The following is a 220,641-nucleotide window of genomic DNA, read 5'->3' on the forward strand; positions in this document are numbered from 1 at the left end:
TGTTCGACTCTACATAGTTCCACCCTTATTTCACAAATCATGATATATCTGCAATTCAAATGTTTAGCTGGCAATGCCATAGAATTAATTAAGCAATGGCAGGGCAATATTAACTTGACATGCAAGTAGAAAGTATGATTCACTGATAACGACAGTAATTACAGGGGCAATTACTGATGCCATGCTAATGGTAATATTAGTGGCAAAGGTTGGTTTCGATGGGAGAGAAACATCCAGGAATGGGTAAAATCAACCAGATACGCTTCGTGTAACCTGTTTGTAGACACTCAGCAGGAAATACTAAATTACTTGCCATTGTGACATGCATTTTCCAGGCACAAAACAAAGGATCGCATGAGTGAAGAAATGTGAACACTCAGAAATATTCATGCTATTAATGTTGTTTGATCCTGATATTTCCTAGCAGAGTTTGTAAAGTATGAAGGAGACATCCTTCCCTGTCTCCCACCAACATTACATCCATGATCATACAGTAGGAAAACCATATTTCACACTCATGTTTATTGGGTTCTGCTGCATTATTTCATACTTCAAGGGGGAAAGTTGTAAATGCCTCATCCACCGTCCAATGACATTTTGCATTTCTCCCTGAAAGAACTGAGTTAGAGGCTTCATTCGTTTCATGAAACAAAACATTATTATTTCTTTGTTTAGAGAGGGAGGAAACTTAACTCTGGATTACACCATTCTTAAGAGATAGGAAGACACCATTTCAGTTGCAAGGAAAAGTTGATTTCTCCATGCCATTCATACATAGATAGGTTGATGGAGCTACTTGCTACAAGGAGAAGGTGTATGATAGGTTTCATAACAGATTAGGTTTTATCCAGAATTAAAGCTTCAAAGAGTTAAAAGCGATTAAAAACAGGAATCCCATCCCCTTAGTTTTCCTTGTCCTTGTATCCAATGGTAAAATCAAATTTAAGTTGATTCAGCTTCCACAAAGCTTTAGCTCCACGAGTTGGAAGGAACCTGGAGAAAAGAGGAAGATATATTAGTTTTGCCTACCTATTTCAATGTTGGGCATCCTGCAACTTTCTAAATGTTGGACTTCAACCCCCATCAGCTGTGGCCAGCACGGCAAAGGTAAGGGATGACTGAGGTTATAGTCTAACAACATGTGAAGACCTATATGTTCCCTGTCATTTGTCTACCTGGAAGTAACACTCTGAAAGCAACAGACACATTAATTAGGCCAAAAGTGGTTTTGGTTTTTGTGTTTTGTTTTTTTTAAAAAAATACATTTAGCACTTGGCTTTAATTTTTCAGCATACAGTACTTACCTATCCAGCATGACACTGACTTTCAGAAATCGTGGGATGAAAATCATATTCTCATTGGTTAGAATTCCCTTCATTGCTTGATTTGCAACTTCTTCAGGCTCCAATGGAGGCATTAATCTGAAGTTAGAGAGGAAAAAAGTGACATTCTCTTTGCCTATTCTTTGCAAGATCAAGGCTTGGAACTTGTGACCCGTACAAAAATCAGGCAATGAGATGATGCTCACATAATAGGCCTGGACCACAGGTAAACGAAGCCAGAACACAAGAGAAGGTAGGGGAGGATTTCTTTTAACTGAATGACCTGAAATGAATCTAAATGGAAACTCAGATTATTTTAAAAAGAGGCTGGGCCATTCTGCAACATGCTCTTTGATGCTATAAAAGTGCTTTAGTAGTGAATTTATTTTGCTTTATTTGTTGTTCTGCAACGCTTCCCCAATACCACCTACCACATTATTGCTGTCTGGAAAGTACGACAAAAAACCCACGCCATGCCACCAATATAATCTGTGGCATGAAAAGTTACAGGATTTCAGCAGGAAGTTTCTGTTGGAAATGAAGCAGTATGACCCCCCTGAAACTTTTGCAGGCAAAAAGAGTATTGAAAGTGACATCATGTATGACTGCTGTCAGGGAACTGCCATCGGAGAGTCAGGTGGTGGAAGGGCTCAAGGAGGCTAGGAGACCCTCGGATGCTGAGGAAGGAACCAGCAGGGGGAGAGGGAGAGTTCCTGCAGAAACTCAGTCGGAGGGATGGCTCCAAGATACTTCCAGTGAGAACAGCGGGGAGGTCTCAGGACCTCCGCTGGGGACGCCTATTCCGCGCAGGAAACTGTCACGCAGAGAATCCAGAAGGAGAGTTTCCATTAAGGAACTCTTATGTTGGCGTAAATTCCGGAAGCGCCCACTGACGGATTCTGCCAGCGATTGAGGTAGTCATGCACCCATGGCTCCGCGGACTGGGAGAGTTTAGAAACTGATTGCAAAGCTTTGAGGGCTTAAGCGCTTATGCACAAGCAGCCCCCTCATCCCATTACAACTGCCAAAATAGCATCTTGATAAGCACAAATCATCATGAATGTTCAATAAAAAAAAACATCTGGGACACAACAATAGATGGAACGAAAGGAAGGACTAAATGACTGGCACTACAAAAGGGAACTTAACAATGGATTTTTCTAAATGTCAATGTCACACCTTTCTTATTCAATACCTTGAAGACGGATTTTTGACGAAGTCAGAATTTATAAACATAGGGCAGATGCATGAAGTCTTGACCCCATCTTTCTTCAATGCAGACAGCTCTTCTGTCAGAGCTCGGTGAAGCCCAACTGCAGCGAATTTGGACGAGCTATGAGAAATTTCGGACATAGCTTAGTGGCTGGATGATCATGATTGCCTTCTGCACAATACAAATCTCACATGAAACATCACAAATATTCAGGGACAACATGCAGCTGTTTTTAGAGCTGTCGGCCCTCACGAACCTCAGACCTACATGTATGGAGTAATTGTATTCATTCTAGAGTTGACTTATGAGCTTCCTCTCCACATGCTAATTTTATATTTTTTTAATATACATTTTCATTAGTTTTTTAAAACATATCATCTCCAACAATCATATAACATAACTTCTTGTCATATACAATATTTTAGACTTCTGTCAACACCTCTGATAATTTTCTGTTCTTTATCACTTATTCTGCATTTCTTAATTTCTCTATTACTCTTTATTATCATTAACTAATAGTTCTCCTCATAGTCTTTCTTGCAATATTTCAAATAATCATCCTTACAAAACTTCTTGCAATCCTACTAGCGTAATCTGTTCGTTACAATTACTTTTCAAATCGTTTGTATATTTACCCCCACATGTGGATTTTATAATGCATGCATGTGCTTTTGCCACTTAACTACTGTTCAGCTACTGGAAGCACATTTTGGCCAACTGGGATTTGGATATTCAGTGAAATCTTTGCCCACTCAGCAATCCCAGGGTCATGAGAATTAGCTTTAGGTTAGCAATCAAGCACCACTCAATTCCTCTGGTTGAAGTAAGATGACTATAGTTATGGTGATCTCTTGTTAACTGGGCTCAGGTTTCTAGCTCCTAAGCATGTGGGATGTGGAAATGGTGAGAGCACTCTGTAATCCTTTAGTTTGGGAGGGAATCGTTTTATTATTCTTCTGCATCAGGGATCGGAAAATGGTGGTGTGTCAACTGTTGCTGGACTGCAACTCCCATCATCCCTCACGATTTGGCCATGCTGACCAGGACTGATGGGAGTTGGGAGTCCAGCAACATATGGAGGGTCAAAATTTCCCCACCCCTGCCCGATGCTGTGATTCCGCTGCCTTACATGTATCGTAATTTTGACGGATGATCGGCTTATTGCATTTCATGGTACTTTCATTGTATCTTTGGTGGCATCAATGTACTATTCACCAAAGTGGGGACCTCTGGTCCAAGAAGCAGTATATAAATTAAGAATCGCAAGCTCATAGACTTCAAGTACGTATTGGCATTGGCTGGACACTTATGACTGAAATATACTTGGAGTCAAGAGTGGATTTCATGCTCTTTATTCAGTTCATAGTGGTGAGGAGGAATGGAAGTTCCCCCAGAATGTCTGCTTTATATACATTATTTACACAATGGGCCCCACGTGTTTGGCTAATTCCGGGATTCATCTGCAGGCCAATCAGGTTGCAGATTCACTTCCACCTGGAGCTGGATTGGGTGGCTCCTGTGGACCAATCAGACTTCTGCATTCTGGACCCTATTGTTCTATGACCAATCAGACTGCTGCATTCTGGACCCTATTGTTCTACGACCAATCAGACTTCTGCATTCTGAATCCTATTGTTCCAGGACCAATCAGACTGCTGCCTTTTGGATCCTATTCAACTCATTACATAACAATGATGTAGTCCAAAGAGCTTCTGCCTGAATTCCAGAACTTCTGAACCCTTGCCTTCCACACCACAGACTTTCATGCTCCCAGAAAATGGCACACCATTGGGAATCCATGGGTACAGCTTCTGAAACAGGAGCAAGAGCTGCATTTAGAATGGGAACTGCCATTCTGTTTGTGTGGCAAATGTCGTTGCACAACAGAACACACACACACACACACACCCGTCCTCTCTGTGGCTGCTCCTCACACTCACTCAGAATGTCCTCCAGGTAGTTGGGGGACCCTCGGGAAAACATTTCTGGGGTGCACACTGGGAGAGGGGAGGAAGAAAAAGCTGAATCCCATCCAAAGTATTCTTCCTATAAGCTGCATTTCTCAAAAGGTAAGATTCCATATAAAATCTGTTGTTGGGTAAATAAAACCAATACAGGTAAATTTACTCACAAATTTAATAAGAGTAGGGTATTATTTTATGACTTCTTTTATTTCTGCTGATGGGGAAATGTCTCTCCTATATACGCACCAATAAGCCACGAGGAATGGAGCCACTATGTGTCCCCCAGCAGAAGCCACGGTGATGATATGGCCGTGGTTGTTCTTCATCATGGTCGGTAGAAATGCTTTTGCGGTCTGAAAGTTTAAAAAGAAAGGGGGGTAACTTTCAGGGCTGTCTTAAGCTTATGTGGCGCCAGGGTGCAAAGATTCGCCCGGCAACCCTCCCCCCCCCCAGTTTGCCTAGAGTTGTTGACCTGTTTTTAGGGAGGAGAAACCCCAAATTGATGACCTTTTTTAGGGTGGGCTGGTTAGTCGCGCACAGCAGAGCTGGCTTCGCCAGCCGCCTCAGCAGCAACAGAGGAGCCCGAGGCAGCAGCGGCAGCAGAGCAAAGGGGAGCACCTGGGGGGCGGGCAAGCAGAGCCCAGCTGTGATAGCTTGGGAATCTGATTCAGAGGCTGAACCTGAGGAATCCCAGCCTGCACAGGAGTCCCCACCTCCAGGGCCGGCTGAGCTGGGGCAGGGGCTTGAATCGGAAGGGCCCTCACCTGTTCCAGATCCTCAGGAGCAAGACACCAGCTGAATCCGCTCTGGCTCTGGAGGAGATTGAGGACCCATTGCCTGCACGTGCTCCTCTCCCAGCCCTGTCAGGGAAAGGTGAGGCTGCCTCTGGGTCCAGTAACCCTCCAGCCTCTCCAGAGCTGCAGAGGCTCAGGGCAGAGAGGCGGAGGGTACTAAGTTCTCTCAGGAGGAGTGCTCGCCTTAAGGCCAGGAGAGGTGAGTCAACTGTGGGCCGGGGCCACCTTAGGCCTCAGAGGAGATAAAGGCCAGTCAGCCCAGACCCAGGTTGCAGGAGCAACATCGTTGGTATCCTGTTCCTGCCGGCCCCCTGACCTGCTCTCCTGAGTTCCTGACCACGCCTGACTCCTCGCTTTGGACCTTGCTCCGCCCCTGACAGACAGCCTCCTTACCCTCGACCTAGGACTGGACTTAGACCACGCTGCATGTTAAAACCCCCCCCCCGTGACCAGCACACCAGTGCAACAACAGTCAAATGTGAGGAGGTGGCAGCGGCGACTGAGTGAAGCCGGGCGCCTCATGTGAGCAGCATGTACTGGGCTGGCCTTTCAACGGCCCGCCAATCCCAGGTGCGCAGGAGGGCAGAGCTGGCCAGCTGCCTCAGTGCCTCACTCACCCGCAGAAGAGCTGCGGCGCTCCGATGGGCTCTGCTCCACTCGGCAGCGGCTGTCGGCTCTTCCCAATCCCCAGACTCCAACTCTTGGCCCCAGACTTTCAGCCTGGCACCCCTGAGAGCCCGGTGCCCGGGTGCCCTGCACCCGTTGCACCTATGGGTAAGACGGCCCTGGTAACTTTCCATAGAAGTCAGCCATTTAGTAAAACAGTAGCAACTGTTGTAGCAACTCTGCTGCTGTTGTTTCAGGTTTGTTTATTCTTAGTTTCCTTTATTTATTCTGAAGTGGGTTTTATTCTGTAGGGGCCAACGTAGTTGCGTAGGTTCAACTCTCCCATCTTCCAAGTGGCTATTACAGTGGGGAGGGGCAAGGAGCAGGGACCCTACTTCTTTATGTACATGCGTTATTTAATATCACACTTCTTCAATCCCTAGGATGAGCAGAACAATTTATGGTATAAATTTGAAAACCAGATGCAGAAATAAAAACGAAATAGTGCTGCGCTGAGCTAATAAAACAGCGCTGAATCACGCTGCATCTTTTCATTCAGGTGTAATGTCACATCAGATGATGGAAATCGGGGTGGGAAGTCAGCAAAAGAAAATAAAAAAATATTATGTATTGTAGTGTAGTATGTGATTGTTTTCAAAAAAATTAATAAAATATAACTGGGGGGCGGGGGAGTTGATTGCCTTTTCCAACAACATAACACCAACCTGCCCTGTGGCACTCATGGGAACGCTCCAACACTATGCATGTGAGAGAGTAGTCCGCCCTTTCGCCAGCATGGCACCTTCCAAATGTTTTGAACTACAACTCCCATCAGCCCCTGCCAGGACTACCATGAAAGCTTGTCATTCAAATAATCTGGAGGCCAGTAGGTTGCCTGAAAGCTGCAGGAGATCATGGCAACCATTGTCAGTACCTCCCATTACACAACGATGTGCTCATAGGGCTGTTCTTGCAACAGGGCTTTGCTTAATGATTCTTTATTACCCAGTAGTGAGCAAGGATGTTGACTTCAAACATTTTCTGAATAGCTTGATCCTCAGTTGACAGCACGTCAGTTGGGGAGATCACCCCGGCGTTGTTCATCAAGATGTCCACATCACCAATCTCCTTTCTCACCTTTAAAGAAAGGGAGTAATAAAGGGCAGAGGTGTTTAGCTGCTCTGAGACATTTTATGATGTATGGAATGAATAAATGCAAATAATAATAATACTGTAATAAAATTATAGATTACAGGAGGTTAGATTAGGGTCTTAGGGCCTGAACCCCCCTAGTATTTTGTGACAAGCTCTGTATTGCCTAGATCCTCCCTTTAGGAACTTAAAAAACAACAACATTAGTTTGCTTATAGGGTGGTTGGACACACTGCAAAGCACAGTGTCAGCACAGAACACCTTTAGCAGCTGCTCAATGCCTTCCTTTCCCGGGGGCATCTATACTGCACATATAAATAAGCACATTCAAATTTTATACAGAAATTTAGGATGATCCTGTGCCTCAATCTCCACAAGCATATGTGCCAGGATTGCAACTTTCTTGAATTTCTCATATTCATTTTGCTATCGCCAGTGAGTATGGACAGGTAGGATTGCATGACTCACCTTTGTCACTGACCCTGCTGAGTGGGTTAATGAAGTCCTAACAGTGTCATTCTATGCATGTCTACCCCGAATGAAATCCTATGGAGTTCAATAAGGCTTGCTCCCAGGCAGGTGGGTACAAGATTGCAGCATAAAGCCATTTGTAATTGTTAAATTTCTCCCCCCCCCCCATAGGGTGGGAAAGCGCTTAACTTTGACAGGATCTTGCCCTGAACCCCTAACTAAAACGAAAAACATAAGAAGTCCAGTTGGTCCATTATTTTTATTATTGGCTGCTTTTATTCCATTTATTATTCCATCTTGGCTGTAAGTCCCGGAAGACTTGCTCCCTGCCTTTCAGGCCTTTTCCCACCTGGCCTGGGAGGGAGGGTTCCAGACTGACTCCAGCTACAAAAGCTGAGGCTGCTGAACAGACTCTTTGGCCAGGGTATTGTTTCAGGGTGGGGTTGTTAGATTTTTATTTTTTATTTTTTTGCTGTTACTGTTTTTTTTTTGGGGGGGGGTTAGATCTTATGATTTATGTGGAAATTGTTCAGTCTGGTTGTGTTCTTTGTGCTGTGTTTTCTTAAATGTTTTTTTGCTACTTTCATTGTATTTATGTAAATCTTTTCATGTAAGCTGCCTTGTGCATGGTTTTTATTTTATTTTTCAAATAATATTTATTCTAGTTTTAAAAGGTTACAAAAAAGAACACAATATACAAAAACAAAACATATCCAAGAGAAAAATAAAAATAAAAAATAAAAAAGCAAAGACAGCAAAAAAAGATACAATCAAAAAAACAAAAGAACAAGTTAAACCTTGATATAACTCCCTTTCTTAACTTATCTCCTTGACCTCCTCACACCTCCCCTCTTTGTATTCTAATTCAAATAGATATTTCAGCAAATCCTTCATCTTTGTTTTTATCCTTATAACTTATCTTAATATACTGTAATTTTCCATTCTCTCATTCGCCAATTAGCAATCCACTTTTACTTTATTTAATCTTATTTCTCCTTAGAACTTATATATCTGAACTTATTCTCTTAAGACATTTCCCCTAGGGTCACCAAAAATTCCATTCCACGATTTTCCCATCTCTCATTAAAAAAAAAGGGGGAAATTTTTTTCCCCACAATATATACACTTTAAATTCCCAATTCTTTTTCACCATCTCCCCTCCCCAGTCTCGGCCCCTGCCAACTGTTCTCCAAAAGTCCATCAACCCGGAGATCTTAAGTCCGAGGCTCTTAACTCTCTTTCATGTCCCCTCTGCCGATCTTTTTGATAGTCTTTGGTGTTAAAGAACAGATCTCGGGGGAGCTCCAACCCAACGGTAGTCATATTCCTTCTTAGCGAGTCTGCCAGACTTCCATAGTTAAAGGTAGGGCCCATAGAATATTCCAAATCTTGTTTCACACTCCTTCCAAATCCAAGGGCCCCAGAGGCTCCAATCTCCACCTGGCTCAGATTCAAATCCCAAAAGCTATTTGATCCCCACATAGGGTGATCTCTCCAACTTTCATTTTCCAAACCAAGCCAGGCTCTCATCTCCAAACCTGGCTTCTCCTAGTTGCAGACGTATAAGGCCTCAAGTTATAATCCACCATTTGCCTCTGTAGAGTTGCGACTCCCCCTTCCATCACTTTAACAACAGCAACTTTCTCCTTCTCTGGTTCTTCAATTTGTTCAGTTAAAAGAGATTCCTGTGCCGGATTCTTGTCTACTTCTTTGCTGGAGCCCACTTTTGTTCCCAAAATTTCAACATTGGTAGCCATGACATTTATCTGTTCTTGCAGCTTTCCCAGCAGATAAAATGTCCTATTCAATTCAGACGCGACTTCCTTCTCAGCCACCATCCTTGAAATGTCCAAGGTCAAAGCTAGTTTCTCAAAGGCTTTATCTTTAGAACCAATTTCCCAGCTGCATCCTTGCAACACTATCCCAAAACTCCCTCTAGAGGGACACAGTTTCCATTTACACTCCTTCTAGCACAGTCCCAAAAGTCCCAAGCGTAAAATTGTAACAATTCCAAATGCCTTCCTTCTTTTTAAACACAGAAACTGACAGTAGCAACAAAGTCCTTCTTCTGTATCTTGACAGCTAGCTGTCAAATTTATCTATTCACCATCCACGGGCTCTCGCAGACTGCTCCCGGGTTTAGGGAAGTGGCGCTTCAATTCCCAAATTTTGACCTTCGTGCATGGTTTTTACTATGAAAAGGCAACATACAAATAAGATTATGATGATGATTAAAAAGGGCAATGCATTTATTAGGAGCAAACAAAGTTTTGCAAAACTAGGAACAAGATTTTTGAGCTCTCCAGAACTCTCCACCAGGGAAGGATCTCCAGTCTGAGCAGTGCAGAGAGCTGATTCTCCGGAGAAGAGGAGAGGGACAGAAATGTCTCCACGGGTCTCTCTCAGGTGAAGTGGAAGGATTTGATGGTAGGAAAAAGAGTACGGTTTTGAGATAGTGCAGGACTTTAAAAAATATTTTAATTTTTTACTGCTGCATTGCCCTGGGAGACCTAATGCACAAATCTCCACTGAATATATTTCTGCAATATGGCTATCTGCCAACGAGCAACAGACACCTCTCTTTGCAACACTGCTTACTTCATATAAAACAAATGGAATGAGAATGAGAAACTATCTTGCACAAGAAGCTATGGGCATGTTTTCCTTTAAGTCTTTGGCACGCAACCTACCATTTCCCAAGCATTCATGCTGCTAAGCTGATAATGAAGCCTAGATATGTGTAACACCTCAGAAGGTCTCAGGCTCAATCCAATTCCAGGGAGGGCTGGGAAATGATCCTGCTCGAAATTCTGGAGAGCTACTGCCAATCATTGTGGAGAATACTAAGCTAGAAAGACCAATGATCTGACTTGGTATAACCCAAAGAAAATCCCATAAAGAAGCTGGACCATAAAGAAGGCTGATCGCCGAAGAATTGATGCTTTTGAATTATGGTGCTGGGGGAGACTCTTGAGAGACCCATGGACTGCAAGAAGATCAAATACACCCATTCTTAAGGAAATTAGCCCTGAGTGCTCACTGGAAGGACAGATCATGAAGCTGAGGCTCCAGTACTTTGGCCACCTCATGAGAAGAGAAGACTCCCTGGAAAAACCCTGATGTTGGGAAAGATTGAGGGCACAAGGAGAAGGGGACGACAGGGGACGAGATGGTTGGACAGTGTTCTCAAAGCTACAAACATGAGTATGACCAAACTGTGGGAGGCAGTGGAAGACAGGAGTGCCTGGCGTGCTCTGGTCCATGGGGTCACAAAGAGTCGGACATGACTAAACGACTAAACAACAACAACAAAGAAAATCCTGTGTGTTGCAAATCAGAACACTCTAAACAACAACAAGCAACAAGTCAGCTAATAATATACAGAAAATATTTTTAAAACACTATACTGTTTCAAAATTCATAAACAGAAGACATATAATATGTGCATGGAGTCACAAACTAATAAGAATCAAATAAATGTTCCATGAACAGGAATGGTGGGAGTGGTAGGTCAAAGGTCAAAGGTCAAAGATCTTTCAGGATAATGAACTGTTTCAATGATAAATCTTCATCAGCTAGCAATAATATGAAATGTAAACCATTACTGTTAAGTTGTGGGCGAACATATCAGACGACACAGCGATTCTTCCAAAGCAGCTCTTTATTTGTAAGCTGGAACAGAACTGAACTGAGGAGCTCAGTCAGCCTGCTTATATAGAGCTCCACTAGAATGCAACAGTAACCATTTTCTGTAACTAGCCAATCACTGAACGTCACTTTCGATCCTTCATTTGCATACAAACTATCCAATCACTGAACGTCACTTTCGATCCTTCATTTGCATAACTATCTACAGTATCCCCCTGCTGGCCCAGGGTGAGAACTTCAGTACATAACAATTACCATTCAAATACAGTCCAGTGAAAGAAATGACAGGCCTGCATGTTAAGCAACTGATAATAAATACACACCAAATTAATAGTCCCCAAAGGTACATCAAATGGCCATTGATCAGCTATCACTAAAAAGTGTAGTAAGCTGATGCTGTTGGCAAAACCCTAGTAGTGGCATTATCAAGGCCTCCATTTCAGTGATCTTTGACAGTGACTTGCCACTCCTACCATTCCTGTTCATGGGAAGACAGGCAAACTAATATCAGTGTACTGGCAGAAGCAAAGATCACCAGTGTTGAAGCAATGATTCTTCAACACCAACTTTGTTGGACTGGTCATGTTGTGCAGATGCCTGATGATCGTCTTCCAAAGCAACTACTCTATTCCGAACTTAAAAAGGGAAAGCGTAATGCTGGTGGTCAACAAAAGAGGTTTAAAGACTGTCTCAAGGCAAATCTTTAAAAAAAAGTAGTATAAACACTGACAACTGGAAAACACTACCCTGTGAATGCTCCAGTTGGAGAACAGCCTTTACCAAAGACACTCACACTCAGGACGCAAGGGAGAAGTGTGCTAAGAGGAAGGTACACTTGGCAAATCCACACCATGATCAACTCCCACCCCGAAACCAATGTCCCCACTGTGGAAGGACGTGTGGATCCAGAATTGGATCCACAGTCACTTATGGACTCATTGTTAAAACCGTGTTTATGGAAGACAATCTTACTTGGCTACGAGTGATCGCCAAAGGAGGAGGAGGGTGTGCACAAATAGCGATATTATATAAATAACAAATAGCAATATTTAATAATTTGCTGAACTTTAGGTAAAGAGGTAAAGGACCCCTGGACAGTTAAGTCCATTCAAAAGTGACTATGGGGTTGTGGCGCTCATCTCGCTTTCAGTCTGAGGGAGCTGGCGTTTGTCCACAGACAGCTTTCCGGGTCATGTGGCCAGCATGACTAAACCACTTCTGGCGCAATGGAACACAGTGACAGAAATCAGAGCATACGGAAACACCGTTTACCTTCCCGCTGCAGTGGTACCTATTTATGTACTTGCACTGGCGTGCTTTTGAACTGCTAGGTTGGCAGGAGCTGAACTTTAGGATACTGGCATCATAGCAGGTTGGGGAAGCCTTTGAAGAAGAAGAAGAGTTTGGATTTGATATCCTGCTTTATCACTATCCTAAGGAGTCTCAAAGCGGCTAACATTCTCCTTTCCCTTTCTCCCCCACAACAAACACTCTGTGAGGTGAGTGGGGCTGAGAGACTTCAGAGAAGTGTGACTGGCCCAAGGTCACCCAGCATGTGGAGGAGCTGGGAAGCGAACCCGGTTCGCCAGATTACGAGACTACCGCTCTTAACCACCACACCACACTGGCTACCAGTGGGGGAATCTGAAGGCTCACCTTTTCTGCCGCGCTGTAGATGTCCTCTTTCTTGCTACAGTCCACCACAAAAGCATGTGCTGTCACTCCCAGCCTCCTGCATTCTTCAGCAGTTTCTTCAACGCCATTCTAGAAATGGAAAGGGATTGAAAGCTCACTGGGAAAGGGCCTCAAAAACCAGTTAGAATTCTTTTAGAGAATGCTATTGGAAAAGGTCCAGTCAGTGTAGACTAACCCAGCTCTAATCCTAGCAATAACGCAATCATACCTTGTTGATATCCCACAGAACTAACTTGCATTGGCGCCTCGCAAATTCATAAGCAGTGGCTCTCCCAAGCCCATGGCCGGATCCAGTGATCAGAACAATTTGTCCGCTGACACATTTTTCCTTCACGGGAATGAAAAGCTTGACAAGAGCCTCTAAATAGGAGTAGAGGACTACAAGAAAAAACACAGGGATCTCGAGCAAAAGATGCATCTTCTTTTGAGAAAAGTTCTGCACACTGAGACCAATGCACACCTGTGTGCACACTGTTATTTATTAATCAGAAACTGACATCCTGGCTAGGTTCCACATGGCCACGCAGCTACCCTCAACGCTCCTGATGCAATGCTCCAAAGATCTGGCTTTCCATGCGAACATTTTGCAGATTTATGCCTGCCTAATTGACACCCCACTGAACAGCCTCAATCCCCCATCCCATGGGAACAGCCACAAGTCCCTGGTCTCCTTAGCTAGGCTAGCTGGAAGCGGAAGTAGAAATGTATCCTTATTGGCTTTGGAAAATGGTGAAAAAAGTCCCACCCACCCCTTGATAACATAATCACTCAATCTGCTGTTCTTCCTTTAGCCTTCTAGCCCCTCTCTCAGACATTAAGCTGACCAATCTGTCCCAGCCAATCTAAATAGTCCAGTGCTCAAACTGGGTTTGGGGTGCAGGTAAAGGTAAAGGTACCCCCTGACCGTTAGGTCCAGTCACGGACAACTCTGGGGTTGCACGCTCATCTTGCTCTATAGGCCGAGGGAGCCGGCATTTGTCTGCAGACAGCTTCCGGGTTATGTGGCCAGCATGACTAAGCCGCTTCTGGTGAACCAGAGTAGCGCATGGAAACGCTGTTCACCTTCCCGCCAGAGCGGTACCTATTTATCTACTTGCACTTTGACGTGCTTTTGAACTGCTAGGTTGGCAGGAGCAAGGACCGAGCAATTGGAGCTCACTCCGTCGCGGGGATTCAAACCGCCGACCTTCTGATTGGCAAGACTTAGGCTCTGTTGTTTAGACCACAGCGCCACCCGCATCGCTTGGGGTGCAGGTGAGGGACCCCTTAATCAAGCCCAAACATCCTATGGGAGAAAAGAGGAGAAGCAGTTTTGTTGTTTTTAAAGTGCATGATAAAATAAAATTGCATGTCAGAATTATATAGGCTTGCCTATTTAGCAAGTGTTGAAAATAATACAACACAAGCGCCTGACTCTAAAGGAAAAAGGGGGGAAAAGGAACCTCACCAAAATGCTGGAGAGGGTGCACCTCCACAGGCACATACCTCCACGTGTGGTGGGAGTGTCCCAAAATCCAACCATTCTGGACAACAGCCATACGAGAAATATGTAAAATAACTAAGCAAATATTAGAAATCATCCCAGAATTGGCCCTACTAAACATCTCCCAAAACAATAATGCCCATTTACTCCACAAAGAACTCACAAAGAACCTACTTTCAGCAGCCAAAACCACCATAACCAGACACTGGAGAGACTTGTCAGGAGTAAGCATGGACCAATGATACCAAATAGTATGGGAAACAGCCTTACTAGAAAAATTAACCAATAAACTAAAACTGACATGGGGACAAATAGAAGAAGACACCTTCACCCCGGTATGGCTCCCCTTTATTACATACACAGCCCAACAAGACAGTGACAAAAATCCAACAACAACATATAAATCAATATGGCTAGCCTGATCAAAAACACCCACCTCACTCACACATGAAAACAAAGATCACCACAGCCAATCATAAACAAACAACCACACCCTGGGCCAACCCCAACCTCTCTCACCACCAAAGAAACGCAAGTGAATAGCAGAGAACCTGCACAAGCGACGCTGACACAAAACCCCACATATATTAAGTAAAATAAAAACAACCCCACCCATCATTCCCCCTCCACCTCTTTCCCCCTTTTCTTCCTAACGTCTCAACAAATGAAACTGATCTGTAAAGAATGTTACTTGAAAGAAAAAGAGAGAGAGATTGCAGATACTTTTGTAAACCACGAAAATCTTTAATAAAAATACATTTTTTAAAAAAATAGCAAATTGATGTGGAAATGTGGAGAACTGAACTTTGAATTAGAAAAACAAGGAGAGAGAAACCAAAATGGACATATTCATCCATCTCTAATTCCTTCAGTGTCTTCCTGGTTCCCTGAAAATGCCCAGTGTTACAAGAGTTGGGGGGCTCCCCCTGTTTCTGCGGAGCAGTAGCAAGATCACAGGGGGTTCCAGGCACTCACCCTGGACCTGTGTTCCTTTGGAGAACTGAGAAACTGTGGACACTGTTGTAGCTTTAAGAAATATGGTTTATTCGCCTATTTACACCTTCAGCATTTTTATTTCAAGAGGGGCTTGTCCCCCTCACAGCAGTGCAGCCCTGGAGTCCAAGGGATCTCTCCTAGCCAGCCTTCAGCCAACCTGCCTAAGATGGATCCCAGTCTTTCTTCTCTCGTCTCTTCTTCCCAGAACACCTTGCTAAAAGACTCCCTTTTCCTGTCACCTCACACCCAGTTACCAGTAAAAATAATATATGAGAATGTATTGTCCCCCATGCATTTGTTTTGAACTTGGATTTCTGATCAAGAAATATGGGGGGGGGGGTGAAAAACATTGTCTGAACACAATTCCCAAACATTTCCCCTCAGTCTAACTCTGGGCTACCTTGTTTACTTAACTAAAAAAAAATGTGCCTGCAGAAACTTTGGAATCAACCCAAATAACATATTTGCTAAAGGGCAGTAAACATTGCAAAATAGGTGAATATGTGCATAAGTAATTTTAGAGGTGGTTTAATCATTTGTCTTTTGTTCACAGAGTTAGGAAATGTGACTAGAAAGCACAGTAAAACGCTACCTGTTGAACCTATTTTTGCTTGGTGAACACATTGGGGAAAATGTGTGAGGCAGGTGTGGAGGACTCCCTGGTCCTGAATGGGGTAACTGTGCCCCTGAAGGACCAGGTGCGCAGCCTGGGAGTCATTCTGGACTCACAGCTGTCCAGGGCAGCTGTTTACCAACTCCACCTGGTACGCAGGCTGGGACCCTATCTGCCCGGGGACTGTCTTGCCAGAGTGGTACATGCTCTAGTGACCTGTACAACAGGTACGGCCATTCCCAAACTGCTGATGCTGACCTTTAAAGCCCTAAACGGCCTCGGTCCAGTATACCTGAAGGAGCATCTCCACCCCCATCATTCTGCCCGGACACTGAGGTCCAGCTCTGAGGGCCTTCTGGTGGTTCCCTCGCTGCGAGAAGCCAAGTTACAGGGAACCAGGCAGAGGACCTTCTCAGTAGTGGCCCCCGCCCTGTGGAATGCCCTCCCACCAGATGTCAAAGAGAAAAACAACTGCCGGACTTTTAGAAGACATCTGAAGGCAGCCCTGTTTAGGGAAGCTTTTAATGTTTAATAGGTTTTTGTATTTTAATATTCTGTTGGAAGGCCTAGCTCTGGTGGGAAGTCCAGATGGAGGATGCATCTGGCAATTTTGGTTCCTCTTACTTTCTACCATTTCCAGGCTTAAGTTTCGTTAGGGATTTGAATCTTGCCATTTGATTAGTGGTACAATTAGGTAACTTAAGACTCTAGTTCTTTCAACCCAGCCCCCCTTTTATGAGGAAATGTGTATTACAGTGGTACCTCAGGTTAAGTACTTAATTCTTTCCGGAGGTCCGTACTTAACCTGAAACTGTTCTTAACCTGAAGCACCACTTTAGCTAATGGGGCCTCCTGATGCCACCGTGGCGCGGGAGCCCGATTTCTGTTCTCATCCTGAAGCAAAGTTCTTAACCTGAAGCACTATTTCTGGGTTAGTCTGTAACCTGAAGCGTATGTAACCTGAGGTACCACTGTACTTCACTTGTTTCAAAACATGGCGCTCAAGATCTCAAAGGAGGAATGGCTCGAATTTTATTGGCTTAGACTACAGGAGAGTCAATTTTGGTGGAACATGAGGAGAAAACATGGGCAGAGCAGTTCAGCTGTGGAACCTCAGCCTGGGGCTGATCTTATATTTGCAACAGTCACAAGAAGCATATGGCACATTCTGCAGTTGTTTGTCATCTCCCAAGTATGCATAATGTAGACCAGCTTCCCACAATCTGGTGATCTTCAAACAGCTGTTAAGTGTTGGAGTAGGATCAAATAATTGTGGGACCTTGCAAGGCAATCCCTGCTGCTGAATGCAGCAAATCCTTCTCTTTTTATGCCAATTAATTTTTATTGCTTTTCAAAAAAATTAACAAATTAACAACAAATTGATTTAAATTTAGTACAAACTTTAAAAGTTGACTTCCCATCTTACTTTCAGGGTGTTTCTCTTCCCTCCTTTACTTGCTCAGTGTAACATACATTTCCTAATTCCATTTCAATACTTAAAATGTTTTAGCATTTTATCATTATTTTCCTCCTTCTTCATTTTCCAGCGGCTGTACATACTTCAATTCCTGCTTAGACTTTTATTTAACTAGGACATATTCCCAAATGTCAAGTCGAGTTACTCTTCACTTTGTCAGCCCACAAAAATCATTAGTTATAAATCAATATTCCACAAATACTACTTATCGCTCCTGCCGTTTTACGTGCACCAAAGTCTGACTGGTGGCGGTAAATAAGAAATCCTCTTCAGCGCAGCATTCCATTCCCAGGAAGTCACACTTCTAAATGTAGTTCACCATCTTAATTAAGTGTACAAAAATGCATATGTGAAGATCAAGTCTGCAAAAAAGATGCATATATTTGGGGAAATAACTTCCCAACAAAGCATTACATATGGGGAAATGGCTTTGCAAAAATGAATGTACTAGGTACAACCACATACAAAAATTACGGTACATCAGGAGAATTTTGCACTAAAATGCTGGCGAATACTCCTGAGACATTTTAAAAATATATATTTGGAAACTGATGTGGAAATGTAGAGAACTGAATTTCAGATTGGGAAAATGAGAAACTGAGAGACGTTGAAGTGGACAGATTTTCCTATACCTAGTAGCATCACGTCCTACATTCTAAATTTGAGTAACACTTAAGCTGCCTTTGTGAATATACACAATAGAATGTTGCAGCAGAGGTGACTATTGCAACATATTCTTATTAGCTGTACTTCTGAAGCTGACGACAAGAGGAACAGCCATCCTAATTCTTCAGGGCGTGGGTACTGCCAACTCCTTGCATTTTAAGGATTCATGTGCACTCACTGCTTCTTTATAGCATTAGCTACCTGAAGAGTTTCTTTTGCCAGAATGCACAATAAGCAGCTGCAGGGCAGAAAGCCTCTAATATGGAGAGTGGTGCTTGTCATCCTTCTAGTCCTCAAGACTTTAGTCATATGCATTTATTCACTCTTGGAAGCACTGGTGAAACTCTTTATTCCGAAAAGGAGAAAATCTGTTCATGGAGAGATTGTTCTGATCACCGGAGCTGCCCATGGGCTTGGAAGAGCAACAGCCCATGAGTTTGCCAAACGCCAAAGCAAGCTGGTTCTTTGGGATATCAACAAGGTAGGTGTGTGTTATTATTCTACCCTCAGTCCTGAGTATCAACAGGCAGTGGTAAATGTTGCAGTGCAGCGTCCAAAAATGCAGCAGATGTTTCAAATTATTACAGGGCTTGCCAATTTGCAAACCAGATCTAAGGCCATGTCTTCACTATTAATTTAAAGCAGTACTGTACCATACTTTAAACAGCCATGGCTTCCCCCAAAGCATCATGTGAATTGCCATTTCTTAAGAATGCTAAAAGTTCTGAGGAGACCCCTATTCCCCTCAGAGAGACACAAATCCCACAGTTCCTTGAGAAGGGGGGGGGGGAGGCTGCTGACGGTGTGTGCATTGCCAAGGCTTGACAAGACGCCCAGGGTTCTCCCGGTTCTCCCGCAAAGGAGTGCCGAGCCAAAGGGGTGCAAAATTGAGACGGCCCATAACTGAGAAGATTCATTTTCGGGTGCCAAATCTTAGCAGGGTGCCATATTACCAAATATTACCAAAGTCTGCCCCTTCCAGATGGAGATGAATCATTCTTATGTGCTTAAAAACAATTGGAGCTGAGGATTGGGTTGGGCTGGAGGACTGCTACAACTTGTTGCCTGCCCTAGAGAGAAAGAGAAAGATGTGGCCACATATTCCCTTCTGCTCTCTTTTACCTCTTGCCTCCCGCTTCAGGTCTGCCTATCCCTCGTTTATTGAAGAAATGAACCTATGCTGCCAATTCTCATAGTAAGGTAAAGGTAAAGGGACCCCTGACCATTAGGTCTAGTCATGGCCGACTCTGGGGTTGCGGCGCTCATCTCGCTTTATTGGCCGAGGGAGCCAGCATACAGCTTCCGGGTCATGTGGCCAGCATGACTAAGCTGCTTCTGGTGAACCAGAGCAGTGCACGGAAACGCCGTTTACCTTCCCGCTGGAGCGGTACCTATTTATCTACTTGCACTTTGACGTGCTTTCGAACTGCTAGGTTGACAGGAGCAGGGACCAAGCAATGGGGGCTCACCCCGTTGTGGGGATTCGAACCACCGACCTTCTGATTGGCAAGTCCTAGGTTCTGTGGTTTAACCCACAGCGCCATCTGCGTCCCTCGTAGTATTCTCGTATTAGACCAGTATAAAGTAAGCAGCACATAAGCGGCACACAAAACACTACCAAACCATTCTACGTTCTAAATATTGATTTTTGTATTTATACTCTCAGAAATTATATAATGAATGTTTAAAGGTTAATCAGGTTTTGGTTTATATCATCAGTGAATGTATGTAAATACCCAAAATCTTGAGGGAGAATTTCCTGAGAGAGAATTTACTGAAGAAGCCCGAGACTCTTCATGGGCGAAACAGGTGACAAACGCCGGCACCCTCTCTAACTCTTATGCGTAACATCACCGATACTTCGTTTGATCAAACTTAACTTTGTTGATATCTGCAGGAGTCTGGCTAAAGGAACTTTAAAGACTGAACCTTCCTTTTGGACACAATTTGAATGAGTTTTCTGATTGTGGCTTCTGTAGTAGATCTTGTACATTGTTCTCCCAATTTTTGGATTATTTATATAAGATTTAGAATGTAGAATGGTTTGGTAGTGTTTTCTATCCCTCGTTTATTAGCTGCATCCCTGGCAGTGCAATTAACACAGGGAAGAAGGAAGCCCCTCTTTGCATAACGGAAATAAATGCACATCCCACTGCTCATTCCTGCCTCAGTTTTGCTTCCCTCCCCTCTGTTGTATATTAAACTATGATTCATTAAAATTTGGCACACGCAGCACGGCTTCCCTGTACAGGTCTTTTGTTTATGCCGTGAATATGCTAGCATCATACCTGTGGGTTATAGATGTTTATAGATGTTTTCTCCCGCTAGGAAGGTGTTGAGGAAACAGCTGAGGAATGCAGAAAGCTGGGTGCCATTGCACATGCTTTTGTCGTGGACTGCAGGAACAGGACGGAAATCTACAGTGTTGCAGATAAAGTAAGATTCCTATGAGATGTTTCCAAACTTTTCCCAAGCCTGTTGGGTCATCGTGGGATGACCTTGCATGCTCCCCACCACTTGGCACAGGAGGAGATGTATGCCTGATTTGCATTAAGTGAGCACAGAACATCCAGAATAGTGTGTAGCACTCAGAGTCCTGGACTAGGAATATAGAGAGCTGGGTTCAAATTCCCCATTCAGCCAACCTGATCTACCTCACGGAGTTGTAAGAAGAAAATGAGGACGAGGAACCATGCTTGCCATTCCTGGCAACTCAGAGGATCAGCAGGTTAGAAACATCCTAAATAAATGGGCCTGTGCTGGAAAAGCTGAGGTTCTTTCATAGGATATCCTCTTTCCCCCTGACCTCATCGAATGCACCTTTTGAATTATTTTATTTAGAATGATAAAATAAATTTAAATTTTCACAAGAGTCGTATAAAACTTGATTGTAATAAAACCTTTAGTCTTTACCAAAATAATAATAATAAAACAAAGTTTTAAAAAGTTTTTTAAAAGCTATTTAAAACATTTTTTAAAACATCAACAATACAGTCTGCTAAAAACCAGATCTTAAAAAGTAGAGACATCACCTTGCGAACAAAGGTCTGATCGCCGAAGAATTGATGCTTTTGAATTCTGTGCTGGAGGAGACTCTTGAGAGTCCCATGGACTGCAAGAAGATCAAACCTATCCATTCTGAAGGAAATCAGCCCTGAGTGCTCACTGGAAGGACAGATCTTGAAGCTGAGGCTCCAATACTTTGGCCACCTCATGAGAAGAGAAGACTCCCTGGAAAAGACCCTGATGTTGGGAAAGATGGAGGGCACAAGGAGAAGGGGGCGACAGAGGACAAGATGAGGACAGAGGACAGTGTTCTCGAAGCTACCAGCATGAGTTTGACCAAACTGCAGGAGGCAGTGGAAGACAGGAGTGCCTGGCGTGCTCTGGTCCATGGGATCATGAAGAGTCAGACATGACTAAACGACTAAACAACAACAACAACCAGATAAAAACATGTCAACACTCTACAATGTCTCAATAGGCTTCTCTAAACAAAAGAGTTCTTATCAGGTTCTGAAAAGAGTGCAGTGAAGGCACCTGCCTGGTGCCAATAGAGTGGGAGTCCCAAAGTGTGGGTGCTGCCACACGAAATGATACATTTCTTACAAATGCAGAGTGGGTATTGTGTGGCACCTGTAACAGTACCAGTTCCACAAATTGAAGAGGTTAAGTGGGCATATGTGAGGTAAGGTTATCTCACAGGAAAGCTGGTCCCAAGCTGTTAAGGGCTTTATATACACTAACACCTTGAACTTGCTCTGGTAGCAAATCAGCAACAAGTGTAGGTCTCTGAGCAGAGGAATTATATACTGATAGGGTCTCACCCCTGTCAGCAATTGCACTGCAGCATTCTGCACAAACTGTAGCTTCCAGATGAAGTACAAGGGAAGCCCCGCATAGAGTGCATTGCAGTAATCCAGTCTTGAAGTAACCAGTGCATGGACTACTGTGGCCAGGCTTTATATAATAATAATAATAATTTATTATTTATTCCCCGCCCATCTGGCTGGGTTTCCCCAGCCACTCTGGGTGGCTTCCAACAAAATATTAAAATACAATGGTCTGTTAAACATTACAGTGGTACCTCAGGTTAAGTACTTAATTCGTTCCCGAGGTCCGTTCTTAACCCGAAACTGTTCTTAACCTGAAGCACCACTTTAGCTAATGGGGCCCCCTGCTGCTGCCACCAGAGCACGATCTCTGTTCTTATCCTGAAGCAAAGTTCTTAACCTGAAGCACTATTTCTGGGTTAGCGGAGTGTGTAACCTGAAGCGTATGTAACCTGAAGCATATGTACCCCGAGGTACCACTGTAGAAGCTTCCTTAAACAGGGCTGCCTTCAGATGTCTTCTAAAAGTCTGACAGTTGTTTTTCTCTTTGACATCTGATGGGAGGGTGCCACTACTGAGAAGGCCCTCTGCCTGGTTCTCTGTAACTTGGCTTCTCGCAGCGAGGGAACTGCCAGAAGGCCCTCAGAGCTGGACCTCAGTGTCCGGGCAGAACGATGGGGGTGGAGACACTCCTTCAGGTATACCGGACCGAGGCCATTTAGGGCTTTAAAGGTCAGCACCAACAGTTTGGGAATGGCCGTACCTGTTGTACAAGTCTCAGGTCACAAAGAGCACTTCTAGCCACTAGGGCTTCCTGGTACCAAAGCTAGACACAGAAGTACCCCTTGACTGCAAACCTGCTTCTTTGGGGAGAGTGCAGCAATCATTGTTGTCATACCAATTTCTCAGAAATGGGAATTACTATACACCCACAGTGCTTCCAGCTTGCCAAGTTTCAAGTTCAGCTTGTTTCTCCTTATTGCATCCAGACACCAATCCAAGCATTGCATGGCCACTGGGTGTCATCATCATACCGATCACACCTTGATTCAAAACTCCTTCTCACTTCCCTTGGCTTCCTATGAATATTAAATAGTATTGAAGATCAGCTCCTTCATCTACAATCAAGTTGTGGATGAGGATGGTCTTATCTTGTGCCATTCTAGCACTGAACTCTGTGTGAAGTTTCATAATTTGTGCTTTTATTTCTTTATTTTTAAAAAATTAATCTTTATTAATTTAAATTACACACATATACAAAGAATTTCTGGATATTCTAATATGTCTATGATGTTTCTTGTATTCCCTGAGATTTGTCTGCCAGGAAGGATTCCAGCTTGATTCGGATGAATAACATATTTAATGGCCTCTCTGAGCCTATTTGCCAATATGTTAGGAAAGATTTTGTAATCATAATTTAAAAGTGATTTTGGCCTATACTTAGTCATTAACTCTGGGTCCCCTCCCTGTTTGGGTATGAGGGTTATGTATGCTTCTTTCCACGAATCGCGTACTTTCCCTTGATTGCAGATGTTATTCATTATTTCAGTAAGTGGTGTAATTAATATTGCTTCCATTTTTTTATAATATTTCACTGGGAGGCCGTCTGGGCCAGGTGTTTTGCCTACTTTAACTTTCTGGGTAGCTTTCTTAATTACTGCTTCTGCTATTGGGGCATCCAATATTTGAAGTTTCTCTTTCTTAATCTCTGGGATTTTCTGTTGGCGTAGATAATCTTCAGCTTTTCCCCCTATATCTACTTCTTTCTTATACAAATCTCCATAATATTTTACAAATTTTTGCATTATTATCTTAGGATCATCTATACATTTCTCATTTATTTTTATTCTATTTATTTGTTTTTCATTTCTCCTCATGAGTTGCCATGCCAGGTATTTACTTGGTTTGTTGGCAAACTCAAAATTATTTTGTTTACCCATTCTCAAATTTGATTCCATTTCTTGCTCTATTTTTGATTTGTATTCTGCCTGCAATAGTTTAATTTCTCTTTTAATTTTGTCATCACTTGGTTGTTTATTTAATTCTTTTTCTTTTTCCTTTATTTCCTCCAACAATCCCGTTTTTTCTTTTTCACTTTCTTTTCTTAATATCAATTTTGTTTTATAAAATATCCCCTGATGACCGCCTTGCTCACATCCCATATTGTTTTTACATACCGGTACTAACTTGTTTGTTGTTCAATTCAAAATATTCTTTCAAATTTTTTTGCACCCTCTACTATCTTTTCATCTTTCAATAGAAGTTCATTTAGTTTCCATCTCCGCATTCCTGTTGTCCAATCTGGTTTTATTCTCAACAAAACCGGGTTGTGGTCCAAAATTGTTTTTGGTAGAATTTTATACCAAGGATCTTCAATCCTTCTTAGCAGCTCTTTGGAAAGCCAAATGGCATCTATTGTGTGTATCTGAAGAAGTGTGCATGCACACGAAAGCTCATACCAAGAACTGACTTAGTTGGTCTTTAAGGTGCTACTGGAAGGAATTTGTTTTGTTTTGACTATGGCAGACCAACACGGCTACGTATCTGTAACGGCATCTATCCTGCTAGCCAATTTCTTTGGTTTGGAATAGTATGTATATTCTTTCTCTATTCTTTGCTTGTATCTCCATGAATCTATTAAATCTAAATTTTCACTCATTTTTAGAAAGGTGGATGGTAATTTCCCTTGGTTTTTATTTCCTCCAGACCTATCTAATTGCGGGTCAATTACCCATTTAAATCCCTGATTAATATTATTTTGTCTTCCAGATATTCCATCAGCTTTATTTCTAAGTTCTTAAAGAAGGCTGCTTTTCTTTCATTAGTGCTTTTAAATTTGTTATAGGTGAAAAAAGAAATTGGAGATGTGAGCATCTTGATAAATAATGCTGCAGTGACAAAAGTAGCAGTACTGTGTTCAACCAAGGATGAGCTGATCCAGAACATGTTCGACATTAACGTTCTTGCTCATTTCTGGGTAATATTATTATTACTTATTGAATTTATATCTGCTCCCCTTCCCCCCACCAGTCTATCTCCATTTTTCAGCCTCTACCTTTCTGGCTTCCTTCTACCTGCTTCCTTTCTCTTGGTTTGGGACTCTCCTGGAAGCTGAAGCCAACCATCGCTTTATTCTCCAGCTGTGTACATGGCCAGCTCCCAACACTGTGGTATGATGGAGGCATGACATCCTACTTTTTACGTTCATAATGCAATATAGAAGCATAAAACTATTAAAAATTAAGCAATAAAAAAAGACAAGGTAAAAAGTAGGGTGTCATGTATCCATCTACGTCAGGGGTTAGCAAACTTTTTCAGCAGGAGGCCAGTCCACTGTCCCTCAGACCTTGTGCGGGGCCAGACTATATTTTGAAAAAAAATGAATGAATTCCAATGCCCCACAAATAACCCAGAGATGCATTTTAAATAAAACGACACATTCTACTCATGTAGCCTGTCCGTGGGCCGGATTTAGAAGGCAATTTGGCCAGATCTGGCCCCAGGCCTTAGTTTGCCTACCCATGATCCACGTTGTGAAAACCATTCCTTAACCCTTCCTTAATGTGAAAAACCATGCGAGTAAATCAGCCCTAGACTTCCAGCTCCCATCACCCTCAGCAAGCATGGTCAATGATGAGAGTTGTAGTCCAACAATGTCTAGAGAGCACTACATTGACCACCCCTTGGATTAATCAGTTACATGAATCTATAAAAAAATTGTGTTGGACTGACTATACCCCCACTTCCTCTTTCATGGAAATGTTCAGCACCCATGGAAGCAAATAATAATTGGAGACTTGTGGGGGATGGGGGATCAGGATCTCTAAAATGTTCACAAAATATAAAATCTTCATTGCTTAGTCTAAGTACCAGTCATACAACAGTTCGATAAAAGTGGGACACCACTCAAATGTGATTAAAACAAACTTAATAAACCTTAAGCTTCTGATTGTTTTCAGTTTGCTGTACGAGGTAATCAAGGATCCTCCCTTTTTTCCATTTCTTTAACCCAGAGATAGTATAAACTCTTTGTCTTCAAAATGTTGTTGGACTACAACTCCCATCATCCCTGATCATTGGCTATGCTGGATTGGCAAATGCTGCTATGGTCCCTTCAGCAAACAGCAGGTTACTTCCAGATATTGACATGGTCCATGATCCACCTGCTCACTCTCATGTCTTTCCTCCTAGCTGTAGTGTTTATATGAGGCCTGGGGAACATTTGGCCCTCTGGGTCACCAACTCCCATGGACTACAACTCCCATCATCCCTAACCATATGATGTGAAGGCTAAGGCTGATAGGAACTGGAGTCCAGCAACATCTGGAGGGCAAAAGCTCCCCCAGACAGATTTCTGACTGAACATTTTGGAACCATTAGCTTCTAACTTTTCATTTTCTTTCTTTCTTTGTTTTAATTTGCATTCAAGACAGTTAAAGCATTCCTGACACCAATGATTAAAAACAATCATGGACATATTGTCACAGTTGCTTCATTCGCTGGGCATTTAGGCGTTCCATACATGGTTTGCTACAGGTATGAATCACTGTGATTTTCTTTTATCAGGGTAGCAAGTTCAAGCTCAGTTCAAAAGGGGTCCGCAATTGTTGTACGTTTGGGATACACTAGTTTAGAGGGATGTTTAGCTAACATGGCGGATTCCTGATTCACATGGGACAAGGACATGAGCAAAGTCCCAAGAAAGAGGGAATTTCAAACAAGAATTTGACCGCTTGAAAATGGAGTTCTTGGTCCAAACTTTGCAGGTCCTCCACGTTCCCAATCAGGGTCTTGGATTATAACTTAGCTAATTAAAATAAAAATTAGATTGGTTTTCAAAAATAATAATTGTGTGCTAGTTGGCAATAGGTCTTACTTTAAAAAAAAGAAGGGATTACATTTGAAATAAATAAAGGGATGTGTGTGTGTTTGTGTGCTTTTAAGGAGATGGGGAATAAACATTTTGTATGCTATACCATAATAAAGTAAAGGTAAAGGGACCCCTGACCGTTAGGTCCAGTCACAGACGACTCTGGCGTTGCGCGCTCATTTTGCTCTATAGGCCGAGGGAGCTGGCGTTTGTCCACAGACAGCTTTCCGGGTTATGTGGCCAGCATGACTAAGCCGCTTCTGGCAAACCAGAGTAGTGTACAGAAACGCTGTTCACCTTCCCACCAGAGCGGTACCTATTTATCTACTTGCACTTTGATGTGCTTTCGAACTGCTAGGTTGGCAGTAGCTGGGACCGAACAACGGGACCTCACCCCATCACAGGGATTCGAACTGCCAACCTTCTGATCGGCAAGTCCTAGGTTCTGTGGTTCAACCCACCCACGTCCCTATACCATAATAAGTATAAATGAAAGAATATCAGAGGGTGGTGACCTGTAAACATTCTCTTCTACCATTCTCTTCTGTCCTACGCAATGCCCTTCCCTTCACTGTATGGGAAGCAGCAACCACCAATTGCTTCAGACATTATGCAAAGATGTAAGGCAGGATTAAGAGAAGGCGACTCAGCAGCAAAAGCCCCTTGGAAGGACTTCCATTTTCACAACAGGGCTCCGCCCCCTGTGCCCCCAACTCAGAACACCCTGAAATTGGCTTGGAGAAAAAAACCCAGAACAGTGTATATAGGGAGCGAAGGGGGTAGGGAATTATAGAATCATAGAATCATAGAGTTGGAAGAGACCACAAGGGCCATCGAGTCCAACCCCCTGCCAAGCAGGAAACACCATCAGAGCACTCCTGACATATGGTGGTCAAGCCTCTGCTTAAAGACCTCCAAAGAAGGAGACTCCACCACACTCCTTGGCAGCAAATTCCACTGTCGAACAGCTCTCACTGTCAGGAAGTTCCTCCTAATGTTTAGGTGGAATCTTTTTTCTTGTAGTTTGGAACCATTGCTCCGTGTCCGCTTCTCTGGAGCAGCAGAAAACAACCTTTCTCCCTCCTCTATGTGACATCCTTTTATATATTTGAACATGGCTATCATATCACCCCTTAACCTCCTCTTCTCCAGGCTAAACATGCCCAGCTCCTTTAGCCGTTCCTCATAAGGCATCTTTTCCAGGCCTTTGACCATTTTGGTTGCCCTCCTCTGGACATGTTCCAGTTTGTCAGTGTCCTTCTTGAACTGTGGTGCCCAGAACTGGACACAGTACTCCAGGTGAGGTCTGACCAGAGCAGAATACATTGGCACTATTACTTCCCTTGATCTAGATGCTATACTCCTATTGATGCAGCCCAGAATTGCATTGGCTTTTTTAGCTGCCGCGTCACACTGTTGGCTCATGTCAAGTTTGTGGTCAACCAAGACTCCTAGATCCTTTTCACATGTACTGCTCTCAAGCCAGGTGTCACCCATCTTGTATTTGTGCCTCTCATTTTTTTTGCCCAAGTGCAATACTTTACATTTCTCCCTGTTAAAATTCATCTTGTTTGTTTTGGCCCAGTTCTCTAATCTGTCAAGGTCATTTTGAAGTGTGATCCTGTCCTCTGGGGTGTTAGCCACCCCTCCCAGTTTGGTGTCATCTGCAAATTTGATCAGGATGCCCTTGAGTCCATCATCCAAGTCGTTGATAAAGATGTTGAATAAGACCGGGCCCAAGACAGAACCCTGTGGCACCCCACTAGTCACTTTTCTCCAGGATGAAGAGGAACCATTGATGAGCACCCTTTGGGTTCGGTCAGTCAGCCAGTTACAAATCCACTGAGTGATAGCATAGTCAAGTCCGCATTTTACCAGCTTCTTTACAAGAATATCATGGAGCACCTTGTCAAATGCCTTGCTGAAATCAAGGTAGACTACATCCACTGCATTCCCTTCATCTACCAGGCTTGTAATTCTGTCAAAAAACGAGATCAGGTTAGTCTGACATGACTTATTTTTCAGAAATCCATGCTGACTATTGGTGATCACAGCACTCCTTTCTAGGTGCTCACAGACTGTTTGCTTAATGATCTGCTCCAGAATCTTCCCTGGTATTGATGTCAGACTGACTGGGCGGTAATTATTTGGGTCCTCTCTTTTCCCCTTTTTGAAAATAGGGACAACATTTGCCCTCCTCCAGTCTGCCGGGACTTCGCCTGTTCTCCAGGAATTCTCAAAGATGACTGCCAGTGGTTCTGAGATCACATCTGCCAGTTCTTTTAATACTCTTGGATGCAGTTCATCTGGCCCTGGAGACTTGAATACATCTAAACTAGCCAAGTATTCTTGTACTATCTCCTTAGTTATTCTGGGCTGTGTTTCCTCTGCTGAATCATTTGCTCCAAATTCTTCAGGTCGGGCATTGTTTTCTTTATCGGAGAAGACTGAGGCAAAGAAGGCATTGAGGAGTTCAGCCCTTTCTGTATCCCCTGTTTGCATTTCACCATCTTCTCCTCTGAGCGACCCCACTGTTTCTTTGTTCTTCCTTTTGCTACGAACATACCCATAAAAGCCTTTTTTGTTGCTTTTAACCTCTCTAGCAAGCCTGAGTTCATTCTGTGCTTTAGCTTTTCTGACTTTGTGTCTACACGTGCTGGCTATTTGTTTGAATTCCTCTTTGGTGGTTTCCCCCCTTTTCCATTTTTTGTACACATCCTTTTTTAATCTTAACTCAGTTAAAAGTTCTTTAGATAGCCACCCTGGCTTCTTTAGGCACCTTCCATGTTTCTGTCTCATTGGTATTGCCTGAAGTTGTGCTTTTACTATCTCCCTCTTAACAAACTCCCAGCCATCATGAACTCCCTTTCCTTTTAGTATTACTGTCCATGGGATCTCACCCAGCACTTCCCTAAGTTTTATGAAGTCGGCTTTCTTAAAGTCAAGAAATTGAGTCCTAGTATGCTTGGCTGCTCCTTTCCGCTGTATAGTAAACTTCAGAAGAGCATGATCACTCGCGCCTAATGATCCTTCCACTTCTACCCCACTAACCAGGTCATCAACATTGGTTAGGACCAGATCTAAAATGGCTGTTCCTCTTGTTGCTTCTCCCACTTTCTGGACAATGAAGTTGTCTGCAAGGCCAATGAGGAATCTGTTTGACCTTATGCTCTTGGCTGAGTTTGACATCCAGCAAATATCCGGGTAATTGAAGTCCCCCATTACTACTATCTCCCTTCCTTTTGCATGCTTGGCCATCTGTTCCAGGAAGGCATCATCTATGTCCTCCATTTGGCTTGGGGATCTATAGTAAACTCCCACAATGAGGTCCCTGTTATTCTTCTCTCCCTTAATTTTGACCCAAATGCTCTCACTTTGGCTTTGAGGTTCTAAATCTTGGATCTCTTCACAGGTATACACATCCCTGACATATAACGCCACTCCTCCTCCTTTCTTGTCTGGTCTGTTTCTCTGAAATAGATTGTATCCCTCCATTATTACATTCCAGTCGTGGGACTTATCCCACCAGGTTTCAGTGATGCCTATTATGTCATATTTAGTTTGCTGTACCAAGAGCTCAAGCTCATCTTGTTTATTACCCATGCTTTGCGCATTAGTGTACAGACATTGAAGTCCATTAATCATTCCCCCGTGTCTCTTATTTAAGGATTTTTTCCTCCCGTCACTAGGTCTGCGTGCTGTATGCTCCATTCGGTCTATGACATTTGGACTCCTACCTTCAGGAGCACTGTCTCCCTCCCCCACATTAGTCAGTTTAAAGCCCTCCTGATGAGGTTTCTGAGATTTTTGGCAAAAACATTCCGCCCAACCGTTGTGAGGTGCAGCCCATCGCTTGCCAGAAGTCCATCTTCAAGAAACTGCTGTCCGTGATCTAAGAATCCAAACCGTTCCTGTTTACACCATTTGCGAAGCCAGCTGTTCACTTCCACTATTTTTCTCTCTCTCCCTGGGCCACGTCGTTCAACTGGGAGGACAGATGAGATGACAATTTGTGCATTTAATTGCTTCAATTTCCTGCCCAGAGCCTCATAGTCTCTTTTGATCTTCTGGAGGCTATTGCATACAGTGTCATTGGTTCCCACATGAACCAAGAGGAAGGGGTATTTGTTAGTGGGTTTTATGATTCCTTGCAGTCGTTCAGTTACATCTTGGATCTTAGCCCCGGGGAGACAGCACACTTCCCGAGACATCTTGTCAGGCCCACAGATCACTGCTTCTGTTCCCCTCAGTAGGGAATCCCCTATCACCACTACACGCCGCCTCTTAGGTTTGGTCGGGGTTCTTCCGTGAGCTGTCCGTTCCAAGGTCGCCTGCACGTTCCCTGAGGACTGACTTTGCTTCTCATCTTCATATACCTGATCGACTGTAATGAGGGAGAGATCCTCAAACGGAGTCTGCTCTTCGTCTTCCATGCTAGGGGAGAGGACCTCAAAGCGATTGTGTATTTCTAAACAATCAGAGCGAACCCTGGGCTTCCTACTTCTTTGAGTCACGTTTCTCCATATATCTGGCTCCTGTGTTGGTGAACTAGCCTCCTTCTCAGGGGAGTCCCCTGTCTCCTCCTTGGTGGAGACGGTGTGCTCTGTTGCTTCCAAGAAGAGCTCCAGCTCTCTAATTCTTTGGAGGGTAGCTACACGTTCCTCCAGTTGCTGGACTTTGTCTTTTAAGAGGGCAATCAACATGCAATTGCTGCAGGTAAAGCTGCCTGCAACCTTTGGCAAGATGGCAAACATTGTGCAGGAGCTGCAGGCGACTGCAGCTGTTCCCTCACTCTCCATCTTGAGAATGTGTCATTGGGGGTGGCTACAGCGGTCCTCCATCATAAGAAGCGTGCAGACAGGACAAATAACTTCCTCCCCCAAAAAACGCTAGGTCTACCCCGACAAATGTTTGAGACTAGCTCCCCTAAATCTAAAAGATGGATCAAACTGCGCGCACTGCACCTACCTCAACAGAAATCCTGCCCCCTCTGACCTTTGCACAGGGAGAACAGCTAATCAGCCACAAAGAAACACACACAGGAGGAAACCCTTTTTGCTCCTTCTTCAGCTGCTGCCTGTCTAGCAAGCGGTAATGCTTGCCTTTACAAAATGGTTGCCTTAGCGCAGTGCTGACTTCTTCCCACACCTATTTTACGTGGGGTTTCCCTGACCCATATAAGACCCTGTTTCTAATTTGTTTGGATTTCATTGGTTTGAAGCTTATTCCATTGAACATGGGGGTTTATTTGTTTTTATATGCTTTTATACTGCTGTTGTGATGGTTTTATGTTTTATGTTTGTTTTAATGATACTGTCGGTTTATTTATTTTGTCAAACACCACTTCAGATTTTTTTAATATATATTAAAAATTAAGCGGATTATAAGCGCTTTAAAATAAATGACATGTGAAAACTAAGACATCTATTTCCCCATCAATCGTGTCTAACCTCACCTCATGCCCCTCCCTCAGTTCAAGCAAGTGGAGTGCGGTGGGATTTCATGAGAGTCTGAAAGAGGAGCTGAGCCTTTTGAAAATGGATGGGATTGAAACAACATGCATGTGCCCAGTTTTTATGAACACTGACTCTGTAAAACTCCTTAAGGCAAGGTAAGTGATAATAAGGGTAGGGAGTTTGTATCCACCTGTCCCATTGCATTAACTGTTCTTTGATGCATCTGTGTCTCCTTTTTCCAGTTTCTCTAAGTAGTGAGAAGCTCTAAGGTTCTCTTTTGGAAGACAGAACATGGTGTGCAATAGCATGCACCAACCTTGTGCTTATTTCAACTCACATCTGACATGAGAAAGAGGAAAATTCTTGGTGGTGGTGGTGAACGCAGCCTGTGTTACGAACAATAAGTGTTCTGTGAAGGGTAAGGTAAAGGGGGATCCCTGACCGTTAGGTCCAGTCGTGGCCGACTCCGGAGGTTGCAGCGCTCATCTCGCTTTACTGGCCGAGGGAGCCGGCGTACAGTTTCCAGGTCATGTGGCCAGCATGACTGAGCCGCTGCTGGCGAACCAGAGCAACGCATGGAAACGCCGTTTACCTTCCCGCTGGAGCAGTACCTATTTATCTACTTGCACTTTGACGTGCTTTCGAACTGCTGGGATGGAACAATGGGAGCTCACCCCGTTGCGGGGATTTGAACCGCCGACCTTCTGATCAGCAAGCCCAAGAGGCTCAGTGGTTTAACCCACAGTGCTTCTGCGAATGCAATTCTCACTGTCCGTAGTGAGTTGGGGCTGGTGTAGCATAGAAACCTATCCTGCTAAAGGAAGCTTTGAAGTGGCCAGTTCTGAGCCTGAATACTTTGTGCTACAAAGCAGATGGTTCTTCTCAAAAACAGTGGGTGGGGGTGAGGAATATAATGCTAAAAGTGTTCAGGTTAAGAGTTGGCAGTCAGCTTCTGACTTTCCTGTAATCTTGTCCATTGGGGTGTTTAACCCTCACAATCTGAAATGCTAATAGAAAGTTTCGGGTACTTGGCTCCAAACCTGAGTGCCAGGACCAGTGAAGGCGGTGAAGGTCCTGTGTGAGTGTCTGGAGGCGGTTGGAGGATGGATGGCAGCTAACAGATTGAGTTGAATCCTGACAAGACAGGAGGTGGGCAGGTGTAGAGGACTCCCTGGTCCTGAATGGGGTAACTTTTGCACTGAAGGACCAGATGCACAGCCGGGGAGTCATTTTGGACTCACAGCTGTCCATGGAGGTGCAGGTCAATTCTGTGTCCAGGGCAGCTGTTTACCAGCTCCATCTGGTATGCAGGCTGAGACCTTATCTGCCCACGGACTGTCTCACCAGAGTGGTGCATGCTCTAGTTATTTCTCGCTTGGACTACTGCAATGCGCTCTATGTGGGGCTACCTTTGAAGGTGACCCGGAAACTACAACTAATCCAGAATGCAGCAGCTGAGACCATATAACACTGGTCTTGAAAGACCTTCACTGGCTCCCAGTACGTTTCCGAGCACAATTCAAAGTGTTGGTGCTGACCTTTAAAGCCCTAAACGGCCTCAGTCCAGTATACCTGAAGGCCTCCACCCCCATTGTTCTGCCCGGACACTGAGGTCCAGCGCCGAGGGCTTTCTGGCGGTTCCCTCACTGCGAGAAGCCAAGTTACAGGGAACCAGGCAGAGGGCCTTCCCAGTAGTGGCACCCGCCCTGTGGAACGCCCTCCCACCAGATGTCAAAGAGAAAAACAACTACCAGACTTTTACAAGACATCTGAAGTCAGCTCTGTTTAGGGAAGCTTTTAATGTTTAACAGACTATTGTATTTTAATATTTTGTTGGAAGCTGCCCAGAGTGGCTGGGGAAACCAGGGCAGGGTATAAATAATGATGTATTATTATTATTATTATTATTATTATTATTATTATTATTATTCAGCCCTTCCTCTTGGAATTAGCTGGAGCCCAGAACCATGGGCTGAGGAAGCAGGGTTCGGTAGGGGCGGGTTGCCCCAGGTGTTGCCACTGAGGGTGACAAAATGCCAGGCGGCACTCACCGCGAGGCCTGCAGCACACCTGAGCCACGCGTCTCTCCTGGGAGTGACATGATGGCTTGGGCGCCCACAGGCTCCGCACTGCCCCAAATGGTCCGCCTGCCGCCTCCCCCTCAGTTGTAGGGTGGCTGAGTGGGAGGAGGCAGGCAGACTGCTTGGAGGCCCCGCAGGGCATCCTGCCCCAGCTCACCCCACCCTGCGGGCAGCTGGCCCTGTCCCTGGGCACAGGGCACACATGCTGCCGCAGGCACCCAATCGGCTTGCTCCACCGCTGCCCAGAACAGAAGCATAATGGCATTAATGCTAAGCTGGGGTTCAGTGGTAGAGCTTCTGCTACGCATGCAAACAAGCCTACTTCAATCCCCAACATCTCCAAATAGAACCAGGAGAGAATCCCATGTGAAATCCTGGAGTATACACAATACTGAGCTTCACAGACCACTGGTATCACAGTTTCCTTTGTTCCAGTGTAAGGCTTGTTGAGTAGAGCAAGTCTCAAATGGAAGCACCGTTGCTTCACAAGACTTGTGTAGGAATACACCACAACACTTGGTTGTGGGTCTGTATGGTAGTTACCGCTGGATTTGGTCTTTGAACAAAACAGGCTATAAATTGGAATGAATAAGCAAACAAACATTTGTTTTCCATATAACTTCAGGTGCCCTTTGGTAGAAGTGGAAGACTCGGCCAAAGCATTAATGGAAGGAATACTTACTAACCAGAAAATGATTTTCGTTCCACGGTGGGCCAAATTTCACCAACTTATGAAGTAAGTGTAATGTATATAAGGTGTTCTATTTGTCTGGCTGTAACCCAGGCTTTCTAATCGGCAGTACAAATTATTTATATTGCAAATGAATAACTGGAGAGTTAAGATGTTGACAAAGATGTAGGTGCTAAAATAGGAAAAGGTGAATCCATGTTACTACCTTTTATAATGCACCAGGATAATTTGGGATGATTACCTTGAGGAAATTTGACTGCTATCCCAGACAGGTGATTTCCATGAGAAGCAGTCGAGCGTGCCGCTATTCTGAGTGATTTAACAGATGCGTTTTCTTTTGGAGAGTCAAAAACAGCAATGTCCAATAGCCACTGAAAGCCTTATCCTCAATATTTAACGTCTTCCAATTTGGTGGCCTCTTGTGGAAGCAGATTCTATAGTTTTAACTGTGTACCGTGTGAAAAAAGTACAGTGGTACCTCGGGTTAAGAACTTAAATCGTTCTGGAGGTCCGTTCTTAACCTGAAACTGTTCTTAACCTGAAGCACCACTTTAGCTAATGGGGCCTCCCGCTGCTGCTGCCACGCCACCGCTGAGCAATTTCTGTTCTCATCCTGAAGCAAAGTTCTTAACCCAAGGTACTATTTCTGGGTTAGCGGAGTCTGTAACCTGAAGCGTCTGTAACTTGAAGCGTCTGTAACCCGAGGTACCACTGTACTTCCTTCTGTCTGCTGTTGTTGTTGCTGTTGTTTGTCTGACTATCCAAAAGACATTGTTGTCAGTGTGTATGATCCCAGGAAACATTAGTTCCATTTTCTGAGGGATGTACAGTGTGTGTGCTGATTTGGAGTATTATCATTATTCCATGGATATTCCTATTCCATTAGGACAAGTAGGGCACTGTCCATCAAGCTCAGTCTGCCCTCTGCTAGCCCCTGACTGCCTACCTCCTTACAACCAGCCTAGGGGGTGGAACTGCCTATCAGCCTCCTCCTCCTCCTTTGCCTCAGTGTTGCCTTTGCAGAACTTAGCAGAGAAGAGGATGGGCAAAAACATAATTAGCTGGATCTCCTCAGCATTGCTGTTCACCTTCCTGCCTTCCGTCCTACGGCCCACGAGGCATCAGCCTCCACTGTCATTATTCCACATTGGGTTATTATTCTTCCCATCAAAATGTCAAGGGTCCTAAAGAAAAGGGAAAGGAGAAAGTCTCCTGCGGGAATATTATAATCACCTAATGTTATTGTTCAGTTAACGAGAAATTATTTTAGCTGAATTAGATCCAGTTCTTATCAAATTACTCCAGAGTAAATGATTTTGAGTTGGACCCAGACTAATCATGTTTCAATCCCATTTAAATTAGTGCGATTTATGGCTAACCTATCCCATTCATTCCAACGGCACTAAACCTCGAGGAACTTAGTCCGGACCCAACCCTTCATATGTTACTTTTGTTCTGTTTAATGCAGTGGGGGAGGGGGACTCCAAAGTGAATGTATAAATGATAAAATAAACCCCTAGCACATTTAGAGTAAGGGCTTATGCCACAAATATTCTTAAACTGAACCCAGCTCCTTTGCTTTTACCTTACCCCTTTGCTTTTAAAATTCTTTAATAAATAACAGTAGTAACAATAATTTTAGTTCCACTTCCAGGTGGCTGCAGAAAAGCAAGTCCTCAGCAGTACCAACTGACCTTAGTATGAGAGAGTTTTATTCAGGGGCAGGGAAAGTATTTTTACTCAAAAAAGTGGTTTATAATGATATATCTATATTTAAATTTTTAAAAAATGAGGTCAAGGTGTCTTTTTGTTTTGTTTTGTAACCCACTATTTACAATCAAGTGGTAAAGAACTTTTATTAAATAAACAAACAAACAAACAAACAAACAAACAGACAGACAGACAGACAGACAGACAGACAAATAAGCCATAAATGCCAGTGTTTCAAGTTCAGGCTAATTAGATTATAACTGCTGTGATCTTTCTTTGTAATTCTTAAATAGCTCTAACCATAAGAATCATATAGAAGTGTTTTCTGTACCATTGTAACCCCACCCCTACATTATGTCTTCTAGGTGTTTGCCAGAATGTGCTTACAATACCGTCATGAATGCCGCTGTCATGTTGTTTCAAATTATTTAAATGATTAAACGATTGGTTAATTCCACAATATGATGGAAATAATGTTTGTGTGCATTTCTTCTGTTCCATGAACAAATATGCAAATTATTATACTTTTTTCACTTCACAGAAGCGAATGTAATTTCCCCCCACTATTTTCTCACTGTTTAGCACTTTTATCATGTGCTAAAACAGGTATGCTCACAATCAGATCGCAACTGTGGTCTCCTCCTGCCTAGCACCGTTATGCAGCTTATTTATTACAAGTTATGAACCGGCAAGACCTGAAAAATAAAAGCAAGTTCTGGAATAATGGACATTTTAACTGCTGTAATTTCTCAAGGCCATGTTAAAGTCTTTGGAGTACCTGCTATGTGCTCTTCACAGCTATATCTTTCCCTTCACCCCAATAAACTCATTATATTAAGTTACTAAAGAACGGGTTCTTCAAAAATGCTTGTTGCCATGATTATAACTATGACAACTTTCCCAGCAAAATAAAACCACCCAGAGCTTTAAATTTCAACTAGAGCAGCAGTAGATTGCAAAGATGGTGGAGGTTTCCTGAAACAGCTCAAATAACAACCTACCGAAAGAAGTAAAAAAGGTATCTGGGAAAGCAGAAGAGTGTTCAAAAAAGCTCAAGGGCTTTTATTTCTCATAAGAGACATTTAATAGGCAATTAAACTATTGGGCTCAGATTCAGAGGTGGGGGAGAGATTCAATTCAGTTAACATTTAAAGTTGAACCTACCAGATCCACGCTTTATTTTATTTTTTACCAAAAAATTTATTGGTTTTTACAATATTAACGACAAACAAAAACACAAAACAAACAAAACATAACAAACATAAATCATACCCTTATTGAAAATAACAGTTATTAACTTTGTAAAACGACTTACTCGTTTCCCCTTAGTTGAATTTCATTGCATATCCTTATAACGGTTTTCCAAATCCCAATTTTGATACCCTTTAAATTAAACATTAACATATTTAAATCTTCTCCTTCTTGTATTAAACATATTATTTTATCAGTTAACATAAATACAATCCTATTTATGTATCCCATTAAATATCTGGAAGCTATTTCCAGTTAGTTTAGCTTAACAAATTTAGCTAAATAATCATTAAATTTCTTCCATTCTTCGTGGTGTTCCTCCTCCTTCTGGTCGTGGACTCTTCCGGTTAGATCGGCTAGCTCCAAAAAATCCATCATTTTCATCTGCCATTCTTCTACTGTTGGTAATTCTTGAGTTTTCCACTTTTTAGCTAACAAAATACAAGCCGCAGTTGTGGCATACAAAAATAGTTTAACATCTTTCTTTCCAAACCTGTTATTCCAAGAAGAAAGGCCTCTGGTTTCTTTATAAATGTATAGTTCAACATTTTTTTCAGTTCATTATAAATCTTTTCCCAGAAGTCTTTCACCTTGGGGAAGGTCCACCACATATGAAAGAATGTTCCTTCCGTTTCTTTACATTTTCAACGTGTATTATCACAATTATGATACATCTTTGCTAATTTTACAGGAGTCAAATACCATCTATACATCATCTTCATAATACCAGATCCACACTTTAAGAAACAATATACAAACTGAAATGCAGTCATCCTTTAAAGTGCACACTTATCCAAACTCTCTAGCCAAGTAATGTGTATAAAAATGCATATACTAGTATAAACAGTTCATATAAATACATATATGAGTGAAAATGGCATAACATTGCTTTACAAAATGTGAATATTAGGTAAAACTGCATACAAAGTGTATAATTTGCACAAAAATATTGACAATTTTCATTAGGCTATTTTTTTAAAATGCAAATTGATACAGAAATGTGGAGAACTGAATTTAGAATTCAAAAACTGAGAAATTAAGAAAACCCTGAATTTGACAGGCTTGCCCGTGAGCTCAGATTGCTTTACAGACTGTTGGAGCAAAACGTTGTTCATACAAACCAGGGTTTTTTTCAGAAAAGCAATTTATCTCTCCAAATATGGGAAATATAGAACACTTGTTCAAAAATCAATGCACATCATTATTGCCTTTTAACATATCTTAGGGCCAAAGTTCACATGACAATCTGGAAGAAGCTGTGCCTGCAGGTGTATATACTTATTCCTGATTTCTGGGAAATGTTAGACAGAGCCAGTAGATGGCACTCTTTACTTACAATCTGCATTGAAAAATGATAGCCTTCTACAAACAAGGGAGGTTTTGAAATTGACCAGGGAGCTTAAGTGATTGAGGTTGTGTGACAGCTGCCTTTTGCATCTTGAGTCGAACTAACCCACCCAGTCCTTTGCTGAAGATTGCTAGTTGTCAAGGGGTTTGTGTAATATTTACGTAACAAGACACCAAATGAGTAGTAAAGACCAAGGGCAGAACACTCCCAGCTGGTTGACATTTTGCAGTGTCATTAAAACTGCATTCCACATGGAAAGCCTGGGAAATGCAGAGTGAGAACAAAACAAAAGCAGAAGTGTTAAGACCTTGTTTGCTTTTAGGATCAGCTAATGGCCACAGCAGGTGAGTAAACAAAATCAGGGTTTATTGGTTGTTGTAATGATGCAGGTAACATGCACCCAAGCTTATCTTTCCCATCAGTGGCCTGAAATCCATATGAACACAAGACCAGGAGCAGCTCTCAGTCCATCTGTATAAATGTGCCACCCACTACAGATGCATTCTGATGGACATTTACCTGGGAGCAAGCACCACAGAGTTCAGCAAGATTTGCTTTAGAGTAAAGATGCATGCGGGAGGCAGTGGAAGACAGGAGTGCCTGACGTGCTCTGGTCCATGGGGTCACGAAGAGTCAGACACGACTAAATGACTAAACAACAACAACAAAAGATGCATGTCCATGATCACTGCAGATGGTGACAGTAGTCACAAAATTAAAAGATGCCTCCTTCTTGGGAGAAAAGCGATGACAAACCTAGACAGCATCTTAAAAAGCAGAGACATCACCTTGCCAACAAAGGTCCGTATAGTTAAAGCTATGGTTTTCCCAGTAGTGACGTATGGAAGTGAGAGCTGGACCATCAAGAAGGCTGATCGCCGAAGAATTGATGCTTTTGAATTATGGTGCTGGAGGAGACTCTTGAGAGTCCCATGGACTGCAAGAAGATCAAACCTCTCCATTCTTAAGGAAATCAGTCCTGAGTGCCCTCTGGAAGGACAGATCCTGAAGCTGAGGCTCCAATACTTTGGAAGAGAAGACTTCCTGGAAAAGACCCTGATGTTGGGAAAGATGGAGGGCACAAGGAGAAGGGGATGACAGAGGATGAGATGTTTGGACAATGTTCTCGAAGCTACTAGCATGTGTTTGACCAAACTGTGGGAGGCAGTGGAAGACAGGAGTGCCTGGCATGCTCTGGTCCATGGAGTCATGAAGAGTCAGACATGACTAAACGACTAAACAACAACAAAAGATGCATGTGGTCAGAGTGTCAGGCAGGCAGCAGTAGGTTTCTGATGGCATGCTACAGCGGCAGCTTTCAGTTTCTGCCTGCATCTAAGGGGTGCAGCTGTTTCCATGGATTCACTATAGCAACCAAGCTGGGCAAAGTATGCCTTTGTTTGTTTTGAAGGCTGGGCTTCAGGGAAGGGAGAAAAATATGCCAGTCCTTCATTCTGCCTGTCAGCATTTTCACTGTGGTGCTAAGTGGGCCAAATCTGAATGCACTTTTTCATCTCCAAGGGGTGTGGGCTGAGAGGTGATTAAGTGCTCTGTAGTATAACCAACAGACAAGTCTTTCCTCTCTCCTTCCTATTTCAACTAAATTGAACCTCATCCTAAGCCTTAAATTGAAGGGGAGCATTAGGAAATGTGTGCAAAGGAGGAATGAGGAATGTGTGTTTCTCCCATCAACCCCAGCCAACATGGTAAGTGATCAAAGATTATGGGAGTTTAGTTTCAGCAACGTTTGGAGGGCCACAGATTTCCCCTCCCAGGTTAAAGATTGCAAAATGCTGGGTACTGGTGCTCTCTTTTCTGAACAATTTCCTGTTTCTCCACAAACTGCCCTTTATTGACATTGATGGTAATTCCTCCTCCCGGTCTTTCAGATTTGCTTCTGACCTTTTCATGGTCCTGTTATTTGTTTGACTTTGATCCATCTTGATACATCATAGACTTTGTTCCATAAAATTGTGCCTTGTTTGCCCTGACAAATGTCCCTGTAGCTCAAGGATGGGGAGTCTGTTTCTCTCTAGATGTTGTTGCACCACCAGACCGATCACACCTGTTGTTGGCTGAGGCTGATGTGAGCTGGCATCAAACAACGTCTGGAGGGCCTTCCAAGTTATTCATTAAAAAATATTTATAAAAAAGTATTTATATAGCGTATTTATTTATAAAAAGTATTTATATAGTGTCTCTTAGGCAAACATCTCATACTTTTCACAACCTTAATACAACAGAATGCATTAAAATCTTATAAATTAAACAAGCACTATTGATAGTCAGAATTGTTTTTACAATGAATGGTTGGCATCAATAACTAGCAAAAGCCTCAATAGAAAGGTAACGTTTCAACCTGTGCTCAGATTGCTCCAGTTTTGCTCCTCCTTCCTAGAGAATGGGATTAACCCTGAGTCAGCCCAACACATTTTGTGACGTGAGGTAAACTATGGAATGGTGCCCCACCACTATGTCTTTCTCCTACCAAGGAAAGGTTTTATGTCACATGCACCCAAGCACATGGGAAGAAAAGCCAGTGGTGTCCAGCTGTGCATGCACTTGCACGCTTTATTTCCAGTTAGGAGAATGTACCACTAGCTCCACAAGGACACCCGTAGACAAAGATGCCCTGTCGGTTTACTGACCTAAATGCAACGCACCACACAATGGGAAGAAGCAGGCACAAAAGCAAGGCTAACACAGACAAAAGGAAGCAGCTCGCCATTCCACACATCCTGGATTAAAGTGGAGACAGATTCAGGTAGGTAGCTGAAGACGATTCAGGTAGGTGTGAAGAATTGTGCATGCACACGAAAGCTCATACCAAGAACAAACTTAGTTGGTCTCTAAGGTGCTACTGGACTATATATATATTTCTAAAGTGGAGACACTCATTCACAAACCATGACTGGTAAGCCAAGACCAAACCTTGGATTCAGATTTTTGGTTTTATAGTGGTTTATTGCTCCTGCTCACTAGCTGGCAGCAAGCAAGCAAGAGTGCTTTGCAGATTGGCAGCAAACCATTATCGTGGTGATGTGTGAACGCAACCACTGCATGCTTCCCTCAGTTATGTAAATTAATGTCATTCCACTAGACTAAGCTAAAAGGACATAGGCAGAGTTACCAAAGTTTGACTTCAAAAAAGAAAACCAAGATATTTGGGCTAAGAAAACTCTGTGATCTTTCTGTATCAGACAGCTTATGCAATGTAACAACATAACGTACCCTCAGACCATTCTCTAGATGGAAAGGTATTCTAAAAATATGCATGATTAATCCAATTGCACATGCATCATACCGCTCTTACAAGTGTATCATGCAGACAAAAAATAAATAAGCTTCTGAGTCCATGTGTGAAGCTTTCCTGGCTAAAAATCACACTTTGCACAAATGCTTCTTTCTTACAGTATCAAGCAATCCTTTCAAATAACTAACAAAAGCCTGAGTTTGGAACAAAAACAAGTTTCACCTGATATCAGCAGCTCCTAACAGTCATCACTAAACAACTTTTTTTAGATTTCAGGTGTGATCTAACTTCAGTAATGGAAATCAAAGCATGCTTATATTGGTTTCTGTGACTATATTATTGATAATCTTGGGACTGACATGACAAAGTCATATTGGTAACATTTGATACAACAGTTGATCCATTGCTTCATAATGGCTTCCTGTGTTATATATAAAAGAACTATCAATAATACACGGAGCAAATCAGCAAAATTTTAAAAACAAGTATGTATACATAACTATATTACATGTCTGGGCGGGCTTGCTGGAATAAACAGAAGTCTTAGTAGGCATCTAAAACAATATATAGCTTTGGTGCCTGCCTAATGTTCAATAGGCAAGTTTTCAGAAGTACAAAAAAATAATAATAAACAAACCCCTAAGCGGAAAGTTTGTGTGTAATAGAATGGAATGGAGTATCCTGAAGAGGGCATGACTGGCTGGACACTTTGAACAGCTGCACTCCACACGACAACCTTTTTTCTTCTTTCTTGCAGGTCTTGTACATCTAAATAAGTTTTATTCGTAGGTGCTCAGACAGAACTGGCTAACATTTTGTGACAAGAGTCAGCACCCCCCAAATGCTACCATTCAAATAAATATTTGCTGAGCTAATGGACCAACAATAAGAGCGGTAACATTCCTTTCATGGTTCCTGAAAAGGAATGGGAAGCGGCATGTAAGGATTAGCCTTGTCCGTGGGCCGCTGTTACTTCCTGTGACCTCCCAGCATTCTTCAGCAACTGAGAAGGTATAGGACACTGAAACCAGGGTCATTCATGTCAGCTGTGCCTACTGTTTGCGAGGAGTCACATATAGCACTTGTGCATGGCAGAGTCAGCTGGAAATGTCAGAGCAAAAATAGGCTCAGCTTGCCTATTGTTAACTAGGTGCAAATTCCTGCTTTTCCTGTACAGTAGACATTGCTCAGATTGCTTAAGTGGGCCATTCACATTGTTCATAAAGAAAGAGTCTCCATTTCCCTTTTCACACCATTTCTGCCTGTAGTCTGAAAAATCTTTCACTTCCTGCTAGAGTGACTATATATAAAGGAGTGCACAGACACCTCTACTTTTAAGTAAGGCAAGAGCAGGCTGCTAGTTCTAAAACTGGCACTGTTAAGTGTTTGTAGGTCTGCAAGGGAACTGGTGGGGCAATTCCAAATTCTTGTTGTTCAGATAGACAGTTCCAGATCAGGTGCTTGTTGTGCAAAAAGCTTGCTAGCAACTGTTGACTCCACCCTGCCAGTAGTCAATAGCTGAATTAGGCATTGGGCCCAGGGCCAACAAGTAACTGCACCTTGAAGAACAAAAAGGAAAGGGTTACTACTTTTAACCAGTTGTGGGGAAAACAGCAGGGAAGAGCTATTGCCTTGATGCCCTGGTTGTGAGCTTTCTGGAAACATTCTAGCTCATGTGGGGAATTTCAGGAGTGGGAAGGCTCAAATCTTTATCTTTTGGAACTTTTCCCAAGCATCGCCCCTCACTGGACCTCTTTCACACCCCAAGTGCTTTAGTATTTTTTGCCTGGCTGGAATCAAAGGTATACCTAGGCTCCCTTGCACCCTTGGCAAGTAGATGTATCTGGACCTCCAAATCCGGGGGGGACCATGGTGCAGAAACGCTAAGAGTTTGCTTTTCATTGCCTTTCGCCTTTTGTGTGCCACCAGTGACCAGAAGCGTACCTAGGCTCTTTCTTCCCTCTGAGCCTTGCTCATATTTCTAACAGGGCTGCTGGCTGACTGGGGAGAGGGCCCTGTAAGGTTGCTGCAATACTGTCGGGCTGGCTCCTGGCCACTTTGAGGAAGAGTGGAGCAATTTTTGCGCCCCTCTGAGCCTGCACCCTTAGAGGACACCAGCCTGCCCAACCCCTAAGTATGCCCCTGACTGGAATGTGTCCTTGAGATAATGCCTCTTATTGGTCTGGATGGAGGACAGAAATGTGTGTGCAAGTAAAATATGCAATTGTTGCTCTTCTCACTTTTGCCTCTGACGCCATGTAGCCATCGGAAGGTTGCTCAGGAACGGAAAGTGGTCCATGGGTTGAAAAAGATGCTGGTCACTGTGGTAAAGAGGATGCTGGCCTGGCTGGAATGAGCAGGGCTCTTTTGGTTCTGATGCATGGTGACCCAAGAAACTAGCAAAAACAATAGGTTACCAAACCCCTGGTGGACTAGTTATATGGCTGTATAGGCCTGTCTCAAGAAGATGTAGAAGCTGCCTATAATATCGTATCACAGCTATGGTGATTTAGGTGATATTTGAATGGAGATACAACCTGACAAAAGCATCTTACAACATGCATCTGCCTTGCATCTGCTCTATGCTCAGAGTGCCTGCTTTTCACCCTAGGCCACTGGTGTCTGCCCAGATTGACAAGAGTGTATGTGACTGAAGAGGATCATATTTCCACACACCCACTTCACCAGTTTGGTCCAAACAGCTCAACAAAGATTCCAAGTTGTCTGCAGACACAGGCATAAGAAACTGGATAAACCAGACCACCCCTCCTATTTTTAGTGTGCTAATTAGAAGGCCCGCAGAGCTGCCTTGGGAACTGGAGATGTGGTGCTTTGGTAAAAGGGTGCTTAACCCTTTTCAAAAACCCGTAATCCCATTAAAGTAGGAATTCTAAAATCTGGAACTCAGCACCATAAGAGAGGGAAAGGGGTAGGCAAAGTAGATATCTGCGTCTATGTGGTCATACAAGCCTAATCCCTCATCACCACAGCCCCCAATACTGAAAATATGAATATAAAGTACCGGCACTCATGACAATGAAATGCTATTATTTGGAGCAGGCTATTATTTGGAGCTGAAGAAAGGCTCTCAAGAGCAGGTTGCAAACATGACAATCCCTGCTATCACGTTTACCATCAAAAAGACACAACACGAAAAGGAAAGTCAGTGAGAGGGAGGAAAAAAAGCAAATGCAGACACTAGTTCTTAGTTATGCAAGTTATTGGACGGGTCAAATGGACAGGCACAATCCCTATGTGTGGTTGTAATGGTTCAAGTGTTGGACTGGGACCTGGAGACCAGGGTTCAAATTCTCCACTCGGCCATGAAAGATCACATCACATGCTACGTTGGGCACCTAGCCTACCTCACAGGGTTTTTGTGAGGATGGCGAGTATACCTCGTGCACCACCTTGAACTGCTTGGGAGGAGAAAAGGTGGGATATAAATGCAACCGTCTTTGCCCAAGCCGATTCACTCTCGATTTAAATCAAAATGTGTGGCGTGGCGACAGAGGAAACGTTTCAAACATCTGACATGGGGCGGGGGGGGGTGTATCCCATCCACCCGGCTAAGCGTGAAAGATTTAAAGCTGTAAAGCCCATTGAATTCAGTGGACCGACTTAAAACGCAGGAGAGGAAGCGACATACAAAGACGGACAACCTCGCAGCTTTTCGAGCTAGTGAGGCGTACATACTCGACGCATGCGCAGAAAAACAGTATTTCCCCCCTCCCCTCAGGCGAGCGTCTCTCTCTCTCAATCCAGGAGGCCGGGGCGGGGGGGCCGCGTTTGGTAATTGAACAGCCGTTAACGGCCATAAGGAGAGCTTGCGCGCGCAGCCCACGGGTTTGCGCTCGAGCCCAGAGCTCTGCAGCGCATGCGCGCGGTCCCCATCTCCTTGCTCCTCCTCCTCTCACTCGGCTCGCTGCGCTTCCTTGACACGCCTCCCCCCTCCCTCCCTCCCTCCAGATACTTCTCCGTCGGCTCCGGGCTGGGCGCATGCGCTGTTGGCCGCGTCCTCCGTGCATATATGCCTCTGTGTGTGTGTGTATTTGTGTATGTTTGGGGCTTCGCGCGCGGAAGGTAGGGAGCGCGCGCGCCGGAGGTAACGGCTGCTGAGGTGCAACTGCCCTGGCTGCACCAAGGAGGGAGGTAGAGAATTGGCGTGGTAAGGAGGCTGGAGCCGAGGAAGGAGAGAGGCAGAAGGGGGCTGTGGAAGGTGGGCTACAGCAAGGCGTGCTCCCTCAGTCCTGTATATTTGAGGGTTGCTCATAAGTAGCACTCTGTGCATGCTCAGAAGAAATGCCCCGTTTAAAAAAACAACAACAGCAACTCGCAAGCATTCATTTATGGGTTTCTGGTTTTAGTCCTGGTAGGGTAAAGCAGTTCTTGGGGCTGGTCCAAGTTATAGATGGGGAGGAGGGAGGGGTGTTTTTAAGGCAGGGGCACCGCACCTTGAGAAGGAAGGGGTCGTCAGGGTGCTAATCCTGGGGGGGGGGTGTTTTTTGCACGTGGTTTTCCTTTGGTGCGAGAGGTGATGCTGCTGCTGTTGGTGATGATGGTGATGATGGAGTTGGCGGAATGCAATTGATTCTGCTTTTGCTGAGCTGAGGGGGTGTTCCTTGGTTGTTAGGATAAAAGCTGGTTCTCTTTTCCCTTGTCGTCCGAGTGAAATAGAGCAGAAGGAAGAATGTAGAAATGCGTGAAACTGGTGAAGGGCAGAGCAGATATGTGAGGGGGAAGGAAATGGAAAAAATCAAGAACTAGGTTTAAATGTGAAGTGCTCATTTACGAGTCTCAATTTTAGAGAATGAAAGATAAATGGAGGAAATATATAAAGAGAAGGGGAAATTACACAGCACTGTCAACAGATAAAATTTGAACATTTTACTAATTTTCTTTCAGCTAATGTTTCCTGGTGCTACTCAGGTTTGTTTCCTTTACAGATTGATGGTGTGCTTCCTGGTTAGTGAATTCTGTAAAATACAGTGGTTATTTGGGTCAGAAACATCACACATTCCATAGATGGGTTCTTGCTATATTTTTGGATACAATGTAGAAAGAGTTGAGCTGGTGGCATTTAAGCTCTTGCATATTGTTGTGTTATTATAATCCCTGCTGCTTTTTGTTGTGTTATTAAAATCCCTGCTGCTTTTTTTCTCTGCTGCTCCAGAGAAGCGGACACGGAGCAATGGTTCCAAACTACAAGAAAAAAGATTCCACCTAAACATTAGGAAGAACTTCCTGACAGTAAGAGCTGTTTGACAGTGGAATTTGCTGCCAAGGAGTGTGGTGGAGGCTCCTTCTTTGGAGGTCTTTAAGCAGAGGCTTGACAACCATATGTCAGGAGTGCACTGATGGTGTTTCCTGCTTGGCAGGGGGTTGGACTCGATGGCCCTTGTGGTCTCTTCCAACTCTATGATTCTATGATTCTATGATTGTCTTCTGTCATTGCTGCTTCCATTCCATTCCATTCCATTACAATACATTTCACTTGAATAGAATAATAGAGTTGTAGAGCTGGGGGGTCATTTAGTGCAACCCCCTGCAGTGCAGAAATCTTGGCCAATGTGGGACTCAAAGCTCCGGCCCTGAGATTGAGTCTAATGCCCTTATGCAGTGGATACTACAGTTTAAGCATCAATTTTCATACCTAAGCAAGACTTCCCGATTTCCAGGTGCATAACATCAGTGCCATTAATCACAATGCTCTGGGCTATGACTATAACCATGAAATGTTTTTATGTAGTTTTCCATGTTGAAAGCAGATCTTCATTTAGTTCCTCATTTAGAGAATGTACTTCTGTTTTCCATACAGCACTGAAAACTGAGTGTGGTGTACAGTACTTCAGTCCAAAGAAGTTTGATCATATTGCATCAATTTGCATCAGCTTATGCATTTGTTTCCATGCTCAGTTTAAAGTGCTGATACTAACTCTTAAAACCCTGAATGGTTTGGGAACAGTTTATTTGAAAGACTGCCCAGACTCAACTGGTCAAATCTTTTAAGATTGGCCTTGGAGGCGTGATAAGGTTGATCCTGTTGGTGGAAAGCAAGAACACAGATTTTTCATTTGTGGAATTTCCTCCTGTGAGAACTCAACTTGGCCTCCCCCTGCTTATGGCCTTTAAGTGGACCTGCCAAGCTTTTTTGGGGGGGGGGGTGACCCCAGTACTTGAGTTGTCTTGTCAGTTAATGTTTTAATTGCAAGCTGCCTTGTGCAGGCTTCTTGTAGAAGCCTGACATAAATATATTGAAAAATGTACAGCCTCTTTGGGAAGTGCACCTGAAGTCCACAGTGTGAAAGTGTGTCATTCAATTGCACATTGTCTATGCTGCAGTAAATGTGTATCCAGTCTCTTTCCCTCTCCCATGCACTGATGTATTGTGGCCTTGCTGTAGTATTTGGTCTGCAGAACTAAGGACCAAACAGCAGTAGTGCAGAGCAGGAGAGACAGGAAAAATGGCAGATAAGATTTAATGCTGTAACTGGGCCTGTGGACCCTCCTGTTATTTTGTCACACTACAGTCCTCCCTCCCTGAAGTTGGCCAGTATGTAATAAATCGGGGATGAAGCAAATATGTTAAAGACAGGCTGTGTCTATAACATTGTTTCCTTTTTAAGGCTGTACATATAGTCATGACACGTACCATGAATTTTGGGGGGGCTCACCATTGTAATTTTTTATTCTAAGCTTTTTGTGTCAGCTGTAAGTTTCACTCTGTGAAGCTCCATGTACTGTATGTTGTTGGAGCTATATAAGCATCTACTAAACATAATAACTTTTCTGAAAATTCCTCAGATAAAAGTATTGATATTGATAAAGCATCCTTTAAAAAACCTGTGGCTGTAGAATGGCACGATTTGTCACACAAACGTTTGCCATTGAACTGAGTAAAGTGGGTACTATATATCTCAGGTGTAAATAGTACAACTGAAATAATAATGGCCTGATTTAAGAGGCCATGAGTGAATAATAAAACTTTAATCTGCAAGTGGTACAGTTCAGTTGTGTACAGGAAGGTATCTTTAATCTTTCTTAGATGCAAAGCAATTTGAACAATAAAAAAACCAACAGATTATATATACTTTGAGAGAACTTCCTTCAGCCTTAACTATGCCAAGAAGGATTTTGTGATATTTAGAACTGTAGTTTGTTACTTTGGCTTTGACCCAAAGGTTCCCTGTATGAATAGAAAGGCAGTTGGAGGGTGTCTTTAGTATTTCTCCTTCCTGCAGCCCACCCAACCTTTATGCTACGGACCATATTGTTCCAGAAGATTTGTATCTTTTGCACTGTATACTAGTGAAACTAAATCCGTCAACCTTTCCTATTACAGCATTGTGCACATTTAGGCTTGTTTTCCTCCTGTTGCTCACAGTTGCTTGGTTCTAACTCATTGTGGAAATGTACTAGCAGTGGCTTGGATCCTAACTTTCCTTCCATGAATCAATAGAGCCCATGTTCCTAGACTGCCACTTCCACCATTTTCTTTACTTCTGCAGCCCCATGAAAATCCTCTCTTGCAGGTTTGGGAAGGCATGGAAGATTATGGATGTAGGGGGAAAATTGGTAGACATCACTTGCTCTCACACATGAATGGATGAACAACTTGAGATCCAAGCCTATGTTCCCATCCTGATAGTGACTTAGAAGTTGCCTTCTTGATTTTATTGCCTTGGTCTTTGTAAAAGACAGAATAATAGTTGGCAGCGAACTTCCAACCTATGGTGTTTCAAGGGCTTGATGGAGGAAAACGCCTAATCTATTTTCATTTTCTTCTAGTAGTGAGAAAATGGCAGTTCTACTCAAGACTGGATGTTCTTCCTGATTTGCTTGGCAGGATGTGTGTGGCTTTTTTCCATGGAGACTGAGAACAAACCTGGAAGGAGACAAAACAGCTAATGGCTTCTGATTCTATGGTCCCAGAGCAAGCAAAACATCATGTGGTAAAAGGCAGAAGGCAGCAGCCACAGGAAAGGTCACCTTTGAACAGTGATGGTGAAGAAGAAACATTTGTATTCGAAGCAAATGAAGCTTGGAAGGATTTTCACAGCTCTCTCCTCCGATTCTATGAAGCTGGGGAGCTTTGTGATGTTACGCTGAAGGTGCTGATTTCATATTTCCTCCTTGGTGTATGTGTTTTGTGTGTAGAATGGTTTGTGCGTTTATGTATTAATTCACTAGAAAATATATTAGCTTTGCATCATTTATGTTGAGAACATTTGGGAGTTAGTTCCATGCAGTGTTGCCTTCCCTTTAACCAAAACTCTTCCTAGTAATGCTGCAAGTCAGCAGACTATTTGGTGCTTGTAGGGAGAGTGTGATTGTGCTAAATTTATGGACTTGAACTCAAATTTCAAAGTTTTTTCCCCTATTATTGTAAGAGGCCACAGTACCTATATAAACCCACTCAGCTGATGTGACATGGCTGCCATCTTGTTCAGATAATGTCATATATGCAAGCCTGGTCTTAACATTCTCTTCCTTACGAGGATGGGTCCAATCAGATAAGAGGATGCTCAGTGAAGGTTGCTGAACACCAAGGGTAGGCTGTGGGTTAGCCAATCCCAGTGGTGTTTCCAGGTTTCTAAGCGCACCTCTTCACTTTCTCCCATGTAAGTAGTAATTGCCATTCTCTTCTAGTGGGAAAAATGCCATTCTCTTCTAGTGGGAAAAGCCCTAATATTGGGGATAACAATCTTGACATGGACTAAGTTGCTACTCTCCCCTCTTTCTTCTCCTATAACAGAGTGTGTGAGTATGGGTGTATTGGAATGGGAGTACATTAGCACTGTTTTGCATCTCTCTGGCAGTGCACCAAGGCTCTTGCTTGTCTGTGGAAGGAGAGGAATACAACTTCTGCAGTGCTTTGAGAAAGTATATAACAGTTTACAACTGCTAGTACAGTGGTACCTCGGGATGCAAACGGGATCTGTTCCAGAGCCCCGTTCGCATCCTGAACAGAACTTAAGATGCGACTGCGCGTGCGCAGGTCGCGTTTTGCCGCTTCCGCTCATGCACGGGACATCATTTTGACCGTCTGCGCATGCGCGAGCCACGAAACCTGGAAGTAACACGCTCCATTACTTCCGGGTCGCCGCAGAGCACAACTTGAAAATACTTATCCTGAAGCGTATTTATCCCGAGGTATGACTGTATCCACAAAAATGCCCTGAGAGCCCAGCTGCTTAGTTAATGGGTTTCAGGCAGCCTAGGTTTACTACATATTTTGTCCTTTTCTTCTTCTTTAAAGGTCCCCTGCAGGCAATTGCAACAGTGGCATGGAGGCAAAACTTCCAAGGGTTCATCCCACAGTTCTCTTGTAATGTTAAAGATCAAGGTCACAGCTATATATTGCCTGGTTACCACAGATGATTAGAAAGTTTCACCTAGGCAAAAGGATGACTTGGAGCCCATTTCCTGTAGCACATACCTGTTTTAGTGCTTTTTATATTGTAACTCTTTTTATGATACAGTTTTACCATTTTTATGTTGTATTCTTGTATGTTGCTTAAAGATTTTTAAACAAAGTGGTTTATAAATTAGTTTAAATAAATAAATAAATAATTTTGAAGGACTGCCTAGTTCAGTGGTACCTTGGGTTAGGAACTTAATTTGTTCCGGAGGTCCATTCTTAATCTGAAACCATTCTTAACCTGAGGTACGCTTTTGCTAATGGCGCCTCATGCTGCCACCGTGCCGGCACTGTGAAATTTCCGTTCTCATCCAGGGGCAAAGTTCTCAACCCGAGGTACTACTTCCGGGTTAGCAGAGTTTGTAACCTGAAGCATTTGTAACCCAAAGTACCACTGTTCTTTAAAAACCCACTATACATGCTCAGTTCAGTGCAAGTTTGAACTCTTATCAGCAATATATAGCTGTGACCTTGATCTTTAACATTACAAGAGAACTGTGGGATGAACCCTTGGAAGAGTTGCCTCCATGCTTTTGTGTCAGAAGCCTTCTCCTTTGTTTTGCAAAGAGATATTGCAGTTTTTTATCCTTTTCACACTAAAAACTACTGCTGCTGTTATCAAGATTGCACGCTTCCCCCCTCCTCTTGCACAACAGGAAGGGGGACCTTACATGTGGTGATAGGTGTCACTTATTATTTGAAACAAATAAACCAGAAATCTAGGTTACAACAAACTCTGGTAAGTTTCAAAGTAAGCTACCATTGAATTGTGGGTTGAATCTGACTTGTTTAAATAAGAGTTTGTAAGCCAGAATGCTTGTTCATACAACTCAAATTGACATTTTTTGAAACTAATCTTTGCAGAAGAGAAAAGGTTGATTAATAGAAAATATTATCAAGAGGATTTTTGTACCTGAAAACACATCCTGCAAATTTAAGAAAAAGAGCTAGGTGGGGGAAGCTAACTTCTTTAATATGGAACCTAAAGACTGCTGGATCATAAAATGTAAACTTTCATTAGACTCATATCCTTATTTTCAATTGATAGTTAATCTTTAAAATCATATAGGGCACAAATATTTTCAGCCTGGTTGACTATCCAGTGCAAACCCATTTTTCCTTTTCTGTGCTGAAATAGCACATTTATTTTATTCCATTTATATCCTGCCCTTCCTCCTGCTTTAGGGTTTGTGTATGAATATTGGTCATTTGTTACTAATCTAGTGGTAGATAACCAAAGTGGTTGCATTGCCTTTTCCATGGTCAAATTGTACACACAGATCCACTAGCCTTGTAATGCAGCAAAATTGACCCAGCATAGTGATGTCTATCCTTTTTTCATGGCAGCACATTGTCTAAAGTCATGTACAGCTAATTGCTTTTCATCATTTATTGGCAAGAAACTGTTTTGGCTGCATTAGATTGCTGTGGCTGTGGATTATTAAAAGAACAGCTAATTGAGATGACCGGATAAAACTACTAGAAATAATTTAGGGATGGAACTTTATCATTAAGCTAGTTGAAAGTGGGACTAATGAGAAATAATTTTCTCTTGCAGTTAAAGCGAAAAGTAGGTTTTACAACTGAATATGAACTGCATATTCATTGTTGAAATATTCATCAATACAAATAAGATTGTGATGCTGTGATCAATATAATTTATCTTTCAAATTTATATAAATACTTGATGGAGACTTTTCAATAAAATGTTATGACTCTTACAACAGTACCACACATGTCTACTAATCTATACAGAAAATTGTCATTGATCTGAGTAATGTTGTTAGTCAATTTTCTGTTTATTCAATTTTCTTGATAGTTCTGAGGTCAATACCCCTTTGCACTTCTGGATTTGATTAATGCTAATAATTTTTAAAATCCGTTACTACATCTTTAGAATTCGAGACCACAGCTTCTTTTTATTAAGGTAAAACAATTAACTATTAATATAAATGTATGTTATCCCACAGGTGGGTTCGAAGTTGATCTCCTGTCACAAGCTTGTCCTGGCTTGTGTTATTCCATACTTCCGAGCCATGTTCCTTTCTGAAATGGCAGAAGCTAAACAGACATTGATCGAGATCAAAGACTTTGATGGTGATGCCATAGAAGATTTGGTCAAATTCGTCTATTCATCTCGACTGACTCTGACGGTAGACAATGTCCAGCCTCTCTTATATGCGGCCTGCATTCTTCAGGTAGAGGTAGTGGCCAAAGCTTGCTGTGAATACATGAAACTACACTTCCATCCTTCAAATTGCCTGGCAGTGAGATCCTTTGCGGAGAGCCACAATCGTATTGACTTGATGGATATGGCCGATCGCTATGCATGTGAACATTTTGCTGAAGTGGTGGAATGTGAAGATTTTGTGAGTGTGTCGCCTCAGCACCTTCATAAACTGTTGTCTTCCAGTGACCTGAGCATTGAAAGTGAAAAGCAGGTTTATGGTGCTGCTATTAAATGGCTTCTGGCCAATCCACAGCATCATGCTACATGGTTAGATGAAATAGTTGCTCAGGTAAGGACCAGATGAGAATGGAGTAACTAAATCTATTGGTGTCTCATAATATGCAGAGGTGGGGTGATCTGTGTGGTGATTATACTGGTTCATCACATTAGAACTGGATCACTTTTTTGTTCTCCAAAAAGATTGACACTTAAGACAATTTTTCTCTTATGCATTCTTTGTGACAAATTGAAGTTGGGGTCACTTCTGTTAAATCCCTGAAAACTACGGGTTTCTCAAAAGCAAATTCGGTTACTTTCCATCTCAGAGCCAGGTCACACACATCTGCATCTTGTCACTACGCATTATTTGATGACTTGCAGCTGAATGCATGAGCAGCATTGATTTGTGGAGAGATTAAATATTTTATGCATGTCAGTCATAGTTCAAAAGTGCAGGCAGCAAGTAATCACAATGTGTGTGTAAGTAGGATGTGTCAGGGTTCACAGCAGCTATAACACATGGAGGAATGTCACTGTTGTTACAACTAAATGGAATCTTGTTTTTTCATCTTCTGGATCTCTCTCCCTCCCTAGTGAAGACATAGGACATACATACTGGGTTCAGTTGTACGCCATACAGATGCAGATTGACCACACTGAACAAGGCAAATAGAGGATCATGATGTTCTCCATGATGTCTCTGGAGGCTTGCCTTGTAATTGCTGAAAACTGTTACTATTGGTTCAGCTGACCACCCATAATGTCCATTCTCCTAGGTGCGCCTACCACTGTTACCCATTTGTTTTCTCATGGGAGTAGTGGCAAAAGAAGAAATTGTCAAGCAGAACCTAAAATGTCGGGACTTGCTGGATGAAGCAAGGAACTACCACCTTCACTTAAGTAGTCATACCGTGCCAGATTTTGAGTATTCTGTACGGACAACACCAAGGAAACGCACAGCAGGTAACTAGTTTCTGAGGCACCAGTGTTTTAGAAACTCACAAAAAGTCTATTCTGTAATTCAGAGGTGTAAGTACTCAGGGTAGAATAGTAAAAGACAATATAAATGAATTTGTACACAGCATAACATTAGTAAGCCGTGCCATTTTATTTAAGTGCCTTAGGGTGTAGCTTTTTAAATTCATTTTGTGTGGGGGGAGGGAGAATCTGTATCTACACAAAAGGTTGTTTCACAGTGGTATAGCATTGCCTTGGCATGAGCCTCTGATTTGAATGCTAAACCATGGAATACTGTCTCAACTGAGGTGCTAAATTTCTTGTATTGAACAGTATGTATTACAGCCTAACAGTCCAAATGTACAGTCCTTGGATACATTAATGCATTTGAATAATGGAGAACAGTTTTCAACAACAACAAAATAATTCCTTCCAGTAGCACCTTAGAGACCAACTAAGTTTGTTATTGGTATGAGCTTTGGTGTGCATGCACACTTCTTCAGATATGTATGTTTTCAACATAACACATAATCTGCCTCCATTGCAATTGATAACAAAAACTCCCACCTTAAAGGAGCTGGGCTTTGCCCGGTTTTTGTTGTTTACTTGAGTCATCTGAAGCGATGTGCTCTATAGGAATCTTGAAGCAGTGTGCTGAACGTTGCCTGTGGTGGTGTTGGCCAAAAACATGTATCTCTTTAAAGTGGAGAGGGTTGTGTGGCAAGTTCCCTCCCCCATGTGAAATGAAGACACTGGACACATTATTTAAGGTTAATGGGCATGAAAAGGCCACAACTTTATTGATTACAGAATTGAAAGGTATTGGCCTTAGGCATTGGCTCCTATCGACTACCCGGCATGGAGACCGGGAAGGGTTATCCACAAGCCGTGGGAGTCCTGTTGAAGTACGCCAACTAGGATCCCACGGGTGTCACCGCTCGGGGGTGTGCCGGGGGCCCTTACCTCCCTAGGTTTCGGACAAGGCAACGCCCCCCCGGAGTCCTCTACGGGACTACCCTTTTCATTGGGGGAAGGTGATGGCGCTTCCTTCCCCCCCATTCATTTGCATAACAATTAACCCCTGCCAATGCCTAACCGCCAATACCGTGGAAGTTGTGACGTTTGCTACGAGGTAGGCGAAAAAACCAAAAGGCTGGAAGTGCGCCAAATTGGAAAAATTCCTACCAGCCCCCTTGCGGCGACCAACCGGAGTCCATAGCAAGGTCATAGCTAGCTAAGCCTAAAGGGTGGGTGGGATGGGAAAAACCGTTCAGCTGGAAAGGGGAAAGAGGGCGGTCCCCGGGAGTGCCTGGCCTTAAATAGGCTAGGCCACGCCTCCCCAGTCCGCCAATTGGCGGGCAGGGTCGAAGGCACTGGTTCTCGCGGGGGCAAAAGGCCAGCCCCCGCGTGTGTGGGAGGGGGTAGCCCGCAACCCCCTCTCCTCCCAAGCTCGGAAATGGCTATGTTGGGATTGTGAATGGACTAAAAACAGGCTTGTTAAGGAGCCACTTGCCTGGAAGTCCATGGTGAGTTAGAATTGCTGTAGGCAGATAGCCTCCTGCAAGTTGAAGCAAGCTGGTTCTCTTTATGTTGGGCTGTCAAAAATGCATGTGAATAGGGAGGCTATTGAACATTTAAAGGGGTTATTAACTTTTGTGGATCCTTCCACAAGCCTTGATTGGGTGACTTGTCTATTCCAGCTCTGACTTCCCTCTCAGTCTGTCTTGAAGCCACAACCCAGTTCATCCTAAGTTGAAGCAGGGTGGAACTGTTACTGTTGAATGACAAATTGTCAGTGCTGAGCATTGAAAACAGTAAATAATACTAAGCCAACCAAACAGACCAGTTTCTACTATTTAGTTTTAAGAGGACTTTTAATGTGTGCTATGTGCAGCATCCTGTACTTTGCCACCCTGTGAATTTTGTGTGATGAATACTGACGTTCTTAAGAAATGAGGTGTTTGTGACTTTTGTTGTATGTTTTCTGTTAGGTGTCCTTTTCTGTGTTGGTGGTCGTGGTGGATCTGGCGACCCATTTCGCAGCATTGAATGCTACTCTATAAATAAGAACAGCTGGTTTTTTGGCCCTGAAATGAACAGTAGGAGGAGGCATGTGGGTGTAATCTCTGTGGGAGGTTGGTAAAAAGAAATCTGTGCTCTAAAATTGCTTTATACTTTGTTGAAGTTAATGACTCAGCCATTCCATCAACCCAAATTACAGCCTTTGTATACAAAATAGCTGAGAATAGTAGTTGGCTTCTTGCGATAAAAAAGATGCAATTGTTTCTGTTTTGCAGTCAGCTGGTTTTGTGTTCTGGGTTTCTGCCCAATGAAATGTCCTCTCTAGTACTAAAAATATAACTCATAGCTTGAGTCTAGCCACAGTACCTACCACTGAATTCAACACTAGGAACTATTTACTGTACTAGTAAATAGCATTGCATCTTAAATTAGAAAAGATTTAAAGCTGCTGCCTTTTAAGGCTGCCTTTGTATCCTAGAAGTATAAAGTATCATCAAGTCCCGGAGACTATTATTTTCCCCTGATCTTTAGATAATGTGATGCAGATTTCTTTACAGAAAAAAATTATTGTAGACATTACGCTATAGCAGTAATGGAATATATATAATAGAGTGGCAAAAAATGTGAATCTAATTTCACTAGTGTGGCACAGTGATTATGTGTGAACTAACCTGGGAATAAGGACATGGGTGGCACTGTGGGTTAAACCACAGAGCCTAGGACTTGCCGATCAGAAGGTCGGCGGTTCGAATCCCCGCGACGGGGTGAGCTCCCGTTGCTCGGTCCCTGCTCCTGCCAACCTAGCAGTTCAAAAGCACGTCAAAGTGCAAGTAGATAAATAGGTATCGCTCCAGCGGGAAGGTAAATGGCGTTTCCGTGCGCTGCTCTGGTTCGCCAGAAGCGGCTTTGTCATGCTGGCCACATGACCCAGAAGCTCCCTCGGCCAATAAAGCGAGATGAGCGCCGCAACCCCAGAGTCGGTCACGACTGGACCTAATGGTCAGGGGTCCCTTTACCTTTAAGTGATTCCAGAGGGTGGTTCTAGATTAGGGGCAGGGAACTTCATGCCAAGCGGTCGAATGTGACTTAAGACCTGGGAAGCAGCTGTTTCACATCTTGTCTTCTTGATATCATACTAGATGGCCATAGGAAATACTTTAAGGAGTTAGCCTAGTTTGTCTGACCAGAAAATTTTATATGTTTTAGGTAAAGTTTATGCAGTGGGTGGACATGATGGAAATGAACATCTGGGCAGCATGGAAATGTTTGATCCTCTCACAAATAAATGGATGATGAAAGCATCAATGAATACCAAAAGGTATGTAAACTTGGCATGGACGTTCCGCTTTGTTGTTGTTGTTAAAGAAGTATATTCATGTGGAACACATTAGCATTTATTGAGGTATGCATCAGATAGGCTGTACATAGAACAAGTACCTAGTCATGGCCAATGCCTGCAGTCCAAAGTAAGATGCAACACAGAAGGTGAATAGCGGACATAAAAAATATGAGATGAGCACATAAGGTGAAAAACAGAAGTGGGGAAGGAACAAAATAAATTAGAAAAAGAATCAGAGTTGTTATTTTAGCTGAGGTAATTATAAATAGAGTGTTTTGTGAAGCTGCTGGAAATCCCCAATATAAGAGGATTCTTTATATTCTTTTGAGAGTTTGGACTGATAATGGCAAAATGGGACTTCCGGGTTGGCGCCATCGCCGAATGGCGGACTCCCTCCGAGCTCCGGAGGGAGCCTGCTCGGCAGGGGCTGGGTTCTACCGCGCCGGAGACGCGGGGACCCTCAAAAACCATGGGCGCTGAAACCCATGGGCATGGTGACTCGGCGGGCACCGTTTGCGCCCCCCCCGACCACGCGAAGGAGCCTTTTTAAAGGCTACGGAGCGGGTGACGGGGGTGGTGGTGCTGTGAGTCCTCCGCTTCCCCTGCCAAGTGAAGCCGCATGCCATTTGGCGGAGAGCGCTGACTTCTTCCATTGAAAATCTGGACTTAAAAGAGTAACCCGTGAGTAATTGGAACTTGGATTAAAAAGGGGAACAAATTTTTTCTTAAATTCGGAGCGAGCGGGGGAGGTGCAAAAAGGAAGTCAGCCTCCCCCCTGTTGTAGAGGAGCTAAAGCAAAGGACCTGACAACTAAGATCGAGTGCAACCTTTTTTTTTGATAAAGTTATTAATTTCGCGATGGAAAATTATAAGCTGGGCTGGAGGAGAAAAGTGGAATGTGAATTAAAATACAACCCCCCCCCCAAAAAAACCCCGGGAGCGATCCGTGAGAGCGCCGGGAGAGGAGAAATAGAGGTTTTGACAGCTGTCAAAGGAGCTGCCAAAACTGAAGAACAAAAAGAGAACTTTGTTACGAGGACTTTGCTGGTTACATTTGTTACAAATTGGATATAAACTGTTTAAAACAAGGAATAATAAGTTACTTTGACTGGTGGGTGTGATCGGGAAGGAAACTGAGTTATTATAATCCCTCTAGAGGAGTTGTGGGTCATTACAAGTATTGCTGGCATGGAATTTGAATCGGACTTTTTATCTCCTGGGAAACTGCAGAAATGGAACACTATTTTGTCTACAGAGGTCTACACACTAAAGGAGACAATAGATTTATCTATTGAAGAATGGAAGGGACTTGACGTAATGTTTTGTTCCTGAATAACAAAGCCTCTGTAGAGGAATTACAAGCTTTTTGGAATTAGAACATTTGTGCAGGAGAGCGGGGGGGGGGGGGGAGAGGAGAAGAGAGAACAACAAGAACAACAAGAATAACAAGAACTGGACAAAGTTGGAAGATAGACCCCTTCCAAGTTGGAAGATAGACCCCTTCCAAGATTGGACATTCGAAATCAAAGATGACCAAAAGACGGCAAAGCGGACTGGTGAAGGACTATGGCTTAGATGTGGGAGCTCCAGGACGACAGTAGACATTGACGGACATTGGGAACACAACCGGGAAAGGGGGGAGGGAAATTTGGAATCCAAAGGGTGTTAAATTACATTTTATTCTTTTTTCTATTTTTTATGTTAATCTGTATTGTATACTAAAGAGGGGAACTCGTGGAAGGGAACAGGTCGATTTTAGGGGATGGGAAAATATTTTTTAAATTGGGTTAATGATAATAATTTTAAAACTTGGGGTAAGAATTTGCTGAATCTATTTGAAAGAATTGGAATACAAGAGGGGGAGGGGAGGGGAAGTCCTGGAAAGATGACATTGAAAATAAGGCCTTAAATTTGGATGTTTTTCTTTTCTGTTATATTTGAAAATTTTTAATAAATATTATTAAAAAAAAAAAAAGATAATGGCAAAATGGACTGTGTTCGTGGGGTATCAGAAGGGAAATTAAAACTGAATTTAGGCCTTCAAAGAAATATGGGGGAACAAAGTGTGGAGGAGACATGAGGACATCTATGCCATCTCCACCCCTGACCTTCCAACATTGAGTGGATTGGACCTTCCAACATGCACATAATATCCATTCAGACCGTTCTACTTGAAGTGAGAAATCAGAGCTAGAGCTGAAAAGGGCAGAGAAGCTGCTGGTGGTACTGCATGTGCCACACTTCATTCCTCATGTGTTGAATGCATGCATGAATGAATGAATGAATGGGGCTTTTGTATATAGAAAATTGGCCCTTGCCAGCATATAACAAGAAAGAATTTATGTCATGGTCAAAACTTGCAGTTCACTGATCTGTTAAACCTTCATGTTGTTGTTGAATATTATTATCTGGTGATTAGTGTGGTTGAAAAAAATTAAAGAAAATTGACAGAAGTACAAACCTGCAAATGTTCTAGAGTCCAAAATCTGTTCTTTAATTCTTTCATTTGCAATATCTTGAAGAAACATTTTAAAGATCTCTTTGATTAAGTATACTTCAGCTGGGAAAGAAGCTTCCATTTGTGGTTTACACTTGGGGTTTTATTAACCTTGGTATTCTGGAAAAGTTGCCAAAGTGAGGTAGAACTAATGATACCTAGTAACTTACTTTGCCAGTTTGTAACTCACTTTGTCAGTTTGTTTTAAGATTATGTAGTCTGATAACTAATTGCGTTACTTTATTAGGAGAGGGATTGCTCTGGCTTCTCTTGGAGGCCCCATTTATGCTATTGGGGGACTGGATGATAACACTTGCTTCAGCGATGTGGAGAGATACGACATTGAATCTGATCAGTGGAGTGCTGTAGCACCTATGAATACGCCCCGGGGAGGTGTTGGCTCTGTGGCTCTTGTGGTAAGCGACTCTGGGTTTTTTATTGGCATTCAAAGGGCATCGGCACAGAAATGTCATATAGAACTCTTCAGTGAAAATGGAAAGTCTTTGCTTGGTGTCATTTGCTTGGAGCTTAGTGTATTTTTAGTCTTTGTGGAAGCCGCCCAGAGTGGCTGGGGAAACCCAGCCAGATGGGCGGGGTACAAATAATAATTTATTATTATCATCATCATCATCAAAAATAAAAAACAAAAAACTATTTTTAATTTCTGTTATTATTCTGTGTCTTAAAATAGTTATTTAACTCTGTGGAACTTTGTCAAGTTATATATATACATATATATATATGCAGGTTTTGGTGTCCTCGGGTGTCTTCCCGTGTAAAAGTTGGGGTGTCTAGGCGACGTTTCGACGAGGTCTCACTCGTCATCTTCAGGCTGGTGCTTTCGGCTTCTTGTTACTGGAACAGAGCAGGATCTCAGTGTTTGAGTTCCTATAAATACTGTAGAGGGGGTGTGGTGTATAGCCTCCAATGTTCTGGGCAGAGAGGAAGTTCCCAGGCTAGTGTGCCTTTTCTTCTTTTGTTCCTTAATTACTTGAGAGATATCTTGAGTGATTTCTTGAGTGATATCCTGAGTACCACTTAGGTGGGTCATTAGGTGTGGATTAGTTGTTAAAGTCTTTGTGTCTTGACCTCTTGAACTTTGTGAAGAGCTTTCCTGAGAAGATGGCTGTACTGTACTTAGTTGTGCTCTGGCTTGGCTTCGTGTATAGGGGCGAGCTGTGGTTTTGTGGCTTGTGTCAGCCAGATCTGTGTAGGGATTGCAGGGGGGTGCAGCATCCGGAGGTGCCACCATGGATTGGCTACTGGATGGTGTCTGTAATTCATCTGTGGAGAGGGTCTGGGTTTGGGTCTGGTGTGGTTGATTGGTGTTGGCGTTCTGTGTGCCTCTGGATCTGGTGTCAGTTTTTGTGGGGAGGGCTAATTTCCAGATGTCTGGCAAGCGGGATGTGTCGTCACGCTTGTTCATGTTGTGAGGGTGTTTCTCTATCTCGATGGCTTCCATGATTATTCTCTTGTGGTGATGTTCCGTGTTAAAGAGCAATTTGGAATCTGCAAAATTAATTTCGTGTCCTGTTTCTTTCATGTGTTGGAAAAGAGAGGAAGTTTTTTCTTCTTTTTTGACGGCATTCTTGTGTTCTGCGATACGTGCATTTATTCGTCTGTTTGTTTGTCCAATGTACGTGGCTGGGCAGACTTTGCAGGGTATTTCATAGATCCCTTGGTTTTCCAACTGGATTTTCCAACTGGATTTCCAACTGGAAAACCAAGGGATCTATGAAATACCCTGCAAAGTCTGCCCAGCCACGTACATTGGACAAACAAACAGACGAATAAATGCACGTATCGCAGAACACAAGAATGCCGTCAAAAAAGAAGAAAAAACTTCCTCTCTTTTCCAACACATGAAAGAAACAGGACACGAAATTAATTTTGCAGATTCCAAATTGCTCTTTAACACGGAACATCACCACAAGAGAATAATCATGGAAGCCATCGAGATAGAGAAACACCCTCACAACATGAACAAGCGTGACGACACATCCCGCTTGCCAGACATCTGGAAATTAGCCCTCCCCACAAAAACTGACACCAGATCCAGAGGCACACAGAACGCCAACACCAATCAACCACACCAGACCCAAACCCAGACCCTCTCCACAGATGAATTACAGACACCATCCAGTAGCCAATCCATGGTGGCACCTCCGGATGCTGCACCCCCCTGCAATCCCTACACAGATCTGGCTGACACAAGCCACAAAACCACAGCTCGCCCCTATACACGAAGCCAAGCCAGAGCACAACTAAGTACAGTACAGCCATCTTCTCAGGAAAGCTCTTCACAAAGTTCAAGAGGTCAAGACACAAAGACTTTAACAACTAATCCACACCTAATGACCCACCTAAGTGGTACTCAGGATATCACTCAAGAAATCACTCAAGATATCTCTCAAGTAATTAAGGAACAAAAGAAGAAAAGGCACACTAGCCTGGGAACTTCCTCTCTGCCCAGAACATTGGAGGCTATACACCACACCCCCTCTACAGTATTTATAGGAACTCAAACACTGAGATCCTGCTCTGTTCCAGTAACAAGAAGCCGAAAGCACCAGCCTGAAGATGACGAGTGAGACCTCGTCGAAACGTCGCCTAGACACCCCAACTTTTACACGGGAAGACACCCGAGGACACCAAAACCTGCATTCCTGTACCCGTGAAAATCTACGAAAGCATGTATATATATATATATATATATATATATATATATATATATATATATAATTATTATTATTATTATTATTTAGATTTTTTAGTTGCTTTATCTTGCCGAAGGCCACCCGAAGCAACTTACAACCAAAGTCTTGTTATTAAGTGTTGTTCATTGCAGTATTTACCTGATTGCAGGGGTTTTTTGTGCTAAGTCTCGTTATATAGAACATTGTTAATGTGGATCTTGCTGTTTTAATTCATTTTATTGTTTTGGCATGTTGCCCAGAGGATTTTTTGGTTTTTTTGGAGAGGTAATTGATAAAAAGACTATATTTACTAAATAGAATTAAATAATATAAGTACAGTATAACTTTGGCAAGTATAAAATAAGTAATATCCACAGACGATAATTTTGAAACCTGAAAACTCGTCTTGTAAATTGGATTGAAAGCTCGTTGTTGTGTAGGCAATGATTATATGGTGCTCAAAATTTTATCCTTGGGGATAGACTGCTGCTGCCTAGCAAGCTGGTTGACAACTGTTTCTTTATACATTGTGAGAGCAGAAGGGACACATCTTGATTTTTGCTGCAGTAACGCACCTAATTCACCCTTGGGCCTAGCTGTTGGATAGAACATTCATTTGATCTTTCCTCTTTTCAGAACCATGTTTATGCTGTTGGTGGAAATGATGGTGTAGCTTCTCTCTCCAGTGTGGAAAAGTATGATCCTCATCTAGATAAATGGATAGAAGTGAAAGAAATGGGTCAGCGAAGAGCTGGCAATGGGGTTAGTGAACTCCATGGCTGCCTATATGTGGTAGGTGAGTAGCACCTAGACAGTTATCCATGTGCTTAACTCATCTTCTTGTAGCTTTGCTGTAAGTGTTTGAAACAACATCATCAAATGATTACACTGGATTTTAAGTATTTTTGTTGCTAGCTGTGGACAATACTGTATTTTGTGATAAAGTGATAAATAAGCTATCTTTTTTCAAGGCAACAGTGCACTACTAGGCATAAACCTCGGGCTCCTCTTCTTACTAACATTGAGGTACACTTGCTTACAGATCATGCTAACAATGGACTAGGCTTTAGCTTTATAAGAATTGTGGGCTTTTAGGTCAAATAGCAGCTCCATTGTATTTTTTGGTACTGTTTGAATTACTGGGTCACTATGCATCCATCCTGTAGCTTTGCTCCGCAGAACGGCTTGTGATAAAACTATTGCATAGTCTGAGAGAAGATTTCATGCTTCACTTGTATGTATATGCCTTGATGCAGGTGGCTTTGATGACAATTCTCCGCTGAGCTCTGTTGAACGATTTGACCCTCGCAGCAACAAGTGGGAATATGTAGCGGAGCTTACGACGCCTCGGGGTGGAGTTGGCATAGCAACGTTAATGGGCAAAATCTTTGCTGTTGGAGGGCATAATGGAAATGCTTACCTGAACACTGTGGAAGCCTTTGATCCTGTGGTGAACAGGTAACTTTGATTCTTGCTTTTACAGAGCTAGGTCTTTATGCTGGATGAGACGTGAACCAATGGATTCAAGTTACAAGAAAGGAGATTCCAACCCAACATCAGGACAAACTTTCTGACAGTAAGAGCTGTTCAGCGGGGGGGGGGGGGGGGGGAGAATCCCACAAGAGGTGGTGGACTCTCCTTCCTTGGAGATTTTTAAGCAAAGTTTGGATGGCCTGTCATGGATGCTTTAGTTGAGATTCCTTCATGGCAGTGGGTTGGACTAGATGTCCCTTCCAATGCTACAAATATATGATTCTATGAAAAGTAGGGAAAATCTGTGTAGTTGATGTTAAAGTCTCACTTTCTCTTTTGCAGCTGCCACCAAGCAGTTATTAGACTCTTCATTCTAGGGGATTGGAAAATGTACAAGTAAAAGGGGGGTGGTTTTTTGGACGGACCTGTTGTAATGGATGAGTCTAGGAAGCAGAAAAGCAGGAATTTTGACAAAGTAGAGATGGAAGGAAATAAGTACCCGAGAAATCATTCATTGTTCTTAGACAGATATAAGCAGTTATAAAAATCTTATTTTAAAATTATATTTGGCCTTGAACTATTGCTGTCTTTGTGCATGGGAAGCTAAACCCTCTCCTCTGCCTAGTCTTGCTATTTAAATGCAAATGGACCAGCATTTAGTTCTTCAGCAAAGTTTCCTTCATGGGTGGTGGTAGAACCCATAAATAGTTACAAAAATAAAATAGAAGCAATTTTCAAAATTAGCACCGTATAAGAGATTTTGTCACACTAAGCTGTGTAGAAGTGCAGCTAAGCTTTTTTCACTTTAAGATATTTGACGTGCCAAGGACAGTTGCATTGCTAACGCCCCTTGTATTCAATTTTTCCTCTTTCATTCTTTCTCAGGTGGGAGCTTGTTGGTTCCGTGTCTCACTGTAGAGCTGGGGCTGGTGTAGCTGTGTGTGCCTGCCTTGGCAGCCAGATCCGCGACGTGGGTCAAGGGTCCAGCAATGTGGTGGATTGCATGTAAAATTGAAGACTTTGTGAAATGCCGCAATACTTTACAACCTTTGTGCAAAGACATTTTGATTTTTTTAAAAGCAGTATGTGTAGATACTCAAAAGCTTTTTTTTATTTATAGAACTTGTTCATGTTCATACCTGGTAGCAAACCATGATTTAGCATTACATGCATGAGCTGAATCAAATTCAGTGCATCCTTGGCCTTCTTTTCCTTCGTCTCTCCTTGGTCTTGGGCAATGTTTAGCTTCACTTTCCATGAATCTCAGCCTTTCTTCTCATCTGGACCAGGGATCCTGATTTCTCTCAAATCTTAGTTAAACAAACCACCTTCATAAGAGTCTGGCTTATCTTGAAATTCACCAGAGTTTGTGATAAATCAATGCTTTGGAAAACAGGACTAGTTGAGATGCAAGGAATGTCCTTTTGGCCACAAGGCATTGCCAGGGCTCATTCTACTTCATGCATGTAGCACTAAGTTTGCAAATATGGCCTCACCAGTTGTTTAGTACAGGGGTGAGGAACCTGTGCCTTTCCAGATGTTTGACTACAACTCTCATCATTCCTGATCATTGTCCATTCTGCTGACACCAATGGGTGTCTGGGTCCAACATTTGGATGGCAACAGGTTGGTCTGGCTTAGAACACGTCCCCCAGTGTTTTCATAGTAACAGAGATGTGGGGACTTCATTTTAAGCATCTTTTTAAGCAACTGCCAAAGATGTTGGAGAACCTTTCGTCTGTATATTTCAAATGACTGGGATTTGTCCTCAAAATTTGGTACACTTACAATTATCACAGTTATCTAAAGAATCCTTTAAGACTTGTATACATTCTGTTTAAAAACTCTTGACTTTATGTGTAAATGTGTTCTACAGTTGTAACACTATGCAGACCCATAAAAGCCCAGAAAACTCCAGAGTCCTGAAAAGCGTTAATTAGGAAATTGACTTGAACAACACTTGAGAGATTCTGGTGTTCTGATATCTTGGTTTTCAGAAACTGCATTTGATGCCAGTTTTGTTTGCTCAGGCAACACAGATGAATCGGTTGGTAACAGAACAATTACATTCTGCTTCCTTGTTGAAAATTGTACAGTAGAAACAAGGATCATGAACTGTCTGGATCAAGGATTATGAAAAAATAGTGGTTGCTGGTGATGTTGTAACAGGGTGAAGTATATTGCTTATGAACCATCTTCATTTCATCCTAATAGCTAGAGCAGAGGCTTTCAACCTTTTTGAGTCCACAGCTCCCTTGGCCAACTACATTCTTTCTGTGGCACCCCTGTGGGGCTCAGGAGCCCAGTTATGTCAGCTCTTGCCTACAGAGCTGGCAGCCTCTCGCCCTTTTTTCAAATGCCCTCCCTTGTGGCGTGTTCCCTCAGCCTCCTCTCCTTGGGAGTCCTCTGGGAAGCTGCTACCGCTGCCCCTAGTCTCTGAGCTTTCCCCCTGCCCCAAAGAGAGGTGCCTCCTCACACTGCCCCCCAGGCTTAGTGGCCCAATGGAAACTGGCCAAAGGTGAACGTGAGACCAGCAGCTTACTTTGGGAGGCAGCAATGACAGCTGTGGGTGCTGCTGGGCCTGCATGGTGGAAAAGACTCACCTTCAGCACTGGGCACTCAGCTCCCAGGTAGGCCTTGCACACAGTAAGCACAAGAAAGGTCAGCGCAGCGCCTGGCTGCCTGCCAGGCTTCCAACTTGTTTGCCTATTTGCAACAGCAAGGGCTGGCGGGCTGGCTAGCTGAGCTCTCTTGCCCACTTGCTTGCTTACTCCAAGGCCACCTCAGCTCCTGGCAACCAGCACCCCGTGGCCAGCCCCAGAGGCTCCATTTGCCTGGGGAGCTTGTAGCCAGGGCTGCTGCAACAAACAGCCACACAAACCTTTGGAAGGCAGAGATGTGAGAGGGCATCAGAGGGAAGGAAAGAGAGACAGAGGCCACTTTTGCCCATGGCACCGCTGACCATCATTCAAGGCACCCCAGGGTACCACTGCACACTGGTTGGAAACTACTGAGCTAGAACTACTTCTCTGTTTTCCTTGAGGTTACTGGCTTTTACTTCAGTTTCCAACCTTGCATCTGAATCCTGGACCATTCCATTTTCAGATTTCTCATGTGACTTTTGGGACAATCGTTCAGCAAATCATTCAGAAGCTGGTCATCTTGTGCTGCTCACCTTAAATGGACTTTTCTGGTTAGTTTGCAAAGCCAGAAAATTAATTTGCCTTAATGGTAACGAAAGGGATAGGCTTTTTAGTTTTGTTTTTTCTTACGTATGTGTCGCGTGTGCATGTATGCTCACTTTATATTCAAAACAATCATTGCAAGTCATTTCCCAAAGAAGTTATCTCACTTGGGGCCCGGTACTGCAGTGCCACCGCAGGATGGAGGAACCTTTGTGGAATCCCTGTCAGATGGCGACTTTGTCCCTGGGTGAATATCTGCAGAGATCCAAGTGAAAAGGTTTAATATTGTATGAAGTTGTGGAAATAGGTTGGCACCCAGCATCTCACTGTGTGAGCTCCTTGAAGAAGAAGCAGTACATAAGGAAAAGTTTGTAGTCTTAAGCCATGCTGGTTCATTTCCATACCCCCTTCCCCTTCCTGGTGGGAGAGCTAGTGTTTTGGAATGGATCAAGCCATTGGTTTGGTTTAAGTGTGTCTTGTTCTATTGTTAACTTAGAGGAGAGTACAGTTGTTAAATCATGCTAAATATTTCTATTGGGCAGCCTGAAGGAAAGATGAAATTAGACTTGTGTGTACATTAGTTGAAGGCTTCCTTAATTTGCAGTCTTTTCCTTTTAAAATTTAATTTACCTGATTTGATGTAGTGGGTCTAGTTTTTATTCCCCCCCCCCCAATTCTTTGTCAGAACTGCACTGAATTTCTTTTGTTCTGGTTACTTAGCACTCAACCTATGGAGCTCTGCATGTGAGACAGCGTATAGCTGTATTTTAAGAGCAAGCATCTTGGGGCAGCTTTCCTCTGTTGTGGCAAAAGCTCACGAGGCAAGAAACAGTGCCGCATCCTTTTATCATAAAGGAAATTGGGCATTTTGATGAGTATGCGATTTGGGAGCTGCCTCAACACAGCTACATACAAAATTGTAACTTCCCATCTCACAAGGGAAAATTTGGGGGAAATGTATATGGCTAAAGCTTTATGCCTAAACATTTTATGGTGGGTGGGATTGGCTTTGAGGCACAATATGGGCATAACAACACAGTGTTTCTTGGAGAAACAGTTATTTAATGATTCTCTGTATGTAGTTCTATCACTTTACTATTGCACTGCCACTTCTAAAACCTGGTTTGTATTAGTCTGTGGTATCCAGTGGACAAAATGCAGAATGAAGTGGTGTGGTATGTTGTGTGGAAATTGGCAATATTGTAATAAAATACATTTATTTGTTGGCTTGTGCATTTATTTCTCATTTGGGTGGAATTTCAGTGCTGAAAGGCAGATAGCGGGTGTATCTTAGGTCCCCTGGAAGCCTTATCACTGACACTTAAGAGATACAGAAGGTATCTGAATAAACTGAACATTAAATTATTAGAAACTATTGCTCTTCTGAGGGTTAGTGTTGATGAACCATCTACCTTATGATATAAAATTTTATTTTTTGACAGAGTTCTGCTGATAGGACTACCTGTGGTCAGAGTCCTTTGTTTAGATGCATATTTTGTAACCTGCTTGGTGTCTTGCTGTGCAGTCCACGGATAGCTCTGGCAGCACCGTGCAACAGATCATCATAGAAATCTCTAGAAACATGAAGCAGAGAAGAGGTTGTAATCATAATTCCTAGCGCCAAATACTTTTCTAAATGCAACATGTTTCTGCTATGCGTTTGTTCCTTCTGCCTGCTGCATCTCGTGTCACTAAGTCACAAACTTATAGCTTGCTGTGCAGGAGCAGTTATGACTCCCAGAGTGGGTTAGAAGTGTTGATGACGACGATCCCTGCCTTTACATAATCCAAAAGACATGACATAGAAGAGAAAGTGATCGGGAGGGAGGAGAAAACGGATAACTTGGGCATGATTTCTTAGTTATGGACAGTGCTTTTTTTTTCAGGGAGTACTCAATGGTATGTGGAGCAGCACCTCTTTTTTGTTGTTAAAAATTGTGGCACTTACTGTAACAGCTTCATGGTAGGTAAAGGTAAAGGGACCCCTGACCATTAGGTCTAGTCGTGGCCGATTCTGGGGTTGTGGCGCTCATCTTGCTTTATTGGCCAAGGAGCCGGCGTACAGCTTCCGGGTCATGTGGCCAGCATGACTAAGCCGCTTCTGGTGAACCAGAGCAGCGCACGGAATCGCCGGTACCTATTTATCTACTTGCACTTTGACGTGCTTTCGAACTGCTAGGTTGGCAGGAGCAGGGACCGAGCAACGGGAGCTCACCCCGTCGCGCGGATTCGAACCACCGACCTTATGATCGGCAAGTCCTAGGCTCTGTGGTTTAACCCACAGTGCCACCTGCGCTCATGGTGAGTACTGGCACCTATTTTTCTAGAAGAAAAACACTTGATGGAGTTCTTGTAATGAACAGCGGGAAGAGAAAGATTTCAAGGGGAGGAGACACCCTGCGCCTCTCTGTTTCCTGTAGAGTAATAAATGACAGTGGCATGTCTGCATTATATAATCATTTTGACCAGAGATGGGGAACCTGTGGTCTTCCCATTACTGCACTCCAGCTCTCATTATTTCATGACCAGTGAGCATGCTGCCTGGGCCTGATGGGAGCTGTAGGGCTGGTATCCCCTGTTCATCTCAGACCATTTGAACAATTCATGTCTAGGAAGCTGCACTGTGCATTTTTCCCCAGTAGAGGGAGGGAAAGGGCCGTAATTTCCTGTCCTCCTCAAAGGAGACCAGCAGCATAGCTTATGGAAATTTGCTCTGATTCATCAGGGACTTGTAATGTGGGAGGCTGGTTTGAAAATCCTGGCTTCACCCAACTTGAGAACTTGCTGTAGGCTGTCCATTATCTCAGCCTTAATTAAAGAGTCCTCTGGCACCTTTAGAGACTAATGGATTTATTAGGGCATGAGCTTCTGGAGGCTTGGTGCTCTCAATGCATGAAGTACCGTGTTTTTTGCTCTATAAGACTCAATTTTTCCCTCCTAAAAAGTAAGGGGAAATGTGTGTGTGTGTTATGGAGCGAATGCAGGCTGCGCAGCTATCCCAGAAGCCAGAACAGCAAGAGGGATTGCTGCTTTCACCGCGCAGCGATCCCTCTTGCTGTTCTGGCTTCTGAGATTCAGAATATTTTTTTTCTTGTTTTCCTCCTTCAAAAACTAGGTGTGTCTTGTGGTCTGGTGCATCTTATAGAGCGAAAAATACGGTAGTTTGGAATGCTGGAAGGGCTCTAAGGTGGCAAAGGCCTCTTTGGCATTTGGTGCTAATATTTGGTAAGTCAAAACAGATGTACGCAGGACTGGAAAAAGAAGTATTGGTGTTCTTAGAAATCTGAAATATTCAGCCTGGTGCTGAAGGGTTAGGAGATTAAAAAATTTCTCCAGTTCTGACTATAATAAATATCAATGTCACCAGGAACAAGAGAGATTCTAAGGTCCTGTATTGTATAGTAACAGCCTATTCTAGACTTTGCCAAATGCACAATCAGCTTTAAGCAATCAATTAACTTTTTAAATGGATGTATCCATGTCAGTGTTTCTGCAAATCATAATCCTGTATTAATTTTGCTCCAGCTGCCTCTGCTACATCTGTATAGCATATGCATGTTGCAGGACTTTCGTTTGAACTCATAAAAGGTACTTAAATGTTGAGGTTTTCTTCTTCTTTGGCTTATGTGCAGGGCTGATTTCACAGTGCTTTGAAGCGGAGTTTTGAATGTTAATTTTGCATTATATAGATGCAGCTGCAGTGCTCTTGTTCTGAGAGAGACTTTCACACTAAAAGGGTCCAACATACTGATCTCCCTTTGCCAGAAAAAGCAGATTAAGAACAGTTGTTGTATAGCTCCGCTTTCAACCTGTATCCAACATTTGGTACAAATGAGACTATTGGGAAATCTTTTGGTGTGGAACACTACGTTAACTTTATGCTTTTTAATTGTTGCAGAAGGACAGCCTTTTTAAAGGCAGTAGTATTCACATACGGCCTGAGGGCGGTTAGTGGTAATAAATTACATGTAGTATGGATTATGGATGGAAAAAGCAGGCAAGCCTTAGGGCTAGCTTGCGGGGCAGCAGTTTTTTTAATGTGTCCCACTCAGTGGCTGGCTATATACTTCTCCCCTGGTGTTAATCTAATGGCCCTGAACATTAATGCTCTAAGTAGGAAACTATGCAGTAAGAGCCAAGGGTGGGTGTTGTAACCATTTGTTTGCTCCATAATGAGAATAATCAAGGGCCTGGAGCAACTGCCCTATGTTAAAACATTTGAGTCTTTGTATAGAGGGGGGGAAGGGGACGCGGGTGGCGCTGTGGGTTAAACCACAGAGCCTAGGACTTGCTGATCAGAAGGTCGGCGGTTTGAATCCCCGCGACGGGGTGAGCTCCCGTTGCTCGGTCCCTGCTCCTGCCAACCTAAGCAGTTCAAAAGCACATCAAAGTGCAAGTAGATAAATAGGTACCGCTCCGGTGGGAAGGTAAACGGCGTTTCCGTGTGCTGCTCTGGTTCGCCAGAAGCGGCTTTGTCATGCTGGCCACATGACCCGGAAGCTGTACGCCGGCTCCCTCGGCCAATAAAGCGAGATGAGTGCCGCAACCCCAGAGTCGGCCACAACTGAACCTAATGGTCAGGGGTCCCTTTACCTTTATAGAGAAAAAAGGAAGGAGAACATGATAGAGGTTATAAAATTATGATCTTTTGGAGGACAGGGTCTCTTTCTGAAGTGGCTGCACAGTTGAGTTACACAATTCAAACAAGTCTCCTACAGGCACATCAGCAAAATATACAAGGGTTTGTCTTGTACTGGTGTTTCATGTTGTCTATCGATTTCATTTCCCTTTGGCTCTTGTTCTGGTATCAGATTCCTTATCGCATTCGTATCTCTTCTTGCTCCAAACAACCTAGGCTGATGTACACGGAGGGGCTTGGGCGGGGGGGCATTATCCTGGTTTTTTTTTTCAACAATCCTGTGAGAGAGGTTAGCAGAGAGAGTATGCTTCATGGCAGAGCTGGGATTTGAACTTTCATCTCCACAGCAAATTCCACTCCTGAAATAGCTACCTTGTGTTGCTTATATATTATAATCAGATTGGCTCTTACACGTTGTTTGTATACAGCATTTGCTTTAGGTACGTGCTGCTGCTTCTCGGGGTTTCAGGTTTGCTCTCTTCTCTTTTTTGGTACAGGTAGGTAGCCGTGTTGGTCTGCCATAGTCAAAACAAAATATAAAAAATCCTTCCAGTAGCATTTTGTTGTTGTTTAGTTGTTTAGTCATGTCCGACTCTTCGTGACCCCATGGACCAGAGCACGCCAGGCACTCATATGCCTGTTGTCTTTGTCCATGGAGTTTTCTTGGCAGGGATACTGGAGTGGCTTGCCGGTTCCTGCTCCAAGTAGCACCTTAGAGACCAACTAAGTTTGTTATTGGTATGAGCTTTCATGTGCATGCACACTTCTTCAGATACTTGAAGAAGTATCTGAAGGTATCTGAAGAAGTGTGCATACACAAAAGCTCATACCAATAACAAACTTAATTGGTACTGGTGTCTTTGTTATATATATTGTCTTTTTTCTTGCTATTACATAATAGTAAAACGTGGGGCCATTCAGTGAAGCTGAATGTTATATATAAAATTGGTGGAATTTATCAATGGCTATATAGTATTTCTAGTCTTCCGTGTTGGAGGTGGGTGTGCCCTTGTCTCCCAGTTGCCTGGAAGTGGGCTATCTTGTTTGCAAGCTTCCCATAGGTTGGCTGCTGAGAGATCAGGATGCTCTAGCTCCTACTAGAGTCTAGTAGCTGGGTTTTTGGTCTGTTCCTCTTCCTAGGCTTGTGGATCAATGGTTAATGTTGGATTACGATCTGGGAAACCAGGGTCCAAATCCCAACTCAGCCATGAAGCTCACCGGCTGAACTTGGTCCAGTCACCATTTCTCAGCTTAACCTACCTCACAGGCTTGTTCTAAATGGATCTACAAGGCAGCTATGAATGTTTTGCAGTATTGTGTTACTGTACCTTCATGCTTAGTGTTTTAAGGCATAATGCAGAGGGGTTAGCGGAGTCTGTAACCTGCAGTGTATGTAACCCGAGGTACCACTGTACCTTTCTTAGGACAAGAAATAAAAATGGGTGAGCAGCTAGTGAAAGAAGAATGCTGCTGGGATAGATTAAGAAGCTTCCAGCTGCAGGTTTTAGTGGTCTTACAATGGGGGGGGGGGGAGAAAGTGTTATGAAGACAAATTACAGCGTGATAATCTTAAAACATAATGAGGAGAGTGTTATTAAATCTTGAAGGTGGAGGGTAAAATATAATAGTGGTTTTGTTTTGCCAGCCAAAGCCATGCAAGTGTTGAGAGCCAACAAGCTCCACTGGCTTTTAGTCTGCACTCCAGGATTCAGGCTGCCACTGTTATATTGCCAGGAACATAAAAATGAATGATTTAGATTCTGTGTTTTAAGAGTGCAGAGTTGCCAGAAAGACCCACATTTTAAGCAAGGAAATGCTGAAAAGTCAAGAAGTTACTATCCTGCACTATTAAGATCACTAAAAATTACCAGGTTAATTTGTAATTATGGGATAAAACCCCAGATGACGTCTCTGCACCTTCTAATCCACCAAAAACATCCAGGTCTTTGGGGCTACCTGGTGACATGAGAGGGCTGATTAGAACCTTGTTGTGACCTTCAACATGGTGCCATCTGAGAGCTCCCCTTTGCATCTCAGGGCCCTTCAGTGGGCCCACCACCAGTAGTGAGACTCTGTTTGGTGCCCTGAAGTAATGTTATTTATATAATAATTATTTATACCCCGCCCATCTGGCTGGGTTTCCCCAGCCACTCTGGGTGGCTTCCAACAAAATATTAAAATACAGTGGTCTGTTAAACATTAAAAGCTTCCCTAAACAGGGCTGCCTTCAGATGTCTTCTAAAAGTCTGGTAGTAGTTGTTCTCTGACATCTGGTGGGAGGGTGTTGCACAGGGCGGGTGCCACTACCGAGAAGGCCCTCTGCCTGGTTCCCTGTAACTTGGCTTCTCGCAGTGAGAGAACCGCCAGAAAGCCCTCGGCAATGGACCTCAGTGTCCAGGTAGAACGATGGGGGTGCAGACGCTTCTTCAGATATACTGGACCGAGGCCGTTTAGGGCTTTAAAGGTCAGCACCAACACTTTGAATTGTGCTCGGAAACGTACTGGGAGCCAGTGAAGGTCTTTCAAGACCGGTGTTATGTGGTCTCGGCATCCATTCCCAGTCAGCAGTCTTAACTGCCGCATTCTGGATTAGTTGTAGTTTCCGGGTCACCTTCAAAGGTAGCCCCACATAGAGCGCATTGCAGTAGTCCAAGCAGGAGGTAACTAGAGCATGCACCACTCTGGCGAGACAGACCGCTGGCAGATAGGGTCTCAGCCTGTGTACCAGATGGAGCTGGTAAACATCTGCCCTGGACACTCCACCAAGGAATACCCCAATGCAGGCATCAGTTCCAATGGAGCCCCCAGTAGGTACTTGAGCCATGGCAGTTGCCCAAGGATACTGGAGGCTAATGCTGGCCTGAAACTCAGACGGGCAGCAAAACAGGAAGTTGATGTCAGCTTTTGTTTGTAGCTGGGGCAGGGACTGTATTCAGCTTAGACGGGTACAAGCCGTGCAGGGCTTTCTTGAAGGATTCTGGTGGTGTCTTTTCTGGGCACCACTGCTGTTACTGGAATTTTCAGAGATCCAGACATTGAAACAATACAGAAGTCTTCTCTTTGAAAGTTGAGGCGCTGGCATTCTGTTCAGTGCAGAAGTTTGCCACCCTACCAGTATATAATCACTGGTGGCGTTTTGTTTTGTTTTTGGAGACCAATACCGGAGCTGTTAATGGCTTAAAAATATTTCCACACCGACTCTCAAGGAAAATGCTGTTTCATTTAATATTTATTTTATTACCCCACATGAATTTAACAAATCAACCTGGAAATACCACCAATATACAGGGCAGAAAATGTAATTTACAAATGGGAGATACAACACCCTATAATAAATTTTAATGTAGAGTTCTTTTTTATATATAAAGAAACTGAGGAGGGGGAGGGCAAGAGATAACGCCCTTAAAAAATAAAATTGTCATCAATCTTTCAGTCCACATCTCCAGTGTCAATGGAACTTTCAAAATTATTAAATAATGGTATCTTAGACATATAGAACATTGGCAATTTAAATACATTAATTATAATTCTAAATAAATATCATCTGGGAAAGGAGGCTGCTTTAAGTACACAGCTCCATTGACCTGTGTTTAAAATGGCAAAACAAATTTACTTCTTGCTTCTTAGATAGGCTGGGCCCCAGGCCCTGGCTGAAATCAATGGCAGTTCCATCAACATCTGGGGTACCAGAGTCTGGAAAGGGGGTGAAATGACATTTTCTCTGATTCTTAATTGATCTTTCTTTAATAACATTAAAAAAAAAGTCAAGAGGTTATAAGCTTCCTAAGCGTGATTCCCCATAGACCAACTGCTTCTTTGCAACTGCATGTAAAATAAAAAGAAATTGCAGAACATGTCACACGTAATTCAGCTTAGCTTCTGTGAACGTTAAGAGAGAAGCTGTGCTCTTGTTTGGTTTTGGAATAGGACATTCCTGGACCAAATCAGATTGGAATCTTTCTGTTCATTGGTTGGTTGAAGGAGGAGGAGGGAAAAGCCTATGTTCTTTGCTGCTCATCTTTGCATCACCCCACAAATGTTAATATAAAGTCAGCAGCATAAATGGATTAAACAGGAACCAATGATCACTACCCCTTGGATAAAGTGCTCAACAAGCAGGTCAAAAAGTGGGTCCCTTGACAACCGGGGATTCTTAAGCTCAGGGTGTGTTTTAACAGAGCAAAAGCAGCAGCAAGGCAAACGGCAGCAGCGGCTGGCTGAGTCAGATGCCATTTGGCCAGGAGAGGGGAGCAGAGAAAGGAAGAGAAAGCCAGTCCTGAGACTACAGCTGTCAACCAGTCAGAAGAGAGGGACATGATTTGGAAAAGAGAAACAAAATGAGTTTAGTCTGCATTTGCTTCTTGGCCAGACCCAATAGCTTACTAGGATAAGACACCTGGGCGCAACCATAATTGCTTTGTGTGTCCTTTCCCAGGAAAGGGCAAGCACCTGATATTTGGAGTTGCCTCCTTTTCCTTTTCCACATCATTTCTGATTGGAACCTGCTCGTGTAAGGAGCTAAGCATTCAACAGAAGCTCTGGAATTTGGTGGCCTGGGTCTGCCCAGCAGCCCCAAAGCAGAGGAGGGGCAGGGGAGTGTGAAGAGCAAGGGGTGGGGCAGGCATGGGACATTGCTAAACTCTTCCCTCCTCCGGCTGCATTGCACCAAAAAAGCAGGGTGCCAGACAAGTTGTGCCCTCCGTGGACTATTTTGCCACACTTCAATGAAGATCCTGGCTGTCTGCCCCAAGTCTAGTTCAACCCTAAGGAACATTAAACGGATGAAAATCTGGAACTTGCTCCCCATTGGAGGAAGTGGCTTTTCCCTGAAATCAACTAAGGCTTCAACTTTCCATGAGACCGGCTTCCTCGTGCTGACCTTTTACAGGGCTGTGTTCCCCAGAGGGAAGCTGCAGGGATACACCCTACTATTGAATCACAGAAGCTATGAGGTCCATTGACATTTTAGCAAACCCTACAAGTACATAACAGGTCCTTCTAAACAGGAATACTGCTTCAATGCTGCAGGGCAGTTTTATATGGGACAAACATGTAAGAATGTCAGACTGACATTTTAATATCAGGAGTCAGCTGTAAAGGAAACTGTGATGCCGCACTCAAGCACAGTTTATTTGGAAGAGATTCCCACTGCTCTGTCATAAAGCCGGGTGATGACAGGAGCAAATGGGACAGTTAAGGCACAAGTTGGGAGGAGAACAGAAAAATGGGTCCTTAATGAGTTTTAGACTAAACAGAGAGAAGTAAATAGGCCAGAGGTGCTACAGTCCTGAAGCCCCTCTCTTCAACTGGGAATTTTATAAAGACACAAGAGGATATGCTTGCAAATCTAAGACAATTGCCATTTACTCTCCTTGAACATGGATTGAAAATTGCCAAACCGGTAGGTTACTGTTGAGGAAATGGAAGTATTTTAAAAAGGAAGGGGTTATGCCAAATCTTACGGTCAGGTGTCATACTCGCCAGTAGACATGGAAGTTGGGCATCAATAACCAGTGCAAACAAAAACTGAACCAGCCATTTCAGAGACGGTGAGATGGCGTGCTACGAAGTTCCTTCTGCTTTAAGGATCGAAAACTGAAAAATAATCTTGCTACAGCCAGTATGAGCCCTCCTGACTGCCCAACTCATCTTTTCCTGTGCTAGCCAGGGACTCCTCAGATTCCTGCTTGTGCAAAAGAGCCACCATGAACTGTGCTTGCGCTGTAAGACCAAACCCCTTTGCTGAAAGGTCGAGTACGTCCACTGTATGGACTACAGGGGAACTGAAAGAACGGCATTTTTTAAAGTACTGAAGACAGTGGTTGCAAGCAATTCCAGTTCAATTCATTAGTGCAGTATTGCTCAACTAAATTTGGAGGGGAGGGGAAGCCAGCCCACCCACCCCCACCTTGCCACCCCATAGGGAGGGGGTAAACATACCTACACTGTGCATCCTCTATTCACAAGAGGCTTCTGACAACGCAGTCCCAGATTTCCTGTTTCCCATACAAGATTGTCAATGCCCCACACGCATGGCCGCAAAACCACGACAGCTGGGACTGGCACACTACTGTCAGCACAGGTAGAAAGGAAACCAGGGAAGAGGCAGGGGCTGGGCAGGCCAGATACAGAATCTGGGTGTGCCTGACACAAGCTACAAGCCCACCCATCAAAGGGGGGGGGAGGGAAAGGGTAGTAGTGCAACAAACAGCTACGGCTGGCAAGTGGAGAGAGGGAAGGAGGAAGATAGCTTTGCCATTTTGTATTTAAACGAAGGTGGGCTCGTACTGCTGGATCACCCCGCTTCCTTTGTGAGTCTCTGTCCATCCCACCCTCCAGGAACAAGAATACATGCTACAGATTGCATTTTGTGGTTTACATTTAAAAGAAAAGGGGCGGGGGAGAAGAGAGGCAAACAATTCTGAAGCCTACGCTGGGCCCATGGACGTTGCATCCTTTGAGGTGTTGCAGAAAATTCTTTGGGAGACGGTTTTCCTTCTCACCGGCACTTCTTCATGTGTGTACTTTTTTTTCTTCTTCTTCTTCTTTTTTTTTTTTTTTGTCCTGCTGGTTATTTATGTAACGAAATGTTTATAGACCATTGACACATTGAACCATGACGGGGAAAAGAGAAATGAAAAAGAGAACATTGCACTTTGTCCTTTGAAAAAAAGAAAGAAAGAAAGAAAGGCACCCTCCACTTTTGAGGCCTCTTCTCCACTTCTTATCTTCCAGGTGGCCTATTGGCACCGTAGCAAATATAGTCCTTAAAGTTTTCCAGTGGCGCCAGATCCCCTTCCACCAAGCTCCATCCTTCCTTGTTCCAGGTGCTTATATATCCCAACAAGTCAGCCAACCAGGCTGTTTTCGGAGGCTTTTCAAAGTGCAAAGAGTCTAAGGCAAGGGTCTCTCGCCTCGAAGCACCAGTTAAGGCGTGCTTGGTTGCAGTCTCAGCCACTGCAAACCCTGGCGGGTGTAGTGTACCAGTTCGATCATACTGCTGTTCAGCGAGAGAGGGCAGGCGGCAGCACTGAGCTCGGAGAAAAACTCTGAGAGGGAGAGAAAGAGAAAAGAGGAAATCTGGCGTCATACGTTTGGCTCCTTGCAGTCTGCACGGCTCAGGCCTGGAAAGGCTTCGGCAGAAATATAGGAGGCATCGTTCAAGCTGCCTAAATGCTTAGCTGAAAGTACCTCACACTTAAAGACCTGCATGGGCAGAGTTTTCACCATAGCTGTTTACAGGCACCACTATCTGCCTGCTCCAGTTCTGCAACAGTGCAAAAGGGGGGGGGGACTAACCCTACAGCACATAGGAGCAAAATTCAAGTTTCACAGGAATCTCAGCTTGCATTTGAACCCCAAAACATTTTCCTAGTCCAGATGGAGATTGAGAAAGGTATGCTTGAATGCTAAAAAATATTTTTTTTGGGGGGGGGGAGGAGGCTCCTTGCTTCACAGTATGACTGAGAAACAAAGTACATTATATGAATGATGTGAAACCATGCTAATGTACTTAATCTGATTCATACTGAATCCAGCTTTCCGTGGTACATGATTTTGATTTCTTATTTTTTAAGAACCTGGAGAACATACTATTCTGCCTCCTTAAAATATTATCAAGGGGCAAAGAAAGGTGACTATAACCCCCCTCACCCGATAAATCTTGGTGACTGACAAGTTCCCAGTAACAGGAAGTGAATTAGACAATATGGCAGATATTCTGCACCCCAAGGTTGTCGCCAGAGACAAGCAGTGCCTGAACATGTCGTTTCAATTTTTGGAGGATCGGAGATTAAATGACTACCAGCCATAAGATAATTCTACCTAATTTGACTTGCATTGGCTCTTTACCAAGAGACCACCTAAAATTAATCTCCTGCTTTGCTTACTGAATGACTGCCACATTTGTCTTTACTTCTGCCTTTTAGGATCCCATGCATTCTGACCAGTGCTAGATGAAACTAACTGCTAGGTATTTTATTTCAAAAGGGCAGGCAGAAACAGTTACTACTGTTCATTTGCCTTTGCACTGGCAGCCGCTCTTCCAGGGTATCAGGTAGCAGAACTGGGAATGGCCCTCTGCCTTAGGTCCCAGATGCCACTGAGCTTATTTATGCGGTTCTCCCTAACAATCTTGCCAAATAATGTGCAAAATAGGCCTCCCGAGGGAAAGTAAAGCCTCAGGGTGCTAAAATGGACTGTGTCAGTAGAAACTCAGGAAAACAAAAAGCCTTACTCTTATTCTTCCTGGCCAAAACATCAGCTTGTTCCCAGAAATCGTAGGCATAGAGAATATAAGAAGTGATGCCAACAAAGGAAGAAGTGATGGTTGGGATAAAGTGAGGAACGTTGACCGAGGAGCCAATGCTTCCACTTCCGCAGCTGCTGGCGCTGGAACCTGTCTGGGAGCTCACAGAGCCGGCTGGAGAGGGCATTGGGGAAAGAGGGGACGGTGTGCCTATACTCCTGAAGGACAAAACACAAGAATTGCCATATATACCATCAGTGAATTCAGGAGCTGAGTTCCATTAACTTTAGGAGGAGGGAAAGCAAACAGAGAGCCAGGGCTGGAAGGAGAATGGAATGGGATGTCCCGGGAGAAGCCATGGCCAACTGGAATACTAAACAGAAGCGCTGGGTGCTGCAATGGTCCCACTTGCCTTTGCTGAAAAAGACATCTATGGAAAGACGTGTTCTGGCATTCTGTTCTTCTCACACACATGCCCTCCACTGTACACTCAGACCCCAAGGCTGAATACTTGCTTTGTTGGTTAATATGCAGTTTTCAGCTAAGAAGCTGAACAGTTGGGAGCCACCGTCATACAATCAGTCATTCATTGCCTTATTGTGCGTAAGAGTCAAACACAGCCAGTTCAAGTCTTATTTGCCACAGCTTCTGCAAGGAAGTCTTGACAGGAGTGGTCTAACTAAGCAGTGTTCCTATCAGCTGAGGGGAGCAGTGGTTCACTGGGTGGCTAATTCCAGTTGAGGAGCTGAAACTCTACTCAATGGCAGTGGCTATTGTGGCATTAAATTTAAAATGGCAAGACTCAAACTGCACCTCCTATATCACCACCACCAATGTAAATGGGTGGAAGAGAAGGTCTTAAGCAAGTGTGCTCTCCATCTAGTGAACTTTAGTGCCTAGTGGGATCTAGGCCAAGAGTTCCACAGCCCAGTATCTGTTCCATCACATTAATAGACAGATCAGACTTGAGGGGAAAGGATGGCAGAGCCATCTTTTACACATCTGCTCAGAAGCCATTCCTAGTCTGTTCAGTGAACATTCATTCTAAATAAGTGGGCATAGGTTTGGAGCTTAAAAGCTTCAGGAGGAAAAGCCATCAGAAATCCCCAATTCCCCCCTCTTGACACTAAACCAGCCTTAAACTTCCCAGGTAGGTACAGCGTGAAACTTTTATTATTTCAAAATCAGGTTTCAACCTTTTGTAACAAGGGAAGGGTGATATAGATTTCAGTATTACCTGGCAACACACGGAGAAGGTGCTTGTGTAATTCTAGAAGAACTCTGAAACAAGGAATGGAATTCTACTCAGTTCACACTTGACACCAACTTGCAACCAGTTCCAACATTACATTTTTAACTACACCTTGTAAGACGCCATGTATTCATATTGTTTGAGGTCTGTTTCTTCTAAGAGAATTGTCTGGACTGGGTAAGGTAAACAATGGTAACCTGAGGTCTGTCTGACGTGTGTGCCTACACACACCCTCATTCACTTGCCTCAGTGTAAATCTTGGGGGGTTTGTTAAAACACAGTTTCCTGTTATGTCCCAACTGGGAAACTGGGAACTTTGGTCTAGCAAACCAGGATCAAATTGCAGCTTGCAATCCTGATCTGTGAACTGTAGTTTTAACGTGCTGGGAAACTGTGGTTCAACAAATCAGAAGTCTTGCAGCAAGTCTTGCAAGAGAAGGGAGGCTAGAACGGGAGGGAAAGTAACGCAGGCACAATCCTTCTGGGTCTGATAAATCTTTTGCTTATTGGCCTTGCAGTGTTACTTCTGAACTTAGAACCAAGAGTCTGTTCTGACAGTATGTCCACTGGCCAGATTATACAGTGGTATCCTCATGTTAGCACACTACCTTGTGAGCGATTTACAAGATCCCTATTATCCTTTTGTAATAAAAGAGAAAAAGGAATAACACAAGGGTGGGGGGGGGGAGACACCAGGTCATGGAAAAGGGAGCTATGATCTTGGCATGAGGTTGCCGCTTCAATGTTATGCTGCTCACGCAAATCAAGCAGAGTATTCAGCGCAAATTGCCCACAAACTATTGTTGGATCTGACCCAAAGACTGATGTCACAAAGCTTCTGTTTTTATTTTTAAATCAAGTTCTGAAGCTGAGTTAGAACCAACCCCAAGTCCCTGCCAAAATACGACCCACAACGTTTTCGTTCTCTACCTTGAAGTGTTCAATAAGGGTCCGGGAATACTTTATTGCTGTGTCCTTCTTGTAGCGAAACATTGCCATGTACAGAATGGCTTGGCAGCGCATGCTGTGAAAACACAACCAACACTGAGCATATGAAGCTGCCTTATCAGACCCTTGGTCCACTAGCTCATTTCTGTCTGCACTGATTGGCAGCATCTCCCCAAGACGGAAAGAGATCTCTCCCACCCTCTACTAACTGAGTCTTTTAACCAGGTATGCTGGGGGCTGAACCCAAGAACTGCAAAGTATGGGATCTGCTACTGTCCTGAAGCTGAATAGAACTCAAGACTTGGGGCATGCAAAGCATATGCTCAACCACCTTGCTATAACCTCTCCACATGAAAACAAAATATAAAACAATAATAGTTTTATTACTTATACCCCGCCTATCTGGCTGGGTTTCCCCAGCCACTCGGAAATAGTGAGGGCATTTTCACGGCAACCCAGTGAAGCCAGGGCTGGGGGGGGGGGGAATTGGGGGCTGGGGGGTGGTTTTATATCCCACTTTTCCAAATGGGTGTCACATACAGTTTCTTGACAATCTTTAAAATAATTCTGGATCGCTCTTGCTACATTTTTAAAAATTAATTTGCTGTTTTAAGAAACAATGTAAAACACAGAAGACAAAAAAAAAATAGGATATCCTAACTTCCTTTTAATGGTATTGTACACTGGGTAAACATAAGGGTTTTTCCTACATTACCAGCTTATCACAGAACTATAGAGTTGGGACCCCAGGGGTCATCTAGTCCAGGCCCCTGCAATGCAGGAATCTCAACAAAACTATCCATGACCGATGGCCATCATGAAGGAGAGTCCACAACCTCCTAAGGGAGTCCATTCCACTGTCAAACGGCTATCACGGTCAGAAAGTTCTATCTAAGTTTTAGTCAGAATCTCCTTTCACATAACTTGAATCCATTGGACATAATGTACCCATCTTTTTCTCTTAAAATGCCCCCCACCTTATTTCTCAGACTAGAACGCTTGAAAACAGAAGATCCACTCACCAAAAAACAATGAAGATTTTTTCATGCGTGTTTGTTGAAGAGTCCGCAAAGTATTTTAATGTCATTATGAATCTGTGAGAAAGCAAAAAATAAAATAAAATAAATGGCTGTTTTTAATAATGAAAACATACATCCATTACTGATTCCAGATAGTCCTGCTGACATTGAGGAAACTGTGCCGATTTAGAAAACTGATTATTTGGCCCAGGGTGGAATGGGGGAGGGCTTCTAAATTGCATGGACTTACTTATTTTTTCTCATTTAGATAGCCCACCTGCTATCTTCAAAGGAAAAGTACAGTGGTACCTCAGGTTAAGAACTTAATTCGTTCCAGAGGGCCATTCTTAACCTGAAACTGTTCTTAACCTCAGGGACCACTTTAGCTGATGGGGCCTTCTACTGCTGCTGTTGTGCAATTTCTGTTCTCACCCTGAAGCAAAGTTCTTAACCCGAGGTACTATTTCTGGCTTAGCGGAGTCTGTAACCTGAAGTGTCTGTAACCAGAGGTACCACTGTATATAGCTGTAGATTTCTCCATTTCATCATGGCGCCACTTCTGAGCTCAGGTCCTTCGCCAACACAAAGCAAAAAGTGCAAGAGGGTAGGGGGAAGGCCCCTAGTGTAGGAAGAGTAGAAATTGGGAGCATGAGCATAAGGGGACATGCTTATTACCAGGCAAGGAAGGGGTGTCCCACTTACTTGATGAGGTCTATGGTCTCTGCGAACATGCTATAGGCTGGCTTTGGTGAGAGGGGATCAGATTCCATGGCAATGCCACACTCAATCAAGGATAGGGCAGCATCCAAGTACTTGAAGGCCTTTCCAATGTCATCTGTCTGTTGGGGAGAAGACGAACGGTGGTCAACTAACAAGGGTTCAATGCTCTGTGCAATCATTTGGACTGACGCCAAGAATTTGACATGGGAACCTCTAGCCTCATGATGTCAGCTGATTTCCATTTGAAGGCATTTCCCCTGCTCCCCCTTTAATGCCCACATACACACTTAACATGCTTAGCTATGGTTTGTTTATTGCAAACAAGCAACAATGTGAAGTCCTCCTTGAGTGATTTTTTTCCCAAGCTTAATTTTCTTGGAAGGCTAGGGTGGTTTCCCTGGAGCCTGCAGCTAGGGAGACAAGAGTTAACCTTTCCTCCCTCCAGCTTCAGTCTCCAGGAAGATCGCCCACCACTAACAATTAGGCTTGATAAAATATATTTCTGTTGGAGCCAATGGGAGGCTTTTCCCCCAGGCCAAATTTAAGAGGGGGCAGGGGGATGGGACCCTGCAGTCTCCAGGGATGGCTTCTCTGGGTGCAAATGACCCATGGGCAACACATTTGTAATCCATGCCCAAAACACATGGAACAACTGGGCAGAGGTGGGTCCCAAGAATGGAACAGAACTGCGCAAAAGTTTAACAAGACCAATTCAAATGTACATATATTTTGAAGCACCAAATCTATTCACTGCTTGCTGTTAAGCATGATTACATCATTCAGTGGAACACAATGCACTCAGAAACTGATGCATCTGAGAGGGAAGAACTCATTACTGCTGCTTAAGGTAAATGGCATTATGCAACCAGACTAGCTTTCTCTAATCAGTAAAAAGCTTTTTAGCTTTTTCAAAGCAGGAGGGAAGGAAAGGACCAGGGGCTATTAGAAAGCAAAGAATTTACTTTCATAATTGAATAAGCAAAGTCCATGTATGCACATATTGGTGCTGGCAAATGTCAGCTACTTGACAGCATGTTGCTATGCCCTTTCAGAACATCCCAAATAGATGGCTGGGGTTGATGGGACTTGTAGTCCAAAAGCAAATGATGTGCACTAAGTCGGGGAAGGCTGTGCTATGTGACTTGAGTAGCAAACGTGTCTTAAGTGACTATTCCCTATATTCTGTCCCACTCCAAGCAACAACCAGAAACCAAACCCAGAATTGAACTTTGTAGCCTTCAGAATGAGGTAGCAGAATGGGCTGTACACCACCAGAATGTGGGGTACGCCACTTCTGAACATCCCCCCATATTTTAAAAAGCAATGGACAGAATGGTATAAACAGCTCGTGTCTAAAAAGACTGTTGGAGGAGCAGAGTTGAAGTGGGGGTGGGGAATGACGGGGCGGAAATTATGTCCCCAGCCAAGCACTCTTGGTGTTGATAATGCCTTGCCAAGACCACAGAGGCTAAAGGGAAGCCGCCTCCCCTGCCACAGAAGAGCATCACAGAGCACCAGGCCTGAGTAACACAAGCTGTTCATGCCATGAACCATAACACTGAAGCCCAGATTCAGCAAATGCAGGAAATGAGTTCCACCCACAGAATCTCTACACTTTAATTAAGTAGAAAGGAGTTTAGTTATCCCGCTGCTCAGAACTTTGGGCAAACTTTCTTGCATCCAGCACTAAGTCAAAGCACTTACCATTGTGTCGGCTTTGTGCCTCAACCTTTTGGCCTCGTTTAAGTGAAATTCCACTGGATGTTGTCTGAAGTGAGACACAAGACAAAATGGGATTTTTCAGGGTTTTTTTTTAAAAAAAAAGTAAATGAAATACTAGTTTTGAAAAATGTACGTGCTTTTGCTCTGCACAGGTTGAATTAGTCGAACCTCTTAACATGCATTAATAAACTGAGCTCTTTTACATCAAAGAAACTACCTACTTGCCTAACATTTATCAAGACATGGAGATAAAGAGAGAGAGATCTTTATGTGTGATGTCTCCATGCTTCTCCAACTAAAAGGCTCCATGCATTCAATAAACTAGCATGAGGGAGAGAACAATGCTAAACTTCTCTCCCCAGTATGCTAATTTTATATGTGCAATGATTTAAAAACAAAACAAAACCGGGAGTAGAGGCACCTAAAAATGCAACCCACGCTCCTGAATTCTCAAGAGATACACCACAGAGTTCTAACACCTTAATATGCCATAGTTTCAGTCATGCTTTCTTGCTTGAAATACAAGAGACAAAGGATACACAACATCCTCTTGGTTCTAATTCTGACTGCTGCTATCATATATACCCTTTGAAAATTTAGACTACATCAGAAGCAGTAAAAATAAATTGAGGGGTCCATGTGTACAAGCCATATGAGGGGAGAGTTTGAATGGAGAAGCAAACTGACATCTATCTGGACTTTGGTGGGGTAGGGGAGACTTCAAAAAAACAAGATTTTTTGTTTCAGAGAACGGCAAGCTAGGTTGTTGACAAGAGAAGAAAACAAGAAAGGTAAAACGAGAACTCAAGAGAACTTAACCAGAGAGGAACAGAAACTGCATCCTTACTTGTGCGGCTTGCCCTGAGGTTTTGTTGGCTTGGAGGTACCATTTGGCAAAGAAGGCACTGGGAAAGGATTTGGAACATCGTCTGCAGATCTCTGAGAAGTCAAAGAGGAAAGGTAAGTTTTGTACTCAGAAAAAAATGGCCACATCAAAACTTTTCTTTTCCAAGATGAGCATGCATTTATTTGTTCCAGGACATCTCTTTTCACTGCATTTTTTAACAGAGCATGATGAGGAAACTTGGCTTCTGACTAGAAATGTCACAACAGGGTGGTTTACGGTATAAGTAACACCAGCCTGCTTGCTCCACCAGGGGGGAAAGAGACACAAATAACTAGACAGAAAATGTTGAATGGGAAACTCACTGAAAAGGGTTCCAGTTACAGATAGGTAGCCGTGTTGGTCTGCCATGGTCAAAACAAAATAAAAAAATTCCTTCCAGTAGCACCTTAAAGACCAACTGAGTTAGTTCTAGGTATGAGCTTTCGTGTGCATGCACATGGTATCTGAAGAAGTGTGCATGCACACGAAAGCTCATACCTAGAACTAACTCAGTTGGTCTTTAAGGTGCTACTGGAAGGAATTTTTTTATTTTGTTTTCACTGAAAAGGGGAAAGTATATACAGTAGAGGCAGTTCCCAGACTGACAGCTCTTGCACCAAACAGTTATTAATAGTAGGGGCTGCTTGGGAGACTGGAGCAAGCCTTAAAATGCCCCCCAAATAAGTATTTGAAACCTTTTCCCCTGAGCAGCCCAAGGTCAAGCACTGTAAGGAAGAGGTCATCATCAAAGGCTCCAATTGCGAATTTGTCATTGGCACCTACTTTGTTGCTTTTTGAGCTTTCGGAAGGCTTCCCCTCCAGTTTCCTGTGCTTGGAGGATGAAGAATCCTTGTGGCTTTCCTTGCTCTTGGTAGTGCTGATACTGAGACCAGGAGGCTGGCTGCAGGCACCGCTTTCATTCTTTGGCCTCTTCTGGGCCATCTTGGCTGGTTTCTGCGCAGGAGACAATGGTGGCGGTGGCGGTGGTGGAGGCGGCAGCGGCGGCGGCAGTGGCATCTCTTGTCTTTGTGTCTCTACTGATGGCTTTGAAATCCTGGAGAGGGCGAGTCAAATCAGTTTTAAGCCATATGGCTTATTGTAAAGCCTTCATTGGTGGAAGGGGAAACACAGGGGCTCTGTTTATTTAGTGGGAGATGCTGCAAAACAGACAGCTGAAAAGACTTCATCAAGAGCAGTGGGGAGGTGGAATTAGGGACTTTCTGGCAATTCATTTGCTCATTAACCATCTGCAGAAGCCAAACATGTATCCAAAATAACACACCCTTGGGCTTTGTCTCTAAAGCAGAACTGAAGCTAAGGATCCGATTAAATGTAGCTGCTGGGAGACATAACAATTTGGTCCCCACAATGTCTGAGATCCAAAGAGCTACTTTCAGGTGGACCCAGAAGTTTGGGCAAACTACTGGGATTTTTTTTTAATTTTTGCTTTCAACGCCCGGGACAAATTTGGAAGAACTTATCCTCCCATTTCAAACGTGGTTGGCCATCATAGGAACATGGCTGTTGTTCAAAGCCCCCCTGCAGATGCAGAAGCGTTTATTATTAGTATTATTATTAGTCTGTGCAGGGAAACATTTTGTTTTTAAACAAAATACTTTTGAAGACTCTGTCAAAAGGACTCCCAGTGTCATTCTTGAACCGTTTCAGATCCATGGTTTAAGTCACAGTAGGTGATTTTGTGTACATTGAACATAGATTTCCTTTGTGATCTCTGCACTACACAGGGTCAGAAACTGGGGCAGCGACTCACAGTTGCAATGCTAAGAATTCTCTCAGCCAGACTGAAAGGTGACCACAATGCAGTCCTTTTATAGCGCAACAAGCAAGTTTCAAACAAAAGACACTCAGAGGTACCACCTGTTCCTATTTTCCTTCTGCTCAAGATTGCAATCACCCTGCATACGTATTTATCTATAGAATCCTGCCAATTACTTTAGGATTAAGTAAGACAATGGATTGGCAAAGAATGTTAAAATATTGTCAGAATGCAAAATGGTTATTCGTAGGAGTGCAACAATAGTAAGAACATCCAGCACAATGTGCTCTTTTAAGATTCAAAAGATTTATTGTTGCAGATTCTAGTATGGCCACCAGAATTTTTGTATATTTAACTACTATTTATTTGGTGCACTTAAATACTGCTTTTCCTCCATGGAGCTCAATGCAGAATGCATGGCGCTCCTGTCCAAGATTTCACCCTCAAAACAATCCTATGAGGTAGTTTGAGCTAAGAGATAGTGGCTAACCCAAGACGTATTCTGAGCAAGGATCTGAACCTGGGTTTCCACAGTCCTAACACCCTAACAGCTACATAGCACTGGTCCTCCGCTATACTGCAATAGTCATCATATTTTGTTTTTCAAATTCCAGTACCAGGTCTGGATACGTTACGTAAGCTTTATGGCAGAACTTGGAACATGAAGCTATAACACACATGCTCAAATCTAACTCTTGCTAGAAAAGGTTTCCTCTTGCTAGAAAAGGTTGGGGCAAACCCTTCCCTTCTCCATGCACTAACAGAGGCCATTCAAAGCTTCCCATTTTCTGCCCCCCATCATATTTGAATGTGGGAAACTGTGGTTTGTTCTAAACAGGTCCAAAACATGATTTCAGGGCCCTTTTCCTTTTAAACGAATGAAAAACTGCAATTCGAAATGAGAGCTAAGTTCGAGAAACAATGGTTTGATTTATTCTTTATGTAAAAACATGCTGCATTCTCATCACAATTCACTACGCCCCCGATCCAAATATGCACATGTGCCTATGCATTCATGTGCATCAGCCAGGGCTACAGGAACACTGCCTCAGTAAGCTATTTCCACATGTTACCAAGCGTTGTTCTGTAGGCGAAAGGGCAGGACTCCCTGTTCTAAGCACCCAAACTGCAACAACTAAATTGCCTGAGCTCTTCCCCTTCTGGCGAGAGTTTAAGAACACACAGATCCCAGGCCGCATCAGGGTTTAGGGATTTGGTGCCCGAAGCCTGGGCAATTTTATAAAGTTTTAAAAATAAGTGTCCTTACCAGCAAGCCTTGGGATCTACTAGGTGCCTCAGATTTAATCTAAGGGGAAAGAACAGTTTGAACAAACGCAGCACTGATAACAAAGCAAATATTTGCTAACTGTTTCGTAATATGAATATTAAACAACGCCGTGTATGGGGGTTTCTGGATATTGCCAGCACAGTCCCAACAGCCTTTAGTGGTGCAAGTAGTAGAAAAGGTTAGACTCCTACAACTGAGACAGTCACAGCCACAATATCCATGCTGTAGACTTAGGCCATTCTTTAGCCAAAACAATGATTTATTTATTTTTTAAGCTGAAAGCACAAGAAGGGAGCCACTGTCCCCCACTTATTTACACGAGAACTTCATACTCACTTGTTTCTACTGGAGTCTTTGTGACCTGACAACGGGGGTGATTTGGTTTCTCTATCCATCTTGACTTTTTTCTGATCGTTTCTCAGAGAATCTTCCTGCTGATAAAAGGACAAATGCAGAACAGTATTATTATTATTATTATTACTGCTGTTGTTTACTGGATTCCTTACCTGCATTTCAAATGGTCTCAGGCCAGGTGTCAATAACATAAAATACAGTGTTAAAATCAGTCAGCGTTGTTGCTGTTTTTCAAGCCTGGCTAACAGCAAGTGGCCTGGGCAGCTGGATCAGCTAAGGAGCCAATGGCTTGCATCCATGGTTTCCCATGCAGCTAAGATATAAGCGCAGTGGAAGGGTGCTTCTATGTACATAGTTTTTCCAAGCTGCAGGAGGGCCTAAATGCACAAGAGAGAGAAGCTACTGGAGGCCTGTGGACAAACTCTGTTCCTCAAGTTGCCTGGCTGATCCCCAAGTAGCTCTGCCACCCTCCATCACCCCTCCCTATTATGCATGGACACAGGAAAAGGGCTCTTCTAACATATTTGGATGAGGTTTGTACAGCAAGAGAGGCTTCAACGAGGCACTTGCCTTCTTCTGTAAAACAGCTGTTGAGTTCCTCCACGCATGAGCAAGGAAAAGAAGAAGAAGAGTTTGGACTTGATATCCCGCCTTTCACTCCCCTTAAGGAGTCTCAAAGCCGTTAACAATCTCCTTTCTCCTCCTCCCACACAACAAACAATCTGTGAGGTGAGTGGGGCTGAGACACTTCAGAGATGTGTGACTAGCCCAAGGTCACCCAGCAGCTGCATGTGGAGGAGCGGAGACGCGAACCCGGTTCACCAGATTACGAGTCCACCGCTCCTAACCACTACACCACGCTAGTCAAAAACAGCTGACGGGCCTAAAAGGAGAAATTTGCCCAAGCCTTCATTGCTGTTCACACTGCCACTGAGGTGAGGAGGTTAAAGACCTGTCCACCCAGCCCTCAAGCTTCAAGGGGAGTGAATTAATCGACAATTGTCTTTCAGCCCTTCCGTTCTTGCTCTTCAGTTGAAAATGTGGCTGGTGGGGGTGTTAACTGCTTGCTAGAAAGTATTATATCTATAGAGATGAATGTGACTGACTTCATATTGCTCCCCCACAAAAAGTTGCCAATCATTAATCAGCATGTGACACGCTGATTTCAAAATGTAATCCTAGTTAGCTAATTTAACAACATCTAGCAGGATTGGAATTTCCATTCTTCTTTCTTATTTGGGGGGGGGGGGGGCTTGGGGAACCGACTGATTTATTCAGCGGTCCAAGCAAGAGAGAAATCTCTACCTCAGCAAGACCAAAGGAAGCCATGTATACAGTATTTTTTTCCCTGACCTTGGATGATTCAGATAAGGCTGCCTTTTAAGCCTATTCAATAGATATAAAATTCCTGGTGAGTATGAATTAAACTGAGACTGCAACACAAAAATTCCTTCTGGTCAAGTCACTGATGGCAGCTGATTGTACTTTTGTTTGCCAAAAGGAAAACATACACCAGAGAGTTAACCCCACGTGGATTCCCCCCCCCCCCAAAGCTATTTTAACAAGAATCAGATACACGTGAGGGGGAGGAGGAAGTTATCGAGACAACTTTTATACACAAATGCTTCCAGCAGAAAACCACCACCATCCAAACCAAGGGAAAATCAGGATTAAGTTCAGAAAGAATGTACTATAAAAAGCAAAGCAAGTAAACCTTGGAATTGCATGATCTTAGCCACAAGACCGAGAAATGATTATTATAGCAACTACCAACTGACTACTCTTGAGTCACTGAGCTTGCTACTCAGTGACTATTTTTACCAGTCAGCTCACTACCCCAAGTCAATTGCTACATCTAAATTTTTTAAATACAAATGAATAAAAGGCAAAAAATATTAAAATATTAGCCACTATAACATTTCAAACCAGTGTGTCATGTCACTGCCCATTAATTAAATGGGCAACATTTAATTTTCTTGCTTTTAAGAAAAAAGTATATGAATGTTAGGCAGCTAAGTTACTTACTTGCCACTTTTGATTACACCAACCCTTAATATCCTATCAATCTATTCTTAAAGAAAATAACATTTACAAAAAACGTAATGTTGTTATCTGGCCAGCTACCATTACATAGGATTTTCTACGTTGTTACTGATTTAATTGTGTAAGGTAGTTTTAAGTTTCTGATTCAATCAATAATATTTTGTATGGTATTTGGTTTTTATTTTGTACACACTTTTTGAAATTGCAAGAGAAGCCAGGAGTCACAGTTTAACGTCCCACATTTCTCCAGAGTGCACGGCAGGGCCCCCAGTTCATCCATCACATTAAACCATTTAAAAACCGGTGCACGCTTTTTAATTATTATTTCCACAGCCAAGAACAAGCCTTGATTACTGCTTGCAGTTTGCATGCAGTGGTGTGGCGGGAGCACCAACAGAGGAGAACCGTGCAAACTTTTGAGCATCGTGCACCGGCGCTCTCCATTTAACGTGGCATGGGAGCCAGACTACTGTCACCCTGGGGGTTGCTATGGAAAACTAAAATAGCAGGTTCACAGATGCAGCCAGCTGTCACAGTGGAGAGAGGGCAGCTGCTTTAGGGTGTCTGGCCCTGATACTGATCCCTTTTCTAATCATCTCTATCATGGAATCTTCCGTTCTCTCCACCACTATATTGCTGAGCTGAGCTGAGCTGCCATTTTCATTGACCTCAAGACCTCCAAGAATCACAGCCAGTACAAATCTCTCATATTCACACGCGCCAACAGAATGTGGTTAGTGGAGGTGATGTAGCACTGAATGTATTCTTCCGAACTGCTGAAAATACAGGTAAGAAGCGATGGATGTTGTGGGTCCTATTTTTGATTTATTTATTTTTAGCAAAGAAACAAACAGATAAATAAGGTAAAGGTAAAGGGACCCCTGACCATTAGGTCCAGTCATGACCGACTCTGGGGTTGTGGCGCTCATCTCGCTTTATTGGCCGAGGGAGCCGGCGTACAGCTTCCGGGTCATGTGGCCAACATGACTAAGCCGCTTCTGGCGAACCAGAGTAGCGCACGGAAACACCGTTTACCTTCCCGCCAGAGTGGTACCTATTTATCTACTTGCACTTTGTGCTTTCGAACTGCTAGGTTGGCAGGACCTGGGACCGAGCAACGGCAGCTCACCCCGTCGCGGGGATTCGAACTGCCGACCTTCTGATCGGCAAGCCCTAGGCTCTGTGGTTTAACCCACAGCGCCACCCGCGTCCCTCAAACAGATAAATAGAACGTGGTAAAATAAACACAAGAAATACTGAAGGGTTAAAATAAAAAGTACCAACTGCACAGGTCTCCCTCTCTCACCTTTCTCTTTTTGACAGACTTGCTTGGTGCATCCTCTTGTCTCCTCTTGTCTCCATCCTGCTTCTTCAAGCTGTGGCTCTCTCTGACCTCCAGTCTTTTGGGGCAGTCCCCCCCCTTCCGGGGTGGATGTGGGACCCGTGAGAGGAGAGCGAGCTCAATTTTAACCACAAGCGAGGGAGGGACCGGGCAATCCCTCAAGGGCGACAACAACTTCTTATCCCTGATAGGCAAGAGAAACTTGTCCTTGTCCTCTCTTACCACAACAGCTGGTTTCGTGCCGCTAGTTCTGCTGGTGGCGGGAACCCTGGGGCTCTGGCTCAAAGGGCTGAGGGGCAACAGCTCCAGGGCACTGCCAGCCGCACTGTCTTTTGCAGCACCCCGGTCCGAGAACAATTTAACAGTGGCCTGGTGCAAGCTCTTGTGCTTTTTCTTCTCGGCGGGCTCCGGCACTGCCAGCTTCTGTTCCTTCTTGTCGCCAAACTTCAGCCGCCCTTTCGTTTTCACCTTGGGCTTGTCTTTGGAAGACTGGTCCTTCGCCCCATACAGACCGGGCGGCTCACTCTCTACCGTCAGGCCTCGCTTCGGTTCCTCTGGTGCTGCGACTTTGCTGGACTTCCTGGGCTGCTTACTGCCCACGACTTGGTGGAACTGGGGTTCCTCTGTGTGCACCGGAGACTTCTGGTAGCTGCGCTTGGTAGGGAGGTGTACCTCTTGAGCTGACCGGGGTGCTTTGCTGGCAGTTTTTGAGTGTCCATCTGTCGGCTGTGAGCATTCCCTTTTGCTGCTGCTGCCGCTGCAAGTTTTCCCTTGCCCCTTGCCTTCCTGGAGACTCCCCCTGCTGCGGTCATCCTCAAGGAAATTCTCGGTGGGAGACACCGGCTGGTTCACCTTGATCAGCCAGTTGTTCAGCTGCCATCTGTTGGATGTCTGTGGATCGGGCTGTGGCGAAAAAGAAGAGAGAAACACCAGTTGGTTGTGCGCCTGTCACAAGGCGCATTGCTTCATCTGCACCATACCTCTGAGGCCTATATGCTGAACTGAGCAAGGGTGGAAAGACCAGAAATGGTGGCTTTGCCCAATAACATAATTCTGATGTGAGCACCAGCACAAGACCAGGCAAAGAGCTTCACTTGGTCCTGTATACCTGAAGGAGCGTCTCCACCCCCATCGTTCAGCCCAGACACTGAGGTCCAGCTCCGAGGGCCTTCTGGCGGTTCCCTCATTGAGAGAAGTGAGGTTACAGGGAACCAGACAGAGGGCCTTCTCAGTAGTGGCGCCCGCACTGTGGAACGCCCTCCCTTCAGATGTGAAGGAAATAAGCAGCTATCTTCTCTTTAAAATATATCTGAAGGCAGCCCTGTTTAGGGAAGTTTTTAATATTTAATGCTGTGTTGTTTTTAACACTCGATTGGAAGCCGCCCAGAGTGGCTGGGGAAACTTAGCCAGATGGGCGGGGTATAAATAATAAATTATTATTATTAATTATTATTCCACATCCACCACCCAAATGCCTCTGCCTTTTCTTTATTGCTGTGCCGTGTCTGGGCTCCAAGGAAACCTGCCTGAGGTGGCTTCTCTTACTTCCAAGGTGTGGAGCTTCAGGTATAAGGGACTAAATGTGGTCCTCCAACCCACTGGGACCATACCCAGGCCAGGCTCCATACCCAGGCCAGGCTCCTCACCAGCTGTGCTCCACACCCTCAAGCCTCTTGAGATGGAGAGGGGTGAATGGAATGTAGCCCATTGTATATATTCAAATCCATTGAACTCTGCCCCATTTGGCCCTGCCGACCTCTGTCAAGTGGGCCCCCATGAAGACAATTGCGCAAAATGTACAGAGTCACTCTATGGCCTGGTTCTCACTCAGATAGCAAACCTATCCCTTGTCTATACAGTGTTACCTCTAGATACGAACAGGATCCGTTCCGGAGCCCCGTTCGCATCTAGAGGTAAACAAATCTAGTGATGGCACGTCTGCGCACGCGCGCTTCGCTTTTCGTCGCTTCTGCGCATGCGCGTGACGTCATTTTGAGCGTCTGCGCATGCGCAAGCAGCGAAACCCGGAAGTAATGCGCTCTGTTACTTCCGGGTTGCCGCGGAGCGCAACTTGAACGCGCTCCACTTGAAGCGTATTTAACCCGAGGTATGACTGTATTGCTTCAGATGGAAGGTAGAAATTCTAACGATTTCATGCTCCGCCATACAAAAACAGAAATAAAATCTCTGTGCATAGAAAGCAGGCCTGTCAGAGAAAAGCCCACTTGTCCCAGACATGCTGATTTTCTATGCACAAGGGGTATTTATTTATTTTTATGGACAAGCATGCAGTCCAATGAGCCCTCATCTGCAGCCCAAAGCGGTGCAGCCCAGACACAGTGAGGAAAGCCAGATAATTCTACAATCAAAACTGTAATCCAAATGGTATTTTGCTTCTCTCTCTGTTTCATATAAAGGACTGCAGTGTGGGTCCCCTCCTATTATTATTATTATTATTATTATTATTATTATTCCGCCCTATACCCGGAGGTCTCAGGGCAGTTCACAGAACAAAATCAAAATATAAAACCACAAAATACATAATCAAAATAAAAACAACCCAATACCCTCCTCTCCCAAAAAAACCCCCTAAGATGTCAATCGAATCAACCAAAGGCCTGGTTAAAAAGGAACGTTTTTGCCTGGTGCCTACAAGTGTATTATGAAGGTGCCAATCAAGAAGGTTGAAGGGTAATGAATTAAGGCCAATTTTTAAAATATGGTTTTCATAATTCCATAGATCCTCAGCATGCCACACTAAGCTTGACATTATCCAATGACATAAAAAACAGATTTTAGTTCCTGAAGCAATTTCACAACACTCCTGCTCTTGATTATGACATTAATGGTGCTTTTCCCCAGTTTGGCTTCCCAAGTAGGTCAGTGAAGGCCTCCAAAACTGAATAAATCAAGTCAAGTCCAGCCACGTCCCAGGGAAAGAGGAGGAGGGAAGGAACCTTTCCTACAGACATGAACGTTCCAGACAGATTTCTGGAAAAGGTCTAAATCTTCTGTTGAAATTTGCTTTTTTTAAAAAAAAAGTTGCACATACACAATCATATAAATAAAACAATTGGGATCGAAAGGTTTGAGCTAAAATTTCAAAACAGAACTTAGATGCAGAGAAGGTTGTGAACTCAAAACCACTCAAAACACGGACAGAAATTTCACCCTTGTTCAAATAGTTCTTTGATTTGTCGGCAATAGAGGCCTTATGGTCATTGTTCAGAGGACACTTTACAATTGGTCCATATGGCAGATGTCATCACCACACAGAGCACATGCAATTCACAAGCACCAGAACACCAGGCCTTATCCCTGAATTTCTAAATTTCATTGGCATTTTTTAAAGCTTCTGATCATGGCACTTATAGGGCAAGACCCGAGGTGACAGCTGCAGGTAGCATTCAACGCAACTTTTCAGTAAGAAACAAAGTTTTCACCACCTTCCACTATTCCAGCCAACAGTTTGTAGTGAAAGGTTACATCAGGATGTATCTGAAGGTCCTTCCTCCTGGATCATGACCACTCCACCCAGTTTCTATACAATTCTGCAGCGCTGTACAACACAGCCCCACAGCCAGGAAGGTAAAGGGGGCAGTAAGGAGGAGTGGAAGAGGAACATTGGTTGGCGCAAACTGCCTTCCACTTGTACAACCGCTGCATACAGTCTGTTGGCTGGAAGGTGGGAAGAGGCCTTGGGGTGCCTGATAACCATACAGGCATCATCATCATCATCATCATTAAAATGTATTGAAATTATTTAATGTACTAAATACACTTTGAATATATTAGATGCTTCGATTTAAGGTTTTGTCTGTTTTGCATTCATGTAATTTTTTAAAAAATATATTTTTATTAAAATTTATTAGTTTACAAAAATATGTGCATTGTCTCTTTTTTCAAGTTGCGTTTTCTACAGATCAGTTCATTTGGTGTGAGACATTAGTGTTACATACAGTGTTAGGTTAGAAAGAAAAGGGGGAAAGATGGGGAGGGAGGAACGGTGAGTGGGGTGGGGTCGGGTGGCAATGCTTCTATTCTTCTACTTAGTATATGTGTGGGGTTTTGTGTCAGCATCACTTGTGTGGGTTCTCTTTACTATTTGCTTATTGTATTTCTTTGGGGGTGGCCTAGGGGGTGGTTGGTTGTCTTTGATTGGCTGTAGTGAAATTTTTTGTGTGTGAGCGGTGTGTGTATGTGTGTGTGTGTGTGTGTGTGTGTGTGTGTGTGTGTGGATCAGGTTAGCCAGATTGATTCGAATGCTGCTGGTGGATTCTTCTTGTTGTTTTGCTGGGCCGGTACATTTCTGAGCACAATTCAAAGTGTTGGTGCTGACCTTTAAAGCCCTAAACGGCCTCGGTCCAGTATATCTGAAGGAGCGTCTCAACCCCCATCATTCTACCCGGACACTGAGGTCCGGCGCTGAGGGCCTTCTGGCGGTTCCCTCACTGCGAGAAGCCAAGTTACAGGGAATCAGGCAGAGGACCTTCTCGGTAGTGGCGCCCTCCCTGTGGAACACCCTCCCATCAGATGTCAAAGAGAAAAACAACTACCAGACTTTTAGAAGACATCTGAAGGCAGCCCTGTTTAGGGAAGCTTTAGATATTTGATGTATTACAGTATTTTAATATTTTTTGGGAAGCCGCTTAGAGATGGGCGGGGTATAAATAATAAATTATTATTATTATTATTATTATTATTATTATTATTATTATTATTATGTGATAAAGGGGAACCATACTGAGATGAAGGCGTCTTCTTCTATTTGCACTGTGCCTGTGTTGAAACATTTCTGGCTACATGGCCTGAAGGAAGTGACTTTCAGCCTGTGGCTAAAGTATGTGCTGATGGTGTTATGTGGACTGCTGGACTACAGTAGCACAGGGTTCGAATGTGCTGGGAAACTGGGAGGGTGGAAAGGGACCAGTAACGTGGTAGAAGAGATTGACAGCATTCTGCTGACAGAACAATTATCTGACCGGCTTAAAAAAAAAGTCAAGAGGGGCCTCCTATTGGCTATTCACAACACACAGATCATGCACTTTAAAAATAATGGGACACCGTACCTCAGGTGTGGATGCTCTTCTTGGGGGATCATTTGCTTCACTTTCACTGGAGCTGCTCTCACTCTCAGAGTCAGAGGAACTGTCCGAGTCGCTTGTGCTCCCAGACTCTGGACTGCTGGAATGTGCCAATGCCACACTCTCAGGCTGTGATTGTGGGGCACTGCAAGTCAATACCATGAGATAAAATTAGAATTGGGTAAGGATCATCTTTCTGCACTTCCACCCCCTCCAGAGACAGGCCAGCACCGGGGCGGAGGTTGGGGTGGGAGAGAGAGATAAAATCCAACCAGCATCATTTAAAACATTCTATCATTGTTCACAGGGGGGGGGGGGATCACATTCTCCTGATCCCTCAAAAGGATGAAAATGCAAAAGCGCTAAATCACACAACACACACACACACACAGAGGGGTGGAGGGAGGGAGAGTAAGAAACATTGCTAGGAAAACAAGGGGGCTTTTGAGAGCGACTGTGTGATACAGTGGTACCTTGGGTTACAGACGCTTCAGGTTACAGACTCCGCTAACCCAGAAATAGTACCTCAGGTTAAGAACTTTGCTTCAGGATGAGAACAGAACTCGCGCGGCAGCAGTGGGAGGCCCCATTAGCTAAAGTGTTGCTTCAGGTTAAGAATAGTTTCAGGTTAAGAATGGACCTCCAGAACGAATTAAGTTCTTAACCCGAGGTACCACTGTACAACTGCCGGAAAAGCAGAAGATCAAACACATTTCATCTAATGACCATTTTCCTGGGGGAGAGTAAATAAGCTCAAAACATGTACAGTGGTACCTCTGGCTATGAACTTAATTTGTTCCGGAGGTCCGTTCTTAACCTGAAACCATTCTTAATCTGAGGTACCACGTTAGCTAAAGGGACTCCCGCTGCCACCACACAATTTCTTTTCTCATCCTGAGGTAAAGTTCTTAACCTGAGGTACTACTTCCGGGTTAGCGGAGTCTGTAACCTGTTTGTAACCCGAGGTACCACTGTACATCCTGGACTTTTAAACCTAGTTTTATAGAATCGCAGAATTGTAGAATTGCAAGGGACCCCCGAGGCTCATCTAGTCCAGCCCCCTGCAGGAATCTCAGCTAAAGCATCCATGACAGATGGCCACCCAACCTCTGCTTAAAAATCTCCTCCAAGGAAGGACAGCCTGCATACTCTCTCAAGGTGAAAAAAATTCAACTGCTGAACAGCTACTGCCGTCAGAAAGTTCTTCCTGATGTTTAGGCAGAAACTCCCTTTTTTGTAACTTGAATCCATTAATTCGGGTCCTACCATCCACAGATTTGCATTACCTTACAGTATGATTCATATTGCATTTTGTAATCTATTTTTGTATGTTGCTTTTGTTTTAAATGTAGAGCGGTTTTTAGATTTTAAAATAAGAATCTTACTCCATGGAACTATGGGTGGTGTACACGAGGTGATTCCATTTTATCTTCACAATCACACAGGTGAACTAGATATCTAGGAACCCAAAGCATACTGGTGAATAACTCTGCATCTACTGTTGGGACTCGCTAGTGGATAGATTTGAACTCAGTTCCTACATGCAAGCTTTCTGTATGTGTCTGCTTGGCTGCTGCAGAGAACAGAATACTGGGTGAGATGAGCCATTTTCTTACACACTGAATTTTAGTGCTTTGAAGAAGCAGGGACGTATTAAAACAACCTCATGCATTGTTACCAAATTATCCCAATCAGTGAACAGTTCAGTCAGTCTCTCTCTCTCTCTCCTCTTAACCTCTCGCTCACAACCCCGAGCTGCTTCCACAAGGATTTCTGTTTACATGCATAAGACAACTTGTGAGCTGTTCCCCACCTCTGCCTCCCTGTTATTTCCAAGAAATCGTACCTTGGAGGAGTGGATGAGGAAGACGGCTTATCAGAAACCTATTTAACAAGAACAACAACAAAAAACGGAAGAAGGTTAGTATAAGCAGCTCAGGCAGGAAAACAGGCCATAAATATTTGTAAAGGTATTCTGGGTATTTGCAGGATTTATAAATTTTATCTACACACACTGACTTGGTCATCGTCACCCTCGTCACTATCGCTGATCTCAAGGTCTTCATGTAGCATTCTGAAAGAGGAAAGAGGATATAAATGTAACTCGCTGCAAAAAATTACAATGTTACTCAGAGGGAATGTTTTCAAGTTTGTTTTCAAAGTTTTGATTAATCTACACTCAACATACTACTCAGCTGGGAAAGTGTTCTTTGCTCAAGCTTGTCTCTTCACAGTATTTTTCTTGGAAAAGGAGCACAGGTTTCATTTTTGCACTCCAAAGAAAAAGGCCAAGCTGAACTATTTCCTCTGCAGAACAAGAGGGCTTCATCTTCCCTGGAGTCTCTGCTCATGAAAACTAATATAGTCATTGCTGTAAAGGAAGATTCGTGGTGCATGCTCCCATAAAACAAGAGATCTGGAAAGTGTTCCTATCTGCCGGTCAGAATAGAGCACTGCTGTTGTCCAAAGCTTAAAACTGATTGTGAAATGAAGATAAATGTTCATGGGTACGAATGCCTGTTGACAATCCGGTGCCATAAACCTCACTAACTCAAGGACCACCATCTGGTGGCAGAAGTGATGGCAACCAAGGATTTGGCGTTTGCTATTATGTGAACAAAAGAGGGAAAATTGAGGAGGCAGTCATTCTAATGACAGCTTTAAATGGGTTTCTTTTAGCTTTTTTATATTGCTGCACCCCACTCTGATACTTTTTGAGAGGGCAATATATAAATACCTTAATAAATAAATACAAATAAAAATGTATGTGTGTGTGTGTGTATATATAACAGATTTTTTAAAAAATAATTTTTTATTAGTTTTGCATAAAGCCATACACAACAAATATAACCATTCCAAAAATAAAAAGAGGTTCTTTCTAAATTTTATTCCTGCATCTTTTACTGTAATCCATCTATTATATCATCATGGTAACCAAAGTTCATGTTACTTTACAAGTGCCACTGTATTCCTACCAATGATTTCAACTGTTTACAGTGGTCTTTCAAATATATTTAAAAAACAGGTGCAGTACTGATCAGATAGCCGGGGGTTGTTGGTTGTGTACCCTCCGGTTGGTTGTGTACCCTCCAAATCTACTCTGCAGGGTCCCCCAACCCACCTGAGCTGATTTTGAGGGTGTGCAGGTGGGGGGGAAGCTGTAGGGGCTAGGAAGTTCTGTTGCACAGACAGAAGCCACGCATGCAAAGCAGAGTCGCAACACTGGATATAGCCCCATGCTTGTGAAGCTGAGTTCTACTCTACGGCATAATATGCACACAGCAGGCTGGATCCAAAGTGTTACTTCGGCAAACACAAGAACTTGTTTCATGGAAGAGAGTGGACCCAAGCGCTTGCTGCAGAAAGCGGGAGAGGTAGAAGTTTGCCAACTCTCCCTGCAGACTTCTGCACCACTTTCTACCAAGTTTCACAAAAAAGCTTTTTTGGGGGAAGGAGGAAGCAGCAAATATTGCTTCCTCACTTCCTCAGGTGGAAGTGCCCAGTGAGTAGAGTTCTGTTCATAAGAACTCTGGATCCAGTTCCATGTCATTATCACAATATGTATTTCTATAAAGCTTTGCAAAGAAAAAGAGGGAAAAAACACAAGGTTGCAAGTGGCAACTGGGCAACTAAGGAAAGTTTAGATTATACCTAAGCTTTTGCTTAAAGCTAAAAACCACCAATTAAACACGACTACCTACCTAAAGACTGACAAAACGCATTAAAGGTATAACCACCCAACCAACCAACCCCAGCTCCCAAACTACTCCTTGCACTATCATGAAAATCAGACACTCAAAGCTGAATTAGCGCAAGTTAAAAAAGAACCACTGAATCTTAAAGGGGATATTGCTTTTTAAGAAGCTTTTTGCTCTTAACTACTATCCTCCTTGTGCTAGAATGAATTAATAATGGCACATATTTTTTATTTATTTACATGCCGCAGATTTTACTCAGAAAGTACATCCAGTTACCTCTCAGACACTGAAATATGACCACGTTGGGGATGGATCCTGGCAGTTACTTGATACCAAACAAACAGTGCTTCTAAGAGCCAAGAGGCGGAAGTGATGGATAACCAAATCCAAATGAAACCGCAGCAGGAACAGGAATGTTAGCCAGATAAGATCTGATATTTTTGAGGCCTGCCAGCTGGCACCCACGGATGAACAAACCCATCCAGTTTCTGTGCGTATGAGTGTGATCTAGCTTTCACAAATGGCAGGTGAGAGGGTAACCCTGTTACTAACCATGTCAGGCTGCAGGTGGGAGCCCAGCTGCCCCTCCATTAAAAGAAAAACCTATTATATCAGGGAAGAAGTTTCCAGCTTGTGTGTAACAGGTACCCAGCACAATAAAACAGAGACTGCATGATTAAGTTTCAATCTTTATTTTATTCCCCCCCAAAAGGACTGATAACCAGTCCTTCCAATTTGTACTGCAAGTTCTATAGGTGTTCAGTTATTAAGTTTGTTATTGCTTTTTAATCTGCTGCTACGTGTGCTACTGTTGGTTTTTAAAAAACTATTGCTGTTATCAGTTTTATAGCTTCTTTGCAACTTATGTGAAAGCAAGATTATAAATATATATCTATATTTTCAGACAGGATTGATGGAAGTAAAAAATTTGAATAAGATGTAAAAGTACGGTATGTTTAATTACTGTTGAAAACGGTATGTTTAAAAAAAACTAATAAAAAATTATATTAAAAAAGAAAGCAAGATATAAATACCTAAAAACAATCAAAGAATAAAAACAATAAAAGCAAACTTTTAATCATCATGGGATGCTTTCCTTAGATTGTCTCCCCTGCAGCAAACACTTTGCTTCTTAGCGCTTTGCCATGCCGGCTAGTTCCAAGGTTGTTGTACCTGCACAGCACTGGAAAATAAGCCAGCAAGCTACCACAATAGCTACTGCATTTAAATAAATCAATGTTGCAAAGCTAACTATGCCCAACTAGAAGCATATGGGGCAAAACTATTCTGTGGCATTGGCAGGGTACTAGAGTACAGCTGCTGTCAGTGAAACCAGTCCCTTGTTTAGCCTCGGTTAATGTAAACACATCCTAATGAAGTTCGGTCCTTCGGCATTTGTGGTGTACAATGGATCCTATTATGTAAAGATCTACCAAGGGATTATATCAGCATAACCACAAACTCTGGAGGGCAATCCTACATATTCTTGCAGCGGCCTAATAATAATGTTCTCTACACGAATGTCCCCTTTCTTCTCAGCTCTTCAGCGTTGGTTTATACAAAATCACACAAAAGCAAGCCTGCAGTTACCCAAAAGACAAGAGCACACAGGACAATTTCCAGAAGCCTACAATGAAAGGCCAGAAGCAAACTAGTGAATTCTTGATGCCTCATGATTTTTGGAGGCGACATGATTCTTTCACTTGAATACGTTTTTGAGAAGCAGTGTTTAAGATAATAATCACTATTTCTTTTACTAGATTCTCAAACCAGGCGTAAAAAAAAAATCATGCTGGTAGCTGCTCATTTCAACTTGCTGTCAGTTATCTGTGACTAGACAATACGCCCAGCCAGTTTATTGAAAGAAAATCAGGTGCACATGATGTACATCCAGTTATTATTTTATTTAGCGCACTTGTGTCCTGCCTTTTGTCCCATGTGATCTCCCATTCAAGCACTGATCAGACCCAGACCCTTGGCTGAGCTTCAGTCAGGTGGCTGCATTATAGAACAGTAGAGTTGGAAGGGACCCTGCCGGTCAACTAGTCTAACCCCCTGCAATGCAGGAATCTCAGCTAAAGCATCCATGACAGATGGCCATTCAACCTCTGCTTAAAAACCTCCTCCAAGGAAGGAGAGTCCGTGTGTCCTCACAACATGTCCTGAGATAGGCATAACTGCTGCAGTTCCCATGGTTGTCATGAGCGGATCTAAACAATAGGCAGATGCAGAATTCTAGACTATGCCACTACCATCTAGGTGCCTTCGAAGTTTCATGCATGTTGCATTATCAACCCAGCATATCAGAGGGAAATATTTCATGATTTCTACCTGCAGGAAGCTGTTTGCATGCTGGAGAACATTCAGAATTTCACTTATGTGAGTGTGGCGGGGTCTGGGACGGAACGCCTGTGTAAGGGGGGGGGGGTGCACGCCTGTACTAATCCTTTGCTTTGTTCAGTTCTCTACATTTCCACATGCTCTTTCTTTTATAAATGTATTTTTATTAAAGATTTTCTTGATTTACAAAAGTATGTGCAATCTCTCTCTCTTTTTTTCCAAAACATTTTTTACAAATCAGTTTCATTTGTTGAGAGATTAGGAAGAAAAGGGGGAAAGGGGTGGAGGGGTGGAAAATGGGTGGGGGTGGGGTCGGGTGACGATGTTTCTATTTTACTTAATATATGTGGGGTTTTGTGTCAGCGTTGCTTGTGCAGGTTCTCTGCTGTTCACTTGTGTTCCTTTGGTGGCGAGAGAGGTTGGGGTTGGCTTAGGGTGTGGTTGGTTGTGGTGATCTTTGTTTTCGTGTTTGAGTGGGGTAGGTGGGTGTTTTTCAATCAGGTTAGCCATACTGATTTGTATGCTGTTGGTGGATTTTTGTCATTGTCTCGTTGGGCTCTGTGTGTGATAAAGGGGAGCCTATACCAGGGTGAAGGCGTCTTCTTCTATTTGTCCCCTATGTTTACCTATGTCATTTTAAACTGTGATATTAATGCTGTATTCTTAGTTTTAGATTTTGATTTACATGGAAATGGTTTTCCATTTGGTTGTGTATTTTTTTATGTGGTTTATATATTGTTTATGACTTTTGTAATTATGTAAATCTTGTCATGTTGTAAGCCTCCTTGAGCATTGTTTTTAACCGTGGAAAGGCGGCATACATGATGATGATGATGATGATGATGATGATGATGAGTCACTACTATTCAGTGCAGACCACACTGAGCTAGATGAACAACAGCCAAATGCTATATAAGGCAGCGTTTTATGACTAATGAGCACAGGAGCTCCAAATCACTAATGCACAGGAAACTGTACATTTGACTCAGTACTCAGTGGTGGGGTTTTTTTTTTTTGGAATGGGGAGGGGGATAATTATGAAATAGTTGCCACTCAAACCCAAAGCACAATTTTTCTGCCCCTACACAAGAAACTGCAGTAAGGTTTTATTATCCCAGATGAAGGCATCAGTGTTCCAAATAAAACCTTCAGAAGAAAATGGCATTATGTGGGAAGACCGTGAAGACTACATCTATTATCCAAAGACGACACCCTTTATTTTCCCATTATCTTCTGAAGGGCTTCTTCCCAGAAAGAAAGATAGACAGACACAAATTGCCTCTGTTGGCATATTATTAATAGCTTTCAGATAAGCTATTAATAATACAGAAAGAAACTTGCAGCTGATGAATTGTTCCCAGGAAGGACAATTGAAGCTTTTTCTTTTTTAAAAAAAGGAGAGTCATCACTCACTACATACAAGAGAAGAGTATTTGCTAAGCAATGTGTTTTTGTTTTTATTTTTTAACAAACTCTTAAATGCTTTGATTAATTTAAGAGGAAAGGCTAATTTCATTTTTTTAAAAAAACACACTTTAAAAAACCAAACAGTTTAGAACATACAGCTTTTTGAAATCTTGCACATTCTTGCCTCTGCATCCAAAATCAATGCAACTAACTCTGCGTGCATCGTAGTCCAAAGTTGTTTTAAATTATTTTTAATGATGTTTTAAAGTTGAAACCTGCATTTGGGACTTTAGAGTGATGGGCGGATAATAAATAAATTGTTAAATAAATAAATAATCTTTTCAAATATCTTCAATGCTTTTAATCTTGAACTTCTGGAGTATACCGAGTATAACATTTTTGGATCCGTCATCCTTAAGATGACACTGGAGAAACAACGAAAGAGGACTTTAAAAATAAAGAATGCTGGGCATGCTGCATTTTGAGTGTGCGGGGCTGGGGGAGAACTCTTACATCTTTGGGAACTAATTATTTAGAAGGAAGAGGGGTTTGTGTGTTTACAAACAGAAGTACCTCCTAAAACCTGTCACATGCCAAATATGATCATCCTAATTCACAAACAAGCTTGTCTCTCCTAGGGCTCCCCTAACGTCAGTGGGAACTGAACTTGCCACCTGCTGTTGTAAATAACAAAAACCTTGCTTCCATTCCAGTGAAGCCAGGTGCTAAACTTGAGGGCCGAACTCAAGAATGGAAAGCCCTCTGGGAAATCCACGTTTGCTCTGCAAAAAGCTTGCCTGCTTACTCTGGGCACGCAGATGTAGAGGGATTTCAGCCTCTAATTAGCCAGCACAAACGCTGCTTGTTTTCAGTCGGCTACACTCTGTAACGTGAGCGACTCAAAGTGGCTGGAGTTTCAGACGGTCACGTGCGTTTCGAAAAGGAAGAACGGAAAGAAAGAGAACCATTGTGCAGAGCAACACACAAACCAAAGAGCGCACTAATTAAAACAAACAAACCTGAGGAATCAACTTAATTAAGTCCCCGGTCCAAATGGTGCTTATTTCGTTTATATTTGGGAAGCCATCTTTTTTTCTACACTTTTGAGGAGCAATAGGGCATTCTCATTAACTGCTGATAAACAGTTTTCATTGGCAAGGAAAAGGAGAATGTTCTTCTGCACTGGCTGCCATTGTAAGATGGGTATTAACCATGCCACCTGATAAAACACAGCCACATCCAAGGACTATGCTCTATGTTCAGACATAATTGCAACTCCAGCAGGACACTGGAGCTGTTATATATACCAAAGCAGAACACTCCCAGGACTCTAGTCCCACTGTTCTGGTTCTGGCAGGGGACAGGGCCCGGTGACTCAGAAGAAGGAGAAACAATTCTGCTGTGACTGCAGTAATCCACCTTCATCCCTAGTTATAAAGAGATTGGCTTTAGTCCTTGAGGTTTCATATTCCTCTAAAACCAATCTGTCATTAATTATATGGATTTAAGATGCTCCATGGGGATAGGACAAAGGCAGAAGGGACAAAAAACAGGCTTGCAAACAATAGCTTCCAATCCGTGCAGCCTTGAAAAGCATTTCACAACTCATAAGTCAAAAGATCTGAAGGGGTGGTTTCACACATTGTGCTCGCCATTTTCATGCAGAAAAAGAAAACATTGAATTATGCAGGCTAAAGGAAAACTTGGAAGGTTACAGTAAGAAAATATCTCTAAAAGTTGCTCATTCGCGCATGCTATCTTTTTCCAAAATACCTGAAAAGCTTCAATATTGTGAAGTCATTGCTCACCTGAAATGACTTTAAAACATGTTGGAAAGCCATGATATGTGTACATGTGGCACAACAGCTGCATGTACACTCATCAAAGGTAACAAAGTACACACAGTTCTTTGTGATAAAGATACCCACACAGAAAACATTGGTGTGTGGAACATTCTTTGGGTCTTGTTCTCATCAACAACTGGCTTCACCTTTTTAATTGTTAACATCAGTTAAAATTGAAAGCAGGAGTTGATTGATTTGCCCAATTAGGGGCGGTTTCCCCCCCAGAAGTATTGTTGAGCAATGCAATTCTTCTGCAAGGTTTGCCTGACAAGGAAACAGCATTGATAGATTCTGGGCTTCAGATAAGAGCAATTTAAAATAAAAGCTTTCTAATAAGTAAGAGAGCACAGCCCACCCAAGAACAGTTTGAACAGAAGTGTCAATATAGTTGCTTGAATAGAGATGTGCTGCATTTTATTTGCAGAGCAAATGACTTCAGTTTTAAACATTTAACTTGAAGACTGTGTTTATGATCATAATTTAGTGAAAATTATTTATGTTTGGAGCCTGTTCACACCATTTCAAAACCAGGTTTCTTAAGGGACAGTACCCATTTCAGAGTTTTAAATGGGGAAGCCACTGGTTTAAAGAAATCTTAATTGCAAAATATTAATTTTGTGAGTTTTATCCGATTCATTGAATGTGAAGGCTCTGCAATTACCATCACGGCTGTTAGCTACTGATAGGTAAAGGTAAAGGGACCCCTGACCATTAGGTCCAGTCGTGACCGACTCTGGGGTTGCGGCGCTCATCTCACTTTACTGGCCGAGGGAGCTGGCAGTACAGCTTCCGGGTCATGTGGCCAGCATGACTAAGCCGCTTCTGGTGAACCAGAACAGCGCACGGAAACGCCGTTTACCTTCCCACCAGAGTGGTACCTATTTATCTACTTGGACTTTGACGTGCTTTCAAACTGCTAGGTTGGCAGGAGCAGGGACCGAGCAATGGGAGCTCACCCCGTCGCGGGGATTCGAACCGCCAACCTTCTGATCGGCAAGTCCTAGGCTCTGTGGTTTTACCCACAGCGCCACCCGCATCCCTCTAGGTACTGATACCTCCTGGGTTAACCCTGTAAATCTTCCTCCCATAACTGTTCTCTTACACACACATTGTTAGAAACTGAGATATGAAAGCTAGGAGCTAAACAGCACCTTAAACCTAGGTTATGGGCAGAATGTCTAGGCACGCTTTTTTATAACAAGAATGCAAAGTTGAAAATGAATGAACTGCAGCTAAAACATTATGTTCATTTTTTTACATGGTCTAGTCCAGGGGACCCCAACCTGTGGCCCACAGAGGCCGTTTAACTGGCCCCTGAGCCCTGAGTTCATCACGTGTAAAATAACAGTGCCGGAGGAAAATCTCACATGACTCTAATGGCATACTTAAAAATAACATAGCACTTGGGAAACTAACATGAAATGGGAAATTTAAGAGATGTGCATTGTGCTTCAGTGTTCTACGGTGTTTCTAAGCAGAAGTTCTATTAGGAAGGGTTCTGTAATGTTACTGTTCCCACTTGCTTCCAGCACAGGTACACTTACAGCAAAGATACCTAGCAACAGCTGGTGTAAATGTTTTGTTTTCTAGAAACATTCATGCACAGAGACAATTAAGGAAGATTTGCTGACCATGGAAATCAAGCTAGACATAATTCTTACTTCTGCCAAACAAGATGAAACCTGTATCTTTGCTTAAGTCTCACCGGATATTTTAATCTTCAATAAGAAAACCTGTCCCTAATTTATCAAGCCCCTCTACTCCCACTCAAACAAACAAACAAACAAACAAATGGAGCAACATGGCAAAGTTTTGTCAAGGCAGTGGCAAGCTGAGAAACTAAGGTTCTGGCTCCAGTCCAATTTTAAATCATCAACATAATCAGAAAGAATCATGGGGCTGCTTAGTATGTGAACTTTAATGTGTGCAGCTAGCTTTGCCAAAGAAATAATCTCATTTGTTCTCTTTCTCTCTCGCAAAAGCAATGTGCCATCTTCATGGGTGTGGCCTGCTGGCAACACAATTTGGAAAAGTTGTCAAAAGCCCCACTGATCACATGGAGCCGCTTGCACAATTCTTTGGGGTGTGGCTAACCTCTAGTGCATGGGTAGGCAAACTAAGGCCCGGGGGCCAGATCCAGCCCAATAGCCTTCTAATTCCGGCCCACAGACGGTCTGGGAATCAGCGTGTTTTTACATGAGTAGAATGTGCCCTTTTATTTAAAACGCATCTCTGGGTTATTTGTGGGGCCCGCCTAGTGTTTTTACAGGAGTAGAATGTGTGCTTTTATTTAAAATGCATCTCTGGGTTATTTGTCGGGCATAGGAATTTGTTCATTCCCCCCCCCCAAAAAAAATAGCCTCCCACAAAGTCTGAGGGACAGTGGACCGGCCCCCCACTGAAGAAGTTTGCTGACCCCTGCTCTACTGCAAACTAACCAAGTAGCTAGTTTAAGAAAAGCCTGAATAATTTCTTCAGTGGCAGTCTGCACATGAGCAGATGTTTCAAACAACATCATGATGTCCTGGAAACTCAGGGCAACTATCCAGAATCAAATGCATGCTCCCAGACATTTAAAGTATGGCATTCAGTGCTGCACTGTGCTTATGCTTTCACAAAAAGCATGTAGATTTTGAGGGTTTGCAGGTGTGGCCAGGAGGCTGTCCTCAGCTTCCCAGTAGAATTCATTTTCAGGATGGCTCTAGCCATGTTAGGTATTGATACATATGGTTGTAAGGGAGTGTAAGCAGTGAAATGAGAGGGAAATTAAATGCAACAAGTACAGATGGTGCCATATAATTAGAGTGAGAGTGCATGAAAAATAAGCACATTGTGTCTAAACATACAACTAAAGTTTGCAGTTCATGCATTTGATGATGTGGACTCTTAATATTTGCAGGTTTAGGCCATAAGAACATTTTCCAGGTCATTTAGGCTCCACAAGTCTCTGTTGTTATGGGAAAGAAGAAGCCACACCAAGCAGAAATGAACTCCCCATGAATGTTTGGGGAGTTCAGCCCTCATTTCTGCAACTGAAGTGATGTGTGAATGTCAGGTGTGTGGTTGAGGGGTGTGGTTTCATTAGAGCAGACTTGTAGGCCAAATGGGGTGGCCTGGCAGGCTAGACGTTCCCCACCGTGACTTAACTACCATAATATTCAGAGGCACAAGGTGCAGCTACTTACGATTTTCCTTGCTGAGAAATAGACGTCTTAGAAGGTGCATCATACTGCTCTGTAAAACAACAACAACAAATGTTTTAGGCTGTACAAGCATTGTACCATTTAAATTGTTTTCTATTGCCCTCCCCTCTCTGTGTGTATGCCTCACACACACAAAGATTTATGCATTATGCAATCTGTGTTAATTAGGGCAGCAACTTTTAATTGACGGTATATCGTCTGAATCCATGCTAGGGGTATGGATTCATACAGGTTCCCCAACAGTTTGCAACTTTCATTTTTATTCCACAAGTTAAAGACGGCGATATGTCTAATGCAGCTAAGGACCAAATAAACAAACACTGCTCAAACTTTTGGACAGCTGTTAAATGCCTTTCTGCTCAGTGGAATTCTATAATTCCATTACAGATAATTCAGGAAGGCTGCCAGGAGCCCAGGAAAGACTGAGGTGACCACTATCGATTGGCTTTACAACCAAGATAAGGATAAGTGGTACACAGGTGGCATACAGCTTCCTCCTTCCATATGTATTCCCACACTATTCCTTGGAAACTTTTGCGTCTTGTTTCCATGTGGTTAGTGAAGATCGCATGGCCATGCATTACGCTAATGACACAGTAAGCATAAACACCATCATGTGTAGCCATGTGATCTGCTTTAACCACATACAAAGAGACAGAGTATTAGCTGAGACTCCAATACTTTGGCCACCTCATGAGAAGAGAAGACTCCCTGGAAAAGACCCTGATGTTGGGAAAGATTGAGGGCACAAAGAGAAGGGGACCACAGAGGATGAGATGGTTGGACAGTGTCCTCGAAGATACCAGCATGAGTTTGGCTAAACTGTGGGAGGCAGTGGAAGACAGAAGGGCCTTGCATGCTCTGGTCCATGGGGTCACGAAGAGTCGAACACGACTAAACGGCTAAACAACAACAAAGACACAGACGTTACCTGGAGTGGTGCTAACTACACCACATGGGGTTACTTCTAAATCTGCTTCAATCAGCCCCAACAATAGCTGGAGCTCAACCTTGCAAAAAGCACTACTGGAATGGTCATGGGTTCATCGCTCTGCCTCAACCTCCATATCGCAGTGATAGCCAGTAGCAGTTGCTGCCAATCCAATTACAGTAGCACCTCGTGTTACGTTACCCTCGGGTAACGTAAACTTCAGGTTGTGAAAGTGGCAAACCTGTGTTGCTGCACGCGCATGCGCAGAAGTGGTCTATCGCCCCCATGCACATGCGCAGAAGCAGTTTACCGCTTCTCCTCGGGTTGCGGAAACCTTGGGATCCGGCCGGACCTCCGGAATGGATCCCGTTCGCAACCGGAGGTACCACTGTAATTGATTAGGTTGTTTTTGTTGCTTCTGAAAGTTTCCCCTGTTTACAAGTAAATGCACAATAGATACAAATACAGGAATGTTTACAGTGCGTGCAGAAATGTATGCAGCAGACAAACACTGGGCTCAAGCCAACGGACACTTCTATTGTTCAACATGCTTTCATTTCAGTAAAGTTTTGAATGGAAATTTCTCTTCCATCCCTGTCGAAATGAACGCAACCACAGCAGGACACAGCTGACTGTATCCAAGCAACCACACATAGATTTTTAGATCTCTTACTTACTCTGGCTCTGTATGACTGATCCACCATGCTGGGTTTCCTAGAAAGAGGGGAAATGGAAATTTTAATCATAGAATAGTAGCTAAGCTCCCACCTTCAACTTTCATTTTGGCTATGAACTAACTAGGTGACCATAATCACACCAGAATCTCTCAGTCTTTTAATCTACCATACAGGGATAATACCAGCCTGCTTTACAGGAATATTGCAAACAATTCCTACGGTGATTTATATAATACCGCTGAGGGATAAGATGTCAGGTCTCTGCCCCAAGGAGCTTACAATCAGTACAGAGGAACAACAGAAAAGAAATGAAAGTAGGGGTAAACAGTGAAAGAAACTGCTTTTATTTCAGTTACTTATATTAGAAATCTATGTTTCACCCTTTAACCGAGTTTAACCGAGGGTAGTTTACAAAAACCATAAGAAATGGGGATCATAAGTCTTTGTTAAAGGTTCCACAGAGAAGTTGAGCTTTGAAGAATAATTTCAAAGAAGCAAAGGAGAAAGGGGAGCATCGCAAGACAATTAACACGTCATGACGTACTATGAATACTGATATAATGAATGGAAGTTATTTGAACACCGTAAAGAAATATACTATTGCTAAGTTATTGTTTTGTCTTCAGAGTATCTTCTGGAGGACAATGTGAGTATACTGACTTTGTGCTCAGCAGTCATTACATTTATAGTCATCATTTTATTGTGTTTAACTGATTAGATTTAAACAACCATTATTATTATTATTATTATTATTATTATTATTATTATTATTATTATACCTTTGCAGGGAAAGGAAACTTTGAAGGCTCAGCTGTGCTAGGAGTATGGATGGCTGTCAAAGGAGGTGGCCATGAATGGGTCATTTCCTAAGAGAGAGATAAAAAGAATGGAAAAAATGAAAACCAGTCTTTAATGCCCATTTCCTGTACTTACCCAGCATCAAGACACATGTAAACCCAAAGCACTGGGACAGCACAAGATTATAATCTGTGTTTTTGCTTCTTGGTGCCTGAGAGCCTTGCAGCTATCATGGTGTGTGTGTGTGTGTGTGTGTGTGTGTGTGTGTGTGAGAGAGAGAGAGAGAGAGAGAGAGAGAGAGAGAGTGTGTGAGTGTTCTTCCCTGGCATTTGAGGACTTTGGTTTGGGGTAGGAAAATGCATAATACCACCATCCTCCTACCTTCTACTGCCACCAATCATTTTGAATATACTGCATACGAAATATTAAACTGTGTCTGAATTGGTGGATTAAAAACAGCAGCAGCAGCAGCAGAACTGGGGCACTGGAATTTCAGATTCTGCTTTGAACCTCAGACCCCTATCAACTTCCTTGGGCTATTACGAGGTATAGAGTATACAGTGCTGTTTTTAAAATGCATGTGTCCACTATTTCCCAAGCAGGGGAAAGGGAGGGGAAAAAGGCTTCTGCTAATAATACACAAACTAGAATGGCACAAACTAGAAAAAGTTGCAGTGTGAGGGACCCTAGAGAAAGTGTGTATTCAAAAGCAGTTATGGAATAGCCTTATCAGGGAGAAGTTCAATAGTTTGCGAATTTTTGCTGGGAACTATTACTCTGTGTGGGGTAAAACTACAGCTCCCAGAATTCTCTGAGGCGGGCAATGTGCTTTGAATGTGCTTTCAAGGTACAGTATGTACACAACCACATGGTCCTGGCTCTCAGTTTGTTTCTGGGCCCAATTTAATGTGGTGGTTTCAACATTTTAAATGGCATTGGCCTTTTAAATTTTTAAATGCCTTTATGGACCAGGTTACTTTAAAGGCCATATGGACCTACACAAACCTCTTCAGAGGCCCTGCTTTCGGTGCCCCCACCAAACGAAATGAAGTGGATAACCTCTAGGAAATGTGTTTTCAACAGCAGCACCCCAGTTATGGAATAACCTTCTCAGTTAGGCTCACGGGGTGCCCATCTTTGTGGCCTTTTCAGTAACTTTCTGTTCACCTAGATCTTTTTTTAAAAATACAGATGGTCTGGGCCTTGTGTGCTTTTAATTTTGAGGATGCAGTTGAAAATGAGATCTTGCAACAAACCAAAACTCACGGCTGAATTTTTGTATCTCTTCCTGTTCCTTTTAAAAAAAGCGTTTCTTTAAAAAAATGTTTTACTTGAAATTTCAATTGTTTGCTTATACAAAGGTCGTATCTACATACAGCATGTTATCTAGGGCTAGCAATTTAGAAAATATGAAACACATGGTTTTGTTTCAGACCTATTACAAGGATTGCCCAGAAACATCCAGGTTGGGTAGTTTGAAGCATTTAAAAGGAAACCTTTATTGTTCATCCAAAGCAAACAACCTTTGAATTCACACCCTGTAGCTAGCCACAGGGAAAAAACACAAGCAATTCCTTCCTTTACACAGCAGAAATAAGTGGTTCTGCTGCCCACATTTGTTGCTTAAAGCACACACCAACCACAGGCAGATACACTCACCTTTAAAATTTCTTCAACACAATGGACTTCATTGGAGAACGATTGCTGGAAAACAACCAGGATTAAAAAAAAAAAGTGGGGGTTATTCCATGGACTGGTCCAAATTCACAAGCAGAAATGTAAAGATTTGCTTAAACAGCTGTTTTATTGACGTCGAGTATGACGAATGAAAGCGTGGTATTTATGAACACTGTTATCAGGAACCCTGTTTAGGGGAAAGATTTCCTTTCCTCACTTAAGTGCTCTCAGGAGGGGCTTCCTTCTCCTCAATTAAACTGCACCCCCCCCCCCACACATGAAGTTTACTCTCCTAGCAATGTGAACTGCTGCATGCCAGAGAGTCACCACATCTCCCAGTGAAGTATCTTAAAGAGGGAAGCTCCTATATCACGCCGTCTCTTTATGTAGTTAACTATTTTTGCTGCCGGTTGGAAGAACACAAAGTAATCACCGCAGGAGGCTGCCCCTCCAAGGAATAAAAGGCCAGTGCGGAGGATATACTTGGTGTCTCTTCTAAGATATTGGTGCCACACCCGTTGCTTTGTTACAGAAACACTTAGAAATTCACCTTTGTCCACCACACCCACGCAGGAGAGCTTAAAGGCTCTGGGCTTTCAGCAGATTAACCCAACATTTAGTTAGTATTCGAACACCCAGCAGTAAGCTCTGCTGTGATAGACAGATGCTTAAAGAAAGTAGAAGGCAACATTCAAAAAATAAAAAGCTCATTTGGGGGGGGGAATGAACAATATATATATAATGACGATAGTATCAGATTATTGAATGTATGGGGTGTTGGGGAGGGGTAATACCTCTGATGGGGGACACCTTGGGCTCCTTCTGGGTTAGTTTGTCCATCTTTGTTCCCCACAGCTATCACCTGTGGCTCCTAGAAGCTGTAAGCATGTGACAGCGGCCACACCCTGGGAATGGTTTTAACTGGCCAGCTAAACCATGTGAGGGTAGCTGATGGGCCTCAAACCTTCAATGACTTAAGGACTTCCCCTGCATGCGAAGGCAGGCTCTGGCAATGTGCTGCAGAGGGAAATGAGGCACACACTGGGCTCATCAACCTGGGAAGGTAGCCCATCCAGGAGAAGACTCCAATCCTAAACCTCTGCTGCCTCGTGTGATATCTTGCATGTATTTTCAAGGAGATGGCACAAGCTGAAAGCCGAAAGGCTAAAATGTTCACATTTCCTTCCATGCCCCTCTCTCCACGACTTTTCTCTTCTCCTTCGCCCTCCACCACATCAAAAGAGTTGCCAAACCACATTGCATCTCCCTATTCAAGAACGCAACATAATTAAAACCCACCCACTCCTCTCGGCTAAAATTCAGGTTCTTTGTGCTAGTCAGCTCCCATCTTACCTACTGCAGCCTTCTCCTTTCTGGCCCTCCCATTTTCACATTTCTATCATCTCACCTCTATCCAAAACGCCACTGCCAAAATCATCCACCTCTCCAGTCTCTCAGACCACGCAACGCCTTCCCCCAAATCCCTTCCCTGGAATCTAGGAAGATGCCATGTATCTTTAAGACCTGTCAACTGAGTCCAGTTCTTGTATCAGTTCTTCAGGGCCTGAGGCAGAGCTTTTTCACACCATTTGCTACCTAACCTTTAAAAGAAATGAAAAAATGAAGTTCCCTGGGGTTGACCCTGGTACTTTCTGCCTGCAAATCAAGTGCTCTACCAATGAGCTACAGCCTGGCTCCAAGACATTGTACTCTCAACTGGCTCTTCTTTCCTTCATGTACTCAACTTCTTGACCTCACTTTTAAAGCTTCCCAAAGCTTTGTCCAACCTTATCTTTAAGCCTCTGTTTCACCTTATTGCTGATGACCACTGCTCTGCTCAACACGACCTCCCTAGAGTCTCCTCACTCCCTTAAATGATTCTGCTCATTATTCCTTGCCAAAAGTCATGAATGACAGCCAATGAAAACAAGTCTTGCAAAACCAAAACTCCTTCATCAGAGTTCTGTGCAGAACCTTAGCTGGACTGCAAATTAGGCTATGTTTTGCTCAAGCCTGACTGCTGCATAACTCAATTAAACTATCTAACAAGCATACCTCGCCTGCAAGCTAAACCAGACATAAAAATGTACAGAGTATAAGGAAGACTTTCATCTACTGTCCATGCTTGTAGCACAGGCAACGCTGAACATCAATGCCGCTTTAAACATACAGTATATATTCAGAAATATAGCTGGAATAAATACAGATACTAAAATCTATGCTTTTGTTATCTTGACGGCATCATCTCAATTATCCTCTTTGATTTTCAAATGTTAGCAGTTTAATTCAGAAAAATAATAACATTCAGATGCTACGTGTTTATGAACTGTGGGCGTGAGGTCGGGGTGCTCTGGAGCTGCAAGATGGAAGTTTTTGATCACAGCAAGGGTTCAAAACATATCTGCCATTTTATACCTTGCAAGCAACTCCAAAGCCTGGCAAACACATTTTGGGCACACTCCCACTGGAAAGTTGTCCTCTGCACATCTGATTCAAATGAACTGCAGCTACAGTAAGTTTGCAACTCGCGTGCATTTTAACTTGTGCACATTCAGCTTTATGCTGGTGGTAAAATAAAATAGGCAGAAAGGGGGCAAGGTTCTGGGGAAAATGACTCTGGCAATTCCACCCACCACTGAACCCAATTGGTTTTGACTATATGTGATTGGCCTTTAGGTGCGGCCCCCAGAACATAACCCCCACATATGTAGCTCCTGATCAATCAGGGTAGTGAAGAACTGCATGGTGGATTGTACCCACTCCACTTTCCAGAATCTGTGCTATCAAAAGGGAAAAACACTTGGCTACCAGGAATGACACATCGGGACACTCTGCCCTATTGCTATCAGGCTACCAGAGGAACTCTCCTTGCCCCCATCTCCCCTCACCCCACTCCCCTTTCTGAGCAGAATATTATTTATTTTGTACGGAAAATATTTTATCTTTGCACTGTAACAACAGAAGCCAACAGCCTGTGTCCTTGAGATGGCAATTCCAAACATAACTTTTGCAAAGTTTGCTTACTAGCTAGAAGATAACCTTGCTTGGAAACTGGTTGGCTGAAGCAGTTCTGAAATTACTGGGTGGTTGGGAGACCGGCACTTTTACCTATTTTTTGGCCTTCTCTTGATACAGTGGTACCTCAGGTTACATACGCTTCAGGTTACAGACTCCACTAACCCAGAAATAGTACCTCGGGTTAAGAACTTTGCTTCAGGATGAGAACAGAAATCGTGCAGTGGCGGCGCAGCAGCAACAGGAGGCCCCATTAGCTAAAGTGGTACCTCAGGTTAAGAACAGTTTCAGGTTAAGAACGGACCTCCAGAACGAATTAAGTTCTTAACCCGAGGTACCACTGTACTGCTCTTAGAAGGCTACAGAGTGACAATGATTTGGCTTAAACTGGGGGAGGCAAGTTCAAAGGGAGGAGTTTAAGGAATTCATTAAAGGCACTCTGAGCTCAACCACCGTCACCATTACCTGAGCCCTGGGTCAGTGCTAACTCAAGTCCTCAGAGATGAGACTAGCCTAAGAGCACCTACTGAATTGTTTTGCCAAGGTGAGATTCAAATCAGGGGCTACCTGGCTCATTGCTGTCATTGCCATACACTTGTCACACTAACTCTCACTGTGCTACAAATAGCAGAGCTCTCTTGTTACTTAGCAGTGCCTACTGCAAACACACAGTGTTGTTTATAACACCCATAAAGCAATAAAACCTTCTGGATGCAAAACAAGTTTTTGTTTCACCGCAGACCAATACTGAGGAACTAAGGTATAGCTAAGCCAAATACTGCCTGTGTAATTTTTATTTTTAAGAGCCCATCTGAAGGGTGGTTATTCCCAGTTAAAAGTCCCCACTTCTCTCCTTTTTATTAACTTGCAGAACCAGTCGATAAAGAAAGGGCACTTGCTTTGATGTGCTTTAGGCAGAAGTAGGAGGCAAAATGGCACACCTATTACTAGATGATATCAAAGCTGCATTAGGAGTATGCAAAGTTCCTGGTTTCACAGAACCAGTCAGTGGGCAAAATGAAAAGGGATTTTGGTGATAAATGCCTGATCTACAGTGCTGAGATGGAGTATTTACAAAGCTCATATATGTTTGCTGCAACTGCCATCATGATTCAAGTCATTGTTGACTTCTTTCCTGAAGTGATGTGCTGTAATTTTCAGGCACACATATTTTTTTTTGGGGGGGGGAATAGATTGCCTTTAAAGATGGCAGTGCCTCTTCTCGTGTGGTTTGTCACATGTCCAAACCTGTAAACCATGTTTAACATTAACTATGGTTAAACAAGCCAGCTTAAGAAACTGTGGTTTGAAGTTTGTTTTAAACTAACTACAGTTAATATTAAACTCAGTATGGATAGTCTGACATACTGTGGCTACATAAAGGCAGAAATTCTGAACTCCTAGCCACACAGGAGAGGGGAGCGCATGATGTCTGAAAAAAATTATTAGGCTCATTCATGTCTCATAGCCATTGTTTAGTGTGATGTCTGAGTAAGGCCAATAAGAGTCGTATGAGCAGAGCTGTACTGGGGAAAATGAACAAGGAACAAGAGAATAACAATTATGATATACGACCATATGAAGTTGTCGTAATACTGGTATGGATACAGAACTTTTAGCTCATGGTCAGTTCGGATATAAACCTTAACTGTGATTAAAGCCATTGGAAGAAGGGAAGGAATAACTTGTAAGGGATTTTGCAAGCCTGCAAGCTTTCTTAACTTTGGTTATATTAGATTTCAAACTGAGCAACACTTTCCCACAAAGGGCTGCACTCAAGAGAGGTTAACAATACACACACAAAGTGGTTAAGGGTTCTGGGTGTTTCACGTCAGCCTGTAGAGCCAAGCGCATCTGATAAAACAAGAAGGACTAACCTTATCTCAACCTCTGAATTAATTTATGCATCTACATAAATCAAAAGCCGAAATCTTGGCAAAATACACAGTAGTATAGAAATGTGATTAGGAAACAAACCGGGGAGTATCTTGTGGTGTGCAACCAACAGTTGTGTTTCTTTATACGAGGGACTGTAGCTCAGTGGCAGAACACACCCTTTGCATCAAGATGATCCCAACTTCAATCCATGCCAGGGCTGATGCGAGAGACTGAGCTGTCTGAGCAACCATTGACTTTGCTCCTGCTCTTCTTCATCCCTTCTGCATTAGCAGTGCTGAAGCACCCTGTCCCTTGCCGCTGACTTTTGTTTGTTTTGCCACTGCTTCTTTGGCAGCAGTCCTCCCCACACCCAGCTCACGCTATTTTGCAGTGCCAGATAGGACCCCTCACATCATCTCATCATTCCCTGCTTCACACTACAGAGGACCTGGGGGTGGGTTGGATCCTGCCTTCAAGCAATGCCAAGAACCAGAAGAAAAAATGTTTGCAAAGTTACAGTAACTATAACCCACCACACACATTTTAGGCGTCATTGGCCACAGCAGCACAGCTACCCCACCAGAATGCCTTGCTCTGAGGGAAGTAGCCACTGCCAAGCAAGGGTGGGAAGGGAAGAAGCAGAGAGACTTGCCAGGTAGGCAGAGCGAGCTCATCCGCTCCTCTCTCTGGCCCACAGGAGCACCAGGGCGGTGGTGCCGGGGGGGTGAGCGGTGTGAAAGGGCTGGCTCCAGAGAGGGGCTGCTTAAAATGGCGCGCAACCAGCTCAGCCCAGCCCCCTTCCTCTTCTAGGCAAGGCTGGGAGAAGCCAGGAGGAGGGAGGGAGGTATGTGAGAGAGAGATAGGGGGAATGGAATGGCGCGGGGGGGGGAATGGCGCAGCCCAAACAAACAGAACTCCCCCGCCGATCCATGGACGGTCCACGGGCTGGATCCTGAAGGCAATTGGGCCTGATCTGGCCTGCAGGGCTTAGTTTGCTACTGAACTAGCCAGTAGAAGCAAGCTTCAGGGAGTGGATTGGACGGCTGTTCCCAGACCTGCCACCTGAGGCTGTTACATCCATTCACCTAATGGAAAGATCAGCCCTGAGAATCATGACCTCCCCAGTTTAAGAAAGGCAGGGTAGCTGGAGAGCCATTGCCAGCAAGAGCAAATTCTAGGTGAGACGGTCAAAAGAGAAAATCCATGGTTAGCGTATTTGCTTCTTTTTAGGGCTACAGTAGTTTCACAAAATCAATGTGCAAAGCATATGAGAGATTTCCATTGTTCAGCACAGATGGAGAAAGAGTGGTGCTGTGTGTGTGTAGACAAACTGGTGTAAGGGATGGTAGAGGGAGACAACAACCAACAACTTCCAGTTAACCATACAGTACAGATCAACAGCAATGAACTGAACTACTTTGTACAGAAAACAGTAAGAGACTGGGAAAGAAGTATGGGGAGCAAGCTGCCCAGAATAGCTACCTTTCCTTCTGGAGTTCTGCCTAGGTTCTTGTCAGAACCCTGAACAACCTGCTCTTTGTTAGCACTCCCGCTTGCAGAAATAAATTTGGAAATACAATTACGAAGCCAAGAAGTTTCAAAAAAACAAGAAGTAAAACAAGACTTCTGAGCGGAGGTGCGTGGAGAAAATGTGGCTATCATCACAAACTGTTTACATTACGGTTTTCATGACTGAAGTGCTTCTAGTTTTTGTTTGTTTGTTTGTTTGCCTGTCCTATGACAGTGTTGCTCTCATTTTACAAATTGGGAATTGAGTCCGAAAGCTGGGGGGGCTTGGCCTATAAGGCCACCCAGAGAGTTCACAGCTAAGCTGTCATTTCCCGAGGCCAAGTCTGAGGCTCTGTTCCACTGGACCACACATACGAATAAAATGCTCTCCAGTCTGCAACACACTTCCGATGTGGACCTTGATGCTGCACAACATGCCCACAACTACTACGGTTAGGTTGCAGAATCTCACCATGAGGAGCATATAATTTTGTTGATTGCATGGCTTGAGAACCTAGAAGCTAGGAGAGTTTGTGGATTTCCTTTAAATGAGTAAGGAGAAGCTGAATGCGCGACGAGTTAAAATAGAGCCCCTGTTCCTCTGGGTGAGTGAATGTTTATGTGCTCATTTTAAAAAGTGGTTTCTGCAAGCCCGATCGTGGGATGAAGCCAAACCCCCGCCCCCTTGAGATATGGAAGACACGCAATGACTTGAGAGGAATCTGGGAAAGGAGAGTCCAAGAAAGAAACGGAGGAGCAGGGTGGATGAGAGGGGTAACATACATGGAAAGTTGATGATGCAAGTTTGTCAGGGACTAGCCATAGCTCAGTGATAAAGGAAATGCATTATATGCTGAAAGTCCTGGGTTTGATCCAGGGCCTCTCCAACTATCCATTTGTTTAACAACCTTTATATGCCGCCTGAATAATAATAATAATAATAATAATAATAATAATAATAATAATAATAAATTATTATTTATACCCCACCCATCTGGCTGGGTTTCCCCAGCCACTCTGGGCGGCTTCCAACAAAACACTAAAATACAATAACCTATTAAACATTAAAAGCTTCCCTAAACAGGGCTGTCTTCAGATGTGTTCTAAAAGTTTGGTAGTTGTTCTTCTCTTTGACATCTGGTGGGAGAGCGTTCCACAGGGCGGGTGCCACTACCGAGAAGGCCCTCTGCCTGGTTCCCTGTAACGTGGCTTCTCGCAGCGAGGGAACCGCCAGAAGGCCCTCAGCGCTGGACCTCAGTGTCCGGGCTGAACGATGGAGGTGGAAACGCTCCTTCAGGTATACTGGACCAAGGCTGTTTAGGGCTTTAAAGGTCAGCACCAACACTTTGAATTGTGCTCGGAAATGTACTGGGAGCCAGTGTAGGTCTTTCAAGACCGGTGTTATATGGTCTCGGCGGCAGCTCCCAGTCACCAGTCTAGCTGCCGCATTCTGGATTAGTTGTAGTTTCCGGGTCAGCTTCAAAGGTAGCCCCACATAGAGCGCATTGCAGTAGTCCAAGCGGGAGATAACTAGAGCATGCACCACTCTGGCAAGACAGTCTGCAGGCAGGTAGGGTCTCAGCCTGCGTACCAGATGGAGCTGATAAACAGCTGCCCTGGACACAGAATTGACCTGCGTCTCCATGGACAGCTGTGAGTCCAGAATGACTCCTAGGCTGCTCACCTGGTCCTTCAGGGGCACAGTTACCCCATTCAGGACCAGGGAATCCTCCACGCCTGCCCGCCTCCTGTGCCCCAAAAACAGTACTTCTGTCTTTGCACTGGAACCTCTAAGCAGCTAAAAATAATCAGGTAGCAGGTGATATGAAGAACCTCTGCTTGAGAACCAGGATAGCTGCTGCCACTGATCCCATTCACACACAATGGTAAGCCATGGTTAGAAACAAACCATGGTTTACTGTGAATGAGCAGTATGCTGGTGCACACCGCTCAAATTACACCTGTCCTGTCTTGACCTTTGCTGAGCTGAGCTAACAGTGTGCACATCACAAGCATTGGCTTAGTGTTACACGCAACTGGCTTTCTATCACGTGTTTGGAGAGAAGAGACACATGTGCACTGGTTCGTGTGTAATGCTAAGCCAGCACTGTGGTTTGCTTTCTCAAATCGGAAAAGGAAAGGGTAAAAGTGGCCCGATTTCAGCAGCGCTGCACATTACAATAAGCCAATTGTTTTAGATGAGAACCAGGCCAGTGAGAATACCTAATACTACACTGCAATGCTATACACACTTGCCTTGCAGCAAGTTTCACTGAAGTCAATGGGGCTTACTTCTGAGTAGACCTGTCTAGGACTGCATCGTGATTCTATTTCAGTTTGACTGAACTGTGCTTCCCCACCCCCTTGAATGGAACTTTTATAGCTCTTTTGACTGTTACCTATAAGCAATGCATTGCAGCAAGGCTATATATCTAGAATTTTATTACTTATTATTGCCTTTACTTGGTTACCAGATTTATGCTTTTTACACTCAGAGCCAAAGGGTGATTTAAGCCATAACCCTTGTTACTTTCTGGAGAGTTGGGTTTTGAGATCAGTGACTTGTCAAGGCATCTGCATTCAGTTTCTATTAAATTCCATTTTCAGTAGGGATTAGGTTTTCTTTTCTTTTTCTTTTTTTGTTCCCCCTCTCAAGGAGAACTTGGATGACTTGCCACATGGAGATTTTTTCCCTTTTTCCTGGGCCTGCTTGATTTCCACAAAACGGCAAGGGAAATTAGGCTGGAGACTGCCAGTGGTGTCCTCATTTCACTCCTATGTGCCCAGCTAACTTTAGCGCAAGGCCTCACAAGAGCAGAAGAGTTTGTAATAGAAGAGAGAGATGACCAAAGCCAAAAGCCACAAAGACCAGAACTTCATCAGAATCAAGACTCCGCACACTTTAATCTGGTCCTCAGTGACTAAGCTTTTCTCTGCTACATGCAAAACAACCACCAATCGTGCTTCTGAGCATGTCAAAATCACTTTGTGTTACCCACCACCAGAAGCCCACACACAAACACCTGCAATTTAGAGGTTTCTAGGTCAGGTCCAGGTCCTAGGATCTTTCATGAAAGTGTGTGGGGGGGGACGACATTAACTGTGACATATTCTTAACTATTCAAGAGTATTTTTTTCTTAACCATTAAGGAAATTCACATCAAAGTTTCAGGTGACGGGGGGTGGACTTCTGCAATGCCAATCTGCACAATGTTAGCAAGGGACAGATTGTGCTTATATGACTGAAAGTTAACAATAATATTCTGATACAGGAATTCCTGGGCAACTTCTACGGCAAGAGTAAAGAGCTGCTTATGGAGATAGGAGTTCTGCTTTGAGTCCTTTTGATGAGCACATCTTGAACACACTATCAGTTATGGGAACAAATACTCAGAGCATTTTCAAACATGCCAGACCGGGTGAGCCCTCTCAGACACTTTTGATCTGCTTCATCTAAAGGCCGATAAACAGCATTACTCGGTGCAGAATTTTGGTGCACCACACATACAGTGCTCAGCATGTTTCAGGAAGTGTACACCTCTTATCAACATGACCTTGTGTATTAACTTTGCACGCACTCTCTCTCTCCCCACCACAAATCTCCAACATGCACATCTGACTACCACCCTACTTAAGACTGCCCAACTACTTAAGGTTCCAATCCTATGCACATTTACCTGGCAGTAAACTCCACTGAACATAAATGGGTCTTACATCCGAAGACACACATATAGGATTGTGCTGGTAATCTTTCAAACAGTTGGACTGACTTAAAGAGATTTGGTAGTAGTCACTTCAAACTCAGGAGACTTGTCTTTGAGATCAGGAGAAATACATGTTAGGGTAATTCTTATGCTCATTCTGAATTTTAAGCCTTGGGGACAAATGACTACTGTTTCATTATCTTTGCAGTTAAATGAGGGCTAGAAACTTTACACACACAAAACACAAGATTCTTAAGATTCCAAGAGAAACACTTGGGCAACAAAAACACAAACACAGCAGGGACTGCATATATTTATCCAACACGGGGTATAAAATCCAACTTGTCTGGTGTTACTAAAATGTAGGCCACCCATGAGTTAATGTATTCAGAGCTAAAAACAAAAAAAGCAGATGGAGTGACATTTTGCTGTCAAAACTGCTTAGAAGCTAAGGCTGTGAACAGTAGAAATTGCACCCAGGAGCACTGCTGCAAAATACTGTTAGTGTAAACTAAGCCTTAAGCAAGGAAGCAAATATATACTACCAACAAACCAATTTGGAATAATTTTCTATTGAGATACTTACATATTTTGATGGGGTGGAGGATTCTTCAAACGGGTATTTTAGTTATTGCAGGGTAGCCCAAATGTTAATTTTTTGTTTTAACATTTGTTTAAAGGTTTTCGGTTCAGAGAATCCCAAACCCAGGAGGTTTACAAATAACTAAAGAGGTGACATCAACATGTACAATGGGTTGGACCTCTTTTATGAACCATTGTGCCAATCTTGGTTAAAGATCAACCATGGCTTTGTACAATAGCGTGGTTCGCGCATAACACTAAAGCTAACTATGCTTTAGAATGTACAAGCAAATATCTGGTGCATTATATATTTAATAACACAGCTGCTCTGATTCTTCTCTGGTCCTGCTGTCTACCAGCATCTCTACTGGTATCTCAAGCCAGAGTTTGGTTTAGGAATACCTGCAAAACCTGGCATGTGGTTTGTCTTTATCGAAACAAGCCACAAGCTGTAACCAAGGTTTGCCCTTGGCTGACCACTTATGGCTGACCTAAGACCAAGCCAAACTATGGCTTAGTTCCAGGTGGAGAGGCAGCAACGAAACTGGAGGAACAAAGCAGCCATTGTTTTCCAAATATGCACCAGCTTGTTCACACTAACTCATAGTTTAGCTGAGTATTATGTGTGAACAGAGTAGGTGTCTGATTGACAAACCGTAACTATAGCTTATGTCTGAGCAATAGCTTGTTTCACTGATCTGGTTCAGATTTAATGCTAAAGTATGGCTTATGGAGGTGTCGCCATTAGGTTTGTGTGCAGCAGCTCCATGCCACGTGCAAGGGAAGGATGTGAAGATACTGCAGTTCTGAATACAAGGAAGTGTGGTTTGTTCAAACCATAGTTTGTTCCAAAGCCAGAACATTAAACCATGGTTTGATTCTGAAATTTGATACATAAGCCTGGATATGGGATATTTTGACATCTAACAGACAAAAGCAGGTGTCAGTTTTATCCCCTTAACAGAGATTACTTTATAACCTTGAGGGCTATAAACAGGACATCACTATTATAAATAATGTGAGGGATTTATTAGCACAGGGGAAGCCTGTCAGAGGCTATAATCCAGTAGGGTGTAGAATCAAATCCAAGAGTGGGTCTTCGTCCCAGAGGGTTGAATGAAACCTGGCTGTGGGTCACATCCTGCCCATAGGCTGAAGTTTCCCACCCATTTTAGATCAGCTCCAGAAAAGCCAGGCATACAGCTGATAGGCTAGCAGGTTGTGAGAAGTCTAGTATTATTTCGCACACTTAGGGCACATCCCTGGATTCAGGGAAGGAAGATTTTCTGTGACAGCTTGAAGCATGTCTACACTTAAAGAACGCCAAGCTGAATTTACCGCGTTCTTCATGTAAGGCCTCCTCCACATGCATGTGCCCAAGAAGGAAAGGCAGCCTTGGGAATACTTGCATGTTAACATCTCCAAGAACACACGCTGCTGGAGGGGGAAAATAATTTGGTACTGAATGTCTGCGTCCCTTCTCCACACAATTCTTCTTGACTTTAGCTACAGAGGTACTGTCCTCTCTACTACTGAAGTCAAGAACACAGAATTCAAAGCCAGCTGGCTCCTTTTTCCGGAGTGAAGGGGTTGTGGAACCTGCAGTGAAAGGAATGGTACAGTACAGCCCTGAGGCGTCTCCTTACGCAGTCTTGATTAAGCAGATTTCTAAGTGTGCGGCTGCACTTATCGTTATGCTCCCAGGCTGTGCAGTAACCAGCAATTCTGCTTAGCCCAGAATTTCTGTATTGAGAGTTCCTGAACCCACAGTTATGGAACAGGAACAGCCAAATACTTTGTGTGTGCGTAAAAGCACGTAAGCCTAAATTAAGCATAACATGTCCCACCAATGGACATTTCTTTCTCTTCCAGCATGTGCTTCACCTGCCACTCAGCTAGTATACAGAGCATATTCCTTATGTGGAAATAAAAGTCTTTGCAAACACCGACCACTTTCCCACATCACAAAAAAAGCTGAACACTGGAACATGAAGGTTTCGTTCTAGAAGCTATTTTCAATGCCAGGCCTCACTTATAAGGTAAAAAAGGTAAAGGACCCCTGGACGGTTGAGTCCAGTCAAAGGCAACTATGGGGTGTGATGCTCATCTCACTTTTCAGGCCGAGGGAGCCGGCATTTGTCCACAGACAGCTTTCCGGGTCATGTGGCCAGCAGGACTAAACCACTTCTGGCGCAACAGGACACCGCGACAAGTGCCAGAGCGCACAAAAATACCATTTACCTTTCCGCTGCAGCGGTACCTATTTATCTACTTGCACAGGTGTGCTTTCGAACTGCTAGGTTGGAAGAAGCTGGGACAGAGCAACGGGAGCTCACTCCGTCACATGGATTCAAACCGCCAACCTTCTGATCAGCAAGCCCAAGAGGCTTGGTGGTTTAGACCACAGCGCCACCCGCAACCCATAGGCCTCACTTATAATTAGTAAAGGGGGGCTTCAATCATGTGCAGAGGGCATTTCCCTCCAAGTAGCCAGAAGCTTCCCCAACGTGCTAGGGACAGAGAGGGTGGGGTTTAAAAATCAAGATGCTTCAGTTTACAGGCAAGCTTGAGTCTCTTTTCTGAGGCATTAAGTCTTGCGGGAGACCACCCAAGATCCCCCTGAACTCAGGTCTCCCAAACAAGGAAGTAATAATACTGACCGACTGCCTCCCAAAGTGGCTGAAAGGATTAACAAAGCTAATGATTATACATAGCTCTCCAGTTAAGTCTCCCAGCATGAACTAATGCAAACTCAGCACACTCCATTTCACCAATAGGGGAGGAGGCTGACCGCCTATCCAAACCTCTCTGGCTTCTGCCAATGCAGCAAGGGAATTGAGGCTGGAACGAGGAGGGAGAGAGATCTCTAGGGACTTCTAGCCTTCCTCTCTACAAATGACACTGGATGACCCCCCTCAAAGGATTCAAGTGTTTTACATGAAAATGGTTTTTAAACAATGGCTGCATTGTATGCCTGAAGCATGGGTGCTTGGAGGGAAACAAACATTCTTTTCAAGATTTTACAAGGTTTTCTGACCTAGAGATAGATTATTTTGCCCAGGCCTCATTCCGATGTACAGTAATGGATCTCTCTCCTCTCCTTACCGCTACTGTTTTTGTGGGTGAAGGACAGAAATCAGCACACTCTTGTGTCAAAATGGTTATTTTATAAGTAGACGCAAAAGGTTTAAATATGAAGCTATCTGGGAAAATGAGAGGGATGTGGGAAGGAACCTGGTTGCAGCCTCACGGACACAGGGCACATCTACAGCAGAAGTCTGAATAAAATGTCCATTTTCTTCTCTATAACTAGCCTGTGGCATAGAAACAAAGAATTGCAGAGTTGGGAGGGACCCCAAGGGTTATCCAGTCCAACTCCCTGCAATGCAGGAATCCCAGCTAAAGCATCCATGACAGATGGCGAACAAACACTATTAAATAACAAGTGATGAAGCAGTAACTGATTAATAAATTGAATTACAGTGGTACCTCTGGTTATGTACTTAATTCATTCCAGAGGTCCGTTCTTAACCTGAAACTGTTCTTAACCTGAAGCACCACTTTAGCCAATGGCACCTCCCGCTACTGCCACTGCACGATTTCTGTTCTCATCCTGAAGCAAAGTTCTTAAACCGAGGTACTATTTCTGGGTCTGTAACCTGAAGCGTATGTAACCTGAAGCGTCTGCAACCCGAGGTACCACTGTACTTGATTAAAATTGTGGAGACTGATTGAGTATTGCCATTACATCTCCATGTCATTTAAACTTTTACCTTAAGGATTCACGCCAATTATCTTGCTGGTTTCTCCTCAACTTGGCTGAGCTCCCATCCGATCAGGAAATGGAAAGTCATTTCAGAGCAGGGGTTATTAACCAGATATTGAGGAACTCATAGTCAAGGATAATGAAATTTGCAAGCCAACAACATCAGGAGGGCCATAGGATCAGCCATTATTTACCTGAGGGGCCCCTGTAATGATAGAACAGTCTCTGGAACAATCATGTTTCTAGTGTAGAGAGGACTGGATTGCATGCAACACAAGCGCCTCAGGTACAATCCGGCAAAAAGGAATGTCTTTCTGGATATATGGTCATGGCTTTATACCCTAGTCTGAGGGGATATCATAAACCACAGTTTTCCAGTTTGGCTGTCACAGGAAACTGATGTAAGAAACCAGGAAGAAACCTCACTGAAGCCAGGTTTGAGAGAGATGTTCCTCTTTTTAGCTGGCCTAAAAATCGCTGGTTAAAAGTTAAATTGCCGTTTGTGTATTAAAAGATGAACTTACTTGGTGAGGGTTTGCAAATTTTGTGGGGGTTTGGAAGGCTTTTGTCTTCTTGCTTAGTTTTCATGAAGGGTTAATTTTAAAACACACACACACAGACACAGTTGCAGCTTCACTTGCATATACATTCTTGGTTCCTTAACAACAGGCGAAGGATAGAATACATTATTTTTGTACTAGCCCCCCCAACGCTCTCATGTTATAGCAAGTAAGAAGATGGAAACATTTCACACAGTAGAAAATGTTACCAACTTATTCTTGCTACTGTTTTAATCATCCTTTATTGGCTTTAATAGAAATTTAAAATTCAGACATCACTCTCCATGCTCTGTATATTTAACAAGGACTAATTATTTAATTAAAAGCCACTCTGGTTTATTTCTTTTTTCCAGTTGTCAATTAAGAGTAGCGCTGCTGTCAATACTTTAGAGAATCATAGTTTGAAGCACTTTGTAAAAGCTTAGCAGATTTTAAATTTTAAATAAAAAAATAGCAGATCCTTCGCGTTTGCTGAACATGATCTTTTCTTGAGAGACCAGGAGAGGCATTTCATTAAATTCATGTCTGACCACCAGGAAAGATGGGTAATAATGATGTGCTGCCTAGACACCTTTATTTATTTCAACAGTAATAATCTTATTTAGTGTTACTTAGAAATTTAGATACCTTAAAGAGTGTGTGGGGGGGGGAGAGACTTTAAGGGAAAAGACTGCATTAACAATAGAGAATTTATTGATGGAAATTTGTTTCACACCAGTTAACACACAAGGAACACAATGCAAGAAGGTGTGAGAGTCAACCCACAACTAATGCGGTATTAATATGGTTTGTGCATTACGATAAAGGAAGTAGGCGTTTTCAATAAGCACAGTCTCAAGCGGTTCTCACAAAAATTTGAAGATAATTGCCTTTAATTACCAGCTATCCCAGACTTTCTCTTCTTGTTCCAGATGCCACTCTCCTTCTGCAAAAACATCAGACTCCAGGGCCTCCTCCTATGTGCCCAAGAAGGAACTGAACTTGCATTTCCCATGCAGAACCCATCCATGTGTCCAAAAAATAATTAATGATGTGGCATGGTGGTCTGCTGTTATAGACTATTGTATTTTAATATTCTGTTGGAAGCTGCCCAGAGTGGCTGGGGAAACTCAGCCAGATGGGTGGGGTATAAATAATAAATTATTATTATTAGGGGGAGGAAGGGGGAGATTTTTTTTTAAAGTCCACTGAATGCCCACAAGACCTCTGGTATGAAGAAAATAGCTGTCTGGATCCTAGCTCAGGCCATGTAACACCAACTCTCAGATGAGTTCCTAGGCTAAATCTAAAGGCCTAAGCTACTTGGGATCAGAATATTATGAAGACCACCTGCTCCCTTTATCAGCCTACCCATACATCCAGGGTTATCTTTAGAGGCCTTGCTTCACAGAATCATAGTTAGGGGGGACCCCAAGGATCATCTAGACCAACCCTCTGAAATGCATGCTCCCTCACGGCCTGAGTAGGGGCATCTTGAGAATTCACATATGTGAGCAATCCCTGCTTGAATTCTGCAGCAGGCTGTGTCCCCCCTTAGCTCCATATGTTACTGTATTTTTTGCTCCATAAGGCGCACTTTTTTCTTCCAAAAAAGTAAGGGGGAATGTCTGTGCGTCTTATGGAGCGAATGCGTGGTCCCTGGAGCTGAATTCCCCAGGGGCAAAAAGCAGGTCGTGCATTTTTTTTTTTTTAGAAAGAGGGAAGGGGGTGTTGAAACTAAGCCGCTGAGCAGCTGATTGGCAAGCGATCGGGGAGGGAGATAAGGGACGCTAGAGATAAAGAAGGCTGCCTGGGAGGGGGGAGGTAAAAGCCCATGGATCCTCAGGATTTTTGCATTGCGTCACCCCAAATTCACCATCAGATCACATAGCATGTCCATGGCTACAGCCTGCACCCAAAAAATCACGCACCCACTGTTGCGTGGGGCCGGGCCGCAATGGCGCAAAAACATGGCTACAAAGCACGGATCCCCATGGATCCTCAGGATTTTTGCATTGGGCTACCCCAAACTCACCGTCAAATCACATGTCTGTGGCCACAGCATGAACCACAAAAATCATACATCCACTGTTTCGTTCAGAATATATTTTTTTCTTGTTTTCCTCCTCTAAAAACTAGGTGCGTCTTATGGGCAGGTGCGTCTTATGCTGCGAAAAATACAGTAACTCCTGCTATGTTGCCTCCCTCAGGGCCCCCAACCTGACCTCACAGATGCAGATTTCTCCATTCCAATTCCTGCAGAAGCATTTCTTCCCACCCAGGGGAAGGGTGTGTGTGTGTGTGTGTGTGTGTGTGTGCGCGCGCGCGCACATGTAAAAGTACAACTCCCAGATTCCCACGTGAGAAACTGACATGCTGTGGAGGGCCCTCTCTCAGATGGAATTGTGGATTCTGGATTTACAGCCGTAGTCCATGGTTTGCCGGGGGGGGGGGATGCATTGGTGGATACACCACTGCCTATCCCAATATCCATTTTGGTCCCCTGGGCCACAGAGGGAGGAGAGGAACAATGGAGGTAACCTTTTTAGTGTTGCATCAAACACAGTGAAGCCCCTTGAGGCTCTGACAGTTGGAACATATAGAATATGGGTAGGCAAACTAAGGCCCGGGGGCCGGATCCGGCCCAATCGCCTTCTAAATCCAGCCTGCGGACAGTCCGGGAATCAGTGTGTTTTTACATGAGTAGAATGTGTGGTTTTATTTAAAATGCATCTCTGGATTATTTGTGGGGCATAGGAATTCATTATTATTATTATTATTATTATTATTTTCAAAATATAGTCCGGCCCCAGACAAGGTTTGAGGGACAGTGGTGAAAAAGTTTTCTGACCCCTGATATAGAAGCCTTGAACCCTTTCAGGGCAACTAGGAAGGCAATTAACAAGCCCTGTGCTTTAATGAGCAGTGCCTGATTAATATGACTGCCTGTTTCCACGGAGAGGGGACGACTGCTGTATTTTATTCTGTGAACTGCCCCTGAGATCTTGTGGTGAAGAGTAGTATATAAATTTAATAAATAAATAAAATAAAATTATAACTGCTTTTGGATCTACTGGGTCAACTGTCAAATGAGATATTTTCCTCCATTACCCCACAGCCTCAAGAATACTGCAGTAACTTGTACGCTGCTTTGTCTCACAGGTCCATAGGCAGCAAGCAGAACCTTTTCTGTATTTATCTCCTGTTTTATACTGTCTTTATGTTTATAATTGTGTTTGGGGGGGTGTGTTTCTTTAAAAAAATTAGTTCTTTATTTATAAATGTAACTGTTTTATATATGTTATGTTATAAATCTTTTTGGGGTGCCGCACGGGAAGTGATTCATAAATGAAATAAATTATACTAACTTTGAAAACATGCACATGGAGATTAGATGCTTCTGTCTCACACTGGATAGGCAACAACAAATACACTGTAATGTTATGTATAACTGTAACGAAGTTGTAAGGCTCTTAATAGACAAAATACCACCCTCTATTCTACTGTAACAAATTTTACTGTTATTGTTTTTTTAAAAAAATGTAAAACATTTTTCCTCACTTCTCTATCTCTACAAGTATTCCATCTGATCTCCTAACTGTCCAAACTGGCCACAGATCCCCCAATGTTATAAAATCTCACATCAGATCAAAAGCCAACAATCCTACAATAGTTCTTAAACTTATCAAAAAGGAAGTCCTAATATTGCTAATATAGATGGTATTTCTCTCTACTTCAATAGCCAGCATATAATATTTACAACTTTCTGAATCTTCACCTATTGGTCAACACATGGGATAGGGCCATAGCAGACAATTCCTAGGGGCTGGGGGGGTTTTGGCCCCCCCAATAAAATATTTGAGGGGGCTGCCCTTTCCAAAGTTGATGAGCATTGTGTGTGTGCACTGTGTCATGTGATCAGATTATGCAGAGCAGGGCTTATCTGCCCCTCCAAATATTTTATTCAAGTTGGCCCCCCTGGACAGGGTCTTCTCTGTTGTGGCACCAAGGTTATACAGTTCCCTATTTAGAGAGCTCCACCTTCCATCCTCCTTGTTCAGGTACCACATTTAAGACACTTATTTTGGGGGCCAAAAAGAAAATACAAATCACTCTCATTGCTGCTAGTTCCTCCCCCCCCCCGCCTCTGTTAGATCTTCATGCTTTAAAAAAAAAAACAACTTGAAAGTTTTATCAATGTTTTATAAATCACAAAGACAGGTGATAAGCTACCTCACACCATGTCTAGTTATCATTAGCGCTATATTCTATGAGGGTTTTATTAGCCATTATTGATGTTGCCACAGATTTATTCCTTTGGGAGCATATAAATAACCAACAAATAGTGAGAAAATGCCACCCAAGCTATTACCTGCTTTTGCTGGCATTTGTCCCTTTAGTATTAGGTGAGCAATTTGTTCGGCACCACAGTCCACGGCAAAAAATATTTCATGAGCTGGAGAAGCAAGAATCGCCTTGCCAAAAATTCATTTAGTTAAGCACTGTTTCCAGAAATGACTGGCTGAATGCTTCTGGGCATGCAAGTAGATTATGAAAGGTTGTGGCTTTCCTTTCTTCTGCATAGACACATGTAGAAAATGACAACACTACCGAAAAGCAAGGGGGGGATGTACATAGGAGCACTGTGGTTCTCCTATTTTGAAAATGACTGGAAATGGAGAAAACTTGAGGGTAAATGTATTAACAAGTGAAGGAAAAAGCGAAGTCATATGAACACGATAAAACATTAATTCCACCTTCATTAGAAAGATCATAAAGCATTCACTCTGCAACCTTTTCAGAGGAACTACCAGAGCAGGCTGCCAGCTGGTATGCAGAAAGAAAAACCCAATGGCTTTAGAGGGGAAATATATGCAGGTATCTATACTCTTGAGGAAATGATCTGAGCAAAATAGACTCAGCAAAAGATCTCTGGGATTATTGCTACCATAACATAGAGCCATTACGACAATAAATCCACACTGCATTCATTATCAATATTGCTTCCTTCCCTATTAACAGGAAACGGCTTTTGTCAATATTAACAATGCCTCTTCCAGACAAAGATTAACTTACTGCTTTTTAAAGGGGAGGGGGAGAGAAACAAGCCATAAAACGGTAAGAGCAGAGAAACCCCAGCATTCTCGTAATGCGGCAAGCAACACCGCTCCAAGACTTCCAGACAAAGTGCACACAGTGGGACCTAGACCAGGCCTCAGTGGAACAGGCAAGGTGTGTTATGAAAGCTTAAGCCAGCCAACACTAGTTTTCCATGGAATCGTAAGGTGTGCCTTCTTCAGACTGGAAGGCAGCGAATCAGGCAAGGATTTATAGCTTTTGGCCCACAAGCTGCAAGAATTCCCGCCCCCCTTTTTTTAAAGTAAAACTAAGGCATTGGGTGAGGGAGTTTATAGCTGGATTTCCTTTCCTAAAGTCCTACAATTTCTATAATCATATATAAAAGGTAAAGGGACCCCTGACCATTAGGTCCAGTCGTGACCGACTCTGGGGTTGCGGCGCTCATCTCACTTTATTGGCCGAGGGAGCCGGCGTACAACTTCCAGGTCATGTGGCCAGCATGACTAAGCCGCTTCTGGCGAACCAGAGCAGCACATGGAAACGCCGTTTACCTTCCTGCCGGAGCAGTACCTATTTGTCTACTTGCACTTTGACGTGCTTTCGAATTGCTAGGTTGGCAGGAGCAGGGACCGAACAACAGGAGCTCACCCCGTCGTGGGGATTCGAACCACCGACCTTCTGATCAGCAAGTCCTAGGCTCTGTGGTTTAACCCACAGCACCACACGCATCCTATAATCATACATACACACGGAGGGTCCACTGTATATAATATAATCATACATACACACATATTATATACAGTGGACCCTCTGGATACCAATTAAATTCATTCCAGGGGTCCATACTTAACCTGAAAAGTCTGTAACTGGAGACACTGATTCTGGGCATGTGCACGGGCAATAGAGCACTTCTGCGCATGTGGCGAAACCCATAAGTACAATCGTACCTCGGGTTAAGAACTTAATTTGTTCTGGAGGTACATACTTAACCTGAAACTGTTCTTAACCTGAGGTACCACTTTAGCTAATGGGGCCTCCCGCTGCCGCCACGCCGCCGGAGCACGATTTCTGTTCTCATCCTTAAGCAAAGTTCTTAACCCGAGGTACTATTTCTGGGTTAGTGGAGTCTGTAACCTGAAGCGCCTGTAACCTGAAGCGCCTGTAACCCAAGGTACCACTGTATACACTTCCAGGTTTGCTGCATTCGCAACCCGAAAGTTACATATCCAGAGTGGTATGTAACTCAGGGGTCCACTGTATCTCTAAAGAAGCTATCAGTTGTCACACTCTAGCACTGGAGAACCACAGGCTGGGGGGGCAGAGACTGTCAAAAAACCATGCTTCCAATTTAGGCCACAGCTCACAATGGCTCTGGTGTCCCTTGCTTGCCGGGGGGGGGGGCAGTTGGAGATATACATATAGGTGGGTGCAAAGAAACCTCTGGCTTTTGCATGGTTGGAATGTAGATCACTATACAAAGAAAAGAGTCTTAGCTGTTGCTTTGCCCACTCTTTGTCTCTGCCCCCCACCCCGCGCACCAGTGGCATGTGGCCACCAGTGGTGCTTTGCCCCCATGAGGGAATGCAGCCTCTACAGGCTTAAAAAGGTTCCTTACCCCTGCTCTAGCATGACTGGGAAAAAATATGGGGCAAAGCTATGCAGATGTAGCGATGGGGCTTTGCAGATGACAGTGCAGAAGAATGAATGGCACTCAGGCATGTTACGTTTCCAGCGATTCCTACCAATGAAACACTGAAAAATCTTGTTCCCCTTTCTCCGGTAAAGAGAGTTTGAATCATCTAGGTCTGGTTTAGCCAAAGCCACATACATGCCAAACGGGGAGGCACCAAAGTGTAATTCTTTAAAAGAGCCTTTCTTCAATTTCATAATATAAATTTAAAAGGGAAAAATCTTTAAAAATATTAATGCATACAAATAAACGTGATTAATTTCTTTGAAACTCTTAACAAAGATGAATTAATTGCTGTGGAATTCTTTGCACAAGCCATGAATTCCAGTTGAGGTCAGACAGGCCCCCTCCCTACAGACTCTCTGGCACCTACTGAAGAGTTTTTAATTTGTAGTTAGTTTCTATAGTTTTGACTTTTATTTTTAATATTGTTTCTTTACAAACCGCTTAGACACTTTGGTAGTTATAGTGTCCACATAAGCAGTACTTAACTGTTTAAATAATTATATTGCTTTGTTTTAGTGAGCTATATTAATTATCCCTTCCACCACCCTACCTCCTCACCTAAAACATTAATTCTAATTCATTTGTAGTAGGCTCAGTAATGAATATCCCATATACACACCCTGCTGGATTTTGGGTGCTCTCCTCATTACTGTCAGCTTGGTGAGAATCACTTCTGAACACTTTCCAATACATGGATACAGACAGGCATAACCTAAGAACTTCAGAAGAGATCTGCAGGATGAGACCAAAGGCTGCCTAGTCAACATCCTGTTCTCACAACCGTCACAGCTGATCCATGAAGATCAACTGCAGGGGGTAGAGGCAGTCATTGCTCAGACCAGCACTTCGTCAGCTTCAGTGATTCCATCCCTATTGATCAGATGATTGATCTGCTAAGCGGTGAAAGGACAATTCGTATTCCCATCATAGTGCTGAGCTGGGCAGAGAGGCTGGACACTGTCCAAGGGTATGCTAAGGATTCAAATCACTTTGTTCCCCACAGCACTTTTTTTCTTTCTCAGTGGCAGTGCTGGGACAGCTGGGGCATAGAATATTCCAAAATAAAAGTGCTAGATCTGGAAGAGAGGAGGGGGGGGGGGATGACGTACCTTCCTTCCCAAAAACGAGACTCAAGCCACAACACCATCACACCATCTCCACTTGCCACAAATGTAGTCCAGCCCACTGCCAGCCAAAGCATTCTGGCAAATGTATGTTTTGCCTGAAGGATGGCATGTCACACACTTTAGATAACCACAATGTCTTTTCTAGAGGTCCAGAGCCTCCAGAAATTTGGGAGAATGTGTGGGAAGCAAACAACTACCTATACATTGGCAAAGAACGGGTTTCGAGAGTATCCTGCAAGTTAGCAGCTGATGCACCAGATATCAACAACAACCTGTGTCAACTAAGGAGGAGGAGCTACTTCCCCTCTGGACATGCCTGGCTTTGCTTTTTGATGTCACAGAAAGCAGCTTTAGATCAGTCAGCTGAATGATGACGGTGTCCTGAAGTAATACAAAATAAATTAAAGCATATATTGCTTTTGAATGGCATGCCGTAGGTGCATGTAAGTTGAATGCTTTTGGAACCATTGGATGGGACAGAGAATACTAGTTACCCATGACATGTCACCTAAGAGAAAAATAACCCACATGACTTTTTGATGTGGGATAGTCTCCGTAAGTAGACCTTAGTGGGGTAACAGCTGGCTTATTAATGTCTTGATGTGCCTTCAAAATGAATTAGCTGCAATGGTACTTAGCACCCCAGAGTCTGCAGCTCGTTTCTTCTAGACTTCATGAGAGGGGAAATCCAGGAATCTTTCACCAGCAGCTTCAAAAATGCATGTTCGTGCATTTACTCAATGCACAATGTGTTCTAACAGCATATAAAAACAATCACATGGTGATGTAATGCCAAGAACTTTTCATAACCAGAATGAATGAGGGAAAAAAGATAATCAAAATCCTACTAGGTACTATAGAAAATATTTTAGTTTTCAGAGCAACAATACAAATGCACTAAATAGAGCTGAAGAAAGCAACACTACAACCTTCCAATGCCCTCAAGTTTTTAAAGCTCTCAGTTACTCACAAAGTAGGTCTGAACTAATTTTTTGCGCATTTGGAGCAGTGATACTTAGCCATAGGTGGCTAGACAAAAAATAAATAAATAAAATCTCCCAGAGCAAGGACTGTGTTTTCAAACTGAAACAAAACTGCATGCATTTTAGTTAACTGCTAGTAGAAGACAAAACTCCTTAGAGATAGGAAATAAAGTGAATAATTGATAAAGCATCATTTTATTTATCAAGTAAAAGCAAGACCTATAAGTGAGGAGGATGAAAACAAACTAGGCATGCATAAATCTGCCAGATGATGATTAAATATTCTCACTGTATCAATATCCTGAAAAGGTAGAAAAAAATACAGTGAGCAGTAACTAGGGTTTAAGTAAACACAGAATTAACTGTAACTAATTAGCCCATTAGCAAGGCATCTCCAGAAGCCATTAGTCTAGTACAGCAGTTATTAGACTTTATGGCCTTTCCACAGGCCTGCAATCCACACCCAGCAAGCACCTTCAAAAAATCCAAGTGCCAGGATGCCATTTTAATTTCCCACAATGCCCCAATGTAGTATTGGCTATGAGACACTGTGGAAAAGTTCACACTGGACACCGGTTAGATTTTATCATTTGAACCTTTCTTGAATTGAAAGTTGGAGGGTGGTATTAAGGGAGATTGAGAAAAAACCTGGTGCAGCACGGGTAATTTCTCTACAGTGTAAGGGGCATCCGTGTCAAGAAGTTGGAAGTACATAGGCCCAAGAGATTCTTACCAGAATCTGACTTTTCCTGTGATGTAACAAGTCTTGGGATGCAAGCGGCGTCCATGGGGAAACTTCTGAATAGGTCTTGTTGCCTTTAAAACGGATCCCATTTTTATTTTACTAAAATCAGACTATAGTATTTGAGTATGGTTTGCCCCACAGCTGCCACATGTTATCAATGCATCACTAACCTAATTCTAAATAGTTTTAGAATTTCTCTGCAATGGAATAAAGATCACATAGGCCGCTCTCCAGCTCCAAAAGCCCAACCTAAAACAAAAACAGCAACTTGAACGTTAACACTAGCAGCCACTATCTTGCCCCACACGTATCTTGCCCCTTTCAGAAGAAGGTCACAGAAGCATTGCTTCAGAAGCCACAAGATCACAGCAACTTTGCAAGCGGTTAAATGCAGTATTTTCCATCTCATTTATACCAACCTCACAGATAATAAAACAAAAACAAACATTTCAGAAAATCGCAGCATATGAGTAACTCTGAAACTGTTAGCTTCAAGAGCATTTCGCCTTGGCATGATTTAACAGCTCCAGAGTTTTATTTTGTGTAAACTCAAACAAGCGTGCCAACATAAAAGAGAAAAAGAAAAGTTTTCCGTGCTGCTCATAATGATTCAGCAGTTATTATTTCTATAGGCAAGACAGGTTCCCCCTGCCTAGCCAGGTATAGTACCTTCTGCCACAAGAGACTTAGAAGCTTGGATATATATGTATGTATTCCGTTCCTGGAGCTTTTAGGAAACGATGCCAACGGAATCCAGGACTGCTGACGCCAAGGAAAACAGCTACAAGCCTGTCAATTATCTATCAAACTCTTTGCAAAGGAAGGCTGGGAAGAGGAGGAGGAGGAGGCGTGCAACTGCCTCAGCCCCATAAGCCATCCTTGTTTACGAGTCACCTATGCAGGGAGTTCACTGGTACCTGTTTGCTTAAGCGCGACAGCCCACAGAAGAGGAAATCCTTCCATGGCTATTTGTAAACAGCGCTGGATGGACGACACCTGCTTGCAGCTTGCACCAGCTCGACAACCTGCTTGGCAGCCCACCTTTTTTTAAAAAAAATCTCTCCCCCCCCCCCATTTCCACAGCTGCTACGGCCAATTTTGTATTTGTGCGGGGAGGGGAGAGGGGGCCACTTACCTCCGTGAACATCTCTTACTGCCTTCCTACATGGCAAGAGAGGTTTCCTGTTTTCATACATTCCCTTGTCAGCTGTAATCAGTGTCAATAAGGTTAGCGTCTTTTGTGCTAGCGGCTGGAGTGTCGGCCCTGACAGGAAAGAACTTTTTAATCTCTTCCCTCACACTGAGCCATGCGAAGCCAGCGAGCGCTCCCAGGCATAACTCCCTTGGCTCCTCTCCTAAAAAACGCTCCCTCAAGTGCGCGGTTGCTAAGCAATAGCTGCCGTGCTGTGTGTGTGTGTGTGTGTGAGAAAGAGAGAGAGAGTGCGCACCCCCAACACATACACACACACACGTTCCCCGCCGCTCCTCTTCGTAACGTTTGAAATTGGCAACATCTGTCCCTTTGGCAGTTCCGACTTATGCAAAGGACCGCGTGCGGAGTTTTTATGTTTTTTAAAAAATAAAAGCAGAGGAAAAGCGCAAGCCGTTTCATCTGGCCTCCTCTAATGGCTGGTTTTGTTAATATTTCATTTCCAGTTTTAAAACAAAAGCAGCGGCCGCTGCGCCCAGAGGAAGAGCAAGGAGGGAAAAGCAAAGCCCCGTAAAGTCCGGTGGGAATCGCCGACAAAAGCACATACAGCAAAGTAGTTTATTTATTTTTTCTTTGCTCACTCTTTCTGGCTTGGGTTTGTTTATTTAAAGACGACTTTTTCCACTCTCTCTCTTTTTCAACTTTTCTATTGCTACCCCAGATAAATAAGTAGCTGTATAAATAAAGCGGCTATAAGCGACTACAATAAAAACATTAATAGCACCGGTTTTCGTTTACTGTATTAAACTCAGCTTGTTTTTGTTTTTAAAAGTGTGCACTTGTGACTGATAGCTGTTTCTCCTTAAAAAATAATAATGTTGTGTCAGTGTGTGGTTATGTCGTGTGTGTGCGTGTGTGTGTGTGTGTGTGTAGACACCACACATGACAAGAATGAAAAGGGAGCTTTTTGGTTGCTGTGAGGGGTTTTTTGTTTTGTTTTGTTTTCCTACAATTGTCAGAATACCTTTTCATGCTGGAATTTAGAAATCAATCATGAGGAGGTATTGCATTTTATACATGCCCATCTCACCTCAAAACCAAAACATGAACCGACAGAGAAAGGGGAGCTCTGTCGCTGTTTTGCTGTATTCCATGTTAAAAATTATCCTTTTTACGATTTATAATTTTAAAAAAAATGGATAGAGAGCTTTAGTTCTACAGATGTATAAAAAGCAAAGAGGGGAAGCCTCACTTCTAGTATTCCTACTACCACCTGAAGATCCATTTTAGAGTTGGGGTAAACAACTGAGAAGTCCCCTGACCAAATCAGGCATACCAAGTGGGAGAATATGTCGCTTTCCTACATACACACACAAAACAGCTGGCGGCCTCTTTTCAAAATGGCCCTCAAGGAAAATTAGTAGCTCTAACCAGAGATCTAGAGTCAATAAGTGTTGCGGGGCTATCAGCATGTTGTGTGTACAATAGGTTGGATTTTGCATTTCCAAGTAAGATGGAGCAAAATTAACTGAAAGGAGCTACTTAATTAAAACATAGTAGGAAAGGGAGGTTCGGAGGCATGTTTCAAGAGCTGGATTTCGCTCACACTGTTTGCACTATGCACCAAGGCTAAAAAAGACACCTCATGATTTTAGCCATTAAAAAAGGAAAGAAAGAAAAAAGAACAGTAAGAGCGCTTATTAACAATATGAGTAGTCCCCATGTTGGCTAACAGTTTGATAATATGTTACAGCACACCAGGCTAAATCCAATTCAAAGAAAGGCACACAATTTATTTCTTCAGTGGTCTTATATGTGCCTACCTCTGTGGTGAATTGAGGCACTGAAATAACATTGCTCTACCAGCTTGAAAATAGTGGTCTGAAATAATATATGTAAAATTGTTTAAATGCTTCCTCAAAACCATTTTCCCTACTCGATACCCACACATATATTTATGTTTATAAAGAGAGTCCTGTGGCACCTTAAAAACAAACATATTTTAATACTTAAAGTTGCCACAAAAATGTACGAATTGGTGGCAAGTTCACATAGGCAGCCCTTGTTATTAACCATTTCTGGCTATGCAATCACACAGAAAAATACACAGTGGGAACTGGCATTAAATCACCACAAATGTGCACACACCCCCCCCATACTATTGGCAGTACTTTCTGCCTGTGACAGTGGGCACACAGTGTTGGCCTAACCAAACATTATGGAGAATTCTGCAATAACCAGCAAAACTTCAGACTCCCGAAATGACCCCAAACAGAGGTTCTGTTATAAAGAGCTAGAAACTGGGTTAATGTCATAAGCTTTTCAGCAAAGGATTTAACCACCCTGCAAGTGTTTAGAACTTTAATAATGCAAGTGGAATCTACAACAAAATGTTGCAGCGCGAAGAGCTCCTATTCATGAACTCTCCTAGTCCCAACCCTCACACCTCAAGACATCCAACGTTCTGCAGGTTGTTCTTTGGTTTTTTTAAAAGTATTTTTATTAAAGATTTTCTTGATTTACAAAGGTATGTGCAATGTCTCTCTTTTTCCACGTAACAATTTTTATTTTATTTTTTACAAATCGTTTTCATTTGTTGAGACATTAGGAAGAATAGGGGGAAAGAGGTGGATGGGGGGAAATATGAGCGGGGTGGGGTCAGGTGGTGATGTTTCTATTTTACTTAATATATGTGGGGTTTTGTGTCAGCGTTGCTTGTGCGGGTTCTTTCCTGTTCACTTGTGTTCCTTTGGTGGTGAGAGAGGTTGAGGTTGGCCTAGGGTGTGGCTGCTCATTTGTGGTTGGCTGTAGTGATCTTTGTTTTCATGTGTGAGTGGGGTGGGTGGGTGTTTTGGATCAGGTTAGCCATATTGATTTGTATGCTGTTGGTGGATTTTTCTCATTGTCTTGTTGGGCTGTGTATGCGATAAAGGGGAGCCATACAGGGGTGAAGATGTCTTCTTATATTTGTCCCCATGTCAGTTTCAGTTTATTGGTTATTTTTTCTAGTAAGGCTGTTTCCCATACTATTTGGTACCATTGGACCATGCTTACTCCTGACAGGTCTCTCCAGTGTCTGGTTATGATGTTTCTCGCTGCTGAGAGTAGGTGGGTTATGAGTTCTTTGTGGTGTAAGTGGGCATTGTTGTCTTGGAAGATGTTTAGTAGGGCCAATTGCAGGTTGTTCTTTGTGAGGGGCGGATCCCCACCCCACCCCACCCCATTTTTATACTTCTTCAAACATTGGTGTTTTCCCAAGTATGCTAATTAATTTTTTTTATTTCTCATGGGTGGGCAAGGCCAGAAACAAAAGTGGGTGGCACAATGGATTTGAAACAATGGATTTGATGCTTCCCTTTGTACACTAAGCTACATTCCAGGCATGCAAAAAATCAGGATTCCCCCCACCCCCCACCCCCCGAAATCCATTTCTCCATTCTGGCAAGCAACTGGCATCATCAACATTCAAGGACACATTTCAGAAAGGCAAAAGCACAAAATGAGGGTATGGAGCAAAGCCACTGAGGGATGTGGCTTGCAAGAGAGTCGGCTAGACAGAGGCTTGGAGGGCCTCATTCACTCCCTGACCCAAAGTTTCCTCCCTCCTCGCTACCACACTGGTTCATGATATACCGATTCGATCCAGCATTATCGTCTCAAAAGCACAGTTTGATCTGAGAAGAATTACACTGGAAGTATCAGTTCTCATGCCACCTTGCCTTCTTCTGTGTGGTCTGCTACACAAGGCAAAGGGTGCAAGGATCAGGCGCAAGCACTCTTGCAGTAGAGCAATACTGCACTTTTCATGCTGTTTCAGAGCAATGCATTTGATTCTGTGGCAGCGCAACACTGCACCGCGGTCTCCCATCTGTCAGATGAAAAAGACTAAGAGGAACAGCAGAGCAGGATGGGAGAGCTGGCAGAAACCTCCAAGCCCAAGTCAACCAGGAGATACCAACATAGTTCATCAGCTACAGGGGAACCAGGCAGAGGGCCTTCTCGGTAGTGGTGCCTGCCCTGTGGAACGTCCTCCCATCAGATGTCAAAGCGATAAACAACTACCTGACATTCAGAAGACATCTTAAGGCAGCCCTGTTCAGGGAAGTTTTTAATGTGTGACATTTTAGTGTATTTTTGTCTCTGTGGAAGCCACCCAAAGTGGCTGGGGAAACCCAGCCAGATGGGTGGGGTACAAATTAATAATAATAATAAATAATAATAATAATAATAATAATAATAATAATAATAATAATATCACTTCCACATGTTCTGGCAAATTTATTTGGATGCAAGCCTGCAAGCACCCCCACTGTGTGTGTGTGTGTGTGTGTGTGTGTGTGTGTACACAAACATACATTAAAATCTTAGTTTATAGGCAGTTTTTTTGGACAGAAGACCTCAGAGCAGCATGGGAAGATTCCAAGAACACACAGCACAGTTTAAAAAGGAGGAAAACATAAACCTTACAACTAGCCTTTCTTTCCCGTCTCCCAGAAAATACAGCGGAAGTTATCCACCAGACAGCCAGTTCACATTACCTGCCTATGGTCTGTCTCTTCTCTTCTCTCTCTCTCTCCCTTTTTTCTCCCCCTGGCAATCCAATGCTAGCTCAGTGCTAGCTTGCTGCTCTGCAAGACTTCTGCATCACAACTGAACTTATCAACTCAAGGTAAGGCTCTCCCTCTTTTGACCCTTCAACATCAAGCATCCTGCAACCCACTCCTCCTGCCTCAGGGGGCCAGGTGCGCACAATGCTAATTCCAGTTTGTGTCAAGGCTAGCCAGTGGAGAAGAGGGCCGCTGGATATTTCAGGTTAAGTTATTGGGGGGGGGGGGAAAGGAGAACCTTACCTTTCAGCCAATGTACCAGACCAGATGTCATTGCCCACCAGAGAGCAGCAACGACCAAACACCACGCCGGCATGGTGCAGGAGGGAAAGAGTGTACTGCTCTCTTTGCATGGCTCAAGCAGGATTGCACCCCTTGTCAATAAAGGAAAAACAGATACCTTAGTGGCACTGCTGAAAACCCTGTGGCAGGGGGTATTTAAATGCCCTCATATTATCCCGATTTCAAAGTGGGGCTTTCCCCACACACAATCTGCCACTGATTTTTTTAAAAAAACACACTGTAAAAATGGATTACAAAAGGGTGTGCAAGCGAAAAGCAGACTAAAGCAGCTAAATGTCTGGTCTCACTTTAGAAGCTCGAGAACTAGATGCTGCTGTATTTCTGGGCATTGTTCTTCGCTCTCTCCCCGGCCAAACCTCTCACTCCCTCCATTGTGTGCTACATCCCAGCCTTGTTGGAAGCTGTTTGCCTCTCATCTGCTCCTAAGTATTGCTCAAGTTTTTCCTGCTGGTTCTTGCTTATCCGCTCTCCTTTCATGTCTGTGCAAATTCCATCAAATCACAGAACGATCAACAGCTTCTCATTAGCAATTCTAACCTATCACTTTCGGCAAGCTGTGCCCCATAAAATAAAGGCCAAGTAAAATAACAGGAGGCCTTCTTTATGTTCTCTTTCTCCTACCTGGGGTTGCCAGATGTTCTCAATTTAAAGGGCTGCATGTATTCAGGAAGATTACTACTCTGCACAAAGTGTGTCTCTCGTCTCAAAACATCTGATTACTGACAGCACTCAAGAAAGCAGTATGGCAGGTTAAGAACATCTCTCTCCTTCTCCCTCTCTTTTACTTTTATCTGGGCTAAATTTGCACTCACACTCTCAGCTTCTAAGAACATCGGCTTATCAGCATGATTATCCTTGAACCAGAATGCACACTTCATTCTGTTTCACCAGTCAGGGACCACAGAGCCAGTCCACCCACAGTTTAGTATGACAGTAACCATCTTGAGGCTCTTGTGCTCCATATAAGGAGTTTGGAAGCTTTTAACTTCCACTTTTACTTAACCACAGTTAGTTGTGTCATCTGATCCAACAAACTGCTGTTACTGTTGAAACTATGGCTCCTTTGAAGCAAGCCAACTTGAAAGGAGGGCTTCAGATCACGCTAAGCTATGGTTACATAATGAGTATATAATGTTTAATGGCTGCATTAGGATGTCACACTAAACTACGGTTAGCGTAACCTCCTAACGCAGCCATTATACTCGCTATGGGAGTGTACATGAATGGCAGCATGCAGCATTAGCATGTTATCATGTTAATGAAACGCATGCTTTACAAAATGGGGGAATGTTGTGTTGTTGATTTTTTAAAAAGTGCTCCCATTCCCCTCTTTGAAGATTTAAAACAATGATTTAAAAGCTACTCAACCGTGTTTGCTAAAAATGCCACCTCATGCTGAAACTTCCAGCTGCTGGTTTTGAAGTCCATGGAAGCATTATTAAACGTTGATAAGCCACAGCCTTCAACACAGCTGTGTTACATGCAAAACTGCAAAGGGCTCACTTTGGATCTAAGAAATGCAACATGGATGCTTAATAAAGCATGATTATTACATGATCTTCAAAAAGCAAAATATATTTCAAACTCTTTGCTTGGCCTGCATGGAACATGGTCTTCTGCAGAGAAGCAGGTTTCTGCCCTCCAGCCGACAACTTCTGGCAAAAGGCTCCCCAGCTGGAAAAGGGGAAGGCAGTCTGTCCTAGCTCTACTATGGGCTCATTAGGTGGCCAAGGGTAAGCCACCCACTCAATATGCTTCACCTCTAATCTGAAATACAAGAACAGCAGTGATCCTACTGACATAGGATTACTGTGAGAGCAAGCACACACAAATAAAGATTGGGAAATAAGTAAATAATCCAGGAAGCGAAAGAGCAGGAATGGCCAATGCTGTGCAGTTTCCCTGTCTGAGGAACACGTGACCTTTCACCTTGAAGAGCAACTCCCAAACACCAAACAGAATTAAGGGAAAGCCCTCTAAATGTAGTTAAGAAGGGTTGTAATAGCTGCAGTCAGTCCCCTCTCTCTCTCTCACTCTGAGTCCCCCTTGCAAAGTTTCGAAATTCAAAGTACTCCATGGCAAACTGGGCAGTTTTGTGGACCCCAAATGTGGTCACTCTTTGGCCAGCAGCTCACTAGTCAGAATAATTCCAAAATGAGGCAGGCAGTCTTTCCAGTTCTAAATATAGGGCTTCACATGAAACAGCAACCTTGTGATGGGTCATGCATATATGAGCAGGTGTGGGCAAGTTCACACCCATACACTGCAAATTAAATATCTATTTTAACCGGTGGGTTGTTGTTTTTTTAAGGGTAAATGCCATTGCATAGCTTCTTGAATGCTGCAAGTTAGAGACAAGAGAATCTGGAACAGCAGAAAGGATTGTGTATAGATTTAGCATGAGTACGAAGTGAGTCATAGCATAGCTATCCACTGAGGATTAATTGACTCTGTAGTAAAGCTGATTCCTCTGTTCAAATGGAAAGGCTGAACTTGTCAGTGTTGCCGTAAGCAGATGCCGTCAACAATTAAATTCACAGCTGCAGGTGGCAGCACACAAGCCTCGAAAACTCTGAGTCAATCATCGTTTGATGAAAGTGATGTCGAAAGCAAGCACTGGGGAAGAACAGTGGCTATCAAAAACAGGGGAGAACAAAATCTCGAATGCATTTAGGACCCAAATGCAGGAAAATTCCAAATCATACACCAGCATCATTCGTAAGCTATCATCTGGGCAGTAAAGCAATAGAGGCCTGGTCAATTATGGCGTTCACGTCTAGGAGATTAGTAGACCCCCTCTGTAGTTTGCATTCCATCAGCAACTGAAAACATTTTGGCTCAGGCAAGTTTTTTGTTTGACCACAGTTTTGAGTTTATCCGGCTCTGAATTGTTCTTAGTTTTTATTCAGTAATTTTTCTATGCTGCTTTGTTTCATTATAATGCTTTTAATTTGCTATGTTTGCTGCTTTGGGTGGTTTAATTCTTGAATCAAAGTTTATAAAGTTATCTAAACAAACTCACGCATAAAAACCAAGAACAGAAATATTTAGCCTTGTAGCAATAGATATCCATGCAGGTTTTTCCCCTTTGGCTCCTCTTAACAGTTTCACTCCGGATTAATCAATACATAATTCCAACCACCTGATTGTGGTATCTGTCAGTTATTATTGGTTACCAAAATTGCCCCCTCCTCCAATAAACAAACACAGGCAATAAAAGCCAACACCCACACACAAAGCACCACCTGAATCCCTATCGCTTTTGTCTAAAGTCTATCCTTGAACTGCTTTTAACAAGCCTGCACAACCAGGTGTTTAACAGCTGTTGAACAGGGCCTGCTACACCTTTCTCATTCTGGCAGGCATAATTGAAAGAGGCGGCACGGACCTCAGATCTGCTCCCCAACCCCCTTTGCCATCACCTTTCCCCCGTCTGGAAGGTCTAACAAAGTGCTTTTTAGATGAGGCAGAAGAAGCAAACATTCCAATTCCCCAGGCAGTGTCCTTTCCTACAGATCCCAAAACCAGTGCCAGGAAGGATGCACAGAAAGCTTCAGATTCTCACTGGGAATTATGGAACTTGGCAGTCCCAGTTCCTGATGGCAAGATATGCTATTGCCAGGAACTTGAAGCACCAGCTGCTGATGTCTCCACCTATCCTGACATTTTGGGGTCCTTGAGCTAGGGGGAAGTAGCAGCTGCAGAGGGGTGTTGGAGTGTTTGCCTGAATATTTTTTTAAAAAAAAGCTTTGTTCCACTTTTGCCGTGAATGGGAGGGCAATTGTCCATTCCTAGCATTGCTTCTCAGCCCACAATATTCTATTAAAAGTTGGCTTCTCTGCAGCAAGTTCAGCTTTAATGATTGTACTGTACAGTGATACCTCGGGTTAAGTACTTAATTCGTTCCGGAGGTCCGTTCTTAACCTGAAACTGTTCTTAACCTGCAGCACCACTTTAGCTAATGGGGCCTCCTGCTGCTGCCGCGCCACCGGAGCCCAATTTCTGTTCTTATCCTGAAGCACTATTTCTGGGTTAGCGGAGTCTGTAACCTGAAGCGTATGTAACCTGAAGCATATGTAACCTGAAGCGTATGTAACCTGAGGTACCACTGTATATTGGTTAAACCTAATTATTATTATGGATCGCCCTAAACCAAAACAAGTAAGTATGAATAAATCACTTTACTGCACCAAAGTAAAACCAAAACAAAGAGCAGAAATTCCACTAACCTCAGTCGCTTCAACAGGTATTTTCAATTTGGGCAAGCTGGGCAAGTTGGGCTTGACGTTTGTTTTCACGTTTGCTATTTTCCCGTAGGACTGTTCATGGTATTCCTCAGGAAGCGGCTTGAGCTCCGGCGACTCGTCCGGAGCTTGATCTTGACCATCCATTGGCCTCACGTAGGCAGTCGGTTTCTTCTGTATTGCACTGGTTTTTGATGACAACGATCCGGGGAAAGTCTGGGAGGAAGGCTGGGCAGCAACGGCTACATGAGGACTCAAGCTGTCCTGGGTTTCATTCTCACGTGTTCCAGCCACCAGCTCCAGAGAAGGGGAGCTATTCTGCCCGTGGTTTTTGTTGATGCTGCCGAGAGACCTGGAATTGACACGTTGGCTGGAATGTAGAGGCGACAAGGGTGCTATGGGGGAAGACAACGAAGACAGCAAGGGAGAAAGTTCCAAAAGGGAGGGCTGCAGCTTGCGGGCTTCTTCAATGCATCTTTCATTCTTCTTCTGGCCTCTGCTGTTCTGGCCTTCTTGAGTCTTGCGGCCCTGCTCTTGACTTCGCCTCTGGTTGCTGGGCAGCCCACCGCTTTGTGAGGCCAGTTCTATCCTTGAGTGAATTTTTTGGTGGTGCAGAGAGTTGCCCGCAGAGGGAGCACCCGAAGCAATGGGTCCCAAGGGCTTGCGGTGATGGCTACCATTCTGGAATGAGGCGGGTACCACGCTGCTGGTCTTTTCAGGCAAGAGTGGACGATCTGGCTTGCGCTGAGGGATCAGAGACATGACGCTTGTGGGGATCCCTATGAAATCTTGCTGAGACTTGATGGCGATAAGCTCCTTCATCTCTTCGTAATTGCCAAACATCTTCTGAATCCGGCTGGATAGCTCATCTGCTTTGTTGTTCTGAAACGGGGAGGAAAACAACCGCGAAATGGAAGAGGTGAAATTAAACCATTCCCGCCCCCCTCAGTTCACTGAGGATGTCCTCACTCCTTAGCAGATTTTGCTACTATGCAATGAGAGAACCACGGTCACAGAAAGGCATTTCTGCTTATGTGGTGCTAACCAAAAGGTGAACTGAAGAGTGTGGGACAACACATGTTAACAGAAACCTAAATTCAAGTAGCTCGATACCTATAATCGCAATAAAATATTATGTACAATTTTTTAAAAACTAAGTGTCAGTTGTCCAAGTTTTTTCTTTTTAAGTCATGCCACTGCTTTTATACTCAAATGATCGCATCACTGAAAAGCTGAAGCTCTCTTACAGCTAGAGTGAGACTGCTAGCCCAGCGTTTTCTGGTAGCAATTCCCCAGTAAAACACACAGAGGTCTTGCTAAGCCCTGCAACATGAGTTCTTTAAAGCTGGAAAGCCAGGCATTGAATCTGGGATCCTCTGCACTCAAAGCACATGGTCTCGCATTGTGCCATGGGCCCTCTCAGGTTCACTTCTTGCTGATCAATTTCTAGCTGCACATTTTTATTTACATCCCCACAAGCAAGAGAGGCTTGCTTCTGAAAGAAAGCTGAAGGTATAGAGATAGAGTCTGTGGTTTCCTTGAATTGGCAAGAACCCTATAGCCACTGCCCTGGAGACAGCAGAAACGCATTAGGCAGGGCAAAGAGGCCAAAGACTCAATCTGTAAATGCAACAACTCCCTGCTGTAAATCCTACTGTGCAATGTGAGACTGTGCAGATACCTTGTAAGGTTCTCCAAAGAGAGGGATATCAGCAGAGAATGATTCTTTCTCCTGGAGAGCTTCCTGATTCCTCCTCTCTTTTGCTTGGATGCGGAGCAAATTTCTCTCTTCATTGTACAAGCTGTGGGCAGAGAGAGAAAGAGGGGATATTACTACCTAGGCTATGCTTCTGCAATTAACAAAGTACCTCCTCAAGCCAATAAGGACTTTCTAGAATTGCAAAAGGTAGGTAGGTAATTAAACTAAGCAGAGACCTTGCGCTCAGTAGCTAAACAGACAATATAGTTGGACAACACATAGATAGATGCCTGCAGGCATGCTGGGGAGACTCAAGGAAAGCAAGACATGCTTGCATAAAAAGTCTGAACAAGAAAATACTCTAGCAAACCTTTTGTATACCAAAAAAAGACTTTCCCAAGGTCCACACATAACTGTTTGATGTGGCCTTTATAGAAGTACTGAGGAGGTGGTTCCCACACCCTAGTCATCATGTTCTTTATTCCAGACACTCCATGGACCCAAGAGATTAGGGACAGGCAACTCCCATTGGCCTTGTTTCTTGCCTTGCAGAGGAGTAACCCAGTAGATAAGAAGTTAAAAAGTAGTTGTTTACCAGAGCTATAGATGGCTTAGTCCTTAGCATAATATGTGTAACACAGATTGCCATGGGAGTGGGGGAGCTGAAATAATAATAATAAGCCATGCAATGGGGGGCACTGATGAGACACCTCTCGAAACCCAAACAGCTGCCTTTATAGAGATTTCATCAGGCCTACTTCTGCTTCCTTTTAAAAATACATTCTCTCAGAGATCACCATGAGGTTGAAATCTGTGGCTTTGTGTTGCATGTTATGAAGCACATACAGTTCTGCTAATTCATTGCAGCCAAAATGACCCCAATGATCAAGTGCTGCAACAACCTTTCCTCAAATGCTTCAAATTACGAGGTTTCCACAGCCTCCCTGCACAGGTTTGTTCCACTTGCTAATTGTTCTCATGCATGGAAGGATTTCTTTGCCCAGGATCCCACAGGGATCCTGGGAATGGGAACATGCTCTGGCCGAAGCCCTAGAAAACCACTCGCTGTCAGTCAGTGTAGACAAGAGCTAAATGGAACAATGGTCTGACTCAGTGTAAGACAGCTTCGTATGTTCCCTATAGATACGCCTGAGAAACAGCGGGGCTACCCTTGCCTGCCCACTTAAGTCCTTTATTTCTTGTCCCATCTTAACACACACACACAGACACACACACACACACACACACACTCTGCTACTGCCTGCCCCCGCCCCCCATCAGCCCTCTTCTTGCTGAGATTGTGAAAACTGCAGCAAATCCATTTTCCCAAGAAGAAAAAGAAGCCACTTTTTGGCTTTCACGCTTGGACTGAAATTTGGGAGTGTTATTACACCCAGTCATGCACTGGGAACAAGGGAAAGAAACCACTGTCTTTTCAATGACTTTATGTGTAAGAAAGCTCATGGAAAAGGCTGCAGAATGTTGATTTGTTCGGAACAACCGCTACGTGTGAACCAGAGCCTCTAAAACAACTGTTATTATTCTCTTATCAACACAAAGCTGAGAAGGCAGATGTGCATTGCCAGAGGACAACAGTGTTATGTAAAATATCTGGCAATGCATCATCCCAGAGCCCCTGTACCATTCTTCTTCCCAAGACTTTCCCAAGGTCCACACATAACTGTTTGATGTGGCCTTTATAGAAGTACTGAGGAGAAGTACTGAGAAGTACGTTTCCGAGCACAATTCAAAGTGTTGGTGCTGACCTTTAAAGCCCTAAACGGCCTCGGTCCAGTATATCTGAAGGAGCGTCTCCTCCCCCATCGTTCTGCCCGGACACTGAGGTCCAGCTCCGAGGGCCTTCTGGCGGTTCCCTCACTGCGAGAGGCCAAGTTACAGGGAACCAGGCAGAGGGCCTTCTCGGTAGTGGCGCCCGCCCTGTGGAATGCCCTCCCATCAGATGTCAAAGCGATAAACATCTACCTGACATTCAGAAGACATCTGAAGGTAGCCCTGTTCAGAGAAGTTTTTAATATGTGACATTTTAGTGTATCTTTCATCTTTGTTGGAAGCCGCCCAGAGTGGCTGGGGAAACCCAGCCAGATGGGTGGGGTACAAATAATAAATTATTATTATTATTATTATTATTATTATTATTATTATTATTATTCTGCCTTGCATACCCCAGCCGTTAATGCAATTCAGCAGAAAATGCTTCCACACCAGTCCCATTCATTTCAGTGGGTTTGAAGCAGGCGTTCTTGGAAGGCTCTGTCATCAGCCCTTATAGATTTGTCTCACCAAGCGGCCGCCACCAATTTGAATCATCTCCTGCACCTCTCTGTTTGGAGATTTGCACAATGAGTTTCAACAAAATGCCTGGATTTTTTTCCCTTCAGGTAACACACAGACAGAGGCTTAACAGCTTTGTTGAAATAAAAACATTATTCTTCCACCAGACTGGCTTATTTTAAATTAAAATTTTCTTCCCACCATTCTTCCAGCTAGCCCTAGGCGGCACTGGGGAGATGCCCCACCTAACAATGCCAAGCCTATGAAAATCTCATAGAATCTATGCAACTTGCTCTTGGGCAGACTGAGGGACAGTGAATGGGCCTGGGTCTAAGCTTTGTGGAGGAGCAGAGATTTGAACCTGCATCTTCCCAGTCTATGTCCAAGTCTTCACTCACTAGGCCACACTGCCTCTCAAGTAATCACTATTTTTAAAGGTACCAGCCTGAGCTCTTCCCTTAGAGGTCTTCAGAGATTAGGAAGCTGGGTACGCAGAACAGGACCAACTCAGTGGCTGAAACCAGGTTCTGAAATTCCCTATATTGGATACCCATTAAGTTCCCCCACCCCCAGATTTCTACTGTGGTGTTAAAGCCTTTGTTTGCTTTTGTTTTGAAGACACTTTCCTGCGTGTTCCTTGGGGAAATTGCAAAGCAGGGGTAGAATATAAGTTGCTTCTTGGACTGGTAAATATATTGCTTGTTTGGGTAAGTGGTAGGTATCTCATTCATGTAAAAAAAAGGGGGTAAAGGACCCCTGGACGGTTAAGTCCAGTGAAAGGGGACTATGGGGTTGTGGTGCTCATCTCGTTTTCAGGCCGAGAAAGGCAGCATTTGTCCACACACAGCTTTCCGGGTCATGTGGCCAGCATGACTGAACCGCTTCTGGCGCAACAGGACACTGTGACGGAAACCAAAGAGCCCATAAATGCCGTTTATCTTCCTGCCGCAGTGGTACCTATTTATTTATTTGGCAGGAGCTGGGGCAGAGCAACGGGAGCTCACCCCATTGCGGGGATTCAAACCGCCAACCTTCTGATCGGCAAGCCCAAGAGGCTTGGTGGTTTAGACCACAGCACCACCCTCGCTGATTCTTGTATCATATCTTGATCCCTTTCCTCTTCTAGCACTCTGGCTGATGGCTCAGCCCCCTAACCACTCTACGAGCTAGGTTAGGTTGGGAAAAAGGAAAGAGACAGAGATCCTCTTAGGGCATGGGTAATCTACCATTTTAGGGACGCGGGTGGCGCTGTGGGTTAAACCACAGAACCTAGGACTTGCCGATCGGAAGGTCAGCGGTTCAAATCCCCGCAACGGGGTGAGCTCCCATTGCTCAGTCCCTGCTCCTGCCAACCTAGCAGTTCGAAAGCACGTCAAAGTGCAAGTAGATAAATAGGGTGGGAAGGTAAATGGCGTTTCCGTGCGCTGCTCTGGTTCGCCAGAAGCAGCTTAGTCATGCTGGTCACATGACCCGGAAGCTGTACGCCGGCTCCCTCAGCCAGTAAAGCGAGATGAGCGCCGCAACCCGAGTCGGTCACGACCGGACCTAATGGTCAGGGGTCCCCTTTACCCTTTTTATACCTACCACCCACAAATGCATATTTCTGGATGCTAAAATTTCCTTGCCGCCCACCAGTGCTCGATGGAAGGTGGTGAAATTCAGCTTGTGCTGTAGAACCCCCTACCGCCCACCTAGAATCCTGAATTGCCCACTAGTGGGCGGTAGGGATCAGGTTGACAACCTGTGTCTTAGGGCTCCAAATTTGAGCCTCTGTTCCTCAGACCTACATCCAGCCTTCTATGCATGGCACCAAACTGGCTCACAAGAAATGCTGGGGGTGTGCGTGTCACATTATAGACTTCTCAGCATCATTCCAATTTTAGCATATGTGGAGCAAACACAGAGCTATGCCTGCCTACGGCCCACGGAAGGATGAAATTCGACTCTCCAAACCCACGGTGAAAGTCAACAAAACTGGATTCTGCTTAAGAATGTCAGGCATTTTGAATTAATAATCAAGCGCAAGGAAATGTGGTCTTGGGGGAAAGGCATGTTGCTTGTTTTCGTTGGGAGGCACCCCACGACCGTAACTCGGATGAATGACTTGTTTCACAGCACAAGCAGTGAAATCATACAAAAGTGTTATTGTGGGGTGGAAGTGCAATATACTGTGGGTTAAGAGTGGTGGTTTGTGTGGGCCCAATCACTTCCTCCTTACTGAGGAGCCATGGTGCGGTAATAAGGGAAAGCTAACGAAGGGCACATCTTAAAAACATCTTAAAAAGCAGAGACATCTTAAAAAGGAGAGACATCACCTTGCCAACAAAGGTCCGTATAGTTAAAGCTATGGTTTTCCCAGTAGTGATGTATGGAAGTGAGAACTGGACCATAAAGAAGGCTGATTGCCAAATAATTGATGCTTTTGAATTATGGTGCTGGAGGAGACTCTTGAGAGTCCCATGGACTGCAAGAAGATTAAACCTATCCATTCTGAAGGAAATCAGCCCTGAGTGCTGACTGGAAGGACAGATCTTTCAATCCAACTCTCAATCCAACAGCTACCCACTCTTCAAATCGGCCTGGTTCAATTCTGAACTGAGGCTTTGGCTGAATCCAGTGCACAGGCCCAGTACAGACCTCTACCATACCATACCTATTTAATTAAGTTCACCAAGGACTACAATTGATGCTTTTGAATTATGGTGCTGGAGGAGACGCTTGAGAGTCCCATGGACTGCAAGAAGATCAAACCTATCCATTCTTAAGGAAATCAGCCCTGAGTGCTCACTGGAAGGACAGATCCTGAAGCTGAGACTCCATTACTTTGGCCACCTCATGAGAAGAGAAGACTCCCTGGAAAAGACCCTGATGTTGGGAAAGATGGAGGGCACAAGGAGAAGGGGATGACAGAGGACGAGATGCTTGGATAGTGTTCTCGAAACTACCAACATGAGTCTGACCAAACTGCAGGAGGCAGTGGAAGACAGGAGGGCCTGGCGTGCTCTGGTCCATGGGGTCACGAAGAGTCGGACACAACTAAACGACTAAACAACAATGAAAAGTGCCTTTACACCTGGTTTTCAATCGGGGAAACATAACAGTAATGTAACTAGGGTGGTGCTGACAGGAGTGTAGCTGCTCAGCTTCCCTCTTAGAATCGCAAATTGGCAATGTTACACTGACAGCAGAAGCTACAATTTGCAGAACGCACCAGGCAAGGTCTAGAGCTAACAACCACCTCCCCCTTTCGCCCCATTCCCCGCACTGGACTGCTCGGTCCCTTCCTATCAATACTGCACTGACTGGCCTTGCATCCAGTTTTGATCCGGTCCTCCTTTTCCTCCCTGCCGAGAAGCCCTGCACTCCCTCCACTGCAAGATGGAGGCTGTAAGACCTGCGTCTTTTGCCTTCCACGCAGCTGCGGTGGGAATAGGAAAAATTTGGAAGTTTATCCCTGACGTATTTATCCTGCTCAAGCGTAGCCACAGCTCTTGCCGCACTTAAGTTCAAGAGGTTCCCACACCAGGAAACTCCCCCTTTTCCCACTGCCAAGTCACTGCTTTAAAGAGGATACAAGAGGAATGGAAAGAGTTAAGAAACTTAAGGTGGCAGCGATGCTGCACAGGAACAGAAACTCAGAGGCCTCTGGAATCATCACGCTTGTGTTGTGACAAAGCAAGTTAGTTGCTGGCGTGTTATTGGGAAACAGAAGCTCTGCTGCTGCCATGGCAACATCAAGCCCAGACCACTGACTTAGCTAGATCCATCCATTTATCACATGCAGGGAGGCTGCTTGCTTTACAATTCTTAAACATAAAGAGACGTTGTTGACCAGCAACATCTACCTTCCTCCTTTCCCCTTGTGCCTAAGTTTAGTGCGCTGGAGAAAGCTTGCATATTCGTTTTATTAGCAGGGGTTTCTCTCTAAAGGAAGCCATTGCTTTTGCTTACTAGCTGTTCCGCTGACCCAAATATAATGGCCTTTAAACCGCTTGGGTCTGAGTTTCTGCATTACCAGTAAATCTCACCTTGCTGTTTTTAGGGCACATTTTTCGCCGGCATTTCAAAAATGGCAAAAAGGCAGTTACTTCTCTCTCCCCCCCACCTCGCCCAGACCAATCCAAAACAAACAAACAAACAAACAAACCAATACCCAAAACAAGATGCAGCCTGAAAAAACTACAATAACAGAATTTCTCTAATTCGTAAGCCTTTGAAATCCTTTGCTATTATTATATTCTGCTGAGTGATCGCTGAATCAAAAAATTGAATTTAATCTATTAAACATATACCTCAGGTTAAGTACTTAATTCGTTCCAGAGGTCCGTACTTAACCTGAAACTGTTCTTAACCTGAAGCACCGCTTTAGCTAATGGGGCCTCCTGCTGCCGGTGCGCCGCCAGAGCACGATTTCTGTTCTCATACTGAAGCAAAGTTCTCAACCTGAAGCACTATTTCTGGGTTAGCGGAGTCTGTAACCTGAAGCGTATGTAACCTGAAGCATATGTAACCTGACGTACCACTGTAACGGCAACTAAAGGGGATAGGTATGGTTACATGCCAGCCCAGTCTCTGCTGAGTCATGAGCCAGACTTTGGGCATCCCAGGCACCTATTCAGGGTCTGTGTTTCCTTCGGGACATTAAGGCACAGCGGAGTTTGTGGTGTCTTTATGATGTATGGTTTATTCACACACACACACACACACACACACACACACACACACAACCTGGAGCCTAGAAAGGAAGGGTTCACCACAACAGCACCCCAAAGGATGCCAGCTTATTCATAGTAGCAGTTTCAGCATCCTTTCTCTGCAGCCTCTATTGCTCTGTGGGGCAACTTTTCCTCTCTGCTTCCTGGTTACATCACACTCCCTAAACTAAGTCCTTCATCTACATGAGGGCTCAGTTCATTTGCATCCTAGCACCTTTTTCCTTTGATGCTTGCAACTCCTGATCACCTCACAAATAAAGTTTGTCTCACTTCAGTAACACTTGTTGATTTGGCTAGGATTACCATGTCCAATACACAACCCAGGAAATGTGCCTAAACCCAATTAGCTTTTACAGATGCTTAGAATATACACTATGCTTCCTTAGATTCCAATTCCTGGATAGTCTGACACATGGTTTTCAACACAAGCTTAATTAATTAAACACCTCTAACTCGCTACAATATGAAAGCTTTATCGGAAGTGATCATTTTGCAGATTCATACAAACCCTGGTCATATGAACTGATGAAGCTGGCTAACAGAATGCAGGGGAAAAGAAATTCTTCCAGGAGGAAAACTTCCCACTACTTCCCCCCTCCCATGGAGCTTTCTATTTCTAAAAATGCACCATTCCATTAAAAAAGGATTAGTAACTTAATGGAGACGAATCAAATCAACACCAAACTGAGCAGTTTCAATGTTGAAATTAACTTTTTTCAAGTGACACCTCCTAGGAAGTGCCAGTATTCTAAACCAACACACAGTATATTTGCAAACTGGAACAGGGAACAGAGAAGGAGGGAAATGAAACCAAAAGAATATGCATAACTAAACATGAATATGGGGGCGGGGGGGTAGAGTATTGGGATGGTTTCATTTCGGATTAAGACAGATTCAATTATAGTCCATGAAAATACACGGACTGGTTTTAAACATGCCTTTTGCGAAGCATGGCATCCAATGCAAATAACTATTTTTTCTTTTGTTATTATTTTATTTATAAATAGTCAGGTGATTTCATAACATTAGCTGCAGGTCAAATCAAAGCCAACTTAAAATTCTAATTCTATGTAACTGGCAAGTGAAAGTAAAACCCAAACTATAAAAAAGTGTGATTGCATTAAACCACATTAAGTGTATTTCAGGGAACAAAAACTTAATATTAAATATTTCAGTAAACTATGATAAAATACATAAAATTAACAAGGTGTGTATATATATAATTTTCATTTTGCTTACTAAAAGCAAAGCAAACATGATACATCTGGTCCTACTCATTTCAAAGTTTTCTAAGCCTCTGCTGAGGAGGGGGGGTAAATTCCCAAAAAATGTGTAAGATTTCCTAAACGTCAAAGGAAACCAGCCTTTCTTGTTCAAACATTTGTGACAGCATTTTTTCATTCTATTTTAACATACTGAAGCTGCAACACGGATGTGAATACTGTATAGAAGTTGATACTATTACATAGGCTGGGCATAACCCAAGCAAAAAAATTATTTAAGGATACCTTTCAGTAAAATTAGTGCTGGACTCAAGCACTGAAACTGATGATATTCAAAAAGACTGAACTGTGTAGCCATTAAAAGCAGTACAGCACTGGAATGTTTCAATGTATTATGTTTTAATGACGAGAATATCATTTCCATTATCATCCAACCTGGCACACAATTTTTTATTTTATTTTTGCATTTACTAAAATATTTATATGGGGCTTTCAGTATAAGCTATGTCCAAAGTAGTTCACATTAATTTCAATAGAAACGACAACAATAAAATATTTGAGGATATGGATGATAAAGTGTTTAGAAATGAGTGGTTTACAATAAACTCCCCCCCCCCCCCGTTTACATGACAAGTTCAATGGAACTTACTCCCAGGTGAAGCGCAAACAGGACTGCAAACTCAACAGTGACAGATTGCTACTGCTTTTCACCTGATTGAACTTTGCTCATATTGCCGGTTTTTTTAAATTAGCATCAGCTGAAGTGACCCAAACAATTTACTTTCTGACACGTTCAGGCTGTGAAGTTTTCTGGAAAAAGGAGCCTCATGTAGAATGCCCACCATACTAAAACTTCCTTTATTCCACTGGCCCAAATCGCCTCTTGACACAAATGTCCCATTTGTGACACATTAAGCGCATTATTCATTTAGAACAGAAACATCACAAGTGATAGCTGCTAAGTTTTATGCTGCAGGAGGGGGAAAGGGTGGACAAGAAGCTGTAAGAAATGGGTAATGTGTTTCCGCTCTAGAACATGAACCATTTCTCCCTTCCAAAGATTAAGGAAGAACATTTCCTTTTAACACAACAGCAGGAAATCAAGAGACTTAATAAAGCCCTTTTCTCATTAAAGCTACACCTTCCCTGCTATGAGAAGAGAGCGATTAAAGTTTCCCAAGAACAAGGGTGGAGCTTTCCCCCTACCTTTTCATATATATATGAAAAAATCAAGATTATCTTTTCTAAGAGCAATAAAAACTAGCCATTGATATGTATCATCACATTAGTCACACACCCAGTCCTGCTTCTCAGCAAAATCTGGATGGGAAAATTTCTAACAATGAGAGCCAGCAACCAATGCATTGGCTCAGTATCCCAATACTGTGATGTGAAACGCACAACCGTTCCAGTTCTCTGTGCACCAAACCACAACTCTCTTTGCTTTTGCAACACTCCTGGTTGACCATCAACACACATCCCTTCATGCCCTGGGCCTTTTATGAGGATTTCCAACTAGCAGTTCAAGGTAGACATCTGCTTCTCTTGCAAGAATGCTTGATTTGTTAGCATTCTGTGACTGAGCCTTCCCTGTTAGGACAACCATGAACATTCCTTGCCATCCCTGCGTTCTTAAACATTTCCCTCTACGGCTTTGCATATCATCAAGAAGAAGAGTTTGGATCTGATATCCTGCTTTATCACTACCCTAAGGAGTCTCAAAGCGGCTAACAATCTCCTTTCCCTTCCTCCCCCACAACAAACACTCTGTGAGGTGAGTGGGGCTGAGAGACTTCTGAGAAGTGTGACTAGCCCAAGGTCACCCAGCAGCTGCATGTGGAGGAGCGGGGAATCGAACTCAGTTCACCAGATTACGAGTCTACCGCTCTTAACCACTACACCACACTGGCTCACAAGGGCAGGACACCTTGTACCCTAATCTTAAAATATACCAGAATATAACTGACTACAATACATTGGCTAGACTCAGCATGTCACTACCACATCTAAACTAATATAGCATAAGGGAATGACCTATGAACCAGCAAGTAATCTGGATGAGAGCTTGCACGACCAGCAGCATGCAGGCCTCTCTCAACATCCAGAATCCCAAGAAAGACAAAAACCTGAAAGCAACCCAATAATTCACCAGCTTGCTATTTAACCCTCTGGGAAGGTGTGAAGAATGAAACTGTGCAACAGGGAGGTAGCATTTACTATTCTCATTACTAAAGGATATGCAATTGCAGGATGAGGGGCTCTGTTAAGGAGGAAAGGGAATCCTGGCAATGCCAACCTCCTTTTCTTTGCAAGTGCAAAATGATTAAAATTAAGACTGACTTCTTGGTAAGGAGTGTAGTGAGAAGGAAGACATCGCCAGGGCACTAGTGCATTGAGAGACGGCTCCCCAAACTGGCTTCCAAGTATTATCTTTTGCTGGAACAGTCAGATGGTTAAAGAGCAAGAGCAAAATATATTTTATCTCGGCAGGGCTGTTAAAAAACAAAAACACAGAGAGAGAGCAGGAAGAATACAAAGGATGGAATGTGCTTGCATGCAGCCGAATTGGGAGGGTTAATTAGCACATCAAAGGTCCGAGACAACAAAGGAGAAAAATCTGCAGCAAACAGTCAGCTTGATAAGAGAGATCAAATATTTACCAGAGTTGATGCCTTCACCTCGCCACCCCTGGGGCTCCCTCTCCCCTTAAATGCTGCAAGTGACCTAGCAGAAAAGCTTCACTTGCCAAGTCTCTGCTGGCCTAACAGCTGTTAAGAGTCACAGGAAGGCTGCAAGGGGAGGGGAAAGGAGAAGGTCAACTCTAAATACCACCTTTGTCTGCAGCAGCCTTCCTTAACAGCTGCCAGGCTGGGACCAGAGGCCCTCCAGATGCTGTTGGACTCCAACTCCCATCTGCCCCCACCACCAGCAAGGTCAGTACTCAGGAGTGATGAGTCTTGTAGTCCATCATCAACTGGAGGGCTTAACAGGGGTCTGCAAACTTTTCAGCAGGGGGCCGGTCCACTGTCCCTCAAACCTTGTCTGGGGCCGGACTATATTTTGAATAATAATAATAATAATAATAATAATAATAAATGAATTCCTATGCCCCACAAATAACCCAGAGATACATTTTAAATAAAGCACACATTCTACTCACGTAAAAACACCAGGCAGGCCCCACAAATAACCCAGAGATGCATTTTAAATAAAGCACACATTCTACCCACGTAAAAACACCAGGCAGGCCCCACAAATATCCCAGAGATGCATTTTTAATTAAAGGGCACATTCTACTCATGTAAAAACATGCTGATTCCCGGACCGTCCGCGGGCTGGATTTAGAAGGCTATTGGGCCGGATCCTGCCCCCAGGCCTTAGGTTGCCTACCCATGGCTTAGAGCCATAGAGCAAAGCAAGGTAAGGTGGCCAGGGTTTGGTTCCCCTTCACACTCCTAGACTTTTATACATCAACAAGATGAGCATGCGCATAACAAATTCAGGATGGGAAGCAGGTAATTATCCAAGGATAGCACAAGAAATAAGTTAACACATACCTCAGACTATTTCTAACTGCAACCATGACCACCCTGCCCCCAAATAATTAACCCTGCCAGAATGGCAGGAGCTGCAAATTTATCTTCAATGCAGTTCAATTTTTCTAAGAAAAAAGAAGGGGAGGAGAGAGGAAGAATGCCAAATTGCCTAAATCTTAATTTTCCCTTCCTACTGCTTCTGTCTTCCTATTCCGTGATGCCTGTCTCTAGCCACCACTTTGCACAGAAAACAGGAGCGTGCTTTTGAATGGGCCAGTTTTTCCTTAGGTCTGAAGTAATTCTAACACAGCAAGCTTTTTAGATTTTTTTAAAAAATCTAGAAAAATTTCTAACGCCAGCATTTCTGCTTTAATTTGTTTTCTGTAAACCTCTCCCCTGAAACCCCAAGTCCCCCTTTCCCGTTTTTCAGAATTGCTGCCTTCTGTCACTCACAAAAACAAGCCAGAAAGTTTATCTGGAATTTGTCTTCCTGGGGGGACCAGTAAGCCGATTGTAAAACCTGCTGCCTTGGAATTAATAAACAAGTTCTACTCCTTTGAAAGTGAAAGGGATGTTTAAAGGTGGAGTTAGTAGAAGGAAGGTGGATTAGTAGAAAGAGGCTCCGCACTCGCCTGGAAAAAATGGTCAAAGAATAAAAAATGCATGAAACAACACTTCTTTAAAAGCACTATTATGTAGGATACTGAGCAAATTGGTGAACATATTCAGTAACACAAACCTCCTGCTGGAATAAGTATTGAAGCTGGTTTTCCAGATCCATGCTCTTTTCAGACTTTCGAATGACAGTCACTTTCTTTAAAATGTTGAACACACTGGTTAGAGGTTGCTAGCACCAATCTCAAAAGAGTGCCCTTGGAGCAGCTGGTAGATTTTTAAAACCCACCCGAAATTATTTCAAGCACCTGAGGAACAATTACTTCCCAAATGCATTGAACCTGGAACAGATTTTAAGTTAAGGCACCTGGAACTTCTTCCTCTTTTGCTTCCATAGTTTTGTCATGGCTTTTCTGCACTAGATGACAGAAAAGAACTGCTTTGCTAGGGGTCAAATCAACAAACATACACTGACAAATCACATCAGTTTTCCAACAGCGAACCCATGTGAATTGCCCACTGACCACCTGAAAATTGCCACGGGTCTTGGGCTGATCACTTAATGGGTTTTTTTTTTGGCCTGTTGTAAGCTCTGTAAGGGACCTGGGTGGTGCTGTGGGTTAAACCACAGAGCCTAGGACTTGCCAATCAGAAGGTTGGCGGTTCGAATCCCCGCGATGGGGTGAGCTCCTGTTGTTCGGTCCCTGCTCCTGCCAACCTAGCAGTTCGAGAGCACATCAAAGTGCAAGTAGATAAATAGGTACCGCTCCAGCGGGAAGGTAAACTGTCTGCGAACAAACACCGGCTCCCTTGGCCAATAAAGAGAGATGAGCGCCGCAACCCCAGAGTCGGTCACGACTGGACCTAGTGGTCAGGCGTCCCTTTACCTTTAAGCTCTGTCCTAGATGATATATGATTTTAAATTGTATTTTTACAGACATGGCACTGACCAGCTGAATGAAGCTTGCAAACTGTAGACCATGGTTTAGAACTGCTGCCTTAAAATATTCTGCCAATAGCCTGCCAGAATATTCCTTGTGTATGGTGCATAGGAAATGTCATAGCTTGGTGGCAGAACATCCAATCCCTGGCATCTTCAGGTAGCACTGGCACGGGTCCGCAAATTCTGTAGAGCCACTGCCAGCCAGTTTAGACAGTAATGAGTTACATGGACCAGCTTCCTATGTTCCTAACATGATAACTTACGCCCTATAGGCCTTTTCCCAGACCTTACGTAACTGGGAACAGGAGCTACAACAAGGTCAATTATATAATCCCATTCATTTACTGTTTTGACACCTGCTAGAAATGCACGCTAACCAACAGTTTAAAAACCATGCATGCATGCACAACAATATCATTTTTCCTTCTCCCAAAGAACAGTGTGTCCTGCCAAACCAGTCTTTGCAAGGAGAGGGAGTGAAGGAAAAGGCAAGCAAGCTGATCAGGTTTCTCGATGTCACAATTTAATGCGTATGTGGCAGACTCATAAAAGTCACTGCCCGGGCCAGATTTGTTTTGCGACAATCTAGCATGATCAAATGCAGCAGGAGATGGGATGCATCAGATAAAAAGACATGGCTATGTAGATTTCGGCACATTTGATTCTCAATACCCCAACACACACACACACACACACACACACACACACACACACAAATTCTATGGGCTAATGTAAGCAGACTGCAATCTTGGACACAGTTGAAAGCTGGAGAAGCCAAACCACTGGATCTTCTAGGCTGTTTTAGCACCACTCCAACAGGAAGCAGGCTTTACTTTCTCCATTAGGCAAATGACTGCCACATTAGAAAGAGAAAACCATTGCTCTTGAGTATACCGTCTTAGCAAATGCAAAAGCTGCACATTTCCCAAAACCACCTGATACCCCACCCTAATGACACAAGAAGAAGAAGAGTTTGGATTTGATATCCCGCTTTATCACTACCCTAAGGAGTCTCAAAGCGGCTCACAATCTCCTTTCCCTTCCTCCCCCACAACAAACACTCTGGGAGGTGAGTGAGGCTGAGAGACTTCAGAGAAGTGTGACTAGCCCAAGGTCACCCAGCAGCTGCATGTGGAGGAGCGGGGAATCGAACCCAGTTCACCAGATTCAGTCCACTGCTCTTAACCACTACACCACACTCTAGCAGGGCACAGAAACACAGAAGGATGTATTTATCCTAACCAGTGTTGTCCCACCTCAGTCTCCCACACAGAAGAGGCAAGCCAAGATACCCCACTGGTGCTCTCTGGCCCCCAAAATGGGAGCGCAATGCAATTTTGCAGGCTGGCAAAACAATACTGGGCTATCTGTGCTAATCCATCCTGGCTTTATGGAAGAAGTGTATGTCGACCAAGCTGGAAAGTGCCAGAGAGCGAGCAGGGGTCACCTCTTCATGCCAGAAATCGTGGTGGTGGCAGCAGCAGTTAATTGTGCAGTGGTCTCTCCCACTCTAGAAATCAGCACTGCATTAGCTAGAAAGAAGGTGGGCAGGTGATTTTACTACTTGACTGTGGGCAAATGCTATTCTGTCCCAGGCAATCAGAAAATTGTCTTACTGGGCTTTAACAATGGAACTAATTTATGGCCTTTTATCTTTCCATCCCAAGCCACCCGGGACAGCTGAACTTTCAGCAAACCTGACACTTGACGTCATTACAGTTCATTTGATTTGGGTATAACAAGCTCCCTTTTTTTAAGCTGTCCAAACCGCATCCATCCAGTCTTTGGCATGGAGCTACTCATCTGTCAAGACTCCGCTACAATTATAATTATGGGCACTCTGCTAATTGTTAGAACACCCCACATGGAATAGTGTGGCCTCCTGAAGGAATACATCAAAAAACATTGTTCCGGTATTAATATATCAATATGCAATGAATGAAACTTATAGAGTAAAAAATTAAGAAGAAATGGGTATAAGATAGTCAAAAATAACATTGATAACACAGCGAAAAGAAGAAAAAAAACGAAGGAAGCCACATATAGGTGGAGGGAAGTCAAAATTTATGTCTGTATGTTTGTTTTCTTTTTTGTAACCTAAATTGAGAGGTGTATGTATCTATGTATAATAAGTCTGTTTAGTGTTCTGGTTTGTGTTTGTAAGTATTACATTTATCAATAAGTGGTTTTTTTTTAAGGAATAGTGTGGCATCCTAGGATGTTTGAGAACATTTGATCTTTCCTCACTCAAAATCTAAGTTATCTAGCCAACTCTTTTTAAATTGTCAGCAATTGCGGATCCAGCATTTCCTCTTCCTTCTTTCGGGCTAATCAATTGGAAAGTTGTTTGTACGTGTATTTAGCTCCAGAACTACATTATTCCCATAACTGATTTCCTAAAAAGTCTGGGACCTAGGAAACTCACACGGGCCTTCTATCTAAGATCACCTAAGGAGGCCCTGCGTTCCTCCTTCAGAGTCAGAGATACAGGATGGTGGTAATACAAGATGGAACCCTTTTTAATGGTGGTACCACGGATGTGGAATTCATTCCTTATGTGAGACATCATGCCCCACAGCTGTTAGTTTTAGACATAAGAGTGAAAAGCTTTATTCCACAGGGTGTTCTGAATCGATCAAGTCAGATTTTCATTAAAACTGCTATGGTTTTGTTTTTTAATTGTTTTAATCTGTTTATTTAATGATACTGCTATGAAAAAGGCAAAAAAAAAAAAAGGAACATAAACATCCTATTTAAATGAACAACCTGTGTTCACTCAAAGTGTGAATGTTTTTGGATGTAATGGCTCACAACACAATTTTTTTAACTAGGATACATTTCATTTCGGGGGGGGGGGGGGACTCCACCAAAATTTATGGAGACAGGCCTCTTCTGAAACTCCCCATTTGTTTCAGTGTAAACCTGCACCAGAAAACTTCCCAGTGAATTGTGACCCTGCAATCGCAGCAGAGCAGTTTCAGATACTAGCTCCAGTTTATTCCTTTGCTGAGAAAATCACGAAGACAATCTACCTCTGGATAGCTGCAGATAGCTACAAATACACATAAATAAAAGATTTTAATATATATATTTCCTCACAATTCCAGGTCTAATGCAGTTATTTTGACAGCTATTTAAATTGGATGTTGCACAAGTGTACTTCGAAAGTTTACTTTGGTTTCTGCAAAAGTTGCTACATAAGGCAAATTGCTTATCTGATACGCACTTCCCCTTTCCAAAAACAACCCTTGGGTTCAGAGTTATCTCCGTTTTGTCCTTAAAACAGTCCTGTAAAATAGGTTGGGCAAGTCAAATTTAGCTTAAGAGTGGGGTGCCTTTGCTAAGCACGGATTTCAAGCTGGATCTTTGCAGAGCTAAACCAAACATTTGCTCTCCATGAATGCTTCTACCTTCTGAAACGTTACTTTTAGCGTAACTATTTTTGTAGGCTGATATTGCAGCGCAAGCCTAATATCCTCCGCACTATTTCTAGCCCCACCAAGCTACCGTAGTATTCCTTAGAAGAAGAAAGGAGATTTGACTTAATAGATGATTGCTTCCATGGACGTAGCCAGAATTCTTTGTTAGGGTGGGGGCAGAACCTCAGTTTGCTATGTATTTTTATTTATTTTTACTAATGTAGGGGGGTTTTGCCTGCGGCTGGCTCCCACATTGTCAAGGCAACGTAGGGGCCTCCCGTTTCCATGTAAGCAGTCTGCATCATGTAGGCCAGCCATCCCCAACCTGAGGGCCCCCCATATGTTTTGGATCACAACTCCCCTCAGCCTCATCAGTTGTGCTGGCTGGAACTGATGAGGGTTATAGTTCAAAACATCTGGAGAGCCCCAAGTTGGGGGATTCTTGGGGGGGGGTAGGTCCTTTCCCACATCAGCATTCTTCACCAAAGCAGCGGCCATGTTGCCCGAGTGAACAGAGACCTGACTTGGTCTGTATAGCTACAGCTATAGCGATAGCTGTAAGCCTTTTCCTAGGGCTTATTGTGTTCTACCGCTCTTCCAGGCAAGCCTTCTATACAGGCCTGCCTGCACACATCACTCCACACAAGGCTGGTCACAACACAAACACACAGCCACACACACTCTCTCCCCCCACTGTGGGACACAACTCTTTGGTTTCTGTGGCACACAACTCTTCGGTTTCTGTTACGCAACTCCCAGCAATTGACTTCCACACACCCAGAGGGAAGCCTTGGAAGAGACTTTTCAGGCACAACCTGCCCAAGTGACTCCCACAATGGCCAGACCCAAGCTCCACATGAAAGTTTGCCTTGCAATGAGGACCTTCCTGCCTGAACCATCTCCACTACAGACAAATCCACTTATTATGTTGCACGGCCAGATGTCACTGGAGCAGGCCTGGGAGAAGCAAGGAGATGTACGCTGTGCTTCGCATCTCCATTTAAAGTCTCTTTCTCCTTTCCCATAAATGCTATCTCTTCTCAAGGCCTTTCGAAATGTGTTGCCTTCCCACCCCCACCCCCAAACTATCCTTATTCAAGTACAGTCAGGAAGCTCACCACTTGGATCAGCTAAATTTTTACACTGTCAACATAGGTGTTATCTCACAAGTTCACACATAGGTGTTATCTCACACATGTTCAGTACAGAATGCCCTCCTGTTCCTTGCCACTGCTGATAAAAGAGCTCTTGTTTTCTCCCCACATCCTTTCACCATAGAAAATACTGGATTATAAGAAGCACAAAATTACACAAAGCAGAGAAGATATCCCATTTGGTTGCTGCGCTTGTTTTACCTGAGAGCTCAAATTCTACATACACACCAAAATTTAAAAAAATAAAATGGGGGGGGGGGTTAAGAAAATAGATATTGTGGCAACTGTTCATATTTATGATCAATGCATTTTGGAACTCTCTCAGATACTGAAGGCATATACTTATGAGACAGAATAAAAAGGTAACCCCTTGACTTAAGACCATTACATCAATTTGATTCCCTCCCCCCTCTTCCTTTTTCCTTTCCCCTCCTGTGATGGAACTCCTATTTGGGGAGTTCCCTGGCTTTTTTCTGGCCCATGTAGGACCAGTCTGGAAAGTTAGCCTTGGTGAAGACTGGACGTTTTCATCCCCCCAAAAGTTTTTGATTTGAGTTTCCATTGAAATGAGGCTGTATTTTAATATTTTAATATTGTTTTTAAGTTGTATTTCAATTAATTTGTTTTTATAACGGCTGTTAGCCACCCTGAGCCTGGTCTTGGCTGCGGAGGGTGGGGTATAAATAAAATTTATTATTATTGTTGTTTATTATCAGACAAAATAATACATATGGTTGGTACTTTAAAAAATAAATCTTGGGCATGGCTTGACCACTGTTAAGAATGCAAGAAGAGCCTGCTGCGTCAAACCAATGGCGAATCCAGTTCAGCATCCTGTTTTCATAGAGGGTCAGGCAGATACCTATGGGATGCCCATGACAACAGCCATTCTCACCACTTAGGATTCCCAGGGAAACTGGTATAAAAAGGCAGGCCGCCTCCAACAGTGGAGGCAAACATAACCATCATGGCTGGTAGCTACTGGAAGCTCATGAATTTGTCCAATCCTCTTTTCATAGAATGGTAGAGTTGGAAGGGACCCCAAGAGTCATCTAGTCCAGCCCACTGCAATGCAGGAATCTCAGCTAAAGCATCCATGGTAGACGGCCATCCAGGTTGGTGGTCATCAATACATTTTGTGGGAGAGACTTCCATAGTTCAACTACAGTGTTGTGTGGAGCACTTTCCTTAATCTGTGCTGAATCTTCATTTTCACTGGGATGACCCTCAAGTTCTAATACAGTGGTACCTCAGGTTACATACGCTTCGGGTTACATACGCTTCAGATTACAGACTCCGCTAACCCAGAAATAGTACCTCGGGTTAAGAACTTTGCTTCAGGATGAGAACAGAACTCATGCAGCAGCTGCGCAGCAGCAGCAGGAAGCCCCATTAGCTAAAGTGGTGCTTCAGGTTAAGAACAATTTCAGGTTAAGAACGGACCTCTGGAACGAATTAAGTACTTAACCCAAGGTACCACTGTATTGTGGGAAAGGAAGGATAACTGCTCTCTATCCAATTTCTCCATGCTGGGCATAATCTACCATGCCCCACCCCACCTTTCCCCCCACCCCTAAAATCTGATGTGCTGGAAATTTTCCTTGCAGGGGAATTGCTCCATCCCCTTGATAATTTTGAGTGCCCTTTTCTGAACCCTTTCTATCTCTACAATATCCTTTTTGAAGGCAGGCGACCAGAACTGTAACCAGTATTTAAAAGTGCTGTTGAACCCACAGATTTGTATAGCAACTAATCCCTTTCCTAATGATCCCTAACAAGGAAATTTCCCTTATTCACAGCTGAAACACACGGGGTCAACATCTTCAACAGAGCTATCCACCAAGACCTCTAAGTCAGAGTGTGTAAGTGAAACTGAGAGAGCAAATACCACCCCAAAAGAATTACAGTAATTTTAATCTCAAATAAAAACATTTTTAGAATTTTATTCTGCTTGCTAAGTACAAGTCTTCTTGCATATTTTTTAGCAGACTGTATTGTATTTCATTTATATAACAACAGTAGATTCTTACATTTTTACTTATCCCTGGATTGCTCCAGTTCTTCAACACATTAAATTACAACATACATTAATGGTTGGCACACTTGAGGAACAGTTTTCCCTTTATGCATTCTTTATGGTTTCCAGTCCTCCTTCCTCTGTGTTTTTTTAAAAATCTGATACACAACTTGGAACCAAAACCCATCAAATAAAGTGGTCCTAGCTACATCAGTGCAATAAAGATTTCATAGTGCAAAGGGGAAAGGCCGGTGTCATGTGCTGCGGGGATTCACGCTCGGCCAAAGACGTTAACCTTAAGGTATGAGTTTCCTCAAAATCCAGAAATTTTACTTTGAAACTCACATATGTAGACACTATTACCCAACATTTCACTTCCAAAACACAACTATTCAGGATTTTCGAAAGGCAACGTATACTAACCGAGTTGCAAAACCCAGTTCCCCAAATGAACGGTCTGCATTCAGCCAGCAATTCAGATACATTTCTAGTATGCTTCAGCACAGGTCCACCAACCTGTGGCTCTAGTCCAGGACTGCCAGATCAGGCCGACCTGAGGACCTGAGAGCTGATGCTTAAATAGATTTTTAAAGAAATCCTAATTCAACATACGGGACGCAGGTGGCGCTGTGGTCTAAACCACTGAGCCTAGCGCTTGCCGATCAGAAGGTCAGCAGTTTGAATCCCCACGACGGGGTGAGCTCCCATTGCTTGGTCCCAGCTCCTGCCACCCTAGCAGTTCGAAAGCATGTCAAAGTCCAAGTAGATAAATAAGTACCGCTCCGGCGGGAAGGTAAATGGCGTTTCAGTGTGCTGCTCTGGTTTTCCAGAAGCGGCTTAGTCATGCTGGCCACATGACCCGGAAGTTGTACGCCGGCTCCCTCAGCCAATAAAGCGAGATGAGCGCCACAACCCCAGAGTCGGTCATGACTGGACCTAATGGTCTGGGGTCCCCTTACCTTTACCTTACTTATCTGTTTGTTTCTTTGCTAAAACTAAATAAATCAAAAATAGAACCCACAACATCCATCGCTTCTTACCTGTATTTTCAGCAGTTCAGAAGAATACATTCAGTGCTACATCACCTCCACTAACCACATTCTGTTGGCGTGTGTGAATATGAGAGATTTGTACTGGCTGTGATTCTTGGAGGTCTTGAGGTCAATGAAAATGGCAGCTCAGCTCAGCAATATAGTGGTGGAGAGAACGGAAGATTCCATGATAGAGATGATTAGAAAAGGGATCCAGCGGGAAGGTAAACGGTGTTTCCGTGCACTGCTCTGGTTTTCCAGAAGCGGCTTAGTCATGCTGGCCACATGACCCGGAAGTTGTACGCCAGCTCCCTCAGCCAATAAAGCGAGATGAGCACTGCAACCCCAGAGTCATTCGCAACTGGACTTAACTGTCTGGGGTCCCTTTACCTTTAATTCAACATACAGTGAGGTGGAGGGCAGGACAAGGAGACGCTGCTCCAAGGGGGATCAATCCTGAGGGGTGCTGCCTTGTAAAGAGCTTCGCTGTGGGATTGCCGCTTCAGGAGGTGGGGCACTGGGCAGAAAGGAGAGCTCTGCACTCCAGGCTTAAAGGCATCTACGGGTTGCACCCCACCCTGATCTTAACACAGCTGTCCTAGACCCTTTTGGAGTTTCTTCTTCCCACCTGGCACCTCTCCTTCTTCCTGCCTGGCACTCCGTGCTCACAGAATCGTAGACTTGGAAGGGACCCCAAGGCTCAACTAGTCCAAAGTAAAGCCATCCAAGACAGATGGCCATTCAACCTCTGCTTAGAAACCTCCAAGGAGAGAGCACGGCATCACTCTGGGCAACCCAGCCAGATAGGCAGGGTATAAATAATAAAAGCATCATCAGCATCAGCATCATCCTGACCCTCAACGATCCGTGCTCTTTCAATCCAACTCTCAGTCCAACAGCTACCCACTCTTCAAATCGGCCTGGTTCAATTCTGAACTGAGGTTTTGGCTGAATCCAGTGCACAGGTCCAGTACAGACCTCTATCATACCATACCTATTTAATTAAGTTCACTAAGGACTACAATTGATGCTTTTGAATTATGGTGCTGGAGGAGACTCTTGAGAGTCCCATGGAATGCAAGAAGATCAAACCTCTCCATTCTTAAGGAAATCAGCCCTGAGTGCTCACTGGAAGGACAGATCCTGAAGCTGAGGCTCCAATACTTTGGCCACCTCATGAGAAGAGAAGACTCCCTGGAAAAGACCCTGATGTTGGGAAAGATGGAGGGCACAAGGAGAAGGGGACGACAGAGGACGAGATGGTTGGACAGTGTTCTTGAAGCTACCAACATGAGTCTGACCAAACTGCAGGAGGCAGTGGAAGACAGGAGTGCCTGGCGTGCTCTGGTCCATGGGGTCACGAAGTGTCAGACACGACTAAACAACAACAACAAGGACTACAAGGACTTCTCCTCCTAGCTCTTCAAAATTTAGCACTCTTTTTTTTTTTTTAACCGGTTTCAAGAATTAAGAGCAGCAACAGAACCAAAACAGGTGAAGCACTGTTCCAGGCAGGTCAGGTGTTGCAAAAGAAAGGAATCGCCTTCTTCCCATACCCGGCAACAGCTGTTATCTCCTGCACAGCTCCTAAATAAGGAGGGAGATAAGTACGTGCAAACATACACTCACCCGCTTTTGGATGCGTGCGTGCCTCGGAAAGAAAGCGTGCATGCATCCAAGCGGAAGATGCTTGTGCAATCGACTCCCACAAAACTAAAGGTTTGCTCTTCTTCCTTTACACAGTTGCACACATTCACGCGGCTCATAACCCCTCGCCCTCCTCAATTTCCCTTGCGCAACCTTAACAGTCCAGAGCAAGCCATTGCTTGGTATTTTTTCAGATTGCAGATAAGCAGGAAGAGAGTGAAACAACAGGTTTCTTTTGCAATGAAATCTTACTTCAAGGCCCTTTTCAACTGACAAGCACTATTTAAACATTAAGTGTGATTTCTGGCATGCTGCAATTACTGCCCAGAAGTTACACGCTGTGTGGTACTTACTCTGTACACAACTCCCTATTTAAATCAGGCAAACGCCTGAAACAGGTAAAAGCCACCAAACAAACATTTATAACATCTATCACATTGCTCTATGGGAGACAACTATGTTAGTCTGAGGTTTGAGACAAGGCTAAGGCTGCAATGCTAAGCACAGTTCCTTGAGAGTAACCCGCACTGAGCATTTTTTTCCAAGTAAACATGCACAGGATTGCACCTCAATGGGGTACTGCCCCTCCAACCAGGGAAGGGACCCTGAGGGTCACCTAGGCCAAACCCCCTGCAATGCAGGAATCTCAACTAAAGCACCCATGACAGGTGGCCATCGTCTTAACCTATGCTCTCATTACCGCTCTATATCCAGTGTGCTCCCACAGCTAATTTATTGCGCTGTATTCACATTATGTTTGCCACAATCCATATTGATCCTGCAGTTCCTGGACAAATGCAGCTGTTTGATGTACCATATTTTTTTCCAAGTATAACACTGGGGGGGGGTTACCCCAAAAATAGGTTAAAAATTGGGGTTCGTCTTATACACGGGTAGTGCTGAGGGGTGTTTCCTTAATTCAGAGTCCCTCCAAAATACTGGCGTCTTATACATGGTGGCATCTTATACACGGAAAAATACGGTATTCCCCCCCCCCTTCAACCCAGCTTCAATCCGATTAGAAACTGGATGTGGAATAAGTGGTAATATAAACATACCCAACAGAGCAACGGGAGCTCACCACCATTGAGTGCATTTGAACCACCAACTTTCCGATTGGCAAGCCCAAGAGGCTCAGTGGTTTAGACCACAGCGCCACCCACGTCCCTCTTGGTGTTAATAGTTCAACTTATTACTATCAAACAAAGGAGGAGCTGTGTTAGAAGTTCAGCTATATATGCTAGTCACCAAATAGCACCTTAAACCAAGGTTACAGTCGCCACAACGAAATGTCTATATGCCAGGAGGTTGGACTAGCTAATGCTTAGGGTCCCTCTATCATCTCAGCTATATTGCTTTAGTGTGGCTTGTTCTTACAATTCACTTGTCCCAGTATGCAAGCAGGATAAACACACACAGTGGAAATGAAAATGGAATTAACTCGGGTGGTGCTGTGGGTTAAACCACAGAGCCTAGGACTTGCTGATCAGAAGGTCGGCGGTTCGAATCCCCGCAACGGGGTGAGCTCCCGTTGCTCGGTCCCTGCTCCTGCCAACCTAGCAGTTCGAAAGCACGTGAAAGTGCAAGTAGATAAATACCACTCCGGTGGGAAGGTAAACAGCGTTTCCGTCTGCTGCTCTGGTTCGCCAGAAGCGGCTTAGTCATGCTGGCCACATGACCCGGAAGCTGTACGCCGGCTCCCTTGGCCAGTAAAGCGAGATGAGCGCCACAACCCCAGAGTCGGCCACGACTGGACCTAATGGTCAGGGGTCCCTTTACCCTTTACCTAAGGCAGAGGATTTTAAACTGCAGTTGTCAACCTGGCACCCAGAAATCTCCACGTAGTCACAACTGGAACCATGCCAGTAGCAAAATGTGCCTGGTGCCCAGAGAAATTTGAATACTGGCCAAGAGAAATACAGCCTTCCTGCTAGAAGGTAATGCCCCCCTTTAAGAGGAAAAAATGAAGCAAGAGTAAGATAAATCTTCCCAAGTGTACATGATTCATTTTATCTCTCTCTACATCTCTTCTGCAACAGATCAGACATGTTCTGATCAATCTAGTTAGCCTACCTCTGGCTGCAACTGCTTTCTAGCTTTTTAAGCAACTATAAATATACTGAACATCAACATTTGCTTCCTGTCCGAAAGGCCTCTGGGCTCCACCGTTGTTTATACAAATCCAGTTTCCTGAGTGGGTAGCATTTCAGAAATTACAAGACTACTCTTGCATCAAAACACAGTCCAACATTTTAATCACAATATAGCTCCGTTCCCTCGTTTTCTGCTCAGTTCCTTCTGCGTAGTTCTGGCCCGCACTCAGTTTGGGTCATGCTCTGCGAACATCCACCACACCCCCTAATTGCATACAGAGAAATCCAAACGCAAGAACAAAGGAAAGTTGGCACTCAACGAGATATGAAAATAACATTTCTGTAGCTATGTTGCTTTTGTACAAGTCTGTGCTGTGTTGACTGCCGACACCAAAAGAATTTAGAGCAGGAGAGGGGAACCGTTTTCAGACCAAGGGCCGGATTCGCTTCTGGACAGCCTTTTGGGGGCCACGAGCCAGTGCTGGGTCAAGGCCAAAAGGAGGTAAAGCAATGGATGCATATCTGATCTTTGTATAGTAAAATAGCCTCTATACTCATACGCTGCTTCTCCCATCCAAGGAAGCAAGTGGCATTGTCAGAGATAAAAAGACCCATTCCAGTCAGTCAAAAGCATTCAAGGAAGGTGCAAATCAGAGGCAGAGGGTTTTTTTGTGGCGGGGGTCTGGCTTAGGGAGAGTCCTGGGGCCCAGTTAACAGAGGTTCTGGAGGCTACATCTGCCCCCAACCCATGCATTAGAGTAGTGTTTCCCAACCTTTGGTCTCCAGCTGTTTTTGGACTACAACTCCCATCATCCCTAGCTAGCAAGACCAGTGGTCAGGCATGATGGGAATTGTAGTCTGAAACAGCTGGAGACCAAAGGTTGGGAAACACTGCATTAGAGTAAGGATGGGAAAGCTGTGGCCCTCTATACGTTGTTGGTATCCCAACACCGATCTGCCCCCGGGTCAGAAGAGCAGATGGTGGGAGCTGCAGTCCAATAAAAGCTGGTTCCCTATCCCTGCATGAGGGGGTCAGAAAAAATTCAGACGCACATGGCATTCCAATGCAAACATGGCCGTACAATGTGGAATTATCATGGCTGAAATGGTGGCCTGTTTTGATTTTACATTTGACTTACATTTGAAATTTGCCATTCACCTTGGCAAACTATTAACGCTTATGCTCCCACTTCCTGCAACTCCCAGCACCATGTACAGTCATACCTCAGGTTACATACGCTTCAGGTTGCGCGTTTTCGGGTTGCGCACCGCGCCAAACCCAGAAGTACCGGAACAGGTTACTTCCAGGTTTCGGTGCTCGCGTATGCACAGAAGCGCTAAATCACACTTTGCGCATGCGCAGAAGTGCCGAATCTCAACCAGCGTGTGCGCAGACGCGGCACTGCGGGTTGCGAACACTGTGGATTGCGAACGTGCCTCCAGCACGGATCACATTCGCAACCCGAGCGTCCACTGTACCATCTTCTCTCCCTTTTAAGATGTCTGAACATGGTGGCTCTTCCATGGCAGAACCATAAATGGGAGGGAAAGTGGGCAACAGAAAAGGAGAAGGCAACGGACAGCAAGAGGGATAAGGACCGTGGCCAAATGGAACCCGCTATACTTATCTAATGTGCAATTAGGATACATTTTTCACCCCAGTTATCATCATTAGGCCTTGCCTTGATAACATACAGTAAGCCGCATGGCACACCTTATTATACCAAAGCTAGCCTTTCTTTTGCTATTTAGATCAGCTTTGGAGATTGTAAGACAGTCCCCAAAACCAGATGTACAAGTGCACTGAAAGTCTGGTTTCTGCCTATAATGCAGGTGAAGAGCGGAAAGATTCGCATAAGGAAAGGATATGCAAGCCCCACAGCTTTCTTTATCTCACCTGTATTTATGGATTGACTTAAATATATTTCATATGTATTTCCATCTTCCCTTGAGAAAGAATACAGACGCTTTACAGATGTTTGAACCATCCTGACAATTCCGGGGGGGGGGGTGTAAATCATTTTTCAGTTTCTTGCACATATTGGGCTCTGCCTTGCTGCTGTTTTGCAACAGAAGCAACAGACTTCGTGGTTTAAAAAACACCCTTGGCTGTGCTATTTTCATTTCTGTGGGGGGGAAAGAGGGAGGCAAAAATAGTGGCCAGTGTGCAATATCTTTATCACCAGCCTGATTAGTTAAGATTCTATTGCTGCTGTTGAACGGAAACACGGGGAAAATAGAGCAAGTTCAGGATAACATCACGCATTCTTAAATACTCATTTTGTGAGTCACTGGAACTGCACAAACTTCATTGTTACTGGAAATAAGGATATCCTTTCCAGCCTTATGCCCATTACTGAACACAGTTTATCGTCACAGAATTTCTCAATGATTCCAGCAGCACTCATCCTGCAGTTCCACTTTTTCACTCAGGTTCAAAAAAACCAGGAAAAACAGAGATATAGCTTTTAAGCAGGCTTAGTAACGAGACCTCGAGATTTTCGATATTTTATTCAGAGTTAAAACAATATAGTGCAGCGGTCTTAATACAGTGGTACCTCGGGTTAAGAATTTAATTCATTCTGGAGGTCCGTTCTTAACCTGAAACTGTTCTTAACTTGAGGTACCACTTTAGCTAATGGGGCCTCCTGCTGCCGCCACGCCACCGCAATTTTTGTTCTCATCCTGAAGCAAAGTTCTTAACCTGAGGTACTGTTTCTGGGTTAGCGGAGTCTGTAACCTGAAGCGTCTGTAACCCGAGGTACCACTGTACTGCCTCCAGGTAGTCCAGGGGAAGGAAGGAAGGAAGGAGGAAGGCAGGGTGAAAATGCAATGTTGCCTTCCAGCGAGCATGAGACGTTATCTTTTCAGCCAGCTTTTCTCTCAACTTTGGAGCTGGGAAGCCAGAGTGGAAATCATGCCAGCAGCTGCATGACCAAACCCGCCGCCCCCCCCCAAAAAAACCCTCCTGCTCCCAAACAGGAAAAGCAGGCAGAGAAAGAGTAGAGACAGTGCTGCCGAAATGCTCTTTGGATCTTCCCCCAAGACTCTCACGCCCATGAGACTGTTCTGGTCCACATGCAATTGGCTCCAGAAATGTTCCAGCCCAAGATATCCTCTTCACATTCAAGCAGATTATAAAGTATCTCAGTCTACGGCGTGACCCAGACATAAAAAAATGTTAAATGTGGTCCGCAGACCGTTTTAGAGCAAGTATCCATTTCACTGCCCTACTTTACGTTCAAAGATCAGCAAGGCGTGCTTCGGGAATCTTGCCCTGACTCAAGTGGTTTCTCAGGTGTGTACATAAAATGTGGTGGATAGAAGAGGCTCGAAAGAGAACTCTAATGAACCCTACCCTCTTCCAGAAGTTGATGCCGTATGAAATAACAACAAAGGATCTTGTGACACCATAGCACCTTTTAATATTTTGTGGGCTACAGTCCGTACCCCATGAAAGGAGTACAGGCAAGTCTACTTTTGTGCCATTTTTTGGTGCTCTTTTGGGGCTGCTTCCCCCCCCCTTTTTGCGCCACTTCTGGGTTCACGGCAACACAAGCGTGTGCATGCCTTCAACGTACAGTGGTACCTTGCAAGACGAAATTAATTCGTTCTGAGAGTTTTTTCGTCTTGCGAATTTTTCGTCTTGCGAAGCACGGATTTTGGAAAAGCTTCAAAAATCACCAAAGTCTTCAAAAACCTCAAAAAAGGCTGCCACACTGCGTGCTATGAGTTGCTCCTCGAAGTCAAGTCGCAACTGCACCCCCTGAATGCACCCTGGGTATTAACAGTTTTAAGAAAAAGGAAACAAACTTGCAAGACGTTTTCGTCTTGCGAAGCAAGCCCATAGGGAAATTCGTCTTGTGAAGCAACTCAAAAAACGAAAAACTCTTTCGTCTTGCGAGGCATTCGTCTTGCGAGGTACCACTGTACACAAATGGGAAGCTGCCTGTACTAAAAGTTGTTAATTCCTTTAAGGTGCCACAAGACCCTTTGTTGTTTTGAGGCAACAGACATAATAACAGGACTACCCACCGCTCTGGAAATCTTATGAAATAAACATTCTGTCTCAAAAATGAGGAACACAGGAAGCCGCTGTGCCAATTCTTCAGAAGTCATTGTAAACTCAGTGACACGAGAAGAGAGAGTCTACGTCACAGATAAGCCTCTGTTGAGGCCCTGCTGTTATCCGGGTTGAAATAAATAACACCAGAAACATAAGCTGCATTACTTGGAGCACAACATGATTAACCACAAGCAGAGAGCTCCCACTAGACAGACCTTCGATGGAAGGTGCACGGAGGACTTCTCAACCATTGCCCAAAGCCCTTCTTGGCTGATTAAGAGTTTATATGCCAGTCACTGCTATTCCAGAGAAGTTATTAGCCCACAAAAGAGTGGTTCTAGCCCACTTGCTCATATGTAGTCACCTTAGTCATTTGTGGTCTCTAAAGGGATGAGCAAATGGGGAGACCACAATTTTATCCAGTTTTCCTCTCTGCTCTCCGGAAGCAGATTCTGAAGCAACCACAGATGAGTACACAAATGTCTATTTATAAGCCCATGTCAGGGACTGGCTGGATGCAGAGCAGTGGTGGGAGGTACCAGTTGGGGAACCCCCAGGGGAAGAAGACTCAGAGCCAAGCTCTGATCCCTGGGCTTCCGTCCGACCTCCTTGTGGCCTTCCACAGGTCACTGGATTCAGACTCCCATCCGCCCCATCCAGTGTAGCCAATGGTCAAAGAATGACAGGGGTTATAGTTCAACATCTGGAGGGCCACAGATTCTCCAGCCCTGCTCCAATTCCCACACTTACTTCCTGGATCATTGTGTGAGAGTTCATCATTCTGTTTGAACTGGGTAAGCTATGGTTGCTGCAAACCATAGTTTACCTGGAATTCAGAACTAAAACCCACAATTTGAACTGGGTTTCCAATTCTGGGTTTTTTATTTTATTTTAACAAACTGCTGTTATATAGCCCAAGTACTTCTCACACTTTTTCTTATTAATTTGTTTTCTGTATGAAGAAAACACATTGTAAAATAGAAAACCTACAATTAAAATTCAAAGTCATGAGTGTTATATGTTCTGGCTACTATTTTCTTGGTTTGATCCATTTCATTTAAAAGCAATAATTTCCTTTAAAATAAAATAAAAAAGCAAACACACAAAACTTCTGGATCACACACATTAAAATTACAGCTTCTTACACATGCATTCAAAAGAGGCACAATTATTCCCAAGCAGCTGTGCACTTATACTTTTTATCAAATAACCAGAGGAAGGATCTCTTAAGTCCTGCCAGCTACAAAATAATTAAACCTGTGCATCATCCAGAGATTGCATCATTACTGTACTTCTTTGTCATACCAAAACAAACAAATATATATGTTATGTAAACTGGTTCAGCCAACTGGTTCAGTTTTTCTCCAGGTTTGTAGAAACCATAATTTGCCTCCAGATCAGAATCCTAAATCCCATTCAAATCATGGTCTCCAATTCTGAGTAGGATGCAAGCAAAGGTTTGTGCAAACCATACTTGTCGAATCTGTACACTGTGGCAAGCCTTTGGTTTGCTCTGAGAGGAGGAAAAATGGAATAAGTAAGGAAGAGAGGGAGCAATCAAGACTGAAGTCTGTTCATGACAGCCAAACCATGGTTGGACTATTTGATCTGCATTAGCCAATGTATCCCCACTAATGCAAGCTGAGTAACAGATCATATTGGGAAACTTAATCCTCTCCCCTCCACCCCTGAATTCATAGGTAAGTAAAGTTTAACTAAGATAATTCCCCCCCTCCACGTTTCCCAAAGGAAGCTATATATAATTTTATCTATATTCTTAAATATACTTAAATATAAATGGCTTGTCTTAAATATCCTGGTAAATTTATCAAATTCACCAATGCTGGAAACACTTTCCATTTTATTATATTCATCCCTACCCCTAAGGTAACTTGAGAAACTGCATTTTACTCATATCCCTAAATATTTACCTTGGCAGCTCCCTAAACCCGAATCCTCCATGTTCACTTCAGCTCTATTGTCTGTCTGCTTCCCTCTTGTAATTTTAAAAGTGAAATGTCTGAATGAGCCTCATTCAACTAAACGATGCTGTGTCACTGCTTCCAATTTATTCCAGTTTACAGGATACCCAACACCTTGATTCAGTGGTCACATTATTTGCTGCAGTTCTAATGGCTCTTTTGATGCTCACTGAGCATAACTGGAGGAGTCCAGTATCCTGACAGCCAACCCCAAGAAAAAACTAAAACTATTTACTTGAAAACACAATGCTATGTTATTGTTGCTTCTTTGACTTCCCATACAAATGTCTTAACTTTAAAATCTCTTTTCAAGATACATTTTATTTGTACCTGGTTGTGGTACAACCCTGAGTTGTCTTGCTCAGGGGTGGTGAACTTGTTGCCTTCCAGATGTTTTTGGACTTCAACTCCTTGACCACTGGCCATGATAGCTAGAGCTGTTTGGGAGATGAAGTCCAACAACGTCAGCAGAGGTCCACAGCCTTCCCCATCCCAAATAATGCTGAATATAACCAAAGGTTAACACAGCCCAGTGTGCTCTTCATCGCTAAGCAATTGCGATTGCCACCTGCCATTGTTCATACACAATACGGATAGCCAACATGGTGCCTTCAGATGTTGATGGGACTACAGCTCCCATCAGCCCCAGCCAGTACAGCCAATGGTCAAGGATTATGGGAGTCTGGGATAGCTCAGTTGGTAGAGCACGAGACTCTTAATGTCAGGGTCATGGGTTCCAGCCCCATATTGGGCATGAGGGTCCTGCATTGCAGAGGAAGGACTAGATGACCCTTGGGTCCCTTCCAGCTCTACAATTCTATGATCATCTGGGAAGCTACTTGTGGCTCACAACATATGTCCCCCAGGGTTGCATTTGCCTTTGAACATGAAGGCTTCGTTCTCAACTTATTTTGGCTGAAAGACACAGATGAAAAAATTGTCAGGTACAAAACAAAATCTGGACACTGGGTGTTATGTCTGTAGAAATATTTAATATGTGGTGAAGGCCTGGGCGGTAGTGTACAGGATGTTCCCCTGGGACTAAGGTTGGATTACATGACCCCTCTGTATGTCGTACGATTCAACGATTTTATATACGGCTTATTTACAGACCTTTTACATCACAACTGAGCGTTTCTCTCTGGCTGTTATGTTGGAAACCAAGAGCGACGGCAGAGCTCAGAAATATTCACAGTCCCCAGAATGGACTGTGCTGTCGCCTGTCAAGTTAAACATTAATGTTTTGTTTGCCTGAACGGGAAAGGAAGCTGGACTTAACGTACTCCGTGACCTATTGGTGCTCATGTCTGAAAAAAGACAGCAAAAAGATCAGTCCAGCAGCATCTTAGATTGGCTAACTATTTCATTAGCAGAACTTCAAGGATCATCTTGCAGAGCCTCCTCATAGAAAGCTTAGCAAGTCTAAAGTATATATATGTTCCAGCACAAATCTTAAAGTGCTTGTGAACGATGGTGTGCAAATATATTTATTTGATCTGGCAGCGATATCTGCTGGACCAAAAGCTTAGCTCTCCATCTATCTGCTTCATCCCTTTGTTCTCTGCCTTCGTCTTCCTCATTCCTAATAAACATCATATAGTTTGACAGCTGGTTCTTGCGTGCATTGTTGCCAACTCATAGGGTTAGCGTAAAACAAACAAACAAATAGGCCTAAACCGCCACAGACATACAGGACTGGGATTGGCAGGGAAAAGCAGGCTGCTGTGATCTCTGGGAGAGACAGCAGTCTGGGTGCTAGGAGAAAAGTAAGTTTCTTTTACCCCAGGGCACGTCAAGGAATCTGGTGGCCATCTCTGAGTCCCCATTAAAGTGTTTTCCCGAAAGCCCCCAAAATACCCTCCTGTGTGAGAGCTATAGGTACAAAGGGGGGGGGGTCATGGTAGCAATACTGGATAGTATGCAACACAACTGGCCTACACTGCAAGGCAGCCATGCAAGAAAACATGTCAGCAGTCTCTCTCATAGCCTTCCCCTTTCTCTTATAGTCAACTGAAAAGTTGACCTAAGATTCTGAGCCCAGAGCCCAGAACCCAAACAGGGAGGGCAGATCACGCTATGAAGACCTGACTACAAGCAACACGGTGAGTACTTACAGTTTCTCAGGTGCACTAACCTTTGCAAAACAGGGTGCTTCATTGCAAGATTGCACATAAACACACCCTCAACAGAACCTGTGTGTTTAGCTTTTGAAGACTTTCACAATCTACTGCCTGCACTCCTCAGCATATTGCAAGGTTGGCTCCGCCTAAGGACGCTATCCTCATCTGCACTGGGTTTTTTTCCTTATACACACAGACATACACTTTCAAATACCTTATTAGTTGTGAGGACTCCAAAGCTCAAGCTGGGCTTGCCAAATGTCTCTTCAAAACACTCTGAATTAAGCCTGCAATCCTATTATTAGCAGAATTACCTGCAATCCTGAGGACACCGTCTATGAAGTTAAGCCTCATTAAATTTGACATGACTTGCTTCCAAGTAAACATGCGGCGAGATCAAGCTGCAAGTACTATAGTCGAATATTAGCTCCAAACAAACTAGTCAATACCTTTGGGCATGATCTCAAGGTAACAGGGTAGTGTAGTTAAACTTGCTGAAGTTCAGCAGAGCTTGGTCTGGTCAATGTCTTACCGGATGGGAGACCACCAGGGAACCCTGTCTTGAGTACCATAATGGAAGGAAGATGGGATATGAATGACATAGCTTGTTGCTGGTATCCATCTGTCTCAAGAGACAATGGTGCGCATTAGCAGCACTGAAGTGACTTCCCTGGGGCACAAGAATGGGCAGTGCGTATTGAGGGTCCAGGGGGGGCCAGGCAACAAGACCCATCTCCTCTCAGTCTCACTGATGTGGTCCAAGGGAAAGCAGAGCAATACGTTTGCCACCAGATTGGTTGCAGGAGTTGCCAGGAGGAGGCGTACAAGATGCCATCCTATTGTCTTAGGATTTGTGTAATGTTTGCTCCTTAGTTTTTTCTTCTTCTGAAGATATCCCACAAAGCAGTGGAGGTCTGGGACCAGAGTTTCCTTCTCCTGGATGGGCTACCTTCCCAGGTCAATGAGCCCCATCTGCACCAACATAATCGGCTGTTGTTTAGTTGTTTAGTCGTGTCCGACTCTTCGTGACCCCATGGACCAGAGCACGCCAGGCACTCCTGTCTTCCACTGCCTCCTGCAGTTTGGTCAAACTCATGTTCATAGCTTCGAGAACACTGTCCAACCATCTTGTCCTCTGTCATCCCCTTCTCCTTGTGCCCTCAATCTTTCCCAGGGTCTTTTCCAGGGAGTCTTCTCTTCTCATGAGGTGGCCAAAGTATTGGAGCCTCAGCTTCAGGATCTGTCCTTCCAGTGAGCACTCAGGGCTGATTTCCTTAAGAATGGATAGGTCTGATCATGTAAATGTATGCCGTGTGTGTTGAAGCAGATCCTGCCACAAATAAATCAGTCCAGGATTTCTCCTCTCTTGTTCCCTAACTGCACTGAATGACGGGGACACCACTATCAACAAGAGCTAAAAAGATGACTTAGTATCATGAAATTCTATTCTTCTTTATCAACTCCCATAACACCTTTTCATGGCCAAAGTGCTCAGCAATCCTTCCGCTGTAATCTCTTAGTAATAAGCCTCTTGCATTAACACCTGGAGCTGAACTGTGTGTATATGGGTGCTGAGAGGAAGAGAAAGGACTTTAGCTAATGCTCTTTCTTACCATGATTAATGCTTTCAACACTCCCTTAGAGGTGAGCCTGTGGAAAGTCTCTAGAACTGGGAACAAAGAGGATGTAGCAACCATAATAGGAACACAGAAAGATGCTTCGTGCCAACTCAGAATCCTAATCCATTTGGCTCAATTTTGGGAATGTGGTTGGAATCGTTGTAAATTATTGGCTCCGATTGCTTGAACTGATCCAGTTTGAAGCTTCCCTGTGCTCTCAGATACATACGCAAAGGTTGGAAGTCAAATTCATTAATACAGATACACTAATGAGATTCCTTCTCCAATTAAGACACGAACTAATAGAGAGCTTCAACAACTGCTTGGGATTGGACCACAATCTATATTCAAGGATTTGTCCATACTTCTCCTCGTCCTGCTGCTTTCCCCTAGAAAAAAACTGCTCTTTGGCGCTCTATCGGAGGAAACAGCAATTCATGTTTGCTCTGATTTAGCACTAGAGAGTGGGTTTTCCATGAGAAAAGGAGTGGAGCAAAGGGAAAACTGATTGGACCCATGGCTAGAAAGCAGAAGTGAACCCTTACTTCCCATTCTACTCCAAAGACTTAGAAGCAAGCTAGGGAAGATTGTGGGAGCTTCAAGGCATACATCCTGCAAGATGAAAACAGGGACATTTTTGTACTTGTGGCATCCCGGTTCTCGCAACCAAAGTCTTATAATCAACTGCTCCAATAAGCAGTTTTAGGAATTGGGAAACACTTCGTGTTGGTGTATGTCTGAGGTTTCTTCCTTTCTCTTTATTTCCGGCTGGCTCCTTCCCTTTCTTTCCTTGTAAGCAGACCACAGCCATTTTGTTTAAAATATTATGCAGCTTGATCATATAAATGCTTGCTCAGAGGGAAGTGTGCATAGAACCGCGGTCTTCGGTAAAAGTGGAGGTTTTGCCACGCCTCCTCCTTCCCACAGTGAGTAAACATAATCTTAAACCACCTATTTTGAAATTAATCCCACTGAACCCGGCGTTCTTCCTTCATCCCACAAATAATAATAAAAAAACCAGGAACAGTGTTTTACCTGAAAACAGGAACTGTTCCAAGGCTTGACATTTTGATCACAGAACCACACTAAGCACACACAGCGGCTTTTTACAGCAGAAGAGGGTTTCAAAGCTGACCCACAGATAATCCGACCTGTTTCCCACTTTACACCAGAGGAAGGCCTGGGAGGGGAGCAGGATGGACAGAAGCAGAGACCGCTTTTCCTGAACTGCAAGGAAACCCCCTGGAAAGCAAATACATAGAGACACAGCTACGGGAATGAAGGAAGACTGCTGGTAGCAACGACAGGGAAGAGGAGAGGACAGAGGCTTAACGCGCAAAATGCTTGCACTCAAAATAGCACGTTGCAAAAGGAAGCTTTGCACTCCCAAAGGCTCCAGTCAGCTAAAGGAGCTGCTACTGTAAACTCTATTGCAAAGGGACACAGGGGAGGTCACAACTGATTGTGATCTGATCAAGCCTATTATCTAAATTTAGCCTGATAAGTCTTTTCATTCATTCTCAAAGTCGCACCATTATTCACTGGGTCTGCAGATGTTTTAACTTGGGACATTTTTACACGCGCATGCACACACAACTGCATTTATATAGGAGCTCATCATAATAAAAAAACTTTGCAAGCATTAACTTGCAATCATCAGACAACATCTGGCACCCATTTTACAGATGTAGAAGGGATGCAGAGAGCTTGCCTGAGACTCTGATGCACCAAATTCAACGGTACTTACATCCTGGTATGTATGTTTAGGATTTCAATCTTGGGGGAAAGCTAAGCATTCAGTAAATCACAGTCAGTGTGGTATAATGGTTAGATTGCCAGAATAGGAGGTGAGAAAGTCAAGGGTTCGAATCAGCCATATGAATGTCTCCAAAACATTACCAGGCAACACAGCTTCCCATTGCAACTGCTGGCATGCCCTCTGCTTGAGCAAACCCTCAAGGAGGGACGTAAGCCAAATCTTTACAGAGAAATGTCAGCATTGACTTGTGCACCTTCAGCCCACCTTCAGACTTGTGCACCTTCCGACACTGAAATCAGAATTCTTCACCGCCAGCCATCATTCAGGTAGAGAGCAAAGCCAGCTCGCAATAGAGGCAGTGTGCCGTAACACATCATCATGCAGCAGTACTCTGCTGCAGAGAATGTCATGGTAATTGAAGACTCTTCCCCCATCCTGCAAGCCTAAATGAGGGCTATACATTAACAGCACTCCTTAGAACTACTTCACTCGCCTCCCTTTTGGAGAATATATTTTACAGGTAATAATGAGAGTCTACCGTAGTGCCATTAGCTAGCTGGATTCAATCAGAAAGCATGGGGAGGAGGGGAAAGGAGCCATCTGCATTCATTAAAATCCATGCTTCCCTCTTCTTTATGTCAGAGTCTTGCATTCATCCAGGCAGGTGTTTTTCTCCCTGTTTTACCAGCTCTGAAAAATAATCTCCATATCCGAACAATAGAAGGAAGGAAACCGTCCAAAAGCCGGGAGCTGAAAGCATTCTGAAGAGGGAGCCTGAAGCTCTTTATGCAGTAAATCTTGTTTTTCTGCATACTAACTCTTCTATCCGCAATGCTCAGAATGGGCAATAAAACAACTACCAACAATTCTATTCCCACTTTACAGATGGGAAGGTAAAGTTCGGAAATGCAAATTGATTTCTTAAATATTAAATGAAAGCATTGAAGCTGGGAATCGGTGATGGTTTTTTTAAAAAAATCAATATTAAATGAGCAAAGGATTTGTGCACCTGGAATCCCCCAGGTCTGAGGACCAGCTCCTGCACTAGTAGCAAGATCTCACCGACATGGTGAAAATTAGCCACAAACTAGCAGAGAGTGGGAGGTTTTGCTATAACACAGAGAGGCAGTAGGTCCAACTGGTAATAGCAACTACTGTTTAGTTGGGAATCTAACAAACACGCCTCTGATTATACAAGCCTCTTGCAATACTCAAGAATATGTATATATAATTTACTTACAATATTTCTAATCTGCCCTTCACTCAAAGTGTCCCCAAGGTGGAAACCCATAAACTTCAAAATCAAATGTAACAATTAACAAGCAAAACAAATAAACAGATAAAAACTTAGAAGGCAACAGCATCAAATCAAACATATGAAACCTCCAAATTACCTCCCCAAAGATCTGAATTATAAAGCGAGTCTTCACCTACCTTAACACAGAAGGTTGCTCCAAAGGCATCAACCCACGTAGAGAAAAACTACATTATTATCCTACCACTACCGAATAACAGAAAGTTAAGAAGTCATTCGTCTTAAAGACCACGTGCCAAGGATAGATAGAACCTGCGGCCCTCTAGATTGTGACTACAGCTCCCATCAGCTCCAGCCAGTGTGTCAGATGGTCAGGGATGATGAAGCCGATGGTCAGTGGTTCAACAGTGTCTGGCCAAGTTTCTCCCATTCCTCAACATAACCATTCCCCCCCAAGGCTTTTGCCACTAGGTGCTATCTAAAAGATAAACCTGATTATTACACAAAGAAGGTCACACAACACCTTTATCTTCCCAGGGTAGGGCTGCTGATGACTCACTCACCCCCTCCCCACCAATACCTGCAACAAAGCACAAAACCTGCAGAGGAATGTTGGAAGTTATCTGGAATAAATTTTAACTCAATTTATGTGGAGCAGTGGGGAGGCCCAATATGAACCCCTGTACGTTTTCCCAGAGTCCTCTGCAACACAGAATATGGGAACGAAGAAGTCTGGAAAACACCCATCTAGATCAACTCTGTGTTCCTATGATTATAGTGTCACTGCAGTAATCTAAAAGGAATACCAGAATGCATTAACCTACTGTTCTCCCATCCACCTACCCACCGCAGCCTCCCCGTGAGGCCTGCAGCTTTTGTGTAATAATTTATCCAATGTATTATGTCCCAAGGCTCAGGGGCAGTGCAGGGGATTTGGGGGAGGGGGAGGGGGAGAACCATACTGGTGCAAGCCAGCTAAGTGACGCAGCACCCTATAAGCAGCCTAGCACTCGCAGCAAAAACCACTTCAGCAGCTTGTCCTCACCTGGAGACAGCAGTCTAATAAAACAAAGCCTCAACAAAACTTTAAACGGAGCGCACAGGTTAATATGTAAAGCACAGTTCAAACGCTGTAAGTCCTGGCGTTACTGAAAGCGGCCATTTCTAATCCTTTGCAGCTAGAGCTACTTTGACTTGATCAAGATAATAAGGGCCATCCATTTCCCGTTTTTTCTGTTATTCACATCTCCCCAAAAGCTGGTGTTTTTTTTAACAAAGATACTGATGTTGCGCTGGTGGGGTGGATGCAAATGTCTGCCTCACTCATGCACCGGGCTGTCCTTGCAACTGTTGGAGACTTAGATCATACAGTATATACACCGTTACATTAAAAGCACATGACTTCTCCCAAATAATCCTGGGAACTGTAGTTAGTTGTGGGTGCTGAGAATTGTGGGTGTTCTACAGTTTCCTGGGTTCTTTGGGGGGGGTGTCATGTGCTTTGAATGTATTGTATGTACACAGCCTTAGTTTTCATACATTTTCAACACCCTGTTGGACGAGCACTTTTTGGTGTTTGTAGCATTCATGCAGATTTTGTCCACATGGTTGGGGGAAATCCCAGATTCCTGAGAACTTAAGACATTTGATGCGAGAAAATAAAATATGTTTGTGTAGGTCTGTTTGTCTGGATAAAGAGATGCAGATACACGTTGTGCAAGGAAAGTGCAAAAATAAATAAATGAGGGAGAAAGGTTTCTCTTCCATACCCCCGGGCTTTCACATTTCAAATTCTGAACACAAACTAATCAAATTCTGCTATGTGAAGAACTGAAATTAAACAAAATAATTCACAATTTAATTGTTAGTTCAATATATTTTCCCAGGAAGGATTTGGGGAAAGGAAAACAAACAAAAAAAGGACACTCAGGGAGAAAACTACTGTTGTATGAGGTCCTCAAGTGCAAATCCAGAAATTAGTAAACATGGAAAGCATGTATCAAGTCCCTAGACCTCAATATTGTGAAAATATAAGTTTAAAAACATATGCAATGCCTCCTGACATCTCAATAACAGGGGTAGGGGTGGGTTCCTGGTTATCAGGAGCTGGGAAATCTGCCTGTTCAGGAATAGTTTTAAGAAGGTCACAAAATGCAAATATGACAAGGAGAGGGGGAAAACAACACTGAGTGGGAAGGAGATGGGGGAGGCAACACCATCAAGGAGACATTTCCTGTTATCAGGGGCTGGGAAATTTGCTTAAAACTGGCTAGTTTACAAAGGTCACTGAAGTTGTAACCCTATGCATGCTTAATGGAGAAAAGGCCCCAATGAATGCAGCAACACTTTCTCTGATTGTATACAGGACTGAAATGGAATTCCAGCTTTTCTTCTTGCAAAAAATGTTGACAGGTACATGTGTGTGTATATCCCCTGCCTTTCAATGGCTATTTCACAGTCCCACATTTTAAATTTAAACAAAAAAAGTAAATGCAATATGCACAGCCCTGGAAACAGAGGCAATAGGAGAGGGTTCAAGACACTTTATAGAGTTCTGAATTTACCTCCCAACCATTTCCAACTGAACCTAAAAATCTGGCTTCTAAAACCTCTCAGCTATTTTCAACCTCTTTTTCTTCCTTGTCCTTACTTGCTGTATAGATTCGAGGAAGATTCCCTGAGTGTGGGTGGATGCCCTGCACATCAGATTCTCTGCTTGTACAGCAGTCACCCACAAAATGAAGTTAAGTGCAATATATATACAGAGTTCTACTTTAGAAACCACCTGGAGACCCTGTCTGCTTTTGGCAGCTGCAGTTTGGAGCCTACCCAGGCTAACGTCCCCTATATACTGCAACATGCTCGCAGTGTTCGAAATTAGCCAGGCGCCAAGCGCCTTTTGCAACCAAGTGAAGATACTTGGGTGCCATGATGGCGCCTGACAACTCCATCATCTGTGGATCATTGGATCTGGACTGTTTTCACACGCTCATACCCCATCCTGCAGAATTCTATCAGTTATATTTTATCTGCACAATCAGAATGAATTTCTAGAGGTGGTACCTCGGGTTACAGATGCTTCAGGTTGCGCACCGTGGCGAACCCGGAAGTACCAGAACGGGTTACTTCCAGGTTTTGGCGCTTTGCACATGCGCAGAAGCGCTGAATCAAAACCCGCGCATGTGCAGGCGCGGCACTGCGGGTTGCGAATGTGCCTCCTGCACAGATCACGTTAGCAACCCGAGGTTCCACTGTACAGTGGTACCTCGGGTTACATAGGCTTCAGGTTACACACGCTTCAGGTTACATACGCTTCAGGTTACAGACTCCGCTAACCCAGAAATAGTACCTCAGGTTAAGAACTTTGCTTCAGGATGAGAACAGAAATCATGCTCCGGTGGCGCGGCAGCAGCAGGAGGACCCATTAGCTAAAGTGGTGCTTCAAGTTAAGAACAGTTTCAGGTTAAGAACGGACCTCTGGAACGAATCAAGTACTTAACCCGAGGTACCACGGTACTAAGCTTTGGAGAAAACACCCAGAGGCTTATGAAACGAACCTGTGGAAATCATCCTACAATGTCAATAATAACCTTTAGAAGCAGCCTGGAATAATCATTCCCAATATACAGAGAGTAAAATGACCATATAGGCCAGTGTTTCCCAAACTTGGGTCTCCAGCTGTTTTTTTGGACTACAACTCCCATCATCCCTAGCTAGCAGCACCAGTGGTCAGGGATGATGGGAACTGTAGTCCAAAAACAGCTGGAGACCCAATTTTGGCAAAGACTGGTATAGGCTGTGTGGGATGAAGCACCGCCACTCAGTTGACAGCTACAATGATCCCTTTAATAGAGAGTCACACATGAGCTGCTTTGGGACACAAATGGCTGTAGTTAAACAGCTGCATTAGGTACACAACACCTCTAGGCAAAAAGGAAAGGAAAAGTAGTAGCTCCTACATAACTGAATGTGATGGGTGAAAGAAATCTAGTGAGAAGGTGGGGGGGGACAATTCCATGGTAAGAATAGCTGGAACAAAAGTGTAATTCAGGGATGGGGCACCTCCAGCCTACGGACCAAATATGGACCTCCGGAACTGTTCCCCACCCCACCCCACCCACAATTTGGCATGCAAGCAATTTCCCTGAAATCGTGCCCACCTGCCCCAATGTCCTGGCCATGGGAACTGGCTGACACAACCAAATCTGGTGGAAAACAGAATGCTTGTACATCAGCTGATGTTTGGGGAGTTCTGTCCTGATTGGGAAGTATGTGTCCCGTCCCCCCAACTCTAGTGGGCCCACTTTGACAGGTGGGTGGGACAACCCACCTGCCAATCATTAAACATCAATAGGACATGTTCCATTAAAAGAAGTAGTAGTAGTAGAAGACAGATTCAGCTGTGGGGAAAACTTGTCATGCACTACAAATAATTTCCCAACATTTGCATCAGGTTAACGTTTAATTCAAAATCTGCATTGATAAATGACATGATTCATACAACTTTCAATATGAGAGTTTCAGCGTTTTTTTAAAAAAAGGATGCCTTGGAGGTGGACAGTGAGCGATGTTCCCAAATTGCACTTTCACATATGAAAATATTTCACTGCTCAAGACTACATAATGACAAAAAGAGCTGAGGACTAAGCTCATGGGTGGCATTTTACTTTGGAAAAATCACTCCCTTCAAGTTGCAAACTGTGACCCTCTCCCCTTCACCAGGGTCACTTTAAATATCAAGTTTTCCATTTTAATTTAATGCTTAATATTTTTGGGTTGCTACACACTGTTATTTGATTCCAGGTTTCTAAGACTTCTGGACACTATGATTAATTTTACTCAAGTAAGATTGTGGGAAGGAGAGGGGAAAACTAGAATCCAATTCAGTATGTGAACACTGCAGGATGTATCAAAGCACTGAGGTAGCATGCTGATATTTTCAGCCCAAATGCCTAGAATTTGCTTCTTTACCCCTGAATCAAAACAAAAGCAGAAGCTGAGCAATCTAACCAAAGAAGTTAGTCAGAATTCTCCCATTTCCATGTTCCACTCCTACACCATAACTGAAGTCTGGCTTGCGAAGAGCAATTTTGTCTGCTTGCAACCAGGGAGAAAGCTTCTGTGAAATGGAAGGCATAATGAGGCAGTTCCACTCCAGATGCATTTTCAAAAGCATGCTTAAAAAAAAAAATTCTCCTAAGCAAAAAACTAGCACACTGGAGAAACCTCTCTCTGAAGAAACGCCATGGTGCATCTGAGACACAACTGGACACCTTCACCTGCCCCAGCTGCAACAAAACATGTCTCTCCCTGTCTACCATATCAGAATCTACAGCCACAGCAGGCGCTGAAACCTTCCAGCAGTTTGACTTTACCCCCAAAGGCGCATTCTTCCATAGTCTCCAGAGACAGATGGATGCCGACAACGATTTTTTAACGGAGAAAGCAGAGAGGTAAACTTGGGTCAGGGTTGCTGACAGGCTTGAGCAAAAGCTCTTAGGCAAATGTGCTGCCTTTGGGGGTTACTCACAGCGTTTTTACCACAGAATGATGTCACTTTGGGGGGCCCTCGCACCAGCAAACCCACAAAGCTAATAAGTTAGTCCCCCGTAACTGCTTACTCTGCCAATGTCAGGCATCACATGATCAGAAATGGATGCCATATGGCACGAACTCAACTAGCTTTCTACTTGCAGGGTGTTGTTGTTTTTTAACTTAAGTTAATATTTTGGAGTGGTGCAATTTGTACTCTTTCTTATGCTTTATATGTAAAACCAGGCCAAAAAAATTCTGTGTGAGGGGCAGCCCAAGTGGTGTCCCTTTCAAACAATTACTGTAGCTAATTCTGCCAAATCATAGGCACACATCTACTTGGAAGACAGTTGCTCTGAGTTCAAAAGGAGCTGCTCCCAGGTAAATGTGCACAAAACTGCAACCGAACCTTCCAATCCCTATTTCTGAATAGTAAGTCCCGCTGAGATACCGCTTTGTATTTGGTGCCTCCCAAAAGGCATTGTCACAGCTGACACAATTCCACAAAGAGAACTGCATGTGCAGGGTTTTTCCTTTGTGCACAGGACTCAACCCTGTAGGCAGGCCATTGCATGCTAAAGTCACAAGCGGAAGGAACATCCTTACTGAAATCAGAGCTATGCTATTCAGTTTAACAGATGCCTCAAAATGCGTAGATATTTTTTACTATATCTGTTTGGTAAAGGTTTCTCTTCTAGGTAAAAAAGAAAGAAAAAAGGAATCCATATGCTAATGTTTCTCATTCTTCCCGACCTTTGCTGCCAAGCTGCCTCACAATCACCTGCAGGGCAAACAGAAGCAAGACTCTCTGGATTGGATTTCATAAACAGCCTCTCCTACAACAGAGGATTCTACCACATAGAAAACAATTCCGAATTCCTTGTTGCAGCTACACTCCAAGCGTTTGCATCTCTGACTGTTCTCAACACATTCTGTTGAAAGTCAAATCAGTGTATTCAGTTTTTTGCTGTTTTTAAAGTATCACATACTACATTCTTTCTCCCCCCCCCAACCAAGAACACTGACATTTGCATCAGAGGCTATGTCCTCCAAACATCACAGAGACACTACAAAGGACTGAGTTCAATTACGTTGCCTCTTAAATGATACAAATCAAGTTTAGCCAGAACGCTTCACTCCACCCTCAAACCTCCCAAACTATGCCAGTGCATGCTTAAAGGCAAAAGTTGAGGTTGGCACTTTTATGAACTAGAAGACGGCCAGCAAATTATACCTTGAACATAAAGACTCTGGCAGAGAGAGAGAGAGAGAGAGAGAGAGAGAGATGGGGCTTTAATATTTCCAAAACTATGGCAATGGCCCATTAGCAATATTCTCCCCATTATTTATTGCCCAAGATTACCCAAGGAAAGTTGCAGTTATCCAAAAAAAAGAATACAAGCATCTACTTATCCCATGCAGGAGCGACCAGACATTTTTTTCTCCAACATTGCCAGTTGCCACAATCCCACGTCCCGGTTTCCAGCCAGGAATCTACACTACTAATAGCAACACCAAACATCATTTTGAAATAGGTCAGCTGGGTACCGATTTATTTATTTTTTTGGAGGGTGGTAAGAGAACCACAGTGGGAGCCTGGTGGGTGTGAATTTAAGGGGAGAAAACTGCATCCCAAACTCATCATGCTGCTTCAAATATAGTGAGGTGGATAGCCCCCCCCCCCCAATTTAGCCATGGGATTTCTCAAATAATCCTAAGGAAGGGAGAGGAAGGAGTAGCAGCAGCACTAATAAAAAGCCTTTCCCCTGAAGCCATAATCCGAAGTGATTAGGAACAACCATTTTTAAAATGTATACCTGGATTCATCTCCCATCCCCTAATTTGGCAGTAACTAGACATAATTACTCTGGTTCACTCAAACTCCCCTTTTATTGCTCCACAGACCATTTCCATCCTTTGCCTACTCAGCAGATTTCACTCACAGTCAGCCCAGCTACCATTTTAAAGGCATGAAATCCAGAGAAAACTGAAAGCATACTAAATCCGTACACATTTTACAAAAAGACCCATTGTGTCAGCATCAGTATATATACTTTCCTTTATAATAAAGGGGCTGTTGAAGAGGAAAGCGCTGCAAGAGGGGATATCAATGATCAGCTTTTATAAGATCAGAGGATTCCAACTGCTTCCCTCACAAGGATTTTTTTTTAAATGCACCATTACATTTAAATACCAGGAGGTTCCTGTTTCACAACCTTTCAGAGAGAGGTAAACTTTTTTTAAAAAAAAACCAAAAACAAAAAACTGTCTTTTGATTTTTAACAAGAGGGGGCTGGTGAGCTTTGCTATCTTTTTTTTAAACCCAAATACATTTCAACCAGATTCGAAACAAATTAAAAATTAAATAAAATTCTGAAGAGCACAAACTTTTGAGAAGGGGAGGGGAGAGAGAGAGAGAGAGAGAGAGAGAGAACCGGCGAAGAACGAGCAGCAATGAAAAGGGGAAACACTCCGACAACAGGGAGGGAGGGAGGGAGGGAAGCTGGGAAACAAACATAAATCTTGTTTTGTTTTGTTTTGGGTAGATGGCTAATATATATATATATATATAATCCTTACCTTGACTGGGCAGCCATAGTGAAGTTTAGCAAGCCGACCGTCTCCTGGCCATCGGAAGGCTTTCTTCGCCCTTGCCCTACCCTCCGCCACCCAAAAACTTCCTGTCCATTTGCTGCTGCGCTCTGCGCCCCTGGCTCAGAGCAATCCCACTTTTACGCGCCCCCTTCCTTTCTCCCCAAAGACTGCTGCTTCCTCGGCTGTAACGCCTCCCTCTCCCTCCCTCCCTCCCTCCCTCCCTCTGCTAGCTCAGTCCGACACTAATTTGGATAGACATCCGGGCACCCGGGGGCCTCCTCCAGTCCGGCTCGACACATTGCAAGCCAGCTGAGAGGGGAAGGGGGAGGCGGCGGAGCTCCCGGCTCGGCTGCTGCTGCTGCTGCTGTTGCTCCACAGGTAAGCGAGCCAAGCCCGGGACTGGCTGGCTGGGCTCGCTTACTGAATGGCCATTTGGAGCTCCGGACCGGTCCGGCCTCTGAGCCAACCCATGATGGGGCGCTGGGGTGAGGGGGAACTCGGCGAAAGCACCGTGCGCTTCGGGCTGCGCTTTCCCAACGAAGGAAGGGGATTGTTTTTTGGAGAGCCGGTTCTGAAACGATTCGCACCTACAGCCTCGCCCCCGCCCCCCCAGCGAAAAGTTCGCATGGTACGCTCCGCCTTCCCTTAAATGGACATGTTGTTTTGTCAAGGGCGACGGAACGGGGAGGGTTGGCTCCGGGAGGAATGGACAAGCCCGGCTGCGGCGAGCCTATCAGAAGGGGAAAGGCGCGCGGCGAGAGCGCACACGCGGATGGGGCCCCGCCTCGGAGGGGGAACGGCGACTGAGCGCTGCCAAAATACAAATTATTCACACACACACACACACACACACACACACACACACACACACACAGTACAAGCACGCACCAGGCGGGACACGGAGTTCCCTCCTGCCTGGCACTGCTGGCCTCCGCGCAATGCGGGGCGCGCGCGGATAAGAGGCAGCCGCCGCCACCGGGTGGAAAGATACTGGCAACTTTTGATGGTGCGGTGGGCACAAGGGGATCGCCCTCGGGCGCTGCTCCGATGCAGAATCTCAGAATGATAGGAGTCGGAAGGGACCAGAGGGTCATCCAGTCTAACCCCCTGGGAACGCAGGAATCTCAGCTAAAGCATCCATGACAGATGGCCATCCAACCTCTGCTTGAAAAGCTCCAAGGAGAGTCCACAATCTCCTGAGGGAGACCTGTCCTCTGCCAAACAGCTCTCACTGTCAAAAGTATTTATTGGTGTTTAGTCGCAATCTCCTTTCTTGTGACTTGAAGCCATTGGTTCGAGTCCTGCCTTCCAGAGCAGGAGAAAACAAGCTTGCTCCATCTTCCATGTGACAGTCCTTGAGATATTGGAAGATGGTCATTCTACCTCCTCTTTTCTAGGCTAAACATACCCAGCTCTTTCAACCATTCCTCATAAGGCTTGGTTTCCATAACCTTGATCATCTTGGTCGCCCTTCTCAGCACACATTCCAGCTTGTCAACATCCTTCTTAAATTGTGGTGCCCAGAACTGGACACAGTATTCCAGGTGTGGTCTGACCAAGGCAGAATAGAGTGGTGCCCTTGATCCGGACACTATATGTCTTTTGATGCAGCCTAGAATAGCGTTAGCTATTTTTTGCTGCTGCATCACACTGCAGACTCACATATTGGGCACCCAGTGTTTCCTCACTTCCGGAATGGAGGAATCATACTTTACCCAGGATTAGTGGGTCTTTTGGTGGGTAGAAAGAGGGTTTTGCAACAGTTAAATAGCTTGCACTCTGTGCAAATAAAAAACCAGAAGCAGAGGTGTGTTCTGTTCCTTAATCCCTGCTTCTGTGTTCCAATGAACTACACATTCAGCATGCACCAATGGTTCTTTATCCCACTTTACAAAACAGAAGGGTAACTCAACACAAAATGCTCTTGATGAATGCCAGGTTTTTGGTTAGGTAAAGGTAAAGGGACGTCCAGTCGCGGATGAATCCAGAGTTGTGGCGCTCAACTCGCTTTATTGGCCGAGGGAGCCGGCGTACAGCTTCCGGGTCATGTGGCCAGCATGACTAAGCTGCTTTGGGCGAACCAGAGCAGAGCACAGAAACCCCGTTTACCTTCCTGCCACAGTGGTACCTGTCTATCTACTTGCACTTTGACGTGCTTTCAAACTGCTAGGTTGGCAGGAGCAGGGACCGAGCAACGGGAGCTCACCCCATCGCAGGGATTCAAACCGCCGACCTTCTGATTGGCAAGCCCTAGGCTCTGTGGTTTAACCCACAGCGCCACCCGGGTCCCTAGGTTTTTGGTTATGTTACCCCAAAAATGTACCGATATTCAGGGGTGCAAGAGTGCTGCTACACGTTTCTAGTCCTTATAGGCATAAAGACAATTTGAACTGAAAGAGGAAATGCCTACTGAAAATTAAAAGCCAAAGGTGGTGGTGGGTGAACAAATTTTTTCACTGGCCAATGTGTCAGTGCCCTGCATAACTTCTTGCCCCTCCACAGGACAAGTAAATATTAAAATATCTCTCTGCATCCTAGGAAGAACATTGCAATAATAAGGGCGGGGGGGAGCTCCTCCTGGGCATCGGCCAAAGGTGAAGCAGCTACAGGGTGCTGGACTCCTCCCTGACAGAAAAAAACACTTAGAAGAAACATTGCAACTGAGAACTACTTTGCTGTTTTTCATCATCCCTCCCAACTGCTTTTCCTTTTGTGTCATGGGTTGTGCGCTGTTAAGTCTGAGAGGGGAAACTGTCTTATTATTGATTGTTGTAAGATGCTCTGAGAGCCTTTTCTTTTTGGTTAATTAAATTATACAAAACAACTAAATTACAAAGGGAAATCATGGAAATTAGTTCAGTGAGCAATATTGATGACTGGTTGCAGAATTCATTTATTGAAGCACATAGTTGTTGTTTTTTGAGAGTATATGCATACCCCTTGCCAAACAATACAAATGAACAGAGCAGTCACAATGGAAATTATGTTTTGCAGATTAGGAAGCAGGTTGTGAGGTTTTAAACTGTGGGGGATTTTAGAGACCCCGTAACTCATCTTTTTGAAGCAGGGAATGGGGCTTGTGATGGCTTCCTATTAAAGCTATTTTGAAAGAATATATGTGCTGGTGGAGCAGCCCAAGGGATTTTGTACGCGTTCAGTTCCCAATATATTTTCCAATGAGGAAATGTTTCTCACACATGGCTTTTCTTACAACCAGAAACAGACAGGTATCAATTCTGCATAAATGGCCAAAAGAGAAAAGGATATTTTGAGGGGGGGGGCAGTGCAAAGCAGACAAACTAGGCGGCCTATTGTACAGAGAAGGCAAGCAGCCCAGAACATCTGATCTCCTCTTGATTTCAAAGTGGAGGCAGAGATGAGCTAAAAAATATATTAAAACAAAGTGCAAGAACTGGTGCTTCCTTTTATCTACAAAGGCTGCAGAGAAGTCAGTAGTAGTGAGGGTGAGGGTGAGTAGCAGATAATCAAAAATCCCTAAACAGAGTTGGTCCCTGTAAAACAAAGATATAAACCTGCTCAGCTACACACAACAACACACACAGAGAGAGAGAGAAGATAGCAAACTAGGAAGGAGCTAAAGTAAACTTGGGAGCCTTTCCTTCAGCATAACAACTCCCTAGGCAAATCAGCAGAAGTTGAGACATCCTGCAACCCAAGGAACACAATGTAATTGCTGATGTGCAATACACAGGATTGTTTGTAAGCTATCCATTGCTACCCTACCCACTAAAATAACCCAGACACCCTTCATTCATATTCATTTGTAAGTTAAAGAGCTTTGCAGCCATTGTTTTATAGATAGATACACCCCCCCACACACACACCCTTAATAGCCAACACAATTTGAGCAAGCACTATGGAGAAGCAGTAAGTCTGGAGGCAGGCCTTAAACAAAGCTGAAAAGGGGCCTATTAATTAACGAGATGTGCCTTAACAGCCTCCATTTATATCCCAATAGATTCCTTTGCTGCGGGAGGTGAAAGGGCTCAGCGCCCTATTGTGATTCCAAGTGCATCAAGCATGCAAGCTAGGGACTTTTCATTCGCAAGCAGACCTCTGGCCCCAGTCCATGAATTGTCCCATTGAGGGAGGCTTCAATAGCCCTCCACAGTCACCCTACTGTACAGCCAAAATAACCAGATTCCCAGCTGAGACTGCAGATGTGCCCTTTTTACCCATTACCTCAATAACAACACACAGGGATTTTTCTGCAGGTCTGATGTGCATAGCATTAAACATCCCACACTTCCCTCCCAGAATAAACTCACATATGGGTACCAAAATACCAACACAACCACAGATTCACCCATCAGCATTACACATCCAGAACTCTCGCATATAAGGAACAACCTTCAAGGCTTCCTTGATTGGATCCTGCAGAGTCCTGTATACTGGGCAGCCTCAACTATGCTATGAATGAATGAATCTTTATTTGCGTCAGCCTTCGGCCATAGCAATAAAGCAACAATATGATATACAAAGAATAGAAATAAAAAGTCAATTATATAAAATAAATGTTAGGGTTTTGAATCAATAGTCAAATAGCGGATCTTACTCTGATTGCCCCAGCTAAAAACCTTGCAACCTTTGCTGTCACCTGCTCATCTTGATCTGCCAAGAGAAAGGACATTGTGGCAGTGGTTGGGTGACCCGGAATGGACAATAAAAGAGGGGTGATAATCTCATTCCTCAAGTCTTTATAAAGAGTGCAAGCCAGAAGGGCATGCGCCACCAATTTGGTAATGCCGTCTCCACAGGGACATAAGCGTTTTTCGTGTGGAATCTGTTGGAATTGTCCCTCAAGTACAGCTGAGGGTGATACATTCAATCCTGTGAGAGTAAAAGCACGTCTGTATTTTCTAATTGCTAGGTTATGCAGATAGGGTGCCAGAGAGTCGAAATGGGAAGGTGGAAAATAGTCATACCATGGGCAAAATTTCCTTATTGTGGCCAAGTTGTTCTGACGCTCGATATCATTTAGGCGCTGACAAATGAGACTGTTTGCTTTACTAAAACCCAAAGTGAGTACAGTGGTACCTCAGGTTACAGACGCTTCAGGTTATAGACTCTGCTAACGCAGAAATAGTACCTCAGGTTAAGAACTTTGCTTCAGGATGAGAACAGAAATCACGCGGTAGCAGTGTGGCAGCAGCAGGAGGCCCCATTAGCTAAAGTGGTACCTCAGGTTAAGAACAGTTTCAGGTTAAGAATGGACCTCCAGAACGAATTAAGTTCTTAACCCGAGGTACCACTGTAGCTGTTGTGGTGATAAACCACAAGAGTGAAGTTTTTGATAGACAATTTTAGTCCAGGCGCTCTTGCGACAATCCTGCAGCACTAGGGATATTAGACTGGGGGAATTTGAGTTTAGGCATCTAAGAGAGACAGTACCCCATGTAACTCTGGTATTCACATGCTCAAACTATCTTGCCAGGAGCCACGAGGAGGGATGCCAATGGCCAAGGCCCACCATTACAATGGCACCGGAACCAGTCATGAAATGGTGGCGGCACAGAGATGGAGCCCATTGTAAAATGGCCATGCAAGTAACTGAGCTTGAGTAGGCCACTCTTCCTGCAGGGCATTGTGCAGCAGGTAATGGCAGCCCACTGGCGCTCCTTGCAGCCACACACAATGACAGCCTGACCCATGCCTCACAGGTTTGTTGTGAGGAGAAAATGGAGAAGGGAGAACCCTTTCCCACAAAGGAAAGAGGCTGCAGTGGTGTGTTTCCTGGCAGCAACTCTTAGTTGCATGTGCAGAGGGCCCCTTTTCAGACTACACCACAGCCCAACTGAAGTACTGTATAGTGTTTATGAGCAGCACATGAGACAGGGTCGTGCGCTGGTTTAGACGGACAGATTTGAATTTGAACCAGACTCAGGTTCAGTTTCCAAAATTAAGCTGACTCTGAACCAGTCACCCTGCTCTTGTCCTCAACTGCTTCACAGAGCTGTTGCAGAGCAGATCTAGAGGAGGGTCCCAAGTTGATCAAGGTCAGGGAAGAACCCATAACGATTTAAGCCAGGTCTGTGTGCCAAGAGAAGAAACGACTGTGCTGAAAAGCTATAATGATGTGAGCAGCAGTCAGTTCTTCTAACCCACAAGCACTATTTAACTGGGGAAGATAAGGAAAGCAATAGCAATTAGCCTATATGGAAAAGGAGCGAATTCTACCATCTACAATGCAGATAGTAAATGGATGTGGCTGTGGTCCTGCTTACTTGAGGCTACACCTCTAATCACTTAATATATTAGTAAATATAGATTGTAGAATACACACACACACATACAAAGGCTGAAGTGGAAATTGGGATGTGCGGGGTGTTGGGGGAGGGGTAGTACCTCTGGTGGGGACACGTCATGCTCTTCTGAGGTAGTTTGTTCATCTTTGGTCCCCACCCTGCACTTGGCTCTCAGCTGTGGCTCCTAGAAGCTGTCAACAGGCGACAGCAGTCACACCCCAGGAATGGCTTTGACTGGCCAGCTAAAACCAGGAGAGGGTAGCCAGTCTTGGGGAAGGGACTTAACCTGCATGCAAAAGACAGGCTCTGGCAGATTGAGCGGATGGGACCATTAGTGGGGCCAACAATCATGAAGGCAGTTTCTGCAAGTGCTGAAGTGAGGGGTAGATGGGGCTCATTAACCTGGGAAGTCAGACCATCTAGAAGAAGGAAAACTGACCTTAAACCTCTGCTGCCTTGCAAGACAACCCTACACAAATCCCTGAGATGGTTGGATGGTGCTTTGTACACCTCTCTCCAGCAAATTCTGCAGCCAAGCTGGTGCCAAATGTATTGGGCAACATCAGCAAAGCCAAAAGGGGAGCCTTGTCATCTGGGCAGCCCAGGACGTCCATATGCACAGCCCAGGCTTGTGCCCCAGGGAGATCATTGTGATGCTGCTAACACAGTGGTTTGACCTCACCCCTGGAGGCGCTCTCCATTGTCTCTCGAGACAAGATACCAGCCAGAAGTGGCACTTCTAGATCTCTGTGGTATTTGTGCACAACTTTATATTGCAAGGCTATCTGATGTATTCGTGATATGTTCGTTAGCAAACAAGCGTATTAGTCGTTTACTATAACTAGGAGTAGAAATACTGTGACGCGTGGGGGGGAGTTATCCATAGTATTATGATTTTTTAAAAAAAACTTATTCCCATTTACCAGAAATTGCGAACCACCTTCCAGGTATTTTTACTCAGCAGTAAGTCCCAACTCCCAACTAAGTACAGTGGTAGCTCGGGTTAAGAACTTAATTCGTTCCGGAGGTCTGTTCTTAATCTGAAACTGTTCTTAACCTGAAGCACCACTTTAGCTCATGGGGCCTCCTGCTGCCGCCGCGCCACCGGAGTACAATTTCTGTTCTCATCCTGAAGCAAAGTTCTTAACCTGAGGTACTATTTCTGGGTTAGCGGAGTCTGTAACCTGAAGCGTCTGTAACCCGAGGTACCACTGTATGCGAGTTTAGGATTGCACTGTTATTACTGCAACGCCCCTGTAACTGTCTCAGAACCAGCTTACAGGTTTTTTTGCCACCTTTAGGTGTAGGGGGAGAATATTCCCTGCAGCACCTCACAGGATACTAGAGTGAGGTTTCCACTTGTGGGCAGAGCTGGCTATGATGCACCATGACAGCTGCCCTTTGAATAGTGTTTTTCCCAGGAGACTGCCTGTTCTGCCTAGATGGCTGAGCCAGACTTAGGCTGTCTGCAATGTAAATGCAAGGAACTCCTGCCAAGAGCTGGAAGAATGAATCTAGGAGTCTTACAGACCATCTTTCCTCAGCTAGCCTATCCTGCAGGTAGCATCCTCCAGGCAGACATTATCCCGCTGTTGCTCCGAGCAGCTTAATAATTTTGCTTTAATTAAAACAAAACAAATTCCTTCCAGTAGCACCTTAAAGACCAACTAAGTCAGTTCTTGGTATGAGCTTTCGTGTGCATGCACACTTCTTCAGATACACTGAAACAGAAGTTTCCAGACCCTTCTATATAGTGAGAAGGTGGGGAGGGGTATTACTCAGAAGGGTGGTGGGAATGGGTGATTGGCAGATAGCTGTGATGAGCCTGTTGACGACTCTTAACGACTGCAATAGGTCTTACAGGAAAAAGCAAGGGGTGAAAAGGTGAAAAATGGCTTTGTCATGTATAATGAGATAAGAATCCAAGGTCTTTGTTCAGACCAGGTTTCTCCATGATTTTAAGTTTGGTGATAAGTTGTAATTCAGCAGCTTCTCTTTCCAGTCTATTTCTGAAATTCCTTTGTAGTAAAACAGCTACTTTGAGATCTTGTATAGAATGTCCTGGGAGATTGAAGTGTTCTCCTACTGGTTTCTCTGTCTTGTGATTCCTGATGTCCGATTTATGTCCGTTTATTCTTTGGCGTAAGGTCTGGCCTGTTTGTCCAATATAGAGAGCTGAAGGACACTGTTGGCATTTTATGGCATACACAATGTTAGACGATGAGCAATTAAATAGTCCCGAGATGGTATGTGTGATGTTGTTGGGGCCAGTAATGGTGTTGTCCGGGTGTATGTGGCAGCAAAGTTGGCATCTGGGTTTATTGCAGGCTCTGGTGCCAGTGTCCGTGTTAGGTCTGGTTGTAGTATTATTGTGGGTTAGGAGTTGTTTAAGACTGGGTGGCTGTCTGTAGGCAATGAAAGGTCTTCCTCCCAGAGCTTGAGAAAGAGAACTGTCTCTTGCTTTAATTGTTCTACAAGCAGCAGCTAGCTTCTGCAGAGAGACAAATTTAGCACACACAGAGGCTTATATGTTCCTGTTGGACTTGGGAGAACAATTCAGGGAGAAGACAGGCTATAAAGAGTGTTAATGACCGTGATTTATATACCAGCTAAACAAAGGCAGAATCCACAGGCAGGACGCAATTTGCTCTTCAGATTCACTACAGCTGTCAGATTCATTTTGATGCAATATCTGATCTGGGGTGAGAAAGCTCTGCTTGTTTGGATAGTGCTAGACCAGACTCTGCAGGAGATGCATTATTTTATTTCTCGGCTTTGAATTGTGGGTGTGGGTGCGCTTTGGGAACATTAATGAAAGGGAGCGCACATTTATCTCAAATCACCAAAAGCTTCAAGAAGTAATTTAGAAGAGGCAATTGAGTCAAGTCCTTTTGAACAAGTGAGATCACCCAGCATATTCACTCCCAGGTTAGCATCCCAGACTGGATCAGTTACCTTCATGCATATCTCCTCATCAGTAATTTCCTACACTGTTGCCTCTCTGGTGAAAGGGTCCATGACAACAGGCTAGAGCACTTGTTAGCTCTTTGAGGCCAGGAGACTTACCTATATTTGCACTATACATATAAAGCAGTCTCATACCACTTTAAATGGTCACGGCATCTCCCAAAGCATTCTGGGAGCTGTAATTTGTTAAGGGAGCTGAGAGTTGTTAGGAGACCCCCTATTCCCCCCACATAGCTACAATTCCCAGAGTTCCCTGGGAATAAGTGATGGTTAAACCTCTCTGAGAATTATAGCTCTGAAGGGGCAGGGAACAGAGATCTCCTGGTGGTGCTGTGGGTTAAACCACAGAGTCTAGGACTTGCCGATCAGAAGGTCGGAGGTTCGAATCCCCGCAACGGGGTGAGCTCCCGTTGCTCGGTCCCTGCTCCTGCCAACCTAGCAGTTTGAAAGCACGTCAAAGTGCAAGTAGATAAATAGGTACCACTCCAGCGGGAAGGTAAACGGTGTTTCGGTGCGTTGTTCTGGTGCGCCAGAAGAGGCTTAGTCATGCTGGCCACAAGACTCAGAAGCTGTACGCCAGCTCCCTCGGCCAATAAAGTGAGATGAGCGCCGCAACCCCAGAGTCAGCCACGACTGGACCTAATGGTCAGGGGTCCCTTTACCTTTACAACAACTCTCAGGCCCCTTAACAAACTACCATTCCCAGGATTCTTTGGGAGAAGCCATGACTGTATAAAGTGGTTTGATACTGGTTTTACATGTACAGTGCGGACAGGGTCCTAGTCACCGAACCACAAATAAATTCCTTCTGGTATAACTGGAGACATCCATTTTGTGGTGGTTTCGCTCTAACTGGCCCACCAGTGCCGATTCCAGTATCTCTATGATGTGCCCCAAGATCCCATCTTGTTCCCTGACCATTTCCTCCATTTTCACTGTTCAGAGGCAAGCGCCATTGCTTATGCAGCCAAAGCAACAATGCCCACACAGAAGAGAGAGGAATCAGCAGACTCAAGGGAACACTAAGATCAGCAAAATTCCAATTTTTTAGGTAGAAAAAAACCCTGCTTCAGAGTGTAGGAACCCCAATGAGCATGTATAGTGCTGTCTGACTGCTTTGGGGGCAGAGAGAAAACTGGATGGAAGTCAGGATGAAATAGAGTATCCTGGAGAGGGTCACTGAACAGGAACACACCACAGAAGTCCCACTTCTGCTTTTTAACGTCTAACTAACTGCTGCTGACAGGAGAGATCACCATGCACTGTTTTGGAGCATGGTGTCAGCGATATGCTGAGAACACCAGCTCTACTTTTCTTCCACCTCGGACTCTGTGGCGGCAGTAAGCACCTTGAACAGGCGCCCAGACAATACTACAGGTTAGAGGGGAGTTAACTGAAACTCAATACGGCTTGTTCCCTCCCCCCCCCCCTCGTGCCTCTTACATTGTCACGCTGAGCACACTTAAGCTGGAAATTTGACTATAAGGGATTGATTAATCCGCAAGCACAGCACCACTTTTCTGGCTGTGGAAATGCAGCTGTGTTATGGGAGCAGCATTTGACCTCTTCCAGGAACTAAATTTCTCCTTAATCCCTTTAAAACCTGATGAAGCAGCATTGCGGGCCATGTTTTGACAAGGTTGCTCCATGTTGCTTCACTTAATTTACATAAGCCAGAGGAGGCCGGTCTGGGAACCAGATGGAGATCAGGTGGCCCCAGATGCATGTCACAGGAACCTAGGAAGCTGCCTTAAGACAGATTCTGACCATTGGGTTCATCTGGGCTTGCAGCAACTCTCCAGGGCTTCAGACAGGCGTCTCTCCTGGCCATACCTGGAAATGCCAGACATTGAGCCTGCCTTCTGCATGCCAAGCATATGTCCTACTGCTGAGCCACAGCCCACCTTATAATAATAATAATTTATTATTATTTGTACCCTACCCATCTGGCTGGGTTTCCCCAGCCACTCTGGGCTGCTTTCAACAAAGACCAAAAATACACTAAAATGTCACACATTAAAAACTTCCCTGAACAGAATGTCTTCTAAATGTCAGGTAGTTGTTTATCTCCTTGACATCTGGTGGGAGGGGGTTCCACAGGGCAGGTGCCACTACCAAGAAGGCCCTCTACCTGGTTCCCTGTAGCTTTGCTTCTCACAATGAGGGAACCGCCAGAAGGCCCTCAGCGCTGGACCTCAGTGTCCAGGCAGAACGATGGGGGTGGAGGCACTCCTTCACCTTATAAGGGGTCAGTCTCCATCAGTGCTAGAAATTAGCCAGGTGTGTTTTCTAACTGGCGCAGGTCCAGTTGTGGAGATCTCTGAATGCCAGGTTGGAGACAGACATCGCCATCTGGCTGCCCTCTCCATCTTTCTTAAGCAGGTAAGCAAAAGGGCTTATTTCTTGCATTTATATTCCACCTTTCTCTCCATGGTTCACCCCACCCCTCAGTTAATCCCTACAACGACCTTGCGAGGTAGGCTAGGAGGCTGTGACTGGCTGAAGCTCACCCAGTGAGCTTCATGACTGAGTGGGGATTTGAAACCTGATCTCGCAGGTCCTAGCCCAATCCCCTAACCACAACACCACCCTAGCTTCCTAGAGTACTTCTGCTATGGGGCAGCTATTTAAATTAAGTAAGTAAATAAATATGGGGAGAGCAAAATGTCTCTTAGAGAAGGATCTGGAAGCTTCAAAACTCATTTTGGAGGGAAGATGGCGCCAAGACGTTAGGCAACCATAGCCTAAGTTGAAGGTGCCATTTGGTAATCAGCTTATATATCTGACTCCCCATGGCATCATCCAGCACGAAGGGCTTACTATTATGGAGAGCATGCAGCTGATACAGTGCTGCATACATATATGAATATTTGAAGACAATTTTAAAGCGCACACACACATTCACACACACAGGAGTCAAATTGCATACAAAGTCCAAAGGGGACACAAAAATGTGGAATTTCTCCAAGCCTTATAAATTTATAAGACTTCTCCATTCCCTGGCAAGCGAAACGACAGCCATTTCTTCCACCCAACGCTAGAAAATTAATACAATGCCAACACATTTTCAAGTTGAAGTTTATTCATAATCCACAGACCTTCGAATGGTTTTCATGGCTTCAATGGAAGTTGCCTTGAGCACCTTCCACTAAAGCTGAAGAGGTGACTCAAACGTTTTTATAGACACTCAAGAGAACAAGATTACAAAGTGCAACTGCCTTTCTAGATTGAATCAGGAGACAGACAGAATTATCTTAAGGCAACCAGTGAGCCATTGTTGATCTAATCTATTTTACAGGTTGCCTGTTCTTCTGAATAGCCCTGCACTTGAGAAGGCCACAGCCAATTTCTTTCATGTGACAGTTCTAGAAAAAATGGGGTTCGCTTTTGCAGCCCAACTCCTTAACCAAAGACCACCCACAAAGCATCATACATGTGTCACAGAAAGAGGCATGACTTCTCTCCTGTCAAGATACCTGATAATGCTTTGATGATTGCATTATCTGGCCATTCTTTTGAGATAGTATATACTTTAGTTCTAGAAACCAGGTCACAGGCCTACCCAATTCATGAAAAAAACATGCCCTTAAGACAAGATTTGAAGGATTTTTAAGTAAAAGAACTATTAGGAAAGGTTTCTCTAAGATATTTCATTCTGCACAGGAAATATTTAGTCATTAGGAGAGGTAAAGTGGCTTTTGGGGCTTGTTCTGTGTACTAAAATAAAGTGTAATTTTCCCTCAGGGAATATTTCCTAAATTTTGAAGGGTGAAGGACTGGTTTTCCATGAAGTGTGTGTCTGCTATGTGTGTGCACCCTAAAATTTTATAACAGGAAGCTGAAGTGGGAAATAAGGCATATTTCTGGTTACAGCGACAGGATAATCCATGCCCTGTGCTTGTTGCACAGATACAGAGTGCAAAACGAAACTTGGAAGCCCTCAGCAATGTCTCTTAAGACCAGGGGTCAGCAAACTTTTTCAGCAGGGGGCCGGTCCACTGTCCCTCAGATCTTGTGGGGGCCAGACTATATTTTGGAAAAAATAATAATGAACGAATTCCTATGCCCCACAAATAACCCAGAGATGCATTTTCAATAAAAGGGCACATTCTACTCATGTAGAAACATGCTGATTCCTGGACCATCCGTGGGCCGGATTTAGAAGGCGATTGGGCCAGATCCGGCCCCCGGGCCTTAGTTTGCCTACCCATGCTTAAGACTTTAAAACAAAAAGGAAGCCCAGGACACACAAACAAAACCTGAAATACTGGGAGCAGCTCTCAGATGCTTCTAGCAGTGCCTCACTAAGCTAGTTCACACAATACAGTAAGCTAAACTATGGCTTCTCTTTGGGCTTCAAGACAGCATCTTGCAAGTGGACTTTGCTCTGCTCCCTGCTTGTTTTTACCAGATTGGGGAGGAGCAAAGTGCCTCCAAACTCTTTTCCAGGGACCGCCAGCAATCCAAGTTTCAGCTTAGCACACTGGTTCCCAAAGTGCCGCCTGGGGGGCAGTGGAGGCTGGGTGGTGTAAATGACTATGAAACCTTAAAAAGCCCGTATCACAGGATCAAGTCCTGTTGTTGAATTAATGGAACGAAATAGTTTTAATTGGATAAAGGTGCAATTAATTGTTACGGTTTTGAATGTTATTGCATTGGGATCTTCTTCAGTGCGTCATGCAAACCACTATAGTGGTACCTCTACTTAAAAGTCTGTACGTAGAGCGCCGCTTCTGTGCATGCGCATGATGCAATAGAGCACTCCCACGCATGCATGAAGCGCACAGACCGCTTCTGCGCTTGCGGCGTAACCCGGAAGTATTGCTGCGTTCGCAACCCAAAAATCTGCAACATGAACCTAACACAACTAGAGGTATGACTGTATTCTGAATACAGTCGTACCTTGGGTTTTCGAACAGATTAGTTCCCAAACATTTTGGCTCCCAAACATCGCAAACCCAGAAGTGACTGTTCCAGTTTGCAAACTATTTTTGGAAGTTGAACATCCGACGGGGTTTCAGATTGGCTGCAGGAAGCTCCTGCAGCCAATCAGAAGCCGTGATTTGGTTTTTGGATATTTTGGAAGTTGAACGAACTTCCGGAACGGATTCCATTCGACTTACAAGGTACAACTGTAATGCTTTTTATAGAGGGCATTGGGAAACAGTTTATGGAGCCAAGGGGATAGTGGAACAAAAAAGTTTGGGAACGACCGGATTAGCATGTCATCTGAACCAGGACCTGTGGTTAAGCTGTTTCCCCACTAACCATGAGCAGCAGCTAAGGCTGTTCTTGGGTACCACTCATAGCACAAGTCCCAGCTCAGATTACCTAGGCTTAGGCTCAGACTTAAGATGCTGCACAAACCAGGCCCCTAAATGGGCCCAAATAAACTTTTATTATGTTTTTGAATATGCTGGAAGTTGCCCAGAGTGGCTGGGGCAGCCCAGTCAGATGGGTTGGGTACAAATAATAGAATTATTAAATGATTATTATTGGTGTGTTTAACAGTAACTTTTTGTTCATGCAAAGACCACAAAACAAGGTCAAGAAAGCAAGGGCCTCTCTAGAAGAGAAGAAGGGGGGTTTGGATTTGATATCCCGCCTTTCACTTCCTTTAAGGAGTCTCAAAGTGGCTAACATTCTCCTTTCCCTTCCTCCCCCACAACAAACACTCTGTGAGGTGAGTGGGGCTGAGAGACTTCAGAGAAGTGTGACTGGCCCAAGGTCACCCAGCAGCTGCATGTGGAGGAGCGGAGACGCGAACCCGGTTCACCAGATTACAAGTCTACCGCTCTTAACCACTACACCACACTGGCTCTCTAAGAGAAGTGGATGGTGCCCTCATCCTAAATCCTACCTGTTCCTGGTGTTTGTAGAAGCCATCTTGACAATTCTCTGCAAATCAGCTCATCTGGAAAGGAAACATGAGTCATCAGCCAATCAGACTTCAGTTTTATCACTTTTTGAAGAAGATCACACGTCACTCATTATATAGCATTTGAAAATTGCAGAAGCTCTTTCAAATATATTCTTGTTTCTCCCTGCAGCAGCGGTAGCCTTTATTAGCACAATGCCTTTATGACTAACAAGTCACAGAGTAGCAAACAAGCTTTCAAGCTCACCACCCCCCTTCTTCAGGCTAATTACTAATCAAAAACTAAAGCCAAGAGTATACTGTATAAGAAAAGGGTTGTCCCATTCGTCTTTGGTGTAACATGAGAATTCTTCACTGCAAACACAGTCTAGCCTAATTAAGTCTGGGCAAAACCTCTTCAATTCCAGCTTGAGTATTACAACAAGGTTTTCATAATTCATTCTCTCTCTCTCTCTCTCTCTCTCTCTCTCTCCCCCTCCATCTTCTTTTCTTTTCTTTTTTTCTCCTTCTTTGCTACATGTCCAACCCCAAAAGCTTGCTCATTACTTTATGACTTTTCAATTGATCCCAACAATTGCTTTTCGTGCTTTCTTATTTTGTCTTCTGGTTTTAAAATCATGTACAGAGATTTCTGCAAGTCCTGCTTCTTAGACAGGTCACTCTCGCTTATTCTCATTGTAGAAATGAACAGCTAGAAAAGGCGACTCCAACAAGCCTGAAGCAGGCCTCGAAACTTCATTTCTTAGCAGGGGTTCCCAAACTGTAGACCACTAGTGGCCTGTGGTGTGTCTGTAAAAATGCAATTTTAAAAAACGTGCAGCATCTAACACAGCTCATTCCTATTGCTACAACAAGCAGAAAAATTATTAAGAGTCTGCCAAGACCCTCAGCAATTTTCAAGTGGTCCATGGAGGCGAGGCGTGGGGAGAAGAGTTTGGGAACCACCTCAAGGCTACCCTTAGTCTATCTCTTAAGGAGGTATTACAAAGGATTAAAGTTGAGAGAATAAGGAGAAGCAGAGGAAGATGCAGTTAAAAAGATGCTCAACTGTTACATTCAACAAGTGTACAATCTATGTACGCAATCAGTTTAGCTGTACACTCCTACAGTAATTCAGAAGGCCCTGTATACCTGAAGGAGCGTCTCCACCCCAATTGTTCTGCCCAGACACTGAGGTCCAACTCCGAGGGCCTTCTGGCAGTTCCCTCACTGCAAGAAGTGAGGTTACAGGGAACCAGGCAGAGGGCCTTCTTGGTAGTGGCACCCACCCTGTGGAACACCCTCCCTTCAGAGGTCAAGGAAATAAACAACTATGTGACTTTTAGAAGACATTTGAAGGTAGCTCTGTTTAGGGAAGTTTTTAATGTTTGAAGTTTTATTGCATTTTTAATATTCCGTTGGGAGCTGCCCAGAGTGGCTGGGGTAAAAAGGTAAAGGGACCCCTGACCATTAAGTCCAGTCGCGGAAAACTCTGGGGTTGCGGCGCTCATATTATTATTATTATTTGTGAGTATACTTCTGTGTATGTAACAGGCAAGCTATGTATGTGAGCAAGCATACACACTTTCACACAAAGACTTGTACAAGTGTTGAGACAGCCAACACCTGTGTTCTGTGTAATGTGTGAACAACCCTAATGGAATACAGTAATTATCAAAATAAATACTGGGACCTTTAAACATGCTCTCGATTCAACAGCTCTGCAGCAAGTAATAGTCTTTCCTTCCCTCTTCTGGTTCTTTCTTTCTTTCTTATTTCTTTTTTTCTTTCTCTCTCTCTCAAAAAACAACAACAACAACACACACACACACACCAGTCTTCTTACACAATAAATTTTAAGGTGCCAATGGGCTCTTTCAAAGCAAAAACAGGAAGTTTCCACTCTTTCAAGTGGTTTGCTGAACCCCAGCATTACTTTCAACAGGGAGCTTCAAAAGCCTAGAATTCACATTTAACGCTAGTAATGATTCTAAACACAAAATAGACATATATATTACAGATAAGATTCTTTGAGCGAGTCCCTGCGGCTGTTATGATTTAGTTAGTGCTTCCTTCCAGGTACTAAAAGACACGCAGAGAGTTCTCTCTGGAACAGGAGGAGTGGGGGACAGAAGTCTGCTGCTAGAACTTACGAAAGCGCAGGAAAGAAGATAGACAGGATGGGGCTGGGACAAATTCTAAACCACCAAGGAAGCGTTTTATTATGGGTTGGGAGAAGAAAGGTCAGGCTCCCAGGGCTCACCCAAGTGCACTAGCAAGTCAAGCAGCGACTAAGGTAGAATGAAACTGATGCACCTTATCAATTCCGTTTGGTTTGTTTGGTCTGTGTTTTGTTAAAAATAATTAAAAAGCAAATGGAGGGGAGTATTTTGTTGTGAGCGCCTATATGGAAGCCTGCAATCCAAGACCTTGCAATAGGACAGGTAAAAAACAAAAGCAGCCTCTGGCAACCTGGTGCTTTCGGACAACACAGTTTGCCAATGCGAACATCTTCTGATGTTTTATACTACAACCGCTTGTTTTGCCCTACATCACCGCAAAGGACTGCATTGAAACATTGCTAGAAACATTGCTACAGATGAAGTGAAATTAGCAAAACAAGCTCACCAATGTTTGCAAAACATTGAGGCAGTTATGACGTTTGTCACTGGAACCAAAGTTTTATTAGGCAACGTTTGTCGATATAGGGACACGGGTGGCGCTGTGGGTTAAACCACAGAGCCTAGGACTTGCTGATCAGAAGGTCAGCGGTTCGAATCCCCGCAACAGGGTGAGCTCCCGTTGTTTGGTCCCTGCTCCTGCCAACCTAGCAGTTTGAAAGCACGTCAAAGTGCAAGTAGAAAAGTGCACGTCAAAGTGCACGTCAAAGTGCAAGGTACCGCTCAGGCGGGAAGGTAAACGGCGTTTCCGTGCGCTGCTCTGGTTCGCCAGAAGCAGCTTAGTCATGCTGGCCACATGACCCGGAAGCTGTACGCCGGCTCCCTCGGCCAATAAATCGAGATGAGCGCCGCAACCCCAGAGTTGGTCACAACTGGACCTAATGGTCAGGGGTCCCTTTACCTTTACCTTGTTGATATGCTGTTAACTTTACCATTTGGCATGCCTAATTTGTAGTTCCAGAAAAACAGTAAAGAGCCTGTGCAAATCCACCCTAATACATATTGTAAAGCACTTTGCAACATCAAGAAGAAGTAAACACAGTAGTAGCAAACAGGATTCTTCTCTGACTCTCTGTCATCACTCAGAGCCCAAGCTAAAATCGGATTTAAGCTTCTTTCCGCAAGTGATGGCTATACAGATGGCAAGACATACAGAACCCCACATGCCATGAATTTGAAAGAGAAGGAAATATATTAATTTGCTCTCTAGTGCAATTTAAAATTGGCAACACATCCTCCAAACAAAATAGTTCTTCATGCAACAGGATGGATTTTGTTTGCATATGGCATGCAAATACTAAAAGTGGGGGTTGGGGGTTGGGGGGAGTGTATGCTATTACATTTGCACACCCTTTCTGAATACTGGAAACAGATAATGCTCATCAACTGACCTAGTGCATAGGAAGGAATGGGGTCTCCTGTACCCTGATGAGGTGGCACAGCTTTTATCACACTTGCAGTATAATAACATCCCTCTTCTACACAACTATTAAAGATACAGGAGCCCTGGCTACAATTATTAAGGGTACAAGAGTCTTGGCTTCAACATGTCTGGTCACCTAAGTCTGCATAATGGATACAAGCCAGTTAAAAGTTAAGCACTATCCCTGCATGATCAGTGTTGTACAAGCCAACACACACACACACACAAGTCTAGATCTCTCTGTTTCCATAAAGCAGATGCCTAGCTATTTTATTTCATTACTTTGAAAAGACTAATCTAAAGATGTCAAGGATTGGACCTTGGACCTGCTGCATGTAAGGCAGATGTTGTACCATTGAGCTTTAGTCTTTCCCAATGCTTTGGTAAGCAAAAAAGTTTTTAGAATACTTGGAAAACATAAAACAGACTGTTCCACATGACGGGAGCCACCACACTAAAGACCCTGCCAAATCATGATTCGGGAAAGTCGACTGTACCGCCATGCGAACCAATGCCGAAATAAAGCTCTTTATCCAAATGTTCAGAGGATCATCTGTGAATAGCACAATGCACCTCCCATAGGCTTCAGATCACTATTGTGCAGATCCATTTTTTTAAAAAAAAAATGTGTGTGCATAGAAATTGTAACTAAATTTGCTACAGATCTAATGGAAATGAATTGCTTGATGCTCCATGGGGAGACTCAAATCTCAAAATGAGTTATCTGCTCTTTGGCAAGCCTTTGGTTGCTTCTCAGTGAGCAGGTATATTTGAGTCGCTTCTGGATTTTATATGTCCACTTTGCAACTTCAAAGAACGTTAAAATTCCTAGTGTGTGAGATGGAGCCTTGGCTGCAGCGAGATTGAATGAGCGGCCTCTAGTGGCCAAAGTTTAACGCAGTTTTGTAGAAATGACTTTTAAAAAATAAATGCAGGACAAACCATTTGTTAACATAAACAACAACTATTACACAACAATAAAAAAAAACCCCTGTACCCGCTGCTGGTGGATTATTGGAGCTCACTTCAGCATTCAGCTTTATTTTAAGACGGTTTTGCAACACATTTCTACCCCAAGCACAGATTAAAGACCTAGATTTTGTTTTAAAATGGGTTGAACCAGATTATCCTTCCAACTCTACAATTCTATGAATCTATGTGCAAATGCAAAATACTCTACGTTAGCCATATCTAGACTTGGGACAAACTCCCAAGTGCTTCACACACCTCCCGGGGCTCTGGAGCCACACCCCAAAGTTACACAATTGGTTCACACATATATAGGCACACACCAAATGCTAGATCACTACTTATCATGCAATGTGTGCACCAGAACTGGTCAGCACACTACTATCCAGCATAGGATATGCCCGTATTTTTTCAGACACACATTGAGTGAAGGAACAAAGGCCATCCTTTTTTATTCAGTTACAGAATATCAAAAACTTTTTAAAACCACAAAAATCAAATGCATAGCGCATATATCTAGACACACAATATAGCAACATCTAATCTTTTCCCAGAGTAACAGTCTGCCATGGCTACTAACCCTGTGGAAAATTTTGAAAAGAGCATTTCAACTGTAACTCATAATTTAGATAGTTTTGGTTAGATAGTTTAAGGCAAAGGGGATACTTCCATTTGCTAACAAGGCTTGTCCCAGAGGGATGCACGTTTTCTGTTGCAAACGGTTCCGAAGTTTCCAAAGGGGCATAGGAAACATTTAAGTAAATGAACAACAAAAACAACAAAACAACAAATCATTGAGACAACTGCTCAGCATCCCCCACCCCGCCCTTCTCCTGGTCTTTTCAAACCACCAAAACGCACAGGCAAATAACACACACATACACACAGTCATTCAAAGCACTTTCCACCGTTTTGCAGCTTCGACTGAATCGCCCCTGCATTGCTTTTTGTTAAAAAAACAAGCAATTCCCCAACAGCACACACTTTTTGACGGGATTAACAGCTTGACAGCCATGGAAAACTCTCTGCAAAAAAAGCAAAACAGCCAAACAACAAACCCAAACTTTTGGCTGTTGCTGCTGTTTGCTTTCAAAGCGGCGCAAACATTGAGTCGATAGCCTCCCCACCCCCCTAAATAAATAAATAAAGCGCCCCATAGCTTTTGCAAGGCAGAAATGGACGTCTGCTTGCTTTTGAAAGAGCTTTCTCATTGAGTGCCTTGTATCTTTTAGAGGTAGGGAAATTGACTCTCACCTCCGCTACAGCCGTGCAAACCCCATCAGGAGCGAAGAGGGGAGGGGGCCAAGCCTGGACCGGCCTCCCCCTCCAGCAGCAGCAGATGAACAGAGCCAGGAGAGGAGGCTGTGCTTTGCTTGCTTTGCTTACTCGCTCGCTTTCTTGCTTTCTGCGCCCTTCATAACCTGTTGCTGCTGCTGCTGCAGCTTCTACAGCCTCATTGCACCGGGCAGAGACAGAGAGAGATGCGGGCTGCAAGAGCTGGCCGCGGGATTGGCTGGCCTGAAGCGACAACCAGAGAGCGGCTCCAGGGGCTGCCGGTCCCGCCTCCTTCGCTCTGACCACGCCCCCCTCCGAAGGCGGTCTCCTCCTCCCGACCCCTCCTCTCCGCTGCAGCCGAAGCGTCTCCGGGAAAGCCCGAAGCGCCGCAAGCGATGGAAACCCGGCAAGTCCAAGAGTTCGAGACCCGGGAATTCAACCTGGGGCGCTAAATATTATTCTAATTACAGAAGGCAATTGGGGAGGGTAGTGCGAGACTTAAAACAGCATGCTCCGGAAAAGACACCACTTACATTAAGCCAGTGGTTTTTTTAATGGCATACCCCTAAACATTTTATGAATCTTTGTACTTTTGTCCATTTCCTGTATTTATTTTTTACCGAAAATGGTGATTTTCTTGAGTCAAAATGAGAGCACCCCTAAACATTTTTTAAAGGAAAAAACAACAACACACTGCATTAAGCTAAGCAAAGTTCACCGGGGGTTAAAGCCTGACACTGGTTTTCAGTGTTCAACTTCAGCTATGGAAAGTGCTCCTGAGCATGTGCAGAATACCCCTTCCTGCCATGAAGCAACCCTACCCGGCTGGAAGAGCAAAGTTTCCAGGTCAAAATAGGCCCCCTGCTTTCCAGCTGCTCATGTTACCCTATCTCAGGGTTTCACACAAAGGCCCAAGGATTTAGCCTTTTTCCTCCG

General features: G+C 43.8%; 4 protein-coding genes and 2 long non-coding RNA genes across 20 annotated transcripts; 3 read left to right on the forward strand and 3 right to left on the reverse strand.

Annotated features, from left to right (window-relative positions):
• Positions 1–507: 507 nt before the first annotated feature.
• LOC309350521 (estradiol 17-beta-dehydrogenase 11-like) lies at positions 508–13,327 on the reverse strand. The gene is made up of 7 exons (XM_081877497.1): positions 13,074–13,327; positions 12,827–12,934; positions 6,905–7,036; positions 4,746–4,852; positions 2,518–2,655; positions 1,305–1,421; positions 508–993 (listed from the first exon to the last, which is right to left on the reverse strand). The coding sequence occupies exons 1-7, from the start codon at positions 13,281–13,283 to the stop codon at positions 903–905; spliced, it is 903 nt and encodes a 300-aa protein (XP_081733623.1). The 5' UTR covers positions 13,284–13,327; the 3' UTR covers positions 508–902.
• Positions 13,328–17,946: 4,619 nt separating this feature from the next.
• Positions 17,947–37,202, forward strand: LOC309350303 (17-beta-hydroxysteroid dehydrogenase 13-like). 2 transcript variants are annotated; one of them, XM_081877208.1, is made up of 7 exons: positions 17,947–18,581; positions 20,429–20,536; positions 24,779–24,910; positions 26,363–26,469; positions 32,277–32,414; positions 34,966–35,076; positions 37,107–37,202. In XM_081877208.1, the coding sequence occupies exons 1-7, from the start codon at positions 18,324–18,326 to the stop codon at positions 37,171–37,173; spliced, it is 921 nt and encodes a 306-aa protein (XP_081733334.1). In that variant the 5' UTR covers positions 17,947–18,323; the 3' UTR covers positions 37,174–37,202. The 2 variants fall into 2 exon arrangements, with proteins under 2 accessions (XP_081733334.1, XP_081733333.1); XM_081877207.1 differs by lacking the exon at positions 37,107–37,202 and adding an exon at positions 35,576–35,742.
• Positions 37,203–40,493: 3,291 nt separating this feature from the next.
• On the forward strand, positions 40,494–45,897 carry LOC309350440. Its single transcript, XR_014160374.1, has 4 exons — positions 40,494–41,046; positions 41,922–42,108; positions 43,351–44,465; positions 44,582–45,897. It is a non-coding gene; the product is annotated as an uncharacterized lncRNA (long non-coding RNA).
• LOC309350482 lies at positions 43,054–46,333 on the reverse strand. Its single transcript, XR_014160423.1, has 2 exons — positions 46,215–46,333; positions 43,054–44,152 (listed from the first exon to the last, which is right to left on the reverse strand). It is a non-coding gene; the product is annotated as an uncharacterized lncRNA (long non-coding RNA).
• Positions 46,334–46,631: 298 nt separating this feature from the next.
• Positions 46,632–67,364, forward strand: KLHL8 (kelch like family member 8). Of its 7 annotated transcripts, none has more exons than XM_081876888.1 (10): positions 46,632–46,761; positions 50,385–50,704; positions 53,985–54,533; positions 55,240–55,426; positions 57,412–57,555; positions 58,649–58,760; positions 61,526–61,694; positions 64,611–64,770; positions 65,231–65,432; positions 66,333–67,364. In XM_081876888.1, the coding sequence occupies exons 2-10, from the start codon at positions 50,501–50,503 to the stop codon at positions 66,454–66,456; spliced, it is 1,851 nt and encodes a 616-aa protein (XP_081733014.1). In that variant the 5' UTR covers positions 46,632–46,761; positions 50,385–50,500; the 3' UTR covers positions 66,457–67,364. The 7 variants fall into 7 exon arrangements, with proteins under 7 accessions (XP_081733014.1, XP_081733018.1, XP_081733020.1 ...); XM_081876889.1 differs by having other exon boundaries at positions 46,640–46,812; XM_081876890.1 differs by having other exon boundaries at positions 46,640–46,761; positions 50,382–50,704.
• Positions 67,365–76,482: 9,118 nt separating this feature from the next.
• On the reverse strand, positions 76,483–219,947 carry AFF1 (ALF transcription elongation factor 1). Of its 8 annotated transcripts, XM_081876669.1 has the most exons (23): positions 219,685–219,947; positions 213,862–213,915; positions 153,138–153,258; positions 151,442–152,338; positions 116,512–116,556; positions 114,834–114,920; positions 114,055–114,091; positions 112,429–112,477; positions 101,968–102,028; positions 101,801–101,838; positions 99,940–100,099; positions 94,835–95,773; positions 91,468–91,565; positions 91,111–91,149; positions 88,850–89,120; positions 88,028–88,119; positions 87,163–87,226; positions 85,441–85,577; positions 84,742–84,813; positions 83,702–83,795; positions 82,757–82,800; positions 81,508–81,737; positions 76,483–80,320 (listed from the first exon to the last, which is right to left on the reverse strand). In XM_081876669.1, the coding sequence occupies exons 2-23, from the start codon at positions 213,885–213,887 to the stop codon at positions 80,199–80,201; spliced, it is 3,723 nt and encodes a 1,240-aa protein (XP_081732795.1). In that variant the 5' UTR covers positions 213,888–213,915; positions 219,685–219,947; the 3' UTR covers positions 76,483–80,198. The 8 variants fall into 8 exon arrangements, with proteins under 8 accessions (XP_081732795.1, XP_081732798.1, XP_081732797.1 ...); XM_081876672.1 differs by lacking the exons at positions 213,862–213,915; positions 219,685–219,947 and adding an exon at positions 198,754–198,952; XM_081876671.1 differs by lacking the exons at positions 213,862–213,915; positions 219,685–219,947 and adding an exon at positions 190,821–190,864 and having other exon boundaries at positions 101,974–102,028.
• Between the last annotated feature and the right edge of the window lie 694 nt (positions 219,948–220,641).

The sequence above is a fragment of the Podarcis erhardii genome, assembly GCF_964252035.2.
Source record: "Podarcis erhardii genome assembly, chromosome: 9".
Taxonomy (NCBI): domain Eukaryota; kingdom Metazoa; phylum Chordata; class Lepidosauria; order Squamata; family Lacertidae; genus Podarcis; species Podarcis erhardii.

Bases quoted from the DNA above. Each gene is read 5' to 3' on its own strand.
- LOC309350521 (XM_081877497.1), bottom strand. From the start codon at position 13,283: ATGCATCTTTTGCTCGAGATCCCTGTGTTTTTTCTTGTAGTCCTCTAC. The intron at 4,853-6,904 runs GTAATAAAGAAT...TTAAACTTTCAG, and splicing joins ACATCCTTGCTCACTACTGG to ACCGCAAAAGCATTTCTACC. The intron at 994-1,304 runs GTAAGTACTGTA...TCTTTTCTCCAG, and splicing joins GTCAGTGTCATGCTGGATAG to GTTCCTTCCAACTCGTGGAG.
- LOC309350303 (XM_081877207.1), top strand. From the start codon at position 18,324: ATGCACAATAAGCAGCTGCAGGGCAGAAAGCCTCTAATATGGAGAGTG. The intron at 26,470-32,276 runs GTATGAATCACT...CCCCTCCCTCAG, and splicing joins CCATACATGGTTTGCTACAG to TTCAAGCAAGTGGAGTGCGG. The intron at 35,077-35,575 runs GTAAGTGTAATG...CTTAACCTGAAG, and splicing joins AAATTTCACCAACTTATGAA to CACCACTTTAGCTAATGGGG.
- KLHL8 (XM_081876888.1), top strand. From the start codon at position 50,501: ATGGCTTCTGATTCTATGGTCCCAGAGCAAGCAAAACATCATGTGGTA. The intron at 50,705-53,984 runs GTGCTGATTTCA...GTTATCCCACAG, and splicing joins TTTGTGATGTTACGCTGAAG to GTGGGTTCGAAGTTGATCTC. The intron at 65,433-66,332 runs GTAACTTTGATT...ATTCTTTCTCAG, and splicing joins TTTGATCCTGTGGTGAACAG to GTGGGAGCTTGTTGGTTCCG.
- AFF1 (XM_081876668.1), bottom strand. From the start codon at position 190,849: ATGCCTTTGGAGCAACCTTCTGTGTTAAG. The intron at 95,774-99,939 runs GTACGGTGTCCC...TTTTCGCCACAG, and splicing joins GAAGAGCATCCACACCTGAG to CCCGATCCACAGACATCCAA. The intron at 87,227-88,027 runs GTAAGGATGCAG...GTCTCACTTCAG, and splicing joins CCTCAGGGCAAGCCGCACAA to ACAACATCCAGTGGAATTTC.